The 288,358-nt window shown below is 43.6% G+C and overlaps 5 protein-coding genes across 13 annotated transcripts in view; 3 read left to right on the top strand and 2 right to left on the bottom strand.

The window, feature by feature from the left end:
• The first annotated feature begins 98,179 nt into the window (after positions 1–98,179).
• Positions 98,180–126,758, top strand: GEMIN8 (gem nuclear organelle associated protein 8). Of its 2 annotated transcripts, XM_063392870.1 has the most exons (5): positions 98,180–98,319; positions 99,092–99,141; positions 102,655–102,694; positions 105,529–105,985; positions 124,213–126,758. In XM_063392870.1, the coding sequence occupies exons 3-5, from the start codon at positions 102,692–102,694 to the stop codon at positions 124,461–124,463; spliced, it is 711 nt and encodes a 236-aa protein (XP_063248940.1). In that variant the 5' UTR covers positions 98,180–98,319; positions 99,092–99,141; positions 102,655–102,691; the 3' UTR covers positions 124,464–126,758. The 2 variants fall into 2 exon arrangements, with proteins under 2 accessions (XP_063248940.1, XP_063248941.1); XM_063392871.1 differs by lacking the exon at positions 99,092–99,141 and having other exon boundaries at positions 98,214–98,319.
• A 14,438-nt stretch (positions 126,759–141,196) lies between these two features.
• Positions 141,197–248,661, top strand: GPM6B (glycoprotein M6B). 6 transcript variants are annotated; one of them, XM_063392860.1, is made up of 8 exons: positions 215,303–216,303; positions 223,689–223,808; positions 234,473–234,659; positions 238,014–238,170; positions 241,287–241,458; positions 243,335–243,408; positions 243,720–243,785; positions 244,502–245,685. In XM_063392860.1, the coding sequence occupies exons 1-8, from the start codon at positions 216,243–216,245 to the stop codon at positions 244,580–244,582; spliced, it is 918 nt and encodes a 305-aa protein (XP_063248930.1). In that variant the 5' UTR covers positions 215,303–216,242; the 3' UTR covers positions 244,583–245,685. The 6 variants fall into 6 exon arrangements, with proteins under 6 accessions (XP_063248933.1, XP_063248930.1, XP_063248929.1 ...); XM_063392859.1 differs by lacking the exon at positions 244,502–245,685 and adding an exon at positions 246,146–248,661 and having other exon boundaries at positions 215,306–216,303; XM_063392863.1 differs by lacking the exons at positions 215,303–216,303; positions 223,689–223,808; positions 244,502–245,685 and adding exons at positions 141,197–141,414; positions 246,146–248,661.
• A 428-nt stretch (positions 248,662–249,089) lies between these two features.
• Positions 249,090–278,818, bottom strand: OFD1 (OFD1 centriole and centriolar satellite protein). The gene is made up of 23 exons (XM_063392858.1): positions 278,704–278,818; positions 278,446–278,547; positions 276,419–276,619; positions 275,592–275,660; positions 275,479–275,506; positions 274,553–274,660; positions 273,695–273,831; positions 271,442–271,615; positions 269,411–269,517; positions 268,415–268,534; positions 266,086–266,159; positions 265,326–265,417; positions 264,991–265,180; positions 264,202–264,332; positions 263,721–263,832; positions 261,712–262,323; positions 259,304–259,436; positions 256,402–256,502; positions 252,928–253,047; positions 251,722–251,876; positions 250,966–251,130; positions 250,267–250,337; positions 249,090–249,277 (listed from the first exon to the last, which is right to left on the bottom strand). The coding sequence occupies exons 2-23, from the start codon at positions 278,539–278,541 to the stop codon at positions 249,232–249,234; spliced, it is 3,042 nt and encodes a 1,013-aa protein (XP_063248928.1). The 5' UTR covers positions 278,542–278,547; positions 278,704–278,818; the 3' UTR covers positions 249,090–249,231.
• Positions 278,791–284,280, top strand: TRAPPC2 (trafficking protein particle complex subunit 2). Of its 2 annotated transcripts, XM_063392869.1 has the most exons (6): positions 278,875–278,908; positions 279,510–279,628; positions 279,731–279,840; positions 281,090–281,238; positions 281,946–282,027; positions 282,868–284,280. In XM_063392869.1, the coding sequence occupies exons 3-6, from the start codon at positions 279,748–279,750 to the stop codon at positions 282,964–282,966; spliced, it is 423 nt and encodes a 140-aa protein (XP_063248939.1). In that variant the 5' UTR covers positions 278,875–278,908; positions 279,510–279,628; positions 279,731–279,747; the 3' UTR covers positions 282,967–284,280. The 2 variants fall into 2 exon arrangements, with proteins under 2 accessions (XP_063248938.1, XP_063248939.1); XM_063392868.1 differs by lacking the exon at positions 279,510–279,628 and having other exon boundaries at positions 278,791–278,908.
• Positions 284,281–287,865: 3,585 nt separating this feature from the next.
• RAB9A (RAB9A, member RAS oncogene family) overlaps positions 287,866–288,358 on the bottom strand; it is a 9,271-nt gene continuing 8,778 nt past the window's right edge. For both annotated transcript variants that reach the window (XM_063392867.1, XM_063392866.1), the window contains one exon: positions 287,866–288,358. This exon is cut by the window's right edge and continues 585 nt beyond it. In XM_063392867.1, coding sequence (XP_063248937.1) covers positions 288,304–288,358 — 55 coding nt within the window. In that variant the 3' untranslated portion in view covers positions 287,866–288,303.

Genomic DNA, 288,358 nt, shown 5'->3' with positions numbered 1-288,358 from the left:
GTCAGCTGACATATTGAACTTTCCACTTCATACCTTCAAGGATAACAAATAGGCTGTCACATTAGCTCCTGGAACGTAATTAACATTAATAGCTACATAAAGTAAGCAATTACTTTCAAAATGTGATGGACACAAGTAGAGTTTCTTTACTACAACAGCCAAAAGTTCCTTTTTAAAAGTACAGCAATTCATCTTGAATAACTCATGTAATATTACTTCTACACTTCTACTAGCATAGGATGCTGGTTCAGCCTCAACAATGCCTTTGTTTTGACAAAAATATCCTAAGAGGCAATTTTCCAAAGCAAATATTCTTAATCCTCCTTTTACGTGAAACAGAATGACAATATCATCACACAAAAGTTTTAACTGTATGGATTTAATTCTTGGTCTGTGGAAAACTTTGGTCTCTGCACTTTTCCCTTCCTAAATATAAATGTTTGTGACAACCTTGGGAAATCAACTTTCCTTTGGGAATTATCATTGACTTCTAGTATACATGTCTTGACAGAGATGCTAAATAAGGATTTAAAATGAAACAATTCAACAAAAGTATAGGCTTTCTTTTTTGTTACAAATTTAGAAACATTTTCATTGCATTTTCCAGTATTTTCAAGCTTAGCTCTCAAAGAAAAAATAAATAAATTGATTATATTGCATCCAAAAATAATGTTTTCAGCAACATGAAAGAGATACTGATAATGAAGCTTAAAAACATAATAGAATACTTTTTTAAATATTCAGAATTGCTTATTTGAAGCAACAAGATCTGCAATGTACAGATGTGTATAACTGGTCTAAAGCACAAACCGACTGGAACAAATAATTTCATTTTGAGAAAAAAGCAAAAATTCCATTTGTAGGATGTATACACCGTGTGGGAATGTCCTGGCTTCACTTTTATTTCAGAAGGATCAATTAGAATAAAAGCACTAACTGTGGAAATGAATAGTGAAATCCTGATACTGTAAACATTAACTTGTTGTGATGTTTAAGCAAGCAGTATGCAGAAACTATACTGGAAGATAGGAGTGATCAGCTGGAACAGAAAATGTATCCTTTTAAGAGGGTAGAGAATCTCTATGGGCATTCATTGAGTAACATCTTTAGATAGGTATTCAGTGAGTTCAAATAGTCAGAACCTCAGAAGACTTCAAACTGTATGTTTACTTCATTGAATCATAAGCTGAAGAAGACACAAAAACTTCTGCGACAAACCTACAATAGAAATAAAATGCAGGAATCTCTATTTAATCATGAGGTGAATACCCAGTGTCTCAATAACACTGGAAGAACAGCAATAGCTTAAGATAATGTCCTTATTCTCTTTCTTTTGCTCTTTTGTCCAACTGTTAGAAACAAAATCTGCATGGACCAGAAGTTGCTGGGTTGTTAACAATTTTTGTTGTTCTCCATGCCTTTTGCTTAGTGATTTACGTATTTTTCTACTTATTTTCTACAATTTCTCATAATATGAAAAATTATGTCATTATAAAATTATTATATAATTAATCTAAATTCATTCTAATAATCATTCCCAGTATTCACATGAAGTAAGTGCAAAAAATATGCTTAGAGAATTATGTCTAACACATTCAAGAAAAAAAAGAAGAAGGTAAGCATAGTGTAATCTTTCTGATAATAATTCTCTTATTCCCCAGACTCCTTGTGTTTGAATAACCAAACAGAAGATTTGGAACAGTCTGTCACATACAAAATGTTACAATAGAGTAGAGAATCAAAAGAGAAAGAATTCAATCTTTTTATTACTGTGGAAAAACCCACTGATGCTTCCAAAGAGGCTCTGAAAGGAATGAAGAAGCAATCAGCACATATAAGAGAATCATAGAATCATTGACTTTGGAAGAAACCTCTAAGATCAAGTCTAGCTGCTAACAGAGCATGGCCAAGTCCACCACTAAACCATGTCCCTAAGCACCACATCTACATTTTGTTAAAACTTCAAGGGAAAGTGACTCCACCACTTCCCTGGGTATTCAGTGTTTGATCACCCATTTTAGTGGTGAAGTTTTTCTAATATTTAATCTGAACCTCCTCTGGAGTATCCTGTTTATGTCCATCCTTTCCTCTCTTCCAGACCAAACCAGACTTGAACCTCGAGGAGAACAGGGTAATCTCAAGAATAAATTGTGACCTTTGTCTTCAAATATTCACAAGTGTTGTGTGCTCGTAGTTTGCACTTCTCTCAAAACATTCAGTCAAATATGCTCCAAGTACTGGAACCTCCAAAACTTCAGTGAAACCCTTTGGAAAGCTGCACTGCATCTGTGTAAGTGGTATTTGCAATGATCTGCTACATCTGCCATTGGTAAATCCACAGACATGTCTGGCATTTGCTGCAATGCTGATTGTGCAGAGGTTGCCCTACACGTAGATGAGGTTTGGTTCCTTCATGGTCGTTTCACTGCAGGATTAAAACCTAGGCAGCTGTGAAGTCACTACTGTTCTCCCTGTGAGTGACTACCCTGAGATGACAGGTTTCACAGGAACTCCTGATTGTGCTGAGCTAACGTGCTCTAAAATTAGATGGGTTTTATTGTCTTGGACACTATAGAAATTTTAATTTGTAAATATTCTGAACTCTATGCTTTCTGTAATTTTTAGTGTCTCAGACCACATGCTTTGTGCTGTATATCTCACTACAATGTTCATCTTGTTGCAGATCATTGCTGGCTGATGTTTACTACATACATCACTAGATAACAAGGTGATTTTCTGCATCAGTATTCCCCATCTTGCCTTTATTCAGTCCAACATTTTGCTCTGTCTTGCATTTATTCCTACCAATAATGGAACAAAAATTTTCTCTGAGTTTTAGAAGCATTTGTACACTCAGCTTCCTCATGTTTTGTGAGACTTTTGCCCAGTTTATCAAGGTAGTTGGGATTTCCAATCCTATTCTTCAATGTGATTTCTGTACCTGCAAGGTACACTCTTATTTTTCATTGAAGTCATTCATGAAAACGCTGAACAGCCTCACTCCATTGAAGTACTTTACTCTGCACAGTCTCCTGGTGTGACAGTGAGTGACAATGACTGAGCTTTCTCTTGATATGGCATGTTCTGTGGTTCTGCTTTCACTTTGCAGTAGTTTCAGCTAACTAAGATTTCCTTAGTTTCTTTATGATACTGTTAGAAGAATATGATATGGAAGAATCAGAGATCTTCCTGAAGTCATGGTAATTTTCTGTTTCCTGCTTATTGCCAAAAACAAAGCTAAAACTTTAGCCTGATCTTACACTGATGGAAGATAGGCATCATGTTTGTTCATCTGTCAGAGCTTCCTCATTCTCCAGGAGCTCTCAGGAAAAGTTACTACAGACTCCTGGTTGCCTCAGCCGAATTTGCTGCTGCTGGGATGCTCTTATCTTGAGATAGCGAGGTGTTGAGTAAAAGAAAAGATGTTCTGCATTTCCTGGCTTTGAAGAGGCTGCCTGCTGTCAGACACCAGCAGAGCTACAGCCTGCCCACCCTCACTCCAGGAGAGGTCTCCTCTGGAACCTCCTGCAGTAATGAATCACCACTTCACCTGCCTGCTGACAGCTGCCTTACAACTTTGAACAGCCTAAAATAAGCAACTGAAACAAAGGAAAACTCTAGGTCTAGCAACTCTGTCATTCAGATAACAATAACAGCCAGCTTTTGCAGCTCCCTTTTCAAGATCTTTACAAGAACACAACTTAGACATTTTGAAACTGCCTTCTGAACAGCCATCAGACCAAAACTTCCTGCTGAACAGCTATCTTGTGGAGAAATCAAATCAGAATTTTAGAATTTTTTTTTCTCCCTCTCTCAAATGAGACAGATACAGGAAATTATTCTTGCAGAGATAAGACAGACTAGGAATCTTCCACCAAAGACTGGAGAGCCTGGAAGTCCAAAGACCTGCACACATTTCCAAAAGTTCTGAAGTCACAAACTCTGAGCCTAGGGCTTCCATGGCACTAGGAGGTGGCGGGTTTTCCACTGGATATCTGCAAATACTAGAGCACATGCTTAAAATCCAAATCATTATTGCCTTTTCATCTGCTGGATGACTTAAATTACCCTTTACATACCTCCAATGACAAAAGATTACAAAGAAAATTACTGAATGTTTGTTATTTCACAGCAATACTTTTCACCAATTAAGAACAGGATGGGGATTTTTTTCCATGAGCACTGGTCAAAATCTACATTAAAAAAAATTAACTAGACTAAAACCAATGGACAAAGGAATATGACAATTTAAAAAACCCATGAATTTTAAAAAAACAGATTAATTTGAATCATTTCAATTTTCTATTGCTTTCTAAGTTAGAGCCTATTGTTTCCCATATGATTAAAATCATATTTGCTTTGTGTGATTCACTTTGCTTAGCTGTGCAAAATATGCAAACTACCACTCCATTAAGTTACAGTTAGAAAACATATTTTACATTATAATAGCTTAATGTTATCTGATTAACACAATTAAATGGTTCTGCATATTTTTCTTGTTCTGTGGGAAGCTGATAAATGATATTTTTTGTTTGATTGTCATGTAAGTCAAATTTGAATATGTCAAAGCTAAATTCATAATCTTACCAACTCTGAGGAGAAGAGAGGAATGTGCACACACTAAGTATAAGTGATGGTATTTCCATCCAAATGAAATGCTTATTTATCCAGCACAAAACCAAAACCATGACTTAAATATCTAAATTTTGTTTACATTCTTTCAAAAGCTGGTGTGGCTGGAGGGCAGTGGCTTACACATTTCCTATTCGTATTTGTTTCTATTATTTCCTATAAGATTTGCAAATCCTTTGTTATAAATATCTCTTTCCATGCTTTGTTCTGTATTTCATGCCAGTATATGATATTTGCAAACATATAGAAGCTTCCAGGTAAAAACAACTGCCCTGGTTTTAGACTTAGGGCTAAATTCTGGGCTTCTCTCTTCTACTCAAAAAAACCAGTGCTACAGGTCTGTGGAGAGAGTAAACAACATCCTTCTGTTAATTTTAGAAAATCCTGAGGATCTAAACTTCCACACCCTTTACAGAATACAAGCTAGGATAAAATCAATGTCATTGTTATGTGGTGGAGAATTAGTCTGAAAAATCTAATTTAATCAACTTGGCTTTAGAAATACTTCAGTTTTTAAAAATAATAACAATCACTGCAATAGAATGAAATATATCATGTTAATAAAAAATTATAAACACTGTTATCCAATGCTGATATTTTTCCTTGGCTGTGGAAGATTAGAGACTTCTTTCAAAAAGTATTGTGCAAGTAATTCCACTTGTACATTGAAAAGGCCTTTCTCTTACCAAATAACCTTCAGAAAAAAGGAAGGAATATATATTTGAGTATCATCTTGAGATATCACCTGAATATGTATCCATACCTAAATGGAGAAGTGCTCCCAGTTCTCAACATTTACATGCAGCCTGACTGCTCGAAAGAGAAATAAATAAATATAACATCTAAGTACCATGGGGAGTCAATTGCTCAGATGTGTTAAAAATAGCGTCCTGGCTTCTCTCCTGTCAGAGTAGATTTGTTTGTAAGGATGTGAGACACAAGCATGCAATGAAATACAATCTAGATAATCCATTTATTAGTACAGGCAATTATTTGAACAGCCTGAATGAGTAAGGAGATTCCTAAAAGGACTGTTTCCAAGAGATCAGTGCATAAATGGACACCTACTGTTACAGCAGCGTTTAAGGAAGGTTAGAGAGACCTTAACCTGGGCAGAAAGTCAGATACCAGTGGCATCCCTGAAGGTAAAGAAGACCTGTCTAAAGAGAAATCATACTTTATTAATTTTTTCCTTACCTCTTCTTCATGGAAAAATGTGTACTGTGTGATAGGATATCTCTAAAGGACAGGAGAAAAGAACAAAAAGCTGACGATAAAATTAACATAAATGAATTTTGCCTCTCCTCTATATATCCCACCTAACTTAGTGATAGTAATTAACAATGAAATTAGGTACACACTCAATTTCCGTGAGATGATAGGCAATGTTTGCTGACTGTCTCTGTAAAGATAGAGGCATTAGAGGATTCTGTCACAGAGTGGCAGGGAACTTGAGTCTAGAATTCTCTATATAGAAATTTTCATAAAGATTTCTATTCAGCTGAGGTCTCAACAATAAAACCAACAGCTGAACACTCTAAAGTCTGATTTCAAACTGAAAGACACCACAGCACTGCTAGAGTATTTATTCAGCTTTAATAACATAATTCTGGTTTATGATTCTGCTGATAAAACAGAGCAAATACACAGTACACTTCTCCTCCTGATAATACAGAAATATCAATATATGATTTTGTAAACAGATAATCTTTAAAGAGAGTTTTTTACCTAGAGCTGGCAAACAGTGTTTGATAACAAAAGCACCAAAAATAAATATATAGAAAGGCTTTTCAAAAGGAAAAGAAAACTCGGAGGAATTTAATTACTTGAGTAACATCCGTCCTCTTTATACTGGTGATGGGCGTGACCTAAAATAGACAGTCACACTTCTAATTAGTTATTTTCACACTCCTTTAACTAAATATTTGTTTTGGACAAATATGCAGATTATTTTTGCTGGAATCTGCACCCTAATCCAGGAGTCCCTGTGTTCTGGCTAATATACAGTAGTAGCCAAGAAGGGCTCATGCCTGAGAAAGCCAGCTCAGCTCTGGCAGCTCACCTGGCACAGTGTGCTGTCTCTACCCATCAGCCTTGTGCTGCCAGTATTCCTTCACAGCTAGGTGCTGCAAGCATTTGCTAAGAAATTATGGATAAACCCTTTGCAGAGCATGTGCAACAAATCAAAGGCTTTGAGGATGTGGCTATTCTACCCTGTAGATGGTCTGTGCATGCACCCTGAGCCTGGACCTTCAGGAGGTGGGGATTTTAGCTCCAGCAGCTCATGCATTACACTCAGAGGCTGTCTGGTATCAACTGCAAGTTTCAGCTTTGCTGTCCTTGCAGAGCACAGACATCCAGAATGTGTGCCCAAGATGTGTTACCAGATATGTGCCAGTCTGGACAATACACAAACTCTCCCAAAGTCCTGCCTGAAAAATAGGAGGATAGATAGGCCTTCAGTGTTTACAATGTGCCAAGTGCAAGTCTGTGCAAGTCTGAGGCTTGCTCTGAGTTTTCTATGGGTGTTTAAGACAGAAAAAAGCACTAATGTCTTTGGTTCATCCAGCCAACCTTTGGCTCATCCAAGCTGGGCAGGATCATACTCAAGAGGGACACAGTGACAGAGTAAAGTAAAATAGACTCAGAATTTGTCAGTCCTTATCTAGGTCTACACTGAAATGTGACTTCCCAATCTCACCCCTCTACACTACAGCAGCCCTTCTGAAAACCAGAGATGGTTACAGCTGTGCACAGACAGAGCCAGGAGCAATACAAACACTTGCAGAATCTAAGAAACCTTTTCTCCTCTGGTCATCCTTAGATTAAACAGTTTCCCCTGCTCCTGTAGAGAAGATCACTGTACTGGGCCAGTCAGGTAATGCATATCATGAGCTGCTGGCAAGAGATGAGCTCTCCAAAAGGCACAAAAGTTTTCTACTTTTCCAGTCTCAACAATCAAGGCAGAAAAAAGCATCTGGAGGCAAGAGGCTGTAGATGGTCTTCATGCCTAGCAAAATTAATTGATTTTTTTTTTGAGAGCAGGTTAATTATAGAGAATTCCAAGTAACAGAAAAGGCAAGTGGAAAACACCCTTCAAATTTTAAGGCAAAAGGATAATCCATGTTCATCTGTATTTTCTCTGCCATCACTACCAGGTTATTACCTACTGCCCCTTCAGCCAGAGGAGTAAGAGCTCACCTTGATTTTATTCCACCATTCTGAGAAACACATTTCTGCCAGCAGTATTCAGCTAAACTCTGTTTAAAACATATAAAATCAGTGGGGGTCCTTCATACTCCACCCAGACAGAATTTGGTTCAGCTTTTTCCTTTCCTCTAGTGACTCTGATGTCCCTTTTCAGCAAGCAGCACTATGCATGAGAAGCAATTGTCTGAAAGGTTCCAATAAACCATGAGCATTTAGGCTGAGTCCTCTAGGGAAGAGCTCCATACTTGTTTTCCATAAAAACTTCTGAGTGTCACATTTTGAGTGAACTTTGCCTCAAAATATCATGTTTGTAGGAACTGTAGATGGTAAAAACAAAGCAGACAGCACTTTGATTCAGTCTGGACAAAGTTCACACAGAGGGTGAAGAAAATAAACTCTATGTGTTGAGAGGAAAATCTTCAGCATCTTGTAGGTGGATTACAGGACTGCATTAGCAGGCACCAGAGCTGCACCGAGAGATTTACCCTAGGCAAAATGAAACTGCTTGTCTAGCCCGAGAGAAATTCAGACACTGAGCAACAGGGTAACCAGCAAGAAGGAATTTGTACCTGCTGAGATGCTGTTGAAGTTACTATTTTAAAAATTTCCTCTAGAATACAACATCTCTGTAAGACAGCTAAAGACTGCTGAGGTGATATGATCTCACATAAGTCCAGAATTTAATAAGAGTTTAACTTGGGGGCCTGCATCATCTGTTTTAGATATTTCCTTCAGGATTAGGATAATTACTCACTTTTCTCCTTTGACCATAGAGGGCTGGACAATGAGCAGTGATACAGAAGCCTGTTGTCAACTGAACTCCCCTTCAGCTGTCAAGGGACAGTTTTTAACCTGGAACTACCATTTCAAACAAAAAAACCCACTGCTTTTCCCTCTGCAATTAAGAGGAATTAAACTTCAACCAACTAAGCTAATCCATTCTCTTTCTCCTTTTTGCAATAGATGAATTAAAAGGTAGTTGGTTTCCAACTCAGGAGTAGAAAAGAGCTGTGAAACAGTACAAAGAAGCAAAGAGAAAAGGAGAAAGCACTTGAAACTGTGCAGAGAGGGATTTGTCCCAGTGCTGATGCTTAGGGTACCACACTGGTTCAGCTCCAGCAGACTGTGTCATATAAACCTATGCATGAGGGAGATGATAGCCAGAGTAAAGCTATCCCAGGAAAAGGTGAAACATGGAAACTGTCAACAGATTTATTAACTGTATTGATTTTGGGGATCTAAAACACATATTTGAGCTAAATATTTAGGTGCTTTTAATGATCAGTGTAGGAAATAGACAAAAGACTCTTTTACATTACGGGCTAGGAAAGACCAGGAGGACTATGAAAAGACAAATTGTTTAAAGAGGAGGTACAGAGAAAGTGGCAAAAAATCCAAGAGGAATAGGAACTTCCCTGCAGGTGACATCCATCCAGTAGGCTAAGTCTCCCAAAATGGAAAGAACTTCACTCGAGCTCCATGAAATTTCACTTTATGTAAAGAGCTTAATTTAGATTTATTAAATACCAATAAAACACTATTTTTTGTCAAAACAATTTTTTAAAAAAGGAAAAAATACAAAAAAATCTTTCTGGGAAAAGTATTTATATTCCCATATTGTGGTTCTAATGTCAGCATATTTTTTGCATTTTTTAAAAAATATCAACAAGAACACTTTCCTTGAATGCAAAAGGGTTTAGATTTATTAAAAATATAAAGGCATATATTCTAACTCTTGTGTCTATAGACTAAAATTCAGTGGCCTGGTTTTAAATTGAGCAGAATGCCTGCACTTTCCATCAGATTCAGTGAGGGTAATACAAAAGACAGAATAAAGATTAAATGAAAAATCGCCCTATGGGTTTGTCTCCCATGACATTTAAGGCAGTCAGTGTTATTTTCTCCTTGTCTGCTGAATTCTGGCAGCTGTACCAAAGGTGTCTGCACTAACTGGGGCAACCTCAAACGAAGGTGCCTTAGAAATGGCTCCTGTGACCACTGCCCAGACCTGTGTCCGGGAAGGACAAACAGCACCCTGTGCTTACTCTACACTCTGCCTGTGCCAGGGAGCAGCAGCTCAAAGGGAGATACCCAGCCTAGTGCAGGAGCTGGGTAGGGGCAGGGTGGTGCAGGCAGGGGTCTGTCTGAACTGACACAGAAACCTGGCTTTGATGGGTGGGCTATGTCAGGTTCCTCAAGAAGCCTTACTGAATGCCTGTTTATAAACCACAGAAGGACTGAACAGACCAGAAATGCTGAGATGATTCCCCTCTGCTCAGCCCCTCTGTGATCTTTATGTACCACAGGAAAAAAAACAGTGAAAGAGAAAGATAGGGAAGCAAAGTGGGGGTGAGCAATAGCAGAGAGTGAAGAGCTGAGAAACCAAGAAAAGATTCAGCCCCATGTTTACATTTGGCAAAACAGTGAAAGAAGGGCTGAAGTGGATCTGTCTCTGTCTCTCTAACACAGTCTTGTTCCTGTGTTCTGGATTCCTGGTTTTGACACCACCCTTCACCTTGCATCAGCTTTGGTTAACAACCCCCAAGCCACAGCTCTCCTGATCCCAAGTTTAACAACCCTCTGGGGTTAAATGGGATTGGCACAGCTTGGTGAGACTGAGCGGGGCTGCTTGTTCAGGTTATGTCAACTCTCTATCCTAAGGGTATTCTTCATCAGAGCATCTCATTTCCCATAAACTGTTCTTTTAAATGCTTGAGTGATCACACAAAGTTGGTCATGTGACCAATCATGCACAACAGCTACACCAAAAGTCCAGGGAACAGAGCATTCATTCTCTGATGTCTTTGTAAAATATAGTTATAAATATATAACTATGGGCTATTTCACATATATATGCCCCATGACTATGGGCTATAAATATATATAAATATATAAATATATAAATATATAAATATATAAATATATAAATATATAAATATATAAATATATAAATATATAAATATATAAATATATAAATATATAAATATATAAATATGGGCTATTTCACGACCAGGGTGGGCTTTTTACTTGCTAACCAAGGATGGACTCTCTATAGGTGAAAATAGCAGCAAGAGGTATTTATCCAACAGATAAATAAATACTTGGACATTTGCAGTGCACACTTTTAATCTTGACCCAGTTATGCCTGTTTCCTGATTGACAGTCAAAGGCATTTAAACATTTAGCTCAAATGCTTTTAGGTACCAAAGGTTAATAGCCTCAAAAAGTCACTGCCCAAAATTTTACAGCTGATCAGGCTGCATAAACAGCACTACAGGATAACTGCTGGTAATGGACTCAGCCCTTCTTTTGGATTTTCAGACCCCTGTTCTCCTTCTGGAAACCCAAAGAAATCTGTCCTTCATCAGCTCTGCGCCAGGACAGTGATATCAGCAAATTACCAAAACCAGCCTTTACCCCTTTAACAGCCCCTCAGAGCAAACCAAGCTCAAGTTGCACTGTTTGGCTGCTGAGACACTGAATTAAAAGTGAAATTGTGGGAATAAATTAGTTGTGACATTTGACTGGGAAGATTAGATTCCCAGAATCTGAATACAGAATTTGTGGACCATGAAAGTGATACCCTGATGAGGTAAGAAAGGACTTCTGGGTTGCTTATGGCTGTTTTTCCTCTTGCAGCAGAAACTCAGTCAAATTTCTTTAGCCTCCTACTGTTTTTTTTAATGATCATAAATACTTTCTAGCAGTAACCATGCCATTTTTTTCTCCCTGAGACTTCATCCAGAAATCGGAAGTACATCCTGTGTCTTCTTATCTCATTTGCTGATTTTTCTGGAGTATTTTGAGCCTATGTGGATTTGGATGAGAAGGTGTGCAAAGACTGTAGGAAAATTTTCCTCCAAAAGGACACATACATTTTTTCAGTTGCTTTGACTGGCACTTGATAGAAATCTGGGTTCTTCACTGTGTGCATACACTGAGCAAACAGCACTGGGATGTACAAGAGGAATTTTTCATGCAATTAAAATACACACACACAGATTACTGGGACAATTGAAAATTAAAATTCCCCAGGGTATGGTATTGAGAAGACTGTCAGAGTGAATACAGCTTTGAGGAGGAGCAAAAATGCTCTCCAAGGAGAAATCAGATAAAACAGTTGAGCGAGAAAAGTATTCACAAGGGCATCCCTGATCACGACAGCCATTGCACAGGAGATGGATCAAATCCGTATTATAACTGAGGTAAAACCTGCAGAGGGAGCTCAGAATTTCCTCAGCATAGGGGGATTTTCCCCAAGGAGCCATTTTGCATAAACAGCCTTTGTAGAGGAGGTGGAGATGCTACCAAAGACAGCATGAACAAATTCACCTGAGAGATGCTGTATAAATATTTGAAATGTGAGAAAAGCTTAACACAAGAACTGTCTCAGACACAAAGGAATATGCCAGGCTTCCCTGGCCGGGCAGCAGACAAAGTCACAGGTCTGTGGTGAAATAAAAACAAGGGTGCATGCAGGAGAAACACTGATAAATAACCTGTGAGAGATGAAAAGCCATCCAAAATCTGTCCTTGCTAAACCACAGACCCCATGAGGTGATGAACACTGAACCTTCCTGATGGCAACTGTTTTGGAAGAAACAGAGAACCCACACAGACAAGAGATTAAGGAAAACAATCATATGGGTAAACCCCTATATGCTGGAGGAGTCCTTGCAGAAGAGAGGTCAAACTGAACCCAAAGATGATCCCTCCTTTGCTCCTGCACCAGGAGTAAGGTGTATGAGCTCACGTGTAGGCACCTGGGGAGGCTTCCTGAGCACTTCACAGTTGGAGGGACAAGGACTGAGGAGATGAGAGAAGGATGAGGAGCAAGATGGGCACCGACAAGGATTGTAACACCAGGAGAAAAGAGGAAAGGGACTGGAATCTGTGTTTTAGCTCATCCAGGATGACCGCTGGGACAAGGAATCCAAGAGAAAGTAGCCAGCTCCCAGCCACATGGAGGCATGTTGGAGGGAGCATCCATGTGATGAAAGGTGCCACATCCAGTTGGCAGCCAGGGATCAGTGGTGTCTCCCAGGGATCAGTGTTGGGCCCAGTACTGTTTAATATCTTTACTGATGATCTAGTTGACTGGATTGGGTCCACCATCTGCAAATTTGCAGATGACACCAAGCTGGAAGCAAGTGTCAATGTGCTGGAGGGTGGGAGGGCTCTGCAGAGAGACCTGGACAGGCTGGATTGATGGGCTGAATCCAACAATACGAGGTTTAACTAGTCCAGGTGCTGGGTGCTACACTTTGGCTGCAACAGCCCCATGCAGCACTGCAGGCTGGGGACAGAGTGGCTGGACAGCGAAAGGGAGCTGGTGGTGCTGGCCAACAGCTGCTGAACATGAGCCAGCAGTGTGTCCTGGTGGCCAAGAAGGCAACAGCATCCTGGCCTGGATCAGGAATAGTGGCCAGCAGGAGCAGGGAGGTCATTCTTCTCCTGCACTCAGGACTGGTGAGGCCACACCTCGAGTGCTGTGTCCAGCCCTGGCCCCTCAGTTTAGGAAGGACGTGGCACTCAGTGACACCGTTTAGTTGATGAGGTGGTGTTAGGTCATAGGCTAGATTTTATTATCTCCAAGATTATTTCCAACCTAGTTAATTGTGTGATTCTGTGATTTATTTTGCCCAGTGGTTGTTCCAGGAAAAGAGGGGTGAGCAGGGAAATGCAGACTCTTTTACAGAGCTGGGAGAACACCGCCTTAGTAATGCAAGGAGTTTTAAATGCCACATTTCTATTTTGTTTCAACTTTTTTCATATCCTGCTCCTGGGAATTTCTAAAAATTGCTTCTTTGGAAACTGCGTGTCTTGCATGCAGTACATTTTCATTTTCACAGGATGCATTTAAATACTCTCTCTCCTGTGCTAGAGCAAAGGGTTAATGCTCCAGTATATTCTAGGACTACAGTAACTCCCGCCCTTGTGAAGTCTAGCAACTACTCCTGTTGCAATGAATTAATTTAATTAAGGAAAATGAATTAATCAACAAGTAACTCTACTTGCAATCTGCCCCTTGATAAGCATTTTATATTGAGATTCAAGACATCAGAACTACTTCCAGCATAGCTTTTAAAACCTGATAAAATGTCTCCTGACTGGAGTTTTCTAGAGAAGCAAAGTGACTCCCAGAATAGGGGTCATGGCTCTGCTGGGCACTCACCTGCTGACCCGGGCAGAGCAGTCTGATCTCAACAGTTGCCTCTTCACAATGAGGAAAAAAAAGGAAAAAGTGATTCTGAGCTTATTTGGTCTCAGAAAGATGGAAATGTGGGTTTCTTTAGCAGACAGTGAGATGGAGGGATTTATTCTGAGACTTTCAGAGCACTGCAAAGAAAATGGTACATAAGACTGAGGAGTCCCCTGGACCAGTGTTTTTTTTGGAAACAAGAAAACAAAGCCAGATCCTGGACTGGCAGGAGCCAGAAGGTCTCAGCCAGTGGTGTCTGCCACAAGTGTGGCCAGGTCATGGAAGAAAATCTTTCTGTAAATACCAGTGAATGAGGCACAGACACACATTAAGTCATGGCAAGCATTGTACTGATGACATTAAGGGTCAAAGGGAAGAAAGAGACAGCTACAGGAAATGAAATCTGATTTAACAATGGGTTTCATTGCAGTCTCCTTTCGTTTCAAAATATGTCCATGTACAGTTCAAATCTCTGTACACATATGTATATGTATATGCATATATAGAGATATATAGACATATATATATAATTTCTGTCCAAGGTGAGAACCTATATCAGAAACATATAATCATGCATTTCTCATGTAAGTTTAGTTTTGTTATGCTAAGGGACAGTTCTCTGTTCTGCTCACAAGAAAAGAGCATCCCTATGCTTCAAAAGCAATGGCAGATGGGTTTTGATAAAAAAAACTACAGCACTCTATCTTCTGCTATCATAGAAGACTTTCACTTATGTTCCCAAACAGTGCTGATGGTGTACCCCTTATCTTCAGAGCTAATAAGCCACATCTTGTGTCTGATATAAAGAAAACCATATGTTGTTTCCAGCAGGTCATTCTACTTTAGAGTAAAAAGTACACTTCTTATTAAAAACAAAAACAAACAAAAATCCAAAACACAAAACAAAAGAAATGACACAAAACAAAATCCACAGCCAAAGAAAGTTATTAAATTCAATGACTGTGCATTTTCCACCAAAAACAAATCCTGCAGAACAACTCCCCCTCCTCAGCAGCTTTGTGTGTTCAGTGTGTAGAGGATTCAGAAGCACCATACAAGCTGGCTACTTGTCAGTCTGTCAACTACCACAGCCCAAATAAAAAAGTGTTTTGTTTCAAGTTTCTCAGAATTTAAACCTATACGTAGTCCCAAAGGCACAGATGAGAAGGGTATACATTGAAACAAGCTGGGGGGTTCCCTTTTTATTTTGGTCTTGCTTGTAGATGTAAGGATTTGTTTGTCATCCTTTTAAATGCTTTACTGGAAAGAAGTCAGGACTGCCTTTCAGGATGGATTCTCCTGCAAACTGAGGGGGGCAGCTCCCTATTAAAAATCTTGCAAAAAAGAGAAGACTTACAATGCAAAACTTATTTTTAACCAATATCTAAGCAAAATACATTTGCAAAACAAACACAGAATGCTTAACAATAGCATTCACATTCAAAGCCCATTGCTGCAAACAGCCCTAAAGGCTTTCAAGAATTTTACTTTTCATATTGTCCAGAGAAAGAGTGTTAGGATTTGGTTTGGGGTTTTTCTTCCTGATTTTCCCCTGCAGTTACTCAAACTTTATTAAAATGTATGCTATCAAAAAATTTAAAAAATTAACGAGTTAAGCAATTATATCCCCAATGTGACTGCTGTCTTAAGTGCAGCACTAAAAGCATTACTCATAACAAAAACCTATTCTGAAAGCATTTAGCCACTCCAAATGAATCACAGAAAGTTTTCACTGTTCAGCAATTAGAAAAAAAAGTCTATAAGCAGAACATGAATCTCAAGGCCTGGGGCAGCATATTAAAACACAAACATTTATACACATACAGGCAGTTATAAAAATTAGGTAGGCTTGTTTCCAGGTCTGTAGAAGCAGCCACCTTTCTGTCAGGAGGCTGTATTTTAAGATGCAGAGAAATCGATCTGCTTAAAGCTGTGGCTTTTATAGTCTGTAATGGGATACTGAGGCCCAAGTCCTATTTGTATGACAAGAAAAAATATCACATTCTTGCAATTAATATGAGCCAAATATTTTCTGTTCCTAAGAGGATGCACCGTTCTATGCACTGGTATATTTATGGCCTGCATCAATAAAAACATTTTTCTTTGTAGAATAAAACTATCAATTTTGCCTGCTAATAGTAAATGAATGACTAAAGCCCCATGTACTTCAAGGTGCTCTTCTGAGTCCTGTGGGGCTGTTCTGAGTGCAGACTGGTCTGCTACCATGAGGAATAAACCCTTTATGCTTTTTAATGGGACATTAAAAAGGGATTTCAAGAAGAAGGGGAAAAAAGGCCAGAAACAGTGACAAATGACACTCTCTCTGCAGAAATTTATCTCAGTCATCTCTTGAGATTTTCCATGTGCTCCAAAGCAATAGACAAAGTAATACTTCTTTCCTCTTCCTAGTATTAATGTGAATTTAAATTTTTAAAGTTGTTGCCTTTCAATTGCTTCTTTTGAAACTTGACATATCTAGGTGTGTGTGAAAAAACATCTGCTCTATTTTCCAGACACAAAAATCCCCTGGACTCCTGACTTAGTGAAAATGAATATAGAAAAAATCTGAAATATGGCATTTACTGTACATATTACTGTTTCAAGGACTTGGATTTTGAAATACATGTTTTGGTCCTCCACTGACAGAAATTTATACTTTTCGTATGCCAAAAATACACATAACTAATACTATATCATGTCTGTTTAAGGAGATCTAGAAAATATATTGGAGAAAAATAAGCAATTTTTAGATGATAAAGTTGTCTGCTTTTCTTAATGCTGTATTTTTAAAATATATTTTATAAAACCTTTTATCCTTTAAATTATAATTGCCTTTCATTTTCCATTTTACAGAATTTTGTTTCATTGTGATGGAGCAGCAGATAATGTGAAGACTAGACCATCTTGCTTCTCATAGACCTTGTTGAAAGTATAGAGACATTTGAAGAATGTACTTTGCTCTGTCTCAGGAAGTCTGTGCTTGTTATCTTGACATAATATTCCCTTTTACTAAAGTAAGTAAAATAAGAGTGCCACTGCATAGACAGAAGATGGTTAATTTATCATCTAAATCAAGAAAAGGTGTATTCTCATGCTAAAGCACCAAATTGTTTCTTTATCTTTCTGGAAACTAGCGTGATTTCTATCAAGGTGTGCCAATATCAGCAGTTATTTTAACTAGGTCTAATTCTTGTTAGGAGCACATTCCTATGGAATTTCTTTTTGCCCTTGTTATCATTTTTAAACCTCAAAGGCCATGAAGAATTGACAAAACAATGCCACTGTCCTGCCTTTGTTAATTAAAAAAATGTAGGGGAAATGTGACTGGATTATACCAATGTACACAAAAAGATAATCAAAGTGCAATTAGAAATACCACAGACTTCTTCCAAAATATATATTTTTACCAAAAGCAAGCTTGTAAACACAAATAATGTTTATCTCTTCAGCACAGCTTAACTGCATTTTTACTGGCACATCATTTAAAAACCATTTTATCATTGCTGTTACACAGCATCCATTATACCTAAGGTAACAATAAACAAATGGAGTTGAGGGTTAATGTTGCTTACTGTTTTAACATTTTTCAAACAGGTTTCTGTTGAAGATGTCCTGTACTATTTGTTATGATTATCAACTTTATCTACTGTATCAAGTGAACGTTCCTCTTTCTGGTCACATTAGTTCAAAAAGTCATGTTGACATTTAATTACTTACATGGCTTTTTACAGTGACAATTCCTGCATCAAATCCTGTAACATACACACAAAGTGCTCATCATAAGTTTACTACTTATATATTGTAATATTTTATATATATATATTGTTATGTTGTTATTATTATTGTTATTATTGTTATTATTGTTATTATTGCCACTGTCAGCATTGCTAACAATAATGTCAGTATCAAAATTAATTTATTCTTTATATTGGCATAATTTCAAATCAACCATTCATGGCCATGATCCTCCTTCAGATGAAGAAAAAGCAAAGCTCTCATTAGCAAGTTTTTCATTTAATCTTCTAATTAAGGACCTGTGTTTCAACAGCCACAAGTTATATGGAGGCTGTGACACCTTCTTATCAACCTTTCTGACCTCTTCCTCACTTGTCATTTCTGTGCCAGAAAAAGATGTAGGCCACTTTTCTGAGTGTCTGGGAGCAAAAGGTGGCAGAGATACCTAGACAGTCTAAACATAAACAAAATAATTACCATCTGATTGCCACCAGCCTCACCTGCCTGAAACTAATGCTGGCACCCATTTTCCTGTGGTTCACTCAGTCCCTACAGACATATGCTGACATGCACACTTAAGGACATTGTATATACACTTATACACACACATGCATGTTTATGTACCTGAGAGGGGACATGTTCCTTTACCTGCTCCTTAGTTCAGAATGCCCTCAGTAGCCACATCCCACCCATGAATAAGTTTTCTGCGTTTAGAACTCATGTAGCAGCAAGCTAAGGGCAGAGGGGAACACGACACATCTGAATCCAAATGCAATTAGGTAAATTTCAGAATTCCACTATGACACATTTACCAAGGAGCAGAGGTGTGATTAAGTTTAATCAAGAGCTTGCTTTGTTAGACCTACTTTTTTTTTTTTTTTTTTTTTTTTGGTTCTGTAATTAACTGCAATTGGGGTGCAGGTTGAGCGATTTTATGTGACTTCCATACACATCCTTTGTATTTTAATTTAATTCAGTTTGGGAAGAGGCACCTGGACATCTCCAGTCCCTCCGTGCCCTCTGGCAGCCCCATTCCCAAGGTAAGCACACAGCAGACATTAAGCCCAGAAGAGATCTGAAGCATTCCTGAACAGCCAGGAAAGATATGAGAGAAAGGCTGTTCAACAAAAACATGCTGGGCATGTAAAACTTCACTAAACAATAGGATTATTGTGTAGAAACACCCCACTTCTATCTCTCAGGCTCACAGTAGCTACAAAAAGAAATGGCAATAGTGAGTAAAATGTTAGAGTTGCAGCCAGAGCGAAAGAATAACGAATAAGCATGGTGTTAAACTTAAATCAGGCTCCCAGCTGGAGTTTTGCTGTAGTCTGCCAAGCACAACAGGGAAGAAGGCAACAAGGACACCAGTCTGGAGATCAGAGAGGAGGTGTCTGTAAAGAACAAAGCATATCCAAATAGTATTGTTGGCTGCAGACATCTCACTGATAAGTCAGGCAGCATTTGGAAAGAGGAAACTCACAGGAGGAGAAGAGAAAGAAAATGAAGGTGGGAGAGGGATAGAAGAGAACAAAATGGTACAAATGAAAGATAATGAGGAAAAGGCAGAGTTGTAGTGTCCTTCGGCATTTAATGATGAGAAATCAGTGACACATAACCATTGATCAGTGGGCAAAAAGAAGTACAGAAAAGAGAGAGAATGCTGCTGGGAGGGCCAAATGTTTTAGGAGAGGACATTAAGGTAACTAAGACCTACTTCAGTTTTGCAGACCCTTGGGACAAATGCCACTAATGAAATGCCACACTCTCTGTGGCATGACCCACATATGTGTCCAATCAAGTGGTCATGGACCACTTTATGAACCAGGTCAAAGAGCTGATGGGAAAAGCAGAGAGAGGCAGGGAAATTCTTCCCTCATGGTATCTCTTGGAGGAAAATATAAGGAGATGTTTACACCTCTTGCACCATCTCATCTTGACCCAGACTGACTTTCTGAGGTAACAAGCAAGACAGGTTCTGAATAAAAATATCCCTACAAGAATAATAATCAGTGAGGTGACACTAAGGACAGGGACTCTAAGCCCCACATACCACAGTGAGATGTAAAAAACAGAGTTTCTCCAGAAGAGTTGGCATAGAGAAAGAAGACTGTAGCCATACATTTCCCCCCAGAATAGTTTTCTTGAACTACTAGGATGTTTCGATCCACTTCCACTGGGAAAATCCCCACGTTTTTTCACAAGCCTTCCATAATTACTTGTCATTCTTTGCTCTCCTAGGCTTCTAACACTAAGACATATTTAATTTATTAGAGAAATTAATTTCAATTGCTTCAAAGTAATGAGCAAAGATACACTCCTTTATCTTTATTTAGCTCATTACTGGATAAATCACTGCTGCAGGCAGCTTGTAAGTGATGCAGAGAACATGTGCATGCCTTGTCCTTTCATCCTACCCAGTCCAGGCCAGCAGGGCAGACTTTGTGCTCTACACCTACCTGAGAACACACTTTCCCACATGGATCGATTTCTCCCAAAGAAAAGCAACCACCTTGGAAAAGCTAGATTTCTGTGGAGAGTGGTAAGCAAAATTAAATATTTATGCATAGAATTGCCACCATAGAGATGTCCTCAGAAGGATTTTCCCAGGTCAAGTTCCCTACAGAGCCTTTCAAAGACACCAGCCTAGGGAGCAGTCAGTCACACGCGTCCTAAGTGATTCTGTGGACATCACAGGTCAGCATGTCTTCAGCCTTATTTAGATGGAGCTGGCACATCATAAATCAGGAGCCAAATCACTGGGATGTTGGCTCTCTGAGAGCTTTCCCAAGCCTTTTCCTATAGTAAAGCACTCCAAGGACTTACTTGCTCAAATGCAGGATGACACAGGTTTCCAGAAGTTCAATCCAACTGAAATTCTCTGAGGTCTTGGCCTATGATAAAAGCTCCCCAGTAAGGTACTGAGTAAGTGTATTTTCCTAAGCACTCTGGGTATTGCTCCTTCGTCCTGATTCATAAATTATTGATGCCTCCCTGTTTTTCCTGGTGTCTTCTTCAGTGGAATCTTAAGATCTGTGATGTCAAGGAACCCACAACTGGCTGTCCCTGACTTATACAGACATAAGAACTTCCCTGTTTGCTCTTCAAAGGCACCATGCAAACCAAGGACACTGAGGAGGGGCTTGTTTCTCTTTTACAGTTTCCAAAAATATCAGTGAGGCATCTCTTTACAGCCTGCAATCATAAGCAGAAAAGAAGAAGCATTCAAGTTGAAATCGAAAGCATACAATCTGCCTGTTTTTCAATATTCATCTTTCTGGAAATTACTAGATATGTATAGTTCCATAACTACAACATTGTGAAAAGTTGTGTTAAACAAACATATTACCTGCTATAATATTAAAAAAAAAATCCATCTGCTCTATCAGCTGGGTCCACTTCATATGAGATAGCCTTATTTTTTTTTCTTTATCACAGATGCTCCATTTTCATGTTCTGTGAAGTCCTCTTCATGCATATTAGTCTTGGGGGAAGGATGCAGTAGAAAAGTAAAAAAATCTAGAAGCTTTCAGCATCATTTGATGGAAATGAAACCACTGTGGAAGTTGAGCAGTTCAGCAAATTGTCACTGCAGCATCTGTGCCTTCTAGTCACATTAAAAAACTGATGCTCTTTACGTAATCCAGGTCCATAAACCACATAAATTATACCCTGCTGTGTTGTATCAAGACCTGAAACTACTCTATGCCACCACCAAGTAGACAAAATCAATCAAGTCACCACAGAAGACAAGCTCAAAAACAAAAATATAATTAGACTAGCCTCTGCCAATCCACAAACAGCTTGGCCTCACTTTTAGAACCTCCGTTTCCAAGAGGATACTGACGACCAACCAAATCTTGTCTTTTGAGATGAAAGAGTCTAGTTTGAATTGTTTCAGTGTGTGCTGCAACATTAATAAATCACCATGCTATGTGACATGCCAGATACACCACCGAGACAAACTCAGACTGTCCTATCCCTGCTTGTAACCTTGTGGACCTATGGTAGACAAAGACCAACACATGTGAGGGACTTTGCTAAGAGAAACAAAAATCCATTGCTGTTTGGAGAATGATGGCTTCCCTTTCCTGAAATTTGAAAAATTCAGATGGAAAATGATCGGTCACCTTCCCTTTGTACACAAGATCTTCTACAAGAGCATTGGAAAAAATGCAGTAATTTTATCTGCTTGCACGCCAGAACTTTGATCAGCACATCTCATTCTGAAAGATATCAGTCTCCCAATTCAAAGGGAATGAAAAGACTCAGTTTTGAGTCTTGCTATGTCTACAATAGAGCCAGCTTGTTACACCAGGATACAGCTTTTAATCTGAACAAAATCAAGCTCTTGGGGTTATTGAGTACCTCAAAGAATATTGCCTGCATTCCTGAAGAGTTACAGATGATAAAAATATCTAGAAGTACAGCTAAGACGTCATTACCTGTGAGCCAATTTCATAAGCTTGACTAATTTATTCAGGATTTTTTATCTTGGGAGATGTCAATGCTATAGCTATGATAATAAAAATCACAATGTATACTTGAAAAAATATTAGAATCATAGCTGTTTCCTTTAGTTAGGCACAAGACGTTTCAAGCAAAAGTAAAGACATCACTCTAAATTTGCCACTAATCCCATATAAACATATAAGAATTTCTTTAGCTCTAGAAACCATATAGGGAAATCTTTCTATGTTTATTCCAAACTTTTTTCTAGACTAACCCAGTAAACTATTATCATCTCTAGGGCATTTTATTCTTGGTTCTTGGATAGTTCTCCAAAAGAGTCAGGTTTGCTAGTTTTTAGAGGGTTTTAGGTTTCCCTTCACCATGGCTGTGTTGCAGCTGTGGTCGATCTTTTGCCCACTGTAGTTCAAAAGGACCTGGGCCCCATCACCAACACACCAGATACGTTTGGTCTGCATTTGCCTGAGACAGACAGCACCAGCCAAGTGGCCCAGGCAGGGCAGATGATATCCTTCTTAAGGGAGCAACATCAAACCCACATAAAGCTGAGAAGCATCAATCAACTGATTTGACTGACTGTACTCTTGGCTTTGGCATTCTACCTTGTCTGGCATCTTTCTCTGAAAAATAGCTGAACTCTACTTTGGACTTTCTGAATACTTGACTAGATCTCTCTAATTCGAGCTTTATTACCAGTGTGACATGTAATACTAACTTTCAGACATGAAATTCACTCTGCAAAATAGCAAATTACCAAAGTCATGAGTACAGGCCATGTTGTGCATTGTCTTACTTCAGTGTTTAGTTAGATCACATTTCCCGCTAGCTTACAGGTTGTACTAAGAGTACTCATTGAGACACAAAGGTCATCATCACTTTTAAGAACTTTCCTCTAGTCAGACAATTAGAAGGGGCTTTAATCACATTGTATACAGTGTTTACCATTCTGTATTGTGAAATCACTAGCCCATCAAAAGCCAGACTCAGTTAAAGATTTCAGCTCTTAGCTAGCCATTGCAAATGTTGTTTAGGAAGCCAGGAGCTTGCACATCTTATCAAAGGTACAGGATGAATAAAAAAAAAGTTACACTGCAGAGAAAACCAAGTGTGCCAGGATTCCATCATCAGAGTGATATAGTCTCCCAGTTTGGAGGGTTTATAGTTTAATAATAGAGATATTTGAGATGTTTGCAAATATGCCTCTCTCTATGCATACCTATTCTGGAAATGTATTTGTGATTTTTTAATCCCCTTGTCATAAGATTTTGTAAGCATACAGTCTCAAAGAAAAGGTTCCTTTCTGCATAAAGGTGCGCAAGCTCAATTTATCATGACAATCAACAGTATTTTATCAGTTCCTCATGCTGCCCAGGTAAGTTTTTTTATCTACTGCCTTTCCTTCTGTACTTGGGTCATAAATTCTTTTGGGCAAAGACCATTCTTACGCCTATGCTTAAAACACCAAGTACAATAGCATCCTGGTGCAAATAATAATTTGGTTTTTAGATCTTAGATGAAAGACATTTTCAATCTCTGTAAAGAACAAATTAATTATTGTTATTTCTTAAAGCACAGAAGCAAAACCAAATAGAAAAAAAAAACAACCCAGAAATACAAAAATACAAAGGCTGACAATGCTTTTTGCAGAAACCTAGACATATTAAAGGAGAAATAGATACCTCATATTACCTCAAATCAAAGGGAACTCAGGACAAATGACCTAACAGTGATGTTTTGTTAAACTGGAGTTATGAAAGCTGTTAAAAGCAACTGGAAAAGGCCTTATTATCTAAAGTTAGTAACAATGCTGAACAAAGAATTTCAAATTAATCACAACAACATTAAGGTGGGCAGACTTTTTACACAGAAGGACGCTATAATTTTTAAGCCATCTGTCAAATCAAACATAATTATTTCCAAACCCATGTTGCAGAGTATGGAAATACCATCAGATTCTTTATATTAGCTTGATGTAAGGCCAACTGGGTTAGTTCATTGTATCAAATAGTCACTGTCTCTGTTATCTTACAAATTTAAACAGTAAAATTCTAAAATAAAGGTAAAGCAGTGGAGAAAGCAGTACATTTTCTGTTTTCTGATAATACTATCTTCTTCCTTGATTTTACTTTGGACAATAAAGTGATTTTAAGTCTCCAAAGCACCCTGGTAAGTTATTTCTGTTGATCCATAAAACTTAATCACAACATTTTCTGTAGCACATATTTTGTGCTCCTCTGAATCTTGGAACTATTTACATTACTTTAAGATCAAATAAATTTCTCAACACCTGAGCATCAAACTGCAGTCTAGGACTTGCTGAAAGAAAAAGAGACTACAAAAAGCCAACCAAACAAAACCCACACCTACACATTAAAAAGTGGCAGATCTTGCTAGAGCAGATGATGACTCCCTTTGGCCTGGTGCACTCAGATCCAGAAAACGGCACATTGGCAGCCAGTGGCATAGAAATGAATTGTCAAACGTAAGACACCTCCAGCTGGTTCTCTGGGAGGAGTTACAGGCTGGAGAAGGTGGCCTTTTCCAGCAGGAGAAGCAGAAAGCTGTGGCTCCCTCGCCCCTCCTCTAGCATCTCTGACTGCTCCCATCCTCTCCCTGCCCAGGAGGCCAAGAGGCACAGCCAGGTGAGCAGTGAGCCTGTAAGGGACTGCAGAAGCAGCAGCTCACCACAGGAGGCAGAGGACATACTCTGCTGCCTGTCGGGTCTCAGGGACAAGTGGAAGCCCTGTATTTAAGGGGAAAAGAGGAGGAGGAAGAAAGAAACTTCAGACTCCTGCCATCATCTCTGCTCTCCAAAACTATTGTTCTTTTTCCAAGCCTCTCAAAAGTTCTGCTGCTCTCTCCAGCCTAAATCATCCATACATCTGTTTCATATACTCAGAATTATCTAAACCAAATATATTTCCTCTTTTTTCCTCCCATTACCCACCTGGAAGCTTCTTGGCAAACACTGAGCCTTCCATAGAGAGCTGAATGTCCCTTCCAAATCAACATATTCTGATTTGGAATTTACTCTGTGATTTGACTTCATTTTCTGTTGAGCGTGGCTCCTTCTTAATCCTCTGCTCTGCCTTCTGTGTCTCTTTCCTTTCTTTCTTCTTTGTCATCAGAGGCACAACATTTTTTCCACAGCATGACTCAATATTTGAAGTCAAAATGTGCTTTGTTGTGTTGTTTTGGTTTTTTTGGGTTTTGTGGGGGGTTTGTTTTGTTTGTTTTGGGGTGTTGTGTTTTGTTTTGTTTTTTTTTTTTTTTTGTGGGTTTTTTTTTGGTTTTGTTTTGTTTTGTTTTGTTGTTTTGTTTTGGTTTTGGTTGGTTTTGGCTTTGGTTTTGGTTTTGGTTTTGGTTTTGGTTTTGGTTTTGGTTTTGGTTTTGGTTTTGGTTTTGGTTTTGGTTTTGGTTTTGGTTTTGGTTTTGGTTTTGGTTTTGGTTTTGGTTTTTGGTTGTGGTTTGTTTTGGTTTGGTTTTTTTTTGCGGGGGGGGAAGGGGGTTATTGTTGTGATTGTTTGTTTGTTTTCCCTCCAAGAACTTCATTCTACACTGGCTGTTTGCTCAAACACAAAGCATCATGCAATCATAGATCTTAAACTTCTTCTTGTCCCATTATGTATTTTTCACTCTCCAGTGCACTATCAGGAGATCCACTTCTTTGCTCTTCTCTTGTGAGCTGTCTGGAACCTCATTCTCAAGCTCAACACTGCTGCCAGCAGTCCTGCTCTTTGCCTCCTGTGGCACTCCACTGCTGCCACGGCCAAGAGCAGAAGCACTGCAAAGTGAAATCCAAATCCACGGGGCTGAGAGTACTTTCTGAAGCTGCTGATGAACTCAAGGAGCAGGAGGGTAGGCTTAGAAGCCTTATCTTTCCCAAATGAACCCAAGGTAACTTGAGGAAGTGGCCTCTTTTCACCTCAGAACAGGTTTTCACACTCAAGTTTCTCCTGGGGGAACATAGCAAACCAAAGCTGAGTGCTTATCATCTGATGATTTCATCAGGGTTCTTGCTATGAAACTTTTCCTCTGGGTCAGGGCAGAAGAAGAAGCTTAGATGTGAGTATCAAGAGAATGCTCTGCTGTGGCTTGACAAGATACAGTCTTTCCCATTGTCGAATGTTTTCTAAATGTATACACCTAAAATAAGGATGAATTCCTTATCAAAATATTCACAGCCCAAAATGCACATTTCTGTGCCTCCAGCTGGGAGTAAGGACACAAGCAGAACAGTTTGCTCTGACTTTGTCATTCCTGGATTGGAATACAGAAAGATATTAAGTTTGTCCAAGAAAGAGCAGGTGTTAAGTCTTCCATTTTCACAGATCATTTTAGGCTTGAAACAGCAACCAAAAAAGAAAAGCTTGAACATTTGGGTTGATTCAATAGAAAATAAATTAAATATATTTTTTATAAAAAATGTCTGTGTTGCAGGGAAATATTTATTCCTTTGGAAGAAGGAATTAACAGAGAAACAAAAAGCAGAAAGGAAAGGAAATCCAAGAAAACTTAGATCCGTGACTATAAGTAAGCACATTAAGGTGCTCATTGGAATATTGAGCCCATAAGATGGTTTCCATCTTTAAGGGAAAGTAATGCTATTTGTGCATGCATATATAGATATATATATATAATGGTGTATAAATACATAATGTGCTTGAAACAGGATTTTCAAAGAGATATTATTCATGGATTTTTCACTCAGATGGACAAAAGCATCTTAATTCTTTTTGCAGCTTTAGCGTTCACTTTCCATCCTAAAAGAGGTCCCCTAAAACATGAAGAGCAACAGCTAATGCCTCCATGGGACTCTTACAAACAGAATAGCAATATGACCAGCTGGAAAAAAAAATCAAAGTAAATAGGACAGATATTTCAGGAACAAATAGAATTGAGGAAAAAACACCTCCAATTGTTTGCATGAGATGGATTTATTTTTCAGGACTGGAACTTTAAGCTCATACTCCACTATTGGCAAAAAGAATATCTATACCCAAAAGCCATGCCTAGATTTCTGAATGAAGCTTGCCTGAAGCTGCTCTCTGACACTGAGACCAAATGGCATGGAACAGCCAGTGTCCATACTATTAAACTCTCTTACTCTGTAAAATAGGGTGGCTGCAGCTACATCACTCTTGGGAGCAGTCCCTGGCGTAAGCCAGCTTCTTGGACTGTGCCTGAGAATCATTTGGGACAGCACTACTTGGCCAAAAGCAAGCCAAGGGGCATTTCAATAATTTAACAATATAAATAATCAAGTCCACTGATGCGCCCTGGCACTGCTTAATTTATTAGAGCAGACACAGCTGACACGGCCAGCTGCTGAGCCCTTAATAGCCCAGAGGAAGCACAGATGGCCTTGGACTGCTGTGCTCTTGCAGCAGGGGTGCAGGAGCGTGCCACAGCAGATGGGCACTGCAGGGGCCAGAGCAAACCTGCTGGATGCAGCTCCAGCCAGGGCTCGAGCTGGTAGCAAAGCTGCTGCTTCCAGCAACACTGCTCCCCTCCCCTGTGGGCCCTGCAGAAAACAAACCACCTTTGCTTGGTGCCAAGCTGATGGAGGGCTGGAAGGTGCTGCTGTAGCCTGCTGGGGCACTGGAGGAGGGACCAGGGGTGGCGTGGTCCCCTACCCTGCCTGTGCCCAGGGGTCAGAGGCAAACCTGTCTGTGTGTAGAGATCGAGCACCTCCAGGCCCTGCTGAGCTGCTGGGGCTTACCCCAGCATGAACAAGAGCTTTGGTATCGGGCTTATGATGTATAAAAAGGTATAAATCCTTTTCAGCACAGTTCAGCTCAAGCCTGGGGCGTGCGCCCTCTGCCAGGGTGCAGTGTGCAGCCACCACAGGGAACAGCTGCCCCCGGGCAGGCACTGGGACCCAAGGGAGCTTAGACACCAAGGGACCACTTTTCCAGGTGGCAGAGGCTTGTAAAGGAGCAGCGAGGGAGCTGCTAGGACCTTTGTGCACTGCAGAAAAAAAAAAAAAAAACAAACAAAAAAACCCCAAAAAACAAACAAACAAACAAAAACAAACAAACAAACAAACAAAAAAAACCCAACCAGAACTAGCTTACAGGAGGGACTGCATTGTTTACTGCAATTTCCATTTCTTAATGCAGTTCTGAAAAGCTATACCTTGTTTTTCTCCTGAGTAGCAATGCAAGTATCTGTGGTGTGCACTTTTCAAAAATTATCTACTTTTTAATAGAATAGTTTTGTTCCTGGACTACTCTGATCATTAACTTTTAATGAATGTCTGGAAAGACAGCAATTACTTTTTGTAGGTCACTGAATAAAACCCAACTTTTTCTTCAAAAGTCTTCTTTTAAGAACTGTAATGAACTAAACCACAAACATTTAAATTACATAAAAAAATTTTAAAAATATGCAAGGCAGCCATGCATAGACAAGTTCCCAATGTGAGATTCCAATGCAACTGTTTTGTGTCTGTCCTTCTGTTTATGTCTGGAAGGAAATAGGCAGTCCTGAGGAATTCACCACTCATTCCTCCTTTTTCCCACAACACTATCAATGTCAAACCTCCACAGATGAGGCACATGTCATGGGCCTCAACATTTTGTCAACCATCCACTTCAAAGTGGGATTCCAAGCTCCTGGTCACACCTGAGGGCTGACCCTCAGAGAAAAGAATAAGACAGAACTGTAACAAAAACTCATCACTGACCCCAGCCTGACATCCATCACACCCTGCACAGCTGGACTCAAACCTGCTGCTGGAAAAGTATTCACTCCAGCAGTTTCCACTGCCAACCATCATCTGAGACAGGCAGCATGGGTGCCATGCTCAGTACATGTCTTCAGCAGTTTGTCTCAGAGATTGTCTTTGCCTTGCGCCAATGAATGGCAGGAAGAACCTTTGTGTGGGCCTTTTCCTCATCCTTGTTCATTTGCATTCACAAGTTACAGCTGTTTAGTTCCAGCTTACCCTTCAGGGTTTGCCATACCTCCACAGAAGGATTAAAAGGTTTGAGTGTGGAAGGCTAAAGCAAACTTGCCCCCAGGGCATATGGGATGGGGCCTGAAGATTCACCTGGATCCAGGATATAGGAAGTGTTTCTGAAATTAATAATACAGCCATGATCTTAGATAATCTGTCTGCAAAATGTGGGGCTGGTCTCAGGCCACTGACATCTGTGGACAGATTGGATTGTTTTGGCTGAAATAACTAGAAAATGGAACAATCCAGTGATACTTAGTGAATGATCAACTATTACCCCAAGTGTGTTGGATCTAGGCTGCATTTAAGCCAGTGGAAGTAATAAAGGCATTGTGGATGTGTCTGTGTCCTGAGATCTTTGTGTGGAGCCTCCATAGCAAAAAACTGTGGGGTGATTTCACCTCCCTGATGTCCTGACCACCAGAACAGACCAACGCCAGGACATGTACAGTCAACTGAACAAAAGCAAAAGTCCAAACATCCAAGCACTCAAGCCATTCTCTGGAGTTTCAGAATGATTTCCTGGGCCAGATCCTGGGGATTTGTTAGCAGGGACACTTGCATTCACTTCAGGCAAAAGCACTGCTCCCACCTAAGCAGTTAGTTTTGAGGCTGGGACTGTGTTCCTGAGAGTGCACCTGGAAGTTTCTGTCATTACATGGGACCATAATATCTTTTCAACCAAGATAATTGATCACCCCAGCAGAAACATGCTACTGCGGTTCCTGAAAATTTCATACAATTAAAAATTCCTACTGAGACGACCTCTAGCAGTGAGAATGAGAAAGTGACATTTTTATACATTTATATATATTTTTATATAAATAACCATGACAATTTATTGTGAATATTTGAATATGGATGCACAATACCACTGAAAAATCAAAAGTAGCGAATTTTTGATAGAGTTAATTTCAAAATATTTATAGTATAAAAAGAGGAGGCAATTATTTAGATTGGCCCAATCCCGCTCAGTCACTCAAGAGCACAGTTTTCCTTAAAATAGGCAGTATTCCTAGGAATCTGAATGAACACAGGCCCATAAACATGTTATTGCATTTGCTGGAAAAGGAACAGAAGAAGCAGTCTAATCTGATCATATTACTAACACAGAGTAAGCGTCTCATAAACTGTGAAACAGGAAAAGGTAAACTCCATTAATTTGCTCTCTGCTAACCCAGTTTGTGTTTAGCAACTGGAAAATGAAATTATGAAAGAATAACATTTTTTTTTATTGGTAACAGTCTCTTGTTCCAAATGAATGTGAAAAGCGCAAGCCACTGTTTTTCCTCTCTACAGATAGAAATAATTCTGCTCCTCTCTATGCAGAATTAAAGATCCCAGTAGCCCTAGTAACTGGACTACTAAAAGTCTTAGACCATATAAAGATCTGAGGGACTCCCAAAAGCCCAGATCAAACAGTTTAAAAGGGAAGCATTCTTCTTCACTCCGCGACTATCGTTTTGTTGTTGCTGAGGAAAGAGGCAAGCCTTCTAACTCCCAATGTGATATCTTTGTACATTAAGCAGTTATAATAAAGGCTAAATTCAAAACTAAATTGCTTGAGCAGAAATTCAGGACCTAATTTGCTGTAATATTAGGCCCCCGGCTCCTATTCTCTTCAGTTCATAAATGCAGATTGGCTAGAGGGACTGCAAAACACAAAGCAATAACATAAAATAAACTATTAAAGCAAAGGACACCATGTTCCTTTGATTCTCACACACACCCACACACACATGCCCACACATACACAAAAGCTCCTTGGGAGTAAGAATTCTGAAATGCAAGAAGTCCAATGTACAAGGCTGTAAAATAGACTTATTACCTTTTTTATGTACATGTCCTGTGTCATTAAGCAGCTTTTCCTGAAAAAGGGCCGTGACATCTACATGCTTTTTTTTCTACTGGAGACACAATTGCTTTTTCAATAGAAGTAATTTCAAGCTTTTTGCTATACACTGAGTGACAAACTGGACAAGTAATTTTGTGTTCCCACAACAGCAAATTAAAAAGGCAGCAGAACAGTAGAGGAACCACAGGACAAAGCTTTTAATTGTTCCATAGAAAGCAAACAATATAATGTCCAGCTATTGATTCCACAGTGGAGCCTATTTCACCTCAAACTCTCCTGCAGCAGCTCATGTCTACATTGCTTTTGAAAGGATTGCTAAGGTCTAGAAAGTTAAGCAAGAAAGTTATTAATGTTTAATTTTACAGCAAACCATTAAAAAAATTAGACTGTTTTTCCATTTGGGAATAATTTCTTGATTATGTCAGAGGCCTGATTTGCCCTTTAGAGTTTTTCTGCCTTAACCAGCTCTCCCTTCAGTCATACAAATTCAGCTGAGTCCCATTCACCAAACCCTCAGCTCAAGGTGGTAAAGTTATTCCTGGACAGCCCTTGCTTTCTCACAGCAGGGTTACACAGTTACAGTAACAGATCACAGTTACAGAGATAACATGACCCTGTCGATGGGGAGTCATCTTCACCATCAGAAAAACAGCTTCCACCAGTACCATTATACTTTCCATTTTTTAATTCTTTTTAGTAAAAACATAGATGTCCAGAAGCCACAGTGAATGTCTTCTCACCTTCTTCTTTAATGTGCCAGGTGTTTTTGGACAACTTTCCTGCCAACCCAGCTTTGCAAGCATGTGTCTATGTCACCTGCAAAGACAGAGGGCAGATAATCCCAGCTACATCATTTGCACAAAAATAAAGACATGATTATCCATGGAGAGCAAAACAAAGCCTTTGGGACAGTTCTGAATAGGAGAGAAAAAAACTGCAGTTTTTGCACTCAAAGGCAGAGGAAAAAGAGTAAGAAAGTCTGGAGCTGTCACCTCCACAGCGGATGCTACTGTGCAGAACTGGGTTCAGTGCTGAGCTCAGGTTGCAACACTCCCCTCATGCCGTAGTAGATGCCTGGCAGCACTGAGAGGAAGAGCTGAGGAAGGTCAGCTAACACCAGTTTTATTCAAAAGCATGTGAGCCCTCTTAATTATTCTCCAGTGTTCAGCTAAAATTGATTCAGCCTGCTGAAGAAGGGAAAAGGACTTAAAGTAGCTTTATTATTGTGTAGTCCAGTTTAATTTCCCTCCTTGTCCTTTCCTCTTTCCCAGAAGTGTCAAGCATACACTGGATGGAAATAGGAGAGCCCCTTTTGAAGAAGACCGTTTATTTTCACAATGTGCATTGACAGTCATAAGCACACAAAACAGAAAACAAAAGGTTAATATTGAAATCATGCATACAAACCATTTCCAAGTGTATGATTTTACAGGACAGGCAGAGAAGTTTTTACAGAATAAATCAAAACAATGAAAATGGAAAAAGGAACATGCTGAAACCCATACTTCAGTACTTAGATAAAATACATACAAATTTGAAAGCAAGTTTTGCAAGCAATTCACTAACTGGTTGTTCAGATTCCATGACTTTTCCTAAATAAAATGGCAAATATGTAAAGTAAACATCCAGATGCAGCATGTCAGTTTTCTGTCTCCAAATCCAAGTCCAAAACAAATTACTTCCCTTCTGTGCTTGGACTCAGAATTAGAAATAAGTAGAACTGGTTCACTTTTGGCTCAAGGGATTGGCTTTCAATGGCTTGCTGAGTTAGAGAGCAGCAATAAGCTTCCTGTTTGTAGAATATAATCTTAAACTTGGCACTTGTGTCCCTGCAGTCCTCTGGCACAATGGCATCTATTCAGACTGCCTTCTTTGCTTGCCTAACACGAGTGCTGAACATCTCAAAACTGGATGCCTGTCCACAGCAGGCATCATTAAAAAGATAACTCAGAGTACCCAGATTAGGGCTACTTAGCCAGTGGAAAGAGCCAGGCCTGAAAAAAGGCTTCTGAAGAGTGATTCAAAGCACTGAGAGGATGCCAACCTCCCCCTGGGGCCACGAAGGCCCTAAGCAATGAAGGAACAACCCTGGAAGTTTCCTTGGGACTACTGCTGTGTAGCTGAACAGACAATTGAGAAGGAGAGGAGAAGGTTCACTCCCAGCAGGTGTTTCTCTGGAAGCTTTGCACTGTTTGTTGTCTGCACACACCCAGAAAGAGGAGCCCTCTCCCGTGGGTGCCACATCACCAGTGTTTCTGCTTCCTGTGTGCCCTGGCAGAGCAGAGCCTGGCTCAGGCTGAGCCAGACCTGATGCCTTGCAGCTCCAAACACGGAGTCACGGGGGACCTGAGCCCACTGCTCTCTTCTCCCAGGGGTGTGCTATTTGTTACCTCCTTAGAGTCATCCAGCAGAGCCTGTTTTCACACCATCCCACATACCACAGCAGCACAGCTGATAGAGTTCCTCAAGCAATTAGTTAGGTAAGTGAAGTAGACAGTATTAGTGACCCTGCTGCAAACCAGGATCTGATGCACTGCTGGCAGCACAATGAAACCTTGTTTTGATACATCCTACAACATATATATGTCTACAGCTATATATACACACCATAAAATACAAATATACGTGCTGTATATTCATACAACATATAAAATGTAGATTAAACATTATGTTATGCATGATACGAACTATTGCATTCATTATAAATATTTATGTATTCTACATTGATAATATATACAAACTTAATTCTTACTCATTCTGAAAAATAATAATTTGAAGTTGCTTTCAGACTTTCTGGACCTCATTCTTTAAAGCACTTGACACTTCAAGAAAACCATGATCCCACCCCCAGAATGGGATCAATAAATTTAATAATGGGCTTCAATAAAATACAGTGTTGCAGCGAAAATTTCATCAAGAGTTGGAATGACATAAAGCAATCTGCTAAACTGAACTTCTACTTCCTCTGCTTGCATTTTTAAGCATGAATAAATGTAACATAAATGTAAAACAACCGTAAGTCTTGTGCCATCTGCAATGCCATCTTTCTAGTTTTTGATTTAATTTGTTTCATTTTGTGACTTTCATTTGGTTTTCCCAGTATTGCTAATCTTATTCAGTGCAATGTTCTGGCATTGTAAATTAAAAATTTGTAAAATGTACAAATAAATTTCATTCATATTTACAGCAAGTCACGCTAAAGCTAACCTGCTCTGCCAAATAATAGCCTGTAAATATCAAAGTGAATTGCATTCTGTTAGTATAAGCAAACATAGAAAAATTGTAATGGAATCAGTGGATACTCCAAGCTTACATCATCACTAGCAAGTACAGAATCTGGATAAACATCAATGTTATTAAGCTTTAGCAGTATTCTGCTCATTTGATGAAGTCATAAACATTTTTCAGGTTGCTATCAGCATGACAAAAAGAGAAGACTATGGAATTTACAGTCCTTTCTTTCAAGAGTAAAGTATACAAAATATGACCTTATATTCTCTGTCTTGCATTAGTCCTCTTATAGTCACTCACTGCATCTTTTCTACAATTTCATATTTCTATGTTCCCATGAAATATCACTTCCTTCCTTTTCAAAGTTGGGGTTTTTTTCATAAAAAACAAACAGAACATCTGTGTCAGTATCAAAGTTGTAGGACTTTATGGTTTTCGGCCACAGGTGATGTTCTCTCCTAGAAGCTACTTGCTTGGCTCCAGGCTCATCAGCAAATACAGAAATTCCCAAATGCCCAGATGTCATAAATGTCTGCTTGTCAAGTACAGACATCCCCCAGATCTGACCATAATCATTTGTGGACTCAATGTCTTATAGACACCATAAATAAAATTCACTCTACCAAGGACAAGAACCAGAAGTCAGGAAGAAAAATCAAGATGATATAAAATTTAGCTGTGCACCTGCGTAGTGTCACAAATTGCTTTGCCCTCAAAAAATAGCATGTCTACTGCAAAGAGAAGGCTATAACTTCTAAAATCATGCCATTCAAATTCCAGAGGTGGTGAGTAGATAAAATGACACTTGAACATTAAGTCATAAATGTAAGATGATTGGCAATTTCTATACATTCCTCCATCATCTGTAAGGCATCACTGGTGTTCAAAGCTGTATGCAGCAGCTGAGCTGAGGTTAGGTGAAGACCTGGTCATTACAGAGTCATGTAATGAAATTGAAATGCACCGCTCATACTCCAAGATATAAAATATTGTGAATTCTATTCTGCCTGTAGACTCACTGATTTGCCTCTTCAGCCATGCCCAGCTGAGCCATGAATCACCCTGTTTCTGGGGATCACACCCTCGTTGTTGCATACTCTGTTCCAAGATATGTACACCTCAGCGTCAGTGTCCCGTGTCTATGATCTCTGCTGCTCACAAGTAACCACCAAGTCATTCAATTATTCCACCTCACAGCTGTCTTTCCTCATTCAAACTTTGAATGGGTTCATCACAGAAAAACATTGCCCAGACTAATATTAATCTTCAGTGCCACAGAGGTCTAAAATTTGATTGTTGTGGAAATTCCTCTGGCTTTGCAGTATTTAAATTCTCAGCCACAATCCCATGCTAATGTAGAAGTTATTGTGTCTTGAATAGGTTTGTGCCTTCCCACAACAATGTTAGATTAGAGCTTAACACTTCAGTGTCGCTCAGCTCCTTGTCAACATGTGCTTTTTTTGCAAAATTAAGTCCAGCTTTATCTAGCACATACTAATGAGTCCAAGCTTCTCCTGTTTACATCTCAGGAGTTTCCTAAGGCTACTGTTACAGGTTGGAAAGTCTACTGAGTATTCTGTTCAAAAGAAAGAATAAAGGAAACAGAGTAGAAAATTAAATCCTTAAGTAAAAAGACAAAACTAAGCAAATTCCCTCAGCCCTCCAAATAATTGCTTGCTTATTCAGGCCTCATATGTTGCCAGCAGACTACACACTGATAAAACCAATTTTGGACTATTAGACTTGAGCAAAAACTCTGTGATTTTAGGAAGTCAGCATGAAAATCACTGGCATAATGACAAGCGCCAGCAATAAGAAAATTCAATTAAATCATTACACAGAAACATAAGCAATGATGGAGTTTTCACAGCTTTAATGAGGCCAGTTTGGAGTTCATGACCCTCTATGAAAGTGTCTTTAATGATGATGGGCTGGGCCGCTGCATGCCATTATTTATTTAATGTCCTAAAATGGAGCTTATCTTTCACTCTGGGTGAGTCTAATCAGCGTTAAAAGATGTTAGCCTAAATAAAATATGTCTCTGCCTTTTTCAGTCTCCACTTTACTAGCACCAGAGAAGAAAGGAAAAATACAAGTTCTTCAGCATTCTTATAAACTGAGAACCAGGCAACTGCTGGTGAGTGAAGAGCAGAGTTCACCTCTATCCATGGGTCATGGCAATACTTTAAGGGATGTGGGGAAAATTATTTTCTTACTTCAACAATTGCTAAATAAGTTGTCAAAGTAGAAAGAGAACAGGTGAACTGGGGTTAAGGTGTACAAGAAAAAGAGCCATGTCTATAGGAAAAGAAACTAAGCAGGAAGTTCCTGAGTTTAGAAGTAAAGCACGACCAAATAAATCCAACATTTAACTGATGAGGCATTTAACAGTGGAGAGTAAAAAATCAGAAAGGCCATGCCTATTCTTGTAAATCAAACAGCACCAAGGCACATTTCAGGTTTAACACTGCTAGGCTCCATTCTTTGCCCCATTAAATTGTTAGTGATCTTTAGGAGCATTTCAGCTAATGCTATCCAAAAGTTTCCAGTTAGGGTTCAAAAGTCAGCAGGAACAATCAGTTGGCACACGGCAGCCTGAATTAGAGAGGAGGGTGGATGCAGTGCCCCACAGCATGCAGCAACAACAGCAGGCAGCACTCACAGGCAGTTCCCATGAACTGATGTAGGTGCAGCTGGAAGCTCCATTTCTATTGCTCCAGTCCTAACAGTTGTACCTGGCCTCATTTCTGCTCCTGAAGAAAGACAGCAAGGGGTGATGAATTTCTGCCCCAAGACACTGTTTGAGAGTGCAAGATACTGGCATTTATTGCAGTGCTGAGTTCTGGGTGTATGGTCAAAGTTTTTACAGGAAATTAAATCAAAACCAGAAAAAATGTCAGCTGAACGTGTCACGAAACTGCATGGTCAACTTTATTTCAATTGGTTTATTTCAGATCCACTCTTGAGAACACTAAGTACTTTGGACTCCATATGGAGTCCTCAAGTCAAAATTTTATTAAGATAAAATTGAACTCTCTCTTTAGGGAGTACACAAAATGAAATCCAACACCAAGAAAGAAAGAGAATTACATACTTCTGTACCCATGGGAGGTGAGAAATGCTATTAAAAAAATGCACTGTGGGTAAACAGAGCTCCACACATTGTCTCTCAAATTGTGTTTTAGATATATTTTATTAGGGTTACCCCCACTCTTACAGTTGTGCAGAGCTGGAGAAAACACTCCTTGGCTTACAAGAAGTTGTGCTCTGCAGCCTTCAGAGAATCTTTCTTGATTTTTGAACTCTGAGTGTCTCCACATACTGCTCTTCCACATGCAGACAAGACCCTTGGTTGACTGTTTATAGAACAGATATATGTTATGTTGCCACATAAATACTGTTCTATTGACATTTCCTAGCTAAAAAAGTCTTTCTTTGGCTGTTTAAAATTCATCATGCAATAGTCAATGTTTGTAGAGAGGTGCTAAATAAAGGGAAGGAAGAAAAAGGAAAGGGAGAAAAATGCTTCAGGCAATATTTTCCATCACCTTTTTCTTACTGTAATTATCACCAGAAAGCATAGCAAAAAATGGTTCCAAGCACAATGGTTTATCTAACCTGATAAAGTAATAAAGGTCTCATTCTGATTTTCTGATATTCATCAGTATTAGTAAGAAGAAAGTCGGTTCCTCAGTAATCTACACTCTTCTACACCCTGTGTAAATGACACCATAAAAGAGTGGGGACTGATGCCCTTGGGGATGTTAACCTTATTTCCTACCAGACTGATCCAGCCAGTTTTCAAAGTTCCCACTTCCAAGGAAGCACTCAGCTCTGCTGTTTTCATCAGCATCTCTCTTCTCAAATGCCTCCATGCTCCAGGGGACAGTCTGCAGTCGAGGCAGTTTGCTCAGGAGGACGCTGTAAATTGTGCTGACCATGGCCTCTACTCCCTCTTTATAGAGCAGAGAGAAACATCTGTGGAATAAGCCTGATTTTCTGAGGAGCTAGAAGTTACAGAAGTTATTGCTAAGAGAAGCAAGGCAAGAACAGAGGAAAAAAGTAGGATAGGTCCAGGAGGGGACATAGGAGAAAAACAAGCCCTGGGTTGCTGTGCTTTTTATAGATGTAGAGGGATTGCCATTTAAATGTTGATGTTTGCCAAAGTAAATCAAATATTTATTAAAGAAATCGCCTGCTTGGGTGGAAAATTGGAGCTCTTCAGAACTAATGATGTGTTTACCTGGAGCAAATGGAGATTTTTTTTTTTTTAATAATCCCACACTATAAACAAAAGTAAAACCCAGACCATAACAAGGCATACTCAGACCAATTTCTCTGCACTGCAACATTTGGTAATAGCCCAGGTATTCCAACATTTGATAACTAATACAGTTCAGCTCCCCATTTGCACTTCTAAATAAGCTGCAACCACTGCTTTGGTAATGCAAATAAAAGAGTTTGTGTTGCCCAATATTCTGATGGGGATGATTTCTGCTTTGTTTTACTGCTCTGCAGCAGATTATCTTGCAAGTTTGCAAGTTTGCTGCAATGCCTGATTGAAACACAAAAAACCCACCAGCATATTCTTGCCAAGAACTGTAACAATTTAATCAAATTGCTATGGGTTTTTAATCCACAAAAAAGAATCATGCCATTTTAGTCTGAAATGCCTTTACTAGAAAAAAAACATAAGAAAACACTCACAAAAACTTTTGTGACAGAAATTCTCCATGTTTGTTTGCTTTGAAACAGTCAGACTTTATCAATTCTGCCCCAGTAATAACTCAGTTGCAAAGTTTCCTTAGAAACCAGAAGGCAGAACACAGAGAAAATCAAATGATCTTTGCATCAATGTCTTCTTCCTCTTTACCCAGACTGGAAGCTGTTCCCACGGATATTTTGTAAAACTTTTCCTCACAGCTAGTTAGATACAGAAGCATCTTGGGCTTTTTGTCTACTTGTGAGAGTCCTTGAATTTGATGTAGGAACACACATTGATGCACTTCTCAGAGATGGCTTAGTTTGAGGCTATTTAAACATTAGCTATATATCACACTTGGGCAGCAGGTTAAATATAATAAGGCTTTGAAAAATAAAGATTTTTTTTTACAGCTTTCCTTCTTTGATGTAATTTTTTTGTAGTTTCCTGTGCAGCTTATTGGTATGTTTTGGAGCATGATCATGAAATCGCTGTTGTTCATGGTGAAGGAAAGAGCTGCAAACAGATGGAATATTTTATGCCAATTCTTGTTGCAGGGTCATATAATAATTTGTTTGAATGACCATTAGAGCTGAAAATTTTCTCTTGTCAATGTGAGTTGAAAGATACTTGGTCCTATAGTAGCTTACATAAAGACTGGACATTTTATAAAAGTACAAAAAGATAGTAGTGAGATTCCCAGTTTAAAGAAATTAAACCTCTGAAATTCAGTTGTCAAATCGTGTCTCAAAAAAGATGTGATGAAAGCTAGCATGCTATTATTTTTGCAGCTATCGCAACCACTTTAAAGAGGTGTCAACTGCATTTCCAAAGTTATGCAGTATTTACATCAGGGTTCTCTTCCTCTTTCCTTGTGTTAGCTTGTCTACTGCTTCCACCTCTTTTATAAATATAGTTACCTCTATTCTGGCTTATTCTTCTGCCCTCCAAGCTGCTGTTCTCTCTCTGACCTCTCAAATGTAGCAACTCTTATCTCTTTTTTTCCAAACAAATTCTTACAGTTCAAGCTGTGCCAACCCTATCCATCCCAACTCTCTGCATCCCTGTCAGGGCTGCAGCTTCCTGGAGGAGTTCCTGGCACTTTGCCTCACCCAGGTCTTAACATCTTCTCACCATTTAGCCAGCTCCCTCTACATCTACTCAGACCACTCAAAACCCCCACTCTTTTCCACATATCATTGGGGCCTATCCCTTTCTGCTTCCCTTCCTGGTGTGCCCTACCAGCTGCACCAACATCCCCCAGCAGAAATGGGCCCTTGCAGCCACCACCCTACACCAGTGCTGCCCCTCATGGCCCCACTCACACCTTGGACATTTTAAATAGAACTGGTATTCACAATTCTTTTTTAAAAGTTTATAATTTAATATACTTTATATTATTATCTTCTGTCATCAAAATTCCTGAAGTAGCAGAGGGAGGAAATATTAAGAGAAGAAATTCTGGCTGTGCATCAGCACAACCCAACTAGATTTGTGCTGCTTCTATTTTTCTTGTTTAATGAAGGTTGATGAAATGTGGCCCGGTTGTATACATGTGAAAACTGTATCTCATTAGTTGATAACTCTTATAAATGTGTCAGAGACTGTTACTTGTATTAATGTGCTAAGGAAAGATTTCTATAATCATTACAAGATAATGAAGACATTGTGATCTCAGTTAAATCTATTTTAGGAAGATATAATGAGCCAAAATTCATCTAAACTAAAAAATTTGAAAGCTATGTGTCTTGAGAGTTTGAAAAATGTAATGTCTTACAAGCAATGCCCAGACAATGTAACACAATTAATTTTGAATAGTATTTAGATGCCAAGAAAAGACAGACCATTCTATTTCAAAATGAAAAGTATCAAATTACAGATTTCTGTAAATTCTAGGGCAATGAGAATAGTAATGAGATAAATGAGAGGAAAGAGGTAAAAGGGGAAGAAATTAATCTCTTAAAACTTTATGATACAATGATTTGCATGTAGTTTTTCTGATTTTAACAGCACTTTTGTTGGAAAAGTTTAAGGAATTCTGTGAAGATGTTACAAAACCAGTACAGCAGTTTTTCACCTAGAAAGGCTTGCTTCAGGAAACTTTAGGAAAACGTGCCTACAAGGGAGTCAGAGCAGCACCCTGGACTCTACTTTTCCAACTCTGCGGCCTCCATTGTGACCACAGAGATGCCGTAGCAGAAGCACTGCCTCACTTAAAACCTCACACAAGATGTAAGTTTCCCTTGGCCACTTTCACATCCCACTGTTTCCAGAAACAATGGTCAGGTCCCTTTGAGAGCTGTAAAAAGTCCTTGGGAAGCAGTAGGACTGCCCACCTCCAGGCTGGATTGGTGGCCAGGGAGAGGTAGAGCCCTGTGCATTATCACTGCTCAGCATGGTGAGTGTGATCATCACAGTGATCATCACTACCTCATCTTCACTGCAGCTGCACCCACCATTTGTAAGGGCACAAAAGGATGTCAAAACTGCAGCCTTTCTTCTAGTCAACAAAGTGATTGGAGGTACCCTTAGGCCACCCAGCCCCTGAAGCTGCTGGACACAGAGATAATGAGACTATGTAGTGCAGGCTGTATCCTGTAAACAACCCACAGGGCTGGAACTAGGCTCATGTATCAAAAATCATTTATTTCCAAGCAAGCAGCTCCATGTGGTTCAGACCGGTTCAAACCAGCTCAGACCAGTTCAAACCGGTTCCGACCAGTTCGAACCGGTTCCGACCGGTTCTGACTGGCTCGAACCGGTTCCCACCGGCTCAAACCGGTTCTGACCGGTTCCGACCGGTTCCGACCAGCTCAAACCAGGTCTGACCGATTCCGACCGGCTCAAACCGGTTCCGACCGGTTCAAACCGGCTCAGACCGGTTCTGACCGGTTCCGACCGGCTCAAACCAGTTCTAACCGGTTCTGACCAGTTCAAACCAGGTCCGACCGGCTCAAACCTGTTCTGACCGGTTCAAACCGGTTCCGACCAGCTCAAACCGGTTCTGACCGGTTCAAACCAGTTCCGACCAGTTCCAACCGGCTCAGACAAATTCCGACCGGTTCCGACCAGCTCAGACCGGTTCTGACCGGTTCCAAACGGTTCCGACCGGTTCCAACCGGTTCCGACCGGATCCTACCGGTTCAGACCAGCTCAAACCTGTTCCAACCAGCTCAAACCTGTTCCGACCGGCTCGAACCGGTTCAAACCTGTTCCGACCAGTTCTAACCGGTTCCGACCGGTTCCGACCAGATCCTACCGGTTCCGACCGGTTCCGACCGGTTCCAACCGGTTCTGACCGGTTCTGACCGGTTCAAACCGATTCAGACCGGTTCAGACCAGCTCAAACCGGTTCTGACCTGTTCAAACCGGTTCCGACTTGCTCAAACTGGCTCAAACCGGTTCCGACCGGCTCGAACCGGTTCCGACCGGTTCCGACCGGTTCCGACCGGTTCCAACTGGTTCCGAGCGGTTCAGACCGGTTCAGACCGGTTCAGACCAGCTCAAACCGGTTCAGACCGGTTCAGAGCAGCTCAAACCGGTTCCGACCTGTTCAAACCGGTTCCGACCGGCTCAAACCGGCTCAGACTGGTTCCGACCGGTTCTAACCGGTTCCGACCGGCTCAAACCTGTTCCGACCGGCTCCAACCAGTTCCGACCGGTTCCAACCGGTTCCGACCGGCTTGAACCGGTTCTGACCGGTTCCGACCGGTTCCGACCGGTTCAAACCGGTTCCGACCGGTTTCGACCGGCTCTGACCGGTTCAAACCGGTTCAGACCAGCTCAAACCGGTTCAGACCGGTTCCGACCGGTTCCAACCGGTTCCGACCGGCTTGAACCGGTTCTGACCGGTTCCGACCGGTTCTGACCTGTTCAAACCGGTTCCGACCGGTTCCGACCGGCTCTGACCGGTTCAAACCGGTTCAGACCGGTTCAGACCAGCTCAAACCGGTTCAGACCGGTTCTGACCGGCTCAAACCGGTTCCGACCGGTTCAGACCGGTTCCGACCGGCTCAAACCGGTTCCGACCGGTTCAAACCGGTTCAGACCAGCTCAAACCGGTTCAGACCGGTTCCGACCGGCTCAAACCGGTTCCGACCGGATCCTACCGGTTCCGACCGGTTCCGACCAGTTCTAACCGGTTCTGACCGGTTCTGACCGGTTCCGACCAGCTCAAACCGGTTCCGACCGGTTCAAACCAGTTCCAAATAGTTCAAACCGTTTCCGATCGGTTCATACTGGCTCAGACCGGTTCCGACTGGTTCCGACCAGTTCAAACCGTTTCCGATCGGTTCAGACTGGTTCAAACCGATTCCGACCAGTTCTAACCAGTTCAGACCGGTTCCGACCGGCTCAAACCGGTTCCGACCGGTTCCGACCAGTTCCGACCGGTTCTGACCGGTTCCGACCGGTTCCAACCGGTTCCGACCGGTTCCGACCGGTTCCAACTGGTTCCGACCGGTTCAAACCGGTTCAGACCGGTTCAGACCGGCTCAAACCGGTTCAGACCGGTTCAGACAAGCTCAAACCGGTTCCGACCTGTTCAAACCGGTTCCGACCGGCTCAAACCGGCTCACACTGGTTCCGACTGGTTCTAACCGGTTCCGACCGGCTCAAACCTGTTCCGACCGGCTCCAACCAGTTCCGACCGGTTCCAACCGGTTCCGACCGGCTTGGACCGGTTCTGACCGGTTTCGACCGGTTCAAACCGGTTCCAACCAGCTCATACCGGTTCTGACCGGTTCCAAACCGGTTCCGACCGGTTCCAACCGGTTCCGACCGGATCCTACCGGTTCCGACCAGCTCAAACCTGTTTCAACCAGCTCAAACCTGTTCCGACCGGCTCGAACCGGTTCAAACCGGTTCCGACCAGTTCTAACCGGTTCAGACCGGTTCCGACCGGCTCAAACCGGTTCCGACCGGTTCCAACCGGTTCTGACCGGTTCTGACCGGTTCAAACCGGTTCAGACCGGTTCAGACCAGCTCAAACCGGTTCTGACCTGTTCAAACCGGTTCCGACCGGCTCAAACTGGCTCAAACCGGTTCCGACCGGCTCGAACCGGTTCCGACCGGTTCCGACCGGTTCAAACCGGTTCCGACGGGTTCCGACCGGTTCCAACTGGTTCTGAGCGGTTCAAACCGGTTCAGACCGGTTCCGACCGGCTCAAACCGGCTCAGACTGGTTCCGACCGGCTCAAACCGGCTCAGACTGGTTCCGACCGGTTCTAACCGGTTCCGACCGGCTCGAACCGGTTCCCACCGGCTCAAACCGGTTCTGACCGGTTCCGACCGGTTCCGACCAGCTCAAACCAGGTCTGACCGATTCCGACCGGCTCAAACCGGTTCCGACCGGTTCAAACCGGCTCAGACCGGTTCTGACCGGTTCCGACCGGCTCAAACCAGTTCTAACCGGTTCTGACCAGTTCAAACCAGGTCCGACCGGCTCAAACCTGTTCTGACCGGTTCAAACCGGTTCCGACCAGCTCAAACCGGTTCTGACCGGTTCAAACCAGTTCCGACCAGTTCCAACCGGCTCAGACAAATTCCGACCGGTTCCGACCAGCTCAGACCGGTTCTGACCGGTTCCAAACGGTTCCGACCGGTTCCAACCGGTTCCGACCGGATCCTACCGGTTCCGACCAGCTCAAACCTGTTCCAACCAGCTCAAACCTGTTCCGACCGGCTCGAACCGGTTCAAACCTGTTCCGACCAGTTCTAACGGGTTCCGACCGGTTCCGACCGGATCCTACCGGTTCCGACCGGTTCCGACCGGTTCCAACCGGTTCTGACCGGTTCAAACCGGTTCAGACCGGTTCAGACCAGCTCAAACCGGTTCTGACCTGTTCAAACCGGTTCCGACCGGCTCAAACTGGCTCAAACCGGTTCCGACCGGCTCGAACCGGTTCCGACCGGTTCCGACCGGTTCAAACCGGTTCCGACGGGTTCCGACCGGTTCCAACTGGTTCTGAGCGGTTCAAACCGGTTCAGACCGGTTCCGACCGGCTCAAACCGGCTCAGACTGGTTCCGACCGGTTCTAACCGGTTCCGACCGGCTCAAACCTGTTCCGACCGGCTCCAACCAGTTCCGACCGGTTCCAACCGGTTCCGACCGGCTTGAACCGGTTCTGACCGGTTCCGACCGGTTCCGACCGGTTCAAACCGGTTCCGACCGGTTTCGACCGGCTCTGACCGATTCAAACCGGTTCAGACCAGCTCAAACCGGTTCAGACCGGTTCCGACCGGTTCCAACCGGTTCCGACCGGCTTGAACCGGTTCTGACCGGTTCCGACCGGTTCTGACCTGTTCAAACCGGTTCCGACCGGTTCCGACCGGCTCTGACCGGTTCAAACCGGTTCAGACCGGTTCAGACCAGCTCAAACCGGTTCAGACCGGTTCTGACCGGCTCAAACCGGTTCCGACCGGTTCAGACCGGTTCCGACCGGCTCAAACCGGTTCCGACCGGTTCAAACCGGTTCAGACCAGCTCAAACCGGTTCAGACCGGTTCTGACCGGCTCAAACCGGTTCCGACCGGATCCTACCGGTTCCGACCGGTTCCGACCAGTTCAGACCGGTTCTGACCGGTTCTGACCGGTTCCGACCAGCTCAAACCGGTTCCGACCGGTTCAAACCAGTTCCAAATAGTTCAAACCGTTTCCGATCGGTTCATACTGGCTCAGACCGGTTCCGACTGGTTCCGACCAGTTCAAACCGTTTCCGATCGGTTCAGACTGGTTCAAACCGATTCCGACCAGTTCTAACCAGTTCAGACCGGTTCCGACCGGCTCAAACCGGTTCCGACCGGTTCCGACCAGTTCCGACCGGTTCTGACCGGTTCCGACCGGTTCCAACCGGTTCCGACCGGTTCCGACCGGTTCCAACTGGTTCCGACCGGTTCAAACCGGTTCAGACCGGTTCAGACCGGCTCAAATCGGTTCAGACCGGTTCAGACAAGCTCAAACCGGTTCCGACCTGTTCAAACCGGTTCCGACCGGCTCAAACCGGCTCACACTGGTTCCGACTGGTTCTAACCGGTTCCGACCGGCTCAAACCTGTTCCGACCGGCTCCAACCAGTTCCGACCGGTTCCAACCGGTTCCGACCGGCTTGGACCGGTTCTGACCGGTTTCGACCGGTTCAAACCGGTTCCAACCAGCTCATACCGGTTCTGACCGGTTCCAAACCGGTTCCGACCGGTTCCAACCGGTTCCGACCGGATCCTACCGGTTCCGACCAGCTCAAACCTGTTTCAACCAGCTCAAACCTGTTCCGACCGGCTCGAACCGGTTCAAACCGGTTCCGACCAGTTCTAACCGGTTCAGACCGGTTCCAACCGGCTCAAACCGGTTCCGACCGGTTCCAACCGGTTCTGACCGGTTCTGACCGGTTCAAACCGGTTCAGACCGGTTCAGACCAGCTCAAACCAGTTCTGACCTGTTCAAACCGGTTCCGACCGGCTCAAACTGGCTCAAACCGGTTCCGACCGGCTCGAACCGGTTCCGACCGGTTCCGACCGGTTCAAACCGGTTCCGACGGGTTCCGACCGGTTCCAACTGGTTCTGAGCGGTTCAAACCGGTTCAGACCGGTTCCGACCGGCTCAAACCGGCTCAGACTGGTTCCGACCGGTTCTAACCGGTTCCGACCGGCTCAAACCTGTTCCGACCGGCTCCAACCAGTTCCGACCGGTTCCAACCGGTTCCGACCGGCTTGAACCGGTTCTGACCGGTTCCGACCGGTTCCGACCGGTTCCAACCGGTTCCGACCGGTTCCGACCGGTTTCGACCGGCTCTGACCGGTTCAAACCGGTTCAGACCGGTTCAGACCAGCTCAAACCGGTTCAGACCGGTTCCGACCAGCTCAAACCGGTTCCGACCGGATCCTACCGGTTCCGACCGGCTTGAACCGGTTCTGACCGGTTCCGACCGGTTCAAACCGGTTCCAACCGGTTCCGACCGGTTCCGACCGGCTCTGACCGGTTCAAACCGGTTCAGACCGGTTCAGACCAGCTGAAACCGGTTCAGACCAGTTCAGACCGGCTCAAACCGGTTCCGACCGGCTCCAACCAGTTCTGACCGGCTCAAACCGGTTCCGACCGGTTCAAACCGGTTCAGACCAGCTCAAACCGGTTCAGACCTGTTCCGACCGGCTCAAACCGGTTCCGACCGGTTCCGACCAGTTCTAACTGGTTCAGACCGGTTCCGACCAGTTCTAACCGGTTCTGACCGGTTCTGACCGGTTCCGACCGGCTCAAACCGGTTCTGACCGGTTCTGACCGGTTCCGACCGTTTCAAACCGGTTCCAACCGGCTCAAACCGGTTCCGACCGGCTCAAACCGGCTCAAACCGGTTCCGACCGGCTCGAACCGGTTCCGACCGGTTCCGACGGGTTCTGAGCGGTTCAAACCGGTTCAGACCGGTTCAGACCGGCTCAAACCGGTTCAGACCGGTTCAGACCAGCTCAAACCGGTTCCGACCTGTTCAAACTGGTTCCGACCGGCTCAAACCGGCTCAGACCGGTTCCGACCGGTTCTAACCGGTTCCGACCGGGGCAAATCTGTTCCGACCGGCTCAAACCTGTTCCGACCGGCTCCAACCAGTTCCGACCGATTCCAACCGGTTCCGACCGGCTCAAACCGGTTCCGACCGGTTCAAACCGGTTCAGACCAGCTCAAACCGGTTCAGACCGGTTCCGACCGGCTCAAACCGGTTCCGACCGGTTCCGACCAGTTCTAACTGGTTCTGACCGGTTCCGACCAGTTCTAACCGGTTCTGACCGGTTCCGACCGGTTCCGACCGGCTCAAACCGGTTCCGACTGGTTCCGACCAGTTCAAACCAGTTCAGACCGGTTCAAACCGGTTCAGACCGGCTCAAACCAGTTCAGACCGGTTCAGACCAGCTCAAACCGGTTCCGACCTGTTCAAACCGGTTCCGACCGGCTCAAACCGGCTCAGACCGGTTCCGACTGGTTCTAACCGGTTCCGACCGGCTCAAACCTGTTCCGACCGGTTCCAACCGGTTCCGACCGGCTTGAACCGGTTCTGACCGGTTCAAACCGGTTCCGACCGGTTCCGACCGGCTCTGACTGGTTCAAACCGGTTCCGACCGGCTCAAACTGGTTCAGACTGGTTCCGACCAGCTCAAACCGGTTCCGAACGGATCCTACCGGTTCCAACCGGATCCTACCGGTTCCGACCAGTTCTAACCGATTCTGACCGGTTCCGACCGGTTCTGACCGGTTCTAACCGGTTCTGACCGGTTCCGACCGGTTCCGACCGGTTCAAACCGGTTCCAAATAGTTCAAACCGTTTCCGATCGGTTCATACTGGCTCAAACCGGTTGTGACTGGTTCCGACCAGTTCAAACCGGTTCAGACCGGTTCAGACCGGTTCCGACCGGTTCCGACCAGTTCTAACCAGTTCAGACCGGTTCCGACCGGCTCAAACCGGTTCCGATCGGTTCCGACCGGTTCTGACCGGTTCTGACCGGTTCAAACCGGTTCAGACCGGTTCAGACCAGCTCAAACCGGTTCTGACCTGTTCAAACCGGTTCCGACCGGCTCAAACCGGCTCAAACCGGTTCCGACCGGCTCGAACCGGTTCCGACCGGTTCCGACCGGTTCCGACCGGTTCCAACTGGTTCTGAGCGGTTCAAACCGGTTCAGACCGGTTCAGACCGGCTCAAACCGGTTCAGACCGGTTCAGACCAGCTCAAACCGGTTCCGACCTGTTCAAACCGGTTCCGACCGGCTCAAACCGGCTCAGACTGGTTCCGACCGGTTCTAACCGGTTCAGACCGGCTCAAACCTGTTCCGACCGGCTCCAACCAGTTCCGACCGGTTCCGACCGGTTCCGACCGGCTTGAACTGGTTCTGACCGGTTCCGACCGGTTCAAACCGGTTCCAACGGGTTCCGAGCGGTTTCGACCGGCTCTGACCGGTTCAAACCGGTTCAGACCAGCTCAAACCGGTTCAGACCGGTTCCAACCGGCTCAAACCGGTTCCGACCGGATCCTACCAGTTCCGACCGGCTCAAACCGGTTCCGACCGGTTCAAACCGGTTCAGACCGGTTCCGACCGGCTCAAACCGGTTCCGACCGGATCCTACCGGTTCCGACCGGTTCCGACCAGTTCTAACTGGTTCTGACCGGTTCCGACCAGTTCTAACCGGTTCCAACCGGCTCAAACCGGTTCCGACCGGTTCAAACCGGTTCCAAATAGTTCAAACCGTTTCCGATCGGTTCATACTGGCTCAGACCGGTTCCGACTGGTTCCGACCAGTTCAAACCGGTTCCGACCGGTTCAGACCGGTTCAAACCGGTTCCGACCAGTTCTAACCAGTTCAGACCGGTTCCGACCGGCTCAAACCGGTTCCGACCGGTTCTGACCGGTTCTGACCGGTTCAAACCGGTTCAGACCGGTCCAGACCAGCTCAAACCGGTTCCGACCTGTTCAAACCGGTTCCGACCGGCTCAAACCGGCTCAGACTGGTTCCGACCGGTTCTAACCGGTTCCGACCGGTTCAAACCTGTTCTGACCGGCTCCAACCAGTTCCGACCGGTTCCAACCGGTTCCAACCGGCTTGAACTGGTTCTGACCGGTTCCGACCGGTTCAAACCGGTTGCAACCGGTTCCGAGCGGTTTTGACCGGTTCTGACCGGTTCAAACCGGTTCAGACCAGCTCAAACCGGTTCAGACCGGTTCCAACCGGCTCAAACCGGTTCCGACAGGATCCTACCGGTTCCGTCCGGCTTGAACCGGTTCTGACCGGTTCCGACCGGTTCAAACCGGTTCTGACCGGTTCTGACCGGTTCCGACCGGCTCAAACCGGTTCTGACCGGTTCTGACCGGTTCCGACCGTTTCAAACCGGTTCCAACCAGCTCAAACCGGTTCCGACCGGTTCAAACCGGTTCCAAATAGTTCAAACCGTTTCCGATCGGTTCATACTGGCTCAGACCGGTTCCGACTGGTTCCGACCAGTTCAAACCGGTTCAGACCGGTTCAGACCGGTTCCGACCGGTTCCGACCAGTTCTAACCAGTTCAGACCGGTTCCGACCGGCTCAAACCGGTTCCGACCAGTTCCGACCGGTTCTGACCGGTTCAAACCGGTTCAGACCGGTTCAGACCAGCTCAAACCGGTTCTGACCTGTTCAAACCGGTTCCGACCGGCTCAAACCGGCTCAAACCGGTTCCGACCGGCTCGAACCGGTTCCGACCGGTTCCAACTGGTTCTGAGCGGTTCAAACCGGTTCAGACCGGTTCAGACCGGCTCAATACGGTTCAGACCGGTTCAGACCAGCTCAAACCGGTTCCGACCTGTTCAAACCGGTTCCGACCAGCTCAAACCGGCTCAGACTGGTTCCGACCGGTTCTAACCGGTTCCGACCGGCTCAAACCTGTTCTGACCGGCTCCAACCAGTTCCGACCGGTTCCAACCGGTTCCAACCGGCTTGAACTGGTTCTGACCGGTTCCGACCGGTTCAAACCGGTTCCAACCGGTTCCGAGCGGTTTCGACCGGCTCTGACCGGTTCAAACCGGTTCAGACCAGCTCAAACCGGTTCAGACCGGTTCCAACCGGCTCAAACCGGTTCCGACCGGATCCTACCGGTTCCGTCCGGCTTGAACCGGTTCTGACCGGTTCCGACCGGTTCAAACCGTTTCCAACCGGTTCCGACCGGTTCCGACCGGCTCTGACCGGTTCAAACCGGTTCAGACTGGTTCAGACCAGCTCAAACCGGTTCAGACCGGTTCTGACCGGCTCAAACCGGTTCCGATCGGATCCTACCGGTTCCGACCGGATCCTACCGGTTCCGACCAGTTCTAACCGGTTCTGACCGGTTCCGACAAGTTCCAACCGGTTCTGACCGGTTCCGACCGGCTCAAACCGGTTCTGACCGGTTCCGACCGTTTCAAACCGGTTCCAACCGGCTCAAACCGGTTCCGACCGGTTCCAACCGGTTCCGACCGGATCCTACCGGTTCCGACCGGCTCAAAACTGTTCCAACCAGCTCAAACCGGTTCCAACCGGTTCCGACCGGTTCAAACCGGTTCAGACCGGTTCAGACCAGCTCAAACCGGTTCTGACCTGTTCAAACCGGTTCCGACCGGCTCAAACCGGCTCTGACCGGCTCGAACCGGTTCAAACCGGTTCCGACCAGTTCTAACCTGTTCTGACCGGTTCAGACCGGCTCGAACAGGTTCCGACCGGTTCCGACCGGTTCCGACCGGTTCAGACCAGCTCAAACCGGTTCCGACCTGTTCAAACTGGTTCCGACCGGCTCAAACCGGCTCAGACCGGTTCCGACCGGTTCTAACCGGTTCCGACCGGGGCAAACCTGTTCCGACCGGCTCAAACCTGTTCCGACCGGCTCCAACCAGTTCCGACCGATTCCAACCGGTTCCGACCGGCTCAAACCGGTTCCGACCGGTTCAAACCGGTTCAGACCAGCTCAAACCGGTTCCGACCGGTTCCGACCAGTTCTAACTGGTTCTGACCGGTTCCGACCAGTTCTAACCGGTTCTGACCGGTTCCGACCGGTTCCGACCGGCTCAAACCGGTTCCGACTGGTTCCGACCAGTTCAAACCAGTTCAGACCGGTTCAAACCGGTTCAGACCGGTTCAGATCAGCTCAAACCGGTTCCGACCTGTTCAAACCGGTTCCGACCGGCTCAAACCGGCTCAGACCGGTTCCGACTGGTTCTAACCGGTTCCGACCGGCTCAAACCTGTTCCGACCGGTTCCAACCGGTTCCGACCGGCTTGAACCGGTTCTGACCGGTTCAAACCGGTTCCGACCGGTTCCGACCGGCTCTGACTGGTTCAAACCGGTTCAGACCGGCTCAAACTGGTTCAGACTGGTTCCGACCAGCTCAAACCGGTTCCGACCGGATCCTACCGGTTCCAACCGGATCCTACCGGTTCCGACCAGTTCTAACCGGTTCTGACCGGTTCCGACCGGTTCTGACCGGTTCTAACCGGTTCCGACCGGCTCCGACCGGTTCCGACCGGTTCCAACCGGTTCCAAACGGTTCCAACTGGTTCCGATCGGTTCCGACCTGTTCAAACCTGTTCCGACCAGCTCATACCGGCTCTGACCGCTTCCAACCGGTTCCGACCGGATCCTACCGGTTTTGACCGGCTCAAACCTGTTCCAACCAGCTCAAACCGGTTCCGACCGGTTCAAACCGGTTCCGACCGGTTCCAACCGGTTCCGACCGGTTCAAACCGGTTCAGACCGGTTCAGACCAGCTCAAACCGGTTCTGACCTGTTCAAACCGGTTCCGACCGGCTCAAACCGGCTCCGACTGGCTCGAACCGGTTCAAACCGGTTCCGACCAGTTCTAACCGGTTCAGACCGGTTCAAACCGGTTCCGACCTGTTCAAACTGGTTCCGACTGGCTCAAACCGGCTCAGACCGGTTCCGACCGGTTCCAACCGGTTCCGACCGGCTCAAACCTGTTCCGACCGGCTCCAACCAGTTCCAACCGGTTCCAACCGGTTTCGACCGGCTCAAACCGGTTCCGACCGGTTCAAACCGGTTCAGACCAGCTCAAACCGGTTCAGACCAGTTCCGACCGGCTCAAACCGGTTCCGACCGGATCCGACCGGTTCCGACCAGTTCTAACTGGTTCTGACCGGTTCCGACCAGTTCTAGCCAGTTCTGACCGGTTCTGACCGGTTCCAACCAGCTCAAACCGGTTCTGACCGGTTCTGACCGGTTCCGACCGTTTCAAACTGGTTCCAACCGGCTCAAACCGGTTCCGACCGGTTCAAACCGGTTCCAACCAGTTCAAACCGTTTCCGATCGGTTCATACTGGCTCAGACCGGTTCCGACTGGTTCCGACCAGTTCAAACCGGTTCAGACCGGTTCAGACCGGTTCTGACCAGCTCAAACCGGTTCAGACCGGTTCCGACCAGCTCAAACCGGTTCCGACCGGATCCTACCGGTTCCAACCGGATCCTACCGGTTCCGACCAGTTCTAACCGGTTCTGACCGGTTCCGACCGGTTCTGACCGGTTCTAACCGGTTCCAAACGGTTCCAACTGGTTCCGATCGGTTCCGACCGGTTCAAACCTGTTCCGACCAGCTCATACCGGCTCTGACCGGTTCCAACCGGTTCCGACCGGATCCTACCGGTTCCGACCGGCTCAAACCTGTTCCAACCAGCTCAAACCGGTTCCGACCGGCTCAAACCGGTTCCGACCGGTTCCAACCGGTTCCGACCAGTTCTAACCGGTTCTGACCGGTTCAGACCAGCTCAAACCGGTTCTGACCTGTTCAAACCGGTTCCGACCGGCTCAAACCGGCTCCGACTGGCTCGAACCGGTTCAAACCGGTTCCGACCAGTTCTAACCTGTTCTGACCGGTTCAGACCGGTTCCGACCGGCTCAAACCGGTTCCGACCGGTTCCGACCGGTTCCGACCGGTTCCGACCAGTTCCGACCGGTTCAGACCGGTTCAAACCGGTTCCGACCTGTTCAAACTGGTTCCGACTGGCTCAAACCGGCTCAGACCGGTTCCGACCAGTTCCAACCGGTTCCGACCGGCTCAAACCTGTTCCGACCGGCTCCAACCAGTTCCAACCGGTTCCAACCGGTTTCGACCGGCTCAAACCGGTTCCGACCGGTTCAAACCGGTTCAGACCAGCTCAAACCGGTTCAGACCGGTTCCGACCGGCTCAAACCGGTTCCGACCGGATCCTACCGGTTCCGACCGGTTCCGACCAGTTCTAACTGGTTCTGACCGGTTCCGACCAGTTCTAGCCGGTTCTGACCGGTTCTGACCGGTTCCAGCAGCTCAAACCGGTTCTGACCGGTTCTGACCGGTTCCGACCGTTTCAAACTGGTTCCAACCGGCTCAAACCGGTTCCGACCGGTTCAAACCGGTTCCAAATAGTTCAAACCGTTTCCGATCGGTTCATACTGGCTCAGACCGGTTCCGACTGGTTCCGACCAGTTCAAACCGGTTCAGACCGGTTCAGACCGGTTCTGACCAGCTCAAACCGGTTCAGACCGGTTCCAACCAGCTCAAACCGGTTCCGACCGGATCCTACCGGTTCCAACCAACTCCTACCGGTTCCGACCAGTTCTAACCGGTTCTGACCGGTTCCGACCGGTTCTGACCGGTTCTGACCGGTTCTAACCGGTTCTGACCGGTTCCGACCGGCTCAAACCTGTTCCGACCGGCTCCAACCAGTTCCGACCGGTTCCAACCGGTTCCGACCAGCTTGAACCGGTTCTGACCGGTTCCGACCGGTTCAAACCGGTTCCAACCGGTTCCGACCGGTTCCGACCGGTTCAGACCGGTTCAGACCAGCTCAAACCGGTTCAGACCGGTTCAGACCAGCTCAAACCGGATCTTACCGGTTCCGACCGGCTTGAACCGGTTCTGACCGGTTCCGACCGGTTCAAACCGGTTCCAACCGGTTCCGACCGGTTCCAACCGGCTCTGACCGGTTCAAACCGGTTCAGACCGGTTCAGACCAGCTCAAACCGGTTCAGACCAGTTCAGACCTGCTCAAACCGGTTCCGACCGGCTCCAACCAGTTCCGACCGGCTCAAACCGGTTCCGACCGGTTCAAACCGGTTCAGACCAGCTCAAACCGGTTCAGACCGGTTCCGACCGGCTCAAACCGGTTCCGACCGGATCCTACCGGTACCAGACCGGTTCCGACCAGTTCTAACTGGTTCTGACCGGTTCCGACCAGTTCTAACCGGTTTCTGACCGGTTCTGACCGGTTCCGACCGGCTCAAACCGGTTCTGACCGGTTCTGACCGGTTCCGACCGTTTCAAAACCGGTTCCAACCGGCTCAAACCGGTTCCGACCGGTTCAAACCGGTTCCAAATAGTTCAAACCGTTTCCGATCGGTTCATACTGGCTCAGACCGGTTCCGACTGGTTCCGACCAGTTCAAACCGGTTCAGACCGGTTCAGACCGGTTCCGACCGGTTCCGACCAGTTCTAACCAGTTCAGACCGGTTCCGACCGGCTCAAACCGGTTCCGACCGGTTCCGACCGGTTAAGACCGGTTCTGACCGGTTCAAACCGGTTCAGACCAGCTCAAACCGGTTCTGACCTGTTCAAACCGGTTCCGACCGGCTCAAACCGGCTCAAACCGGTTCCGACCGGCTTCGAACCGGTGCCGACCGGTTCCGATTGGTTCCGACCGGTTCCAACTGGTTCTGAGGCGGTTCAAACCGGTTCAGACCGGTTCAGACCGGCTCAAACCGGTTCAGACCGTTTCAGACCAGCTCAAACCGGTTCCGACCTGTTCAAACCGGTTCCGACCGGCTCAAACCGGCTCAGACTGGTTCCGACCGGTTCTAACCGGTTCAGACCGGCTCAAACCTGTTCCGACCGGCTCCAACCAGTTCCGACCGGTTCCGACCGGTTCCGACCGGCTTGAACTGGTTCTGACCGGTTTCCGACCGGTTCAAACCGGTTCCAACCGGTTCCGAGCGGTTTCGACCGGCTCTGACCGGTTCAAACCGGTTCAGACCAGCTCAAACCGGTTCAGGACCGGTTCCAACCGGTTCAAAACCGGTTCCAACCGGTTTCCAACCGGTTCCGACCGGTTCCGACCGGCTCTGACCGTTCAAACCGGTTCAGACTGGTTCAGACCAGCTCAAACCGGTTCAGACCCGTTCTGACCGGCTCAAACCGGTTCCGATCGGATCCTACCGGTTCCCGACCGGATCCTACCGGTTCCGACCTGTTCTAACCGGTTCAGACCGGTTCCGACCAGTTCTAACCGGTTCTGACCGGTTCCGACCGGTTCAAAACGGTTCCAACTGGCTCCGACCGGTTCCGACCGGTTCAAACCTGTTCCGACCAGCTCATACCGGTTCTGACCGGTTCCGACCGGTTCCAACCGGTTCCGACCGGATCCTACCGGTTCCGACCGGCTCAAAACTGTTCCAACCAGCTCAAACCGGTTCCAACCGGTTCCGACCGGTTCTAACTGGTTTCAGACCGGTTCAGACCAGCTCAAACCGGTTCTGACCTGTTCAAACCGGTTCCGACCGGCTCAAACCGGCTCCGACCGGCTCGAACCTGTTCAAACCGGTTCCGACCAGTTCTAACCTGTTCTGACGGTTCAGACCGGCTCGAACAGGTTCCAACCGGTTTCCGACCGGTTCCGACCGGTTCAGACCGGTTCTAACCGGCTCTGACCGGATCCTACTGGTTCCGACCGGCTCAAACCTGTTCCGACCGGCTCCAACAGTTCTGACCAGTTCCAACCAGTTCCGACTGGCTCAAACCGGTTCCGACTGGTTCCGATCTGCTCAAACCGGTTCTGACCAGCTCAAACCGGTTCCGACCGGCTCAGACTGGTTCCGACCGGTTCTAACCGGTTCCGACCGGCTCAAACCTGTTCCGACCGGCTCCAACCAGTTCCGACCGGTTCCAACCGGTTCCAACCGGCCTTGAACTGGTTCTGACCGGTTTCCGACCGGTTCAAACCGGTTCCAACCGGTTCCGAGCGGTTTCGACCGGTTCTGACCGGTTCAAACCGGTTCAGACCAGCTCAAACCGGTTCAGACCGGTTCCAACCGGCTCAAACCGGTTCCGACAGGATCCTACCGGTTCCGTCCGGCTTGAACCGGTTCTGACCGGTTTCCGACCGGTTCAAACCGGTTCCAAACGTTCCGACCGGTTCCGACCGGCTCTGACCGGTTCAAACCGGTTCAGACTGGTTCAGACCAGCTCAAACCGGTTCAGACCGGTTCTGACCGGCTCAAACCGGTTCCGATCGGATCCTACCGGTTCCGACCGGATCCTACCGGTTCCGACCAGTTCTAACCGGTTCTGACCGGTTCCGACCAGTTCTAACCGTTTCTGACCGGTTCCGACCGGTTCAAACGGTTCCAACTGGTTCCGACCGGTTCCGACCGGTTCAAAACTGTTCCGACCAGCTCATACCGGTTCTGACCGGTTCCGACCGGTTCCAACCGGTTCCGACCGGATCCTACCGGTTCCGACCGGCTCAAAACTGTTCCAACCAGCTCAAACCGGTTCCAACCGGTTCCGACTGGTTCAAACCGGTTCAGACCGGTTCAGACCAGCTCGAACAGGTTCCGACCGGTTCAGACCGGTTCCGACCGGTTCAGACCAGCTCAAACCGGTTCCGACCTGTTCAAACTGGTTCCGACCGGCTCAAACCGGCTCAGACCGGTTCCGACCGGTTCTAACCGGTTCCGACCGGGGCAAATCTGTTCCGACCGGCTCAAACCTGTTCCGACCGGCTCCAACCAGTTCCGACCGATTCCAACCTGTTCCGACCGGCTCAAACCGGTTCCGACCGGTTCAAACCGGTTCAGACCAGCTCAAACCGGTTCAGACCGGTTCCGACCGGCTCAAACCGGTTCCGACCGGTTCCGACCAGTTCTAACTGGTTCTGACCGGTTCCGACCAGTTCTAACCGGTTCTGACCGGTTCCGACCGGTTCCGACCGGCTCAAACCGGTTCCAACTGGTTCCGACCAGTTCAAACCAGTTCAGACCGGTTCAAACCGGTTCAGACCGGCTCAAACCAGTTCAGACCGGTTCAGACCAGCTCAAACCGGTTCCGACCTGTTCAAACCGGTTCCGACCGGCTCAAACCGGCTCAGACCGGTTCCGACTGGTTCTAACCGGTTCCGACCGGCTCAAACCTGTTCCGACCGGTTCCAACCGGTTCCGACCGGCTTGAACCGGTTCTGACCGGTTCAAACCGGTTCCGACCGGTTCCGACCGGCTCTGACTGGTTCAAACCGGTTCCGACCGGCTCAAACTGGTTCAGACTGGTTCCGACCAGCTCAAACCGGTTCCGACCGGATCCTACCGGTTCCGACCGGATCCTACCGGTTCCGACCAGTTCTAACCGATTCTGACCGGTTCCGACCGGTTCTGACCGGTTCTAACCGGTTCTGACCGGTTCCGACCGGTTCCGACCGGTTCAAACCGGTTCCAAATAGTTCAAACCGTTTCCGATCGGTTCATACTGGCTCAGACCGGTTCCGACTGGTTCCGACCAGTTCAAACCGGTTCAGACCGGTTCAGACCGGTTTCCGACCGGTTCCGACCAGTTCTAACCAGTTCAGACCGGTTCCGACCGGCTCAAACTGGTTCTGACCGGTTCTGACCGGTTCTGACCGGTTCAAACCGGTTCAGACCGGTTCAGACCAGCTCAAACCGGTTCTGACCTGTTCAAACCGGTTCCGACCGGCTCAAACCGGCTCAAACCGGTTCCGACCGGCTCGAACCGGTTCCGACCGGTTCCGACCGGTTCCGACCGGTTCCAACTGGTTCTGAGCGGTTCAAACCGGTTCAGACCGGTTCAGACCGGCTCAAACCGGTTCAGACCGGTTCAGACCAGCTCAAACCGGTTCCGACCTGTTCAAACCGGTTCCGACCGGCTCAAACCGGCTCAGACTGGTTCCGACCGGTTCTAACCGGTTCAGACCGGCTCAAACCTGTTCCGACCGGCTCCAACCAGTTCCGACCGGTTCCGACCGGTTCCGACCGGCTTGAACCGGTTCTGACCGGTTCCGACCGGTTCTAACCGGTTCTGACCGGTTTCCGACCGGTTCCGACCGGTTCCGACCGGTTCAAACCGGTTCCAAACGGTTCCAACTGGTTCCGATCGGTTCCGACCGGTTCAAACCTGTTCCGACCAGCTCATACCGGCTCTGACCGCTTCCAACCGGTTCCGACCGGATCCTACCGGTTCCGACCGGCTCAAACCTGTTCCAACCAGCTCAAACCGGTTCCGACCGGCTCAAACCGGTTCCGACCGGTTCCAACCGGTTCCGACCGGTTCAAACCGGTTCAGACCGGTTCAGACCAGCTCAAACCGGTTCTGACCTGTTCAAACCGGTTCCGACCTGTTCAAACCGGTTCCGACCGGCTCAAACCGGCTCAGACTGGTTCTGACCGGTTCTAACCGGTTCCGACCGGCTCAAACCTGTTCCGACCGGCTCCAACCAGTTCCGACCGGTTCCAACCGGTTCCGACCAGCTTGAACCGGTTCTGACCGGTTCCGACCGGTTCAAACCGGTTCCAACCGGTTCCGACCGGTTCCGACCGGTTTCGACCGGCTCTGACCGGTTCAAACCGGTTCAGACCGGTTCAGACCAGCTCAAACCGGTTCAGACCGGTTCCGACCAGCTCAAACCGGTTCCGACCGGTTCCAACCGGTTCCGACCGGCTCAAACCGGTTCCGACCAGTTCAAACCGGTTCCGACCGGCTCAAACCGGTTCAGACCGGTTCCGACCGGCTCAAACCGGTTCCGACCGGATCCTACCGGTTCCGACCGGTTCCGACCAGTTCTAACTGGTTCTGACCGGTTCCGTCCAGTTCTAACCGGTTCTGACCGGTTCTGACCGGTTCCGACCGGTTCAAACCAGTTCCAACCGGTTCCGACCGGTTCCGACCGGTTTCGACCGGCTCTGACCGGTTCAAACCGGTTCAGACCGGTTCAGACCAGCTCAAACCGGTTCAGACCGGTTCCGACCAGCTCAAACCGGTTCCGACCGGATCTTACCGGTTCCGACCGGCTTGAACCGGTTCTGACCGGTTCTGACCGGTTCCGACCGGCTCTGACCTGTTCAAACCGGTTCAGACCGGTTCAGACCAGCTCAAACCGGTTCAGACCAGTTCAGACCTGCTCAAACCGGTTCCGACCGGCTCCAACCGGTTCCGACCGGCTCAAACCGGTTCCGACCAGTTCAAACCGGTTCCGACCGGCTCAAACCGGTTCAGACCGGTTCCGACCGGCTCAAACCGGTTCCGACCGGATCCTACCGGTTCCGACCGGTTCCGACCAGTTCTAACTGGTTCTGACCGGTTCCGTCCAGTTCTAACCGGTTCTGACCGGTTCTGACCGGTTCCGACCGGCTCAAACCGGTTCTGACCGGTTCTGACCGGTTCCGACCGTTTCAAACCGGTTCCGACCGGTTCAAACCGGTTCCAAATAGTTCAAACCGTTTCCGATCGGTTCATACTGGCTCAGACCGGTTCCGACTGGTTCCGACCAGTTCAAACCGGTTCAGACCGGTTCAGACCGGTTCCGACCAGTTCTAACCAGTTCAGACCGGTTCCGACCGGCTCAAACCGGTTCCGACCAGTTCCGACCGGTTCTGACCGGTTCAAACCGGTTCAGACCGGTTCAGACCAGCTCAAACCGGTTCTGACCTGTTCAAACCGGTTCCGACCGGCTCAAACCGGCTCAAACCGGTTCCGACCGGCTCGAACCGGTTCCGACCGGTTCCGACCGGTTCCAACTGGTTCTGAGCGGTTCAAACCGGTTCAGACCGGTTCAGACCGGCTCAATACGGTTCAGACCAGCTCAAACCGGTTCCGACCTGTTCAAACCGGTTCCGACCAGCTCAAACCGGCTCAGACTGGTTCCGACCGGTTCTAACCGGTTCCGACCGGCTCAAACCTGTTCTGACCGGCTCCAACCAGTTCCGACCGGTTCCAACCGGTTCCAACCGGCTTGAACTGGTTCTGACCGGTTCCGACCGGTTCAAACCGGTTCCAACCGGTTCCGAGCGGTTTCGACCGGCTCTGACCGGTTCAAACCGGTTCAGACCAGCTCAAACCGGTTCAGACCGGTTCCAACCGGCTCAAACCGGTTCCGACCGGATCCTACCGGTTCCGTCCGGCTTGAACCGGTTCTGACCGGTTCCGACCGGTTCAAACCGTTTCCAACCGGTTCCGACCGGTTCCGACCGGCTCTGACCGGTTCAAACCGGTTCAGACTGGTTCAGACCAGCTCAAACCGGTTCAGACCGGTTCTGACCGGCTCAAACCGGTTCCGATCGGATCCTACCGGTTCCGACCGGATCCTACCGGTTCCGACCAGTTCTAACCGGTTCTGACCGGTTCCGACAAGTTCCAACCGGTTCTGACCGGTTCCGACCGGCTCAAACCGGTTCTGACCGGTTCTGACCGGTTCCGACCGTTTCAAACCGGTTCCAACCGGCTCAAACCGGTTCCGACCGGTTCCAACCGGTTCCGACCGGATCCTACCGGTTCCGACCGGCTCAAAACTGTTCCAACCAGCTCAAACCGGTTCCAACCGGTTCCGACCGGTTCAAACCGGTTCAGACCGGTTCAGACCAGCTCAAACCGGTTCTGACCTGTTCAAACCGGTTCCGACCGGCTCAAACCGGCTCCGACCGGCTCGAACCGGTTCAAACCGGTTCCGACCAGTTCTAACCTGTTCTGACCGGTTCAGACCGGCTCGAACAGGTTCCGACCGGTTCTGACCGGTTCCGACCGGCTCAAACCGGCTCAGACCGGTTCCGACCGGTTCTAACCGGTTCCGACCGGGGCAAACCTGTTCCGACCGGCTCAAACCTGTTCCGACCGGCTCCAACCAGTTCCGACCGATTCCAACCGGTTCCGACCGGCTCAAACCGGTTCCGACCGGTTCAAACCGGTTCAGACCAGCTCAAACCGGTTCCGACCGGTTCCGACCAGTTCTAACTGGTTCTGACCGGTTCCGACCAGTTCTAACCGGTTCTGACCGGTTCCGACCGGTTCCGACCGGCTCAAACCGGTTCCGACTGGTTCCGACCAGTTCAAACCAGTTCAGACCGGTTCAAACCGGTTCAGACCGGTTCAGATCAGCTCAAACCGGTTCCGACCTGTTCAAACCGGTTCCGACCGGCTCAAACCGGCTCAGACCGGTTCCGACTGGTTCTAACCGGTTCCGACCGGCTCAAACCTGTTCCGACCGGTTCCAACCGGTTCCGACCGGCTTGAACCGGTTCTGACCGGTTCAAACCGGTTCCGACCGGTTCCGACCGGCTCTGACTGGTTCAAACCGGTTCAGACCGGCTCAAACTGGTTCAGACTGGTTCCGACCAGCTCAAACCGGTTCCGACCGGATCCTACCGGTTCCAACCGGATCCTACCGGTTCCGACCAGTTCTAACCGGTTCTGACCGGTTCCGACCGGTTCTGACCGGTTCTAACCGGTTCCGACCGGCTCCGACCGGTTCCGACCGGTTCCAACCGGTTCCAAACGGTTCCAACTGGTTCCGATCGGTTCCGACCTGTTCAAACCTGTTCCGACCAGCTCATACCGGCTCTGACCGCTTCCAACCGGTTCCGACCGGATCCTACCGGTTTTGACCGGCTCAAACCTGTTCCAACCAGCTCAAACCGGTTCCGACCGGTTCAAACCGGTTCCGACCGGTTCCAACCGGTTCCGACCGGTTCAAACCGGTTCAGACCGGTTCAGACCAGCTCAAACCGGTTCTGACCTGTTCAAACCGGTTCCGACCGGCTCAAACCGGCTCCGACTGGCTCGAACCGGTTCAAACCGGTTCCGACCAGTTCTAACCGGTTCAGACCGGTTCAAACCGGTTCCGACCTGTTCAAACTGGTTCCGACTGGCTCAAACCGGCTCAGACCGGTTCCGACCGGTTCCAACCGGTTCCGACCGGCTCAAACCTGTTCCGACCGGCTCCAACCAGTTCCAACCGGTTCCAACCGGTTTCGACCGGCTCAAACCGGTTCCGACCGGTTCAAATCGGTTCAGACCAGCTCAAACCGGTTCAGACCAGTTCCGACCGGCTCAAACCGGTTCCGACCGGATCCGACCGGTTCCGACCAGTTCTAACTGGTTCTGACCGGTTCCGACCAGTTCTAGCCGGTTCTGACCGGTTCTGACCGGTTCCAACCAGCTCAAACCGGTTCTGACCGGTTCTGACCGGTTCCGACCGTTTCAAACTGGTTCCAACCGGCTCAAACCGGTTCCGACCGGTTCAAACCGGTTCCAACCAGTTCAAACCGTTTCCGATCGGTTCATACTGGCTCAGACCGGTTCCGACTGGTTCCGACCAGTTCAAACCGGTTCAGACCGGTTCCGACCAGCTCAAACCGGTTCCGACCGGATCCTACCGGTTCCAACCGGATCCTACCGGTTCCGACCAGTTCTAACCGGTTCTGACCGGTTCCGACCGGTTCTGACCGGTTCTAACCGGTTCCAAACGGTTCCAACTGGTTCCGATCGGTTCCGACCGGTTCAAACCTGTTCCGACCAGCTCATACCGGCTCTGACCGGTTCCAACCGGTTCCGACCGGATCCTACCGGTTCCGACCGGCTCAAACCTGTTCCAACCAGCTCAAACCGGTTCCGACCGGCTCAAACCGGTTCCGACCGGTTCCAACCGGTTCCGACCGGTTCAAACCGGTTCAGACCGGTTCAGACCACCTCAAACCGGTTCTGACCTGTTCAAACCGGTTCCGACCGGCTCAAACCGGTTCCGACTGGCTCGAACCGGTTCAAACCGGTTCCGACCAGTTCTAACCTGTTCTGACCGGTTCAGACCGGTTCCGACCGGCTCAAACCGGTTCCGACCGGTTCCGACCGGTTCCGACCGGTTCCGACCAGTTCAGACCGGTTCAGACCGGTTCAAACCCGTTCCGACCTGTTCAAACTGGTTCCGACTGGCTCAAACCGGCTCAGACCGGTTCCGACCGGTTCCAACCGGTTCCGACCGGCTCAAACCTGTTCCGCCCGGCTCCAACCAGTTCCAACCGGTTCCAACCGGTTTCGACCGGCTCAAACCGGTTCCGACCGGTTCAAACCGGTTCAGACCAGCTCAAACCGGTTCAGACCGGTTCCGACCGGCTCAAACCGGTTCCGACCGGATCCTACCGGTTCCGACCGGTTCCGACCAGTTCTAACTGGTTCTGACCGGTTCCGACCAGTTCTAGCCGGTTCTGACCGGTTCTGACCGGTTCCAACCAGCTCAAACCGGTTCTGACCGGTTCTGACCGGTTCCGACCGTTTCAAACTGGTTCCAACCGGCTCAAACCGGTTCCGACCGGTTCAAACCGGTTCCAACCAGTTCAAACCGTTTCCGATCGGTTCATACTGGCTCAGACCGGTTCCGACTGGTTCCGACCAGTTCAAACCGGTTCAGACCGGTTCAGACCGGTTCTGACCAGCTCAAACCGGTTCCGACCGGATCCTACCGGTTCCAACCAACTCCTACCGGTTCCGACCAGTTCTAACCGGTTCTGACCGGTTCCGACCGGTTCTGACCGGTTCTGACCGGTTCTAACCGGTTCTGACCGGTTCCGACCGGCTCAAACCTGTTCCGACCGGCTCCAACCAGTTTTGACCGGTTCCAACCGGTTCCGACCAGCTTGAACCGGTTCTGACCGGTTCCGACCGGTTCAAACCGGTTCCAACCGGTTCCGACCGGTTCCGACCGGTTTCGACCGGCTCTGACCGGTTCAAACCGGTTCAGACCGGTTCAGACCAGCTCAAACCGGATCTTACCGGTTCCGACCGGCTTGAACCGGTTCTGACCGGTTCCGACCGGTTCAAACCGGTTCCGACCGGTTCCGACCGGTTCCAACCGGCTCTGACCGGTTCAAACCGGTTCAGACCGGTTCAGACCAGCTCAAACCGGTTCAGACCAGTTCAGACCTGCTCAAACCGGTTCCGACCGGCTCCAACCAGTTCCGACCGGCTCAAACCGGTTCCGACCGGTTCAAACCGGTTCAGACCAGCTCAAACCGGTTCAGACCGGTTCCGACCGGCTCAAACCGGTTCCGACCGGATCCTACCGGTACCGACCGGTTCCGACCAGTTCTAACTGGTTCTGACCGGTTCCGACCAGTTCTAACCGGTTCTGACCGGTTCTGACCGGTTCCGACCGGCTCAAACCGGTTCTGACCGGTTCTGACCGGTTCCGACCGTTTCAAACCGGTTCCAACCGGCTCAAACCGGTTCCAACCGGCTCAAACCGGTTCCAAATAGTTCAAACCGTTTCCGATCGGTTCATACTGGCTCAGACCGGTTCCGACTGGTTCCGACCAGTTCAAACCGGTTCAGACCGGTTCAGACCGGTTCCGACCGGTTCCGACCAGTTCTAACCAGTTCAGACCGGTTCCGACCGGCTCAAACCGGTTCCGACCGGTTCCGACCGGTTAAGACCGGTTCTGACCGGTTCAAACCGGTTCAGACCAGCTCAAACCGGTTCTGACCTGTTCAAACCGGTTCCGACCGGCTCAAACCGGCTCAAACCGGTTCCGACCGGCTCGAACCGGTTCCGACCGGTTCCGATTGGTTCCGACCGGTTCCAACTGGTTCTGAGCGGTTCAAACCGGTTCAGACCGGTTCAGACCGTCTCAAACCGGTTCAGACTGATTCAGACCAGCTCAAACCGGTTCCGACCTGTTCAAACCGGTTCCGACCGGCTCAAACCGGCTCAGACTGGTTCCGACCGGTTCTAACCGGTTCAGACCGGCTCAAACCTGTTCCGACCGGCTCCAACCAGTTCCGACCGGTTCCGACCGGTTCCGACCGGCTTGAACTGGTTCTGACCGGTTCCGACCGGTTCAAACCGGTTCCAACCGGTTCCGAGCGGTTTCGACCGGCTCTGACCGGTTCAAACCGGTTCAGACCAGCTCAAACCGGTTCAGACCGGTTCCAACCGGTTCAAACCGGTTCCAACCGGTTCCGACCGGTTCCGACCGGCTCTGACCGGTTCAAACCGGTTCAGACTGGTTCAGACCAGCTCAAACCGGTTCAGACCCGTTCTGACCGGCTCAAACCGGTTCCGATCGGATCCTACCGGTTCCGACCGGATCCTACCGGTTCCGACCTGTTCTAACCGGTTCTGACCGGTTCCGACCAGTTCTAACCGGTTCTGACCGGTTCCGACCGGTTCAAACGGTTCCAACTGGCTCCGACCGGTTCCGACCGGTTCAAACCTGTTCCGACCAGCTCATACCGGTTCTGACCGGTTCCGACCGGTTCCAACCGGTTCCGACCGGATCCTACCGGTTCCGACCGGCTCAAAACTGTTCCAACCAGCTCAAACCGGTTCCAACCGGTTCCGACCGGTTCTAACTGGTTCAGACCGGTTCAGACCAGCTCAAACCGGTTCTGACCTGTTCAAACCGGTTCCGACCGGCTCAAACCGGCTCCGACCGGCTCGAACCTGTTCAAACCGGTTCCGACCAGTTCTAACCTGTTCTGACCGGTTCAGACCGGCTCGAACAGGTTCCAACCGGTTCCGACCGGTTCCGACCGGTTCAGACCGGTTCTAACCGGCTCTGACCGGATCCTACTGGTTCCGACCGGCTCAAACCTGTTCCGACCGGCTCCAACCAGTTCTGACCAGTTCCAACCAGTTCCGACTGGCTCAAACCGGTTCCGACTGGTTCCGATCTGCTCAAACCGGTTCTGACCAGCTCAAACCGGTTCCGACCGGCTCAGACTGGTTCCGACCGGTTCTAACCGGTTCCGACCGGCTCAAACCTGTTCCGACCGGCTCCAACCAGTTCCGACCGGTTCCAACCGGTTCCAACCGGCTTGAACTGGTTCTGACCGGTTCCGACCGGTTCAAACCGGTTCCAACCGGTTCCGAGCGGTTTCGACCGGTTCTGACCGGTTCAAACCGGTTCAGACCAGCTCAAACCGGTTCAGACCGGTTCCAACCGGCTCAAACCGGTTCCGACAGGATCCTACCGGTTCCGTCCGGCTTGAACCGGTTCTGACCGGTTCCGACCGGTTCAAACCGGTTCCAAACGGTTCCGACCGGTTCCGACCGGCTCTGACCGGTTCAAACCGGTTCAGACTGGTTCAGACCAGCTCAAACCGGTTCAGACCGGTTCTGACCGGCTCAAACCGGTTCCGATCGGATCCTACCGGTTCCGACCGGATCCTACCGGTTCCGACCAGTTCTAACCGGTTCTGACCGGTTCCGACCAGTTCTAACCGGTTCTGACCGGTTCCGACCGGTTCAAACGGTTCCAACTGGTTCCGACCGGTTCCGACCGGTTCAAAACTGTTCCGACCAGCTCATACCGGTTCTGACCGGTTCCGACCGGTTCCAACCGGTTCCGACCGGATCCTACCGGTTCCGACCGGCTCAAAACTGTTCCAACCAGCTCAAACCGGTTCCAACCGGTTCCGACTGGTTCAAACCGGTTCAGACCGGTTCAGACCAGCTCGAACAGGTTCCGACCGGTTCAGACCGGTTCCGACCGGTTCAGACCAGCTCAAACCGGTTCCGACCTGTTCAAACTGGTTCCGACCGGCTCAAACCGGCTCAGACCGGTTCCGACCGGTTCTAACCGGTTCCGACCGGGGCAAATCTGTTCCGACCGGCTCAAACCTGTTCCGACCGGCTCCAACCAGTTCCGACCGATTCCAACCTGTTCCGAACGGCTCAAACCGGTTCCGACCGGTTCAAACCGGTTCAGACCAGCTCAAACCGGTTCAGACCGGTTCCGACCGGCTCAAACCGGTTCCGACCGGTTCCGACCAGTTCTAACTGGTTCTGACCGGTTCCGACCAGTTCTAACCGGTTCTGACCGGTTCCGACCGGTTCCGACCGGCTCAAACCGGTTCCAACTGGTTCCGACCAGTTCAAACCAGTTCAGACCGGTTCAAACCGGTTCAGACCGGCTCAAACCAGTTCAGACCGGTTCAGACCAGCTCAAACCGGTTCCGACCTGTTCAAACCGGTTCCGACCGGCTCAAACCGGCTCAGACCGGTTCCGACTGGTTCTAACCGGTTCCGACCGGCTCAAACCTGTTCCGACCGGTTCCAACCGGTTCCGACCGGCTTGAACCGGTTCTGACCGGTTCAAACCGGTTCCGACCGGTTCCGACCGGCTCTGACTGGTTCAAACCGGTTCCGACCGGCTCAAACTGGTTCAGACTGGTTCCGACCAGCTCAAACCGGTTCCGACCGGATCCTACCGGTTCCGACCGGATCCTACCGGTTCCGACCAGTTCTAACCGATTCTGACCGGTTCCGACCGGTTCTGACCGGTTCTAACCGGTTCTGACCGGTTCCGACCGGTTCCGACCGGTTCAAACCGGTTCCAAATAGTTCAAACCGTTTCCGATCGGTTCATACTGGCTCAGACCGGTTCCGACTGGTTCCGACCAGTTCAAACCGGTTCAGACCGGTTCAGACCGGTTCCGACCGGTTCCGACCAGTTCTAACCAGTTCAGACCGGTTCCGACCGGCTCAAACTGGTTCTGACCGGTTCTGACCGGTTCTGACCGGTTCAAACCGGTTCAGACCGGTTCAGACCAGCTCAAACCGGTTCCGACCTGTTCAAACCGGTTCCGACCGGCTCAAACCGGCTCAGACTGGTTCCGACCGGTTCTAACCGGTTCAGACCAGCTCAAACCTGTTCCGACCGGCTCCAACCAGTTCCGACCGGTTCCGACCGGTTCCGACCGGCTTGAACCGGTTCTGACCGGTTCCGACCGGTTCTAACCGGTTCTGACCGGTTCCGACCGGTTCCGACCGGTTCCGACCGGTTCAAACCGGTTCCAAACGGTTCCAACTGGTTCTGATCGGTTCCGACCGGTTCAAACCTGTTCCGACCAGCTCATACCGGCTCTGACCGCTTCCAACCGGTTCCGACCGGATCCTACCGGTTCCGACCGGCTCAAACCTGTTCCAACCAGCTCAAACCGGTTCCGACCGGCTCAAACCGGTTCCGACCGGTTCCAACCGGTTCCGACCGGTTCAAACCGGTTCAGACCGGTTCAGACCAGCTCAAACCGGTTCTGACCTGTTCAAACCGGTTCCGACCTGTTCAAACCGGTTCCGACCGGCTCAAACCGGCTCAGACTGGTTCTGACCGGTTCTAACCGGTTCCGACCGGCTCAAACCTGTTCCGACCGGCTCCAACCAGTTCCGACCGGTTCCAACCGGTTCCGACCAGCTTGAACCGGTTCTGACCGGTTCCGACCGGTTCAAACCGGTTCCAACCGGTTCCGACCGGTTCCGACCGGTTTCGACCGGCTCTGACCGGTTCAAACCGGTTCAGACCGGTTCAGACCAGCTCAAACCGGTTCAGACCGGTTCCGACCAGCTCAAACCGGTTCCGACCGGATCTTACCGGTTCCGACCGGCTTGAACCGGTTCTGACCGGTTCTGACCGGTTCCGACCGGCTCTGACCTGTTCAAACCGGTTCAGACCGGTTCAGACCAGCTCAAACCGGTTCAGACCAGTTCAGACCTGCTCAAACCGGTTCCGACCGGCTCCAACCGGTTCCGACCGGCTCAAACCGGTTCCGACCAGTTCAAACCGGTTCCGACCGGCTCAAACCGGTTCAGACCGGTTCCGACCGGCTCAAACCGGTTCCGACCGGATCCTACCGGTTCCGACCGGTTCCGACCAGTTCTAACTGGTTCTGACCGGTTCCGTCCAGTTCTAACCGGTTCTGACCGGTTCTGACCGGTTCCGACCGGTTCAAACCGGTTCCAACCGGTTCCGACCGGTTCCGACCGGTTTCGACCGGCTCTGACCGGTTCAAACCGGTTCAGACCGGTTCAGACCAGCTCAAACCGGTTCAGACCGGTTCCGACCAGCTCAAACCGGTTCCGACCGGATCTTACCGGTTCCGACCGGCTTGAACCGGTTCTGACCGGTTCTGACCGGTTCCGACCGGCTCTGACCTGTTCAAACCGGTTCAGACCGGTTCAGACCAGCTCAAACCGGTTCAGACCAGTTCAGACCTGCTCAAACCGGTTCCGACCGGCTCCAACCGGTTCCGACCGGCTCAAACCGGTTCCGACCAGTTCAAACCGGTTCCGACCGGCTCAAACCGGTTCAGACCGGTTCCGACCGGCTCAAACCGGTTCCGACCGGATCCTACCGGTTCCGACCGGTTCCGACCAGTTCTAACTGGTTCTGACCGGTTCCGTCCAGTTCTAACCGGTTCTGACCGGTTCGGACCGGTTCCGACCGGCTCAAACCGGTTCTGACCGGTTCTGACCGGTTCCGACCGTTTCAAACCGGTTCCAACCAGCTCAAACCGGTTCCGACCGGTTCAAACCGGTTCCAAATAGTTCAAACCGTTTCCGATCGGTTCATACTGGCTCAGACCGGTTCCGACTGGTTCCGACCAGTTCAAACCGGTTCAGACCGGTTCAGACCGGTTCCGACCGGTTCCGACCAGTTCTAACCAGTTCAGACCGGTTCCGACCGGCTCAAACCGGTTCCGACCAGTTCCGACCGGTTCTGACTGGTTCAAACCGGTTCAGACCGGTTCAGACCAGCTCAAACCGGTTCTGACCTGTTCAAACCGGTTCCGACCGGCTCAAACCGGCTCAAACCGGTTCCGACCGGCTCGAACCGGTTCCGACCGGTTCCGACCGGTTCCGACTGGTTCTGAGCGGTTCAAACCGGTTCAGACCGGTTCAGACCGGCTCAATACGGTTCAGACCAGCTCAAACCGGTTCCGACCTGTTCAAACCGGTTCCGACCAGCTCAAACCGGCTCAGACTGGTTCCGACCGGTTCTAACCGGTTCCGACCGGCTCAAACCTGTTCTGACCGGCTCCAACCAGTTCCGACCGGTTCCAACCGGTTCCAACCGGCTTGAACTGGTTCTGACCGGTTCCGACCGGTTCAAACCGGTTCCAACCGGTTCCGAGCGGTTTCGACCGGCTCTGACCGGTTCAAACCGGTTCAGACCAGCTCAAACCGGTTCAGACCGGTTCCAACCGGCTCAAACCGGTTCCGACCGGATCCTACCGGTTCCGTCCGGCTTGAACCGGTTCTGACCGGTTCCGACCGGTTCAAACCGTTTCCAACCGGTTCCGACCGGTTCCGACCGGCTCTGACCGGTTCAAACCGGTTCAGACTGGTTCAGACCAGCTCAAACCGGTTCAGACCGGTTCTGACCGGCTCAAACCGGTTCCGATCGGATCCTACCGGTTCCGACCGGATCCTACCGGTTCCGACCAGTTCTAACCGGTTCTGACCGGTTCCGACAAGTTCCAACCGGTTCTGACCGGTTCCGACCGGCTCAAACCGGTTCTGACCGGTTCTGACCGGTTCCGACCGTTTCAAACCGGTTCCAACCGGCTCAAACCGGTTCCGACCGGTTCCAACCGGTTCCGACCGGATCCTACCGGTTCCGACCGGCTCAAAACTGTTCCAACCAGCTCAAACCGGTTCCAACCGGTTCCGACCGGTTCAAACCGGTTCAGACCGGTTCAGACCAGCTCAAACCGGTTCTGACCTGTTCAAACCGGTTCCGACCGGCTCAAACCGGCTCCGACCGGCTCGAACCGGTTCAAACCGGTTCCGACCAGTTCTAACCTGTTCTGACCGGTTCAGACCGGCTCGAACAGGTTCCGACCGGTTCCGACCGGTTCCGACCGGTTCAGACCAGCTCAAACCGGTTCCGACCTGTTCAAACTGGTTCCGACCGGCTCAAACCGGCTCAGACCGGTTCCGACCGGTTCTAACCGGTTCCGACCGGGGCAAACCTGTTCCGACCGGCTCAAACCTGTTCCGACCGGCTCCAACCAGTTCCGACCGATTCCAACCGGTTCCGACCGGCTCAAACCGGTTCCGACCGGTTCAAACCGGTTCAGACCAGCTCAAACCGGTTCCGACCGGTTCCGACCAGTTCTAACTGGTTCTGACCGGTTCCGACCAGTTCTAACCGGTTCTGACCGGTTCCGACCGGTTCCGACCGGCTCAAACCGGTTCCGACTGGTTCCGACCAGTTCAAACCAGTTCAGACCGGTTCAAACCGGTTCAGACCGGTTCAGATCAGCTCAAACCGGTTCCGACCTGTTCAAACCGGTTCCGACCGGCTCAAACCGGCTCAGACCGGTTCCGACTGGTTCTAACCGGTTCCGACCGGCTCAAACCTGTTCCGACCGGTTCCAACCGGTTCCGACCGGCTTGAACCGGTTCTGACCGGTTCAAACCGGTTCCGACCGGTTCCGACCGGCTCTGACTGGTTCAAACCGGTTCAGACCGGCTCAAACTGGTTCAGACTGGTTCCGACCAGCTCAAACCGGTTCCGACCGGATCCTACCGGTTCCAACCGGATCCTACCGGTTCCGACCAGTTCTAACCGGTTCTGACCGGTTCCGACCGGTTCTGACCGGTTCTAACCGGTTCCGACCGGCTCCGACCGGTTCCGACCGGTTCAAACCGGTTCCAAACGGTTCCAACTGGTTCCGATCGGTTCCGACCTGTTCAAACCTGTTCCGACCAGCTCATACCGGCTCTGACCGCTTCCAACCGGTTCCGACCGGATCCTACCGGTTTTGACCGGCTCAAACCTGTTCCAACCAGCTCAAACCGGTTCCGACCGGTTCAAACCGGTTCCGACCGGTTCCAACCGGTTCCGACCGGTTCAAACCGGTTCAGACCGGTTCAGACCAGCTCAAACCGGTTCTGACCTGTTCAAACCGGTTCCGACCGGCTCAAACCGGCTCCGACTGGCTCGAACCGGTTCAAACCGGTTCCGACCAGTTCTAACCGGTTCAGACCGGTTCAAACCGGTTCCGACCTGTTCAAACTGGTTCCGACTGGCTCAAACCGGCTCAGACCGGTTCCGACCGGTTCCAACCGGTTCCGACCGGCTCAAACCTGTTCCGACCGGCTCCAACCAGTTCCAACCGGTTCCAACCGGTTTCGACCGGCTCAAACCGGTTCCGACCGGTTCAAACCGGTTCAGACCAGCTCAAACCGGTTCAGACCAGTTCCGACCGGCTCAAACCGGTTCCGACCGGATCCGACCGGTTCCGACCAGTTCTAACTGGTTCTGACCGGTTCCGACCAGTTCTAGCCGGTTCTGACCGGTTCTGACCGGTTCCAACCAGCTCAAACCGGTTCTGACCGGTTCTGACCGGTTCCGACCGTTTCAAACTGGTTCCAACCGGCTCAAACCGGTTCCGACCGGTTCAAACCGGTTCCAACCAGTTCAAACCGTTTCCGATCGGTTCATACTGGCTCAGACCGGTTCCGACTGGTTCCGACCAGTTCAAACCGGTTCAGACCGGTTCAGACCGGTTCTGACCAGCTCAAACCGGTTCAGACCGGTTCCGACCAGCTCAAACCGGTTCCGACCGGATCCTACCGGTTCCAACCGGATCCTACCGGTTCCGACCAGTTCTAACCGGTTCTGACCGGTTCCGACCGGTTCTGACCGGTTCTAACCGGTTCCAAACGGTTCCAACTGGTTCCGATCGGTTCCGACCGGTTCAAACCTGTTCCGACCAGCTCATACCGGCTCTGACCGGTTCCAACCGGTTCCGACCGGATCCTACCGGTTCCGACCGGCTCAAACCTGTTCCAACCAGCTCAAACCGGTTCCGACCGGCTCAAACCGGTTCCGACCGGTTCCAACCGGTTCCGACCGGTTCAAACCGGTTCAGACCGGTTCAGACCACCTCAAACCGGTTCTGACCTGTTCAAACCGGTTCCGACCGGCTCAAACCGGCTCCGACTGGCTCGAACCGGTTCAAACCGGTTCCGACCAGTTCTAACCTGTTCTGACCGGTTCAGACCGGTTCCGACCGGCTCAAACCGGTTCCGACCGGTTCCGACCGATTCCGACCGGTTCCGACCAGTTCCGACCGGTTCAGACCGGTTCAAACCCGTTCCGACCTGTTCAAACTGGTTCCGACTGGCTCAAACCGGCTCAGACCGGTTCCGACCGGTTCCAACCGGTTCCGACCGGCTCAAACCTGTTCCGCCCGGCTCCAACCAGTTCCAACCGGTTCCAACCGGTTTCGACCGGCTCAAACCGGTTCCGACCGGTTCAAACCGGTTCAGACCAGCTCAAACCAGTTCAGACCGGTTCCGACCGGCTCAAACCGGTTCCGACCGGATCCTACCGGTTCCGACCGGTTCCGACCAGTTCTAACTGGTTCTGACCGGTTCCGACCAGTTCTAGCCGGTTCTGACCGGTTCTGACCGGTTCCAACCAGCTCAAACCGGTTCTGACCGGTTCTGACCGGTTCCGACCGTTTCAAACTGGTTCCAACCGGCTCAAACCGGTTCCGACCGGTTCAAACCGGTTCCAACCAGTTCAAACCGTTTCCGATCGGTTCATACTGGCTCAGACCGGTTCCGACTGGTTCCGACCAGTTCAAACCGGTTCAGACCGGTTCAGACCGGTTCTGACCAGCTCAAACCGGTTCCGACCGGATCCTACCGGTTCCAACCAACTCCTACCGGTTCCGACCAGTTCTAACCGGTTCTGACCGGTTCCGACCGGTTCTGACCGGTTCTGACCGGTTCTAACCGGTTCTGACCGGTTCCGACCGGCTCAAACCTGTTCCGACCGGCTCCAACCAGTTCCGACCGGTTCCAACCGGTTCCGACCGGTTCCGACCGGTTCAGACCGGTTCAGACCAGCTCAAACCGGTTCAGACCGGTTCAGACCAGCTCAAACCGGATCTTACCGGTTCCGACCGGCTTGAACCGGTTCTGACCGGTTCCGACCGGTTCAAACCGGTTCCAACCGGTTCCGACCGGTTCCAACCGGCTCTGACCGGTTCAAACCGGTTCAGACCGGTTCAGACCAGCTCAAACCGGTTCAGACCAGTTCAGACCTGCTCAAACCGGTTCCGACCGGCTCCAACCAGTTCCGACCGGCTCAAACCGGTTCCGACCGGTTCAAACCGGTTCAGACCAGCTCAAACCGGTTCAGACCGGTTCCGACCGGCTCAAACCGGTTCCGACCGGATCCTACCGGTACCGACCGGTTCCGACCAGTTCTAACTGGTTCTGACCGGTTCCGACCAGTTCTAACCGGTTCTGACCGGTTCTGACCGGTTCCGACCGGCTCAAACCGGTTCTGACCGGTTCTGACCGGTTCCGACCGTTTCAAACCGGTTCCAACCGGCTCAAACCGGTTCCGACCGGTTCAAACCGGTTCCAAATAGTTCAAACCGTTTCCGATCGGTTCATACTGGCTCAGACCGGTTCCGACTGGTTCCGACCAGTTCAAACCGGTTCAGACCGGTTCAGACCGGTTCCGACCGGTTCCGACCAGTTCTAACCAGTTCAGACCGGTTCCGACCGGCTCAAACCGGTTCCGACCGGTTCCGACCGGTTAAGACCGGTTCTGACCGGTTCAAACCGGTTCAGACCAGCTCAAACCGGTTCTGACCTGTTCAAACCGGTTCCGACCGGCTCAAACCGGCTCAAACCGGTTCCGACCGGCTCGAACCGGTTCCGACCGGTTCCGATTGGTTCCGACCGGTTCCAACTGGTTCTGAGCGGTTCAAACCGGTTCAGACCGGCTCAAACCGGCTCAGACTGGTTCCGACCGGTTCTAACCGGTTCAGACCGGCTCAAACCTGTTCCGACCGGCTCCAACCAGTTCCGACCGGTTCCGACCGGTTCCGACCGGCTTGAACTGGTTCTGACCGGTTCCGACCGGTTCAAACCGGTTTCGACCGGCTCTGACCGGTTCAAACCGGTTCAGACCAGCTCAAACCGGTTCAGACCGGTTCCAACCGGTTCAAACCGGTTCCAACCGGTTCCAACCGGTTCCGACCGGTTCCGACCGGCTCTGACCGGTTCAAACCGGTTCAGACTGGTTCAGACCAGCTCAAACCGGTTCAGACCCGTTCTGACCGGCTCAAACCGGTTCCGATCGGATCCTACCGGTTCCGACCAGGTCCTACCGGTTCCGACCTGTTCTAACCGGTTCTGACCGGTTCCGACCAGTTCTAACCGGTTCTGACCGGTTCCGACCGGTTCAAACGGTTCCAACTGGCTCCGACCGGTTCCGACCGGTTCAAACCTGTTCCGACCAGCTCATACCGGTTCTGACCGGTTCCGACCGGTTCCAACCGGTTCCGACCGGATCCTACCGGTTCCGACCGGCTCAACCCTGTTCCAACCAGCTCAAACCGGTTCCAACCGGTTCCGACCGGTTCTAACTGGTTCAGACCGGTTCAGACCAGCTCAAACCGGTTCTGACCTGTTCAAACCGGTTCCGACCGGCTCAAACCGGCTCCGACCGGCTCGAACCTGTTCAAACCGGTTCCGACCAGTTCTAACCTGTTCTGACCGGTTCAGACCGGCTCGAACAGGTTCCAACCGGTTCCGACCGGTTCCGACCGGTTCAGACCGGTTCTAACCGGCTCTGACCGGATCCTACTGGTTCCGACCGGCTCAAACCTGTTCCGACCGGCTCCAACCAGTTCTGACCAGTTCCAACCAGTTCCGACTGGCTCAAACCGGTTCCGACTGGTTCCGATCTGCTCAAACCGGTTCTGACCAGCTCAAACCGGTTCCGACCGGCTCAGACTGGTTCCGACCGGTTCTAACCGGTTCCGACCGGCTCAAACCTGTTCCGACCGGCTCCAACCAGTTCCGACCGGTTCCAACCGGTTCCAACCGGCTTGAACTGGTTCTGACCGGTTCCGACCGGTTCAAACCGGTTGCAACCGGTTCCGAGCGGTTTCGACCGGTTCTGACCGGTTCAAACCGGTTCAGACCGGTTCCAACCGGCTCAAACCGGTTCCGACAGGATCCTACCGGTTCCGTCCGGCTTGAACCGGTTCTGACTGGTTCCGACCGGTTCAAACCGGTTCCAAACGGTTCCGACCGGTTCCGACCGGCTCTGACCGGTTCAAACCGGTTCAGACTGGTTCAGACCAGCTCAAACCGGTTCAGACCGGTTCTGACCGGCTCAAACCGGTTCCGATCGGATCCTACCGGTTCCGACCGGATCCTACCGGTTCCGACCAGTTCTAACCGGTTCTGACCGGTTCCGACCAGTTCTAACCGGTTCTGACCGGTTCCGACCGGTTCAAACGGTTCCAACTGGTTCCGACCGGTTCCGACCGGTTCAAAACTGTTCCGACCAGCTCATACCGGTTCTGACCGGTTCCGACCGGTTCCAACCGGTTCCGACCGGATCCTACCGGTTCCGACCGGCTCAAAACTGTTCCAACCAGCTCAAACCGGTTCCAACCGGTTCCGACTGGTTCAAACCGGTTCAGACCGGTTCAGACCAGCTCGAACAGGTTCCGACCGGTTCAGACCGGTTCCGACCGGTTCAGACCAGCTCAAACCGGTTCCGACCTGTTCAAACTGGTTCCGACCGGCTCAAACCGGCTCAGACCGGTTCCGACCGGTTCTAACCGGTTCCGACCGGGGCAAATCTGTTCCGACCGGCTCAAACCTGTTCCGACCGGCTCCAACCAGTTCCGACCGATTCCAACCTGTTCCGAACGGCTCAAACCGGTTCCGACCGGTTCAAACCGGTTCAGACCAGCTCAAACCGGTTCAGACCGGTTCCGACCGGCTCAAACCGGTTCCGACCGGTTCCGACCAGTTCTAACTGGTTCTGACCGGTTCCGACCAGTTCTAACCGGTTCTGACCGGTTCCGACCGGTTCCGACCGGCTCAAACCGGTTCCAACTGGTTCCGACCAGTTCAAACCAGTTCAGACCGGTTCAAACCGGTTCAGACCGGCTCAAACCAGTTCAGACCGGTTCAGACCAGCTCAAACCGGTTCCGACCTGTTCAAACCGGTTCCGACCGGCTCAAACCGGCTCAGACCGGTTCCGACTGGTTCTAACCGGTTCCGACCGGCTCAAACCTGTTCCGACCGGTTCCAACCGGTTCCGACCGGCTTGAACCGGTTCTGACCGGTTCAAACCGGTTCCGACCGGTTCCGACCGGCTCTGACTGGTTCAAACCGGTTCCGACCGGCTCAAACTGGTTCAGACTGGTTCCGACCAGCTCAAACCGGTTCCGACCGGATCCTACCGGTTCCGACCGGATCCTACCGGTTCCGACCAGTTCTAACCGATTCTGACCGGTTCCGACCGGTTCTGACCGGTTCTAACCGGTTCTGACCGGTTCCGACCGGTTCCGACCGGTTCAAACCGGTTCCAAATAGTTCAAACCGTTTCCGATCGGTTCATACTGGCTCAGACCGGTTCCGACTGGTTCCGACCAGTTCAAACCGGTTCAGACCGGTTCAGACCGGTTCCGACCGGTTCCGACCAGTTCTAACCAGTTCAGACCGGTTCCGACCGGCTCAAACTGGTTCTGACCGGTTCTGACCGGTTCTGACCGGTTCAAACCGGTTCAGACCGGTTCAGACCAGCTCAAACCGGTTCTGACCTGTTCAAACCGGTTCCGACCGGCTCAAACCGGCTCAAACCGGTTCCGACCGGCTCGAACCGGTTCTGACCGGTTCCGACCGGTTCCGACCGGTTCCAACTGGTTCTGAGCGGTTCAAACCGGTTCAGACCGGTTCAGACCGGCTCAAACCGGTTCAGACCGGTTCAGACCAGCTCAAACCGGTTCCGACCTGTTCAAACCGGTTCCGACCGGCTCAAACCGGCTCAGACTGGTTCCGACCGGTTCTAACCGGTTCAGACCGGCTCAAACCTGTTCCGACCGGCTCCAACCAGTTCCGACCGGTTCCGACCGGTTCCGACCGGCTTGAACCGGTTCTGACCGGTTCCGACCGGTTCTAACCGGTTCTGACCGGTTCCGACCGGTTCCGACCGGTTCCGACCGGTTCAAACCGGTTCCAAACGGTTCCAACTGGTTCCGATCGGTTCCGACCGGTTCAAACCTGTTCCGACCAGCTCATACCGGCTCTGACCGCTTCCAACCGGTTCCGACCGGATCCTACCGGTTCCGACCGGCTCAAACCTGTTCCAACCAGCTCAAACCGGTTCCGACCGGCTCAAACCGGTTCCGACCGGTTCCAACCGGTTCCGACCGGTTCAAACCGGTTCAGACCGGTTCAGACCAGCTCAAACCGGTTCTGACCTGTTTAAACCGGTTCCGACCTGTTCAAACCGGTTCCGACCGGCTCAAACCGGCTCAGACTGGTTCTGACCGGTTCTAACCGGTTCCGACCGGCTCAAACCTGTTCCGACCGGCTCCAACCAGTTCCGACCGGTTCCAACCGGTTCCGACCAGCTTGAACCGGTTCTGACCGGTTCCGACCGGTTCAAACCGGTTCCAACCGGTTCCGACCGGTTCCGACCGGTTTCGACCGGCTCTGACCGGTTCAAACCGGTTCAGACCGGTTCAGACCAGCTCAAACCGGTTCAGACCGGTTCCGACCAGCTCAAACCGGTTCCGACCGGATCTTACCGGTTCCGACCGGCTTGAACCGGTTCTGACCGGTTCTGACCGGTTCCGACCGGCTCTGACCTGTTCAAACCGGTTCAAACCGGTTCAGACCAGTTCAGACCTGCTCAAACCGGTTCCGACCGGCTCCAACCGGTTCCGACCGGCTCAAACCGGTTCCGACCAGTTCAAACCGGTTCCGACCGGCTCAAACCGGTTCAGACCGGTTCCGACCGGCTCAAACCGGTTCCGACCGGATCCTACCGGTTCCGACCGGTTCCGACCAGTTCTAACTGGTTCTGACCGGTTCCGTCCAGTTCTAACCGGTTCTGACCGGTTCTGACCGGTTCCGACCGGTTCAAACCGGTTCCAACCGGTTCCGACCGGTTCCGACCGGTTTCGACCGGCTCTGACCGGTTCAAACCGGTTCAGACCGGTTCAGACCAGCTCAAACCGGTTCAGACCGGTTCCGACCAGCTCAAACCGGTTCCGACCGGATCTTACCGGTTCCGACCGGCTTGAACCGGTTCTGACCGGTTCTGACCGGTTCCGACCGGCTCTGACCTGTTCAAACCGGTTCAGACTGGTTCAGACCAGCTCAAACCGGTTCAGACCAGTTCAGACCTGCTCAAACCGGTTCCGACCGGCTCCAACCGGTTCCGACCGGCTCAAACCGGTTCCGACCAGTTCAAACCGGTTCCGACCGGCTCAAACCGGTTCAGACCGGTTCCGACCGGCTCAAACCGGTTCCGACCGGATCCTACCGGTTCCGACCGGTTCCGACCAGTTCTAACTGGTTCTGACCGGTTCCGTCCAGTTCTAACCGGTTCTGACCGGTTCTGACCGGTTCCGACCGGCTCAAACCGGTTCTGACCGGTTCTGACCGGTTCCGACCGTTTCAAACCGGTTCCAACCAGCTCAAACCGGTTCCGACCGGTTCAAACCGGTTCCAAATAGTTCAAACCGTTTCCGATCGGTTCATACTGGCTCAGACCGGTTCCGACTGGTTCCGACCAGTTCAAACCGGTTCAGACCGGTTCAGACCGGTTCCGACCGGTTCCGACCAGTTCTAACCAGTTCAGACCGGTTCCGACCGGCTCAAACCGGTTCCGACCAGTTCCGACCGGTTCTGACCGGTTCAAACCGGTTCAGACCGGTTCAGACCAGCTCAAACCGGTTCTGACCTGTTCAAACCGGTTCCGACCGGCTCAAACCGGCTCAAACCGGTTCCGACCGGCTCGAACCGGTTCCGACCGGTTCCGACCGGTTCCGACCGGTTCCAACTGGTTCTGAGCGGTTCAAACCGGTTCAGACCGGTTCAGACCGGCTCAATACGGTTCAGACCAGCTCAAACCGGTTCCGACCTGTTCAAACCGGTTCCGACCAGCTCAAACCGGCTCAGACTGGTTCCGACCGGTTCTAACCGGTTCCGACCGGCTCAAACCTGTTCTGACCGGCTCCAACCAGTTCCGACCGGTTCCAACCGGTTCCAACCGGCTTGAACTGGTTCTGACCGGTTCCGACCGGTTCAAACCGGTTCCAACCGGTTCCGAGCGGTTTCGACCGGCTCTGACCGGTTCAAACCGGTTCAGACCAGCTCAAACCGGTTCAGACCGGTTCCAACCGGCTCAAACCGGTTCCGACCGAATCCTACCGGTTCCGTCCGGCTTGAACCGGTTCTGACCGGTTCCGACCGGTTCAAACCGTTTCCAACCGGTTCCGACCGGTTCCGACCGGCTCTGACCGGTTCAAACCGGTTCAGACTGGTTCAGACCAGCTCAAACCGGTTCAGACCGGTTCTGACCGGCTCAAACCGGTTCCGATCGGATCCTACCGGTTCCGACCGGATCCTACCGGTTCCGACCAGTTCTAACCGGTTCTGACCGGTTCCGACAAGTTCCAACCGGTTCTGACCGGTTCCGACCGGCTCAAACCGGTTCTGACCGGTTCTGACCGGTTCCGACCGTTTCAAACCGGTTCCAACCGGCTCAAACCGGTTCCGACCGGTTCCAACCGGTTCCGACCGGATCCTACCGGTTCCGACCGGCTCAAAACTGTTCCAACCAGCTCAAACCGGTTCCAACCGGTTCCGACCGGTTCAAACCGGTTCAGACCGGTTCAGACCAGCTCAAACCGGTTCTGACCTGTTCAAACCGGTTCCGACCGGCTCAAACCGGCTCCGACCGGCTCGAACCGGTTCAAACCGGTTCCGACCAGTTCTAACCTGTTCTGACCGGTTCAGACCGGCTCGAACAGGTTCCGACCGGTTCCGACCGGTTCCGACCGGTTCAGACCAGCTCAAACCGGTTCCGACCTGTTCAAACTGGTTCCGACCGGCTCAAACCGGCTCAGACCGGTTCCGACCGGTTCTAACCGGTTCCGACCGGGGCAAACCTGTTCCGACCGGCTCAAACCTGTTCCGACCGGCTCCAACCAGTTCCGACCGATTCCAACCGGTTCCGACCGGCTCAAACCGGTTCCGACCGGTTCAAACCGGTTCAGACCAGCTCAAACCGGTTCCGACCGGTTCCGACCAGTTCTAACTGGTTCTGACCGGTTCCGACCAGTTCTAACCGGTTCTGACCGGTTCCGACCGGTTCCGACCGGCTCAAACCGGTTCCGACTGGTTCCGACCAGTTCAAACCAGTTCAGACCGGTTCAAACCGGTTCAGACCGGTTCAGATCAGCTCAAACCGGTTCCGACCTGTTCAAACCGGTTCCGACCGGCTCAAACCGGCTCAGACCGGTTCCGACTGGTTCTAACCGGTTCCGACCGGCTCAAACCTGTTCCGACCGGTTCCAACCGGTTCCGACCGGCTTGAACCGGTTCTGACCGGTTCAAACCGGTTCCGACCGGTTCCGACCGGCTCTGACTGGTTCAAACCGGTTCAGACCGGCTCAAACTGGTTCAGACTGGTTCCGACCAGCTCAAACCGGTTCCGACCGGATCCTACCGGTTCCAACCGGATCCTACCGGTTCCGACCAGTTCTAACCGGTTCTGACCGGTTCCGACCGGTTCTGACCGGTTCTAACCGGTTCCGACCGGCTCCGACCGGTTCCGACCGGTTCAAACCGGTTCCAAACGGTTCCAACTGGTTCCGATCGGTTCCGACCTGTTCAAACCTGTTCCGACCAGCTCATACCGGCTCTGACCGCTTCCAACCGGTTCCGACCGGATCCTACCGGTTTTGACCGGCTCAAACCTGTTCCAACCAGCTCAAACCGGTTCCGACCGGTTCAAACCGGTTCCGACCGGTTCCAACCGGTTCCGACCGGTTCAAACCGGTTCAGACCGGTTCAGACCAGCTCAAACCGGTTCTGACCTGTTCAAACCGGTTCCGACCGGCTCAAACCGGCTCCGACTGGCTCGAACCGGTTCAAACCGGTTCCGACCAGTTCTAACCGGTTCAGACCGGTTCAAACCGGTTCCGACCTGTTCAAACTGGTTCCGACTGGCTCAAACCGGCTCAGACCGGTTCCGACCGGTTCCAACCGGTTCCGACCGGCTCAAACCTGTTCCGACCGGCTCCAACCAGTTCCAACCGGTTCCAACCGGTTTCGACCGGCTCAAACCGGTTCCGACCGGTTCAAACCGGTTCAGACCAGCTCAAACCGGTTCAGACCAGTTCCGACCGGCTCAAACCGGTTCCGACCGGATCCGACCGGTTCCGACCAGTTCTAACTGGTTCTGACCGGTTCCGACCAGTTCTAGCCGGTTCTGACCGGTTCTGACCGGTTCCAACCAGCTCAAACCGGTTCTGACCGGTTCTGACCGGTTCCGACCGTTTCAAACTGGTTCCAACCGGCTCAAACCGGTTCCGACCGGTTCAAACCGGTTCCAACCAGTTCAAACCGTTTCCGATCGGTTCATACTGGCTCAGACCGGTTCCGACTGGTTCCGACCAGTTCAAACCGGTTCAGACCGGTTCAGACCGGTTCTGACCAGCTCAAACCGGTTCAGACCGGTTCCGACCAGCTCAAACCGGTTCCGACCGGATCCTACCGGTTCCAACCGGATCCTACCGGTTCCGACCAGTTCTAACCGGTTCTGACCGGTTCCGACCGGTTCTGACCGGTTCTAACCGGTTCCAAACGGTTCCAACTGGTTCCGATCGGTTCCGACCGGTTCAAACCTGTTCCGACCAGCTCATACCGGCTCTGACCGGTTCCAACCGGTTCCGACCGGATCCTACCGGTTCCGACCGGCTCAAACCTGTTCCAACCAGCTCAAACCGGTTCCGACCGGCTCAAACCGGTTCCGACCGGTTCCAACCGGTTCCGACCGGTTCAAACCGGTTCAGACCGGTTCAGACCACCTCAAACCGGTTCTGACCTGTTCAAACCGGTTCCGACCGGCTCAAACCGGCTCCGACTGGCTCGAACCGGTTCAAACCGGTTCCGACCAGTTCTAACCTGTTCTGACCGGTTCAGACCGGTTCCGACCGGCTCAAACCGGTTCCAACCGGTTCCGACCGGTTCCGACCGGTTCCGACCAGTTCCGACCGGTTCAGACCGGTTCAAACCCGTTCCGACCTGTTCAAACTGGTTCCGACTGGCTCAAACCGGCTCAGACCGGTTCCGACCGGTTCCAACCGGTTCCGACCGGCTCAAACCTGTTCCGCCCGGCTCCAACCAGTTCCAACCGGTTCCAACCGGTTTCGACCGGCTCAAACCGGTTCCGACCGGTTCAAACCGGTTCAGACCAGCTCAAACCGGTTCAGACCGGTTCCGACCGGCTCAAACCGGTTCCGACCGGATCCTACCGGTTCCGACCGGTTCCGACCAGTTCTAACTGGTTCTGACCGGTTCCGACCAGTTCTAGCCGGTTCTGACCGGTTCTGACCGGTTCCAACCAGCTCAAACCGGTTCTGACCGGTTCTGACCGGTTCCGACCGTTTCAAACTGGTTCCAACCGGCTCAAACCGGTTCCGACCGGTTCAAACCGGTTCCAACCAGTTCAAACCGTTTCCGATCGGTTCATACTGGCTCAGACCGGTTCCGACTGGTTCCGACCAGTTCAAACCGGTTCAGACCGGTTCAGACCGGTTCTGACCAGCTCAAACCGGTTCCGACCGGATCCTACCGGTTCCAACCAACTCCTACCGGTTCCGACCAGTTCTAACCGGTTCTGACCGGTTCCGACCGGTTCTGACCGGTTCTGACCGGTTCTAACCGGTTCTGACCGGTTCCGACCGGCTCAAACCTGTTCCGACCGGCTCCAACCAGTTCCGACCGGTTCCAACCGGTTCCGACCAGCTTGAACCGGTTCTGACCGGTTCCGACCGGTTCAAACCGGTTCCAACCGGTTCCGACCGGTTCCGACCGGTTTCGACCGGCTCTGACCGGTTCAAACCGGTTCAGACCGGTTCAGACCAGCTCAAACCGGTTCAGACCGGTTCAGACCAGCTCAAACCGGATCTTACCGGTTCCGACCGGCTTGAACCGGTTCTGACCGGTTCCGACCGGTTCAAACCGGTTCCAACCGGTTCCGACCGGTTCCAACCGGCTCTGACCGGTTCAAACCGGTTCAGACCGGTTCAGACCAGCTCAAACCGGTTCAGACCAGTTCAGACCTGCTCAAACCGGTTCCGACCGGCTCCAACCAGTTCCGACCGGCTCAAACCGGTTCCGACCGGTTCAAACCGGTTCAGACCAGCTCAAACCGGTTCAGACCGGTTCCGACCGGCTCAAACCGGTTCCGACCGGATCCTACCGGTACCGACCGGTTCCGACCAGTTCTAACTGGTTCTGACCGGTTCCGACCAGTTCTAACCGGTTCTGACCGGTTCTGACCGGTTCCGACCGGCTCAAACCGGTTCTGACCGGTTCTGACCGGTTCCGACCGTTTCAAACCGGTTCCAACCGGCTCAAACCGGTTCCGACCGGTTCAAACCGGTTCCAAATAGTTCAAACCGTTTCCGATCGGTTCATACTGGCTCAGACCGGTTCCGACTGGTTCCGACCAGTTCAAACCGGTTCAGACCGGTTCAGACCGGTTCCGACCGGTTCCGACCAGTTCTAACCAGTTCAGACCGGTTCCGACCGGCTCAAACCGGTTCCGACCGGTTCCGACCGGTTAAGACCGGTTCTGACCGGTTCAAACCGGTTCAGACCAGCTCAAACCGGTTCTGACCTGTTCAAACCGGTTCCGACCGGCTCAAACCGGCTCAAACCGGTTCCGACCGGCTCGAACCGGTTCCGACCGGTTCCGATTGGTTCCGACCGGTTCCAACTGGTTCTGAGCGGTTCAAACCGGTTCAGACCGGTTCAGACCGTCTCAAACCGGTTCAGACTGATTCAGACCAGCTCAAACCGGTTCCGACCTGTTCAAACCGGTTCCGACCGGCTCAAACCGGCTCAGACTGGTTCCGACCGGTTCTAACCGGTTCAGACCGGCTCAAACCTGTTCCGACCGGCTCCAACCAGTTCCGACCGGTTCCGACCGGTTCCGACCGGCTTGAACTGGTTCTGACCGGTTCCGACCGGTTCAAACCGGTTCCAACCGGTTCCGAGCGGTTTCAACCGGCTCTGACCGGTTCAAACCGGTTCAGACCAGCTCAAACCGGTTCAGACCGGTTCCAACCGGTTCAAACCGGTTCCAACCGGTTCCGACCGGTTCCGACCGGCTCTGACCGGTTCAAACCGGTTCAGACTGGTTCAGACCAGCTCAAACCGGTTCAGACCCGTTCTGACCGGCTCAAACCGGTTCCGATCGGATCCTACCGGTTCCGACCGGATCCTACCGGTTCCGACCTGTTCTAACCGGTTCTGACCGGTTCCGACCAGTTCTAACCGGTTCTGACCGGTTCCGACCGGTTCAAACGGTTCCAACTGGCTCCGACCGGTTCCGACCGGTTCAAACCTGTTCCGACCAGCTCATACCGGTTCTGACCGGTTCCGACCGGTTCCAACCGGTTCCGACCGGATCCTACCGGTTCCGACCGGCTCAAAACTGTTCCAACCAGCTCAAACCGGTTCCAACCGGTTCCGACCGGTTCTAACTGGTTCAGACCGGTTCAGACCAGCTCAAACCGGTTCTGACCTGTTCAAACCGGTTCCGACCGGCTCAAACCGGCTCCGACCGGCTCGAACCTGTTCAAACCGGTTCCGACCAGTTCTAACCTGTTCTGACCGGTTCAGACCGGCTCGAACAGGTTCCAACCGGTTCCGACCGGTTCCGACCGGTTCAGACCGGTTCTAACCGGCTCTGACCGGATCCTACTGGTTCCGACCGGCTCAAACCTGTTCCGACCGGCTCCAACCAGTTCTGACCAGTTCCAACCAGTTCCGACTGGCTCAAACCGGTTCCGACTGGTTCCGATCTGCTCAAACCGGTTCTGACCAGCTCAAACCGGTTCCGACCGGCTCAGACCGGTTCTGACCGGTTCCAACCGGTTCCGACCGGCTCAAACTGGTTCCGACCGGTTCCGACCGGTTCAAACCGGCTCCGACCGGTTTCGACCGGCTCAAACCGGTTCCGACCAGCTCAAACCGGTTCTGAGGATCATCGCATACTCAAATAACTCAGACCTTGGCACACAGCATCAACAGTTGCCGTTTTCTACTGCTGTCCTATAAATATGCTGTCACACTGCTGCCTTTTCCTCCTCTCACACTCACACTTGCAAGCACACATGCTGCTCCTCTGTGTTTTCTCCTCACCAATCCTCAGGGCTGGCTCACCCATACAACTTCTGAAATAGGGACAGTAAATGACATCAGCTCAGAGTAACTGCAGCTGGAAGGAAAGGTGTTACCTTACCTGGGGATTAATGCAGCACTGCAAAGATTCTACAGAAACTGTTGTAATTTTAGGTGGTGACAGCATGGTCTCCGTATTGTTCAATGTAAAAGCAGGCCCTAGCCGTTCTGAAAAAGGATAAAACCTAGAAATATGGTTGCATTCATTCATGAAAATATCTTCTGAAAATGTAACACCATTAAATCAATAGTAATAAAATAAGCCTTGATAATTCTGTACAAGCTAAGCCAGCCAGAAAGATTCTGAGAGGATTTTCACTGTTTGTACTCTCATAAATTGTTACTTCCTAGGAATAGTATTCTAAATACAGGAAAAAAAATGTCTTGAAGAAGGAGTTTTATAACATCCCCATAAACCTGTAAAATAACAATGCAAGTGCAGAAGGTTTTTTCCTTTTTTAAAGTGTATCACAGAATGCTAATGTGTAGACTGGAATTATGTTCTCAGGAATAAATCTCTGGAGCTACCTTTGGATCTATCTACTTATGTCATATTGCATCCATTACAGCTGTATTTGAACACCTTCCAACTACTTACAGTATAAATAATAATCTCTGTCTCCTTTTCCACAATAGGGTACTGCTCATATTCATGGTTGGTTTGTGTATCTGGTATCTGTACAGTGTGTATGGCAGCTTGATGCTGTTTCTGAGTACAACCAAAACAAGTATAATAAGAAATGCCAGAAATAAAGCAAGTGGTTTGTTTGGTAAGCCTATGAGTATATTCAAGCCTGGGAAATTGAACAGGCAAATATTGCATTTTCTTTTCAAAGCAAGTATTATTTATCACACTAGCATGTCTCTCATTTTGTAGAGGCAGATTATCATCTCTACTGCTGAAGATTTCTTGTCACACTGGTTCAATCCCATGTGCATCCCCTTTCTTCTAAGATAAACCCTCCATGAAATACTAGTAGTGAGATTTTGATTTTCACATTTAATAAAAAGTACTTCATTATTCATTCTATACAACTCTCTCTGGAAATAGCAAGCTCTCTTTTAAGAGGGAGATGCTTCAGCAGTAAATCATAGGATACCAAACAGGGAAGATAAAACTTGTGAAGAACTTTTTAATTAAGAGAATGGATGAACAATTCATAATTAATTATTTGGGAATTAATGCCACCTCAATTTATCATCAAACATTTGCAAAGGCAATACATGCACTTGTATGCCTTTTACAGTCTTTGCAGTCTTTAGGGTCACTACTGAATGCTGGCCCAATCCAATACAGGATGACAGATGTAGTCGGGTCATTAGTTCTTTGTTGATTGCTCTGCAGAAATTGTATGAAGGATGATGTCAGTAATCATTTAAATGCTCAGTTCTTTGCAGATAACAGGACCAGGAAATTGAAACCTTGTGCCTATTTATTATTTCAGTGTGACTAGCTGTAAATTGTTATGCAATGAATTGTGGAATCTCTGTAGGTACAATTTGAAAATAGTTTGACATTATGAATTCCCTGTGTTTAATTAATGAAGACTGCAATTTCACTTCATATACAGAGTTTTCCTTCCCTCGTCATTGATTGTTTTATCTCTTCATTTTTATTTTGTTCTGAAATTCTCAAGGATGGTGATTCAGGGCTAATAGCTGAGCAGGGATGCCATCTTTCTGCCAGCATGTGTCACATAACCTGCTATGGAGACATTGGGCAGCTATTCACTGTTAACTTTATCACTCATAAAACCACACATGCAGCATCTTAGGAGCATTACCAGGGTCCTTCCTATATCAAAGTCACTATGTGCACCATCACAGACATCACTTCTGGCCATGTGGTGGGACTGTGCATGAACATCAGGTCTCCTAAGCAGCTTCTCACACACAGACCACAGCAAGGAGATCCTGAGCATGTCAGCTGCAATAAACGCACTCCACACACAGCCTCAAGATGGAAGAGACCACTGGATCTTCAGAAGGGAGAATGTTATAGGGAAGAGGCTGTGAGCTCCCAGAGCAGTTCATCCAGTCCAGCTCAGGCTCTCCCCATCTCCAGGCTAATCACATAAAAGGAGTCAGCATGAAAACCACAGAATGGCCAAACTCTTCTAGACATTACAGTTTTTTCATCCTCTATTCACATGAACATTTCATGGATCAAACTGTTCATTAACACACTGTTCAGCTGCTTTCTTAAACCTGAACTTAAAGAGAGAAATAGGCAAGCAGCGAATTATTGAGTGGGGATCTAGGTCATCTGAGAAAGCCAATAAAAGTTTTAATTGACACAGAAGATTTTGGTCCAAGTATAGAAACTGAGATGAGTCCAGAAGAGGAGGCAGAAAAATAGTCACATGTCAGAACAGCGACCCTGAAGGAAAAGAGATATCATTGGTGCATGAAGGGGATTCTGGGCACTCCTAACCCAAGGACAGTTCCAAAGGAGAAAACTGGAGCATGTGTATATATGGATACATTCTGGTTCTGATTTTTTGTGTAAGGTAACAAAGCATTACCATTTTCTAGACCACTTGCCACTTGCATCTTCACAGAGCCAGAGCTTTGAGAGAGTGAGCAACAGTGTGTGAGGACACTAAGGGATCATTGTTGTTTCTGGCTAGTTCAGGCTTCTAGACATTTAAGACTTCTTTCTGAGAAAGATGCCAAGGTTTCATACACAACATTTATCAGAGACCAAGGAAACAATACTAGAATTACTCAAGTGGCAGAAAACTTAAAAGGACAGAGGATCAACAGGAGCCATCCCAGCAGTGTGGTATATATCCACCTTTTTAAAAGTTCATATTCTTCCACCCTTCAAGGATCCTCAGAATGTCTCAGTCAAATGCAACTCAGATAATGAGACCCAGAAGCAGCAATTAAGGAATTCTCAAAGGAAAATACATTTGCTTCTACTGTTATAAAACCAGCTTCTGTACAAAGTAATTTAATTTAGATATAACAAAATATTTTGAGAGTTTTCAGCACTATTCTATACCAGTATTTGCCATACCTGAGGTTCTCGTGCGATTTTTATTCAGATTGAAAAGAGAAAGATTAAGTGAAGCCTTCAGGATTTGTGGGAATTTATGCCTCGCAAATCAACAAGATCTACATGTTACATGTTGGCCATTCCTTTGGATTTGCATGCAGCTAGGATCTCCTGGAAAAGCTCTTTTTTCTGATTTGGGAATTTTTGGTGGAGGAAATCTGGGGGATAGATGCATTTGTCTGGAGTTTCTGTACTGCTGTAAATACTAAGGTTCCTGAGGGTTTGTTGTCTATGCATAACCCAGCTCCAGAGCTCTGGCTTAGCCAACTCTAGAACTAGATAAGCTGCTGGAGATCTGCTGTAGAGCAAATCCTGTATGTCCAAGCTGCCTTAGTGTTACTATACACAAATAAATCAGCAATCTCCCCATAAACAGTAGATACAACATGAGTAGAACTCAATAGCAGAGATCTTCCTGCAAATTTCCATGTGATGCATAAACATGTACTTCTGACATTTCCAAGACTCAGATTTCATGTCTTCTGCCCAGAATCAGAAATCAGCTTCCCATAGATCACCAATAGTTAGATACCATGGCTAAGGGCTAAGAATATACTGAAGGCAAGGTTGACGTAATTCACCTCCCTCATTCCTCACATAAGTTTTTTTGAGAAAAGTTGTTTTCCTTCTTATGCCCTGATTCCTAGGGAGACCTTCACTGTTTTGGGTCCTCAGGTACTTCTGCACAAGGACAAATTACAGTGAAAGCCATTGTTACCATACAAACAACAATCCAGGAGAACATTCTCACTGAAATAACACAATGGAGGTAATTATACAAAGGAGCTGGGTCCAATTCATGACTAGATAAATGAAGTAAAACAAACTGATGATGCTCAATATACTTAACTTTTTTTCCATTAGTCATTCTTACTGCAACAAACATGCTATTTGTTCCCCTAATTTTTTTTTTTCTCTGTGTTGGCCAAAATATTTGTGTCTGGAGCACTGCAGTATCCCTGGCTAAGCCAGTAGAATGTCTTGCCAAATAACATCTGTGGACACATACAAAAGCTGGAATGAAAACCAAAATGTTGATGCTGGCCTATAAACAGGAGTCAGGCTTTCAAGGTCAGCGAGAGGTAAGTGGTTTGTTTGTTCTCCTAGGGGTAAGTATTAAGCCTCTGAGGCTTAGAAGGGAATTAAGCCCAGGTGTTTCATTTTTGAAGGAAGTGATGTACTCAGCAAGCTATTCAATAATCAGAGGGAGCACATTCATTTCATTGCCACCTACAAGAAAGAGAGATGTGTTGTTTTTTGAGAGAACAGCTGCAGATGAAGATCCCTCCATGCAGCAATTTCTTCATTTTGTTCTCACCTACTTTTAAATACACAGCAAAGTACCTACGCTTGTACCTATGTTTGGTTGAAGGTCATTGGAGGCAGCCAGAGAGCTTAGCTCAGAGGCTAAATATGATCTCTGTCTCCTGGAGATGCAGGACTTCAGTGACTGTAAAGGAAGTACAGGCACTGCAGCTGGAAGATTAAGTTGATAGAATAAACACACGTAGCTGTATAAAGGTTTTTCAGGTAACTCCCTGGGACACCCAATTGCTTTCCTGGTTTGAACACAAAACCACAGACATGGCTTTCAGCTTTGGATTCCACTTTGTTGGGATCCCACCTTGAATTAAGGACTTAAAAGTCATGCATCTGTCTTCTAGTACATCTGTATTTTTTCTCCTCTCCTCCCTTTTAGTCAGCTCCTCAGCCAGCTTCAAGTTTCACAGAGAATCCCTAGAGAACTACCCTTGAAAACTTCAAGATCCTTGATAGTGATGAGTAGCTCCTTGGCTACAGGATACTTAGAAGCAGTTCAGAAGTCACCCTTGCATCAAAGCTGTGCCTCCCAGGGCTGTGTGGCCACACAGCCAATGGGTTATCTAAATCCTTGGCTGCCAGAAGAAGCTGCTGAGACTGACTTGCTGGGTTATAATCCACCTTTGCACCTAACTCAAGAGCCATTGCCATCTCCTGTCCTTGTGTCCAGAACATTCTGTAGCTTTTGGAGCAGTGTAGCAGGCATCTTGTTGTTCTCAGTCTGAAAGCAATGCATTTGCAGGGTCAGGCAGTCTCCCCTTACTTGGAGCAGGTGAACATGAATACACACCCAATCTTTATTCTGCACTCCTTCCAAGCACACTTCTAGTGTCAGTTCAAAGCCTCTGTGATTAAAGCCATTGATGGACAAGGATACAGATAACACCTCATGAAAGAGCTCTTGTAGCAGGGGGATTGGTCAGCATGCTGTGGTCTGCCTCAGGATCTCGGTGAAGCTTTGTGTAGAATTACTATCACCCACTGTACTGAGCACAGCCATTTACAACTGTGGAAATTCAAAGGGTCGTGGAAATTCAAAGGGTCATGGAAACATCATCAGTGAGGAAGTCTGCAATAACAACAAGCAGCCATTGTTAATAGCTGTCGACACAACAGGTAGGTACAAGAAATAACAGAAAAAAGGAAGAAAAGAGGAAAGATGGAAGGCAATGCTACAAAATCAAACAGCTACAAGACCTGACAAAGTACGCAACTGAGTGATTTTAATTGGATTCAGGGTGTTATTCAGCTCTTCTGTGACTAACCTCTGGTCCATCAAAGGCTGATTTGAGGTTGCACTTGCAAAATAATGGAGAAAACTGATTCCAAGCCACAGGACTTGTACAAGCACTTTCCATATATAGATGCCTATTCATTTTGGTGGAATCTGCTTACCCATACCTCCCAGGCAGTTCATGATACTTCAAAAACCAATAAAGACATTCAGTGCACAAATAAAACCAAAAAAACCTATGAATTATTTTAAGAAGCCAGCTGTATCCCTAATATGCCATGTTTATCAAAGCAGAGAGAACAAACAAACAAACAAGGAAACGAAACAAAACAAACTCTGAACAATGCTGTATTAAAATGCTGAATGTTATGTAGTCACTACTGTAGTCACTATTATAAGTAATATGAAAATTCTTACAACAATAACAGACAACTGAGTGGACTAAGTATTAGTCCAGGGAATTAACCTGTATGAGTTTTGTGGACTGGATTCTAGTAATTAGGGGAGGTGGTATTTCAGTATATGTGCATCCTATACATATTTGGGAACCTTGTTAGAGTTTGTAATGTTACAAAAACTGCAGGTACAGTGCAGTTCGATTCAGCACTGTTTCTTGGGGCTACATTCAGGCTGGAGAAGCTGATATCAGACACTTTGTATGCAGTAGCATTTAAGCCAGGAGAAATGCTGAAGGGGAGGAAGCCAGACAGAACAGGATTTACCAGGAGATCCAGTCCCATCCCTCACTGCTGTGGTCACAACCATTTGGCTACTCAACTCTTGCCTGATCCAAGGCGGAGTCTCTCTGGATGCAAAGGAATCAAAATCTGACCACATCTTCTGATGTCTTTACAGTCTTCAGTCTTACCATGACCTTTTCACATGTTACCTGCTGACTGCCTGAATTTAAAGCATTATTAATGTTTTCTCAATTTAAAAAAAAAATGAAAAATGTGAAACAATTACTTTTTTATATAAAAGAAACAGTACTATGTCATCTGTATTTCCTAATAAAAATTGCTAAATGCTCTTGTTGTATAATAATGCCAAAATAACAATGACACATTAAATAAATCCAATTACTAAAGACCAAAAGAATAAAATTCAAAAAAGATCAAAATGTAAGATCATAACGTTTTATTGTGTGTACATACTGAATACTATTACCACATAAAATTCTCATCTAAATCATCACAAGCTGTGATGCCACATGTTCCAGTGTTAAATGTCCAGGAACAGAAGTTTAAGAGTTAGCTGAATATTCAGTTTTCTTTTGCTTTTCAGACTCTGGAAATCTGCATGGTTCAAGACTGTTTTCTTAGTTCTCAAAAAAAAAGGTAGATTTTGTGCCATCTGAAAGGTGAGAGGAGATAGCATATTTTAGCAAGCCAGAGGTACACGAGGCAGGGCTATTTGGCAGACCTTTGACTCCTCCAGGGCAATCAGTTCCAACTCCCTTGTGCCGCTGGTTCAGACTGAAGGCTCTGCTTTACCATTTACAATGCTGCCATCTATTGACGCCGGTGGCCTTTTATCTCATGCTCCGTGGCAGTTTTTTCCTTTAGCAAATTTTCGCACTTGTATTTGCACTTGTATTTTTCTCGATGGCATTTATCTGACTAAACATACACACCTGCAATAACAGCACCATGTGAGAATTGCCTCCAGGCTTCCTTGAAAATCGCTGGAAGACCAAAGCACTTCTGAGGTGTGATTCACTTCTACCCAAAGTAGATAACCAACACATACAAGAAGAACAACACCCAAAAATGCATTACCGTGCTTTGCCCATGGCTATAATGGTATCTGAAGAGTGACTAGCTCAGGTGTCGATATCACTGTCAGACTGTAAATGAACACAGAAAGACAGCAAAAGGGAAATATTACCCCCTGTCCCAATGGAGGAAGTTTTTAGAGGTTCTCCTGATATTTAATTCATTAACATGCATCCATGTACACTGAGGCCACAAGAGCTACAGAAGAGAGATATGAGCTACATCTAACTTTGGATAAAAGTATTGGCATTTGGTCTAAAAGTCTAGCTCCACTTCATATTTTCTTTGGCAGTAAAATAGTCTTAAAGATATTTTACCTCTCCCCAACTCTGCCTTTGGTAGCCTGTCCCTCAGAAAGCCAGAGGTAAGAGAAGCCTCACATGTAATTTTCCACACACAAACATAGCCCCACACCTTTTCCCTTCCCCACTCCCAAAAAGGGGTATCTTTTCCTGTAAATTTATGAATTGTAGATTCACATTATACAGGAGTTAGACCTAAGAAGGATTTGTTTTTAATTCAAACAAAGAATTTACATTATGATTGAAAATATGCTACAAATAATGTAAAATATGATTTTGTTTTAGTAAAGAACAAGTGGAGTCAATAATTGCAACACCTTGGACAAAATGTGACTTATTTTGAATTATATTTAACTCACTTCAACAACTCAGTCTTTGCAAAATAATGGCCTACATACAAATTTGCACAAGTTGTGCAGAACCACACACTTGGGTGTGACACATGTATGATTTTTGAACAGTGGAACAAGAAAAATAGGTTACTGCCTACTTTCCAACTTTCAGTCATTGCCACTGTGTGCTGGAAACTACCTCCCCTTCAGATCTCATGCCCAGAATGCTTTTTCAGCTTATGTAAGTATGCTGCAGATTTAAACTTTCTAAACCTTTTTTTTTTTTTTTTTAACAAACCTCCAGTCATTAAATGCATAGCTTCTTAAAGAATAAGTTAATGAAACTAATTGGCTAATTAATGAATCTGAGTAGCCGACAAATGTTTCTTATGAAGAAATTTCCGTACTCTAATAGGTAGTCTTGTCCAACATTTGTTTCCTTGCCAGGAAACATTTCCCAGTGTCCTTATTTTTAGCCTATTGGAGCAACACTGAAAGCTGCAAGGAACACAGTCATGGAAGAAAGTAGTTCAAGAGGGACATGCTGCATTATGGGACACCATTGATAAAATCAATCAATAAAACCAAGGCTCCTCTGATGTTTCTGGCCCTCAGCCTGTGAGAGATCTCATGCTGGAATCAATAGGAGCTATGCCTTCATCACCAAATCATTAGTTTTGAGAAAGAAATTGCAGGGGTATTCACTTCATTCTAGATCAGTTTATATTTTTTATGTTTCATGGGTGTAGAAAAAATGTATTTACCAATCAAAAATTAATGTGATACCTTCTCTACTACTGGGTTGTAGGAGGGATCATGTAAGGGGCTTTCCTTTAAAAGCAAACCTTGCTAGGGTGCTCCTTCTCCGCTGATAATATAGATTTTAAACTTATTTTGTATTTATGTCATCTTCCAAGGAAAACACATCCAGCAGCAGATATCTTGTGAAGTGAAAGATTCAGAAGTGATCCAGGGAAACTGTTCAGGTGAAACACAGAGAAAGAAACTGGTTTTCAGCACACAAGAAGTACTGATTTCACTGGTTAAAAAATGTATATAATTAGAGATTTATTTAATTTATTTATTATTTATTAAATGTCATGTTTCTGTATATCCATAACTCAACTTTTTCTGTGCTTCCAGACAGTAACAGTGAAAGTGCAAATATGCATAAGTAAGGCAGATAGAAAGAAATAAGCAAGAAGAAATTAATCAGGAGAATGTACATTTTATAATTAAGACTACTCAAGACTTACCCCAAAAAGTACTATTTCAAACTGAATTACTACAAAACTACAAAACATTACAATACTTTTGTATTTGTTTGCATTTTCAAAATCTACATAGCACCAACAGTAAGACTTGAAGGCTTTGCCTGAGACTAGTAAGTTTAACAAAACCAACACATATGCCATACCTTTGTGCAGCTTGCCCTGATGCCTTTCTCCCATACAAAATGCAGCAGTTCAGCAATAAAGCTTGTCTTGATTTTAATATATATGTATCATAATCACCTATCAACATAATTTACTCTAGATAAAGATCTGCACAGTCCATCACAACTTTTTTCTGAGCGTGGCCCATGTCAGTGTCCTCAGGAATGAACAGGGCAAGCATAGAGCAGCTCTTCCTTAATGCACCAGGACTTCTTAAGCCAGAACTGTGTCTCGATGACTAATGGATACTGAACTTGTGATTTACCTGGTTCCTTTTTTAACCTACTGACTCTCCAAGATAACCTTGATGGGCTGCTGTCCACTGCCTTTAGCCATCAGTGTGCCATGCGTAAAAGCAGATACCAATGTGTGAGCATAAAGCAACCCAAATCTGCCTCTAGGAATGCACAGAGCAAGAAAAGCTGGAAGAGTCTCTCAGTGTGTTGGGTGCCCATCAGACAAAACAGGCTGGTAACTGTATAAAACACTTCTTTCTTGGAGACAGGGGCTCTCTATGAGTTTTTTTGGACCATACAGAGGGAAATCACAAAACACTTGGGATGCAGGGGCTGAACAGGACCACAGTAAAATCCACTGCAGTATCTAGACTTCTCAGCTCTGCACAGATGCCTGCCTCCCATACGAAACTGTACAGTGACACAGTAGCTGGAAGAAAAAATACACAGATGATGGAGAAGCCACTAGCATTTTAGAAGTGGTGACTTAGTGCTCTTAATATGCTGAAAATGTATTTACAACCTACCCTTTTCACCATTTTTAAAGAAGAACTTGTGAACTATTAAATGTGATGCCCATACCAGGCAAATTAGTAGAAATTATCTTTAAAAATAAGTTTAGTAGATATTTAGGAAATAAACATAGAAGTCTGCTATATGAATGAGACTCAATATGAAATTTTGTTTCACAAGGGGCTTTTTAAATTAAAGTAGAAAACAAAGGGAAGTTATCTGAATCTGATCTGCTGAAATTTTCAGCAGGCAAGCAGCTAGAGCAGTAAGCACACCAGGAGAGCTGAAAAACAGGAATAATGGGTGGATTTCTTGTACCGGAAGTTGCAATTAAATAATTAATAATTAAAAGCACAGAAAGTAGAGAAGAGAAATAGTGTTAGTGGACAGAAGCCCTAGGGGAGCCCTTCTTGCCAGGATCAGTAGCACGAGCAATACTTGCCTGTTACAGCCCAGCCATGAGCTGTCCAGAGAGAGGCACAGGCAATGGGGTGGCACGGTCTCTTGAGGATATTGGGCTATTCATCTGGTACAGCTGAGGGGTTTATTGACCATGAAGAAACACACAACAACATTACAGCACCAGGTAATAGCCGGCAAATTTCATATAGAGTGTAAAATGCTACACAGGGGAAAATCCAGTCCCTGCTCTGCCAGCTGTGACAGGTCCCCAACAGGCTGCTCATTCACAGTCCTGTGAAAATACTGAGAGGCTCAGTACAGAACCTGAACAGAAAATTAAGAGATTAACTATGGAAAAAAATAATAACCAGGGGGTAAAGTATGGCAGTGCCACATCACCAGCACAGCAGCACACGCATGTTTTGAGCAACGCTTCAGCTTGGTGAGCACTGTGTGTGCTCTGGAGATGGCGACCAGGGGTCAGGTGGGACAGCAGGAACTCAGAACGCGCCAGAGAAGGGCACTGGAGCTGGGGAAGGTCTGGAGCACAAGGCCTGTGAGGAGCGGCCGAGGGAGCTGGGGGTGTTCAGCCTGGAGAAAAGGGGGCTCAGAGGAAACCTTACCCTCCCTACAGCTCCCTGAAAGGAGGCTGTGGTGTCTTCTTGGTAGCTTTTCCCGGGTAACGAGTGGCAGGACGAGAAGAGATAATGTTAAGCCGTGCCAGGGGAGGTTTAGGTTGGACATTAGGAAGAAGTTTTTCATAGAAAGGGTGATCAGACATCGGCATAAACTGCCCAGGGAGGTGGTTAAGGAAAGTCTGGACGTGGCACTCAGTGCCATGGTTTAGTTGACAAGGTGGTGTTCGGCCACAGGTTGAACTCGATGATGTCGCAGGTCTTTCCCAAACTGAGTGATCCTGCGATTCTGTGAGCCCGCAGAGGCGTCCCCGTGAGGGGCCGGCAGCTCCACGGGGCGGCTGCGGGCGCGGGGCCCGGCGCCTCCCCACAGCACCGCGAGATGGCGCCGCGGGCCCGGGCAGCGCCGGGCGGAAGCGGCGGGGGAAGCTGCGCCGGGCCCCGCCGGAACGGAGCCAGGGAGCGCCGAAGGCGGCTTTTCACGGCTCTTCTTGCCCGCCGGAGCCCCACGCTGCCCGGGTGGGTGCGGGGACGGCCGTGCCCCACGCAGGCTGCGGCCCGGGCCTCCTGCCCGGGGAGGGGACCGGGCTGAGGGCGGTGGCAGCCGGGGCGAAGCCGCGGCGGGAACGGGAAAGCGAAGGGTTCCGGAGGGAGGTGTGGGAGCCCGGGCGCCCGGCAGGGCCGAGGGCGGTGACTGTGGCACCAGGCGGTGCGGGCGCAGGGCTTTGCTGTTTCTCTACAATTTATCTGCCCGGAGCCTGAGGCGGCGATGAGCGAGCTCGGCGAGGGCGGCGCTCTGAGCGCTGGGGCCGGGGGCAGCCGGGGCACGAGGCCCGTGCTCCTGCCGGCCCTTGGGTGCTGTAAGTGTGTGCCCTGTTGGCAGAGGCGGGAGCTGCTCATCGCTTCTGCGAGGCCTCCCGTCACTCGCTGGAGTCTGGGCACGACATCTGTGAGGCCAGGAAATTACTTATGCCTTCAAAAGCTGTACAGGAGAAGTTCCACCCTGTTCCTTGTTTATGACTAAATTAACCATATATATATATGAACATAAGCTAACTGGACTACTGATAATGGTACAGCTTTTAGCACTTTATTTCTTCCCTCTGATTTTTGGCTGAAATAGCTTTTGGGTTTATGTCCTGGATCTCAGAGAATAAAGACCCTCTTTTGTGGAGATACAATGGATTACACTCCTTCGGCTTCTGATTGGCCCAAAAGATCTGTAATACATGTGCTAAAGTTTGCGAACAAGATTTTGTGTTACGCTAATTTGTTTCCCTTCCATTCACAGGAGTTGCTGCTGTTGTTTTAAGGACATTGATGTGAACATCATAGTGATAGGTGGGTCTTCATAGCACTCCTGTTGGGATGGGAAGCAGCTGTAGCTGTATCCTAAGTGTTGGACAAGTCTTGTATTTAGAGCCTTTTTCAAAACAGAATGCAGTGTATAGTGTTGGGAATTTTCACCCCTTCTTTTGAAGAGAAATAACTTCTGCTGCCAGCTGTCCCAGCAATTACAGGCTTGTTTCTGCGTGACTATAACTAGGGCACTTTGGTATTAAAGCTAAACGTCACAGCAATGCGTGGTGTTAATCTGAAGCACAGAATGTCAAACACTTTTCAGACATTTCCCTCTTCTGGTGGTAATTCTGCATCAGAGTAAGCATCAGGAGTATAAAATGAAATAGTGTTCATGGGAGGATGCAATTGATGTTGTTACGTTCACATTTTTTTAGCTAGTATGTACTAAGGTGAGTTCAAAATATACAGCACAAAATATGTTTAATCCCTTAAACTGTGAAAGTTACTGCCAGGGGATTTATTGGAAACACCTATTACTCATGTGGATTTTGGCTTTAAATGCCAAAACCAGTTTGGAAATGAAAAAAAAAAAGTCTTTGAACGTGCTGAAATCAGGAGAAATGTACCTGGAAAAGTAATTCCTTTATGAATATATTAGTGTCACATTTTACTGAGTACCTCCTACTGACCACTGCCACAAACTGGATACGGAGTTAGGGCAGCTCTGGCCTAACTGAAGACACTTTTCACAGCAGGGACAAGAGCAGCAGTGGGCAGAGGGGCTGGTCAACTGTCTGTTGTTAGGGACATTTCCAGTTCAAATGTAGTTGGCTTTTTCATGGAAGCTTTGTATAAATGTGTTTTGTTGAAACCTGTTGAATTAATTGAAATTCCACCTTCCTTGAATAGTGTATGATGTTTTGACCATAATACCATGCAACAGGTTAGTCATTGATGGATATTGTGAATGGTGAATCCCTCACTGATCCTGCACTGGCCTTGGAGCTGTCCCTGTTCCCTCCGTGTGACCATGCTGTATCCAACACACCACTGGTCCCACCACAGGGTGGGATATATTTAGAAAATTATAAAGTCCAGTGCACTGAGGTTGTGTCTGTGGTGTGACAGACATTGTCTCAATTTCTACTGACTCCAAGGGAATTAAATGCTGTCATTGCTTTGATCAGATTTATTTATTTTCACTAATGCTCACCTGCCTCAAGCCGGTAAGGGGGGAGGGCATGTTTTGGTGAGAGTGAGTACATCCCTGGTTCATGATCAGTAGAGAAATATTTTAAAACTGGGGAAAGGAGGTAGGAAAAAATTTCCATCATTAATGACCAGTATAAGCAAACAAGTCTCTTTCCCATTTTGAATTGTAGATATGCTAGTGAGTTTCATATGTTCAGTTGGTTCCCTATTTCATTTCTTAAGTATAAATTATAGAAGTAGAATTATTACATTTACTTTTCTGCTGCTTGTCACGTTTCATATTTTATGTCGTTTGTTTTGGAAGAGTAATTCAACTGAAAATAAAACAAACTCATTTTTTAATTTAGTGTCGTCGCTTGCAGCATTTTTATGCTCTGTTTTATATCTGTAGTCTAATGTTTCATAAATAATTTATGAAAATAATTAAAGTTTCTATGTTTGGCAAAACAGGTTTTTCATATTTGGTAAACTAATATAGTTGGATGGTTTTGCCAGCGTTTTTCCCCTCCTTCCCTTTCCGAAAGCATATGTACATGTTGTGTGTTAATAATAAAGTATCAGACTTTACCAATTACTGCTTTAAAAAATTATTAACATTGAGATCAATCCTGATTTCTATTTATTCTAAAGCTGTTTCAAAGAAATTTTTGTCATGGTAGGAATTAGTGAACATGAAAATTACACACGCCTATTAAGTGGAAAAGGAAGGAATTTGCTATCATGTATTTAAGTATGAGAAAAAGATGTTATGGCAACCTTGGCAGTATCCAGATGTATCTAGGAAAGAGACAGAAATTATATATGTACATCATGGGAGGGGGGATGAAAGTTTTGAAGAAGGCAGTGGTTGGAAATAGATGTTTGAAATTAACAAAGAGAGATGGCACAGCAATCTCTTATGTGTGTGTGGGTTTTGAGTGTTTCAAGTCACTGCAGTGTTTTGCAGTGATCTCAGTGCTGGGTTTCCTCCTTCCTCCAGGCAGGCAGGAGAGAACCCAGTGACTCACATGCTTTAGCTGCCTAATGCCTGGATCTGCAGCCTTTGCTGGCATAAGTTGTTCCACCAGCTGCAGTGGGACTGCTCCTGGATACAGAGCTTCTTGCAGACAGATGGGTGTTACCAGGGGTTTATGGCTTTGAGCTTAGTGTGGGCTTTGGAAAGGACAATCATTTGCTTTTGTGGTTGCTGCATGATTTACATTTTGTTTGACCATTCCATTCTCCTTTCATGCGGTATTGCTTGTCTTAAGTGAACAAGAAGTTGCTCTCTAATCAGTATTGTTAAATATGAGGCAGAACACAACTGGTCTATGTACTGTATTCATATGCATTTTGAAAAACTTTATCCTGGTATAAATCTATGACAGTTTTAAGTGCTGTCTTGGCTGTATTCCAGTGTTTCTGGGAATAGCATTTGACCATGTCCTAAGAGCAGCAATAGGTAGTTTAGTGTACTCTATTTCTGTTACCTTTCACTGGCACCTAAAATAAAGTTCAGGCTGAGGGTGAGAATGTCAGGAGAAATATGTGAATGAAGCAGCTAACCTATTAGTGTAATAAAATTATTGTCAGAGATTAAGAATATTTCTCAGTGATATGTACTGGGAAAACACCCTGGAAATGTTGGTAATTACAAATCCTGCCTGGTGGTTATAGAGCTCTTTTCTCCCTTTCCACCCCCACAACCATTTTTTTCCTTTTTTTTTTTTCCTATCCAGTTGCTGCTCTTCCTCATGCCTTTTCCTCACATTTAAAAATGTGATTGCAACTTGAATTGACTTGTGTTTTCTTCATGGGAGGCAAGATCAGATGCTGGAGGGAAAAAAAGAAGCAAAGAGAAAGAAGGAACTGTATGTGGTCAAAAGTTCACCACAGGTTAAACAGAAGCCTCACTGCATGAGTGCAATCAGGATGGGTTTCATCATGTAATGGCAATTGCTTATCTTCTACAAGTTCCTGTGCAGACACAGCTAAAAAGTGAGAACAGTTTCTATCCTTTAAGTTTATGAGTTTTGTTTGGCATTAATTTGGAGAATAAAGGTTGTGGAAGCATAAAGAAAGAGAAGAGCAATAGAGAAATGTTCAGTTCCAGCATTTCAGGCTGCATTTTGTAGAAGGCTGCCTTTTAACTTTCTTACTGTAGTGGGGAATTTTAAGGAATGGGATTTTTGCTGCTAATCAAAGTCTACCAGTAAGAGACTTTACTTGCCCCAACAGAGAAGGGATGCTTAACAGCTGTAGGTCATAGTGCTCAAATATAACAAAAAATATATTTAATGCCTGTGATCACCTTAATACATATATTTTTATGAATTAAAAAGCTACTCTTTTTTTTTCTAGTTCACCTTGACCATCACTGAAACAAACTCCACAGGAGATGGTAAGAGGTCTTCATGGGTTTTTATGTGATCACTTGGTCACATTTTATATATAAAATGCATAGAAACACTTTTATTGAACTGTGAGTGCACACATGTAAAAATTAGATGTAAAAGTCGCTAAATTGCTTTGAAAATAGAATTCAGATTACAACAATGAGTGATTTGTCTGCTCTTGGGATGACTCCAGAGAAATAACAGGAGAATAACGGAGGACTCTGATCATTTGCCTTAGATTTATAGCTTTTGTTTCCTTGAGGAAATCTCTTATTTCCATTTATTCCACAGCTGAAAAAGCACAGACACAGAATTGAGACTAAAAGTGTTCCTTTCCCTTTTCCACACAAATGTAAAACATTTCTGTGATTTCTTTTTTAACAGATGTATTTTTAAAATTCAAATGTAAGAGTGGTTTTCAAGGGTCGCTTTCAACAAAAAAACTCTCACAAAAAGTAGTTGGACAAGCACCAGCATCACAGTTCTGTCTGCATGAACTGCCTTTTTGTCTTCCTTTCCCCTAAATTAACAACTGGAGCTAGTCAGCCAGACAAATCAACCAACTTGATTCCAGAGCTTTCAGTAAAGTCATCAAGTTCCTTTTTAGAAACATTTCATAAGAACTGGAGATAATTTTTGAGCTTTAAAAGAATATATTGTCTTTTTTGCAGATATATAGAATGTAGGAGATGTCTGCTTTTGTCAAGCTTCATGGTCTTTCAAAACTGGATTTTAAAGTATTTTAATATTTAAGGAAAAAAAAATAGGCAAAGTGTTTTAAAAGTAACTTGTTAATGTATCAGATTTTATAATAGGACATTCTCATCTGTCAGCTGCAGGATGAGGAGTCAGTGTGACATTCTAAAGCAAAGGGAAACAGTAAATAAAACATTGTTCATCCTAGCTGTTAGGTAGTTGGATGATTAAGGATGAAGAAATTCCATATGGAAGGCAGATGCTTTCCTTCTACCCACTCATCTTGGGAATGACGCATTTTGGGAACTCCAAATGCAGTGGTCATGTAGTGTTAGACCAAGAGAAGAATAGCAGTGAACTTTCATCTCCATGAAGTCTTTCTTTTCAGGAAAGATAAGTTGTCTGCACTTCTAAATCACACAGCTGAGCTACACAGCCCTTCACAAATTGGCTGCAGTTTTTGATCAGGAATACCTTCAGGAATGCAAGTTTGTCGTGGAGGGTTTTCTTTATGTACTCTGTTAGCTGAAGATATTTTGTTCCTGAGAGCACTTAGCAATAACTTCAAAAAGATATAGCATTGATCTCTTATGGAATAATGGGCTCAATTTTCCAGAAGGAAAGGCAGCATGAGAGTTGCAATTATTATTCCAAACTCACTAGCATTTCTTTATTGTCTGAGAACCAGAAAGTGAAAACAAATGTAACTAAATGAACTTCTCAGGATAGTGTTAAATGAGAAGTATTCTTTAGGATTTTTAGGAAGCTTTTTTTAGGTTTCTGTGTTTTCTGTATTGCCTTGGGATTTCTTTTCCCCAGAAAACCATTCTTTTAAGGGTACTGAATGGTGCCAGTGCAGATCAAGGAAACACACTTAATGATTTTTGTCCTGTATGTCCTTAAAAAAAAAAAAAGACACCACCCACCTTCATAAGGGACTGTAAATGTCACATTCATCTCTGAAAAGTCAGCTAGTTTTGACATAGTTTTGAGTGTTTGCCAAAATACAGCTTAATTAAAATTTCCCTATTTAAAGTAGAGGCATTCTGTTTTACTCCAGATAAAGGATTTTCTATGGAAATTAAGACATGAGGGAAAGGGAGAAAATATTTGCTATTTAGTTTACTTGTTCTAGGCTCTAGTCTACTTTATGGCTGTTTTTTAAGATCCTCTATTATCCTGCTTTTTGAGAGTAGGATGAGGGGGGAGATGAAATGGCTTGTATGAAGGGAGCTTAAGGCTAGAGAGACTGTGGGGCTTTGTAGTTGCTGGTGAAGTCTGAACAGCATGAAACTTCTTTAAGGAAAACTAAGATTAACTGGAAGACAGGAGGAGGTGTGTTACATATGTCTCTTTCTGTGGAACGGTTTGGTTTTTCTTTCTACTGTATCAGTGGCACTTAACTGCCTCTTTTCATGTTTGGGTTGGTGATGGATACAAAAGGGAGATTTACTGGCAGCTTGCATTTGGCTAAATACAGTCTTATTTTTGATTGTGGCCATGGTGGATATATGAACTTGTCTGAATTGCTGTTTGACCTTTTCTGAGAAACTTTGGCAGGCAGAGGGAGGAAGTACATTACTGGAGAAAATATGTTACTGGATAAAATGAACGCATTTGTTTAATGCAGAGGAATTTTAATCTCTTGTGTTTTTTGTCTGTGGATTTGGAAATCAGGTATAGGTTATAATATCTATACCTTGGAATGATTCAGTTCTGAGGACTCATGTGAGTGTCTGAGGATTTGTGGATTATATCCACACGGCATATTTCCTAAAAAGAACTGATTCCCACTGTAGTAGCATGAACACTTGGAAGATACCTTCTGGACACTACAACTTCTCTATTTCTAGTTCTTCAGTGGTAGTTGTGTTGATGCCAAAACAGTGTCTTGTAGGAGTAATAAGGAGTGGTGCAAGTGCACTGTGCTCACATGTTATTTTTCAAATCTCCGTGTTCTATCGTAGCTAAAGGATGACTAAAGATTAAAAGGCAGCATTGTACTTGCATTTAGCTCCTGTCAATTACTCTTTGTTTCCTGCTCTCTTTACACCTTCTTTTTCGGGTGGGGGAGCATTTTTAGTGCTGTGGTGTGTGGTTGATTTTCTGTGTTCTTTCCCTCTCCCCTGTGTTTTGGCCACAGGAGGACACGGAGCCGTGGTACTCTCAGCAAGTGTATGCGAGGTACTGGAGGCACTATGACTTAGCCATGCGCTGGATGCGCAGGCACCAGAGAGCCTACAGGAAAGCCATGGAGTCCTTCTATCGCCTGCCCTGGCACCCTGCTGCAGCCCCTCTGAGCAGCCACTGCTCAGACTGGGGTGAGAATGGTCTCCCACACACCCAAAACTATTCTTCCAGCTGTAGAGCAGATGTCAGAGTCCCGTACCGCGGGGGAGCTCAGCAGCACACAGGTGCCTACCAGGAGAGGGAGGATGCTGATGAGGACTCCGAAATGGAAGAGAATGCTGAAGGAGACTCTGAAATGGAGGAGGACTCCGAGTCTGAAGGGGAGATAGAGTATGACTTGAGTAACATGGAGATCACAGAGGAGCTTCGCCAGTTTTTTGCAGAGACGGAGAGGCACCGAGAAGAGCTGCGTAAGTCCATGCTTGTTCTGGGTTTTGTGGTGTTTGGTCGCCATAACAATGAGTGCTGGATGGCTTCATCGTTGACAGGTTTTGTAAGAATTCACAGAAACAGGCACTACAAGGGAGCAAGCCAACTGACTGAAATAGGCAGAACTGATGGGTGCACTTAAATACCACTCATTAGGAATAAATTTCAGAAAATGTTTGGAAGTTTTTGCTGAGAGAGAGAAAATTGTGATGGCAAATAGGAGAATAACACTTTTGTCCAGAAGACAATATTAATCTTCAGTGCTGAGGAGAAAACTTCTGTGGTTAAATCTATTTAATGTGTTATATGTCTGAGGGAGGAACTCACCAGAAATGCTTGAATATATCACTGAACCCTAGAGCAAGCCTCAATGTATTTTATAACATGGAGCAGCCATTTTGCTTTTCTTTGGCTAACCTGACAGTAAAATTTCATGACCTTTTTCTTCTCCCCCTGCATCCTCTTCATTCTGTACTATACCACAAGTTTCTCTTTGTTGTGCATCTTGATCTGGACCCAAGTCCTTTGGTAAGGAATGTAAGCCAAAGTCTTAAGGTTTTTCTCAGGTCTTGATCATCAGAAGTATTAGTCATTGTTTCTGTGAAATTCCTGAAAGAAGTAAAGAATTAGGCTATACTTTATTGATATTTTATTCATATACAGATGTTGCAGGTAAATTTATGTGTTTTAAGAAAGCAGCATGATAAAAATAACTTTTCTCACAGTAGAAAATACCCACAGTGAATGTTTAATAGAGCTTTCTCTGCTTCTCTATAAGAGAAAACGTTCTAAAAACATGTAATAAAGGCAATGATTGGGAAGGGGGTTTAAGTTCTTTCATCAGTAGGTATCAGTGGGTGGGTGAAACAACTCAGCTTAACTTCACACTTCTCCTCAGTGTGATGCACATTTGATCTAGTTAGCCCAGGAAGGTGAGTAAAGGAGCTCTGTGGTAGTGCCTGACATGAATGCCTTTTCATCATGCTTTTACAGAATCAGCTTGGTGTTTTCTGTTGAAATGTTCCTTTGATGAGGTACATGGTGCTTTAAGACACTGGGCTGTTTCTTGGAATGCAGAATATTTTCTGTGGGTTTATTTTGGCTGTTCTGATCAGTGGTGTTTAAAGGTGTGTGAGTGATTAAAGGTGGTATCCTGGAAACTGGGAAATCAGGACTTAAGAGATGCTCCCTGTTGCAAATACCCTGTATGACCTTGGTATAGCTATTTAGTCTCTTCCTGACCCCCCACTGGGAGCTCTTGCTAAAAATATTATTTGATTCTTTACAATGAGCTGCTGAATTGGGAAGAGGTTTGTGACTCAGAATACAGATTTTCCTTTTGTTCCTTCCACCACAGCAGTACTTGGAGCCTCTTGGAATGATTTGGTCTCTGCTTTGTGCTGTCTAGTAACCTAGTTCTGGACGAGTGTAACCCTGTGTGCTCCAGTGGCACTATTGCAGATCTTCATGCAAATTCAAGCAGGCTCTGGTTTTTCACTACTGCATGTCTGGGTTTCTTTAGTATCTTCCCTGATGAAGTGAGGGTAGTACTAAGTAAGCATCTATAATTTCTCAAAGCATGAAAAAGCAAACAAGTGCTTGACTTAAAGAAATTTAAAAGTGGCATAGTAATCTAGGGTGAATGGTGCTTCCCAAATGCTAATTTTGTGAGTAATTAAAAACACAGTGTGATCTTGTCTGGAAATAATTTTTCTTGCATGGTGAGGGAAAAGGAAGATAGAATAAATGTTTTATTCTGTTAAAGTTTCTCAAAAGAAGAAATGTAAGCAGCAGGAGGAGGGGAAAATCATTGTTTCCCTGATGGTGTGGAAATGAGCTGGTATGGAGACCGTGTTGAAGGCAGTACTACTCTACTTTAAGAGGTAGTTTTATTAATTGTCCTGATTGCTGTACAAAATTAATTTAGAGGTTCATTAAGGTGTGATCCTCAATGATACCATATCATGTTATATTTTCATACTGTGTTTAACAGTTGTCATTCTGTATTGATGCTTGAGAAGATTGAGATAATGCATCTGCAAAAGAAACCCTGTTATTTGAGTATTTTCTCTTTAATGCCATTTCCTTTTAATCCCAAACTTGATGTCCTGAGCATGCCTACGTGAGGAGCAGATTTATAGAGAAACCTGGGTAGCATGAACTTCAGTAGTGCCTGAAATGTACACCTCCAGGCCTGAAAGAGACATTTGTAAGGGTGAGGCAAGAGTTTTACATAGCATTTAAAGCGATTGGGATCGTTTGGTTGTGCCACAGTGGAATACCAGTAGGGACCTGGACGATCAGTTAAAGTAAAAGCCGGTCATTAGGGAACATTAAGGGGAAGACTGTGTCTCATGTTCTCTTCCTCTGGCGTCAATAAGGGACTCCGGGTGGAATTCACAGGCTCTGACCCCTGCACCAAGATATTCACTTGGGAGAAGACACAGCTTGCTCTTTTTTTAAAAGCAGAGTTTGCAAGAGTTAGATACACACTAATGGGCAACTTAATGAAGTGTGAGTCACAAGGGAAGAGAGCATCAGTGGGGCAAATAGGAATGGGAATTTGGCACATAAGGAAGGAGATACCAATCTTTGTCAAGTATGACCTCCATTAGTTTGGTGTTCTTCTACCCATCCAAAGTTAGGAAATAGTACAGAGCATTAATCCATCTATTTGGACATGTTTAGTGAGTCTTGATTTTTCATGTGAGGTACAGCTGGTTCCCACACCTGATCCATGGATATCTCATCGGTATGTAGGAGGATAATCAAATGGATTAAAAGGAATCCTAGCTGATGTCAGACTCTTCACTTAGAATGCCTGATCTAGAGCCTGCTGGACATAGATGATCACAGACATCAGACGATAAGATCTTGCAAACTTTATCTGTGAAAGACTTAAATAGGCCTGACATGTAGGTGGGAATGAGATGACTCAATCTTGGAGGTCTTTTCCAACCGTAGTTAATCTACAAGCCTTAATGCTAATTGCAAAGAGAAAAGCTCCACAGATAAGAAAGATTTGTCAGACTAGCCAAAGAAGAAAACGTAAGATTTATTTCATTTCTTGCTACCTGCCACAAACTTGAGGAACAAGTAGATTTCTAACTTCTGTAGGATTTTTTTTGTTTTCTCTGTGGGCATTTGCAGTGATTGGCTGACTTGCAAAGGAAGGGCTTTGAAACTGGCAAACTTGCTGCATGATTTAACACTTCTGCAATGATACAGTTCACAACCAACCTCTTTTAAAACAATCTTTCTTTTGTCTTTGAAGTCACATCAGTTTCTTACTGGTTTTTATATTTGTATCATGTATTGCAGTCAATTACATGGTCCTGGAATGCCCAGAAGTAATTATGAGCAAAGTTTTGCTGAGGCTGTATGAACTCAGACATACTAATACACTACAAACATATCTCATATTTTAGATAAATGGCGCATTTGGTTAAAACGCTTACAGACAAATTTTAATTCCTCTTCATTTGTTTCTTCACATGCAATCATAATTATATAGTGATTCTCTTTTTCAGAGGGTTTTCTTGTCAGGCTCGTCTGTCGTTCTGGTCCTTCATGTAGCTGGTGATCCAAGTATTCCCATCTTGGGAATGTTTATGGTTTCATTTAAGTTTTCCCTCTGGCAGTTGAAAAGCATGAAGTTGTTTTCCTGGGTCCCCATACCTGTCAGACTAGGTATGGCATCCTGGATGTAAAGGACAGAATGCAATAAGTTGCCTTTTTACATTTGCAAGAATTAAAAGGGCAAAAACCAAAAAAGGAAGATTCACAACTCTAACAGTTCTGTAAGTTGTGTAATTGCACATATTTATTACACTTTTAAATTTAGCCTTTGAAACATATAGTTTGTCTTTATACAATTTTTCTTTGTTTCCTTTTGCATATAAGAGAAAACCACTGTTATAATTGAGTACAGCATTGCAAGTACATTGAGAACCGTTCTGTAGTAGTTAACAGGACACAGACAGAATCCTTTATTTAAAAACAAAAAAAAGCAAGGGAAAGTACCATCATGTCAGTTCATTACCAAAGGATAATAGTCTGTCATTTGTTAATGCTCTGACTAGTTTTTCCATCAAAGCCTCTGTTTATATTGCCCACACATAGCCTCCAGCTTTTCCCAAAAATAATGTCTCAAGTTAAATTTTTTTATACTAGATGGAAAATATTTTTTTAGAAATGAACGGAAATGGTGAGTGAACATGTTTGTTTCAAAGCCTGCAATCTGTAGGCTTTTCCCCTCAGGTTTCTTTTTCTCTGAAAGATGATAGTTGCCACTGCCTCTTCTGTGAAGAGGAAGTAATGGAATTTTCCATGTTTTGTAACTTGTTTGAATCGTACCAGATCCATGAAGCTTTTGGTTTTGTTTAAGGCCTGCATGCCTCTTGGAAAATAGACTTTGATTTGGGGTTTTTGCCACCATGTTTTCTTTCTTTCCATCATTTTTGGTAATGCTTTTCCCTGATTTTTTTATCTGCCTTTTTCTTTGTAAGACTATAGCTCAAATTCTTGGAACTACGCACTCCCAGTCCCTACTGTTTCTTTTTCTTTCTTCTTCCCTACTCTAGACTGTCCAAGCAATGTGAATGGTGAACTTATAAATATCTACTCGACTTCCCTGCCTTTAACAGCCTTGGTTGACAAACTTTTTGGCAAACCAAAAAGCCTTGTTTGGCATGAGCTTTAGCCACAGTCTGTAGAAGCTGAGTTGCTGAAGCTTCTGAGAAATGCTTGTGAAATAAGAGCGCTGTCTGCAATATGTGTGGGTGCTTGCAAGATGATTTTGAAACATGTGCTTTCGTGAACTGAAGAAGAAATGTCAGAGTTACTCCTTTTGTAGCACGTCTCCGATCCTGATGGTTGAACCTTTTGTTGTGTAGCAGCAGAATCTTCTCAAGTGCACACACTGTCCAGCATAGAGGCTGTGTTATTTGGTACTGGAAGCCAACAATTGAGGAAACGCCTCCTTACTCCAAGGAAAAATGACACAATTTTCACTGCTTTAATATCAAAAACTAATCTCTGCTTGCAAAATTAGAGAGTCTGGAGAGCAAGAGTTGGACACAGTTTTACACCTGTTTCAGACTTGACAGACAAGGTTATTTTTATACAAAGAGTATCAATTTGTAAAATATTGTCAAGAAAATGTCCTTGCATCCTATGCTAGAGACAGAATTTGAGCTTAGGAGAATGTATATCTTTGCTCTGTGAACCTGTGGCTTGCTGCTGCAGGAAGTAATGGAAGAGAGCCACTGGAAAGCCCAAGGTACTGCTGAGGAAACTGAGCTGTGTGCTCTGGACAGCTGTGGAGGAGTTAAAACATGTACCTGGAAATTATATATGAAGTCTTTCTTCTGTGTGCCTCAGGCTGAGCCTGTTTGGCAGTGTTGGCAACCCCTGAAAGTACACAAGAACAAGGCCAGGCTTCTTGTTTTCTGCTCAGGGATGCCACAGGCTTCAGCTCCTAGGTGGCATCTGGGGATTCTGTGGAGCAGGCTCCCGTGTGTGCAGCCTGGACAGTGGGGTGGGGCTGGGACCTGGAATGCCAGTTCCCTATCTGCCAGTGGCTGTACTGGTCTTACTTTGTTCTAAGCATGCTGTGGGGTACTGGTGTTGGAGTTACAGCAGATTTACAGCTGGGAGTGTGGGAAAAGAAGCTCATGTGGTTCATTGTGACAATAGTGTAGATGTTGCTTTAAGAGGAATGCCAAGGTGTTGAACAGCTCTACTTCCTCTTACATCTGATGGACAGGAAGAATGCTGAACATTAATGTGAACATATGTGTTAAACTTCAGAAACCTGTGTTTGAAGCTGTCTCCCTTTATTTGTCTGCCTGATGTGTTCCTCTTATTGTAGTGAGACAGTACATACACTAGGGGGCTTGTTAAGAGGTTCAGTTTATTCATCTTTATAAAGGATTTTGAGGACCTTAGCAGGAAGGAAGCAAAAGCCTAAAGTGCTAGAATAATGAACAATATGATTTAAGTGTTCTTTATAGACCTTTTGCTTAATAGTTAACTTAGCTGCCATCCCTGTGACCAAAATGCATCTTGTTGACAACATCTTTGCTGAACAAATACAGAATTTGAGCTACTCTTTCTCCTAGGAAGCTATTATCCCTGGGTTATTCATGACTCAGTAAGAGAAGTCTGGTAATCTTGTATTATTGTTGCCCTGGTAAATCAGTGCTATGGTAAAATTCCTTCTGATTGGACTTGTCTTGAGGATACAGGAATAAAAGCAGGAGAGACAGGTCATTATGCCTCTCAGCTGCTCTGTCCCTCACCATCTGAGATCTATTTTATAGCTGTTTCGTGGTAGTTGCAGAAGGGTCCCATAGAAACCAGTCAGTAGCTTGCTCTGAAGGATCAGCCACTGCAATCTTCTCTTTACAAAGAAAATCCATGTGGAGTTCAGTTTTAGATCACACAGAGTGTCAGTGTCTGTTTTGTGTCCATGAGGTTTCCAAGGATAGACGGTATTGCTGTGACATACTTGGGCTCTGCAAAGTTTTGGCAAGGTACCAACAGGTGGGCCCCAGGGCTGAGGCCACATGTGGAACAAGGAATCTTTCCCCAGTCTTCTTGTAAGAGCAAAAATTCCTTTCAGAATGCTGTTATGGAAGATTGCTTCATATGGGAACAGTTTGGCGTGGGCAGATGCAGACACTGCTTACACTCCGAACTGGTGCTGGTAATTTTTTGAAGGCAGGTTTCCCTGCTTGGTTATTCCATTAGCATCTGCAGCTGCTCTGAGTGGCTCCTCTAGCCTCCTCTTCATTCTTTGTCCTTGCAGGGAAGGTTGTGAAAGCAGCTGCAGCTGCTGTGGAAAAGAGCAGGTGAGACCATGCTGACAGACACAGCTCTGGGGGAAAGTGGCATAAAAGCATCTCTGTGCTAATCAGTCAGCATGGGCAGTCTGTCTTCACAGTTTATGCACTTTTCCCTAAAGTTCCTCAATTACTGGTTCCATCTGGGTGTCACATGCAGCATTTCTGGATGTCTAGGTGATCTAACTTTAAGGAGAGCTGCGTGTCAGTTCTCTGCTGATAAATCTAAATTCATCTGCCTTTAGTGTGATACTTTCAACCTTGAAAGTGGACAGTGACATTGAGGGCTATGAACTAAGTGTTTTCTAACACACTTATTTTGTTATCTACTGGGACAGCTTTTGTTGTAGAAAGAATGTTTAAAGTTCCAGGGCATTCAGCACCGGAGCAATAGTGAAAAGCAAATGCCAGAGACCAAGGTAGAAATGGATGTAATGATGATGTCTTCTGCTCAGAAGCTGCAGCAGCATGGCAGCAAAATACCTGAAGTGTTACATGTTTTAGGTCTCTGTTATAAGCAAATCCCTTATACAGACAGATTTGCTTGGAGACACGTAATTTTCCCCAGCTAATATTAATAGAGTGTTGTTAATGCCAAGACTTCCAGAGGTACCATTTGCTTTTCAGCATCTCTCACTGTGCCTCAGTTTTATCAGAAGCATCCAGATGGAATTCACATCCTTTGTCATTAGGGAAATGTGAGTGCTGGCGGGGCAGAAACTGACAGTTCAGACTTCCATCTGCCTGAGTCTTTTCAAAACTCATTTCCTTGGATGCTAAAAACCAAATAGGCAGGCAGGCAGAGGTTTTTAGGCCACCCATCTCAGACTTGGGTGGCCTGTACAGACCAGTCACAGCCTTGGGTGTGCCACTTGGGACTAGATCTACAAAAGCTCTCAGTGTAGGTGGAATTCAGAAATATTTCAAATAATAGTCTTTGTCTTCCACATATGTCTTCCAGGAAGAAAAAAGCTAGTCATTTATACCCAAAGGGTGATGCATTTTAAACCCTAAGGATACAAGGGAACATTGTCCTTGTCTTTTCCAGTGACAGGGTTGAGCAGCTGTGCCACCATGTGATGTCATCTGCTGTGAAACTCATTCCAAGGAATCTAGAACACCTCCTGCTCTAGGAATTTGTGTCCATTATCTGTTTATTTAGACCTTTAGTAGAGAGGTGATAGCACTTCCCTGTCATTCAAAGAAATAGAGAAGGTTGATATAGCAATATACGGAGAAATACTTGTGCTGTAACCCTGTGAAGTACCCGGTACAGAACAATCCAGCTGTTCATCAGTGTTATAATTATTACAGTTGTTGCTGGCCTCCAAAGTACCCAAAGCCATTTATATCAGTTTCCCAAAATATTTCAAGGATACATGTCTGAATTTGTCAGATCACTGCTCTGGTACACTGAAATGGAGGTAAAGAAATGAAGGCTAAATATTAAAGGGATATTTTTACAGAAATAAATAACATAGGTGTTACACCATTGAGTGTTGTTGTTCACATTTAGGTGGATAAAGATCTCCTGAGTTTAATTTCATTTGTAGATGCTGAAGTGATTGTTACTCTTTAAAAGTCAGCTCTGTACTCACAGAAATCGTAGAAACTTTGCCAAGGAGTGTAGATCTCCAAAGAACGTGCTGGGCCTCAACTTTCCTGTGGTTGTTCAAATGCTAATATTAATGTTGCCGTTCTCACTTTGTACAAGCCTTGCAGAATACCTTGATTTCTAGAAGGTCTGCAATTTCTGATGCAGTTGCTGAACAGAGCATTGGCAGAATCACTATAAAATTCATCAGTTGTCATTGCCTTGGGATTTTTGGCTACTGGTAAACGTAGAAGAGTCCAGACTGTGAAGATCATATCATGTGCAACATGCTGATGGAGGAGGTGTTGAGGTGGTAGATGGCAGAGCAGCTGGCTGGCTTTGGAGGAGAGCAGGAAGAAGCATCTGCATTTTTCTGATCTCTCCATTTCTCACTAGGTGATGCTGGTGATGTGTAGGGATTTGTATTCCCTGCTTTTGCATCCTTCCCTTGGCACTAGGTACTGACCTCTGTCACGAGCAGGCTGTCAGACTAGATGGGCTTTTAGTCTGGTGGCTCTCCCCATGTAAAGTCTTCATCAAGTCACTGAAATACTTCATGTATGAATTACCCTGCTAAAGTGACAGAGGAGACAGGGAGCTCCCAAGTGCTCAGAAGTACAGCTTAACTTTCTGACGAGGGAGATGCCAGCTGTCTCTCTTAAAAGAGAGTGCTCAGACTTTGCTCCAGCACCAAACCCTGGAACTACTTCCGTAGTCAAACATTCCCATTTTGTGGAAGGTGCAATAGATACACATCTGCAGGTTTCTTCTGGCATATTTCCCCAGTGTTTTTTATTGTGTCTTTAATACTGGACATAGCAGTTACCCTCATGTGTTTAAGTATATTTGATTTCATTTACTGGAGTGCTGAAATAAGCAATAAGAAATTCAGAAAGTCAGAGGTAAACTTATATTTCCAAAGTTACCCCTCAGCCCTTTCTTTCATAAAGATATGTGATATGTTTCAGTGATTCCTTTAGTTTGACCCTGTTTCCAGATGTCTCTTTCCAAATGCTTGGTCAGGCTGCATATGTAGTTTACTAGCAGCATGGAGAAAACAAGTATTTACTTGCTGAAATTAATTTTCTCTGGATTAGACCTTGTTATTTAACTCTGCATGTCTGTGGTAATACTGAATTTTGGACCTGCCACTTAACTGAAGAGTCAGTTCATAGCCTGAGTATACTTCCAGAAAATCAGCAACATGGCTGCAGGGTGCTCTCCAAAAAATGTTTTTCAAGTGTTTTTCATGAAGTAGCTTTCTCATATCAAACAATAAACCAAACTTGAATTCAGCGCTGTGGTGTGTCTGGAGTCAAGAAAGAGATTTCAGCATGAAGTTCAAATGTGTGAATTTGATCTAGACAACTGATGCAGACTACTTCCTTTCTTTTTTTCCTGAAAGCACCAAACTCAGTATTATTTAGCTGTCTAGCAGCTCAGTGCATTGTGAAACATGTTCTTCCAAGTGGATGTATTTAACTTCTATTCAGGGCATACATAAAAAATTATTGTGAAATGCATGTTTCTTCAGTGTTCCGGTTTGCTATTAAAGTAAGACTTTTAAATTTTAACATTTCCTTGTTCAGTCTCCTCAGACTGTACCATAAATGTATGTGAAGACATAGTTATATATAGATTTAAGTAATCCTTCTGTTTACTCTAGCAGTGTTGTCTTTGTCTGGTGTCAGCATTGTTGCCATCAGTGACAGATTGGAGTTGTTTTGGGGGATGGGAGTGCAGAGTCAGCTGGTCTGTATTTAATCTCATTGAAGTAGACTTGATCCTTACTAGAGGCAGCTGCCAGTGCCTGATCCTGTTCTAATTTCTTAGCAGTGGTCGGTCAGCAACTTCCTATCAGTTTAGTTCTGTCAGATGGCACCAGCATTCAGACACCTTGGTGCCTCTGGTGTGCCTCAGACCCCTGATTGCACAGGGCTCACCTCTGTGTTTTCTAGCCTTCATCAACAAATCCCTGGTTATGAATTACATTTAGAGCAATCAAATTTCTGGAGTGGACTTTCACTTGAAGTTCCACTGACTGACTGTTTCATGTTCATGGGGTTTAATTGTTTCAGTGCATTTTCTGGTTGGGCTAAAAATACTCGTTTTTAGGGGTTTCATTGTGGAAGGTAATAAAAGAAAATAAAACAAAGGTGAGTTGATGTTTAGCTGGGCAGTAACCAGTGTAGCCTAGTGCTAATGTAAACATGGACATGAAGGCTTATATTGTTTCTGTGTAGGATCCTTGGCAGTTTGTTTTGCAGACCACAGCAATCCTTGGTTTTTAATCCTATTTCTTAAACAGAAAATCAGCTTCTTTGTTCTCCAGTTAGCTGTATAACTTTCTGCCAGTTGCTTAACCCAAATAACAAAATAATGTGAGATAATTAATTCTCTAAAGTGTTAGATTAATTTTACAGATTATTTACAGTGAGGCATGTGGTTAATTAACTTGAGAGTGACACATGCCATTAAGTACCAAACCTGAAAGCAGAACACTTTAGTTCTAATCTTATTTCCTTGATTTCTATTAATTTTTATTTTGAAGGTAGTTTTCTCCACTTACTGTTTTGGCAAGTAGTTTTGTTCTGTTTCTACAGAGCTGTCCTCTTCAAACTGTAGAAAGTTGGATTACAGTGAAAGAGAAGGTATTGGAGTGTGTCAGATGTGCAAAATCTCTTTGCTCTCTGTTTAAACAGGCTGCTGCAACAGTGTCTGAGGGAGTGCACTCTCTTACCTGAGATTATTTCCTGCTTTTAGCAATAGGTTGCAGTTGGTCTGTGCTTCAGTTAAACACATTTTGGTGCCAAACCAGGCTAAGCAATTCTTTCTCAACATTTGCTTCTGCTCTGGTATTTCCAGGGCACTGAACTATACTAGAGCTAAACATAATGTGTTGAGGTTTTGTTTGTTTGGGGGGGTTGTGTGCTTTTTGTAGGATTCTTTGTGTTGCCCCTTACACAACTGTAGCATCATCCATGAGGGCCTGGGAGCTGGAGCATTCTGCTAAGGGAGGAAGAGAGCAGGAATTGCATAAGCTGGTTTTGTAGCAGAGGAAAGAAAAATGTCCATGGAACCATGGTTTCAGACTGCCACAAGCTTGCCAAAGAATCACATCTGCTCTTACTTCAAAGCCTGTAAGGGAACGTTTTGCCTTTTCTTGAGAATATTGCATTGCTTGTAGATCTGTGTGGTGAAATAGTCCATTTCTTTTAACTCATTCTCCCCTCAGCTAGCAGATGGAGACTTTGTCAGTGTAGATATTTGGGGTCTTAATATTCTCAGGACTTTTGGTGTTTCTCTTTCATGTTTGTCATGACTAGTGACTGAAAGCTTAACATTGCAGGCAATTACTCCCACCAAAAGTAATTTTTATTTCAAACTAGTGTTTTCCAGTCAGCTACAGCATTTGATTTTTCTGTATAGATGAGACTGCTTGCATAGTAAAATGGGGCCTGGCTGTCCTTGGAGATCAGACTTCTGTTAAAATGGGAAAGGGAAAGTTACGTGGTGTCATGGGGAATCCCTTTGTCACATCTTTTGAAGCACAAAGTTTTAAGTTTAAGAATAAGTTTTAAAAGTCTAATTTACCCAAGGCAGCTTACAGCTACAGTGAGGCTGTTCATTCTGCTATAAAATTATCATTCTCTTTCAGTATGTTTCCACAATTTCAGTAAGTTACTTAGTGTTCCATGTCAGTCACCATTGTTTGTATCTTGTAGACTCCCTCTGATGGAAATTTGTTCTGCAAAGCTTTGCACTTGAGAAAGAGTAGTACTTGAGATTCTAGCCCTGTGGAAATCCAGAGCTTTGCAGAGCTCTGCAGAAATTAAACTCCTTGAATATCCTGTGTACAAATCCTGATTTAAATCCTTGTTTTGGTGGAATTCCTTGAGGCAAAGCTTTTGATTTTTCCCATGTTATGCCCACTTCATGCAAGTATGGGCACAATAAAATGGTCTCATTCTATCATCTCATAAAGGAGCCTCTTATGTAGGTTTATGGTGAAGGTATTTAGTTTTTCTAGGAAGATGAAGAAGCTGGCATTTTGCATGGAGAAACCTGTGTGGGCAGAACACTTAACACAGCAGATAGGCTCGTGGGAAGTGGCATTCAAAGACAGAACTAGGAGTTTTTAAGCAGTAGAAATGGGTAGTGGTTTTAACTGTTAGTGTGGGCTGCTCAAGATCAGCTCAGGTAGCATTTAAGATGAAAAAGCTCACAAAGCGTACATGCAGCAGTAACAGAAAATAATTCATCATTTGAAATAAGCAGACAAATATGTGAACACATAGGTCAGTCTGAAATCATGGAAAATTAAAAATGCATCAAGACTGGAGAAAGTGCAATATTTCCTTGAAAAATAATGTGCTAAGTAAGCAAGTGAGTGAAAGTCAGTAATAGTGTTTAACACCTGAGAGGAGCAAGCCCTTGATATCTTACCATACCTACCATTGTGTGGAGCAGCACATAGCAAGCTGCTGAGTGTGGGCACCTGCAGACCTGTGGGGAGGAATGTCTGTATAAGAAGTGTCAGATGGCATATGATCACCGGCTGCAGTGAGCTGAGGGTTGGGTATATAAATACTGAGAGCTAAAAATGGTACAAGAAACCACACAATGCTGGGTATGAATCTTATGTTAAAAGTCTGACACAGATAATTACCCTTCCTACTTCTATCTCCTTTTAATGTTGCAAAGTCTCTCCATGGAGACTTCTTTCTAAATAAGGGCATTTATTTGGGTTTTGGTTTTGAAGTTGTTTCTTTTCCTTGGTTTGTTTTTTGGTTTGTTTTTTTTTTTTTTTTCTTTTAATAAGAAGAGGATAAATTCCAGACAGGAATTTTTTTTATTACTACTTAAGCTTCTCAAAGGATATTACAAAGAAAGAAAGAACTGTAAAGTGGATCAAATTTACAAAAAGTGTGTGACATGTTGCCTTTTATAAATTAAGAGAAACAAGGCATCTGAGTTTCTAAGGACCTATGGGGAAAATACCTTATGTCTTTGGTCACAGTCTTGCAGAAAGTAAGAGGTCATTTGTGTGCATATGAAGACCCGATGCAGTGAATGGCTAATACACTAATTATGGTCTGCTGCTTTTGGCAGTCCCTGAGCATGGAGGTAGTTGTCTGTATCTGTTCACTCTTCAGCTAGTATACACCAGATTAAAAGTCATCCATACAAGTGGGAAGAGTGGTGAAGGGAGAAACAGTAATCCAAAACTTTCTTTCATGAGGCCTAGAATTACTAATGATGGCCCAAGAATGTGGCATGAGTTAGGTAGATGTGCTGATTTTGGCTGGTGTCGTTTATTTCCTTCACAGTGGGCCGGTATGGGGCAGTGTTTCAAATCTGCACTCAATACAGGGTTAATAATACAGAAATGTTTTTGTTATTGCTGAGCAGGGCTTACACAGAGCCAAGGCCTTTTCTGCTTTTCCTACTGCCATGCTGGTGAGGAACTGGGTGATGCATGGGAGATTAGGAGGAGACATAGCTGGCAGAGGTGATCCCAGTTTAACAAAGTGTATTCCAAACCATCTGACGTCATGCTCAGTATACAAAGTGGAGGGAGGAAGAAGGAAGGCAGGGACGTCTTCCTTCACGTCATTTGGAGTGATGGTGTTGGTCTTCCCAAGTCACTGTTATGTGTGATGGAGCCCTGCTGTCCTGGACATGGCTGAACACCTGCCTACCTCGTAAAAAAGAACCCAAAAGAAAACCAGAGGGGAGCCTCCAGGAGTGCTGCCTCAGCTCGCTGCCTGCAAGAGTGAAAGGCAAAGAGCAAGAGCTGCAGCCAGGAGAGAGCTCTGCCTGCACAACCCCGACTTTAAAAAGACCGGCACCTGCCAGCCCCGCGGTTCCATTTCCAGATTCAGCGTCTTAAAGAGGCACTTCCCATTTTGGACACGCGTAGATATGGAATACAATAACCTTTTGGGTTACCCAAAACACTGGGTGCATGACAGATCTGGAATTTCTTTTTTCATGGTTAAAGAATTCTGTTTACTGTGTTTGGAAAAAGATGCCCCAACTGGTTTTGGCCAGGTAACGATGAGTTCCCAGCAGAGCTGGACTTGGTAGGAATAAGTTAATTTTGAAAAGAGCTTCAAGAGAGAAGGAGCATCTTTGAAAAGAAGTGGAACTGACCAACTGGGAAAACGGAAGCAGTGCTTTCCTTTTTGTGGGAACTAACCACCACTGCAGCTGCCTGCCTGCCTGTCTTGTGAACATTTGCAAAATACTGTTCCTTGATTGGGGGAAGCTTGCCAGTAGTTGAAGCTGAAGGCTGTAAAAGAAAGTGTGTTTCTTTAAGTCTGTGTGAAGTGAAAGGAGGAACTATTTAGAATTGTTTAAAAGTGATTTGTTTTACATTTGTAACTTGGCAGCCCAATGACTTGTGAATTTGGAATGTGAAACTGATCTGAGAGTGAGCTGGAGACTTCATTGCTACAGGCTGAGAATTAGTGTTTTGGTAAACCATGCCATCTGCTTCATGGATGAGTATGTGTTGCTTGCTTCGGAGAAATTCTTGTTGTCTCCATAGGCTTGGGGTTATAGACAGTTTATAATTTTGTTTGTATTTCCGTTGTCAGATTCTAGTTGTCAGCTTTTTGATGAAGATGTACTTGCACATTTAGCCCAAGTTGTACTGCTTTGTATTGTTTTTAAAGTAAACTCTGAGATAATGGATGGGACCTAGACTGCTGGAAGTTACAGCACTTCTACTTCCCACTTCTACTTCCCTTGCCCCACCAAGGAAAGTTTAATGTGCATCTCAACAGGACAATACTTTCTCTGTTATCTATTCCTTATGTCTATTTTTGGCTGTAAATACTGTTTTTGGAAAAACAATAGTTTACATGCCCATTTAGTTTCATGTCTTCTTGATAGTCTGTAAGAGCAAATAATACTGCTTACTGTGACGGTAGAGAAACATTGGAGCAAGTTGCCCAGAGAAGCTGTGGGTGTCCCAACCCTACCAGTGTTCAGGCCAGACTGGATGGGACACTGAGCAACTTGGTCTGGTGGACACTGGCCCTTTATTCCAAGCCCCCTTCAGTGGGGCAGGGGGTTGGAATAAAATGATCTTTAAGGCCCCTTCTAGCCAAAGCCATTCTATGATTTTGTCTGTGAGGTGGAGTTTGTTACAGTATCTCTGTATAGATAACTGATTTGAAACTGCAACGTATTCCACGCAGCTGCAGTGGTATTACCAGCAACAGCTGTCAGACACTGTGCTCAAATTCAGCCTTTGGTGCAAAAAACCATGGGTCCCTGTAGCACATTTCTGTCTTGAGCCTCTGCCTGGATTCTAGACCTGATTTATGTGTCTAAAACTCTGTAATAAAATCACTCTGGGTTTTTTTAACCAGTAGCTGTGGAATGGCAGAAGTCAAGTTAGAAAGTTAAGGACAGTATATCTGATTAGTGTAAAGTGAAACACTCCAGACGTACATCAGGTAATTCTGAGAATGGAATTTAAATTGGTATTATTATTTTGGTTGTTACAATTAGGATCTATGGATTTATGAACTACCCTGTATTGAGAAATGGAAGATTGATGTACACTTAATGTAATCCACTCATCCATCATGAAGCTTCTGCTAGAGATCCATTTAATTTCCAAACAGAAGAATTCATTATCTCCAGGGAATTTATTTTTTCTTAAGGATCAGCGTGTGCAGTGAGCTATCAGACAGCATCTACAGCAAACAAGCGAGGAAGCAGCTGTCTCTAGCATGCAGCTATGGAACTAAAGAACAAAAAATTTCCATGGGCAGTACATGGTACAGAAGTACAAGGAATTACCTAGTTTCCCAAGAGAGTAAACAAATATGGGTCCAATTCATTGCCTTGCCAGTTTTGCTGTGTAATCTGCAGTGGGAGACATTGGTTTGCCAGCATAGTCTTGTTTGGTTTTTTCTGTCTAAAGCTATTCAGTGTAATTTGCATCAAGTTTGTGCTTAAAAGTGTGTTATGTGGTTGTGGGCAGTGTGGTGTCCCAGGAAGTTGGTTTCAATGGGGTGCAGTGTATAGCCTGGGTGCTATACCTGGTCCTCAAAGTGCTGAAACCCCTGTAGGCAATGCTGGTTTCTTTAATTCAGACCTTCTGGCTAAAATGGCCTGACACCAAATAAATCTGACTCTTCCAAAAGCACATATGGACTCTAATGTATATTTCCTTGTGAATTCTGGCAGTGCAGCCTAATTCTGGGGTGTGCCCTTAAAGCAGAATCACAGCAATGGCTTTCTGGAATAAATCACTAATAACTCCTCAGACCCTTCGATGGCCGACACAAAACTGTGAATGGTGTTTCAAATGACAGGACAAAAGCTTTCTGTGTCTGTCAGAGAAACAGAACCCAAAATTGAAGTTTCTGATCATATAGTTTAAGATATCTGTTTTCTGTGAATGGCGTACAGGGTATAATTCCTTTAGGAAGGCTGACAGTCAGTTGGCTGCTCGTTACAGTACTTTCCAGTATAAAAATAAACTGCAGATGTTTGACACAGAAATGTCAGGATATTTAACTTTGGGTTAGGGTTTGCAGATATCACGTGTGTTGTGGAAGCTGGATCTCTGCCTTAGGGTGAAAGAGGGAAGAGTGACACGGCACCAAGCATGTTCTGAGTGTGACCAATGCATCCTCACCTGTGGACACTCTGTTCTTTTTGATGTTTAAAGAAACCCAACTGCTGCCATTAGTAGTGAAGTGTGCCTGTTACAGTTGTTGTGCCTGTTTTGAGGATGGTCGTTTGTTATTGCTGAGTTCAACTGCCAGGTGATTTTCTCCCTCTTGTAGAAATGTCCCTATAAGAGGGGACTTTTGTGTAGCACTTGGATGTTTTAACTGTACATAGCATTGTTTGTTTCATCAGAGGAGTACCCAGGAAGCAGAGTTAGATTTGGACATGCACAATCAAGTTCTTGTCTCCAGTCAAGCTTACCACAGAGCATTTTTGTTGACAGATCAGTCCAAATGTTTCACCTCTTGAATTGTTTTAAATCCTCTTTAAAAGACCTAATGCATGCGTTTATGTTGGTGCTGTTTTGTTTGTTTTCAAAGCAATAGAGTAAGGCTGCCAGCTTTGAACTTTGCAAGTCTTGACAAATGGCTGATTTTGGACAGTTTATCTAAACACGATGCTTACAGCTGTGTTTCATTGAACGCACTTAATGGCAGGCATGACAGACCCATTTGTTCATTCTCACAGAGCAGTAACTGATTACATTTTCTCTTGGCTATCATTCAGCTGAAGTTGCATTGTCTTGTGCTTGTTTCCTTTCTCAGCTGCTAAGTCATTATTTTGGAAACAACTCTCCTTTTTGTTTGGATTTTTTTGGTATGGGGAGTGGGTTGGGATTTTTTGGTTGGGTTGTTTCTGTTTTCGTGGGAGGAAGAGAGGGGTTGTGTTTTGGGGTTCTGTTGTTTGACTTTTTTTCAGGACATGTACTTTTGGGAGAAATAGAGCAATGTTGATTTTTGCTTAGTAGTAGTAATACAGAGGTTTCCCACAGTTTTAGGATTCAGTTCCAGTATCTTCTTCATTTCTCCCCTTTTATTCCAGCCTGGCTTTATCATGATATTTAGTAGGAATTTCTCTTTATGCAAAGTGAGTGCAGCTGCACCCTAGAACATGCGGATTTTTTCCTTTTAGACACAGCAAAAATGTGAATATAGAATATTTTTTAAAGTAATATAAAACATGATTGGTTGATAGCCCAATAATTTACATCTCTCATGGTTTATTTGTCTAGGGAGGCAGCAGCAGCTGGAAGCTGAGGACCCATATGTGGAGGCTGATCAAGACCTGCACAGGAGGGTGGAGCGTTCTGTGGAGCCGCCTACAGAAAGGCCTGGGGAGAGGCGCATGGCAGAAATGAAGAAACTGTATGGTGCTGAAGCTGCCAAGATCCAGGCAATGGAGGCTGCCATGCAGCTTGTCTTTGATAGAAACTGTGACAAAAAGCAGCCCAAATACTGGCCCATTATTCCCCTTAAGCTGTGAGTACCTGGACTGTGCTCTGACATGGCACAGTGCTATAGGGTCAGGTGCCTCAGGCTGGGCTACTGAAGGATCAAACTGCAAATTTTGGGTTTGGGCTTTGGGGGAGAGTCTGGCAAAGACAGCGTGTATTTCTTTGGCCTTTTTTTCTTTTATAGTGTCCATTCAACCCACATACAGTTGTCAAGTAGTAATAGGAGGGACAGGAATATCAAACCCATCTAAAATTCGCTCATTTGATACCTGCTTGCCTTGACTATGCTTGCAAGAAACATAACAACGTCCATACCCAGCTAACGGGGAAAACTTAAAGTAATGCAGAGAAGAAAAAGACTTTAGGAATTATCTGCTCTTCCTGTTTAGGAATTTGAGTGATCCTATTTTCTAGTCTTATTTAACGTAGTAGTATTAGGATCTTGTTTCACACAGCATAGCTTGAAGTGTTATGTCTGCTAATCTTGGATTTTTTTGCAAACCAGGAGCCCACTGGCCAAGAAACAACTTATCAAATTACCATAGCCCAGACACTGGAATTCTTTTTCAAAGGTTTATAATAAAGCAGGAAGTTTTTCTTCCAGACTGATACTTGTCTGGCAGGAGTTTGACTCTAAAGCAACATTATATAGGAAAATGTTTTAATGAAGGGGTGGGAGAATCGGGCAGAAGCCTGATGTGGTCCTGTCTGTTAGAGATCTGTTTAGCAGAAGAGAAACTTAAGAGGACAGAGCACTATTGGAGCCAGTGCCTACAGAGATTTTTGCCATTCTAAGAAAAAGCAGCAATGGCCTTGAAGGTTTAAAGAAGGCTTATTAGAATGGTAGACTGTATCTGACCAATATATTCTGAGCTGTGGAAGCCAGGTAGCCCTGTGGGCTACGTCTTATTTTAGGTGCAGCTTTCCAATGGTCAAGTGCATAGGACAGGCACAAAATTTAAACATAAGCAAGTAGATGTGTACTCATCCATCTGCACTAGCTGTTTGATTCTGCTTCTGTCACTCTTTACTTTGAGCCAGTTGTGCTTGCCCAACACCAGGTGGAGTGAGGCACACTGGTGGTTTGTGTAAGAGAGGCTGAACTGACCCCTCAAAACCAGTGGCTCCTTAGAAAATGGTACACTGAACACTTAAAAGGAGTCCCTGTGAAGCTCTGCTGATAAATATCATTGTGTTCTGAAGGGCAGTAGTTTGTGTTGCATTTCCATGCCAGAGGAAAGGAACTGTCTGCTGCTTTCATAGTGACATACTCATCTGCCTTCCTGGCAACAGAGGAAGGTTACAATTAAAACTTTAGCTTCAGTTCGTGTTGACTGAGTGTCCAGAGTTTCTCTGTAGCATGTGTAGCTTGTCATACACCCAGCAGTTGCTGTGCCCTCTCCAGCAGCCAGCTGCAAACAAGCAAGTCTGCAGTGCAGTTTGGAATGTCTTTGCTTTCAGCAGTAGTTACTGTTTTTTCAAAGCAGCATTTCCATGCCAGTTCCACCTCTTTCATTTTAGATGTGATGAGATGAAGTTAAATTGAACACTGAAATTAAAAAGCCTGCAGTTTCCAAGACTTATTTCTGGTGTGATTAATCTGAAAAACCTCAGTGGGACAGGAGAGAGAAAAAGATTATTAACAGTCCTGCATTTGTCTTCACTCTTGTTTTTGGCGGGTTTTGTCAAAAATTCTGTGTTCTGTTTGGGTTTCCTTTCATTGACTAAATAAACTTTCTTCTTAATACCTTGTAATTTACTTTATATATATATATATAAACAAACTTTCATACTTAGAATACATCAGTTCTTAGATGATAAAGCTTTCTTTTAGTTGCTGTATTGTTTAAGGAAGATTGAACTTAGAGCAGGAGTGGTTTTAACATATGGAGAAGCACGAGGAGTGTTGACAGGACTTTCACAGCAATGTCAGGCAATACCACACATGTATGGTGTGGTGCAAAATGAATGGGAGGGTTGCTGTATCCACTGGGGGAAAACCCTGTCGCAGATTAACATGCATAAATTTCTCTGTTCCTATTTGAAATGTTTTCCATGTGGTGATGGTGTTTTCCCTGTGAAGTTCAGTTCAGTTCAAAAAAAAAAAAAAAAAAAGGAAGAATGGGTAGGTAGGACTGGGCTGTTTTTACTTTTCAACACAAGTTCTAGTTCTTGCTGTGGTTGATTCTTCATCCAACTGGTTCTGCTAGCAGAAGCAGAAATTCTGGTCTCAAAAAGTATTTGTAGAGACCTTATATAAGACAAACATTGAATTCCTTTCCTACTTCACATAAAATGTAAATAATAAAAAGGAAATTACCTTGCCTTTGGTTCTTTTAAGTATTTTTAAGAGGGTTTAATACGTTTAATATGTTATGAGGTTAGAAGGAGAGAGAACTGGATGAATAGTCCCCTAGGAACTATGTACTAACTCCTGAAAGGGGGGAAAACCCTACTGCAGACTAAAGAGTTGCTGCCAAATAATCTCATTTCAGGGGATGGGCCAGCAAAATGGGACATCTGGCCAACTACCCCCAGATGTCCCATTTTACTGGAAACTCAGCAGAACTTGAAAATTCTGTCTTGCAGTTCTTTTACTCTATCTCCCTTGTCATTTTACATTTCTGATAAATATCTCCCGTAAAAGCATGTGATCATGGAGGAAAATGCAGCAGCAACTCAAAAATGCCACTTCAGTCATCTGTAACATCCACCTTTCTTTCACACATGTATTATGCCACAGTCTTCAGTGATGGGAACATGTTCACTGTTTTCTCCCAAAGATACAATTAGACTAGATTAGACAAGACTTGACTAGAATGCAGCTGTGGTGCTGCAGACTTGCTTCTTCCTTCTCCAGAAGCACCTTTGCTTTCAGTTATGCCAGCTGTTGGTATAGTCCTGCCCAAAGGAAATTCTTCACTTGCTCCTGGTGCTGTTTCTCATGAGCTTTTCCCAGCTACAGTAGAAGGAATTATACCCTGAAGTCACAAGCCGTCATCCAATCAGTCTTGATTCCAAAAACCGGTTTCCTCATTTGTTACATGCAAATCAGCCTTCTTTTCAGAAGAGTTTGTGATTGGTTGAAGATGCTTTGAAGATAGGAGAAAAATGTAAAAGGTCTTTTCTACTAAATGCATTCTTAAAAGAAATGAGAAAAAAACCTTTTCAGAATTGGTGTGATATAAGTATAACATAGAAATGAAGCAATGATCTGTTTCCTACCAAAAGAAAAATTGCTTACATTTATGCATTGGTGACGTTGTCAAGGGCTCTTGTTCTTTTAGAATCATTTCCCCATACAGCAGCTGACAGCTCAGTGTGCCTGTGTGTGCAGGTGACCTGAGAAGAGATTCAGCCCTTTGGATGAGCATCCTTTTCTCAGTCAACATTACGGGTAAGTGTTGATCCTTTTGGACAGGGGTCTCATTAATGGCTGGCTGCAAACACCTCACACTTGGAAAAAGCAACCTAAATTTCTGTAACAGCCTTCATGAAGGATAAACATCATATACATAACACATACAGATTTGGTCACTTGTGTCTTTTAGTAAAAGCTTCTCATTCATTACATGAAATATGCTATAAATATGGTGTCTTCATCTCTTGTTTCACTAATAGCAGTCTAGCTCTTGGTGTAGAAATTGAGAAAAGCAAGACAGATTCAGCTGCTTGAATTTGAAGTGTGATTTTTGGCATGCTGGGCTAAACATTTTGGCTGAAAGAATTAGAGAGGAGGTAAGATTATTGCCCAAAATGTGAAATACAATCTGTCAAAAAGAAACATCCCAACTCCCTTCTGGTTTCTTAAAAGTGTAAGCTCCTGGAAAATGTATTGTTTGATAAATAACACATTCATGCTGTGACAAAAGTCTTTTTTCACGTTTGTGTGCTAATCAATCAGCTGTCTACCCTGTCTAACCTGTTGTCTCCTGTGTTCCTGCATGGATAGTCCAAAGGACATAAACTCTTAGGGGCTCTTTTCCAGGTAGCACAGCAGCCTGTGAGGGAGTCTCAGCTGCTTCTGAAGGGTAGTTACAGCCAGAGTGTGTTTAAGGCTTCCCACCTCTTCCTATATTCTCACATAGCTGGGATTGCTGAGCTGGCACACAGTGACACATGCAGGGGAGCTCAGGGTGGGTCGGTGACAGACCATGACGTTGCCATTTGGGTGTTGTCATAGCAGAAGAATTGCTTGGGCTCAATCCACTCTTTGGAAGTGGTCATACAGGCATCAACCTCAACTATTACTATTGACAGGCCAGGAATGGCATGGTCTTCCTTGGCCAGAAGTGGAGAAAGACTTTCTTCTCTTGAGCTTGCAGGGAGTAATTGAGATTCTCTGTGCATGGATTTTATTACACAGTCACAGAATAAATTTTTTCCCCTTTAATCATGAATCCTTTTCTTCTGAGAAGGCAAGCAAGCAGAGTAAATGCGAGCATGTATAGTTTTTGAAAAGAAAATACTTTTCAGTCTAATGATGCCGATACCACTGCTGGTTCCCCAAACTACATTGAGATCTTTTGCCTGCAGAGCCTTTTGAAAAATCAAAATACACCTAGCTGCTATCCCCATGACTGTTGTTTTCAACCATCCCAAAGACAAAAACCTGAGGGGAGGAAAGAGTGAGAAAAGTGGAAAGGATTGGTGGGGATTTTTTTCTAAACAGAGTTACAAGTGGTCCTCTTTAACTTTTAGAGCTTGTTTTAAATAAAAGCAACAAATTTTTGACTCAATAAGAAGTGAGGCAAAAGTCTATGAGGAACTATTAAAAATAAATTACACCACTGTCTTCGGATGTCTGTAATCTGGACCTTAGTGATGGCTGGGAAGGGGTAAAAAAATACTCTTTCATTCATGTCCCCTAGACAGCTGCCATCAGGTGTTGGCATAAGATAACCAGATTTCTGACCTGTTCATAGGGATGTTTAGAATCTTCCCACACTCTTCTGCTGAAGATAAAGATTGAAATTCCAGTCCTGAGGTTCATCTTTCAGCTATCTTGTTTATTTTTCTTTTCTAGTTACAGCAGCCCCTCCTATTTGGTGACTCAGCTCCACCAAAGTTTACTGTCATTGAGTTCAAAAGGAGTCAAGTTGGAAGACACTTAGTGCTAAGCTGTTTAATGTAGTCCTGTTTACTTTACTTGTTATTTGGCCTGAGATTCAGTAAACTCTTTTGGTCTAGGCTTGTACAAGCAGCCAGCATGAAGAAGTCTCTGCATTGTATTTCAGCAATTTTGATTCTCACATAGCTGTGCTATTCCCATTCTTTCCACTGGACAGGAAAAGATCTTGGCCATCATGTCTGGTTTCTGCTACCTCCAGTAACATCATCTCGTACATTTCAGAAACTAACTAGGAAATTATATTTCCTGTCACCTCCACCTCTGCTTGTTAAGACTGCAGGGCCTCCTTCTCACTTGCAAAGTGTAATAAAATACCAGAGATGTCACAAATTTAAGTTGTCCTTTGTCAAGAGAGTTGCAAAAAATGTAAATGTAAGTGTGGTTACAGATTATGTATCTTGGGCTTTTTTAAAATTAAGATCCTGTAATACCTTCTCTGTGGACAGAAGGCAGGGACTTACTGTTCTAACAGAAATAAATGAAGAGTATTTCTACTTAAGCAATAACACATCAAAGGCCACATTTCTGATCTGTAGCATATTGCATGAAGTGGCTAATAGCTGAAGGCTCCCCTTCCACTGTCCTTTCATGAAAAGTGGTGAGGTTGAGCTAAAGCTTCAGCTAGTTACGCTGCAATGCACTTGAAACACACAAGTTTTGTCCATTTCTCCAAACAGAATAATTCCTACATAACTGCAGAATATAAATCTGAAATGGACTGTAAACCAAGAGCAGTCAAATGAATAATAGACTGCATAATGGGAAGGTGATAGTATTCACTACTTTTTTATCAATTTTCTCTACATGTGTTGATGAATTTAGGATTTCCAGTGATGCCAGATCACACTGCACTAGAGACAAGAAAGTTTTTGTTGAGCAAAACATGACATTTTCATTGATACTGCTCTGCAGCAGAGTTGTGTCAGCAGTGCCGCAGCTGCTTTGTGGTCCTGTTTTGGTGTCACTGCCCTGGGTGTTGGGAGCACACAGGAAGTCCTTCCTTGGCACTCCTCAGAGAAGCCCTGTAGCTGAGCATGTTTTTGTCATTATATCCTGGCCCTGGGGTCCTTGTCACCTTTTTCTGCTGGCTGCTGGACTCGGATGTGCCAACTGTACTGTTTTGCTCTGCAAGGATGCTGAGTGTGGGATATGTGTGATGACATGATGGTCCCATGGCAACAGGCTGTGATATCATCAGTGCCAGATGGTGAATTCTTTCAGGGACACATCAGAAAGAACAGCTGTGTTGTGCTGTAGAAAATCCTTACTCCAGAACTGCTCTACCACCACAGAAAATAGGGAAGATGACAGACAAAATTTTCCCTCCTTTGCTTTTTCTGTTGAGCAGATCCTTCTCAGGGTCACCTACAGCTCCAGTGTGAGAGCATAAATGTGTATCTCCAGAAAGCAAAAGTGCTTTATGGAAAACTTTTAACAAGATTAGTGTTTTGCCCTTCCTGAGTGTGTTTTACTATGCAGACCTGCTTTAGAAAGATGTCCTATACTTTTTCTGTCAACAGCAGTTAAATCTCGTTTAAAAGCAGAAAAAGAGTTGCCCTATTGTCTCTTCTCTTCAATAGCTCTTTTAGACTAGCTGTGCTACTTGCATTTTCAAGGCTAACAAAATGAAATCTGTTTGTCTGGCATGGTTAGAGCTAAAGCTTTCTTGAGGTAAATACATTGATAATAATTAGCAGAACTAGTGATTTGTGTTACTTTCAGAAGCTCTCATTCCAGGCACAGCCTGCAGCATGATAGTCCCCATCAGCTTGATGGAATTGTTAGCCTCAAACCAAGAAGATAGAATTCCTACTGGAATAAAACATACCAACTGCTTATATTGTTGGAATTTTTAAAATACCTTACTAAAAAACAATAATTAAACAATTTTGTTTTGCTAGTTAAACTTCATTCATGACAGGCTTTTGAAGTCCTAATTTATGTAAAACCGTTAAAATGCTAAAAAAATTCAGCAGTTTCTCAAGCACAATGCAGATTTTTTTTCATTCTAGTAGAATGCCCAAAATTATAATAATAATTGTAAAGAAAATGTGTCCAAAAAGTGTGTTGTGTTTCTTGATTTTCCAACGTTATTTTAATTTCCTGGTTTCCAGGATTAAAATTTGAGGCTTTTTAAAATATATTTCTTAGCCAAGCAACCTTTAAAATGTTGAATGGCTTAGCAGCCACACTTTCAAGTCCTGAAATACCATCTGAATTTATACTAAATGCAGGAAAAACGCCTACACTGCCTCTCCCACCACTGCCATCCCCGTGAAACTACCTGGAATTAAATGGCTGTGCACTGTGATGAATTTTTCTGGCCACATCTGTAGCACTTTATATCCAAGAATCCAGCCGAGCAGTTTCCTGGGCGTCTCCTTGCCTCGGTTCTTTTCAGCACGTCTGTCTTCTTGCTCCCCTGTGTTCTTTTTCACAAAGACTCCTTCCTGACTGTTTCTCCACCCCAGCACAGGCTGTTCTACAGCCTGATGATGCTCTCTCAGCTCCTACGCTCCTGTCTGCCTCGCACAGGGAGGGCAAAATCTGTTGCCTGGACACTCAGTTGCCAGTGGAGCACATGAGAAGGACTAATGGAGATGACCACATTTTCTGGTCAGTGCCTCTGGCACCATAAATGCTGAAAGCAGAAAGTACCAAGACCCTTCCCACAGCATTGCCCCTGACCTGTCTGTGGGTAAGGGAAGATTATTCTCTCCTCTTTTCCTACCTAAAAGAAAATTTCCTCACTGCTGTGCGAGTGGTGGGAATTGTGTCACTGCCAGTTTGTTTCTCCCCACTGCAGCCAATCACCCAAAACCTTTCTAAAGTTGAAGAGCAGTGAACAACCACAATCCTCTTGAACACCAGGGAAAGCTTTTGTAAGACTTTCCCCTATTGGGAGAAACAATTGCTGGATACAGTGCTTGGCCTTTACAATCCATCTGTTAAATTTATGTGTCTCAACAGTACATCTCAGTCAACTGCACCTCCAAGGGCAAGGAGTAACTGTGACTTGGGAGCTCAGCCATTTGGAAGACCAACCAGGCAACTGTGATTTATTCCCAACCAGCAGATGAGGAGGTTGCTAAGGCAGTTTCTCGATGTAAGAATGATTTTATCTCTTTTTTCTCTCTTTTCAGCCCTCTTGGCCAGCTGGCATCTCGTTTTTTACTTTTCCAGCAGGCACTGGTTCAGTTTGGCGTGATCCTTCAGAGTAGGAGCAGTAGCCCATTTAGAGCTTAAAACACATAAAGACTGACTGGCTGGAACCCCAGAGAACAACTTAGCAAGAGGCTGATGAGGGCACTCAGCCAGACCATCTCTGAAACACTATTGTTAAAAGAACCTGATATGCATGTTAAGTAAACATCAAATATGCAAAACCCAGTATATGTAGCATGCAGATAATAGCATAAGGTAATGGGCCCTATCTCCAAATAAATAATAGCACCCTCATAACCGCAGGCAGTTTCAATATTTTCTGTTCACTTTCAATGTCCTCTGGATGGGTCATATCTATAACACAATAAAACTCCCACAGGCTCCAGCAGGACCTGGATTTAGTGTTAAACCCTGGCTAAAATGAGGGAAAGAAATTTCTCTTGCACACGAACAGGCAAAAGCTCTAGAATAAATATGATCCAGGAAGTTATTATATAAAGGCATTGATAATTTCATTTGCATATAAAATAATAACAAGAACGGAAGCTAAATTATCCCATATATACAGAAACCCTGGGTGTTCAGGATTGGCTATTCATTATTCTCTTGTCATATAAAGCAATTCAGTCTGCAGCTGCATTTCTCTTACAAATCCAATTCAATCAAGAGAACCGAAACATCATTAGCAAACCCACTGATTTATCCACCACTAAAGTGCTGATACAGGCCTCTGTTCCTGCTGCTAATAAATTTTCTGCATAGCAGTGTTGGCTCTCTCCAGGGATCTCCCATTATTCTAATAACTACAGATTTCTAACTTAACCACTGGAATTTTTAAGCCTGAAAGTCTATAACAGTAGGGTTCAAAACCTGTGGGAGTCATAGGAAAGAAAGGACATGAGCCTAACTGCCCAGTTGCCTCAGAGATGTGTCTAGATGTAGCTGCAGATAGAGCAGCACCTGGTGCCTTAGAAAATTGCTGTAGTAGGGCCTTTTTTTCCCCTTTCTGAAATACATTGTCTCCTGTTTTGCTCATCACTTCCTCTCCCTATTTCCCTCACTGCGCTTGCCTGCAGAGTTTTGCCTCCTTCTCTGTACCTTTCCCTGGCTCCTGCTTGGTTCCCTTAATTGCCAGCCTGCCAGGCTCATTTACCTCTGCCTCAACCTCTGTTCTCCTACAGAACTGCAGCAAATGCTCTGATAACCCCTGGCAGGTGTTGTTTCTTGTTCCTCCTGCACATGGTCTACCACCAGGGCTCTGGGCAGCCACCTCCAAGCTCATCACAGCATCACCTTGTTGGTACTTCATATGCATGAGCCCTTGCACATTACTTCAAGGCCTGGGCATGCACTTTGGCTTCCTTTTCAAGGTGGACTTCAAACAGTGTCACTTCTAACAGCCCAATGGGTGTTAGAAGTAATGTTGTCTTTTGGGAACAGTTTTACAAGCTGCAGTTTCTGTAGCTTCTTCAACGGCCTTGGGTCATTTTGTCTGCCAGGTTCTTGTGATGTTTGGTTTGCCTGTGGCCCTTTCATCTTTTAAACACAAAGAAGCCATTTCCTTGGAATATTGGATGGCAGAATTAAAGTTCTAGACTATCTGGCAATTACAAAGCACTCATGCTCAGCCTGAACTGTATTAAAAAAAAAAAAAAAAGTATAAAAAGTAAGAATCCAGATTCACCTATGTATAATGTGTTTAATATAGTTTCAATAGAAAGTTTTATTACATTCCTCACTTGGACCATTATTTTTCTATTTGCTGAACATGATATACAGGAGAACAAGAATCAAATAAAAAGAGTCTTAAAAAAGTGTTCTTTGTTTAAAAAATACAGGCACTCCTATCTATCTTATGTATGCTATAAATAAAGGATAAAATTATTACCAATATAAGATACTTGACACTTCCATTTACTTTTTCATCTCTCCTAAGAGAGATGAATGGATACGTATGGGTGGCTAGTGTGTTCTGCTTTCATGTTTTAATCATGTACTTGTGCATTTGCAAAACATTATCTATGTGTACTGAAAGTAGGAGGAAAATGCTCTTGTTTAGAATAGGTGTTTGGATTTTTTTAGGAAAAAATCACCAGGTTTATTAATTAGTCAAGAGAATGAGAAGTTGTATTAATCTCCAAACTCAACATTAAATATCAAAATGTCATCTTGTTATTTTTCAAGTTCCTCAGTTGCATTTTATCAGGTTGGGCTTTCTCGGAGGGCTCTTACTGATCTGACCAGAGTGGCTTGAGCTTTTTTACTCCTGAGTGTCACATTTCTGGCAGGTCTAATGTGTTTGGCTTTCTGTGAAGTTAGAAGGAGGTGAAGCATTTTCACGATGTCAGCAGATCTGAAGCCACACCTTCCTCCCAAAACCACATCTCTCAGAGCTGATGGAGGATGTTGTGTCTTAGAGCTGTTTTTGTTCCCTCCCAGTGAAAAACCTGCAGGGCTGTGCCAGCTCCTGTGGCTCCCACAGCCCAGGACACCCATCCCCTGCAGCCTGTGGGCACTGTGGGCACACCAAGGATGTTACATTATTGCTGGCTAATAGAGTCTTTCCCGTCTTTGCTCTGACACACCACATTTTTGCCACAAACCACAGCTCTGGGTATAGCCACTTGCCAGAACTGGACTGTGCAAAGCAGGAAGAGCAGTACAGAAGCAATAAAATTTACTGTGTGTGGGGAGGGAAAATCCCAACACAAACCCCAAACCAGCATCTTGGAATGTGTGTTAGTAGAAAACTAAAGCTGAGTGGCCCTTTAGGAGGGAATTTAACTCAGCTTTGTGATACAGTTTAAGGCACCATTCATGTTTACAGAGTAGCATTAAAACCTTCTGTAATCAGTTACGAGTTTGTACCTATTGACAGAAGTGAAAAAATGAGAAATAAAGTGAAATCACTGGCTGTTTCTCAATCTCCACTGCCCAACTAGCGCTAGAAAAGTGTTAAAATAACTCCTGCAATTTTCCTCCCCAGTTTTTTGAGTTTTCAGTTTGCAAAAAAGGCACCTGAGAATGTTCCTAAATGCTCTCTGTTCCTGCCATCAAAGGAGTTTTCTACTCTGGAAAAAGAGAGAGAGCCTTGTCTCAAAATGTACTTTGCCAGGAATTCTGTCCTGATTAGGCTGCCTTGGAGCGCTTTCTTGGGAGGTTGCCATGCTGAAGTTGTTGGATGGCAGCCATGTGTTCAACACTCTCAAAATAAAGTCTTTTCCCTTAATTTGCTGTGCAACAGAAAACTGAGGTTAAACCTATTGATGCCACTGGAGGGTGGGGCTAACATACATATGTATGCAATTATTTTCAGAATATTGCAATGAGTGCATATATGCTCACACAGAGGTTGCTCTGAAGTTGAATACTAATGTTCCTTGGGTATGCATTTTGTCCCTCTCTGGTTTCTTCGTTCGCAAATTATTCCACATTCAAATCTCCCCAGTGGTACTAATGAAAATGTTGGATAATCCATACATTTGAGTCAGCTCCTCCTAAAGACCCCAGGCTGGCCTCTCCGGCCCACATGATCATACCTCACAATAGGAACTTAGCAAAGTACTTCAGTAAGTGTTTCTATCCAAGCCTTCTAGACTGATCTCATCATCTCTAATCAATCTCAAGTGAATTTTTGAGCCCACATGTTTTAGAATGAGGTATGTGGAAGAATCCTTCATAGGATTATTGTATCATGATTCACATAGCAGGAGGTAAGACTCTCTCACTTGGAGAAAGGGTTGTCAACATTTTTACATTTCACAGATCTATTCAGGAGGATGAAATGAGATGAATTTCACATGAAAGAAAAGGTTGTAGTCACTTGTGGTTTTTTTCTGTATAACACTCATCTGTTTTCAGACTGTTCGTGTACTCTTTCACTTGCAAGCTTTCTGCTCTGTGTAATGCTTTACTGAAACCACTCGTGCTCTCTCAGACCACATATTATTTCCTACATGGTTCCCTACCAGGTGTGGGTTATACCTGTGGCATGCAGACAGAGAAAGGCACGGAAGCAACTGCATGAATCCCGAATAAAAACAGCTTATACCATGACCTTCCCTCTGATTCCCCCCAGACCTGGATCTCTCAGGGATACTCACAGAATATCCATGCATGTAAGTGAAAAATTCTGTGCTTAGGCTAAGGTCCCTCATGTAGGCCTAAGTAAAAGCAGAGTTCCTAATCAATATATTAATCCTTTGTTTCCAATAATATCTCCTAAATTTTTTTGTGCCTCTAAAATCACAAAGCAACATTGTTAATTCCACAAGGTGTAAATGAAATAGAGATGAGTCTATCTTTTAACACTGAAGATGTATTTAGTACTCCATAATTAAGACCAAAATGGTAATCACTGATTTTCAGATAAAATTAACTGTGCTGCAATGGGAAAAAATATGCATTTTATAGAATATATAATTATATATTTTTCAAAGCGATCACTGTTTATATTTATGTATTGGGAAACAGTTGTTGGAAATGTGACCTACTTGGTAAAAAGAAGCAGTTTTCATTTCGAAGACTATTTATTTCTTATACTATCATACCTGAATGTTAAATTTCTGGAGGAGTATCTACATGTTGGCTAAACTGTATCAAATGACTTCTCATTTTTAATCTTTCCCTTTCTCTGTTTCCCCGCAGACTAAACAGTGCCAAAGATCTGAACCATTTTGTTCAGCATTTTGCTGGATGAGCTTTGCAAACAGCTCTCTGCAGTGAGCACTAGAAGTGGTTTTGGTAGTAGCAGTTGGAGTCTAAAGTGGATCAGCTTCACATAACAAGTACAAAAGACACAGGAGAGCATGAGTCATTCCCCTTGATCTGCCTCGAGATGCTGAGAGATGACCACACAGGTCACCTCCCCTTTACACACAGATATAAAATGCACAAAGTGTACAAAGGGATCCAATTGTCACCTCACTCCTCTTTAACATCCACAGCCTCTGTGAACAGAAGATCACATGGGACAGAAAAACCACAGTATTCCTCAACTGTACATGGAAACACAGAAGCTCAATACAGAAAGCATGGCTGAACTCCCCTTGAGAAAGGTCTCAGAGAACACTCACTGCAACTAAAACCAGTTTTTATCACTTCTGATTTTCTTAGAGCTAAAATACATTCATGTTAATATTCAAAAGGAGGCTGTTTTATGGGTCCCTGATTTTATAGGGTTTTGGAAATTTGCAGGATTTTTTGCAAAAGCAGAGTAGCACCCCATACACCCTAATCCTCTGGAAAGTGGCCATGACTGCTACCCACTGACACTGCTTATGTAATAGTCAGGTGAGGGAATATCATGATTAACCATTAGCTTCACTGTTAGCCATGGGATAGGGCTCTCATACAGCTGATGTGGGAGCTGAGAACCCACTGAAACACATAACCCATTAGCACATATTTGTATTAAACCACTGTCTTTAATGCACCTGAATGTTTAGTCAAAGCTAAACATTAAGTGAAAACATACTGCCTTTGATTCTGTTTTTAATTGGGAAGGTTTCCTACCGAGGGCAATCTGTCTAGTTAGACAGCCTGAGGAAAGAGTGGGAGTGGAATACAGAGACAAACAGGTAGCAGCAGCTATCACACCATTCCATCCACAAAAATGGGATTTGTTTTGGAGCTGGGATTGTTCTGCAGTGGAGAAGTGGAGAAATAGGTGGAGTGTGATAAACTAAAACAACAAAAAAGATTTATCTGCAATGAGCCTTCCCTTAATCTAGAAATCAGTTTCACCACTAATTGCTGGAAATGGTCAAATACAGTAAAATATTATAATGATGCCATGCCCTCAGTTACAACTAGGGAGACCCCCACATTCCATCTTGCCTCTTCGTGACTAATCTTGAGACTGAGGTTAGATTTTCTTCTGAACATCAAATGGCCTCCTTAAGACATCTCCAGAGAGGAACATACTGCTCTAGAATAGGTTAGGAGGTAATCCAAGCATATTGCTACAGAGAGTGAAGGTGTCTCTTGAAACATCTGGTATCATGATGTTAGTATTAAGGTAACTCTGCATGTGGAAAAATGTTTGCAAGTTGTCACCTAAACTATGGAAAAGGTTTTAAGCACCCAGTGTAGACAATGACATTAATCAATGCAGAATTCTAACCTTTGCTTTCTTTTTGCAGATTAAATCTGCAACAGTGATTTTATGATCCCTTGATGAAGAGATTGTTTGGATCAGTCTGGCCTCCAGCATCATTTACAGAAGGTCTTTAGCCCTTCCTTACAGCTGCCAGCTCTAGCACCAAGGAGCCCTTCAAATACAGAGACTTGCTGAAATGCTGCACACTTCAGCCTTTCTCCTCTGCATTGTGTGCTAGATACAAGAGCGAGAGCATGGACCAGAATCCAGTCATAAGCCTTTCCCAAGCAGGGAAATACCTTTCTCCACACATCTTGGTTCTGAAATGAAATCCATTAGTTTCTATTCCTAGGAGAAATTCCAAGTATTTCTGTCTCTTTGACCTCAATTGATTACAATGTAGTTTTGCTTTAGGAACCAAAACTTCTGTCAACTTCTCTCTTCATTTACCAGAGACTTGATACCTCTGCGAGTGGAAATCCCCACTAACTGCTGAGCCATAACCACTATTTGGACAGCTGTTCTTTGCTTTACTCGTTGGAGAGAAAAATTACCAACCTTTCTGAGAATGGTAGAAAGGGAGTCCCTCTCACTGCAAATGTGTTGATATGGACAACTTCTTCTGCACTCTCTTAGGAATATCTTCCTCATATTTCAGTGTAAGTGTGTGAACCCAATCTGGACAGCACCAACCAACTTCCCTTGAGGAACTCATCCTAGGGATTTCAGTGATGCAAAGTTACCCATAAGTGCAAGTACAGTCAGAATTAAGGGACATTTTTCAGCTGATTCTATTATAAATCAAGCAGTATGCTTTAGGAACTTCAAAGAATATAAATTTTAACTAATTTTTATTTTAAAAAAGAAAATGAACTTATACCTTCACCAGCACATAGTGCTGCACACAGTGGGATGCTTTTACCATTTCCCTCTTGCCATATTTCAGTGCTATTTAGTGCCAGTCTAGTTAAGGGTCATGTGCTACTTCCATAATTAATCTAATTTTTCAAAGGTGTATAGCTCATCTACTTTAATTCCCAGTGGGGTCTGGAAGCAGCATGCTAGTGATCAGCTTAGCTGTGATTTTTTTTCCCCTATCTTTATAAAATGGCTTACTCCATCAATCCACTTATTGCCTGTTAGAGGAGAGGCATTTACTCCCTGATCCCACGGTGCTTGCATGGTGTTGAGCACAAAGACCTTACTGGAAAAACATATATGTTCATTAATCAATGCAAAAGATCACTTCGGCCCAAGAGACTGTGATTTTTATGTTAATGGGAAAGAAATCACACATTAATATTGCAACTTTAATAATGAGTGCACACTCTATTTTGGGAGCAGGGGCCTGAATTTCCGATGTACGAACTAATTTCCCTAAAAATTAGTGTTCACACTTCTGTTACTCTTTTGCCTTTGAATGTTATTAATATGTTCTTAAGCAATCAATCTCAATTTGAGGTGAAAAATATAATTACATAATTGAATAGATTAATGTGTTAATGATCATAGGAGGAAGTGAAATATATCCTTACATTGCATATAAATAACAGAAGATTAGTGTATTATTATCGTGGCAAAGACAAAGGAAATGCATGCCAACTACCCAGTTAATGTAAATCAGCACAATCTGATGGATATTAGTCACTGTAGATGCATTTACTCTGTCTAAAGCAGGAAAGCAACTAAACTGAAAAAGCTGACCTTGCCACTATCTTCAGTGTCTGTGAAGGATCACTCCTGTGTGACACTGACACATTTTTACCTCCAACATGACTAGGTATGGGGAAGGGGCTACTACTGGTGATCTCCTGTGGGAGAAGCCGCCTCTCTGCCCCCGAACTACCCAGCCTGTTACTTCCAGGCTCCCGTTCACCGAATTTTCCCAAATCCCATTCCTCACAGCGCTTAAAGAATGACAAAGCCCCTGCGAGCATCCTCATGCACGGCTGTGTGGCTGGAACGGCGCTCAGGGACAGCTCCCGCAGTGCTGTGTGACGCTGGAAAGCGGCGTGAGACGCTTCGGAAGGGGCTGCCAAGATCAGAATCCCATTGCTGAGCACAGGTATAGGCAGCAATGAAATGATGTCGTGTGGGAGCACACGGTGCCCTTGCCGTTGTCACAGAGACACGTTCAGGGGCAGGTGCCTCTGAAGGTCAAGGGTGCCCGCAGCTCAGGCTGCCCAGGGGAGAGGCCCAGGGGTCCCGGCAGCCGCTGGGGACGCGCGGTGCGTGTCCCGCCGGAGGCACCGAGCGCCGGGGGCGGCCGCGGGGGGGCGCTGTGCCCCCTGCCCCCGCGGCCGGGCCGGGCCGGGCCCCTGAGGCGGCGCTGGCGGGGCCGCCCCGCCCCTCCCGCCCCTCCGCCCCTCGCTCCCGCCGCTCCCGCCGCTCCCGCCGCTCCCGCCGCAGGCCAGCCCAGCCCACCGAGCCCGCCAGTGCGAGAGCTGCGGCCGCTGCCCTCCGCCCGCCCGCTCACCCGGCACAGCACAGCCCAGCACAGCACAGCCCGGCACAGCCCGGCACGGCACGGCGAGCCCCTGCCCCGCGCCCCCCGCACCGCCCGGACCACGCGAGCCAGCCATGGGTAAGGAGCGCGGCTGCGGCACAGCCCGCGCCCCGGGCCGCGGGGGAGCCGCGGCTGCGGGGAGGGCGGGAGCGGGGGCAGGTGCGGGGCAGCCCCGGCGGGCGGGCGGCAGCGGCAGCCGCCTGTTGAGCGCCCCGGCGGCGCGGGCAGGGGGAGCGGCCGCCCCTCCGCCCGCCTCGCCCGGCGCCGCTGCCTCAGAAACTCCGCGCACGGAGCGGGAGCGGGGACGGGCGCGGGGACACCCTGTCCGGCGGGACAACGGGACCTCGCTCGCCAGCTGCAGAGCGCTCCCTTCCTCTGAAAATGAATCATTGATGTGGATCATGATGTTAATGACAATAATGCGGAATGCGGGATCGGTAGTTTCGGAGGCGGTTGCACGCAGCCGGCCCGGAGCTTCTCCATCCCTCCGAAGCCGAGGAGGAGGCGCGCTCGGGCGGCCGGAGCGGCCCCGGGGCTCTCCGCGGGTCTCGTTGCCGCCGCCCGGCGCTGGGGACCGGCTCGGTGTCCCCGGCTTCCCCCCGGGGTACGGCGGAGCGGGGGCGCCGCGCAGCCCCTCTCGGCCCGACCCGCGTCCCCAGAGGTGCGGATCAGTTTTTGCCGCGGTGTGAAGTTTGGTCGGGAGAGGGGAGATAGCCTTGGGACACGGGGAGGAGAGTGGCGGTGCCTGCGGAGATGGGCAGTGCTGAGTACTGCCGTGAGCCGGGAGTGATGCATTTAGGTTGAGCATTAGGGAATCCTGCGGGCCATTGGGATAGCGTGGTGCGCTGTTCCCTCTGCAGCGGTGGGGGGAGTTGGGTGTGGGTGGAAAGTGGAGATTTCTGTTCCCAAACTTGTGGGGAGGGTAGCGCTTGCGTGAGTGCATTAACAGGACCAGAAATGGGGCCCTAGGGAGGGAAAGGTTCACACATGGTGCACATGGGTCTGTCGGCAGCCAGCACTCACCTTCAGCATTCCCATCCTTTCAGCACGGGACTTGCAGTGTATGGGCTGCTTCCCCCCAGCTCTCGTTCAGCCAACAACACACCCAAATTAATTAAGCAGTAATGAAAGTTAAGAGGTTTGGAAAAAGAAAAGATAGAAAAATACAGCTGCATCTTTGGTTTGGTTTGCCACTGGCATTTTATTGCTTAGAGGTTGCAACTGCTAAAGCAGAGCTATCAGTGCGTGCCCGAGTGTTAATATGCACATACTGATGCTGGCACTGTCTCTGGTTTTAATTAAGAAGGAAAAAAATTAATTACTCAGCCAAAGCTAAAGGAAGCTGACAGAATTCCTATGGTTGCTACTTTGTTAAATTAATTCGCATCACCTAATTCCCTAATTTCTAAATGCTTTTTAACTGGTTTGTTCCCTAGCTTAGCGAAGATCAGACTCCTCTAGTATTAATGTCTTTTTACTAAGCTTTTTCTAAGTTTTCTACACTCCTTTTAGTGTATGGTAAAGTACGGATTCCTGTAGCCTCCACAACTCTGATGATTGAAACAAACCACTCAGCTGTATTAGCAGCATCAAAAAGCTTATTTTTTGTGTCCATATTCATTCTGATTCTCATTTTTTGGACTATTCTTTTCCTGTGTGAACTTCTGATATTAAATGAAAATGCAAAGTGTGCAGCATGTCCTGTTGTCTATATCTCACTATCTTCCTCAACTTACACTTTTACTAGCATGGGTTGATGTCCAATAAATCTTGGAATGGGGGGGAAACAGGGATAGAAACAAAGGAATGTTTTTACGGACTTATTAAGAGAAGAGTATTGATTTCCATGTAAAATTGTTCTTTAATGTCTTTGCTGCTAAGTGTATGAAATTGGTTTTCCTTCAGTGAATTAAGTTGCTAGCAGTTTGAAATCAAAATGCTGTTTTAAATCTTCATGAGTGATTCATCTTAAGGAGAAGCCCATCTTTAATTCAGTCCTAAAATCTTAGAAAAAGACTAAAGTCAATCTGGCACATTGTGTGGGTCTGCAGTAGTGTGTCAAGTATCTAATTTATACCTATGTAGAATGTGTTGTCCTGAATGTAGCAGTTGGGAAAAGGGGAGTGAAGACAAGAAAACTTTTCTTGAACGTTTTGCTCATAATGATGATAATAACAACACAAAATTCCAAGGGCTACCGAGTTCTTTGCTTAGAAGCATTGTTGGATGACCAAGCTGTGCCTGAGCTAATGGCAGTTTGGTCAGTCAGGAGAGGGGACTTGGAGCAGAAATTTCATATAAAGTACTTCAAAAAGGAGTCACAAAAAGAAGCCTTTGTCAGCTGGCGATCCAGTCCCCCATGAATACAACGTTTTGTTTCTGTCATTGCATAACTGTTGCCTTGGCATTAGGTAGACTGAGGCTGATGTGATTGTCTCACCAAGCCTAGAGTGGAGCCCCACTGCTGTCATGGAGCTTCCTCATCTGATGGCAGGGATATATCAGACTGCTTCTCATTAAGACAGTTTGAATTGTCCTTACACACACAAAACTTTTGTGTAGGACTGGCTTACCCAGGCTGGTTTTTGTTTTACTTTTTGGAGGCTGAGAGCCCTCATCAGCCATTGGTTTTCTTTTGGCTCCCTCAGCACTTCTGAAACTTGGGCACCCTATTTTCAGCACCAGATAGGGTTTGCACTGGCTGGATGGAGGGTCCTCATTAATGACCACTGCATTGCTTTGTGCATCTCCTGTGAGAAGTCTCACCCATGGGCATCTTACATTGTGGTACACACTCTCTAAAACATAGTGTTTCACTTAGAAGGTGGGGAGGGGGGCTGTTATTTTACAAAATGAACAACAAAAAAAAAGTGAAAAGTTTTGATTCTTAAAAGTTTCAAAAGCATGATACTACATAATTTCTTGGGAACTGTGTGTTTTCCTAATTTTATGCTTTTTCTTTTTCATACTCTCCAAACTGCTGCTTTTTACTTAAAAAAAAAAAAAAAAAGTGGTTATAGCAGTGTGGGTACAGATATTATATTTGGGTTGGTTTTTTTGAAAAGAGATATGGAGGAGCACACTGTCTGCAAACAGAGGATGAAATGATGCCTGTTTTATGTGAGTTCTTGTCCCATTTCTCTGAAGCCCCAGTGCAGGAACTACTGCCTTGTGGAGCCTAAAGGCCTGGGAATTCCCAGAGGTATCACACTGGGGCCATCTCCTGTCCTTCACACCTTCTCCAGCACATCCAGCTCCATCAGCAGTACTTCCTTCTGTATCCCTTTAGTTCCTCCCTGCATCCCAGAGCGGACTGTCCCTTTCTTGTAGGCTTTATCTTCAGGAGTTCCAGCTTAGGGGCTGTTGCCACCCAGAGAAATGTTCCTTGTTTTTATGTGAAATGTATCTGAAGTAGGTTCAAATATTCCCTAAACCAGGCTTTCTTCTTATAAACAGCTGGGGGCAAATCCTGAAAGAGAATCAGTCTTCTTTCTTTCTTTCTATTCAGCTATACACTTCATTGAGGTAGGAGCTGAAATCTTTTGTGTCTAGCATTAACAGTAAAATCTGATTAGCTTTAGACATTAAGGGTGGCTGGATTTCAATTGCCAAGTGGTGTAATCCATATTTTCTTAAATCATACACGTCTTAAACATATTAAACCTTATTCTTATTTTTAGAAAAAGAAACTCATTAAATTTATCTTCTCTTAAAACCTGTGAAATACAAAATTTTATACTGCTGCCCTTACTCTATTTCCACAGCACCTGTTTGTGGTGGTAAAAGGTACTTAATTTTCCTTCTCACTGTAATCCTTCTTGTCTGAGAAGGAGGTGGAGGAGAAAATGTTGTGCATTTCAGATATTCCTTGTATCTTAAACAATTTGTGTTTTCACTATATTTTATTTTATTGAGGTTCGTCCTCATCCTCTCTTTTTAAGTGTGTGGTTCTGTATTACAGGGGATCTTCTGTCCTGTGTGTTAATTCTGTGTCTGATAGGTCTTGAATTGTTACATTTCAGAAGAACATACTGGATGATAGATTACATCCCTGGGAGGTCTGAACTGTCAGTGCTTGATTGCCTGTCTTTTTCAGAGTGTTTACAGAATTTTTAAAACCAGTTGAAGTCTCCAGATATTGGAGAAATCTTCTAATCATAGAATAATTTGGTTTGACCTTTGAAGATCAATTAATCCAACCCCTCTGCTGTGTGCAGGGACATCTTTTCACTTGCTCAAAGCCCTGCCTAGCCTGACCTTGAACACTTCTAGGGAAGGAGCATCCAGGGATAGGGCATCCACAACTTCTCTGAACAATATTTAGTACTATCCAAAGTCCTTACTCTAAAAAAGTAAGTCCAGCATCCATTTCAGGATAGGGTGAAAAGAAAATAGAAACCAAACCCAGTGAAGCACATTTCCTGGTATCTCTTTTTTCCCTCATACAGCGGTATTACATTGTCTGAGGGGTACACATTTTCATTAGGGAGAATTTTCTTTACTCTGAGATACACAGTTGTTGAGGCCAGATGCAAAATAACACCTCTTATTGTATTTCTGTTGATAGTTTTTGGATAGAAATGTGTTGTGTCTTTTCAGAAGTGGGAGAGCATTATATCCAGTGAAATTTCACTGAAGTAGAGCGTTTGCTGAGGGAACTTCTGTGTGTCCTTGGGTTGCTTCACTCCCGACAATGACTGCTCTTCCCATTGATGGATTTCTCTTCTGTTTGACCTCCTGCATGGGCACCCCAGCTGTGTGTGCCCTTTGCCTCTCCTCAGACGTGCACACACCTGGTCCCTGTGAGTGCCTGCCCTGCACCTGCCCAGGCAGCACAGCACCAGCTCCTCTGTGCAGCTCCTTGCACCATTCCCACTGGGGTGCCCAGAGCTTGCACAGAGCCATGGGAGCTGCCTTCCTGGAGCCCACCTGTAAAAAATTCAATCTCTTCATGGCTCCACAGTGTTAATGCTGTGGAAGATGATGGAGCACATGGCATCTCACTGGGGTTCCAGTCTGGTGAGGTGTGTGGTGAGACATTTGGGAGGTCATTTTCCAGGGTTTGCTTAAGCACGCTTGTGGCTGCGTTGGTTTGAGAGAAATAAGATTCTTTCTGTTCTTCTGGCTGGTTCCTTGAAATCCATTTATGTACAAATGCCTCTGGGTTTCCATTGGTGTGAGCAGATGTAAGGAAAGATAGTTTAGTTTCCATGTGGGTCATCAAAGATGGTTGTGTTAAAGGGATGGGTTCCAGCTGAGCTTGCAAGCGTCTCTCTGTACAGGTGCAGAATCCTGTGCAGGGAGGATTACTGGGTCAATGCTCACAGTGGTCAAAGGGCAAAACAGAGCCCATCACATCCTTCTTGTAAGTTGGCTTCTTCCAGGCCATGTGCAACGTAGCCTGTGGCCCAATGGAACCAAACTTGGCTTGACAGTACCCAAGGAGAAATCCACATCTCCTGGTCCCTTCCCATCCTTTATTCTGCAGGCAGGCATGAACCTGAGGCAGCTTTGGTGCAGGGACGGCTGTACCAGTCAAAATCCTGCCACCCCTCCCCTGGAAACACAGTGAGCATCAGGGGAGATGTCACCATTCAGTGTAGCAATTAGGTAGCACTTAATTCTTACCTGTTTGCTGCTTTCTATTGCTGCTCTGTCTTGGTGCGTTGGCAGTCTTCCTCTCCATAATTATTTGTCTCTTGGGTTTTAGGCTCAAAAGCTTGCATGGGGAGTTGTGGCTTGGGAAACATTTACAAGCAACACAAAGAACTATGAGAATTCAACATCTTTTGTTCTCCCTGGTTTTGGAGCTCTTTGACTAGCAGCAAATTTCAAAATGTGAATGGAGCTTATGTTTCATTAACAGAAGGATGTGTCAGCCGCAGAGCTATCAATAGGTACAAACCTCAGTGCCTTTCTCTGCATCGCTTTTGGGCGTGTTTGTTTTATGCTTTGATTGTTGTGTGCATGTCACACTTGGAAATTTTAGCCTAAAGTAATATGTACAGAAAAGGGCTTTCAGAAATGTGTCTGTACTTTAGTGTTTGGGGTTGGGTTTTTTGCTGTTGTGTGTGTTTGTTTGTTTGTTTTGTTTTTGGGGTGTTTGGGTTTTTTGTTTTGGTGGGAGGTTTTTGGTTGGTTTTGGTTTGGTTTTTTTGGTTTGTTTGTTTTATTTGGTTTGGTTTGCCTTTTTTTTTTTTTTTTTTTTTTTTTTCTGGGGGTGTGATGTTGAAAAGGACTGTGGTTCAAAGATAGCTGCGACCTGGGTCATGAGCAAGAGTGGACTTATTGAACTGATTTTAAGTATCTAATGTAAGATACAGCCTTCATAGTTTTATTTGGGGTTTTTTAATGTCTATTAAGTGCATAGAGCAATCATTGCATACTGCAGCCTAAAGCTCTTGTCTTTGAATACTCTCCTTCAGTGCCAATGGAAATACAAGAATTGCCCTGGTGTAAACCATACATAAATCAGAGCTGGATTGCACTGAAGGTAAAAAGGGCAAAACTTGTGCGGGAAGGAGCAAGGAAGCAGCTGGTTTGCCTTCCAGGTGCTGGTTTGTGGATAAACAGACAGAAAAGACACCTTGTGTTAAGAATGCAGCTGGTCAGGAGGTCCAAGCCCAGAGTAAATGATGGGAGTTCAGCCAGAGAAGGATTATGCTTTGAGTAGTGCACTGGTTTTCTCAATATTGGAAACATATACTGGGGCTTGCTGGTTGTTTTGGTGAGGTGGAGCAGTGGAGCCTGCCACTGATGGCTAACTGGGGAGGACTCTGACTCGCTCATGCTGCCAGCAAGGCACAGCTAACTGGGACTCTGCAGTGTCCCAGTTAGCTGTGCTGAGTGTGTATCAGTGAAGCTGCTGGGTGCAGGGAGCACTGGCTGCCTGCAGTCACCTGCTGACACCCTTTGGGAGCCCGCTGGGGCACATGGCTGCTGTTGGCTCTTGAGCTATCTCTTCAAGAGAGATTTCACGCCCTTTTTTTTCTTTCTTCTTACGTCCGTGGGTTTATCTGTGTTTTCTGATTGGACACAAATGTTTCGTGGCATAAGACAGTATTTTCATCAACTTAAGTCTTCTTTTTAAAGTTTCTTAAGTTCAAGGTTCTGTGAATTTCTGTAAGGATTTTCTGGAATGGAGTCCTTGGCACACACCTTGCCAACAAACACTATCTGGAGCAGAGCACTGGCTGGATCTTCAATATTTTTTTGTAAATTCTTTACTAAAGGTGTTCTAATTTTCTTGTTCTCTGTGTTTTCTGCATCTTATATTTGTAGTTTTCTTTTTTTTTGTTTTATTTTTTGAAGGAATAACTTTTGGAAGGTTTTAAGTGATTGCTACTTGTGTCTAAACTTAGGCTTTTTTTACCAAAATAGTGTTGACATAAATGTCATGCACTTTCCCAAACAAAAGCATGAAATGAGTTTTTGTATTTGTTAAGCACACAGCTGAAAATAAGTTTGCCACATGGAACTTCCCTTGTGGGAAAATAAATGCTTTTCTTGAGCTGTTTAGGCATGCATTAAAAAAAAAAAAAAGTTATGAGGAAATAGAGATGTCTAGTGGGAGTATTTGGAGTTCTCTTGGTGCAAGCACAAGGATCTGCTCCAGCACATCTGTCAAGAACCCACGACTTGCAAGGTGTAAAAACAAGAACATTTTATGTAACATCTGCTCACGCTCTGTGACGGGCACAGATACAAAAGCCTTGAAATCTCTGAGTTATTTGTCATGCCATGTCAAGGGAATGTAGCAGAATCCAGCACATTGTCTGTTAGTGCCTGCTCTCCAGCCAGTGAAGTTGTTAGGTACTAAAGCTGATAACAGTTACACTGAGCCAAAGTTTTGCATAAGCGAATGCGAGGAATGCGATGCAGAGGGGCTTTGCTATGTGTGACTGATGTAGCCCGTGTTAGTAATTATTTCCCTCATGCAATGTATACCTTCACTTCCCCCACAGACATTTCCTCCATACTGTGCTGAAATTGAAATGGTGATTTCTCATGCTTGGTAACTGTCTGATGAAAATCCCTCAATTCAGTTTATATCTGGAGACTTAAAGAAATAATGATGTGGAATGAAAAATAGCCAGTTAGGTAATTTTTGCAGGGTTTAGCCTGCAATTTTTTGTTTCTCCCTTTAAATTATCTTTAAATAGTTTGAAAATACCTGTTTTTCTCCTCAAACTTTATCTATGAGAAGTATACAATAGATACTTAATCTTTAATCTTCTCCTGAAATTCTGTGATGTTTTTCATGTTATCTGCCACTGATATGCTTGCAACACCATGCTTGAGAAATTGTTGTAATCTACCACATATTAAATTCCTCTTATTCCTCGGTGGAAACTCCAGGAAGGCAAAAAAAAAAAAAAAAAAAGAACAAGGGAGGAGTAAAAAACCTCTTGGAAATGCTGATTTAAAGTAGCTGTGGCAGACTGAAGGTAGCTATTCAAGGAGTGGGTGGAACTGAAACAAAACACAAATGAGGTAGCAGCGCCAGTCAAGACTCAATTGATTTCATCCTTAAACAGTCTGCAGATTTCATTAAAATTATTTTATTTTCCTGTAAAACTTTATTTCTGGATTTTTTTGTTTCCTATGACTGTCATCATAAAATCTGCTGAATGTTTTCCCATTACCATCAGCTTTCCAGCTTGTCCAGGCTCTTTCCATTATCCTTGCAGAGAGGAAGTGCTGGATATCATGGTCAAACCTTGTCTTTCCCTCTCTCTAGGCTGTTTTCCACTAGGTTTTGTGGGCAGGGGATGTGTGTGGGTAGATAGTTCCTTGCCCGTCTTATTCCTGTTGGCATTTGATCCTCCACTGAAGACTTTCTCCATGAAGTGACATCCAGAATCCCTTGCTGGTTTTGCATGCGTGCAAATCACACATGGTAGATGGGCACAGCTGTGACTGTGACTTGTACTTCCAAGTAAGTGATGTACCTCTCTCAGAGACAAAAAACCAGAAAGACTTTAAAAGAAACAGTTTTAAATTAAACAGAAAGTCAGGAGATGCTCTTAGAGCAAAATTAAGTGCTTTACTGGAGGGAGGCTGGAGTCTTAGATTTCTATTTCCACAGTAACAAAAAAGCATGGCACATGTGGAATATTATACGTTGTTGCCAAGGCTAATGGAACTGTCCCAGCTGCTGTTAAAACCTGACATATAACTGTGTTAATTACTGCACACAGGGTCTTCTGCTCCTACAAGAACATGCAAAAAAAAAAGGTTCAGGATAGTCACAGTCAGCACTAGTTACTTCTCCCCCGTACAAAACCACATTTAGTTGATAAAAATACTTTGTTTCGTGTTTGATTAGTTGATTTTAGGTAGCACTGGTGTTTTTTGGTTGTAGAGATACCTCCAAAATTGGTCAGTATGATGGCTGTAGGATGGCTACCTACTTTCTGAGGATTACCTACCCTCTTAGAAAGAATTATGTTCAAACTGGTTAGAAAATTAGAAATATTCCCTATTTGCCACAAAGTTGTTAGGGTTTAACTGAGGGATGAGAATGGAAACAATACCTGAGTTTCTGTTGAAAAAACCCCAAAGAAACCCTACCAGTTACTTGGAAGTGTAGTGTCTTTGTTCATTAGTTGTTCCTCTGGCCTGCTAACTGGGCTCCCTGTGCAGGACTCCTGAGAAGAGACCAACGAGGATGTCCTGGTTTGGGCCAGGACAGAGGTGTTTTCTTTGCAGTAGCTGTGAGGGAGCAGAGCCTGGGGCTGTGTGGATGCTCTGGGTTGCTATTCTATAGCACCCACATCACTGCCAGAGATGGAAGTAAGGAACTCCTGCTTCTGGGAGGAACGTGGGCATGGCTTTGACAGGGGGAAGTGTGGCATGTGGAGGGTGTCTGCCATTGTTTTGCACTGTCCCAGGCTTGCTGAGCCTTTTTGCCTATGAATCACCCTCTCTTTATACACTTTTTTTTATTAGTATTGTTACTGGTACCGTTCATTTTCTTATCTTGTTGCTGTTTCCATTAACTTGTTCCTATCTCAACCCATAAACTCTCTCTCCCACCAGAGTGGGGGAGGAGGGGAGTGGCTTGTTGTGTTCTTTTTAGTGGGAGTACCATATTGGGGAGTGCCCTTCCCAAACCAGGACTGTGGACTTCTTGAGAAGACACAGAAGGGGAAAAGGAGTTCTCCAGCCAAAATGTGAGTTCCCAAAGCACTCCTTCCTCCTTCCCATCATATAGGGCAGTTTTCTGAATTTATCAATTCAGAAAATGCCACCATGCTTATTTAAGTTCTCGTCTACTTTTTAGTAATCCTTTTAAAAATATTTGATCCTTAAACCTCTTGTTTTTTGGGGAAGAGACTGGTAAGATTAGTAGGAGGGAAGCATGCCTTTTTCCTTCCATATGTGTTTGCGAGCGTGACTGCTGTGCCCACTTCCCACATGGTCAGTAGTCTGTCTTCTTCTGCATGTGTGAAACATCCCTTATGTTGGCTCCTGTACCTTGTAAATAAAGTGTTTGCTATTGCCTTACTCAGAAAATATGTCAAGCTTTTTGTTACATATGCTTCATTGCTCTGACACTTGTGCTTTGCATTTGCATGTGGTTCTTAGATCTCTGTGGAGAGAAGTCTATTCTCCCTGTCCAAGTTTAAACATAGGAGGAAAATCATGGATTTGTAGGATGGTTTGCATTGGAAGGTGCCTTAATGATTGTGTAGTTCCAACTCCCCTGCCATGAGCAGGGACACCTTCCACTAGACCAGAGCTCCATCCAATCTGGCATTGAACACTTCCAATGATGGAGCATCCACAGCTTCCTTGGGAAACCTGGTTAGAGTCTCACCACCCACATAGTAAAGAATTTCATCCTAGTATCTAATCTAAATCTGCCCCCTTTTCACTTTAAAACATTATCCCTTGTCCTTTCACCACACTCCTTGGTAAAGGGTCCCTCCACATCTTTTCTGTAGGCTCCCTTCAGGTACTAGGTGGTACAAGGTCTCCCCAGATGTTCTCCAAGCTGAACAACCCCAGCTCTCTCAGCCTGTCTTCATTGGAGAGGTGCTCCAGCCCTCTGATCATCTTTGTAACCTCCTCTGGACCTGCTCCAAAAGGTCGACGTCCATCTGTGTTGAGGATGCTGGACCCCAGAGTGGGACGCAGTGTTCCAGGTGGGGCATCACACTGGCAGAGCAGAGGGGCAGAATCACCTCCCTCAGCCTGCTGGCCATGCTGCTTTTGATTCAGCCCAGACTACAGCTGACTTTCTGGACTGCAAGTGCGTACTGTGGTTCAAAGTCAGTTTCTCATCCACAAAACCCTCCGGTCATTCTTGGCAGAGCTGTTTTGAGTCTACTCATTGCCTGGCCTGTATGCATGATTGAGATTGCCCTGACTCAACATTTGGTCTTGTTAAGCTTGCCTTCATTTGCCATTTTAACACTATTTTCTTGTGTCAGGCTAAATCACTGACATCACAGCAGTATCTCAAAATTTAATTTATCCTGAGCTGTTGCATGTGGTCCCAGAGACATTCAATATAGCAAGAGACATTTTGTGCACTCAGGTGACTTCTATGTCACGGGTGGACTTGCAGCAGTAACCTGTGCTTTTCTGTGGCAAACACGGGTGGAACTGTGACACTTAAAAGCCATCAGACTTGGCAGCTGCTGTGTGCCCTGCTTTGTCCTGAAGGGGACAGCTGGGAAGAGCACCCTGGTGACAGCCTGCATCTTGGGCGTTCCACAGCACTTGGGATGTACCATGCAGGTGCTTCCTGCTAGGAGATACTGGCAATTAATTTAAAATCGTTCCCCTAGGTCATCATGACTTTAAGGAGTTTTTGCACTTACTGTCTCAGAAACTGCCTTTCTTCCTTGAGCATGACCTGCCAAGGCAGCTGTGTTTCTCTTAAGCACTGAAGTTAATGATACAAAACATGAAGATTGAGAAGAGGAGATCAGGATTCCAGCACTTCTTAGCTGTTTACTCATTGTCAGTGTCCCTTCTGTGGGAGATTAGAATGATACGAGATTTTGTGGCTGCAGGAAAAATGTGCAGGCCATGGCTTGGACATCTGTGATTCCTTGTGCAAGGGCTTTTGAGGAGGGTGCTTATGTGGCCTTTCTGGACTTAATGTGAAAGAAGACAAACTTTCTGTTTTCTCCTGGTGTCTTTTTGCTGTTTGTTCTTTTATTTGTTTGTTTGTCTTATTAATGAAGTACAGAGGAAAATACTCTCTTCAGCTGTAACACTAACATTGCACAAAAGGGTTCTCCTTGTGTTTGTGGAGGCTGCTGACACTCTTTGGTCACCTGCCCTGTGGAGTAGGTGGCTTTGAATCAGAGGGTAGTGACAGTGCCCCATATGTGCTATGGCACAAGTAGCAGAGTGTGGAGATCTGGTAGTGTTCTGCCCAGGCTGTGTAGCCTCTCCCCTCTTAGGGTTCATGCTGTAACCTAACCTTAACCTCTGTTCACATAATCTTAAATTGGCCATTAACTCGATCACACACTAGCATGCAGACTTTATTTCTAGTTTTGTTTGGGAATGCCAACTCTTTAGTCTCTCCTCATGAAGCTGTGTGTGGGCTTACCTGCATTTGCATGGTAGGAGTTTTCTCAGAGAAATACCTTCCCAAATGTTAGCCCCAGCAGCTGTGCTCCCCTGCAGACACGTGGAAGAGGCAGGGCAGCAGCTGCCAGCAAGCGTCACCACCGTCTTTACTTTCCCTCATAGCTATGGTGACCCTGGATGTGAGACCAGGAATGTATGCACTGGAGATGATTGAAGGAAATGTGCAGTACTGCATACTAATTGATTTGGGTCATGGTACTCACAGGATAAGTGCAGCAGCTTCCTGCCTCCCAAGGGGTTCCTGTGGCTCTGATGTGAACCTCTTTGGTTTATGCCAAGTAAAAAAAAGCGTAGTAATTAAAATTAACCTGACCTGCGTTAGAGGAGCCTGGTTTGAATTAGGGCATGATTATTACTAGCAGTATTTGGCTTTGCTAAAGCTTTCCCTTTGCTCCCACATTGTTCATTTCCTGCCATTCCATCAGCTCAATAACTGGGGTAGTATCTGTTTATGAGACCCCTCATGTCCGTGGAGGAGACCAAGGCTTGGCTAACACAAAGCACAAGCCTTGGTGGCACTCTGTCAAGGTGCAGAGCTGGGTGACTGACAGGGTCTCGTGTTGTCCCATCTCCAGAAAGCCAGGATGATGGGAGCAGAAAATGGGGAGTGAAAAGAACTGGGAGTACTTTGGAAAATGGGGAGTAGAAAATGGGGAGTGTGCATAACTGACCTGAATGCTGTTGTTCTCATGGGTGTCTAAAACAGTTAACATAATTGGGCTGCTTGGAGTTTATTGCATTAAATCCAAGTCCTTTGAGCTTTAAGGGCATTGCCTTTTATATCTGTGTGTGAGAAATTCAAGAAAAGCAAGAGTGCAACAGGGTTTTAATCTCAAACCGTGGAAGCTTTGTCAGTTTGAAGACTCAAAGTCCCTTGCTTGTGGTATTCATTCCCACGAGCTAGATGATGTGCCTGTTTTTTTCTTTATGTGGGTAATGCCTTTTTTGAAAAGGAGCATTTTGCATCCTGTTGTCTTTCCATCAGGTCACAACTACAGAGTGCCAGTTTCAAAGTCTCTCAGATGATAACTATGCTACTTGTTTTCCAAGACATTTTTCAGATGGGAGCCATTGGGAGCTGCTCAAGTGTTTTCCCAAATTCTTCTCTGGTATAGTGCCTGGATGCCCTGATGCTCCTGCCTTGTTCTGCTGTGCCATACAGTGGTGTGGTAAGGTCCCTCATGACTGTGATCTCTGGTGATGGAGTGAATATTCTTCTTTTTTCACCATCTGTTTGTTTTTACAGTGTTTAAAAAGTTGATGTTGGCAGAAAAACAAAAACTAGTAGGATTATTTTTGAGCCAAACAAGCGGGTTACTTGTATTAGAAAGGTCTTTCTCTCACAAAACTGAATTTTTTTGGGGGAAAAAAAATGTTTGACATGCACATTGTGTTATGCTGCATTTTTTTTCCTCTGAAGGAATTGTCTCTGCAGTGAAATGAAATTGATCCTTAGTTTGAAGGCATGTATTGGACATCCCCTCAGCTTGGGAACCATTTGAAAGGAAAGCAAATGTATGAGTTGTACAGAGAGGCTGTGGTTTTGGCTCTGATTTTCCTTGATTCTTCCTTTGAAGTTCTAATTTATCTTTAGAAAACATGAGAAATTAGAGGTCACTAAACATAATTTTCTGCACTCCTATAAAATGATTAAGCATTGATGATAACTGAACATGTCAGTCCCTTCTCCCTTATTGAAGAATCACATTTTTGCAAGATACCATTAACCTCCAAAAGCTGTAAGGTGTCTCACATTTTCTAGAGGGCATCTCTTTGCTGTCTGCTTGCTTTCTGTGCAAGGATCAGTGTCTTTCAGAGAGCTGCAGATGCCTAGTTCTTTAACACTGCAAAATCTTTGCTCTTGGTTCCTGCTTCTATCCAGCCATTGTCTGTTGTAGTCCTTGAATGCTGAAAAAAAAAATCACAAGACCTGCTATTATTTTGGAGGCTTTTGTTTGCTGTTTGTTTTCTGAGCATTTAGTGGCTGGTACTTACTTCAAATTTTCCTTCTTCCATGGTGATGAATGGAAATCTACTTTTTTTTCTCCATTTCATAATAAAAGATTAAGGTTTTTGTGTATACTTTAAAAATGTGACTTGAGCTGGGCACCACATCTTGATAAACTTGGTGATGATATTGCAAGAGGCAATTCAAGTGTAGCTAGCGTGGTTCTTCTTGCATAACTCTAGTATCTTTGCTGTTGTTTTGGGAAAAAAAAAGTAGAGTATGTTCCACTCTACCTGCCTGTGCTTTTTACACTCTTCTGTTTTGTACAGGGATTACTGTTGCAGATCCATAGGAAAACACAAAGCCTAGGCAAACCCTGAGCCTCCAGAGTCTGTGAAAGACCTATGCTTTAAGTAGGCATATCTAAAAGGAGATTGTGGAAACAAAACAGGGATCCCTTCTTTTGGTAGGTGGACCTATTTGCTGTCTGGAGGAGAAGTACTGTAGCATACCACGGGGGCAGTACATTTTAAATTCTGAAAATGCCCTGGGTTTCTTCCCCCATCTCTCTCACCCAGTCAAACAAGATCCTGCTATTTATTGTCTATATTTGAGTGATGTCATATGTCTCTCTGATCCTTCAGTGCATTCCCTGTTTGGTCACTAAAGAGGCTCCATAATTGTTACATCTTTGTTACTAATGTGTAGTTTAAAACCAATAAATTTGAGTGTGTGGGAATGGGGATTTTCATAGTATTGTCATTAAGGAAGTGTTGCAAAACTGATGTAAGAGTCATGTTCTTTTGCTCTGCACTCTGCATTTTTCAGGCAAACTTTGCCGTGGCAGAGCAGTTAGGAAGCAGTGGTTAGTGGGTCAGACAGGCCCAGGGGGCTAAATTGGGGTCTGCTCAGCCAAATGTTAGTGCTTTTTAATCAACACTGAATTTTGCGTGCAACATTCTCTTCCTTCCCCAAAGCCATAACAAAAAAAAAGGGTGTTCAATTGGGTCATGCACAACATCTGTCCTTTACTAAAGCAGTTAGGGAGGTACCCCAGTGAGGGAAGAGAAGCTGCCTATAGCTACTGCTAGAGCATCTTTTCACCACTGTGGCTTCAGCAGTCTGGGACAAGCAGCTGTTGATGAAAATCTGTGTGCGGTCCTCAACCCCCAGTTTAGAAGGAAAAGGAGAATTTCCTTTCAGATTTTGTGCTGCGTTTTTACAACAATTGCAAAATTCCAATAAAACTGCGTCATGAAAATTGGAAGTGGAATTAATTTACAGTGCTGTGAAATTACTGCATAGATTTCTTTTCACCCTGTTCAGCTTCCTTAGGTGTTAGGCTGCTTCACACTAAGGAATTGTTTTATCAAATCTCTCTGTTGCCACCTGTTCAGTCTCCAGTAAATGTAATTAATGTGATGGTAGGAATGACAGAGGCTTTGGCCTCTCTAGTCTAGATGATTTATATATTCACCACAACAGACTATGTGTTAATTGGTCTATCCTGAGAAGTTTCAATTTGCTTTGGTACAAGTCTTTTTTGACAAAAGGCTCCATGGAGGCTAATTTAACTTTTGAAAAGTCCACTGCAGTAAAAAATCTCAGTGAACGTACACCGCAGGCATCTTTGAGTTGAAGTTTTTAAGTTCATTAATTCTTCCAATTAATGGGAGTTTATTAAATTCATCATCCAAAGCAGGCTGAGTCTGTGCTCTATTTTAAGCAAAGAATCACTATTTATTGGATATTTATTGGTGACTTCTGCAAAGCCACATAAGAGCAAAAACTGGTAATTTTTTTTTTAAGTTCTGAAGTAATTCACTCTTCCATGAAAAGCAATATGAGGATCTACTTTGAAGGGACTCACAAGGATGATTGATGTCCAGCTCCTGGCCCTGCACATGACAGCCCCGAGAGTCACACCATGAGTGTGAGAGTGTTGTCCAATCGCTTCTTGAACTCTCTCAGGCTTGCTGCTGTGATCACATCACTGGGGAGCCTGTTCCAGTGCCCAAACACCCTTTGGGTGAAAAACCTTTTCCTAATATCCTGTCTAAACTTTCCCTGACACAGCTTTATGCTGTTCCCTTGGATGCTATCACCAGAGGTGAGAGGTCACAGCCTGTCCCGGTGCTTTCCTTCACGAGGAAGCTGTAGACTGCTGTTGCTTTACTGTTGCAAAGAACAGGAGAGTTAACTTGCTTTTGCCATGTTTTGGGTGAAGAGCTTAAAAATAAAAGCAGTAATTATTTTTAGGGGGTGGTTTTCTACAAAATATTATGGCAGTGGATGACTTTCATCTGAAACTTCCAAAGCCAAATAGTTTTAAATATAATGAAGATTGCTTTGAAGGGGATAACTCCTCTCTGGAAAGCCTGGACTAGCTCTCTTCTCATAATGCTCAGTGTTGGTCTCTCTTTTCCCATTATATGGCAAGCTGCAGAGAGGTGGTGGGTGCAAGTGGAAGTATAAAATACATGCTGATAAAACCCAGGTATGCTAGAACACAAAACCAAATGCGCATTTATTTAAATAACTGAATCTCAGGAGAACCATGTTTCAGGGTACCATCTGATAGTGTCACATCCTGATTAGTATGAAAATCTGTCCCAGTTCAGAAAGGCACTGATGGATGTGTCTCCTCAGATGCACCAACCAGCAGCCTTGTGAGCTTGAAAGGCAATACTTGGTGTGCATGGCAGCAGAACATACACGGGGTCAGCTCGCTCAGGGTCTCTGTGCATGCTTGTGTTAAAACACATGTCAGAAAACACCTGTGCACAGCAGGCAGAATTTAGCTGATTTGAGACTCTGCAGTAGTGATTTATTACCATTGCAAATGCTTGCTTGCTTTAATGGACAGGAAAAGTCATATTTTGTGTCAGACTTAGAAGTAGAAAAAAAAGGTTTGGAAAGGTGTATGAGGCATGACTTGGAATAATTTTTATTTGGCTGAAACATTGCATTAAAGACCAAATGAAAGACTTCCTTAGTTTCATTTTTCAGGTAAGTAATTACAGAAATATGCATTGGTATGTGATAATCCAGGAAACAACTGATTACAATGAAATCTACCAAATATGATTTATGCTATGAGTACAATCTTGGAAATGTGATTGATGATCACCACCATGGAAATGAAGTACAATGCAATTTGGATACAAATTATTAAGCTTATGTAGAGAAATAATCTGTGAAAGCATGGTTACTGGCCCCTAACAGATGTTTCAGGCTAGTAATGAGGCAATGTGCATACAAACTTGGACTTGGAACTCCTTTTTTTTTTTTCCAGAACCACACAACACTTTGTTTTTGCAACTTTGTTGTTACCACTGTTTTCTATTTAGCAACCAACTGGAATAAGAAAAAACTTGGTCTGTGGTGGAGATTGTAGTATAATTTCAAATTTTATGCTGTTCATAGTTGCAAAATACATTAATAAAGAACAGGGCTTCTGGCAGTCACATGTGTGTTGGGAAGTGCTGAATTGATTGGAAGAACTGCAGGAGAGCAAATGTTTCTGAGTTGCATTTTTCAGTTTTTTGTAAAAATGCAGAAACACCCCCAAATTAGAGTTAATTTTTCAGTAATGAAGTGCTAGCAATTACTTTTACTGCAGCCTTGCTGGGTAATAATTCTTCTATAGACAGCTCCGCTTGTATGTGCATCTAATGGTATCAATTAATGCTGTAATCCATACACTATTTCAAAACTGCATTATATTGTGAATAAACTTTCATCTCTGAAATGCTGAAACTCCTTTGGATATAACCATACTTAAGCCTACATGTAGCAGCTAGGTGGCAGAAACTGTGCCTTTTTAAAATAAAGTGGTACTATAAATGCAGCAGTGTTGCTTTGTAGTGACTGTTCAGTTTCTTTAAAAGAAAAAAAAATTGTGCTTTGTATTGCCAGAAATGTGTCCTTTGAGAAGACAACAGTAAGCAATTCCCTTCAGTTTTATTGATGGTATCTTTCTCTAAGTATCTGAATGGTCAGAAATAGATTCTTCTGTTGCATACCTGCCATCTATGTGATTATAAAAGAAAAATAGTGGAGAGATGTCACCTTGTGCTTTTATAACTGTGTTGTTATATCTCAGTGTCTGCTGTCGAGTCATTTACCTATCATAACTTGTACACCTATGTATATACAACAATTAAACATATGAGGGAAGACTTGCTATATGAGTATACCCTCGTAGAACAGAAGATGTTAACTGTTTGAAAGCAGGGACTGTTTAATGGGTTTATCAGTGATGGCCCAGTCTGGCAGGTTTTTCCTCTGCATAAAATGTTGGCCAGCAATGTGTGAAGGGGCTGTCTAATCTGTGAGCTACCTGTGCTGTGGCAACAGCAAATAATATTTTAGAGTGCACCATCTTATCAAAGTTACACAAGTTAGTTTGTTTTAAGAGTCCAGCAGACTCTTAAAAGAACGACTAAATTATTTTGTATGAAGGTTGGGAAATAAGTGCCTTGTTACAAAAAGAGGTATTTAAGAAAGTGGTTGAGGATGCAGATCTTATGACCTCTCTAAATGAACACTTTCTGTACAACAGCTCAATTAACTCTTGGCTTTCCAAAAAGCTTGTTCTTTAACAGCCAGGTTGTTTAGAATTTGGAACACATGAGCTGCAAGGTGGTTCATTTGTAGTGATGTTTAACCTTCATTAAATGGGACACTAAAAAGGAGTGTATAACATTACTAGATTGAGAAGACAACATGCGAGTTTTCGTCATAGCTGAAATTGTCAAGAGCAGGGTGTCCTAAGGGGTACTGAGAGGGTATTTTAGCGTATTTTACATGTATTGAACATTGAGGAACACAAGTCTTACGTGGCAGTTGAATAATTTGTAGGGTTACTGTAAAGCCCTTTCAGTCACTCTTGTTTTTTAATGTCAGTTTTGCACATTACCATTATTGAGAGGGCATTATGTTTTTGACTACAGAAAGTGCTGTCTGATTAAAATGTTCTTGAAAGTCTTCCCAAGAGCTTTTTTTATAAGAACAAGCATATTGACTTAGCAAAATGCTAAGCTATTCATTAAGGCAATATGCTGTAGCCACCAGCCTCATGTGATTTACATGAATTTGAAGTCTTAGCTGTACCTGTTTCTTGGGTTTATGGCTTTGAGCGAGTACACTGAATTATTTTTGCCCACTTCTCATTCGTTTGTTTACATATTCAAGATGCTTTATGGGCAATTATTGTCTTCAGAATGCTTCAATGCCTAAATGGAGGGGTGATGCTGAAGAAGTTTCTCTGTGGAAACACATGACTTAGAATTGCAGATTTGATTCATACTTGTTCTTAGTGTTATCAGCTAGTGTGTGTGTTTGCACTCTCCAAAAGAGTCATGTCTGTAAAGACTCATAAATCACATCCCTTTGGATTCTTCTGTTGCAACCATAAAGTGGAAAACTGCAAGGCAAAATGAGCTGTAGCTGAGGAAGAGGCATTGCCTTGCCTTTAGGAAACCAATGGCAGATTTTTTCCTGCAGTTTAGTTTCCTTCCAGCATTCTCATGGCACTTTCCTCTCTTTTTATGTGTACTTGTCTAAATATGAAAAACTTAGAGTTTTATATCATTTTAGAGGAGACAAACAGAATGATAAAACAGCCCCCAAAAACTAAGCAAGATAAAACCCTGGAGAAGTCCATTGCAACTTCAGAATTTTGACTGAAAGCTCTCTGGGGTTTTTGCACCTCTGGGGCTTCATAAATACAAAGCATGTCCCAGCTACGAACCAGCCTGTTACTGCTTTGTGTTTACATGAGAAGGCTGAGTTCCATGGTCATCCAGACAACGGGGTGACCTCAGCCTCTGCTACGTGACTGAGAAGAGGTGCCAGACAGGGTTTAGGGTTTTGAAAAGAGGAGCTGCATTTCCTGGGGTTCGTATGCTTGGCTACTCTTGAATGGAGAAGCTCTTGTCCTCCTTCCTGGTCTTGAGACATGCAGTCCCTTCCTCTTTGTTCACCCATCTTTAAAGATGAGTTTTTCCTTGTGCTCTGCAAGGAAAGTTAGTGTACTCTGCTAGTGGTCATTCAAAGGAAGGGAGAGAGCCTGCAGCTGGAGCAGGGAAGAGGTACATGTGCTGTGAGGCCCTCTCCCTGCTCCACTGGTGGCTGAGTGACCTGGGTTAAAGAGGAGAGGGAGCGGGTGGTGAGCAGGGGGATTACACTTAAAGATGGGAAAGGCTGCACATGGAAAAGTGGAAAGTCGTGGGAAAAGAAGCACTTCGTGCACATGAGGTTAATAAAGAAAAAAAAAATTGTCTAAACGGGAAGTGAGTTAAAGTTTGTGCTTGGGACCCTGTCAGTTAAATCTTGATTTATCTCGTCACAGAACTTCTGTATGTAGTTCAATATATTATTACTGCCATAGATGTCAGTATATGCATTTTATTTTGGATACGTAATGCTAGTAATGCAATGTGGCATAAATCATCTGGAATTTAAACTCATGTTGTGCCCGTTTCACAATTTAGTACTTCTTTCCACTGTTAAATTGAGTTATGGTTTAACATCTGTTGGGACAAACGTGGCGACATGGCGAATTTTAAGAGAGAAAGTGTGTGTGAGTATTACTCGTTACAATTTTAAGTGTAGCTGATTTCTCTTTGTCTTTCTCCCTCCCTCATTTCATAAACTAATTTCAGTCTTGGCTTTAGAGCCACTGATTTATGTGTATGAGCAGTTTCTCACCTGAGCAGCCCCTTCTCTAGACTTATGTAAGGATTCCTCATGAATTTAATATGGAATTCCCAGTCTGGTTTAAAAGAATTTGGAAAGCTGTGTCAATGCTTTACATTTCTCAAGGACACAGGACATCATGTTATTTTCAGGCCAAATTCTGATATCTCTTCTTCATCAACAGTTTTCACTGCAGAAAGGTCCAAATTCAAAGGTTGAATGTAGCAGATCTAATAAAAGCAGCAGAATTTTACTCTTTTTGGCCTTTACCATGTCTGCTGTGAACTTGAATAATGTTTTTTCATCATGTTTGTGAGATAATCCCTTTTTTCTTTCTGCTTGATTTATTTCTAACAATTCTGAAGGCCAATGAATATGGTATTTTCTGGAATGAAGTGTGTGTTTGGAGGCTGGGGGGAGTGTCAAGCCGTTTTTTGTCCTTTTGTTTTGAACTCCTCTTCCACAGAAGACGCGGTGTCCTACAGACAGATAGAACAATGCTATATTCCGCTTTAGCATCGAATCACAAGCAGGGTCTTTGGAATTAAATTTGGCGAATTGCCTGGATATGTCCAGTTTTTAACAAGCACTGCTTTGTGCATTAGCACCCTACGCTTCCTCCCTCCCTCCCTTCCTCCCTCCCCCCAGTGCTGCCACTGAAGAGAGGAGGAGAAACAAAACAAAAAAAAAACCAACAGAATAAAAGCATCTGTTAGAGTGAAAATGGGGAAGAAAGAAGGGATGAAAAGGGCAGAAAAGATGTATGCCAGAACAGCTGTCAAATTTGTCAAAAGAGCTGGACATACTTTTTAAGTTAGTCACACTCCTGAGTATCTGATTACCTATGTATAATTTTTATTTTTTTTTTAACATTACAAACAGTGTAGATGCAACACAACTTTTTGTACAGAGTGCAGCTCAGTTTTCCTCAGAATGTTTGAATGCTCATTTACCAGGAGTTTGTACCTAGGCATGAGCATGTGAAAATTTGACACTCAGATGTTCTTTGAGGGAAGGGCACTGAAGCTGATGAAGGCTCTGGAGAGTGAGTCATATGAGGAGTGATTGAGGGGGCTGGGGGTGTTCAGCCTGGAGAAAAGGAGGCCCAGGGGAGACCTTACTGAAAGGAGCCACCTGAAAGGAGGCTGTAGCCAGGTCAGGGTTGGCTGCTTCTCCAAGGTAACCAGTGACCGGATGAGAGGTCACAGTCTCTGGCCAAGCCATTGGAGGTTCAAGTTGGACATCAGGAGGAATTTCTGCATGGAAAGATTTGTTAGGTGTTGGAATCATTGCCCAGGGAGTGGTGGAGTCACCATCCTTGGAGGTGTTTGAGGAAAGACTGGATGTTGCACTCAGTGCCATGGTCTGGTTGGCAAGGTGGTGTTCATAGGTTGAACTCTGTGATCTCAGAGGTCTTTTCAACCTAATTGATCCGTGCAGATCAATCAGGTCCTGTGATTCTGGGATTCTTTTTTTGAGTATGCAGTTGAATAAGTGCTGTGGTGAGGAATATAGGTTATTACTGAACATAGCAGCTAAGTCGGGGTTTGACAGGCTTTGAGGTACGTGTTAAAACAGTATTTTATTAAATATTATTGTTTGTGCTGCTTTTCTTTTTCTTAATTTCCTGAAGGATAAATAAATGGAAATGTCAAGCTCAAAGGATTATTTTTCTTGAAAGAGATCTGTGAATATATTTATCTGATGACCTGAATGACAGTTACCCATGAAGAAAAGTACTATCCTACTGTTGGTAAGCTTATTGACAAAATGGTAGGTGAAGAGCCCCTTCTGACCCCCTGGTACCTGTTTTACTTTGGTCAAGCAGTGTGAATTATTGCAAATCACCATCAAGGTCTATTTTTACTCAGCAGAAAAAATGTTTGTCTGGTACATTTAATGCAATGTGTCATTTCAGCCTACCTACAGAGAAAATTTCAGATTTAAATGAGTATATGTTCCTAAAATCAACTGTCTTATAGCTGCATCCAGTCCTGCACTCTGAAGAGGAAGGAATCATGAGCAAGTGTGCAAATAAGCCAACCCTTTAATGAGCGAGGGGGATAATGAGGAGGTGGCCCTCTGTGCTCCCCAGCTGGGCTAAATTCATGGGAGCTGGAATCACCAGACAAAGCTGAAAATTGAGAGCTGTGAAGCTGAACGGAATTCTTGTAATTCTTTTGAACTGCAAGCAAAATTATTTCACAGTGAAAACTACCAGAGGAATGTATAAGCTCAAATATTTTCAGTGTAGAGAGCAGAGGGAAATCCATGGTCAAGTAAATGGCCATAACAGATGGCGGGTGTTTTCTGCATTTGCATTTTATTTTTGATCCAGGGACAAGGCTCTGAAGCAAATCTCGTTTATGCTTGTGCACTGTGCTTTGGTTCAAATCTCAGAGCAGTCCTGGAGTCCATGACCTGGTTTCCTTTTGGATGAAAATGGCCTGAAATTTGCCCTCCAGGAGGGCACTTGGGAAGTTCCCACCATTGAGGGTCGCTCAGTTCATGGGATCAGGTTAGAGTTGGTTTGAAGTCACCTCCTCTCTTCTGAAAGTGCATGGGTACTGAGACCTCAGCAGTGACTGTTCCCCCTTCAAGTCTGCTGCTATTGCTTTACAAGTTTATTTTTCAGTTGAACCTCCAGTGACCACTTGAAATTGTTGACTAAGCTATAGATAGCTTTTATGGTAACTTTGCACGTGGTTTTGTCATGCATACAATATGCAGGTCTGTTTTTCAGAAGCTGCATAATCTAAGTTTTTTTTAATTTATTAAAAGAAGGAAGATAAATAATAAATCAGTTTAAAGTCATACTTGGTTTGGATGAAGAGTCCATCATTTTAATGCACTCCAACACCTTCAGTATTTATCAGTTACCTAAAACAACTGTATACCAAATCTGCCAGCACGTGTGTAGCTAGTAACCAGAAATAGTTGCATCTGATCACTCTTGACCATGTGTATGCTATATTTTAAATCTGCATGTGATCTCCCACGTGGTGCCAGTGATCCACACGTGTTTTGGCACAGGTCTTTGTGAGAAGGTACACATCTGAGGGAAGCTGGAGAGGTGGGGAGCCCTTCTGAGGGGTGGGAGGTCTGGGGAGCTCATACTTGTCCCTCTCTCTGCAGCAAGGGTGGGCTGTAGGTGCCAGGGCAGGCATGGGCTCACCTGGGTGGCTTCAGCAGCATCCTGAGGAATCCTGCAGGGTTGGTGAGGTTAGAGTACCTGTACTTGGGCTGTCTGGTGCAGCCTGGCAGTGTACTGCTTCTGGCAGGGGGTGTGCAGGGCCAGCTTTGGGAAACGCTTCCTCACCCCATGGGTCAAGGTGGTGGCTATGGTTGGGGGATTTTTTCCAAATCTGAATTACTCTCCCTAAGCAACTGGATTAGCAAATAAATAAAAAGAGCAGGAAAATGAGAATTTAAAAAGTCATTTCAGTAGTCTCTAATTCTGGGTGCTTAGCTAGTGATTGTTGCTAATCTGATTTGTCATTCTTTGAAACCTAACCAAAGCATAAGCTCCTTGAGTATATGCTGCACACAATAATCATGTAGGTGATAAATCTGTGTAAACTCCAGCATAGGTTTTCAGAGTTTTAGAGGTAGTTTTGCTTATGAGGAAAGCTGAAGAAAGTATTTTATTTCTTTTTTGATTTACTTTTATGGCACATCTCTCTCCACCCACCATAGCTACCCAGCTGTGCTTGAATAGCTGATGAGGGTTCAGAGTAGTATCTGTGCCAAGAAAATGGTGCATGTGAAAAAATCATGAGGTAAAAGTTGTATCACAAGGGAGTCAAGTTACTGTGACTCATTTCACTCTGGCCTTTAGATCTGATGCTTTTTTGATTTGAATTGATTTCCGTAGTTCTCCCTTTAAACTGTGTTTTGGTTTGGCAGAGCAGACTAGATGAACGAGTAAAACAATCAAGTGATGCTGAAATGGTGGTGTTGAATAGGCTGTGGCACAGCTTCTGAGATTGTGAAGAGTTTATTCAGGCAGAAGGGCCACCAAGTTGATCAGAGGGATGGAGTACCTCTGCTGTGAGGAAAGGCTGACAGAACTGTACTTGTTCAGCCTGGGAACAAGTAGGCTTTGGAGCGACCTAATCGTGGCCTTCCAGTACCTGAAGTGAGCCTGCAAGAAAGATGGAGATGCTCTTTTTACAAGAGCATGTAGTGACAGGACAAGGAGGAATGGCTTCAAACTGAAAGTAGGTTTAGACTAGATATTAGCAAAAATTCTTTACTGTGGGGGTGGTGAGGCACTGGAACAGGTTGCCCAGAAAAGTGGTGGATGCCCCATCCCTGGAAGTGTTTAAGGCTAGACTTAGCAACCTTGTCTAGTGGAAGTCATCCCTGTCCACAGTAGTGGGGTTGGAACTGATTTACCTTTAAGGTCCCTTCCAACCCAAACCATTCTGTGGTTCTATGATATTTTAGTCAAAATGGAGGCATACCACACCTTGTTGCAGCCCAGCAGCAGAAACCCCCATCTCTTGCTGGGCCTGCAGAGGCTCTTCTGCAGGAGGTCCAGATCTGCATGGGAAGGGCTGTGCACAGCAGCAGGTGCAGCCAGAAGTGGCTCTGTTCTCAGCACTGTGGCTCATTAGGGCTGGTTCTGTAGAGTCAAACCACTGTTCATAAGGTCCCAGTGTCCTTGCTGAACATTTTGCTGGTGGGTGGAGGGTCAAGTTGAATTAGTTCTGACCTGGGGGGCTTTGTGTGCTCGTGGAGCATGTCTGGGTTTACTTGCACTAAAGAGAAAGTCAAGTTTGTGTGCTTTGAGACTACACCACAGTGGGTGACAAGAAGAGTGGCAAGTGCGGATGGCTGGGATGTGTGTCAGAAGTGCACTTATCTCTATCTAAATTGCAATTTTTAGGGTTTTTTGCTCCCCAGCTGTTCAGTCTCCATGTGTTGCTGTAAGAGGTCAGTGCTGATTTTGCCTGTTGAATTTAGAGTTAGTGTTCCCTGTCTATTGAAAGGATCACTGCAGTGTTCCTAGCTTTTTGTTTGCTTTTGGCTGAAGCATATCACTTAGTTGTTATTCACATGATATTGTCTGTCACTACTAAACTGCAGCATTGCCCTTGTCAAAACTTGGCTCCAGCTGTTCACCAGAGTGGTGTGAATGGGGTTTGAGTGTGCACATCTGGTCATTTTGGAACAGGTTTAGTACATTCTTTCTGTGCTAGAGTTTAATTTGCAGCTGTAAAGCGGACAGGCACAGCACTAAATGACTCAGTTTCAGATAAATGCTTTCTTTGTGACTGCTTTGTGAAAATGATTTATGGCAATGCTCTGTATCCTGATATGTTTCTTCCCCTTCTTCTGCTATTTGCCCAAAGTCTGACATCCTACAACTTGTGTGTTAGTCTTTGCATCTGCTTACCAAGTATGTAATTATTACATAAGCTGAAGATACAGATTGTGTCATTAAAGCAATAAACGGAAGTAGAAATTTAAATTGCATACCTTTTTGCAGTTGCAGAAATTCAGAAAAAATTTAAAATTGAACTTGTACCCATGAGTACCAGCAACTTCTGTCTTGCACTTGAGGAATGTTTTTGTAATCTGTTTCAATACTCTTAAAGTTAGGAAAAGGGACTTTCACTGTCTGGGAGAGCCAGAAATTGATTCAGGACAAGCAGAATTAGATTTTTTTTTTTTCTCATAGAATTTTACTTGGATGTATTTTGATTAGTAAGGCCACTTTTCAGAGGGCAGGATGTGCAAAAATAATTACTGATCTGGCATAGATCTCAGTGATGCTCAGATTCAGCAGTTCCATTTTGAAGACTTACAATAATAAACTGAAAGTATTTCTTTTCCATTGCAGGCTCAGATCTTGGTAGTTCTTTCTAAGTAATAAATGGAAGAAGGAGAAATGGAGGGTGCTTTTTGGACACAATTGCATCTTTATCTCTGCTCAGCTTTTGACCTTGTTACTGGTAGTGTCTTTGCCTCTTGCATCTTCTCTGAGTGAAGATGTTAAGGCTGTACCTGTTCTAACTTTTGCAGTTTCTACAAGGATCAGTCTACTTTGTTTTTCATTAATAACTATGAATCCATATTAATTTGGTTATGAATCATTATAAGAAAGAAGTATCATTTATTCATTAAATTTTAGCAAAGAATTTGAATGCTTACAGTTACCTGTGCTATGGAGGTGTAAACTTTGTGGCTTTTAAGGTACAGTGTCTTTTACAGCAAGTTGTTGGACTTCGCTTCCTTCTTCAGTTCTCAGCTGACTGGCTGGGAATGCCTTTTGTCCCACCTCCCCCCAGCAATTTCTGTCTGCACTGTTCTAGAACCAGCTGGTGCCAGCTGTTACCACTTTGCTTTAGCAGTTCTGGGGATTGTATGCTCAGATGTTTCCAGGACCACTCAAAACAGGTGCTAGGTGCTAGACAGAGAGACCATGGCAAGTGTGGATGAGCATAACTTGCTGTTTGTCACCTGACCCAGAATTATTGCACTTTTGCTTGGGATGCAGAGAATAATTTGCTGCAATTATCTGTAGTCTTATCATAAACCCCTCTCCATTTTATTCTGCTTTGTAAAATGACTTTGAAAAACGCCTCATCCAGTTCCAGCAAAGAGGAAGACATCGAACTGTTTATTGGTTGTGCCATTGGGAAGATGGATAGCTGAAGTGGAAACAGAGGTTTGTTTTGTACCCTCATGAGCCAAGCTGATCAGGCAGTAGATGGTGGAAGCTGCATGTTTGAATTCCTCTCTGGACACATATTACAGTTCTCTGTAGTGTCTTGACAACCTTTCTACTCCTGTGAAAGTTATTTCTGTTGTACAGGCATTTTCCCTCTGCCTCAAAACAGCATAAGTGCATCGACTGTGATATCTTTAGCATTATACATTCTTGTGTGTTCTCTTTGCCAACTTAATTTAGCTAAGTTAGCCCACTGCTAACTTAAAATCATTAAAATGCACTTTACTAAGTAAATCACTCAAAAGCATTTTAGTCTTAAACTATAAATGACTACTACATGATTTTCATTTGGTGGAGATCAGTTTGAAGCCTCATGCTTTTTGCAGACTCCTGGTAGGGAGGTGGTTCATGTGAAGTGAAGCACTTCCTGAGAACTTTTTTTTTTTGTAGCTGAAAGAATTCTACACCAATGTGGAAGGTTGTGTTTTGTTTATTGGGAGGAAGGCAGAATGCTGTTTCTCAGATGGTTTTATGGAGCTGAGCTGGGGCTTGGACAGTTAAATTGTATTTATTTGCAAGAGATTACTACTCCTGTAAAATCAGCCAGAATGCAGTCTTTGGGTTTTCCCCTCTTCTAAGCCTTTGAAAATGCTTAGTGCACATATGTGCACTGGCACATATACACATGCATATAAATATAAAAAAATCTCTTCTGCATTGTCAGAGTATTTATCTAGTACTGTAATTCTTCTGTCTTACCATGAAATGCATATGTTAGATTTGCTAGAATATTTTATGTGAATTCCTGTTGAACTTGCTAGGTGTCTGTTACGGCTCATAATAAAAAGAAATCAACTCTTCATGTCCAGCAAGCTTGTTTTTTATCCAAATGCTGTCTTGAAGGCTCTTGGTTGTTTTTACAGTGCAATTAGATTTTTTTTTCTCTGTTGTGGTAGAAGACTTTTGACAAGTGTGGTGGCTCTTAGCGAGAGTCAATGAGACTGAAGTCAGACAAACCTCACTGCTGCAGGAAAAGAAGAGCACACCTTTTGGGGTACTTTGTTATGATCACTGCTGGTTCAGAGAAGGATTTGCTGGTGTTCCTCTGTTCTGTCAGTGTGAAAACCACTAAAATGTTCAAAGCAGATTAATAATGGCTTTTGCTCCTTGATCTGTCACTTCTTTGTAACTGCATTATTGAGAGATCAGAGAGGGAAATCCAGCAGAAATCCAGTGAAATATTTAGGAGACTGGAGCATATGAGAACGGAGGGAAGGAGGAAGGCTGGGGTTGAGGAGCTGGTCTAATCCCCAAATCATAATGGGCATGTGTGAGAAAGTGGAGGTAAATACTTCTTATATGTGCACACTACAAGGACGGGGGACAGTTGTCACTTGTTGCAATTTAAAAAAAAATATTGGACATAAGGAGAAAAATCTGTAGTGAGACTTAGTTAAGTGCTAGGAGTCACTCAGGTTATGAAAGCTCTGATATTGGGTATTTTCAAAACTCAAATGGTCAAGGCCTGGCAGCCTAGTCCAACTTCAAAACTGTCCCTTTTGTAAGCAAGAGATTGGACTTACTGACCTTCCCAAGGCCCCTTCCAAATAACTCTGGCTTAATTTGCACAGTTCATAACACACCTTTGTGGGGTGTGTATGGTCCTATTTCTTCCCCCATTTCTCCTGCATACTCTCCAGTGAAATACAGACACCCAACTGTGGGAGTGAAATCCCTGGCACGAAAAAGACTTTGTAGGTTTATTATCAGTTACTTGAGAAGGTCCTGTCAGACAACTGGTCTTTCAAATTGCTGCCAAATTTCACAGACAAATCACTTCACTGTGATTTGTCACCACCCTCTAGGTGAAAAAGATGCAAGTCAAATTTTAAATAGATATTAAAGAGATGCTAAATATCAGTGGGAATATGTTCCTGTAACTCTTAATAGCTTTGTGTGACCTTGTAGTCATACATAACTTATCATAAATAACTTTTTGCAATGTCCTGCTGTGAGGTGAAGACTCTGCAATGAGGTCAAGTTTCAGCTCTCATTTAATATACATTTGGTGTCTCCTCCCCCCTTATCATACAGGGTTAGATCCTGTAACTATTTTTTGTTGATGGCCAACACCTTCAAATACTTCATTAATGGAAGATTTAGTCCAAGTGCTTGTTGTTTAAGCATTATGTAACAAGTCAGGCTATTTTGTGAGTATTCATTCACATGATCACTGCATAATGCTGAAACTAGGCAACCATAGATGGGCAGTAGAAACAGCATCAGTCAACACAAGACAATTTTCCATTTTCACATTGAAATAGCAAACATTTATTTTAAAGGGCTGATGACATTTTAATCCTTTCTCTATACGTTAGCTAGTCAAAGTAACTTTTTTTTACCTGTGACCACCTCTGCTCAAGGATCAGGTCACTATTCTAAGAAGCCAGAATAATAACTACAGCCAGTGTTAGGCATTTTCCCCAGTTTGAAAAACTGTTGTGTTCAAGGTAAGGTTTTTTAAAATTTTCTGCCGCTTGGAATAATCAGTGACTCTTGTGTTTCAATTTAATAGAAAAAGAAACCAAAAATAAACAGGGTGCCTACTACAGTGCTGATGGGTAGCTGGGAGCTTGTTCTCTCTGCTCAGTCACATAAAGGATCTACATCAAAGTTGTCAGTGCCACCATTCTCTCATTAGACACATTAGCTACCTAACGGGGAGAAACCATGGTACACCTCAATCCTCTGTGTCACCACAGAACTGCCCAGCTCTTCAGCTGCTTCTGTGTATGACTTGTATAATGTAACTGACTTCACAGACGCACAAAATATTTGAAATTATTATTCCTTGTTACTGCATTAAAAGATTTGAGTATTTGTTACATGTTTCTACAGACACTCATTGAAGTGTTTTCTTACACACAGAAAAGTGCTACTGAGTGTTTTGAACCATTGAGACTGGGTTTTAACTTCTTGTGAAGGTGTGTCTAAAATATATCTGTTGGGTTTTAGACGACTGTCATTGAAATTTGTCACTGTTATGTGGTTAAGGTTATTGTATTAGAGGTTGGACTTTTCCTGAATGGAAAAATTGCTTTTAAGAAACTGATGACCAAACAGAGCAACTATGTATGTTGAATAGTTACATTTGTGGAGAGCAGCCAATACCAAAGTTTGGAAAGAATAAGTCTTAGGAGATACTGGAAAGATCTGGTCACTAACGAACTATGAAAGATTTTCAGAAATTACTGGTCTTGTTTTTATATTTTATATTGCTTTCTGTGACAGCTTTAAGGGCAGAGATGCCAAAAATGTGTGTATAAAAGCTGTTATGCCTTATCCAGAGCATTACGGTGCCAGTTCTTGAACTTTATAGTTAAACAAAGAAAAGTAACTTCTACAAAATTTCATTTTAAATGATTAGCATATATGAGCATAAAACAGCAAAAAAGAGCTTAGTTGTACTATTATTGAGTCAACAAAAACTCAGCATGATCAACCTTATTTTACTGACCTGAAGAGAAATAATTGTTATGCTTTCAAAATACTGTTCTTTATGGCTGAACAACAAAATACCAAAGGAATTACCCTTTTCTGTCCTGCACCATCCAGTAAAAGATACCTGTGTAGTTGAAAACAGTGGAGAAAGCCTTTATTCCCTCTAACTCTTTGAATCAAAAAAGGAAATTGCAGTGTTGCTCTTTATAAAACCCTGTCAAACGCCTTGGAATGGGTATTTGCTTTGCTTTGAAAGGTGGGAGGTGTTGTCAAGGTGGCAGTTCAAGGAATGAAATGGGGCAGGGGTGAATTGTTGAGGCTGAGAGCTTCTCATCTTGTCTTCAGACCTTTGAAAATATATTAGATTGCCATTCACCTCTGGTGAATGCATTTCCTTTAAGTGCTAATCTCCTGTCAGCTCTCTAATAGATACATGGCTGTTGGTGAAAGCACTTGTAAAACAAAAAAAGGTGGATTAAGTCTGGTAATCATGTCACCATGAAAAAACACACTGATATCTATAATTCCCTTGGTTCTTCCCCAGCTGCTTGCAGTCTCTGCAATTCCAGCACACATTTGTGGCACTCATGGAAAACCTCCAGGGACTGACAGTGTGGGCAGCTCTAGGTGACCTGTTCTGGTCCCTACATCTGGGATGGGCATTTGTCTTTGTTTTTTCTATTATTCTTCTCCCCTCAATCACCAGCTCCTCACAGTTTTGTAATAACCAGTGTAAATTTTGTTTTTATCATCATTTTAAGCCAACTGCACTCTGTCCCGGGTGAACAGGGACTAAACCTCTTCACAGAAAGATCTGTGACATCAAAATCAGACATCAAAATCTTTTCTCATGCTTCTTTCTTTTCTTTATAGACTATCAATCTAGTGATAAAGGGAGCTCTATCAGAGTCTAAAAAGTGAAGATATCTGTGAGTTCATAGGTGTGTTCAGTAACTAATGTGTAGCATAAACCATTGGGTGCGCTTTCTTCCTGTTGATCACTCTTACCTTGATTTACATGGCCTTAATCTATAATGATCAATTAGTGTCCCATTATGCTCAATAACACATAAATCAACAGAGAAGAATGACTTACAAACAGCTGGGAGCAGTAGTTTCTTACAGTTGCTTTGTTCTTGCCTGTCCAGTCCAATTACTGCCTGTAGGTGAATTGGAAAGGTGGCCTTACTTTGCAATAGCTGCACAGACCAGACCTGAGCAGCTCTTCATGCCTGGGTTAGTCTCCCCAACATCTGCAGTGAAATGCTTCTGCTTGAACCAGCATGGGGGATGTTAATCTGGCCTTGCTTGAAGCTGCTGTTGTCATTTTTATGGAGTGCAAAGGACAAAGAGAGGTCTTTCTGCTGCTTGGGCTCAAAAGGGCCTGCTGGTTCTGGTAAGCATCCCCATCCAAGATCCAGAAACAGCCAAAGAGCCTGGCTTGAGGATCTGTGGTTTTATGGTTTCTTTTAAAAGTATATTAATGAGGTGTACAGTGGAGGCTGCCTACAGAAGTTCTAGATGTTGTTGCCTGAAAATCTTCCTGCTCAGGAAATAAAAAAATGGCTTTTTAAAGAAAGCTTCTTTTGGATTAAGCAAAAGCTTAATCAAATTCAGAGTGGACTTTACGTTGGTGTGTATAAGCTCTGAAGTAAGTCTTGGTTTTAGCTGCTTTTGTTAGTCCAGTGACAAATTTTAACTCTTAAATTGAAAGAATTTTGTTTGGGGATACAGATGTGGCTCTTGTGTGTTTTCTGCATACTTGCATCAGCAGTAGTTGTTCTAAGGAGGCAGTGGGTATAAGGATGGGGCCTTCGTATATACAGGAGTTTGAGGTGATGATTTTACTGGGGAGAAAACGGAGGAAAAACAGCTGGTCTGTTAGTTTCTCCTATCAGAAATGGGATTTGACATCAGTAGATGAGGCTTTATTGTGAACTGCAAGGGGATGTAGAGATGACAGCTTAACCCTGGCCTCTTAGTGAAGATTCAGTAGTATTTCTCTTTGGTGAATGCCACAGCACTTTACATGATGCCCAGGAAATACTGTCATACTATTTACTGTTTTTTCACTTGTGCTCTTCTGAGTATAATACTAAACTTCTGACTGAAGAGAGGAGTTAAAACAAAACTGAATAATACATTCTGCAGGCTGCCAGTGATGATGCTTGCTTGGAAGCCTTGTTCAAACAGTGGTCAAGACATAACTGAAACCCTGATCCTATCTCCAGTCCCTTTTCCCCTTGCTGTGGGTGAACCACACACCTGTCTGTGTGACTGAAAGACTGCTCAGTTGGGTTTGTGGTGGCCTCTACTGGTGTTCCTCTGCAAGGCAAAAAAGTCACAAGCTCAGCTGTTCTAGTTTGCTCCTTTGAAAACATAATAGTCCAGAAAATCTCTCCTTGTTAAGTGAAGTTATGGAGAGGGAAGATGAGAAAAGCTCTTCTAGTGCATCTGCTGTTGTGCCCCTTTGAATCAAGGCCCACCACCGAGAGTGCAGCTCTCAAAGCTGAGTGTTCTTCTGCTGACCATTATGGATTTGTTGCCCCCAAGAGCAGATGTGGCCTGGGAGAAACTCATCTTGAGCCTCGAGGCAGCTCCTGCCAGCTTTGGTGCTGGGCTGCAGCTGCGAGCCAGCTGGGGTCAGGCAGCTGGGGGAGTCAGGGTGCCCTGCCCTCTGTGCTCCTCAGTGAGCCTTACTTGCTTTGGATCAGGAGTATCTGTGCTCAGGCTTAACCTCTTCCTGCCATGCCAGAATAATTTGATCCCACAGGTCATTAAAGCTACTTAAAAGCCTTCCAGCTATCATGGGTGAAATAAAATTTAAAAAATGAAGAGAGGCCTTGAGCATGTATCAGTGAGAGGATGCTTTGAATTGATGTGAGTACAGGGCTCTTCCCTGCTCCTGCTAGGCCAGAGAAAGCATGTCAGTGAGTTTGCACACCAAGGGAAGCTTGGTGGGAGAACTTGGAACTGGGGCAAGAAACATCACTGAGAGGAGTTGGTGTCTAGGTTGTGACTATGTCCTCAGCTGAAGAGCAAGGCATTGCTGTGAGCAGCAAAAGACCTTCTTGCTTCAGGTTTAAATGACTCTTGCCATGCTTGTGAACATCACACTGGGACCTGTTTGTAACCTTTTGCCAGTGAATTGTCAGTGGGGGAGAGGGGACCTATGGGTGGTTTGTCCATCAGGTTTTTTTAGTTTTTTCTAGGAACTAGAAAAGTTTCCAAGCTCTGGGATGTTCTGGTCCCTCCTGGCAGCTGTAGTCCAAGGAAGGTATAGGCTCCTATCTTTGGTTGGTTTTTTCCTCTTTGACCCCCAAAAGCTGACTCTCGAGCTGTTAGAGCAGGGGGTCAGAGCATCTCAAATCTGTCTGTGAACTGAGCTGCTATGCTCATCTAGCTCATGAGGATGGCAGTCTGGTGCAGAAAGTCAGGCTGTTGGAAAGTCATGAACCAAAAGCACATGGTTTGGTTTTATCAGTTTTGCCTTTTGGTCAATAGTTAAAGGTTACATATTTAGACTTTTAATCAGAAAAATCCAGGCTAGAAAATTTGGGTTTGTATTTTGTTTTAAGCAGCTTCTAGCTCATGTTTAACAGTGGAAAAGCAGAAGCCCTGTTAAAAGCACTGAATATCATGAGACTTGAAATAAAATCATGAGATGGCAGTGTTGCTTCTAGCAGCTGATCTGTTTGGCAGTGCTTAATTTTCTAGGTCTCTGTGCAAATGCTTTTTGCTTGCTAAAAGCCGTGTATTGACAAATTACAGCCAAGGCTAAATGCATGATTATTTCCACTATCTAACCTGTTTATCACTTTTGTGTTGCTTCTGGATGTGTCAGTTGAATTTCTCACAGGCACAGATTAGTGCACTTGTTTTCCTGGCAGCACACAGATTTTGAATATGGTGAAATGTATTTAAATTAATCTGACATCTGGGGATGTGGGTAGTGAGAACAGGTTTCCATGTTACCAGCTAACTTTAGCCTTGTAGCTGAGGAGTGTCTCTCCATCTAACCATGTGGGGTGGCAGGAGGAGCTCTGCCACACTGCCGTGCTCTGGCAGTGCTGGCTGTCAGGAGCGCCTGAAGGGACTGGCCTCTTGACTGATGTGCTTCAATTTAATCCAACCCATTGCGACCACAAGGGCATTGTTGGCCTGAGAACGACCAGGGAGCTTTCCAGTACAAGTTCAAGTGATCCTTAAACTCCTTCTGGCTGCTTCTGTCCTTAGCTTTTAGCAGGAGTCTGTTTAGGCATGCTTTGAAGGAGGGCATTGCCAGTGGGTGTGAGGGTACCCTTATCTGGTGCTACTACGTCAGCAAGCAGTGCTTTATCAGTTTGTGTTTAAGTGTTTGAGATTTAAATGTGTAAGACCCTGCCTCCCTGGGCTTGCCAGATACATCAAGACTCAGCTAACATTTGCCACCAGAAGAGGTTTCTGTGAAGTCAGTGTCACATGCTGCTTGCTTACTGTGGTCTGCTGGCACTGTAATAACACTGCAGTGCTTCCATATTGAGTTTGGAAAAGCTCTCAGCTTACTTATGGAGCCCTTTAAACAGGATCCAGTCCTTAGCAAGATCTTTCTTCTCTGTGGATCAAAGACTAACTATACCCTTTAGGCACTTGGGAGTTTTTTTCCCGGGTCTTTTCTTCTCACCCCAAAGCTTTCCTGCAGTTTGTATCCTCAAAGGGTGACGTTTTCCTCCTTTCAGCTGGAATAATGGTTGCTCTTGCTGCACTTGAATAACACTGATGTCCTTTGAGCAGGGGGAGGCAGAAGCATTTCCTGGCTAGACAGCAAACCAAACTGGCACAGGGATCAGCTTTTAAACAGCTTGCATGCTGTGTGGGCAGCCTTCTCCAGGGAAAGCAAGGATGGGAACTTCACTTCAATATATGGAATCTTTGCATGGAAATCAATACCTTACTTTACACGAATATGTCCTAGAGAAGAAGAACTGGCTGTGGCTGAGAATGGGGGTGGCCGAGCTTGGCTGCCTGATCCCCTGGTGATGGCCTCTTGGTCCCTTGCAGTGCCATGAGAAGCAATGAAACGTGGCCTAACAGTGTGAACTCAGGAAAAACAAGTACAAAAATGGAGGGTTGAAATAGAGCAATGAAATGTAAAAATATTCCTTCCTGGAAAGGGCCTTCATGCCATTTAGAAAGGAAAAGAGATGCGCTTGCATTCTTGTGCCAAGATCCCCAGTACACATTGGCTTGGCTTCAGTAATTTTTAATAGAATTCAACCTCAAGTGCCTCCAAATGAGCAAACAGGAGTTGAATTAACTTAAAGGACTCTTCTCCCTTTGAAAGACAGAGATAACAAAAGAAAAATTCATTATAGATACAAATGAATTGCAGATACTTGCCTGTGTCTTGTTTGGGGGCTTTTTTGTGTCACTGAAACTTGTGCGTGGCTGTTCAGGCTCTGTAAGAGCTGTCATGGTGAGGGTTAATTTTGAAAGGCTGTAATTTACAGGTAGGAAAGGCTTCAGGATTTCAGGGAAAACGTCAGCATGTTCCAAGTACCCACTAACAGCTTTAATATACCAATTCCAAACCCTCAGGGAGTATAAGGGGAAAGAGATGTAAAAACTGGCCAGTTCACTTTCTAACATCTGCTTCTGTCACTGAGTCAGAATACCAGGTTATTGCTCTGACACAGCTGGGCATCATTACTTATGTTTTTTAAGCAACATGAAATTCCTCTTCCCGTGTTCCCACAAACATCATGCTATAGATATTTTTTCTGTGTATACATATGGACATGTTTATTTCCTAGGGGATGGATGGACTCTTCATAGTGCTTGTTTTCCCATGCCATTATTTCAAGACTAGTTGATGGTTGCAAAAGATAATTCCCCAAAGGGGAAGATACTAGGTTTAGTTTCTTTGAAAGCTTATCTCAGGCTCAATGCTCATTAATTAAAAAGGAGGTTTCTTGCTGTGTGCTGTGGGGTTGAGAAACCTGAAGAGTACAGCAGAATGGTTTTTTGCTCCATATAAAAGAAAAAAAATTGTCCTACCAGTTGCTCCACCTAATTTTTTTCAGTTAGGTGTTTGCATCAGGCTGTGTGGGTACAATCTGTACTGTAGGCTGGATATAATCTCCATGAAAACTTTGAGTTGTCTTACACAGAGAACCTTCAGTGATGGGTTTGTTAAAACTTTGTCACCTTGTTCTCAGAAATGTCAAGCGAGGAATTTCATCTTGATTTTCTTAAATGGATTAGCCCTGGCATAGCCGCAATGCTACTCAGTCTTCAAGGTGCCTTCAAGGTTGCAGTGTCATAATGGCTTTAGCTATATTGCTCTCAAAATGCGCCTGTTAGCAATTTTCAGCATTAATGATAAACAAAATGAAGTGAATTCATGTAGAAAAACTTTACAGGGAGTTTAATCTATCATAGTGTAAAAGTGTTTAGCTGATGTGTAACCTTTTTTGCTTTAAGTGTTGTGGAATTCTGGGGTATTTTTAGCAAATGTCCTGTTTCAGAAACTGTTGCAGCTGGTTGACAGTGAATGTGTTTGGTTCAGTTAGTTTGGAACTGAAATTCTAGTTCAAGGTTTTAAAGAGCCAAGATACAACAATATTAAAGTGGGATCCCCTAATAACTTCAGGCATTTATGAGCAAACAGGGGGAGGGAGGGAGTGAAATTCTGTGCTAAGGATGAATGACTGGGAGCTTGGCTTGGGTTCACCTCATGGGTTTGTGTCATGTTGATTAGGTGTCAGTGTCCTCAAAGCTTGTTTCACTGGTGAAAAGGGGCTTTGAATGGAGGTTGGTTTTGATGTGCACTGCCACAAGCAGATCAATACAATGTCTGTCAGACTGTTTCAGGGAACAGTCGACACTGTCACAGAGCGCAGATTAAACAAGGGTCACACCTGACTTTGGAAATTGTTGAAATTGCTGCTGTTCTCATGCAGATGTTGGCTGTGCCAGGGTGCTTTGGGATTACAGCGTTATGACTCAGAGGTGCTGTCCTAACTCCTTCAGTGCTGTTTCTCCATCTGCACTGACAGTGTTCTCCTGACTGTGCAGGGATGAAAGGGAAAGAGACAAGTCTAGATCTGATGATTTGCTGTATAATTCTCATACTTCAAAGGCTGTTACTTGTTTTTGTCACCTTCTGCACTATTTATATTGTATGTAAATCATCTGATCCACGTTGTGCTCCTAATAATTCTCAAGCTGTTTGCCCGAGTTGCTTATCACTTTGCTGCTATAGAAACTAATTGTTCCCAGTTTCATAGGAGGAATATTTTCTTTTTCTGTGATTTGGTTACGGTGCATCAGAAATTGAGAGTCCAGGCATTGTTCTCTATAACCAGGTGCTTTTGGAAGAGTTTTTGGAGGATGGGTGATGCTGCCTAACATTTGTTGTTTGTTCTGTTTGGAAAATCAAGTGAAAGGGGCGGGGGATGGGTATTCAATCATATTTGCTGCATTCTGTTAAGGGAAGCACTGCCCAAAAGTCTTGCAGCAACACGTCATTTTAGAAGATGAATGACTGCCATTGTCTTTTGCTTGTCCTTTGTACCTTCATGACAGTATGACCAGTGTGTTCCCATTGACTTTTTCTGTGCCAGCATTGGGCAGCCACTACTTATTTCACAGAATCGCAGAATATTCTGAGTTGGAAGGGACCCACAAGCATCATTGAGTCCAGCTCTCAAGTGAGAAGCCCAACAGGGATCAAATCCACAACCTTGGCGTTATTAGGATCATTTTCTCACCAGCGAGTTCTTTGCATCATTGTGAACAAGAAGTGATGAATGGAAAAAACAATCTCTTTCCTAACTGTGGTATCCTGTGCATGCAGTAATGGAATTTATGGTGGTAAAATGCCAACTTTTGCCTGCTCTTAGCTGACTTGCTGCTGGATTGTTACTAAGTATGTTCCCAAAAGCACAAAAGTCTATTAAATGGTTTCTCCTTTTTTATGTATGTGAACAATGCATGTTTTTTATGCATGCAAACTTTTTTATGCATAGTGAAGGGTCTGGAGGAAAAGCTGTCTCAGGGATAGCTAAGGTCACTTGATCTGATCAGCCTGGGGAAGAGGAGATTCAGGGAAGTCTACATCTTCCTCACAAGGGGAAGCAGAGTGGCAGGTACCAATCGCTTCTCTCTGGTGACCAGTGACAGGATCCAAGGGAATGGCATGGAAGCTGTGTCTGGGGAGGTTTAGGTTGGATATTAGAAAAATGTTTTTCATTCAGAGAGTGGTTGAGCACTGGAATGGGCTCTCCATGAAGTGGTCATAGCACCAAGCCTGAGAGAGCACATGAATCACTTGGACAATGCTTTCAGGCGTCACAATCTCATGGTGTGATTCTTGGGGCTGTCTTGTGCAGGGCTAAGAGCTGGACTGCGATGATCCATGTGGGTCCCTTCTAACTTAGAATATTCTGTGGAACAAGCTATTCTGACATGAGCTAGATTGCTACTCAGACAATTCTCTTGACTTTCATTGTGCATTGTTTTTGCACAGCCTTTCTGGTTCTTCATGATGGTGCCATGTGTATGCAGAAAGAGTTCCCTGTCTGAAAAGGCGATATTTAGTTTAAATACCCCTTTCCCTATCAGGCCATGATCTCAAACATCTGAAGTCTTAGGTTTTGATAAAATGTTCCTTGGTTTCACCATTGCTTTGTCCTTTTAGTCAAGGGATATTCACTCCCATCTGTTTGTTTTGTTTTGTTTTTTCTTTTGTTCAGCTCCGCTTCTCTGTTTGCAGAGGATTCAGTCTAGGATGACAGCAGTCTGCTTTCTTCGCCTGGCGCAGCGGGAGCCTTCTCCATAATTGAGCACTGTAGGTGCTAATGCAGTAATACCTTTGCTGATCCTGACAGCTGACAGCATATGGCTGCTTCTCAGCACAAGAATGCCCTCACACAGCAGAGCTGCAGGGTGGGCAGATCAGTTGCATTTTTGCATTTCACCAGGGGGAGCAAGCTTGCATCAAAATGGCTGTGGATGCCTCTTCTTGGTATCTTCAGTTGATTTTCATCCTCCTGTTACTGAGTATCTGTGCTCTGGGTTCTACCTGTCTGTAAAACTAGCAGTGTTTGATTTCAGATTTGGTGGATGCACTGTTAACAAACTGAGGAAAAGGGAGAGAGAACAGAGGAACAGAGAATTATTTGGCTTACTGGGCTCACAAATCGAGTCCTTGAGTGACAACTGATACAGGCAAAGGAGAATGAGCTGCATCACTCCCACTCTGTCTTCCCATTTCAGTAGTTTGGACCTTGAAGGTACATTGTTTTAAGCATATCTAAATTATTTGCTCAATTTTTCGTCCTTACATTTGGCAGGAAATGTTTCAGAAAGAAGCTGCCCTTTTTTTTTTTTTTTGACATTGAGGGTTTTAATGTAAAAAAAGAGATTTCTAATGAAAACGGAAAAATTGAAAAATTGCAAGCAAACCATTAAATTACATACTAGCTAATGATCTGTGCCTTTCTCATACCTAGCCATCCTGAAAGTAAACCTTGATATTGGAAATGAAGATGAACTTTTTGCAGTCTTTGTGATTTACAGCCAATGACACTTGACAATGGGACAAGAGAGGAGAAACCTATTAGAGATACCCTTTTGTCTACCAGTGTAAGCAAGGGAGAGTGACCAGTGCCCTGCCAGGAAGGTATGGCTGTGTGCTGTGTGCTGCCATCCTGTTTTGAGGCAGATCAGGTGCAGGCTCAAGAGATGCTCCAGAGTGCGAAGGGTTGGAGGCGAGCAGGTGAAACACTGACTGACTTGTGTTGGCAGATGGGAATTGAGGGATTCATTAGTCATGCTGTAGTCTCTTGTTTTGCAGTTTGTCAAGATGAAATGAGAAAAAAGAGCTGGCTTTCGATAGCTGCAGAGGGGTTTTAAATACTGCAGGTTGAAGGCCGCTGTTTGAACAATGCTTTCTTCTACAGCATTTGATCATTGAGACAATTGTCTGGCAGATCAGAGAAACATACATGATGAGATTAGCATTACCAGCTCCTGTTCATTGCAGAAAGTGCTGGATCTTATTAGGGAATAAGCACAGAGTGGTCCAAAGAGACTCTATTCCAAATGCTTTTTCTGTAAGACCACCTCTCTCAGCTTCTGCATAATTGCACAGTACTGCAGTTCTCATCTGACAGAATTAGAGTCTGTTCCAGTAAAAAACTCAAATGGAAGATAAACAATTTATTTTTCTTTAAAGCATCTTACTTAATGTTACCTATTTGATATCCAAATGTGTATTCTACATCTATCTTTGCTTGCTCTCTGCCCAGGAGACTGTAACCTGCTAACTTAAGAGACGCTTTGCCTTGCTGTTCTTCAGTGATTCACTTTTTTGTGTGGAAATTGAGTCTAGACCTGTGCTGTCTGTCAAAGAAGTATAGGATATGAGATATGTTGTCCTGGTCACATCATTTTAATTTTAGATCACAAGAGGGAGGAGGAAGACAAGCAAGTCTTTCCAACCACCTACATCTTCAGGGTTGAAGTCACAAATGTCTAAAAGGGTGTTAGTAGAAATGATTAGCTATGAAATCATCCATGTAGGTTAATAGATGGGTAAATATACAATGAAGTGAAAAATGCCATAGAATTAATAGCTGAAGAGACATGAGTATTTGTAACCTTGCTAATGTCTGTGGCAAAATGAAGTACTCTGGAATAAATTAGAATAACGATGAGAGGAGTAAGCTTGTCAAAAGTTTGAAGTATATTCTATCAGAATTGGGCAACATTTCTCAACCGGTCGTATCTCAGAGGTACACTTCTGCTTGAGAAAACACAGTCAAGCCTTGTGAAACAATCCATCCAAGAGGAAACTAAATTAATGGGCCATTCTGCAGTGCTTGCTTGGTACAGAAAAATGCAAAATTCCTCCACAAAGTGAGATCAGTTTGAAGGGACTAAATGCTGGCAACCCCTGGGTGAGAGTCTTCCAAGCTCAGTTTCACCCCTTCTCCTACTGATGTGTAAGTAAATAGACAGGTTTAAAATAAGTGTTCCTCAGTGTAGTAAATGCATTTTCACCAAAGTCTTTCACCAAGTTTTCCTCCTAAGACATTAAATGTTGTTCTTTCTTCATGCTTTCTTCCGTATTTGTTGCTCTGCAAGCATTGGAATTTTTTCATGTTAGCTGTCAGCAATTACTCTTTGGGTTGTAGTGCTTGTCACAAATACCCTTTTAGCTCTTATAGGGGGGGAAATAAACTGCCCTGTTTCACACAGTTCAGGTAAGTATGATATTTGGAGAGGATCCCAGCCTTGGGCATTGTTCTTTAATTAAGGGAACTGGTAATTTTTTTTCCATTCCCTTGTTAGCTGGGAGTATCCAGTACCAGAAGCTGGTGGCTGAGCTTTCCAGGTATGATGCCTTTGGGGTGCTTAAACATAAACCAAGAGGCCACAATTGTTCATCTCTTAAGGGGCTGCTTCTGGTCCTTGTAATGCTGAGGAGAATTAACTTGACAAATCTGAAGCCCCATCTTTGAATAGCTTCTTGATATATGTGCAGTGCGGGAGCAGCTTTTTTACACGTGTGTGGGGGGGAAGAATTGAAGCATTCGGTATTTCCAAAATGTTCTAACCATACTGTCAGTGTTGCTTAGCAGCAGAGGGTTTAAAATAGCGGTATTACTCAACAGTGTGAGCCACGTTTGCACATGGTAATGTTCTGTGTCCTGTATTGACTTGCTGCATTATAAAAGTGCTAAGTTAATGTAAGGAAAGTGAAGATAGCTCACCTCCTCCTCTCCTAACTTGAGGAACAAATGGCTGAACGGTGACATGTCTTCCTTATGGTTTTAACAAGCAGATGTCCAGCAGAGGGGTGCCAAGGTGTTTCAGTCCTCCAGCTGTGTAGCATGCAGACCTTCCTCGTGTGCAAAGGCCTCTCACACCCCTGGTTGCCTCTGAGCAGGTGCAGCTCTGGGGCCAGCTCGGGCTGTGCAGTTAGTGCAGCACCAGCTGGCTCAGGGGGCCTGGCAGGGAACAGCAGGGACAAGAGCAAGTGTGAATTACACTCAGTGGTCTCCCAGCAGCCTAACTTCAGTCCCTGCCAGTGCACCTTCCTGCCATTCATCTGCTCCATGGGTGGTTTGGGCTTCGGAAGTGATTCTGAGAGTACCTGAGGTGGAGGTATCACTCACCCACTGCCTGTGGGAATCTCAGCCTCTGCTGGAGTAAGTCAAGGACTTGCAAAACTGCAGCTGTGCTCACTGTCATCTCCAGAAGAGTGGAATATTGTAGTGATGAGGGCAATAGATCATGGTGGTATAAGTAAAATTTTGGCTCAGATATCAAGGAATTCAAGAGTTTTGTCCTCTATAGGTTTAAACTAAGGGTGAATGGTGGTTGAATGGTAGCTACTGAAAAATATTATAGATTAATATAATAATTTTATGTAATATTATAGATTACTATCATAATATTATGTAAAGATAAACAGCTCAGTGTGTTATATGTTTTACTTGTTTTGAAGAGCTTCTACTATTGCTCTTGAGCCATAGAAATACTCCCTTAGCATTGCTAATGATTTTCTTAACAAACGTGACTACATATTATTGTGTCATAATAGGGCCATATTTTAAAGTGAATTAACTATAGCAACTGGATTTGTCTTTAGTGTTTTGTATGCTGTACCATGGAAATAAAATGTTTACCAGATGCAGATATTTAAATGCTGACCTTAAAATAAGGCAAATATGTTCCTTAAGCGGATCTCTCTGTTTTTTTCAGCATTTAAAACCATGGCCTATTTCTTCAGTGAAGACTCATAAACAACCCATCTTAAATGGCACAGTTAGAACATCATTTAAATTTACTGCCATTTTATTTATGCTCTGCCTGAAGTGTGGACCATGTTATGACAGACATTCCCTCACACAGTATATGAACAGGGGAGGAGTATGGCCATTAAGTGTTAATCTAAGACTGGGAGGTGTGCATGTAAAATACCTCATTCAACCACTTGCAGTTTACAGGGCAATGTTTCCAAAAGAAATGTGGTAGCACTTGTGACAAGTAGCACAGTATAAATTATGATTATTCATGTTAATTTAAAATGCTGGTTTAAAGTTTCTGAGGAGGAGAGCTGAGCTCAGTCAACTGTTTGGGCTGGGGATAGCAATGGATTTAATTTGCATGACTTACCTGCCATTGCTTTGCCACTGTAGAGACTAATGACACAAGAGACAAGGACACTGAAAAAATTGGGTTTTTTCCAGTTGCCTGGAAAGATGATGATTTTCATTTGTTAAAAGAAAGCAAAACAGACATCTCATCTTAATCAGAAAAAGGACATCTGATGTGCCATGGGCTGATGCATTTTTTTTCCCCTGGAATGATTATGAAAGACGTGAAGGTCATCTGAGACACCTCAAATTTCCCCGCACACATGCTTTGTATTTCAGAAAGCAGCGAGTCTCTTGAGATGTCAGTTGCTAAGAAAAATATCTTTGTGTTTCCAATCAAGCAAGTGGGACTTGTGAAACCATCTCTGCAACCTCCTGTAGCTTTATTTCAAAGTTCCTGCCAATGGAGGTGCATTCACAGGAGCCCAGCTTGCAAATTCTTCAGGTGCACAGGCGATGGTGCAAATAATTCCTGCACTACTGGCTTTCCACACTGGGGCCATATGTTACCCAGCTGAAGTCATATGCAGACTGAGGATGTCGCTGTCCTGTGCTGCCTGGTTTGCCTCTGAGCTGGCAAAGCCTTGAAGAGAGTGTGATTCAAGGGTAGTGTTTAAGGATGCACTACAAAGAGGGGAGAGCTTTTTCAACTGGGATCCCTGTCAGTGAATTGCTCTGAACAGATTCTTGGATTGGAGGAGAGGAAAACCAGGGGATTGCAAAGTGCTCAGTATAGCTCAGTGCTGCATAGATATTATTTGCAACTTCTGGTTAGTCCCTGAAAAAATTATTTCTCTATATAGTGGACATGTACACTCTATGTGTACACACACGACATGTGCTATAAGCAGCCTTCAAATGTTTATCCTGTATTTCAGAAGTAACTTGTTCTTGTGATTTCAGTCAGTGCTTATCTATGACTTGATTTCTGGATGGTTTCCAATGAACAAAAAGGATATTTAGTTGGAGGAAAGCACCTGAATGAAAATTAGCTGTCCATATACACAGTATTGTGCTTTCTATGACTGGCTGCCCTTACTGGCACACAGAGATGAGCAGGATTTGTTTTGTTTATTGTAGATCAAAATCTTGCTAGAGCTTGAAGTTTTTCACAGGTTTGCAAACTGAGCTTTTAGTAGCCTTACAGGACTCACCTGGGCTTCATCAGGGCCTGGGTTTGACCCTCTGACAGCATTATTGCTGTGTATGTGCTCAATACAAGTGTTGTCTCAAGGCTTGCGTGTTTCCTTAGATTACCAGTTTGTTTTCTCAGAGACCTGGTGACTCCATACAGGAGGAGGGATAGGATTCCAGTTCTTTCTACCACCTTCCTTAACTAGGTTGGTTTCCTCGTTCCTTTTTCGTGCCTGTGCGTGCTTAGGATCATGAATGTAAACCTCAAGCCTGTTGCTATGTGAGGGAGGAAAAAAGCTGCACATTCAAACTGCTGCTGGCACGAGCCCAGGTTTGCCATGAGTGTCTCGCATTAGGCTCTGAGGCCAGGCCAAGCTGAGAGATACATTTCCAGGTTCTCTTTGGCTCTAGAAACTAGTTTTACATCTGGAGACAATGCTTCCATGAAGTGCTTATTCCCTCTGGGCAGAGGCAGATGTGGACCCTGCACACAGGCCACGTCCCCCACCCGGATGTTTGTTACACTCTCTCAGCTGCTTGTCTGGGGGTTGTGGTGGCAGAGCTGGGGGAGCAGCACCCTCCTGCTTACACACGGGGTGATGGTGCTTCAGGGCAGCCAGGTGAGCCTCTTCTTAGTGGGGCCCAGGAAGGGGCCTTTGTTTGCATCTTCTACCCCTAGGCATACCCAGGTGGATTTTTCTGGTCAGCCAGACAAGTGTTGTAATGAATGTAGTGGTATTTCTATTTGTGATTAAGTGTTGCATAAACTACTGCATAAACTATACTGCTGAAGTGTGTGCACATGCCTGATCTAAGTGGCCAAGTTCTGTTCTTTCACTTTTGCACGTTGCCAAATCAGGATCTAAATCATGAAAAACAGAGCTCAGCTGCATCGTTATGACTTCACTTCTCTGGAGTTTGTTGCTTTCCCATGTTTCCCAGTTGCACTTTCTTTGCCAGCTGTGCAGGTAGTCGTCAGCTGTGGGGAGCTCTTACATATGTCATCTCCTGTTCTGGGATGAGTTAGCCTTTTGCTGTTCCTCACTTTCCTTCTTGCTTTGAAGAGAGTTTTTCTTCTTAAACTTTTCCCCACAGCCGGATGAACAATGTAGTTGCTTGTTTTTGTTTAAACCTAGGTCTTCTGCTTCCAAACACAATTGGCTTGACTGTTTTTCTACCCTGGAGCAGCATTACAAGTAGCAGAAAAGGAATTGAGCTTTAAGTGTTTCATTAGTGTGTGCTGTTGACATGTAATTAAGGGACAGGCCAGGCAAGCTGTGACAGTGCTCTGTCTGTGGCTCCCTGGAAGATCTTTATGTTCAAAGCATCTGTCTTGGTCTTTGTCGTTGAGGGAGCGCTCGGGATGTCACCCTGGGGCAGCTTTTTCTCCAGGGTGAGTGTGCTCCTGACAGTACCTGTGTGCAAAGTGCTATGGTTTGGTAGGAAAAACTCGACCTGAGGCAGAGCTGGGATCAGCACTTAACTGCTGGCTGAGGTGTGCTGTTTACTGCCCTGTTTCTAGAGCCTGTGTTTTTCTTTTGGTGGGTAGAAGTGTCTAGAAATCAAGGTGGTATTTGCAGAACTCAAGCCAGTGCAAAGTCCACTTAATATGGATATTTTTGGGGTCTGTGCATATCTCCTGGTGGTCTTCCCACTGCAATTTAGATGTCTTGGAGCTGCCAACACTCAGTGGTGTGTATGAGCTGCAGGATGGGGGAGTGCAGTGTGGTCCTAGATATCTCCTTGCTGCTTCCTGCCTCCTCCAGCCTATCCCTGTTGCTGTGGCAACTCAGAGCACCTACAGGCATGGAGCTGTTGTTGCCTATCCTTGCCTTCATGCTTCGTAATCCTTGTATTTCTGTGCCTCTCAGTTTATCTCATGTTTTAGGACCTGAGGTTTCTTTTGACCAAGGCTAGAAACTGCTAAATTTTCAGGAGGGTGTTTGTCTAGGACAAGGTGTCATAGATTACTTTTGGTCACACTGTATTTTGTGTTGTGATTGTGTTTGATTAAAATTCCTCTGGCTTCCTTTCTGAGTAAAGCAAAGCACGTGGTCATGCAGTGTCCCAGTCACACGGTAACAAAGGACTCCATTGCAACATTTCATTAGAAGTCTGGGTATATCACAGTTGCTTCCATTTCCAATAAGAAACCCACAAACAACCCAAGGGAAAGTCAAATGTGCTGTCCAGCTATCTGCAGCTGTCTGGAAAGTCTTTTTGCAACCCTCATCCTCTGTTTTGTTGAATATTTTCTTGTGCTCTTTTCAATTATAAGACTTTTTTAGTTTTATCAACTATTAAAAAAAAAGATAGAATGATACAGAATCTATTTTGCTGTCACTTCCTTTAATGTAATACTTTATCTTCCACTAATTAAGCTCTTTATCACGAGCAATTACTGTCATCTTGTACAAACAATTGCCAAAAGGTTATCTTCCTCTAATAAGAGCACAGGAAATTGCGCTAGGGATTACAGGCCCTGTGGAGGTTTGCCAATAAATCTTCTACATGAAATATTTGTAGTCATTGTAATTGCATACTGTACTTTATGCTAGTGCAGAATCACATTCTTCCCTCGAGTTCATCACGCCGAAGTCTTAGGGCTTTTATGGTGCTTATGTGTTTAACATGCACTTGCTTCTGCAGCCAGAAAGTAGATTTAAATTACAGAGGAAAGAAAATGGCAAATGTTTTTGCTTATCTCCAGTACTGTGCTACAAAGAGTAGTAACACAGATGCAGATACAGGCCAGTGGAGGGGAGACTGTCATGCCTGAAGGGCTGTGGCAATCCCTGTTGCTGGATTTGCCTGTAGAGGAAGTGCAGGCAAGAATGAGGGGCATCAAGTCAGACTCATCCAAGCAGATTTGGTTTCATGGGGACTGCAGTGAAATTGTGCTGTTTCACCCTTCATTTCAGATGAAACGAATTCAAACAGCTTTTCTTGCATCTCTTTCCTTCTGACTTGGCTTGTGGAAAATGACACAAGCTAGAGAGAATCTAATTGGTGCATGTCCTCCTGTGCTACCATTGCTCCTCTGACAATAATGTGTGTGTGCTGGAGAAAAATGTGTGGAAACTCTACAGGTTACTGTGAATACTTCCAGCCATCCCCACTCCCACTTAACTTATTCTTTGGTTAATTAGATTGTTCTAGTCAGGAGTCTTGCAAAATTAAACATTGGGTGTTAGAATACAAACAAAACTCTCTTTTTGTTTAATGGTTTTTTGACTAATGAAATGCCTTCTTGATGATTAAGATAAAATGAGGTCTCTGAAGCAGGATCATTAGTTTGGTGTTGACCCCAAAAGGTGTGGTTCACAGACATCTGTGACTAGCAAACTACTATCTCAACTTTGCAACTTTGCATCCATCCATAGGAAAAGCCATCCTTAACATTTAATTACGTGATGTGCAGCGCTGGGGTGCACCTCTCATGGCAGGTCTGTTCTGCAGCTGATCTGTCCAACCCTCTGCTCCTATAGTTCTTCACCCTAGCTTTTTCTCAGCTTTGCTTCATAAGTTATGTTTTTCTGGTGCAGATAGGATGTCTTTTGGCTCTTACATGGATTAACATCTTTGTAGCCAAACTTCACTCACGAGTGTTGCCCATCCTGTGATCCAGCTTTTGTTCTTTTATACATCAAGAGCTTTCTTCTCATTAATTTAAAACATAGTCTCACTTATTTAAAGCATAGCATTTGAAATTGCCCTAAGTAATCCAGTTCTAGTGCTTATCAAAATACAAAATTAAAATCCAAATTTATAGTATATTTAATATAAAAAGAACATATTCCAGCCTCAGTGCAGACTTTTGAGTCTGGTTCTTCAATACCTCAGCAGGCCTCCAAATGCAACATGCAAAATGAAGCTACCAGTTACTCTGAAGCCAAAACTGGCCATTATAAAACCTCTGCAAGCTGACTGCTAGTCTCAGAGTTCATTATGAGAGAGGTCATTCTTCCTTACAGCAATGAATGTAGCTTTTGAGTACATTTTAAAAGTTTCATTTAATCACAATGTGGATGAATTGTTTCAGTCGTGATCGCCTGATGGGAAACTAACTTTCTTCTTCCTGGGAGAAAAAATACTGTGTTGATCCTTGCAGCAGCTTTTAGAACTACAGGATGTGATTTCCTTGTTTTTTGTTTTTGTTTTTTTTTAAGACTTGAAGATTTTTACACTAACAAAGGAAATTTTTCCTTTCTTTTCTTTTTAATACAGAGTAGTCGGTTTTATTTTGAAATTGGTGAATATGCAGCATAAGATCTTCAACAGGCTCTTTCTGCAATCCACTTCTCCATAAAAAATGTGTGATTGCAAAGGGCTTTAAAGAGTGTATCAGTTTCAGATTTGGCTGAAATGGTTTGAATAGGGGAAAGAAAAAAAGTTTGTTGTTAGTTTTTTTGTTTGGTGTTCTTTTCTTCTTGTTGTGGATAATCTTTCATGCCCTAATTGGAAGAGTTTGAAGAAGATACCAGGTTCATCTTGGAAATACATAATATCAGGATAAAAAACTTGTCCTCAAGCCGGAACACAAGAATTGCCAGTGAGGTCCAAGGAAATATTTTCTTATCCCTGTAAGAGTGGTTAAGCATTGGAAGACATTGTCCAGGGAGGCTGAGAACATCCTTAGAGATACTCAATGCAGTACTGGACAAAGCCATGAGCAATCTGCTGTAACTGACCCTGCTTTGGCCTGGACATTGAACTGGAAACTACCAGGAATCCCTACAACCTAAATGATTCTGTGATATTAACCTTCTTTGTACGTGCAGTATCTATGGCATTGGATGAATTTCCTGTTCTATTACACAGTTGTATTTCCTGCAGGATTGCTGACAACTGCAGAGGAATGGAGAGGGGGTGGTTTTGGTAGGAGTGAGGAGTCTCCAGCACAGATAGCTTGTGAGCAGCTCGGGTCAGGAGTGCAGTGCAGCCGGCTGCTGCTCGTTCAGGATGTTATCCTGCAGCCGTGGATCCGTGGGGTGCGTGTGCACGGTACTCCTTGGCCACTTTGTGAGGACTGTCATGTTCTAACTATCTCTGAACAAGTATGCCCTGCCTCGATTTTCACTGTGCACATAAAAATCTCTTGGTGATTGGAAATGGTAAATTTAAAGTGCTGTATAGCTTTACTTTCCCTAATACAGACTCCTTTATCAGGACCAGTGTAGAAGAATCCTGTCTCATACCACTAGCCTCTGTATGCTGGGAAAAACAAAGAGCAGCACTTTCTAACATGTCTTCTCCCAGCAAAACTCCAGGACTTTTTCCAAGTAAATATGTGCTTCAAAACATGTTTAAATGTTAAATTTTCACATGACTTAAATGAAACATTTAAAGTATTAAGGATATTCAGTTTTAATCCTCTGAAATCTTTTTGATTACTCTGCAGTTGTTGGAAAGGCTACTGATTGCCTGTTGCTGGAGAGAATCAAGATGATCAGAAATGCATGTATTATATATTACTTCCTAACCCGATAGATCAAAAAGGGAAAATTCCTTGGCATTAGCTATGTTTAAATATTTCAGCAGAAAATCATTGTGGTTTCCAGAAAAAGTTGCATACTCTGTTCTGTGTTTCTTTCCTTGTTATTCAGAAGTAATTGATTGATTCAGATTATCTTAGTTTTTAATATAAATGTGTCAGTGGTATCCTGTTGCAGGTCCACAGAAATTCTGAGCTATAAACATCAAAAAAATTCTGTATCAATGAGGTGTGTGGTCTAGGCTGGAAGGAGATAGGTAAGACAATTTAATTTCTGGTTGCATTCTTCATATTGGTGTCCTTAATGCTTATTTTCTCAGGTGGTTGGTGACAAGGAGAAGTACAGACCCCAGGAAGCACTACATAGTATTCATGAAAGACAAAGTGTTTCCTTTTCCGATAGATCTGAAGAATTTTATTTTTTCTGAAAATTCAAATAGTGTTGTGACGTATCTGCTACACCGTATAAAGTTGTGGAAGCTATTTAAAACTGTCACACTGCAGAGCTGAGATGAAAGTCTTTGTGGCTGTTAGCCACGACTCAAGAAGAAACCCCTGGCTTTTTTTTTTTTTTCTTTCCCACCACCCTTAGAAGTGGTAGAGTCATTAATATTAGCTGTTCATGCAGTACCCAAGCTGCACAGTCCAACCAGTCCAATTAAGGGTGACTGTTACATTCTTATTAACCAATAAGGGAAAAAATACATCAGAAAATTTTGGTCACACCATTTAAACAGTAATGAAATACTGTTGTGAATAAATTATACACAACATAAAATGTCTTCATAAAAATCCAATGGGCTTCAAGTAGATGTTGAAGTGGAGGAAGCAGTGCATGGATAGAGGAAAAAGATAATCTGGTTTTTAATTAATTCAACCAGCTGTAGGTGATGAAGATAGAGTATTTATATCGTTGAAAAAAGGATTGCATCTAGAACCTAAATATAGATCACAATCCAAGAGAGGAATAAATCGCAGTTTGAGGCCCATACAGTTTGTGATGGAAAATGGAACATGAGCTCTTGGTGTAGAGCACTTGAGGAAGGGACACAGCTGATCCCCAGTTACAGGAGTGATGAAGATTCAGTACTGTGTGAAAGGGGTTGATTCACATGAGCTGCAAGGAGAACAGTAATGGTAGAAAAGCTGTGAGGGAGTGAGTTTCAGCTATGATCTAAGAGCAGGTCAGTGTCTGTGTGGGGGAATATTTCTATCAGCGGATAGAGTTTGGATTAATAAGGCAGTGGCGTAACAAGTTCCGATGTCTGGAAGCTGGAACACAATATGCATGCTACTAATAAGTAATACTCTTTATTATGCTGATGATTCAGCTATGAAAGAACTAAGCCATAAATTTAGTACGTTCCTCATCTGGCCAATTCTTTCAAGATACTGAATTAGCCTTCTCCAGAAGAAATGTCATGGCCTTGTAGGAAAGGTAGAAGACAGTGAGATGATGGAGGACTCACTGGATGAAATCTTGTGGGCTATAATAATCTGGAAGCTTTGTGATCTGGAATTCAAGTCTGTCAGGAACTGGAGTGAGGCCATCAGGTTTTTTTCAGATAGGCTGCTGAACAGCTGTCAGACACTAGCTGCCAGATAACATAAAGAATGTGTCCTGCGTTGCCAGCATGTCTAAGTGATTTTGGCAGTGGAGGGAAATGTGGGCTTGCTTCATAGTCTTTTCACCACAGGAAGGGATGATGCACTTTATACTCTGTTCTAGCAGAGCATTTGTTTGGGTACCAGAGGAAACAAAAGAAAATACAGGACAAAAATCCAGATCAGTGCCCTGTGGAGAGGGTAAGACCAGGTCTTGGAGGCTTTTATGTGCAGTTAAGTTTCACTCTTCAGATAACTTTCAGAAGCAGACCACTAAATCATTCTGCTGACAGTTCTGACTTGTTTGAAGCTGTTATACATCATTGCTTGAGAGCAGCTTCTGCTGGACTCACCAAGGTTAGAGATAGGAAATTTGTCTGCTTTTACCTTGCTTTTGTCCAGCAAGCTTTTATTTTTGCTTAGAGTGTGCCAGTTTGGGGCTACTGACCTTTCACAAGAGTCAAATGTGAATGTTGTGCTTTACACTCAAATAGATGCTAACTTCCTGCTGATTTAGATGTCCACTTTTCTCAACCCCAGCCTCCTGGGGGCTTTACTCCCTTCATGGCAGGTTCACATGGTTTGAGCTGCAAAATGTAGACCATGGAAATGCTGAGAAGGAAACTAAAATCTCTTGTACTCCAAACCTTTTCATTTCTTTGTGACTCTGCAGTAAGCATGCATCCTGTGGGTTTTGGAAGTAGTACCAGAGTCAGTCTAGCTTGGTGGGTCTTTATGTGGACATTCTACCTCCAGTTAAATTCCAGTAAGAAAGTCACCTTCTGATGCTGCAGTTCTGATGTTGGTCTTGTCCCCCTGTCTGTCTTTTGACACCCTGGCTCAATATAGCACTGTATCACCAGGTATTGGGCTGGTGCTGTGGTTTGTCTCCTGCCTATTAGGATAGGCTGAGGTCTCAAGGTGCCAAATCTTTCTCTGGAATATTAATGTGAATATCAGCTATGTTCAGTAATTCTTCACTACCAGCTTCTTGTCAGCACACTTCTCAACTTATGAGAAAGGGATAGAGATGGCAAAGACATCAAACAAACCTAGAATTCCTCAGTTTATAGAAATAGTGATGCAGTCTATGGACATAAAGTGGGTAACAATAAGGAACCCTAGATTGTACAGACATGACTGAGTGCTGTCTTGCTCCTGTAGGAAGGTGCCTCATCTGGAGAGAGGCATGAGGAAGAAACCAGCGCTTGTCAACAGAGATAGCTGTCAGCCACTCCCAACTTCACAAGCTGATAGTGGAGAATTACATTAAAATAGTGACTGCTAAGTTACTTCTAATCAATTGGAAATCAGGAACTGAAGAAGGATGAATATACTACATAAGCACAGCATTGTCCATATAGCATAGATGTTTAAAATATAACTATCCTGCTATTTTGAGAATCTGCTGGAAGTCAATCTTAAAACATAATCCATTGCAATGAAACACAGCAGAGAAATTATGATTAATTTTCTGTCATAATAATCATATTTATATATAATTTGTGACTGTTCAGTTCTGTGAGAGACATGTATCTCTAGGAAAAAAAAATTCAGGAAAGCCGTCAAGGTTCACATGAAAGTAGGAATCAATGCACTTTCAACTACGTTTATTTACTCAGCCAAAAATAAGCATGTGCAAACATTATAGGGTTCAAGAGGAAACCAGTGAACCAGCTAGCTTCCAAAGGAAAGATCTTACTATCTGTTTCCACAGAAAAGCACCTCTAGCTATTACCATATTTTGAAAGGCCACTATTATTGGGTACTTTGTACTGTAACTGGTGTATAATCAAGAACTACTAAGATAAATTTAAAAATTCTTTTACACTAATTCAGGAGTAGTTCAGTACCATCAAAGATGAATCATTCAACGGGATGCTATCCCTCAAATGCTTTTTCTGTTGCTGTTAAATCTTCACTTCCTTCTGTGAAGTACCTGCTTTGCTTTGCCGAAGATTGCTCACATTTCACACAGGTCTCTCCCCCACTAACTCCAGGTTGTGCCTGTAGGTCAGGTCTCTCTCCTCATAAACTGGCAATTTGCACCTCATATGTTTTTGCGAAGTTCTTACAAACTTCTTGAATTTGTTATGCTTTTCTGCAAACAGTGCTTCATTGCAAGCTCCTGCAATGGTGCTGTGCATGATGAAGGGAGTGCTGCTCCAAGTTCTTCGTTGGGCCATCATGTGCTCTGGTTATTTCTGAGTAGCAGCTCCCCTGCCTGGGGCTGTATATATGTCTGGTGTTGTTTTGTGCTGGTGTGTGAGAAAATGAAGCAATGTGGCAAGATCTGAGCAAAAATTTACCCCCTTTTACCAAAAATATATTTTTTCATAACAGCTTTTCTGAGTCTTCAGCCTTAATTAATCCTCTTTCTTGATTATTCACTTAAAAATGAGTAAAGGGCAACAATTCACAAAGTCTACTTAAATGCATAGAGCCATGAGGTGTATCTACATATAGGATGATTGCGTCCATGTACTTGCCGAGGAGTTCTGTGACTAGGTCTGAGCCTGGCAGCAGGACTGAATTACTGGCATTGCTGAATTACTCAGCCTTGCTGAGCTGTGATGGTGCTTTTGGAGAATGTCTTGTGTATCACATGCTGGAGGGAGAGAGGGGAGTGCCCCTCTTCTAATTGTAGTGACAACTAGGGAGAGAGAAGGAACCCACTGGCAAGTTCAGGTGTGTTTGCACTGCTGTACCTGCATTTGTAATAAACAGGTATTTCCATGGTCACAGGCATTTTTGCTTTTCCTCATCAGATGAGTGAATTCACAAAGAGACAAAGTTTCTATACCAAAAGGGCATTCCTGCCAGAGGACAGATTTTTGTATCAGATACATCGAACAGGCTGAAATTATATCTAATTAATGACTGTGTAAGCTGGCCTTGTGCTAGAAGGCCATATGTTCATTTGTGTAGACATGATGAAGACAGGCAAACAGCATCTGCAGAGATTACAGATCTGCCCCAGAGCTGCTTACTCACTGCAAGGCACTTGATAAGGAAGGCACTGCTGATGCCAACTGCCTGAAGTGGCTCTGATACTCACTGATTGTACATGAGAATATGTGGATTTTCATTTTCATTTCACGTTGCTGCCTGCCACTAATGACTGTTTTGTCACTTGGGATGGGGTCCTCAGCATGTTGGTTGGTTGGGGGTACCTCATCTGTGGAAGAGCTGGGTTGTGGTATAAATGTTCAGATACTCAGAGAAACCTGTGTGTGGGCTCTGACGTGGCAGATAATGTACAAGTGTTTGTTTTTAAAGAGAGAAGGGAGCAGGCATGAGTGGGAATGGCTCATCTATGTGGAGTTCCAGCTGAGAGCTTTTCTCTAGCCTGTAGGAGCAAAGTGTCTTTCATCATTATGTCCACTGAAGATGCATGCCATAGCTAGCAGGAATGTGTGTGTGCATGTACTTCTGCTAAGTATATTTCTAGCCAATATAGTAGGCTAGAAATATACTTAAGGGAGGGGAAGGAAAGTGTGTTTTAAATGTGTTCAAATAGTAGTTCAGTGTAAAATCCCTCCTGGAGATCTCTCTCAGCCTTTGAGAAGGCACTGAGAGTGATTTTTAGTTGTTTTTCATTTCTGGTGGAGGACATTGATCTCAGTAATGTTTCAAGGAATGAATAGGAGACTTTGGAAAGGGGCAGAGGAAGAAAAATTATTTTGCTGTGATCCATTTTGCTAAGATGAATAGTGACCATTTACTTTTCACCAGAGTTGTGTTGTCTCAGTGGGGAGATGATGGCTTGAATTGCATAGGCAGAGTCTGGAAAAATTCTGTTGAGCTACAGGAGAAAGACATTTCTTTGTCCTTGAGCAGTTTTGTATTTGTCCTCTGGGATAAAGGATAAGTCAAACAGGCTAATTTTGGAAAACTAAGAAGTCACATCATTTTTCCCCTGGTATTTTTGCCATTTCAGACAGGTCTTTCTAATACCATTTTTCTTCTGACTCCTATTTTGCCAGAGACCAGCATTCTGGGTGGATGGCTTCCAGTGCTCTTCTGCCTGTGAAGAAGAAACATTAGGCAAGAGTCAAAGAAGGAATATTGTTCAGCTTTGTGGCCACATATATCTCACTGTCTCTATACAGGAGCCCTTAAACCCTCCCAATGTGAGGATTTGTATTAGAAGATGGGAAGGTTTGCAGTTACTTGGCAGTGATCTGGGACCACTTTTACACTTGTCCATGCACCATCAGTGAAAAAGTGGGCTTTTCTCATCAATTGCAGAAGAAACCGGAGAGATTTGAGTTCTCTCAGTATCTCTGTGGGTTTAGTTCTTAATTATCCTTTTGTGCCATTCTGCTGAAGCATGTTTGTTAATCACTCCAGAGTACTTTACCTTCTTTCAATATATTGAATTCCACTTGGATGCTTTTAAAAGTGTTTGCGCAGCATATGCCTTTCTTAGGAGTATGGGAAATATCCACAGTCTGAAACAAAAGTGCAGTGTTCCAAACTCAACATCCATGTTGTTATCCCGAAAATTAGTACGCACTGTGCTGTTACGTAAGTTTGCCTTGTGTCAGAATAATAAAAGCTGAGTGTACTAAAAGGCTGATAAGCCTGCCATGAAGAATTACATTGTTCAAATTTTTCTGCCTTAAAATAACACCTGTTGCATTACTGACATGCTGGTAGTATAGTGTGTCTTGAGAGCTAGTACAAAAAAAGAAAAAAGAAAAAAAAGGCAAATTTTCAGGCCGTTCAGGTCTGAGCTTTGGCAGCCTTGAATTTAGTATTGTCTCAGAACCACTCTTACACAAAAGGACTCCAAGAAAGCACAGCTGTTCTGTATTTTTGGATATTAAAAATGGACAAAGTCACTTTTCAGTAATACTGCCATAGCCTCGAGGACCGAATGCAAAAAACAAGTGCTCCTTCTGTTGGCAGGTGGGAAGTTCAATCCCTTAAAAGGCAAAATAAAAATAATAAAATAGATGGTTGTGCAGATTCTGAGGGTAGCCTGCAATGAGGGTGAAGGGACAAGTACCCCACAGCTGCCAGAGAAAATCACTGCTGGCAGTGTGTGCGCATAAAGTGACAGCGCGCTCCCAGCAGCCCTTAAAGGAGTGGCAGGGGGGAGAGGGGAAGTTCACCCCTGCTACCACAGTCCTGCACAATGATCGCCTTTCTGGGTGCCGGGGTCACAGCTGCTGTCTGGAGATTACGTACAGAAGCACTCTTCTTCTCTGCAGAATGAGGTTTCCTGGAGGATTAAGCACAGGCTGAAAGCAGGAGGAGTTATTCAGGAGGGAGACAAAGCCCGTGAGCCCACGGCTGTGACAGGCGACAGGGGCGGAAGACTGGGAGCAAGAACGGGGCTGCCAGGAGCTGCTGCTTGGATGGCAGAGGCTCCAGTCAGGGATCCTGAAGGGGTCCAGTTGTGGGGTGAAACCCACTGAGGGTTTGGCACGGCCTCGCTTGCTGGCAGGACTCGAACTGTCCCTTCCCACTCATGTGGGAGGTGGAAGGAGTCTGAAGGGCTCTGCCACCTCCTGCGTCTGAACTAAAGTAATTTCTTTGCTCTTCATCTCAAGCCCCATTTAGTATTCAGAAATAGTGATCAATGCAGCAATCTGAACCCCCATGTAAAGGTATATATGCACTCCCCATCTGCTCAGAAAGTGATGCTTTTTGCATTTCCTTCTGTCACTGACATGTTTCACCGTGCCTTCTGAGCCTGCTGCTTTGGTGTTTCCTTCTTCCCTCTTCCTTCTTAGCTTTTTCTTTTTTATCTCCTTTTTTCTCTCTTATCCTGCTATTTCACCTCTTGGGCACACACATTCCCAGGCAAGTATCCAGAATATCCTTCACCCACGTATCATGTGCCAGCACCTCTGTTTTGTGTAGGAAGGTCTTCTATATTTGAAGCCAGAGCCATCTGTCTCAATGCTAAAAAAAAAAAAAACCAACAACAAAAAACAGGTTTCTTGCAGTTTTCTGCAAGGGCAGTGGCCACAGTTCTTCTGCATAACTTTAAAAGGAAAAATGCAACCTATTCTATAGTAATATCTGAAACTTCTATTTAATCTGTTCTAAAGTTAAGTCTTATTTCACCTACTGGATCAAATTTCCCACAGATCCCATATGCCGGCAACTTCTTTTTAGTGGCTTCAGAATCCACTAGTGCTTTTTATAATCTGAAACAAATGAGTGCTGCACATAATGTAGGAAAGGAGAGGTGGAGGCAGAGGAGGCTGTGACAATGCATGCATTCAAACGATGTGAAAGTGCAAGTGGGAAAAATCTGACTGTGTTGGTAGAACTTGTCAGAGGGGGTTTCAGGCATATCATGTATTAGGAAATCATAGCTATTTTAAAAGCAAAAGAATGAAACTTCTTAAAAGGAGCAGATTTCCAGAGGGATGCTAATGAGTAATTATTGGGTGCCAGTGTTTAAATGTAATGTCATAGTTGCTAGTTATTGTCCCTGCTGTATGGCTATTTCCTAATTGCAGTGTAAGTCTTAGCCAAATCACATTTAGAACTCTATTTCCATTTGCCTCTCACTCTGTAAAATGCTCTCTAAAAGGGAGCATTGTCAAATAAATTGGTAAGAATTAAAATACTGCTGTTGTAGCTGAAAATAGTTCATGCTTTTGATGTTGCATTTAGGCACAAACAAATAAACAGGAAATCATACAAAAAACTATTGAAAGGAGAAACACAGAGGTAGAAATGTAACCTGTGCTACTCACTTCTGGCCCTGGCTGATATATTGTTAAGAGCATAATGCTGAAGAGTACTCCCTTGCAAGGAGGAACTAAAGCAACTTGGATTTTTTTTTTTTTAATCACAAGAATCACAAGTCTTATGAAGAGTACTGATGACTGCCCACATCTGGTGAATTGGATTAGAATCTAATTAGCATGCAGGGCTTAGAAAACTTTTATAAAGTTTCAAAAATAATGTGAAAGAAAGAAATAGCTTAGCTAAAAATTCAGAGAAGAATTACTGAAATGTTCCTCTGAGCATAACTTGAAAGTAGCTTTCCTGCTCCTTAAAGATGTAGCTCACATGAATGGTAACCCATTTTATTTGTTAATATTTTCTATTCAGATAATTTGTTAATTTTAAAGATATCTGTAGTATCTAATTGACCCCTGTAGCTAAGAGTCCATCTGGAAATCTAGGGACATACTGAGAAAGATCAATAAAGGGATTTTAGTGTTTGTGAAAGCAATTTTTGTGGCCGAGTTTTTGCATCAAAAAGGATAATACACCTGTCCTACATTTGTGAAATACCTCAGCAAACACAAAAGGATAATCTATTCAGTGTATGTACTTACTTTTTCAACACTGTGTTGCAATGGCATGTTTCCAAGCAAAAACATACCTTCCTCTTTAATCTCATTCACTTACATATACATCAACTATTCTGTATTGCAAAGTGGTTAAATTCAGGCTGAAATGTGGTCCAAAGGAGAAATGGAGGCAGAAACTCCTTCTGTAATACTTACTGTAGAGGAATATAAATTCTTTCCCCATGTCTCTAAATTTAGGGCTTACACCAGCACAGAGAAGCAGTATTTTTTAAAAGGAAATGGTGATTTGTGAAATAGAAATTACAAATATTTTAAGATGCAAATGGCTGCTTTTTTGTCTTCCTTCTCCACTGTAGTTCTGAGTATCTGCTCAGCCTTAGGGGTGCAGTCTCTTTTTTTGTGGGACTGTACAGGGCTTATTTACAGAGCATATCCATAACAGTGCTTCAACTTGCACGGGTGGAAAGTAGAGCCCACTATGTATTGGTAGTATATATTTTCTGTCCTGAAGGAAAAATCTCAAACAATATTTATGAGAATGGATCAGCATAACACTATCAGATGATTCAAACTGTGGAAAAATTACATTTCACTCCTCTTGGGCATCCCACATACTTAGTTGCTTCTTCTTAGCTTAGTTGGGATTTTTTTACATATATATAGATATATATTTGATTTTTTTTCTCTTTGATCTATTTAGAAGAGATATCAAATTCTGTCAACATCTGTGGTGATGTTACATTGCAGATAGAGCATAGACAGAACGAAAGGAGGTGTGTGTCTTTTGGGGAGAAAAGAGTTTGTAAGTATCCAGGCCCTTGAGTGTTTCTGGGCTTCTTGGTTTCAGTGGTTCAACTCTGTGAGGAACACCTCTGTGAGGAAGCCCCTCTGTAGCAGAACACAGGCTATTTCTTCTCCCTGGTTTGGGATCAGCTTGTGCAGCATGTCTGGGACCATGCAGGATCCTGGTGGAAAGTTCAGTGCTGTAGAATCATGGGCTCTGTCCAGCCAGTGCTCTCCATCTGGGATGCAGTAGGATGCACAGGATGACGTGGGGAAGCATTTACTTCTCCTCTCACTCTGCTCTATGCCTACTTGCATCACTCTCCTGATCCTGGTCGTGATGCAGCTGGTGGCCCAGCTCTTCAGTATTTGGCATTCTCTGCTTTCCAACCTTGATCTGAAAGGAATTTTCTGTTTTATGAATCCTGATCCTCTCTCCAAGGGCAAACTTGAAAGCCATGGTACTTTTTTCTTTAACATCTGAATAAGTTCTGGGGCTCTTGCATTTGGAGCAGAAAATTTAGACTAGCAAGTTTCTACCATTTCATGAAAGGACTGAAAATCACCTCTGCCTTGATACCTACAGCAAATCAGGGCATTATTTACAAAGCAGCAAAAACAGTAATGATCCTTGAAATCGGTTTTGTTAGACTGAGTTAAAAGGACAGGAAAGGAAATGTGTGGAGCTTGTCCTGTTTCATAGCACATCAATCCTTTGTGTGAGTGCCAATAGTTTTGGGGTTTGTTTTTTTTCATGAGATTAATATAGAGGTCCAGAAACTATTTCTGCCTACAGGAGCAGTCATAGTATATCCTGCATTTTCTGTGTCTTCCTCCTCTCACTGAACGCTGAAGCATGAAGCATAATCTGAGATGTTTCTATGCTGTGCACTTGCACAGCAGAAAACAGCAGTAGGTGGGGTATTGGAAAAGTTAATAGCACTTACTCGATGTGGAGGTGGAAGGTAGTTTTGTTTCAGCAAGACAGTGACTCATAATGCCGAAATGAATGTGATGAGGGTGGTTTATTTTAGCTTAGATATCACACATACCTGTTGAGGTCTAAGATAAAGCAAGCAAACCCTCAGTAAGCATACTGTCAGAGTTCAATACCCTGTAGTGATCCAAGCTGTACAAGCCTGCCTCATCACATGAGAACACAGAGCGCTCCTTCTGGGGCTCTCTGAAAGGAAGAGTGGTGCCTTTGTTGGCAGGGTGCTGCCCTGTGCCAGAACACCACAGCGGATGGTGGCATGTGCTCTGTATTCATCATTGGTCTGAATCCAGTGAATCTGAAGAATAAATGAAATTTGAGAATATTTCCTCGATTGGTAAGTGCTGTGATCAGGTCCCATTGGATGTCAGCAACGTGAAAGGCACTGCTTTACCCTGGTCTGAGTTCTTTCACTTCCTTTCTTCTTCACACTCCAAGATGCTGAAGAGAAATTCTGCAGGTGAGACATAGTATTTCTAAATAAATGGAGGGCTTTTTTTCTCAGCTTTTTCTTTCCTTGGTTTAAATTCAAAGTTATGACAGTTTTACCTGAAGTTTCTTTTGATAGACCTTCACTCCTAAGAAGCCTAAAATCACATTGCTGAGTTTCCTGAACCTTTTTAGTGGGCATATCTCTTACCACCTGTGGTGGGTTGACCCTGGCTGGACATTAGGTGCCTACCAAAACCACTGCCCTCCTCAATGCAGAGAAAATGTAGCACAAATCTCATGGGTTGAGATAAGAAGAACTATATGTGAATGGAGCTGAGATCTGTTTTATTTAATTTTCTGTGTCAAGCTGTTGTGACATTTGATTCCAAAGGACTCATCTCAGAAGGAGTGCTTACTCTTTGTGTGAAGTTCTCATGCCAGTGTGAATGAGAAAACCAGTCTCCATTTTGGTCTTTAATTCCTCTTTTCTCCTGCCTAGACTTCTTTGTTACTCTCACCCATCTGTTGATGACCTAATGAAGGGTTTCTTAAGTCCCTTCTCCTTTTGCTTTGACATTAGACCTTCCTGTGGTAATCTTGTGATAGCCTTGTCTACTAATTTGGTACCAAGTTGTGAAATGTCTCAGAGCATGGGAAAACGCATGTCCAGCCTTTAAAGGCAAGTTTCATGTGGTGGTAGAGAAATGCTGCCGAATAATGTGTAGTCCTCTCCTGCCAGATTCCTAAATACCCCTGAACAAACACACTGAAAGTGAACCTGTGGCTACTGGAGACTAAAAAGCTTTCCTGAAAGTCATGCTGGCAGAGCTGGTGCATCAGAGAAGAGTGTGAGTCACTGGGGTCAGACCCTTGGGCTGTAGAGGCTCAGCGTTGCAGAGGACCTCACCTCGTGATGAGGAGGGAGGGTCCCTGCCGGAGGGAGGAGGATGTCCATGGTCAGACCTCAGTGGCTGCTGCTCAGTTGCCATATGGACAGGGCAGTGTGCCAGTGCCAGGAGCTGTGTCTCGTGGTGGCAGTCAGCGGGTGCAGTGCCTCTCTGCCAGGCTGTGCCGCTCTGCGTGGGCTGGCACTCTGCGGGAGGGAGCGCGCGGCTGCGTGGGCCGCCTGGCACGGGCCACGGTGGATGGCTGGGAGCAAAGTGCACAGCAGACACTGTGAGTATCTTGAGCATTGCTGCAAAAGAAATCAAGGGGGAGAGATGGATCTTCATCTTCAGGAAGGTTTCCTGAAACAGAACAGAAGAGTCTGAACAAAGATGGCATGTCTCTTACAAGACTCCTGCAGGCTGCAACCCAGGTTTTTTTTCTGAAGAGCTTTTATATCCACCTCACTTGCAAGCTGCCTGCCTAGGATCTCATTGGCATTCTGCTTTTCTGCTGTAATCTCATGTTGTTAAGGAGTGTGATTTTTCTTCTTAGCTGTGCTGCATATAGAAGATTACATAAATACTGTGGAAATTTTGGGAGAGGGAAGACGAAGAAGAAGAAGAAAAACCAAACCACCAAACCTTTCCTCTAAGAAGCATTTTGACTTTGTAATCTTATGGCTTCCTCACAGAGAAAATTCTGTTTAATGTAGGAGGAAAGCAGACATGCCTCCTTACCAAGAAAACCACAAACTGGCTTCCTAATGGTCCAACTGTGTTAATGAGCAATTACAGACAAACACACTGAGCTGAGGTGGATTTATTCTGCTGGCAGCTGTTGCCCAAAGATGGTTTGATGCAGGAATGTTTTTTCCTCCTCTTCTATGTTGAACTCATTTCCATCTCTTTCCTCTTGCCTTCTTTTCCTGGGTAAATAGAAATGCACTTTCTAGGTTGAAGCCATTTCATAAAGGTGGTACTTCTGAGGTTCAGCTCTCCTGTTAAACCAAAGGATAATTCCGGGATGGGTGGAAGCATTCTTTTACTCCTCCTTATGTCACAGTGGTTCAGTTTCTCATTTTCAAAACAGATATTTTCAACAGTGTGCCCGGGATACAGGGGTAAAAATTGATCTTTGAATACAGAACTCTTTCTGCTGGGCTACCATGAATGTGTTCGAGTTCTGAAATCCTCGATGGCAAGTGTTGAGGGCAGCCAGGCAGATAACTGTACTTCAGGAATCAGTAGTAGTGAGATATATGGAAGATGTGTCTGTAGTACCACTGAAATCAAAAATGCCTGGGGCATTTTCAATAACTGAGCTCTGGGGTGTAGACCCTGGCTGCAGTTCAGTGGAAGCAGTGCACAGACACTGTCTTGCTCTTTGCAGTATCGAAAGATTGTCTTTTTCTTTAAAGTCTGAAACAGACCAAATAATAAGATTTTACCGGCCGTGCTTCCTTCTTTATAGAAAGAGTGAAAATTTGTTAAATATGCTTGCAACTCGGGAAGGAGAGGAGGAATAAAACTTCAAGCAGTGCTGCTAAAAACAGCCTGAGCTGCTTTTGTTTGGACTTGCAAAAGGCAGCAGCTTAATGCCTCCATTGTATGCAGGGGGAAATATGCTAATTCAAAGCACATTTCCCATCAGAAGCCCTTTCAGGCCTGTCATCGCGGAGATATGAGGGCTGATACAGCGGGGAGCGGGCATTGTGCGCTGAGGAGCCGCTCACCCGTGAGGGCCCGGCCCGGGCGGGGTCTGCGGGCCCGGGCGGGGTCTGCGGGCCCGGGCGGGGTCTGCGGGCCCGGGCGGGGTCTGCGGGCCCGGGCGGGGTCTGCGGGCCCGGGCGGGGTCTGCGGGCCCGGGCGGGGTCTGCGGGCCCGGGCGGGGTCTGCGGGCCCGGGCGGGGTCTGCGGGCCCGGGCGGGGTCTGCGGGCCCGGGCGGGGTCTGCGGGCCCGGGCGGGGTCTGCGGGCCCGGGCGGGGTCTGCGGGCCCGGGGCACGCAGCAGGAGGGGCTGCTGCTGCCAGGGAGTGCCACATCGCCCGCCCCGCAGCCCTGTCACCCGGGGCTTCTCTTTGGGTAACACGGACAGCCACCTTCCGACCACTTTAAGAGCCCTTTAAGCTGAAATAACAGATTTTTCGTGACCAGGCCTCCATCCCCTCTTTTCCAAGTTGCTGATGTGTGCCAGGGCAGTGGTGCTGAGCTCCCTCTGTAAAGAGTCGCCTTCCACCCGGGAAATGGGAGATGCTGCAACTGGCAAGGCTTTTTTCTTCTCAGTTGTGCAACAGAAGGGAGTCTGAAATGCTACTTAGCCTGTTACCATATCTATATGCTTACAGCTGAGGTTGAAATAAATGCATTCCTCAGTGTTTGGTATATATTAAAAATCTCTAAACACTAGTCTTTACATACTGACTGATAGATATAAAACCCTAGAGTTTGGGTTTTTTTCCTTCTGTCTTAAAGATGGGAAAAGGTCTTTAAATGATGGGTTTGTCTCAGCACCCTGTTGGTCCAGAACTACAGAGATACTCAGTTTACTCAGGAATACATTTTCAGTCTTCCTTTAAACATGTGTGTGTTGTTTTATTGTAGGGGATTTGGGATTTAGTGAACTTGACGATCTGATAACGTTGCTATGATATTTGCTTGGAAACAGTTTGAAATGGCAATGAAAATTTAGTTATAGTTTGTTTGGCTCTATAAACCTGCAGTGTACTAATGGCAAATTAAACTAAGAAAATGGGCTTTTGATTGTGTTTGCAATCTGGTGATGTTCTGTCTGCAATAAAAGTATGTACTACACTTGAACACACAATTAGTTTCTGAGGACCATGGCTGGAATTAGGTGCTTATAAATACTTTAAAAGCTGTGGCTGGTCTTTAGTTTCTTCCCTGTACTAATAAACTTGTGAACAAGCAGTTTGGGCTGAGTGATGCTGGCTGGACATGAGAAACTGTGGTCTTTTTCTGCAACCTGTGGGTGTATCTGTGAGCTGCAGTGAGAGGAGCTCTGTCCCATGTTGAGCAACATGCCTTTGGTCATCTCCAGGACAGTGAGTGCACACTTGATGTAGTAGTTATTTTCCACGAAGAGTTCTTCTTACAGACCAAAGAAAGAACCTTAGCCAGAGCCTTGGGTGTTGTTTCTGCCTTGTGCTTTTCTTTTAATTTTAGGGGTTTTTTCCATATTATACATCCCTTCTCCCTTTTCCTGTTTCCTTAGCTCCTTTCCTTTCTTCTCCAAATGATGCAGAAAGGTGGAGCAGATAACTGTACTTCAGGAATCAGTAGTAGTGAGATATATGGAAAATGTGTCTGTAGTACCACTGAAATCAAAAATGCCTGGGGCATTTTCAATAACTAATGTGAGGGTCTCCAGAGGAAACACTAATGAGAATACCTAGTGTTTACACCTGGGAAGCTCCAAGTGCAAGAGAAATGGTTAAAAATGTGCTGAAAACCAGAGAGTAGAAATAAAATGGGATGAGAATGATACAAGGAACAGATGAAGAAAAGTAGATGCTAAATGAATTTCACTCTGAGTCATGACAAAGTGCAGAAATGATGCCTTTCAGCTGTTTAAAAACAAGTGAATGTCACGTTTGGAAAGAAACATAAATGGGCATGTAACTAGGGAGTGCTCAGAAGAGTCTGGGTGGTTTTCAGGCAACAGGACTGGAGGCCATTTCGGAGGCTGGGCCCTGCTCCTTCTGGAGGAGCTGCTCCTTCTGCACTGGCTGCAGTGGGGCCCTGGCCATTGTGCAAGCCCTCCTTTGTGCCAAGCCTCAAAACCTGCCGGGCCGCAGAATGGCTCTTCTCGAGAAACATTGAAAGGCTCCAAGCTTGAGACACTTAGAAAATTAGGCGAGACAAAGTGTTGGAAATGTATACTCTTGGGAATTATCCTGCCCTGGCAAGGGATTTTACTTGACAGCCTATCTGGGAATCCAGGCTGAAAGCTGCTACTTTGTCCTTAACTCACCCTATAGCACTTTTGTCTCAGAGCTCACTTTGTATGCAGGATCAGCCACTGCTGAGGTTCGGCAAAAATCGAGGCGTGACATGATCCAGTCGGAGCTCCAGCCACACTCGTTGTTTGCAGGTTAAGTCATTCCCTGCTGATAAGGGTAGAGGGGTGGGGTTTTCTCCTTAATTGTGCTGAACTCGCTGAGTGCACGCTTACCTTTTTGTGGGCGCAAGTGAAAGACCTGTAGAACACTTGAGCAGGCCTTGTTTGTTGTTCACGGTGGCGCTCTCAAAGGCTTTGCACAGCTCAAAAGAACCGCTACTGTAGACATGACTGGGATCCCAATCGCTGCAGCTGGAAAGAGGGGACTGGAAAAGCTAGACCAGAGAAGTTGCTTGGCACATATTTAGTCGATGAGTTAATTGGACACTCTCAATGTGGGACTTGTTAATGTCTTGCTGCTTTCCTAATGAGGATATCTGCTGTTGCAAAGAATACAGTCATTAATTGGGGACTCTTTTGTTAATGTCTTAACTGAGGATTTCATAACTAGTGTCTTATGTGTGAACAGACACTATATTTGCAATTCAACAGGCAGTCCAGCACTGCATGGCACAACTGGTCCAGGATCTTTCCCAAAGTATAGTTTAATTACACTGGAATGGGAATTTTCTGTCTTGGGGAAACAGCTACCATCATCGTGACTTACAAGGTGCTGAAACTTCAAACAGTGAATTTCAGTACCTCATACCAATCATTATTTTGATGCTTTCTTTTACATCAGCATTTTGACTTTTGAGTTTGGTGGGCTTTTCAAAAACTTGACACACAATTGCCCAACAATCCATGAATGGGTCTAGGAGCAGTGTTATGGTGGAGCCTGGGGCTGTGGTCCTGGTTTTCCAACCTGGGATACTGAAATGAACGGGTAGTGGTGCTCCCAAGGTGTGGTTTAGTTGTGCTGCAGACTCCAGTCTGATCTTGGGTAATTTGATTCCTGACCCTAAAACCATGAGCTGGAGGAGTGTGTAGTAGTCTGTACATTGGGATGGCTGTGCATTCACTATCAAACTGAATACCTCTTGCATGACACTCTAAATTAGTATGCATTCCTCATAGCTGTTCCAATGATGCTCATATGGTTTACTGTTCAATAAAAACACGTATATAATTGTGTGCACTTTCTTCATATACATATGAATATGCACACATACATGTTTTCTGCATGTGTACATACACACACATATCTACATCTGTGGTTTATGCATGGAATCCTTTGTGACATTCTAGGAGGATTCTTCATCCTTGTCCCTCCCCATGTAGCCCCAGTATGCAGTGTGAGGTACCCTTCTACAGTGAGTGCTTCTGGTTTCTTTTTGGGGAGCTGGAGGGTTTTCACTTCTTTTTATTTCTCTGCTTTTTTCCACGCTTTCTGAAAAAGACTGGACTGAAGCCAAGACTGAAGAACAAAACGAGCACTGAATAGATGAGAGATTGTAGGTGGGATGCTGAAGTCTATGCGAAGAGTGGGAGGGCAATTTTGAAAATCAGAACTGGATGTAAAGTTAACAGAGGATTGTCTGAATAAATCTGACTTTGTGGAGCAAAAGGCTAAGTTTCTGTCAAGGCTGAACTCAGTAATGTTTATTTATAGATAGAGGAAAAAAATCAACAGGTAGCCTCCCAATAGCAGTCCTGTCTCAAGCTCTTGTGTTTTGAGATGGAGCAGCTATATTAACAGGAGTATATTATAATGATACCTTTGCTGTCTTCTAAATTGCTGGCAGAAATAGCTCTTCTACAAGTACAAGAGGCACTTCTACTTGAGTGCTGGCAAGTGTGACATAAATATCTAGGATGCTATTTCAGTATGTCCAAGTATTCAGAAGCTCTAGTTAGCTTCCTGAGATGGCAGTAAGTTTTGACAACACTATTGGAGAAGAGGGTTCACAGCAAAAGCCAAGTATGTTGGATTGTCTTCAAAGTGCAGAATGAAGGCAACAAAGACAAAAGACTTGAGCATATTATTTTCCTCCTGCACTACAAGGTGGAGGCATGATAACTGAGACTCTCCCCTCAGTTGTGACGGACGGAGGGAACAAAAAAAGGTGATTATGTGTGCCAAAGTCAAAAATGTAGCCCTTAAAATTATGGAGAAGTATTTCAAGTACTGTTGAGGGCTTCATGTATTAGTCACGTACGTGAGGATCTTGCGACTGATGAAGAGAAAAATTTATGGAGATTGGGTAACTCAAAGCCTTGTTTTGCTACCTCATTGTAAAGTTAAAGGATTTGAAATCTGCCTGCAGTACACTTGTAGAAAACTATGCCATAAAATTGTGGAGCTGGAGTGGAAGGTGAGGACAGTGGCACCACCACTGGAGCTGGTGCTCTGAACACTTGCCTAAGGAAAGCTCCTTCTGGGGATATGCTAGGAAGTCTTTGCTTTCATCTTCTGTGTTTCCATTCTCTTTCTGCTGTAGTCTAAAGGGGCTCTAGTTTGTCAGCATATTTCCTTTTGGCTTGCCAAGAATATGGTGCTGCTCCAGGCAGCCTCTCAGGAGAGGAATGCAAGAGGTGATGTTGCTTCCAGCTTAATTTCAAATGAATCCTATTTTGTTTTGATTTTTATTGCTTTCCCTCAGAAGTCTTTGGCGTGGTTGAGATTCCTGTATTTTGTCTGTCAAGAGTCTTGTATTTTCCCAAGAATTTTTCTTTTTTTTAAATACAAGTTTCTAAAACCCAGGAATATGGTACTAAGGCCCTTAGATTGGAGAAATAAAATCCAGTGCTTTTAAAATTATTTATTTCCTTCTGTACTGTTGACTGCTTTTCATAAGCAGAAATGGAGCTCCCACCTGCTTAAGAACACATAAACTTTTCTTTCATTTTGGACTTTCATTATAGTTCTTCAGGCTTTTTTGTTTGGTAGACTTCACATCTCTGCAATCTGAGTTGTCTTTGAGACTAGAGCTTGATGAGACCTAGCTATTGGAAAAGCCATACTGGAAACCATCTTTTCAGTTTCTGAGGGGTTTTTTTTTCTTTGTGTTCCAGCAAAGTGTAGCCATTGGTGTATGTTGTGGATGTGGGCTGTTTATTACCTTTGATTCTCAGCTGTGGCTGGAACTGCAGTGGTCCAGCTGGAAACAGGCAGCTGGACAGAGAACTGTATGTAACCATCAAGTGAGTGACATCTCCTTGCCTGCTGCATGCACCAGGCATTTAACTTGGCAGCAGTCACTGCCTTCTTCACGAGGCTTTGTTAAGGGAGACATAGCACTGGCATCTTCACACTGTTAAGGTTTGCTTACCCTCCTGGACTTCGCCCCGCTGGTTAACTCAGTGATTTTCTGTGGCAGCAGAGATAACCACTATCCATGCTTAAGCCTTCATTTTTGTTCTTTTTTACAGAAATTTGAGACTGAGACCCCTAAGTGCAGTGCAGACTCATGTCTGTGTTTTGCACTGTGGTATAAGTGCAGGGATTTTCCACTGTTCTTTGTTAATTTGGATTCAATTTTCCTAGTAACCTAGTACATCTGAAAGAATGAACCCCAATTTTTAATTTTTTGTAAAGCACTTGCAAGATACATGACCGCTGCACAACTGAAGACTTGTCATGCTTTGATTTTATCCACATGGAAAGTTTGCCTGCTTTTGCATAAGTATTTGGATTGGGTTTTATAAGCAAGTCTTCAGTAAGTGGTTTAAAGCTGAACACAAGCAATTACATTGCACCAAGTGGCTTCACGTGTCTCTGTTCTTCTTCTTAAATCTATTTTTAAAAAAAGTATTCTAGAAGTTGTCTTTAAAATTAATTGTTTGGATTATGTGTCAGTCTTGTTTGAGGGACAGTCTGTATTTTAACTTCTGAGTCTTGGATCTCATAGATAATCTCAAATTGCTCTTCAGCTATGTAAGAACACTCTTTATTACAGCTCTGTGAAGCCTTTGTGGAAATGGCAAGTGTGTATTCATCTTCTGAAAGCTTGTGAAGAATTTGCTGTAGCTTATGGTAGAGCTTCTCAGCCTTCAGGAATGTAAACTAGATTCAGTGACATTAAAGATAGATGTTCAAAAGGAACTGGCACATGAACAGCATAGGGATTCTAATATATTTTTTAACTTCTGCAATTGTGCTATTTTAATTGACTGAGCAAAATGATTAAATGTGTGGTTTGGATTTTTTTAATACTTAGATAAAATAGATTTAAGCATTTTTTTCTTTTTTGAAACTATTTTGCAGTAAATGTCACTTGGTCTGCAGTGCCTTCACATACTTTCCTCCACTGCTGTTCATCCTGAGGTTTGGCAGTAGGCTCAGAGCTGTGCTTTAGCAGCAGAAACCCTTGCTGCTCAGCCCCTCTTCTCATTTTCACTTTTATCTTGTTCTACAGATAAAATGCTGGGCTGAACTTTTGAAATGTAACTAGCTCCCTGCCCTAGTTGCTAGTTATCTAAATCAGCTTGGTCTGTACAAGCAGGTTTTTGCTGAATATCAGTCTTAAAAGATTTTTTTTTCAATTTTTGCCTTTGTGGGTTAATCTTTTGCTGTGTTGTCATAGGTATAAACTTGATGTTTCCCAGTGTCATACATATTATGACAAGGATGATGTATCTGTTCAAGGGAGGGAACATTGAATGAGACAACTTGCTGGCTGAGATTAATTCTTGAAGCACAAGATCAGCACCCATGTTATCACTGGAGGAAATGATACAGTTTGTTTTATTTGCTGTATTTACCCATCTTGGTGTAGAAGTTGGAAAATCAAGAAATTACTTAGGATGATAAGTGCTTAAAACCTATTATTCATTGCAACAATCCAGAAAATAGTAAGAAGGGAGGGAATAAAATTTTACACTCATGTATCACTTGCAGCTTTTAGAGGATGATTTAATAGGTAGGATTAATACTTTTGAATAGTTGGGCTTGATGATTTCTGAAGTGTTCAGTTCAAGTTCTCGTGAAGTTGATTCTGGTATTGTGCACTGATTTTTCATTGCCTGTTTGGGGAAGGGAGTATTCTGGGGAAAGAGTCAAGGGAGTAGTCTCCCAGCCTGTTAGTTTTGGGTTTCTGAAATACCAGAAACTCTGAGGTCCTGAGCCTGCCTAATAAATTCTGCTCACCAGTAGGAAGGTGTGCAGCTGTTTGAAAGAGTAGGTCTCACTGGTAAAGAGGGGAGGGTACAGTCATGGGTTTGCTCCAGGAGAGTCTGTAACCAGAGGTTATGTCTAATGTACTTTCTGTTTAAATAAAGGAAATTCCAGATTATGTTTGTGTTTTCTGTGTATTAATAGTGATAAGTGCATTGATATTGCACCACTTGAATTAGGTTATGAACAGGCCTTTTGTGGCTTAGGACAGTCTGAAGGGAGGTTTCTGCCTTTTAAAGTTTCAGACCTTCCAGTCTAAAAGCAAAGATCATTAAGAAAGAGAGATGTAGACTGTGACAGAAGTACCAACTGCACAATGAGGCGTTCCAGGAAGAGAATTTTATGTCAGAAGCAATCAACTGCTTTGACGAATGACTAAAATTTGTATGACTTTCAGCAAGGAGGGTGTATTTGGTACGATTTTTCAGTCTTACTGATATTAAATGGGGAAAAACCCCCACTCTTTGCAGAACCTTTTCTTTGTATAATCATTATACCAACAACTTTTAGTAATGGTTAAAGGAACATAGCAAACACATCACCCATGCTTTCACCTTCCGGCTGATTGTTTCAGGGAGTGTGTTTGCAGTGCAGGGTCTCTTGCTGGGGAGAGATTTCAAGCTGTGTGTGGATTGCTGTCTAAGCACTGGAGAGGAAGAAGAGGGAAATATGCCTTTCCACCTGGGTTGAGGTCTCTGCTGTGGCTACTGATTGATTACCTTCAGGAACCCAACCCCTTGCTCAACCTCATTGGCTCCTGAGGATACTTCATGCCATCTACAAGTTACCATCATCCTGCCTCCTTAGAGGCCTGCTGAAGTGGGAGCTTCAACTGCAGACTTCTCCTGGACTTCAAGGAAGCATTTTAGGCAAATGCTTGACATCAAGTTTTGATGCTGTGATACGAAACCTTAGGATATAACCAAGACCTCCTGGCAGCTGTGCTGAAGCCTGAAGTCTGAGCAGTAATGCCCAAAGCAAAGTGACAGCTGTGTTGGCTGTGGTGAGAGAAGAGGGTTTGTGCACTAATTTCTTGAAAGATATGGGAACTTTCTCTAATGGTTGGGTCTGAGGGCTTTTGTGCTTTTCACTAGGCATCTAGAAATAAAAATGCACAGCAAAACTGTGGGTGTAGTAACTTCAACCAGAAGAGACTAAATTGCAGCTACAAATCTTTGGACTGCTTCCCTCTTCCCACTCTCCTGTTTGAATCTGTTACAGGGAACATGCAGAGTGTAGGTTTTAACATCCTCAGCATTTGCTGAATCTGCTGGGTGTCTTTGCAGGCTGCAGTGGCTGGACCACAAAGGCCATTACTCCACTCCTGCCCCACCATCCTTCTCACACAAAGGGGTGCCTTTGGGCACTTGTGCTCTGTGCAGTGTGTTGCACTGTAAAGCACTGCGACAAGCAGAGTGACAGGCAAGGTTCATTAGCCTCAGTGCAGCCTTAAATGTGTCAGTTGTCCTGGGTTTGGGGAGGGGAACAATACCCCTGTGTGGTGCTGTCCCTGCCCAGTGGCTCCCCAGCACAAGTGGGGACACCTGAAGTCACCTCATGCAATGCAAGTCTTGAGTTTGTTGCTGCAAGTGGAGCTTATTTGATCATGCTGCAGTCTGTCTGGACTTAGGGGAATGATCAAACGTGCTGAACAGCAACTCTGTGCTCACTCCCAAGGCTTTAGGTCTCTAGTGGCAGACCTCCTTTTAAAGCCCAAGTTGTGTTTTCTTAAACATTTTATCCTTTAGACTGTTGCACGTTCATTTTAGGTCGCTTGAACTTGCTTCCTGTCTGCTTGTTTGGATATTTTTTTTTCTTTTTTTTTTTTCCCATTGTGCTTGTGAGTCAAAGAATTTAAATTTTCCATGTATGTACACATATATGCCCACTTTTGCTTTTATGCTTCTCTCACACAGTCTTTTACCGTGGGTGAGCGGAACTCTCGGCAAAGAAAGCAAACAGAGAGAACAGAGCCATCACCCCCCACCCCCTGAAAGAGCAGAGGGCATGTGGAATAAATCAAAATGCAAAGCATAATAACAAGGTCCCATGGGAAAGGGAGCCTTGTGATTGTGTGCCGGCGTGCACTCCCCTTGGAGACGGCGGCCGGGGGGCTCACCTCACGGCAGCCGGGGGCTCCTTTCTTTCTCACTCGCATCTCCCCTCCCGATGTCACCAATCCATTCACTACCCGGAGAATTGATTTACATTTGTTGGGAGACGGGGAAGAGGGGAAGAGCGGAGGGCAGGAGGCAGGGGCGGTGATGCTGGTCCCCACGGTGTGCAAGGCGAGGCACAGGATGGCTATTTTATAGCTGGGGACCGTGGTGACGTATAGCTGAGCGAGCTGGCACAGCTCCTCGTGGACCAGTCAGCGGAGCGAAATCGAAGCTGACAAGACTTCTCTGGCATTTTGGAAGGGACTGTAATCTACTGTAGGGGAGAACAGAGCCGCTCAATCACCGCCGCTGTAAATAGGAGACGGAAGGGAGTGAGAAAGGAGGCGAAGAGAAAAAGTGCCTGCTGGGGGGGGAGGGGGGGCGGCATTTTTGGTGGATGGTATGAAGCCAGCCATGGAAACTGCAGCGGAGGAAAATGCAGAACAAAGCCAAGAGAAAAAAGGTACCCAGGGGTCTAACAATAGCCTGTTTAAATCTTTTCATTCAGGGGGCTTAAAGAGGTTTAGGCCAGTTTTGTCACTTTTTCAAATAGCTCTTAAACAATCATTACTGCATCTTCGGGCTTTCAGCCGTTCCTTTCCTGCATGGCTTGACAACAAATTAATAGAGCATCAACCTTTCTGTCTGCGTCTGTATTTGCTCTGAATCTGTCCTAACCCTACCCTACAAGAAATGATGCTTGTGAAGGCAGTCTCGTTATTGCTGCGTCTTTGACAGATTTTGGTTAATTTGGTTTTCAGAGGTAGCGTGTGCCTGTGTGTTTGCATGGTGTTTTGGGAGCCGTAATCTGGTGTTTTCATCGAGGCTGGCCGTGTAGCAAGGCTTTGCACTGCAGTGTGGGAGACCTAGGTTATAACAACATATAATAGATTATAATGTCACACAACCTTCGTGTAGTGAGCTCGATGCCAAATGCTACTCTTATTTTTAAAATTCCTTTTCTATGGCGTCACCTGGCAAATTTTACTTTTGTAGCTATCTGCCTGCACTATGATAAGGGGAAACAATGCAGTGAGTTTTGCAACATTAGATTTCAGGATGTGTTAATCACGGAGAATTGCTGCTTAAGGGAGAGAACAATTCCATGGTAATGGTTCTGTGGTAGGGAGATGGCAGCGCTGAGAGATGCTTCATCCAGCGCAGCTTTACAGGTTGATTCTCTTTGGTCTGGGGTGCTGAACTTCAGAGGGTAAATTCAACTCGCAAGGGATATTTTCTTTCTGTGTCGTATGATTTGTGTCAAATAACCATTCCTCTTTAGCGCAGCACACTACAGATCACAGCAGTTTGTTGGGGGGGGGGGGTTTGCTGTATGATACAGCAGCAACAAAATTATTTAAATTTCCACTGTCTTTTTACTTGACTCATTGTACATTTTTTTTAACCTGTTGTGTATCATTTGTAAGCAATCTGACTATGTCATATGAGTATCTCATAGGCTTAAGCAGCTGATAAACAACTAATGCATTTCCCCAAGCAGAATTGTTTCATCGATTGTTAAGCAGTTCAGATATAAACATGATAAATCCTGGTAGTGACCAGTAACAGATTTTGTTTTCCTACTTCGAATATGACTCCTGCTACACACTTCATATAAAACGAGCTTCAGTTTCAAGTAAATGAAATTTGTCAAGTGATTAGACATAGTACTACATAATCCCTCAGGGATTTCACAAAAGAAGGTCCACTGATGAGAGATTAAACTCTGAAAGCCATTAGTGTATGTGGACAATAACCCACCTCACTGCAGATTTTGAGTAATTAATGTACAAAATGTCCTGAATAGATTGACTATAAAACCACCTTGAATTGATAGATCATTCTTCAAAAATTACAGCAATTCTTTCTTCTGATTGACAAGCTTCTTTTAAACCAATGGCATTCATGTTACAGTGAACACTAGAGAAAGTTATCCGTATGCATTAGCAGCTACGCAAAACAAAATGTGTTGCTGAGTGTTTATGATGAGTTTATGGCTTCCCTTTTGTTTTGGCAAGGATGAAAGCACAACATGTAGAACAGTAAATCTGCTTCCAAGTCAAGGTGGTTGATCTGTTGCTTTCATCAAATGCAAGCAGGGAGCCTCCTATCCCAATGTTAACACCATTTCTTGTTTTTTTCTGATAATTTTATGCTTTGGATCTGTTACATAAGTGTACGTATGTAACACTTGTAGGCTTTGTACTTGCTGGCTCTCCGATTCCTGAAAGTAACACATGGTCTCTCACATTATGCTCTGTATTTCTCTTCACTTAAATTCTCAATATGCTTCACAGCAAATTAAAATGCAGAAAGCTGAAACAGTCCTACTCCTAATTTCTGTAGCAAAACAAATAGACCAGATCCTCCTGCAAAGTTACTGCTGTGAAGTGGTCATGGAGGAGACATATTTGGTTTTGAGGGGCAGATTTTCCAAAGTGCTAAATCTGTCGAGTCCAGTTGGGTTTTCAGATGGGCTCAGCAGGCATCAGGTACCTCTCAGATGTCAGTATTTTTCAATAGGGCTCTTTCACCAGCAGCTCCTGTGGAGGAAAATTGGTGTTTTCTCTGTGTAAAGAAACTTGCAGGAAAATGCTGCTGCTTTATTTTGGGTTATAGAACAGAAGAGGACTCCTTCATTCACTCTCTGGACCACATCTCTTACTTGTTATGCCTCACATGCTTGCCAGCCTTGCAACATTTTCTTCTTCCTCTAGGATCCCACCTGGACTTGGTAATGGCCATCCTTTATGAGATGCCCTAGATCCAGTGATTTCAAGGCAACTGCCACAGCTTGAAGCAGTTGAAGTCCTATCACAGGGTCTTTTAACTCTCCCTTCTAGGAATTAATTGCAAAGCCTACGGAGATAAACCATCATCTGAAGGGCTTTGGGAGATGCTGCTATTGCTAAGACTGAGCAAGGGAAGATCATGATCATTCTGCTTTGGGTATTCAAGTTCACACTCAGTATGCTTTTCACTGCCAAGTTCTGGGGAAGGTTTCTGCATTTAACTAATAGCAAATCATGCTTTTAAGCTAAGAGGTATTTTCCCTTTGCCAGAATTTTAAACTGCATTTTTTTGGGGTGTGTTTTCATTGCAAGGACCTTCTTGGTGATGTGCTGCAGTTTTGTGGAGCAAATACTTGGAGGAAGCTGGGCTAGGACTACATGGTGTGTGTGTACAGGGCTCCCAATACTTGGGAGAACCTTGGAGAGCAATGCTGCCAGAGTCCTTGGCATGAACAGTGAGGTCTCTTTTCAGTTTGAGCACCTAAAGGAGTTGTATGTGAGCGATGGTGTCACACAGGTATCGGTTTGTGTTTCACATCTCTGTGGCAAATGTGGGCAGCCAGCTATTCTGGACTGCAGTGTAGCTGAGACAATTTGCACAAGCTAATGTGCTTTATGAATAATTACAGATTGATAAATGAAAATGATTGAAAATTATTTAGATTTTTAAAGTTTGCTGAACTGTATAGAATTCGCATTCTATCTTTTAATAATTTTCACGAATCCCCTGCCTGATTCAGGCAGCGATATTACCCAGCTGATGGATTCAGTGTTTATCTGACATTTGTTTCTCTGCACCCAGATGAGTGGCTGCTGCCCCAGTTTTTTTAATTGGAATTGGAACAACCCTCATGTTGATGGAGATAAGAAATAAGTCAGCTTTATGCTGTGTATCAGCAGCCCTTATCAGAGGAGAACACCATGAAAGCTGAAGCAGAATGTTTAACAGATACTTTGCAGGGCTGCAGGACAGATTGGACGCATTTTAAAGATGAAGGTTTACAAATTATTACAAATGACAGGGTTTATCTTGCAGGCATTAAATTAAATCAAAATGTGAGGACTGGGCAGGCAGATTTACTGAGGTGGAATAAATAAGAAAAACGAAATGCCGTTTTGCATCAGCAGTGAAGGATATAGATCCTGATACACATTAACAGAGACAAGAAGTTTCCCTTTTCATTTAACTGTGAGAAATGCTACCAAGTTGCAAAATGTAAAAAAAGAAAAAGAGGAAAATAAGGAAAATAAATCCCAACTGTCGATGCCCATGGTGAATTCACCAATTACACACAGGATGGAAGAAAGCCATGATACTAAGGTTTAGGTTCCTTGTTTGAATACATATGATGTTCAAACTGTCTGTGCTGTGCTGAGGAATAATGAAGACCAGTTTGAGCAGCTGTACCAAAGGTCCCTTTTAATTGGCTCTTCCCTGCTTATGTTCTCTTGATAAAAGAATATCTTGTGCTCAGAAATAACTGTGAGCTTTATTATTTTTATGGTATATGAAGCCACGTTTCAGCATTTAAGCTCTATATAGACAAGTATATACTGGTGAAAAACAGGAAGAAAATACTTTGCTTGTCTTACACTATTGCACACAGTTGTACAGTTGTGTTTAAATGAAGCGGTAAAGTGCGATGTGAGAAAGGAATGAATTGTCACGCAGTTTATTTCACTTTAAGTAAAGTTATTTTTACGCAGTAAGCTATGACATTTTGATGCATCACAGATATATTTTTCATTACAACAAAATGAAAAACAAAAGGGCATTTTTAAAAATATGCGTTATGATCATCAACCAAAATTTCCAAGGTACCCACCTAATGTTAGGCTCACACAGTGGTATCAGAGCTGTCCAGCCATTCAAAGGTTTTTAGTATGCTGCATATTTTTCCCCATTTTAAGCAGTTGATTGGTGTTTCAGATCCACTGGCAACAATAACTGCTCTAAGTCCCTGAAGAATACGACTGTAGGAAGAGAGGTCCAGCCCTGGGAGAATCTGGGACACGCGATATTCTGGGGATAATAATTTGGCAGGCTTAGTGATTTAGGTTTTAATGAATAGGATTTGGTTTCTAAATAGGAGGGGGTTGAAAAATACTCAGAGAATGTACTCATACTGGTCTGAACAACCTCGTGAAAGCAGAAAACCTAGACATATGTGCCATGGGATATGGTAACGGGGGGTGGAGGAAACCCAGATGGCACCGTACGCACACAATGGATTTTGCAGCAGGAGCAAAGGGGGCAAAGAGGGGGGCGAGGTCTCCTTCAGTTACTCTGACCCTTCCCCATTTTCTGCCCAGCCTTGCTCCTTGTCCAGTGTTCATCACCAGACCATCACTGACCAAACAACACCCTCTCTTTGCTCCCATGGACAGCTTCATCAGCTGAGACAGATGAATATCAACACTATATTTCCTCTAAAACCATATGATAAAGGCAGCAAGCATGAGGATGTTGAGCACTGTGAATTTGATTACAGGCATGCAAGATGATTCATCCCAATGAATATTGAACAGCACAGTCGCCATCCGTGTGCCTGCATGGTGTGACATGAAAACACTGTCAGTTCTGTAGCTGCTGTGTGTGTGCAGGACTGAGGACAACCTGGTTCTGACAGGAGGCCTCGAGCTGTGGGAGCTTGGCTGTGGGTGCGGAGGGTATTGTAACCTAGACCAGAGAAAGCAATTAGTGCAGTTAGTTACTCAAAAAGCAAATGGTAAAGAAACCCTTAAGCCTGTTTCCTTTCCCAACTAGTCAGGGTACAGAGTTAAATTCAATGGATATGGACTGTGTGAGTAGTTGTTATGCCACTGAAGCCTGGGGAGCTTTTGACCTGGTGTTGATTTTACTTGAGTGGTCCTGGGTGGGTCCCGGCAGAGTCACCCAGAGATGCTCTTCAGCTTCAAAGGTCGTGCCAGGCATGCACTGAGGGTTACCAAACAGCATTGCTAAGTGGCTCTTTGCAGAGCAATGGAAAAACTGAGATTCCTTATGGAGTTTGAACTGCCTCCTAATGAAAGGAGCCCTGTTACTGCAAAACCAGAAATTGCTAATTAAAGAAACCACCTCCATAGAATATTTGCACTTATGATGCTACAAAGTTTGCATGATGTCTCTGTGTTTCAGGGTTTGATGTTTGTACTGCAGCAGACAGGTGACTTCACCAGCATTCCCTCAGGCTAAGGAGAAAAGGAGCCGCCTGCTCTGCTGCTCTGAACAAGTGCTTTTTTGTGGCCACTGCAGGAGAAATCTCAAACTGTGGGTTCAAGCTAGTAGGATAAAATCTTCTTGATGTTGAAGGTTTGGTTTAGATGCTGCTGCAGTGCAAATGAATAATTGTTTTCTTTTTGGACATCTTTGCAGCTGGGTATTTTTAATTTTAATTTTAATTTCTAAAAAAAAAATCTGAAGCCAGTACCAGTGTCCAATAAGTAGCCTCAAAAAGGCAGGGAGCAGACATTGGGGAGTCAGAGAAGAAGAGGTATGCAGTACTAGAGAAGATTTTTTTTTTCCATTTTGTATCCAATTCAATTATTACGGCATTCCTTGTCATCTCCCAAGCAGGATTGTTCCTCTCCGAGCAGAAGGAGATGATATCATCCTGACAGCATGCAGTCATTTTGGAACAGTACTTTCAACATATTTTGAATTTTGTTATGCTCTTAAGATGTGGAACTTGTCTTTCCTAAGAGGAAGAGTGAGCCATACAATACAGAATAATGTCTTCTGTGGAAGATTTACTGATACCTGCCTGCTGGTTTGTGTCTGAGACGCAGAGAGAGGAAAAGTACTGAGCCACAAAGTATCCTTTAGAGAGCCATTGATGCTAAATTTATGTACAAAACCCGAAACAGTCTTAGTACTGAAGTTCGTTTCCTGATAAAGAAGACGAATTCTTGGTTTAAATCTCTAGATCCATCATTGGGATTCAAGGCCAAGATTTTTTTTCTCTTTTTGACGAATGCAAATGGGTCTGTGCCAAACTCCTCATTGCACAAGCAGCAAAAGCACATGAGAGGGACTAGGTCCAGGACTTCTGAGACCCTCATAGGCTAGAAATTTATGGCATTTCTACTTCTCCTGCCCCCTGAAATTTGTCTCTAATCTAGTCTACAGTAGATGGGGTTTTCACCCTCACAACCTTCACTTTCTCCACATGCCCAAACACTGCTGAATTGGATTTGCTTCAGCCAGAAATGATGGTTGCTTTCTCATTTAGCCACTGCAGAGAGGGACTCTGGTGCATTTTGAACAAAGGTCTGTCAGTCTCAGCCTGACAGCTTTGACAAGGCCATAGTGGTACCAATGGGAGACATGTAGGCTCAAAAGTGGTTTGATGCTGTTTCCTGCCTCTGTCAGGGGCACAGAAACCTTTCTGTGCCAATGAGTGTGCAATGAGTGTGTGAGTGGGTGAGGCGAGTTACTGCATAGGGGTCTTGTTGCTGGGCTTCCTCTGAAAGGACAAGGAGAAGCAGGACTTCTCTTCTTGGCCATGAACTGGGAACAGATCGTTTTTGACACACTTGGTCCAGATTTTTGAATGTGAGCAGAGCCTAGGTGAAATAAAGCCCACAAACTTTTATTTTTTTAATGAAAGAAAGTATCAGAGCAAACCTTTGTGTTTGCCCTACTTTGACATAAAGCAATAACTTTTTTTTTTGACAGCATTAGAGTATTTTTAAAAAAACAGGTAACATGGTTTTCCATAACTTTCCCTTCCTTTATTTCTGGAGCAGAGCTTTTTGTCATGGACAAAGAGAGGGAGACATGAGAGTGGGTGGGGGTAAGGAATGGAGAGCCCTTCCTTATGTGTTTTAACTCAACTCCTAGGTGGACTTTCAGCTGTTCAACCTTTCTTAACACTTGTGTGAGCATTTCCCTGTTGATCATCCCTCCTAATCTCTTCCTTTAGTCTATAAGGTTGTTTCAGTTCTGAAACTACAAGTGTGTTTTTTTGCGCTCTTGTTTTTAAAGTTAAATGACTGAAAGTACTGAACTAAAATTTGCTGGTGACACTGACTTTTTACCACCTAAAATTGGCAGTGATCACCAGACCAGAAATGGAAATTGGCAGGTACCACTGGATGTACAGGAGTTCAAGGCCACACCGGTACCATCATGTGCCAGCATTGAGAGGCAATATTAGTCCTTTGGGGATTCAAGGTAAATAAAGGGCTGGGTGAAAGGGAAATGAAGAGTTCAGAAATGATAGTAGCATAAACTTAATGCTTTGCAGTAGTCCTAACAATTTAAGATAAACGTTCCTCTGTTTTTCTTGTTTTGTTTGTTAAGGCTGTAAGGAGTCTACTTCTTTTGTATGAATACATGACATAAATTTGAATTTCCTTGTTAATGCTTGAAAGACAATAAAGGGTGGTGTGAGGGACAGCTTCCTTTTTACTGTGCTCCCAGTTGCTTCAGAACTGTTTACGGGTGAGATGAAACAGTAAGGGGGTTTATGTGGATGAATCTATCAGACTCATCAGCCACAAATGCAGAAATGACACTGGAGCAGTGACAGCACATCTGACTCACTGGTATCCTACAAAATGCTTCCTAGACAATATTCTGTCGTTTGGTTTGCATTTTTCCCGTGCTAGAAGCACTAAGTTCATATGTGAGAGCCTAGAGGAGGATATCAGGTAAGGCTGTAAAAAGGTTTGGTGATTCTACATGCCTGTCCTTTTGATGTCTGGCTTGAGACCTCAAGAAGATCCTATTTAGTCTTCACAAAGCTTTATTTTAAGGGTCTGGGTGGGAATTGAGTTTTGAAGCATCTCAGAAAGGCACCTAAAATCAAACCTGTGATTAGAAACCTTAGAAAATTCCAGTCTGACTGATGGATAGCACAGCAAGATATATATATATATGTGCTCAGAGACTGCCTTTGCAGCTAGCTCTATCCAGAATCCTCCTCTCTTGATGGAGCTGAGTGACTGAAGCCTGCTTGACAGCTTGTTTGCTGGAGACGCCTGCCTCCGCATCAGAGACTTTAACAGCAATGCAGGGAAATATTCACCAAAGCTTGCTGCCTCATCCTTCCCCTTTCCATTATATTTCCCTACTCTTGTGCTTTAGGATTCAAATGTTTATGTGTTTCAAATGGCTTTTTTTTTCCCCCAAAAAAATACTTTAGTCACAAATGATGATCTCTGTCTTCAGTACCAATATTCATTTTGACCATATTTTATGACAGGTTACCTTTGTGACAGGTTTGGGGCTGCCAGGAGACATTTCCAAACTTCACGTTCAGTGCACATGGGATATTTGACACACAAAAGAAATGCTTCAGGAAGTAGTGGTAGATGATGAATGCTGCCTCCCTGGGCTGTGAAGGACATGGAAGGAGCAGGCTAGAGCCTGGTTATCAGGGTCTTGGGCTCCTTCAGCTGTCCCCAGTGATGAGACATGTCCATATGTGCTAGCACAGATGAGCCAGGACACGGAGATGCACAGCCTTCTGTTCCAGCAGCTGGGAGTCTGGCACCTAAAATGGTGCTAGAAACCCTTGTTTAGGCAACTGAACCCTTTTCAGTCTGCCTTGGGGATTGTTCTGAACTAACATGTAGGTAAATATGCCTGTGGGGAAGGAGTTGAGGATTGAAAGGGTTTTGTTGATGGTGTAAACCCCACCCCCCACAAGAGCCAGAAATGCCAGTTCAGGGGAAGATGTTTTAAATGGCTGCACTTACAGAAATTAAAAGTCTTTTAGGCAACAGTGAAACCTCTCTGAACAGGTATTGAGTAAAACCAACCTGCCAGTGATGGATTAGCCACTGTGAAAATGCTGGTCTTTGCTCTTGTCCCTTAGCTTGGAGGGAAGTTGTCACTTCAGTCCCAACACAAATCCCCACTATAAGATGCCTCCCTTCAGCACTGGCCTACAGCTCCCCACTGCTGGATACATTGGCTGCTGTGCTGAGATAACCTCTCTGCTCCTTTGACAAACCACAGGATCACAGGATTTTTTGAGTGCCTTTGTCTCCTCTGTCACTGCCCAAATGGATATCAGTATGAGGGCACCTCTGTGGCAGTCCTCATGGCATCCACCTCTTCTCCCAGGGTCTCCACGTGCAACATGATCTCACTTCCCTAATTTAAGCTTGAATCCAGCTCTTGAGCAACAAGGGAAGAGTCAGTGTGGGAGATTCACTGCAGTGCTGGAGCCAAGACATCCCCAGAACACCTGCAAGCTTAATGAGCCTTTCAAAATGCTAAAACATTTTTTTCCCAGAAAGCAAAGTACCATCTTCTTCTCTAGAAAGAGAAACTTTGCAATAGTTGTTTAACACAAGCTTAGCTGTAGGCACTATTCCAGGTTGGGTGGGTGTTGTTTGCTTTATGGGAATCTTTTTTTTTTTTTAAACTTGATTCCCCCAGATGCTGGGAGGTATTTCAGCTGCTCTGTGAGCACATAAGGGCCTGTGAATGTGGAGTATGGGGTATCTCACTGAAACAGCCTTACTGCTCCTTTGCTGAAACAAGCTCAAGTTTTGGAAATGATGTGGTGAGGATTCAGCTGGTGAAATAAATGCATGAAACCTGCTGAAGGGCAAAAGACTTCTACAGTTACAGTTAACTTTTCTTATTACTCCTCTAGTTCCTTAGTTGGGTAAATATCTGGGAAGATCTTTGCATCTTCAGTTATCTCTTAAATTGAGAATTTACCGTCTGAATCTGAGATCTGCCAGGCTGGAATACATACACACAGACACACACACACAAACACATAGGTTTTGGCCCTGTTTTCAACTCTAGGGAGAGAGAGGTTGTGTTTCTTGTTTGCTTCTTTATAGCTTAGGGAGGAGTCAACTGGGGAAGCGGTGGCTGAAATTCCAGTGTGGCAAAAGTCTTGCTCTCCTGCTGAGTGCTGAAGGCTGGTGGAGGGTGAGGTGAGTTACAGCTGGCAGAAAGGTGGAGCTAAGAGTTTCAACTCCAGTCTTCCAGGTAAGATATTCACCTTTGATTAAAGTAAAAGTCAGCTTTCAAAATCATGTCAGCCAAGATACAGGTGGGTCTGGAGGATGGTTGGATCAAGGAAACTCAAATGTCCTTGCAGACTTTCACAAAGCTATGGAAGTCGCCTATGGAACTGAAATGCTGAGGTCTTTGTATTCCCCACTGAGCTCGTCTAGACCTTCAGTCATTTGGATATCTTTGGCAGTCTGACCATTGCTTCATCTCTTTTACCTTTCTACCTTGACTTTGTCCAAAATTATCACCTGAGCTGGCTCCTATTGAAGCAGCAGTTCCTGCATGTTGACCCTCCTCAGCATTTCTTCAAGAAGCAAAAAATAAGGGAAGCAAGGGGAAGGGAAGGCCAGGGCAAGGGCAGAAAGGATTGAGGGTCTTCAGGCCCATTGAGCAGTGAGTTGTTGATGTTTCAGGTGAAAGTTACAGCCCCAGTTTGGACCATCAGCTGCCCTTGCTGGTGCAATGTGTTTGAACTTGAGCTCTGCATGCCAATGAGCATTTCCACATGCTCAGGCTGCACTGAATCCCAAGGGTTGTTTTGGATAGTAGATACTAGAACATGTCCCCAGGAGAAATAACACCAAAGCTTATATCAGTAATGCCTGATCTGTCCCTTCTGTGAGAAATCTCTTTTTTAAATTGCCAGTTTAATTTTTTTTCCTGCAGAAGTAGCTTAGAGCTAAGAAATATCCCTCCTCAGGAATTCCCATTGAAACCTGTTTGAAGTAAGGCCTTTTCCAAAATATAAATTAGGTATTTTTCTTCTGCTATGGATTCCACTGTTTCATAGGCCAGAAGTAAAACAGAGAAGACAGGAATTAAAATGAAGTTCTGCCTGACCTTTGTCCAAAAGCAATAAAGCTGGGCAAGAGCAATTCCCTCATTCCACTATCTCATGGGGCAGCAGCATTCTTCCTGTGCAGGTCTGACTCCTTTCTCTCATACAGCAAACACCTGAGATGGGCACTTGCAATAAGTATGGATGTAGTGATTCTTATTCTGTAGATTTTACAGTCTGAAAAAGATGACTTCAGAACACCTGTGAGCTTAATGAGCCTTGCAGAGGTTGGAATGATATAGATGGGGAGTGTGTGTATTCCACTAAATTTGAAGAAGGTAGACTAGATAAGGCATGTAAAAAACCTACTCAGATCATCTGTCTCTGCATGAAACAGGTTTGGTTCCTGCAACAGGAGTGCAATTTTTTTCCTCTAAGAACTGCTGATTTGGGAAGAAGAGATTTGGAGAAAAAAAGAGGGTTATGATTACTGCTGTCTGTTCTTAGAGTCTGCTGTGAATCATTTAACACCATACAGAAGAAACAAATCTTGCCTTGGTAAAACAGCCTTTTCTCCAATTTGAACATTATTTTTTCTTTAGTGAGAGAAAAAATAGCTTTTGCTGTGGATGAACATTGATAACCTCTGAAAGGCTGTTTGGTTTGTTTGGGCTTTTTCGTTTGTGGGGTTTTTTGAAATCATGGTAGAAAAAAAATGTTCTTGATTTTAAACCTGTGCTCACTGTATTTTTGCAGACAAATTCAGGAGCCACTTACTGTCAGTACTCATACAGTAACACAGAGATAATTGGTGTTTTGTGGATTTGAAGAAGGGTCTGCTAATGGTTCCTCCAGGTTGTGAGGTGCTTGTTCTTAGTGTGCACCAATTTCTCCTGCTTTCTCTGTGTGGGTTTCTAGCACAGGAGGTGTGAGCAAGGACTTTTAGTTCTCTTCTACACAAGAATATGGAAGCATCTAACTGATAACAGAATAAATATCATCTCAGAAGAGGGAAACTAGCTCTATGTCAGTGCTAAAACCAAATATCTTGTATCTGTATCAAGAATAACTGGAGAAGTTAAAATTATAGCTGATGACCTTCAGAAAGGAGCTACTTGTTCTTCAGGTAGCTCTTAAACAGTTGAGGTTGGGATGAGGTCTACTGGATGGATCAGAATACCCCAGATCTCACAGGTTTTTATTTGAAAGAAGCACCTTGTGCTGGCCACTTGGAAGGACAGCAGAGGTGGACTTGCTGCGTTTCAGGTCTGATCCTTTGTGGCAGCCCTGATGGCAGTGTTCTCCAAAGGTCACATCCCCTCCATCACAGGGACTCTGCTGGGCAGGAAGGAGTTATTGATTAACAACCCTGGAAGAGGGGAATGCAAATACAGTGGGGAGATTACCAATCTGGCTAGACTCAAGTGCATTTACATTAAGTTTTCTGGGTCTCGTGAGTTAATTTTCAGTATAAGTTAATTGCACAACTTCTTATTTGTGTAGGACAAAAAGGCAAAATTAGGAAATACTGAACTTGAAAGGAAGTTTTATGTGGAAGAGCCTTAAGAGGTTTGTGGGAGGAGAAGAAAGGATTTTCTCTATTTGAGTTCATCACTTATTTTGACTGTTTAATGTTAATCCAGAACTGTGGTGAGTGAACATTTATTCTAAGTTGACAACAGTTTTAGCTTTGTGTCATGTCTTGTAAATCAGCAAAATTTAAGATGAACAGGAATGAGTAAGGATAGAGCTTGAACAAAGACTTCCATGTGATTTAATGTAGAGCCTTTTTATTTTAGTCCCTTACTGAAGCGTGGAGAGAAATTTGTCACGGGCTTTAAACTTACACTCGTAAGGTTCAATATTTTATTTTATTGTGTTGTTGCTACTGACCCTTGGTTGCAGGTGTGGGTGACAGATGTGAGGAGTTACCTTATTGCCAAGTACTGGCTTAGTCTCATGCAGAGAAGAAAGATGTAGATTCCAGTTTTGCTTCTGAGGTATTAGCCTATTCCCATACCCCTCACTGCTTCTCCTGTGGCTGCCAATCATGCAGCAGCTAGGAAAATGTACATCCTAGCATGCATAAGCCATTCAGAATGGAAATTTTCAAAAATACGGTGGGTGGCAGACAGTAAAATTGGCATTTGCCTTCATTGACATAAAGTTCATTTTCTGACAAAAATCCATGGTGATTTAGGCCTCCAAGGGTATTATTCATGCTTGGTATTGGGTAATCTTCAGCACTGGGGAAGCAGGAGGTGAATGTCAAGTACTGAGTTGTCCTCTTACATTTATTTGTGAATTGGGAGTAATGCTACCAACACCAGGCTCCTATGGATGTGTAGTAAAGAGCCCAATTTACATGTGATGGCTGCATTTAAGGTGTTATCTAGTGCTTTCATTTAAGATATTATCTAGTGCTTTCATTTAAGGTGTTATCTAGTGCTTTTTTTTCCCTTGGATTTCTTGCAACCTTTGTTTTGTTAAAACAGTTCCTCCCCACTTGCTCCCTGAGCTGTGGTGGTGAAGCCGACAGAGATTGTGGTTCTGTGGTGGAACATGATGTGCAATTTCTGCCGTGTACTAACTGGACTGGTGTCTGACAGGCCAGCATTTCTTATAATGTGTTACACAATTACAGGAAGTAAGGGGAAAATTATGCCCATTGCTTTATCTTTCATGACAGGGGAAGAAACCAAACTTCTAAGGAAAAGAAAGAGGGAATTAACTCAAGGACAGCCACGGGCTCCTGGAGGTTTAGCTCCCTGAAGTGGAAAACTTTTCAAACCTCCTGTCAGATTTTTGTGGTTCCTTGTTTTTTTTGTTCCACAGTGACCTTGACTCTGGGCCAGTGGTTAGAACCTGAGATGCACTGGGGCACTAGTGCAATCTAGGAGGTGTTTGGAACATTAGACAATAGGCTGGTGTCATGTCCAGGAGGTGTGGATATTCCTTCTTTACATCATATTTTCCATACTTTGCTGTGAGGGATGGCTTTGTGAACATCAGCCTGTCTCAGCTTTTCGAGTCTGGGCTTCAAGAACTGATGTATGATTTTCCTAGAGCCAGCCCTAGGAATACTCAAGGAAGCTACTTGATCCTATTGCATTGTCTTTTGTCATTTCCAAAACACAGATTTGACCTTAGTAGGATGAGGTAGTGTGTGAGAATTCCTTTTTATTTTTTCTTTTTTTATTTTAAGACCATTTTCCATTGATTCTCGATTACCTTGCCATTCTGAGTTTAAATCTTAAAGCTGGAGTTAAAGTACCAAAGGAGGTTTAGCCACACAATCACCATTTGGCATGGGAAATTGAATGGCTAAGCCCCTGCATATATGCAATAGGCTGTACACTGCTGAGCAGATTGTATAATTGTTCATCATACATTAAGCAACCAATTGCCGATTTATGTACATATGTAGGTTCATCCTTTACCAATTTCCTGTGAGTGATAGCTTCCAGGAGATTAAAAGAATAGTCGGTTCCTGTTTCTTTCTCCTCTCTTTATTTTTGTCCTTTAGCAAGAATATTTGTGTGTGTGTGTGTTTAATAGCATTCATTCCCTAGAGAATAATCTCAGTCTTTGTTTTAGCTGGCCTCCTTCTGAGAGTGTGTTAAATCTGTAGCCAAGATCACAGGCAGCTCTGGGCAAATCATTGGGCTGTTATTAACCTGCCTCCATGGCAACTGCTGCTTGCCAGCCTGAGGACAAAAAATGTTTTTATTCTGCTGAGTTGCACAAAAGGTTCTAGTGATGCCTTGCACAAAATGGCCATTGAAAGGGAAGATGCAGTGATGTGTGTTTGTGCTGTACAGTTTCATATTTAAATCATTTTACACTGTTTCATTGGAAGAGGATATACAGCTGAGCAGTTTAGAGTTTTGACCATATGAAAAGTAAAAACTAGCAGAAAATTGGAGCTGAACTTACTTTAATTCTATTTCTTTTTGTCAGCTTGGGTTCACAGGCCTTCAGCCTGCAGTTGTCACCAGAGTGTTAGCAAGTTATTTTGTGAACATGAACAAGGCAAACATCTTCCTGGGGTTTCAGTTGTACTGTGTGGAGATAGTTGCTGACTTAGACTTACAGAGAGAGAACATAAAGGTTTCCTGGAAAGCTTTCTAATTGTTTTCAAAAATCCTCTGCTTTACTTCAGTGCTTCTTTGGGAAGCTTGGTAAGTGTATCTTAGTTCTTGATGAGTTTCAAACTCTAGCTGGTTTTGGAAGCTGCTCTTAGCAGTACTGTTTTAGGCTTGTGTTAAAGCTATAAAATCGGCCATATAGCTCAGGCTAGGCATGGCTTTAATCTGCTCATGAGGAGTGTTCACAGTCAGGGGTCTGGGGGGAGGTCTGGCAGCCCCAGCACTGCAATGGGGTTGTATCCCACAGTTAGTTACCCTCTGGCAGGAGGCCATGCAGCTCTGCTGTCAGTTTGGGTGCAGAATGACTATGTATGGATGGATGCTGTCTCCTGGAAACATGCTGGTTTGGGATGCTTCACGTGCTCACAAGCTGGCTGTGTGCTGTTTCCAGGTGTACCAAAGTCCCTCTGATTCCTGCTTGAGTCTTGGGGTCAAGGGGAGTAGTTCCTGCAGTTCTACATTTGGGCAGTTTTCTCTGCTCAGAATAATGTGGTTGCTTTAGACACTTCTGAGGGTGTCCCTTGGCTTTGTTCTGCACTGAGAAAATGAAGGCCACCCAAATTTTGTGATGCCTTTTTACTTGGACTGCAGAGGAAGACAAAGAGTATGGCCACAAATACAATCTGGGCAGCTGCCAGTTGCTGAGAGTTGAGAGGGGGGTCTGCCACTGTTGCCTTGTGTTTGAGGGTCTGGGGATTAGTGGCAGATACTGTCATGTATTTGGGTAAGGGATCCAACAAACTCCTCAGGGCAAATGTTTTGCCAGTGGCCTGGAAAGCTGGCTTGGCAGTATGGGGTATTAAACATCAATCCTGGGTCTACACCAGTTTTGTCAGACTGCTCCCATTTTCTGAAACCAACAGCTTTTTGTTTGGAACTTGTCAGTCTCTTGGTTTTGCTTCCAGCTGTTTTTATTTCCTGTCTTTGACAGGATTCTTCTGTAAAGCAGTCTGTGGGATCAGCACGATTTAGGTGATCAACCTCTCCACACCAAGCAGTGATCAGGTGTTGGGTCTCCTGCTTTAGGAGTGTAGCTCGAAAGGTGGTTTGTTTTGTGCTGGGCTGTGACCACATGTGTGTTGTCTGCTGGCTCAAAGCATGGTTACTTTTGGATAATCTTTCATGGCTAATCCTGCACCAGGTGCATCCATTTCTTGGATTAACTCTGGGAGGTTTGGACCTGACCTGGGAGCAGATGCTGCGGAGGCAAGCCAGCCTCACGTGTGTGGCTGCTCTTGTGTGTGAGCTGCTCTCAGGCAGGTTCCCCAAAGCAGAGGATTGCTCTGCAAGGTTTGTTGTCTGAACTCAGCTCTGGCCCTCTGTGATAAAATGAAACCCAGAGATGATTTCCTCTGATAGTGTGCATTTGGATTTTGTTTGGCCTGTCACTGCCGAGCTGCAGTGTTTGTTCATTTGGCAGTATTTTTGTCATGAAGATAGCTCCTACTGAGTGGACTCCAGCTGTGGACTAGACTATAAAACCTTCCCAGGCTTGTTTCTATACAATTAAACCTTGTCTGCAGTTAGTGAAGTGGCGTTTCGTAAGTAATTTTGATGGTGATAGCTGCTTAAGCCTGACTAGGGCATTTGCTAGTGACTCTCTAAAAGAAGAGTTTCTCACTTACGAAATGGCAAATCTTTCAATTATCAGATGCATATTATTCCCCAGTGCCTCACAGAAGTGCCTGCTCTGCAACTCATTCATTACTGGGAAAGGGAGTGGGATAAAAATAAACTTGCCTCATGTGGTGGCTGGAGACTTGCTGATCTTTTTGAGGAGTGTTTTGGGTGGGAAGGTGTGGTGGGATGTCCTTGTTTGCCAGCTGTCCCCCTGCCCTCCGACGCTCTGCCCGTGCCGTGCCTTGCCGCAGCCGCTGTCCTGCGACGCTGCCGCTCCATTAAGCGTTGTCTTAATGGCTCATGCTTTGCGCAGTTGTATGAAATGCACATTAATGGAGACAGCTTAATGCCATCACCCTGAAGTAATGAATTGGTATGGATTGCCATTACCATTATAGCGCAGTTAAAAGCTGTGTTTGTTTCCGATTTACATTTCCCAGCTTTGTAAGCAGATGGGTTTTCAGGCCACGCAGTTGGAAGGAACCTGGCAATTCAGCTGCAACCTCCTTATTACAGTGTTCATACACATAGCAGCTCTGGGGGGGTGTTTTGTTAACTCAGACCAGTTAAACAATGCATTTCAGCATTGCAAATGCTACTGCAAGCTGTATTCAGGGATCACTGTAAATCCAGTCTATCCTATAAAAAGCTGGAAATGTATTGTCTATGTAATGCAGCTTCATACAGTTGCCCTCGACAAAAAATTGGATGCCATTCAATTTTTATGTTGTAAAAGTATCTGTATCCCTTTAACCTCATGTGGATTTATATAAAAAGATAACTTGGGAGTACTGGAAGAGTGTAGGGTTGTTAGGTTTTGTGGACCTAAATATATTCATCTTCCAATGAACATGCAAAGTATCTCCTACTTTTCCAAAAAGCTTCATTGTCTTGAGTATTTGCCTCTCTGGCTCCCAGAGTGTTGCCAGCATAGCTGGTGCTCCTGCCATTAGTAAAGCTGAAACATGGTGAGCTCTGGATGAGCAGCTGAATTGCAATGGATCACTTTAGACAGTGATTTTTTTGCTTTTTCCATTTCATAGGCTGTCTCATCGATCTCCTCTTGATCCTGTAAAGACAGGAGCACTCAGGCCACTTTCTGGGCTTCGAGTCCACACCAACAGATCTGTAGGTCACTGCTTTAGAGGGTGATGCTGTCTTGTACCACCTATAGATTTTTTGCTTAGCATGTCAATGCCTGGGCCTTTTATTCCCTGTGGCTTTTACCAAGTGGAGGACAAATATTCTTTTCCTCATAATTTGCTTTTTGCTCATGACGTTTCTTTTGCTTTCTCTCTTCTGCTCAGGTTGCTTTGAATGTTGCATTAAGTGCCTAGGAGGAGTGCCATATGCTTCGCTCGTGGCAACCATTCTCTGCTTCTCGGGGGTAGCGTTGTTCTGTGGCTGTGGCCACGTGGCGCTCACGGGAACCGTCTCCATCCTCGAGCAGCACTTCTCCACCACTGCCACTGACCATGCTTTGCTGACTGAAGTGTAAGTATGCCTCCCATGCCCATTACTCATCATGACACCCTCATGCTAAATGAGCAGAGATGGATTCAAACCTCAGTCTCCATCCCTGAGTATTAGGTTGCTTGTTTCTGTAACAGTACTCAGTCATTTGCTGGTGTTCACATACAAAGAACCAAAGTGTACATCCTGGTACACCTGTCTATATTGGGACCAGTACTATTTAATATCTTCATCAGTATCACAGACAGTGGAATTGAGAGCACCCCAAGGTGCTTTGCAGATGACACCCAAGCTGAGGGGTGCAATTTGCTTACCTGAAAGGACGGATGCCACCCAGAGGAACCTTGAAAGCCTTGAGGAGGGGACTGTGTGAACCTCATGATGTTCACCAGAGCAAGTGCAAGGTGCTGCACATGGGCCAAGGCAATGCCCAGTGTCAATATGTGCTGACAGATGAAGGGGTTGAGAGCAGCACTGCCAAGAAGGACTTGGGGGTGCTGCTGGATGAAAAACTGAGCATGAGTTGGACATGTGCACTCACAGCCCAGGAGGCCAGTTATATCCTGGGCTGCCTCCAAAGCAGTGTGACCAGCAGGGTGAGGGAGGTGCTTCTGCCTCTCTAGTCTGGTGAGACCCCACCCGGATGCTGCATCCAGGTCTGGGTGTGCTCAACACAGGAAAGACATGGATTTGCTGGACTGCATCCAAAGGAGGCCACCGAGATGCTCAGAGGGCTGGAGCACCTCTTCTGTGAAGACAGGCTGAGAGAGTCAGGGCTGTTTAGCTTGGAGAAGAGAAGGCTCTGGGAAGACTTTACAGCAGCCTTCCAACACCTAAAGGGACCTACAAGAGAGCTGAACAGCAACTTGTACCAGGGCCTGTTGTGACAGAACAAGGGGTAACAGTTTTATTTAGGAGTAGATTTAGTTTTTGTTGATGACATAAAATTGCAAGGGATATCAGGAATAACAGGGAAGCATGGTTCTGTCCATCCCTCTTCCAGAGAAGCTGGACTGGTATATGAGAGAGAGAAAAAAACTGGAAAGATCTGCAAACGTAGCCTTTGGACATAACCACTGGTGAAATATTTGGGTCTTTTATGTTCCCAAGGCTTCTCTGTGAGGCCAGAGGAAGGCCTGCAGTGCTGCCTCGGGTCCCGTGTCCGGCAGCCAGCCCGGCCGTGCGTGGCTGTGACAGGGCCCCTGTGATGAGCACGGTGGGCACTGGCACAGGAGTGTGTGTACATTGGCACATGCAGCAGGGGCAGCAAGCCAGACAGGTGCTATTTGAAGACTCTGGTATCAGGCCCTATGCAGCACACTTAATTCTTATTTTCTTTCTAATTTCTGTTGTCACTGACTCCCTGTACATGCTTGCAGGCATAGACCTGCTGCATGCCCTCTGAGCACTGGTGCCAGCCTCACAACACCATTTCTGGGCTTCCTCTGTACCCTGATCTGCTCTGGGACTGCACCCCACCGGGGTCCCCCCTTCTAGCACTGCCCACACTCAGTCCCTGGCTGTGGCTGGCAGTGTGTCCCCAGCTCCAGGGCATGAGCCACCAGCGCCCTGCTGTTAGACACAACCCTTAGTGAGAAAATGTAAGCAGCTGTTCTTCAGCAGCTGGGTAACAAAACACCCTGTGCTTGCATCAGTCTCCATTTGAGCAAAATAGAAGAAATTGCAAAAGCAGCAGTCACAGGCAGCAAGTTTTATGTTTAGGAGAGTTGTTGACAATGTTTCTTGTCATGTCAGCACCAGCAGCTGGGGAAATGCGTAATTCCTACCAAAGCAGCTCAGGGCTCGGCTCTGGGGAGCCAAGGGGGTGGCAAGGGAGGTGTTAGAAAGGGGCAAGACTATAGCAACATAAAAAGAAAAATACGTTAGTAAGACACACTTTACAATAGACTTTTCAAACCAGTTTTCCTATTACTAATTTCTGGTAGTATGCACTGAGTCTCTCCTGGACTACTAATGATAGTGAAATTATTTCTTCTATTATCTCTCAAATCCTGAGTTAATTTTTTCGTTCTTTACAGCACAAGTGCAACAGATTTATCCAGTTACTTTTAATCAGTTTGGAAAACAAAGACAACACTTTCCACATAAAATTTTAAATGAACAATATCCTATTTTGATACAAGGTTTTACATTGTTCATTTACAATTCCACATATAGTTTAACATTTAACTATGTAAATCATAGTCATCAATTTGCTTTAAGTGAAAACATTCAGATGTTCTTTGGAGATCTATACCAGCAGCTACTTAGTGGAGAGTAGAAAGAATCAGAAAAAAATACCTTGAGCAGAGCATATTTATCCTCAGAAAACTGGTAGGGTGGATTAAAATTAACCTCTTGGTTCTGTGAACAGCTTCATCCAAAATAACCATCCCAACAATCAAAGTCCTTTTAAGAAGTTCCAGGGAAATTGTGCTAATAACAAAATATGAGTTTTGAAGACCAGAAGTCTTGTATGGAAGATCTGGCATTCTGGTTCTCCAGAACAAATAGCTTTAGATACAGAATCTGATTGATAATATTTAGAAATTATTCTTTTCATCTACCTATTCTAGCTAAAGGAAAAATACTGTTAGAGTGTAATTGCAGATGGTAGCTTTTTAAGAAACCAAGAACTTTCTGAAATCACATCTGAGTGAAGTTGTTTATATGTGCCCTAAGATGATCTTCCTCTGAGTGGTTCCAGGGTACCTAAAATGGAAGCATTTCCTAAATAACTCTTCCATTTTTAAAAAGAAATTCAACATTTTGATGCGCTCAACACTGCTGTGACTTAAAGCACTGAAACTATCAGCTCACTTGGAACTACCCTTCTGTAGAGCAGCCTCAGGAGAAGTCTCTGCATGTTTGCTGAGTTTCGTATCAGGCAAATATTGCTGAATTCAGAAATTTTTGCAAACTTAAGTTAATTGGATTTCACATGTGGAAATGGTGAATTTAAGGGACAATTTCCTTTCCCTAAGCCAAAGGAATGACCACAGAGCTTGGTAGTTCAGTTTCAGGCTTGGCCACTTCAAAGCCCTGCAGCCATTCCCAAGTTAGGTGTCAGGAGCAGTGAGAGGAAAAAGAAAACCTCCATAGTGGAGGCGTGACATTGCAGCTTTAACTTGGTGACTGACACCAGCCAGTGTAAGGACTGCAGCACCAGCAGGGCATGCTCAGGTGGTGCAGGACTAATGCCCATCAGGGGCACAATTGTAACAGTGTTTTTCTGCAGTCCACTTGCTTAAAATGCTAAGGAGCCTTGAAGTTTGTTTCTAGGAGTTGCCTCTCATTTATTACAATTTGAGAGGACTGACTTTGTTTTAATAGGACTGCAATCTAATTATGTAATTTCTTTCTTTTCCATTTTAGAATACAGCTAATGCAGTATGTAATTTATGGCATTGCATCATTTTTCTTCTTATATGGAATAATCCTTTTGGCAGAAGGTTTTTATACAACAAGTGCTGTGAAGGAGCTGCATGGAGAGTTCAAAACAACAGCCTGTGGCCGCTGCATCAGTGGAATGGTGAGTGGGATCAGAAATGGAACAGCAGTCTTTGCTGCCTAAAACCTCTTGGGCTTGGTTTGACTGCTGGGTTTTAAATAACAGAATATTGCTGCCTTCTTTGCTTAACTCCTTGTGTGGGGGATCAGGGTCAGTCCATGTCTTGGTTCTTCTTTGAACTTCAAGGGTGCTTGGTTAAATCAAAGTCCTGCAGGTTGGGTGGGGGCTGCCATGGCCTCCCCTGTCTGAACCCACTGGTCTAAACTGAAATGAGGAGACTGCTAATTTTAAAACACTTAATGTGAGCCAAAATGAAATTTGTGCTTTTAAGCATGGAACACTTGAGTGATGCTTAAAGGAAGACTGTAAAATGGCTGTGGTTTGCCGAGCTATTTAAATATCAAACTGTAATGGCTCTGACTTCCATAGTCAATTGTGCTTGAGAGTCTGGATCCTTCAACAAACAGTAATGAATGAATGAAGCTTCACAACATCTCTGCACTTGAATCAAGTATTGATTTGCAGATGGCAAAAGGCAGACAGAACAGCGAGGCTTTTCCGCAAAGCCGAAACACTCAAAGCCCTAAAGTTACCAGCCATATTCTCTTCAGTATATTTCTGCATTAGAACAAAATCGTAAGCAAAGTTTAACTAAAAATAAAACTTCAGATTCTCACCCACATTGTCCCCAAGGGTACACTCTGCAAGAACAGCCATAACTATGTTTCTGAGAGAAGATTTCAAAGCTATTACTGCAAATCTGAATTCAAAGCTCGTAGTTATGGAGGAAGCTCAGCAGTATGACAGATCGCCCACGGGAAAGTGTGGGTGAAAAGAGAAGAGGCTTTTGATGTGATTGTTGCATTTTAATATACAGTCTATATCCTGAACTTAAAAAATATGTACTTTCAGCTGGTTAAATACAAAAGAGATGCATGTTTATTTTCATGAGAGTTAGCAATTTTCCACTGTGCTGTTGGGTACTTACTGAATTTTTCAAGAGCTAATAAAAATAAGGCATCTGATAATTTTCCAGTTAAGCAGCTATTTGCTCAGTTTTTTTCTAGCAAATAAGGTCTTCACCAAGGAGAAAAATTAGATCTAAAGCAGTGTTTTCAAAAGATCCAAAATAAAGTAGAAACACACACATCCATGCATCTCATCAGTGCAGACAATTGCTTGAGCAGTTGAGTAGTTGCAGGCACATGATAGTCATCTGCTTATACAAACACCAGTGTGACACATGGAAACACAGTAGAAAAACGTGTTTTCATGTTTGTCTGTATTTGTCCACACAATGAAGGAGAGAATTTACCAGCTGAGGAATGGCTTGGAGCTCTGGTAAGCTGCATTCATGTTTGGTGGTGACAGGAGAAGTGCCTCTGTGCTGCTGTGTAAAGCCTTAGGGCTAGAACAAGGTTTGTGAGGAGACAAAATGTTTAACAGATTAGTGGCTGCAGCTGGGTACAGGCAACAGGCTGTTGGACATACAGTGACCTTTTGCCACTTTGATCAAGAGCTCCTCTACTTCTTTCATTACATTACTGAGCAAAGTCCTGAAAGGCAGTCCCATCTTGCATAAGGCTGTTACAGCAGACAGACTTCCATCTTCCCTAAATTATTTGTGTTGGCTCTGGTAATGCAGAATAGCCATTTCCCACAGTTATCACATTAAATGTGAGAGTGAGTGGATTTTTTTCCTAGCTATTTTCGGATTTAAAGGCTTTGTGTACTTCCTCTCATGCACACTTCCACATACACTTAGGCAAACTTATGTTTTATTTGTAGTGTATCTACAGAAATCCTTTAACCTGGTCCACTTGATCCTTCCCAAAATCCAAAGAGAGGATTTTCAATTCTCACACAAAACACACAGGTCTGGTATATGGTGCAATCTAATATGAAATAGGGTATTCCAGTTGAGTTGTCTATAAATTAAAGCCTAGCTGGGGTTTTATGGGCCATAGTTTTGCAAGAACCTCCCCACACACCGCCTCCCTTGACTGAAACCTAGCTATTGTTCAGCTTTTGCTCTAATACTTGCCAGGTTACTCTAGAAAAAAACTGTAGGGTTGCAGACTTCCACCACTGCAGCATTAGTTCAGTCCCTTGGTGTTAGATCAGGCTGAGAATCCTCCCCCGAGAGCCTCTCCCATCCTTGCTGTTGTCCTCTGGCACACAGATTTTCCTAGTAGAGCACCAGTGCTTTGCTGAAAGTAAAGCCTTTCCAGTCCACCTACAGCTGAGAGAGAACAGCCACAGCTAACAGTGAACAGAGAGCCCAGGAGATGTGACAGCATTCCCCCGCCTTCCAAGTGGGATCCAAATCCTGCTCTCACCAGGAGGAGGGAGCTAGGAACTGATGCCAGAGCTACTGTTTCACCATAACACTTCGAAGAGGAGGGAGAAGGGAAGGGGATTAGTGGGAGGAGGAAGCCGGAGATTTTCAAAGCAATCAGTGCCACTTCTTTTAATCTAACCAAAGAAAAAGCACATAATGTAGGTTTTTTAAAAGAGCAAACCCAAACCAGCAAATTTTAGTAAATAAATCCATGATTCTCTAAGGTGAAGTAATTCATTTTCTGCTTGGCAATGTGTGTTGGACCAATTGAATCCTTCTGATCTGCTGTTAACAGTCATGGTATGTTTGCAAAAATAGGTATTTTCAAATGTTACATTCCAAATTGATTTCAATACATCAGGGAGTGTGTGAATCTGTGAGCATTGATTCACTGTGTGGCTTTGATTTGCAAGTTGTATAGAAATGCTAGTATGTTAGAGTTAATTTAAAAAAAAACCCTTAAATTGATTTTTGTTGGAATTTATTGGTTTTAGCCTACAACCAGAATCCCTGCTTAGCCGAGAATCTTGAGAAATCAATGGGCTGCTCTTTCATGAGGGCAATCTGTTTACTCAAGCAGGCTGATGAAAAAGGAAAGTCTGAATTACTTTCTCTGTAGCACTTTAACTACCAAAGTATTTTTAAGCAATGAGAACATGATTTTGTGTGCTTGAAAATCAAATGTTTACTTACTTGAATTCCTAAAGGATGCTTAAGATTATTTTGAAGCATTTTTAAGTAAAATCTAGGTCTTTTCAAAGAATAAATGCAAAGTGTTTGTGTTTTCTCTGCCCAGTTTGTTTTCCTCACTTACGTGCTTGGAGTGGCCTGGCTCGGGGTCTTCGGCTTCTCTGCTGTGCCTGTCTTTATGTTCTATAACATATGGTCAACTTGTGAAGTCATCAAATCTTTTCAGACAAATGTGACCGTTCCAGGGGACCAGATCTGCGTGGACATCAGGCAATACGGTACTCGTTTTAATCCTGATTAAATGCTTTATCCGGTCTCCTCGCTCTGTCTTCAGTAGTTTTGTCTCAGCCTTATCAGATGAGTCAAATGCAAAAGCATCTCCTATCTCTGAACGTGCTGTTACTTTTCTAATTAATTCACATTACACTGATCTCTTTCCAGATGCAATCAATTTCACTGAACTGACAAGTCACTTATCTGAAATGATTTTGTAGCGGTTTCCAATACTGTAATATTAGGTTTGAAAATAGATCAGCCTCAAAATAAACTGCTTGGAAACAGTGCTGAGAAACAGATAACCAGATTGTGGGGTTTGAACCCATATGCATGTATTCTGTTCTTTCAGAAAGCTGTTTTGCATTTAAAGATCAGGTAAATATCTGAATGTTGCTCTGACAATTACTTTCAGTTAAAAAAATTAAAATCTGCAATTAACAGTCTGCAATAACTAATAATGAATTATTACTGCTTTCTGATGACACACAGAAATCTGAGGGAGTTGGGACAATAACTTAAAATAAGGTCAGGCTTTTCATTTCTCATGGTGAGTTTTTCCTGAAGTTAATCTTTTCAGCTTCCCTTGTGCAGAAGATCTTTTGTCACCATTACTTTTGGCTTCATTCTAGCTAGCATTTTCTAGGAATGTTTCTTTCTTTGGACTAAGTCATTCAAAGCTGAAAAAATGGATTCAAACTTGAAAAAGTAAGAAAGTTTGGCTTTGCTCTCCTATCCAGGTAAGTGCAGTAGAAGAAAAAATACACGAATTTTAAAAACAAGTCGTCAGATCAGTTAAACATATATATTCTATTTTAGCAGCTCACAGCAAGAGGCTGAGAAGACATTTTCTTCAGCAGCAAAGCCCAGGAGTGCAGGGAGATGTTCTTTTCCACCTTCCTGCTTCTCCTGGTTGTTTTGCAGCTGTATGAGTGCTGTATAGCGCTGTACTGTTCCCCTGATCAGTAAAACCATTTGTGAGTGATGGGAGGGAGCAGCTCCCCAACAGACAACGTGTCACTGAACTTTGCTCACTTTTTTGGGTGGAAGCAGTAGCTAAGGGGCTGGGATTGTATGTAGCAGTTGCAGAGAAGAAGCTGACTTGGAAGAAAATCCTATAAAATCTCTTCAAAAGCCATCCCATCCTGAGATAATTTCAATGACCTGCTGCTTATGGAGTTGCTAATTCCAACCAGCTGGGTTGAAATGCAGAGTTGTATGGGGAAACAAACTGGGTTTCTCTTCATTCAAATAGGTTTTGCTTAAGCTTTACATCTGTTACAGGCCTAAAAGTTTATGGTATTTTAAATCTCCTAGATACTGTTGACTTTTCAGACTTTCAATCATGTAAGAAAAGTAATTGGGAGTATCTGAGGTGTGGCAGACTGAACTTTCTTGTAGCAGTGTTCACTTGATGCTTTTTACCTATTGGAACTAAACCAGAAAAAAATCCTGTAATTCTTCCCTGTGGCTCTATATTCACACCCTTCCACAGTGGTTTCTTGTTCAAGTAGAACCTCATCCAGTAAGTGCTACCCTGGAAGGTGCCAAGTACCTCTGAGATGCAGGTTGTCTCTTCTGTGCTGAGTGGGGGAGTAGGCAGAGTGTGCAACTGGACCCAAAGTGCAAAAACCCAACCAACTGTTTGGCTGCCAGATGGGAAAACCACATCTGAGAACAAGCCTTAGCAGCAGCCCACAGTGTGAGGAGAAAGCAAAACCTGAGGGAGTTTGAATTCCTGCTGCCAACTCCAAGCTGTACTGGTCAACGCATGGATGCCCAGAATGGGAACACAACTGGCAAGTGGGTGAAAAAGATGAGAGGAATAGAAAGTGTGTGTTGATTGCTAAAATTAGTGGTTTCTTTTCTGTGGTATTTCAGGTATCATCCCTTGGAATGCTGTACCTGGCAAAGCCTGTGGCCCAATTTTAGAGAACATCTGCAACACGAATGAGGTACAGAAATGTAACCTGTGTGCAGCTTTGGCTTACAAGTCACTTGGGCACCATGTAATAAATACTTGATCAAAGTTTTTGGAGAGAACTCATGGTAGTAGTATAAAGATATTGCTTTAACTGTAACACTGAAGTAATTGTTACATCATCCAAAACATAGAAAATTATTTTCACAACATTTTTATTTTCTAAAGCTTTGCTACCATGCTACAAAGATGGTTTTATTATCTTTGTTCTCTAGAACACTTGAAATGCATTTTACATTATTCCTAATGAATTACTTCAATGTTTTTAACATGTTTTTTCTCTAGTTCTACATGTCTTATCACCTGTTCATTGTGGCTTGTGCTGGAGCTGGTGCCACTGTCATAGCATTGGTGGGTAGTATTTTTTTGTTGTTTTATAATTTAAAACGTTCATTTCAGGCTTAAGATGCTTTAAGATTAAATTTTGTATATATTAAAAGTAGTGATATTACTTTTAGTAGTAGTAGTAGACATGAAGGAGGGGGAGTTGTGATCACCATTATTTGCTGCTATGATTTGGTCATCACAAGTCAGCAGGTCCCCAACTTTTGCTTTAGGAAGTCATTTTAACCCGCCTCCCTATACTTAGGAAAAATTATTTGCACGTCCTTTCAAAATCTTACCTCTATCCACTATTTCTGCTTTTATTTCCACTATTTATTTTCATTTTTGTAGTTTATTTGATCAGCTGCTTGTAACCTCTTGGTTTCCTTTGCCTGGAGCCAGGCAGACTGAGTGGTCCAAGCCTGCAGTGCCCGTTCCAGGTAGCGGCGGGGAAGAGGGACGTTAACCAGACCATTTGTTCCTGTGTCTAACGCTTCCTTTAGTGGCCAGCTTCTAACCTTGTGCCAGCCAAGCCCTGCTGTAACACACCTGGCTGACAGGATAGCCTTAGGGTTTGTACTGGGTTCTCCTCCCCAGAGAAATGGCAGGTTATTTATTTGCATCTTCACCCTGGAAGGAGCTCAGAGTAACATCTGTTGTAAAAGTATCGAGAGTTGCCCAAGTGGGCTTGAGCCGTCACCTTGTTGTATCTTACTCTCCTGTATTTTGTTCTCTTCCACCAGCTGATCTACATGATGGCTACTACATATAACTATGCTGTTTTGAAGTTTAAGAGTCGGGAAGATTGCTGCACTAAATTCTAAATTGTATAAGCCCAGTAAAAAGCTGCATTGCGTAGCTTGAAATACCACTGACACCCTAGACTAAAAGTCTAGCTTTCTGAATTTTGTTACAGTAATTGTAAATAGCTTCAGTAAGCATCGTTTAGCTTATCAGATTAATGAAATGACTTCTTGTAAATGAACTATGATGTGGATGAGATCTGGCTATTTTTTCATGTTGAGAGGATTCAGTTACTGTAGGAGTGTTTATAAAGCATCCCTTCTGAAAAAGGGATGTTTTAATTTCAGCTCTCCACTTGATTTCTAACAGTCATCTCAAACAAATACTGGAACAGTTCAGGGTCAGATGCATCAATTTATTCTTTGCCATGAACACCAAATACAATTACCCCCAAGCATACAAAATATATATGGTGTGAAGGAAAGGGAATAGTAAAGTAATGCTGGTCTATGTTGGCAGAGATCAGAAGCCGAGGTATTATGAATTAATTTCCTTGTATTTCCAAGTGATTCCATGGATGATGAAATCAATTATTTTCTCTTACTCTTAACTAAGTGCCAAATGAAACTCTTTCTCTAAGAAAAGAAATCCTTGTCTTAGCTCTGCGTGAAACAATCACATGCTTTCTTTTGGACCCTGAACTAGTGAAAACCAGCATATAAACAGCTTCTGCTCTTGTATGGGTGCACTTTAGTAACTGATTTCTCAGTAGCCAGATCTCAAAAATGTAAGTATGACTGCACGGGAAGCAAAACCATGCATAGATCACAGGGACCTTTTTACAGTGTTGGGGGGGAAAAGAAGGAGAAGCGAATCAATGTTTTCAGATGTAGATGTTTTTGCATGAAGTATGGGCAAAAGAAGTTGGCAAGAGACGAATGCACAAACTAGAAAAACAAACACATAATAATTTAAAAAAGAGAACCGTTTGCTATATACAATATAAAACTGTTCACATGAGGTTGGACAATGGAAGTTTAAAATGTAGCTATAAAAATACAGGATTAAGACTTCTTAACCCAGAGATTGCATGCTTTTGCTTAGTTTTGGACTCATGTTTTGATGTTTAATTTTTGGATGTGTTAATGTAGCCTTGTTTGCGTAAATAAAACGGTTCACAGTTTCAGGTTTTTTTCCAGGGGGAGGGTGGAATTCTCATCTGCTTGTTGGGGGAAAAGACCTGCCGGGCTCTGGGCTTGGATATGCATAAACACCACGACCTTAGAGAGCAGTTCTTCTGAGCACCTCGTAGTTTACAGATTCCGTATATTGCCACGTACAAAACTGTTTTCTGCTTCCCCCCATTCTGCATTTTAATTGACCCGTACAACTCTGTAGCTCATTTTAATATTGTTGTACTAACTTTCTCTAAATTGTGAATAACCAACTGAATTATTAGCATGCCAAATTCTAGAGACCTTTGAAAAATAGCCTCTGTGCTTGTTTTAATAACAGAATGCTTATTAACTTAGAATAACTATTTTTTTTGGTCGTTATTTTAAAGAGCGTCTATTAATCTGACTAGCAGCTTGCTTTGCCTCTTGACATGCTCACTCGCCATCATGCTCACCCTTCTCTTCCAGATCCACTTCCTCATGATACTGTCTTCTAACTGGGCCTACTTAAAGGATGCAAGCAAAATGCAGGCCTACCAAGATATCAAAGCAAAAGAAGAGCAGGAGCTGCAGGATATCCAGTCTCGGTCAAAAGAGCAACTCAATTCTTACACATAAATGTTTGCCACAGTAATTCAGCAGAAGAGTTCTGTAGCTCTGACAAATCAGCAAATAGCTGCTCTGCAGTACAGATGTGTGTCTAGCAAACAAAATTAGAGAGAAGTGTAAAAGCTTCACATTCCAGCTCCTGGAAAACTTTTTTAGGGAAATCTTCCCATGGGTAATCTTCCATCCTTTCTAACAGAGAATGGAGGGTTTATTCCAGGCATTTTAAAAGGCAACACTTTACAAAAAGTGACCAAATTATTCTTCTTTGAGACTTGGTATCTAATATTTGACTTGTTCTAGAGCATGACGCCCTGCACAAAACGGCAGCAGGTGCCCCAGCCGAGCAGGCGGCAGATCTGTGCAGACCTCAGGCATGTGCACGGTGTGTGACCGAGCACTCCCAAGGAACCCGTGCCCAGCTGGGCTTTCTGAGGGAGCTCCTGTGTGTGTGTGTGGTGGCACAGCTGCAGCTCCTCCCAGGTTCAGGGGCTGTGTGGGAACGCCGTGCCTGGGCCGTGGGAGCAGCGCCGCTCCTGTGCCGCACCTGCCACCGTGGAGCCATCAAGGCCCTGTGCTCACCTGAGGGTCGAGCAGATCTCCCAAGTTCTAATCTTTTTATTAACTATTTAATGGAATGTAGATCCCTGGATCTGGATAATGATCCCCTTCTTCGAAAATAAATGTCAGCTTTGCCTTAATATTTATTTTCTATAAATGTCTTAGCATTTATATAATGGCAGGAGACCATTATCCTACATTATCCGTAAGTGAAAGTGTTACCTTATTAAAATGACACTGATCTGACTATTCCAAATGAGCGGATGAGAAAGTTTGCAGAGTTTTACACAAACAATAAAATTTGCAGCCATAAAAGTAATACAGGATGTCCACCTTTCTCTATCTTGGTGCTTAGCAAATTTATAGTCAGTGCTTATGTGTTTTCCTTTTTACAAATTAATTAGCACACTAAGAAAACGTGGTGTTCAGAAAAAAAAAACAACAAACAAACTGGTGCCATTTTAAAGTCATTTCCCATAGAAGTCTGCCTTCTAATTAATGTTTTTTTTTCAGAAGCATTCAGTGATATCTTGAGTATTAGTGATGGTATATTTGGTGTTTGTTCTATATGATATATATATATATATATATAAATGTTGGGGGGGAAAAAGTAAAAATACATCATTCATTTGAAAAAATTAAATATTCAAGTCATACCCCTGCTAAGACGACGTGTGGTTTGGTAGTTTTGGTTGTTTGCTGAATATACATCAAAGGAAGCACAAATTCCTTCAAATCAGTATTAAGAGAAAAGGCATTTTTTGGAGGGGTATTAACTTCAAAAATTATTTCTTTTGTTAAGTATTGAAGTCTAATTTGACAGTTTCAAAAAAGGGGCAAAGTTGATTGATGTAGAGCAAATATGACAAAATAGCCTAGTGTATGTTCTTACCTGTTGCATGAAGGAGACATTTCTACAGCAATGCAGGTGATGTTCTAGCCCAGTGTTTGCATAAGGGTAATAATGGAGGCAGTGTCTTAAAGCCTAATTCTTTTCTAATTCAGTGTAGCTATTACTGGGAGTTTTTGAAGTTTTGTTTAAGTAGTCTAATATTTTTATGTAAAGAGCATTAAATTTTGCTATGTATAAATTTTTGTAACCTAACAGTGAATCAATATTTTCTATCAGTGCCAAGGGCTTCCTGTAGTTACATCCAAGTGTTAAAATAAATATTTGTAGATAATAGACAACACTTGTGTATGCTTATTTGAACCCAGACCTACAGCTACTCCATGGCAGTGCATCTCTAGGCTTTATGTCTCTGAGGTAAAACACCTTCTGTTCCAGAGCTCCCTGCCCTCCTGCAGGGGCAGGGCTGCCCTGCAGCTGCAGCAGCAGTTGTGCAGCATGCAGTAGTGGTAGTTGTTCCAGGCCAGCATAATGCAACAAGCACTACCCCTTCCCAACACCCCACAGGAGCAGTCACTCAGAAACTCTGTAAAGGCCAGAGTGGCTGCAACAGCAAATTAAGAGCAGCATGCAAAATTGGAGAAACCAGCACATCACATTTTAGCTTCATTTCGAAAAGCAAAGTTTGCATCTGTCATGGTTTTGATATGTTGTGTTTAAACATCCAGTGAATTCAAGACAGAACTTTGTTTTTTGCCCCTAAATTCTGTCAAACTTGGCTTCATGTTCGTGTAGTTGGGTCAAGATGAGCAGCCTCAAATGCAGTGCAAGTTGTAATATATGCTGCCACCCAAAATTACTTCATTGATAAAAACTACTGTATTTTATACTGTAAATAAAGTTTAATGATCTTGCCTATCATCTACCTACAAAATACAAAGCTTAAATAAAGATGAGTTAAATAGCATTTTTATTTTAATCTCTCCATTCTGGGCTGGTTAATACCAACGAGGTGATGCATGAGAGGGGCTGCTTTTGAAAATGGCTCCTGCCCCTGCCACGCAGCAGAAGGGACTCCTTAGCTTGGGTCTGTCACACTCAACGCTCTGAACCTGTGTGAGCCAAGTGCCTCCACGGGACACCTTCAAAAGGAGCTGATGAGGAGGGAATGTTTTGTTCTTTACTCACACTTTGAACCATTTGGAGAAGGGGTTTGGGGGGCAGGGGCTGGCAAAGTTGACAAAGTTCAGAGGAATTCAGTGCCAACACAAATCTAGCCAAACATACTGATCAGTTTGTGTTCCCTGCTTTGTTCTTTCTATCACCCCACCCAAGGCTTCTTCCTGGATTAGTAACACATCAGGACTCCCTGGGTGAAGTCAATGACTGAAGTGATGAAACAGATCAAAATCAGCTTTATTAATTTATAATTACACAGCCTGCAGTGCTGCTGCCAAACATTTATACTGGCACAAAGCTCATTTAAAAATATCTTTCTCATAATAACAATAAAAATTAAAAAATCAGTAGCTATTGTTCACCAGAAGCTTTCATCCACATCTCCATGAGAAATGTCTGCAACACTGTATCGATTATAGGAGGGAGGAAAAAAAAGTGGCATGAGTCCAATGTAGATCATCTTAAATCTTAATACTCATTTTAAAACAGGAGTGAAGAGACTGCCTTTGCTGCAATTCTCTTGCTGTTTCAGTGAACTGCTGGCAATAAAACCAGCCCTAAAGGAGGAGGGGTTGGGCCTTCATTAGCTGAAAGCCATCACCTGTATCTCAAAAAGCAGAACTATTTCTGTAGTGCTCAACCAGTGAAAACAACACAACTGGTGCCAATTCAGGAGCAGCAGGGTCTGTTATGTTTAACAGCACAGATAATAGTGAATCATTGCTATGGTTATGGTGAGCCTTTAAGTTGTTCTTTTTTTCTAAGTGCTCCACATTTTTTGCTTTTTTCAATTCTGTATCTTTGAATAAACACTGAAAGATTTGAAGGATTGTTTGATTTTTCTCTTGCAAGCAACTAAAACACATATCTGTATTTATCAATGCCTAGAGAGAACTAGAGGAAATGCCTGGGTTATTGTAACTCAGTGCAGGCAGACAAAATCTCTGAATAAAGTGTCTTAAAAGTCCACAATGCTACTGAAAAATCAAAGCTGGGAACAGACTGTGGGCGAGGTGCAGCACAGACAAACCTTCACCCACAGTGTCATCACCCAGGAACACCCCCTCAAACTCCAGCTCTCTGAAGGAGGCTGGATGCTGCTCAACTGCAGATAAAAAGTTGTGAGTGCCACAACTCCTGACAAGAGGTCACAGAGTGCAGCTCTCAGATGTGAGCTCCATACAGTGCCTACCGTGCATGTACAAGAACTGGAAAGAGCCTCAATTTTTCTGACACAACTGCTTTTGATTAAAATTTATTTTGGTTTCTAAGAAGGCAGATGTCTCAATATAATTAATACTAAAACTATTAAAACTATAGATTAATTTAGAATTATTATTATTAATTATTTCTTAATATGGAGTACTAGGAGTGATGAATACATGAGCCTTACCTGTCATCATTTTCAGTAGATAGAAGTCCTTCTGATGGTGACACTTCTCTTATTTCTTCTTTTTTTGAATCCTGGTAACCAAGAGGAAAATACACTTTCTCTAACCAGTTCTAAAGTAAAGTGACCTAATAATAGAACTGTATTTTTAAGGCTCATAACCGAAAATAAAATTTTTCTGAAGGACCAACCCTATTTCTATAAATGCTACATTGGATCTAGAATAGTAACACTTTGGAAATTTAGACTGGGATCATGTCTGAACAAAAGCATCCTACATTCCTTCACTGAAGGAATGTCCACCCATACCTCTTCTTTGAAAGTCTGATTTTCCATTTTGCCAGGGTAAATTCTGTTGTTTTAGAAGAACACAACTTGACATGTGTAGGTTCAAACTGTATTTAAATGCAGTTTAAGCTAAAAATTGAGGACATATAAATACTGTCCTAGTACTTTAAAAAAAACCTAACAAACCCCCCCCCACCCAGAGGACATCAGCAATGCTTACAGAAGAAAGTTCATTGTTTTTTTCTTTTGGATAATCACACTTTTCCAATACAAATCCAAACACTGCTCTGCAGGTTGTTTCGTCAAGTTTATAAATGAAGAAAAAATGTGAATATTTTTTTCATTCTAAGCATGCCTAGCAAGACACAAATGTGGTCAGTAATATTTTTGAGACCGTGTTTTGAGAATAATCACCTTGTTTGCCAGTTCCTGCTCTCTGCTCTGCTGAATTATTCTCATGTATTTTTCTAATGGATTGGAAGGAGGATCCTTTACATTATTTTCAGCACCAGTGTTACTATGCTCAGATTTCACTCCCTCTTCTATTTTTTCATCTGTTCTCATCAAGTCTTGGATACACTTAAAGACACAAAAATAAATACTGATGTGAAAAATACATTTATACCTTACTACCTGCAATACATGCAGATTTTCATGTTAAACTCAGTAAAACACACCAGTCTAAAAAGCATTAAACAGGATCTAAAAATCCATAACACTAAACATGAAGTGTTTAAGCTCAGGGGGATTTAAGCAAACTCAAAGTCTCCTTATTCCCTCTGCTTCCCAGAGTACCCTGACGCCCTGACAGAGGCTGATGAACAGATGGACATTCACGTGTTCTGCTGGGGTCCCACCTGCAGTGGCCACACCACAGAGACAGCAAATGTTCAGCCTGTTCTAACAGCATGGTGACAGTGCCACAGAACTGCAGCTTCCAGTTACACAAAGCAGGGAAGGAAGGGCATCTGTTTCCAGTGAAAAAGTCACTTGGCATAAGAAGACACTCTAGTGAGACTCTGTTAATCACAAAAGTACATAAAATAACTTAGCCTCTACTACTTTCACTTCATGGAATAAAAATCTACTTTTAATCAAGTAACACATATCACAATCCTGAAATGCAAGGCACTACAAAGGTGCATTACTGTCAGAAATTAATTAAATTACCTCCTCTTTGTTAAGCTTTTCCACTTCTTTTTGCTCACTTTCCAAAGCTTCCTGTTGTTCTTTCTCTCTCCTTTCTTCTCCTGCTTTCCTTTCTTCTTCTAAGTTTTTGTCAACTTCTTTGTTCTGTTCTTCAATCTGCCTTTGATCCAGCACCGCTGTGAAAAATTATTTCAACATCTGTAATTTGATTTATGTAGCTCAGTAATCACTACAAGAGCATCCAAATAAGTACCAGGTTCCTGTATAACGTTAACAGGAAATGAAAAACAACTGCATCTATGTTTGTACTCACACCAAACTTATTCTTGGGTACCAGGTAATGTGTTTTCCCACCTCTGAACATTTTTCAGTCTGATAAATCTCTCACCAAGAGTTAAGGAGCAGAGCCAAAGTACAGGCCAGAGATTTGACAGATCTGTGCAGTTCTCATTCCTTTCTTGGGCATTCTCATTAAACCCTTATTATCCCAAAGCCCATGTTACCATAGTCTTTCCTCCTCTGCAATGTGGTTGGATACAATTCTTTATATTTATAAAGCAAAGTATTAAAAACCCCTTGAAAAATTATTGCAGGACACACTGCTGATGTGACCAGCGAATTTAAAAAGCTGTCTACAAAGAACAGCATTGGATAGCAACGAGATGGGCAAACTAAGGACTGGGAATCGTGAGAAGCTAGAAAACTCTTCCCTAAATAAAAAGAACCATAATGTTTCCATCTAGAATCATCAGAAAAGCAGCATATGCTGACTATATATAATGAGATATTATTCTCCTCTAGCCAAAGAATTAAAACTGCATTGTGATAATACAGTTCACCAAAAGAGTAAAGAATAAATTTTTAAAAAATCCAGATAAGCAGTACATAAAATACTTCAAAACATTTAATGTCTCATTCCTGTCAAGAGCAGAAATTATATGTAATAATTATCATAAAGAAAAAATAATCCTCTCACAAGAGGCTGGATGGGGGGTGGGATGGGTGGCAAGAATGTTTAAATTAAAAGCAAATTAAACTAAAACCAGGATGAAAAAAAGTCATCCTCATACAGAAAAGCAAAGGAAAACACTCCTTTATGGCACTTTCTGGAAAATTTTTCAACCACATCAGCCTATATACCTACAGACTCTTAAATATTTGGCTTTCTGTGTTACACATTTGACATTTTAAAGGGCACTTTCTTTTGTGTCTGAGCTGAGAACTCACTTAGGTCCTGCACTGAAGTGGCTGTTGCTGGCACAGGGGCTGTGACACAGTTTCCATCAACGATGTCCCCAGATGGATGCAGGACATCACTTTCACACTCCTCTGGTATGTCCCCCTGATCTGCAGAAAAAATTTGAACAATGGCTTCATTATTTTGTAATTGCAAAAGTGGAGCACAGCAATGGACACAGAGTGTGGGAATGGCTAAATTAGAACACAAAAATATCAGCACTAATTGAGCATTTTCCCTTCAACTTGATCATCTCCCTGAGAATTAAGAATTATCATAGGCTGTACTTGCCTCCTTAATTACAGAATTGTTAGTTTTGAAATTAGCTATTGGAACACATCTGTTTATAAAGCCAAAACTGAAGAAATATACAACAGAAGCCCAAGATGTTTTCATTTCTTTACATAATCAAGATACAAGTCGCAGAAAAATTATATGTCCAAGTTCAGCTCATTGTTTTCATGGATGTAAAAATAATCTTTAACTGTTTGGTCACACACTCTTTAATGGAGTCCTTGTGTTCCTCAGTGCACAGGATGGATGCTGCTAACTCAGATATTCTACATTATACAATCTTCTCCCAGTGCAAGGTTGGCTCTGAATTCACAAAAACACAATTACTGTCCTTCCTCTTTGATCCTTGCTGTGATATTCAACTGCTTTTAAATCACTTATTCATAAAGTATACAGGCTGCTATTATCTCATTTGATGTGAGATAGAAAAAAAGAGATAAAACAAGATGTGACCATTACTTCTAGACAGCCAACCTGAAACACACAGGACTATTCTCCCGAGCACTTTGTGTAATATAGAACAGATACCCTATATATCACTTTAGCTTTAGAAAACATCAATTTTTCATCATTCACATACTATCAATGTATCATGCATTTTTCTTTTTCACATTATAATAAAACTGAAGTACTTTGCATGAAAAAAACCAAGTCAACGAAACTTATCAGCCTCTCTCTCTCTCTGAATCATTGGTATTTCTTTAAATTAAAACTCTTTCAAAGGAACTACAGATGAAAGCATAAGAGAAAATTTCTGTCAAGCTGTCATTCTAAGTTAGGAGAATGTTTTCAGTTTCTTACAAAAGCAAGAGGAATTCCTACCTAGGAAAATAAATTCTATATATAAGGTGCTTTGTAAGACCAAAATAATGGGCTATCACACTCAGAAGAAAATCTGTTCTGTTTTGTTCTCTCTCTAAATTATAAAGCTATCAACAACATTATTTCCATATGAGGCACCAATAAGCATCAGGTGTATTTAGATCATCAGAAAATAGCTTTCAAAAATTTGTCCTGGTTAAATTTTACTTCTAACTTCAAAACGATTGCTAACAACATAACCAACCACAGAAACCTAACCGCAAAGCATTAATAGTAAAAAACATCTTAACTACTCTGCAAAGGAGAAAAAAGGTAACTGTACACTTTCACTCCCTTTTTAAGGGTGGACAGCAAGAGATGCATTATTCCCTTAAGACAAGCACATCACCTAAAAGCAGTTGCTGCCAAGATAATCTGCTGATCTTTTTTTTCTAGAACTCACTCACAGTAGGACTAAAAGACTTCCATATTTTCTGGTATCTCCTTTAAATCACTGGGGTTTATTACTGTTATCAACTTCATCCTTCATGATATCTTTTTCTGTAGTTACTTCTTAGATTTTACTTTCTTACTTGCCCTGCCCTGCAATTTTTCCTGAGCTACTCCTCCCCTTTTCAGCCAATCTCATTTCCTCTACACACTGAGATTGTCTTTTGATGCAGGCTCACCCAACTAAAGAAATGTTGATTGAGAAATCATCAGCATACGTGAACTCTTACAATTATTAACCACCACACATCACCAAATGATTCATTAGGACCTTACTTGGGCACAGCATCTACTTAGCCCTAATTGCCAAGAAAATGCCAGTCTGTTGTCAGATGTAATAAAAGTGAAACATGTAATGTGTTCCCAAAAATCTCCCATACAAAATTAAACAAATAAATATAAGTCTAATTGAAATGTGAGATGAGTAGAAACCATTAGTGGCTGCAGGCTTGGTTCACATTCAAATAATGCATTTAAAGCTTATAAAAAGGAAATAAATGAGATAAATAAAACCGAGTAATGAGTAAGGGTTCCCAGAGAAATGCACAGACGAAGCGTTATCTTCTGCTAGTTATCACTGTACACTATCAGCACATCTGCTATTTAAACAAACATCTTTTTTGGTTGCTTGCTTTTAAAATACTGAATGCCATATTCTCACAGGGTCAGGAGAGTGAGCAAGAGCTCCACTCCACCTTCCACAGGACCTAACCACAGCCAAAAGAATAAGCCAGTCTGGGACCCAGGAAAACCCTGACACCAGTCAGAATCGCTGGTTTCAAAGAAAATATCCCAAACTCTCCCAGAAAACAATCACAATCTCTTCATCAACTATGAGTTTAGTTACACCACACAATGCCACATGTCTGCCAAGCCTCAGGGCTTCCCAGACCTCATAAAATCTGAAAATAGGGAAGATTAGCTGGCTGTTCACAGCTTTCCATTGACAACTTCACTTACTTTAAACCCACAGTTTCAGGGAGGTCAGGCTGCTCAGGTTCAACATTAGGATGTCACTCAAATGCTGAAAAACTACGTAAGGGCAGTAGCTGTGCTTCTATTTCTCACCCCATAGACAAATGGCTAAAAAGGACATCAAGTTTGATCATCCTCCTCTTTCTACACTACCTTAGTTATGTCAAAGGCTTTTGAAAACTGACCCTGCAGCACACAGAGAGAAGGAAACATTTGACAGCATGCAACCAAAAGAGAGCAGAAATGCAAATAAATGAAATGCTGACCTCAGAGAAAAAAAAGTTAGGACAAAATTCATGTTTCAGTAACTGAAACACACATTCCAAAACTACTCAGGGATGCTGATTAATGACAGCATAATTGAAGAGTTCTTCCCACGCTTACACACACCCTACAACTTCTAATTCATGTAAGTTACTGAAGGAAAAACCAGAAGTGCATGCAATAGCTACAGAAACTTATCTTTAGACTTATAACCTGGTTCTAATTTATGCAGCAAACATAATAAAGCTTCAATTTAGTTCACATACTAATACACTTTTTTGTTTAAAGAAAAATTCTACACCATTTTAAAACATTCCAAAGCAAGCATCAGACCTGTAACATTTCTCAGAACAAGGTTATGCAAGATTTCTGAGCAAATTTGTTACAGATTTCAGAACCAGCTCAATTTAATGCCTGTTTATTACTACATACACTTATCTAAAGATGCAAGAATGAAGAAAAGTAATCCCTCATCATCTGAGATATTTGTCTTCCCTAATTCCAAAATTAGTCAGAAATTTTTCTTTCCAACTAGTGTCTTAAAACTATGAAGACAAATGTCCTATAACTGCTAAGCCCTAAGGTGTTAAAAAAACTGTCTAAAATACTCTAAAACTTACCTTCAAGAGTATAAATGTGTTCTTCAAGGTCCTCATACCTTAGTTTCTCTGGTTTCTGTATATCACTGAAATCTTGTTTACCCGTTTGTTGACTCTGAAGTCTGAAAAAACAAGGAAATAATATAAATAAGTTACTAAATATAAATGCTGAACTTTTAAGCAAACAGCCATCTGAAATTCACTCACATGATAAGCAACAGACCTAAAATCCAAGAAATGTTCTGACTCAAATTTAGGGTATTTAAATCCAGTTCTCCTAACTTTTACCAAAAGTCCACTCCACTCTCCTTCAGCCTTTCCCCAAGGTCTTTATGTGACATAAAATTATTACATTAAAACAAAATAAAAAGGAGTAAGAAAAAAATCCATAAAAAAGAAGAAATACAATTAATTATGATAGTCAACTGAAATTAAGAAATTTGCCTTTTTAAGCTTTGTGTTACAGTTTAATTCCCATTTTGATGTTATCTTAACAGATGTGTTTGAAATGTATTAGGATTAGATGTCTGGCAAAACAGAGATGCAAGGGTGAAAATCTGCATTCTATCAAAATGGGTTGGTGCCCTCATTCTAAATCCCCGTTTATCTCATCAGAAAGATAATGTGAAAGAACAATGTCTCCCACGTGACCCAGCTCCTAAACTCTGACCAGAACCACAACAGCACAAGGAGTGCAGGTCACTAATGAAATTCAGCATCAGCACTTCATAAAGGAGCTTACTTCACACCAGCTGGTGCTCTTCATCACAGCCTGTTTGTGCTTACAATTTCTAAGGAACACAGGTCTTCCATGGGGCAAAAGTGGAGAACAAACAATACAAAACATAGCCCCAACAATGAGATTTGTTCATAAACAAAAAGTGAATCTGGGCACAGACAAATAAATCTGCATTGCCAGAAGGATAGTTCAGTGATGTCAGTGGGGAAAAACACCCTCTAAATTAAATTGGACAGAGTAAATGAAATTTCAAGTTTTTGGAAATCTATTTCATGTTTTGAGTCTTTCCTTCACAGAAATGGTTAAGTGCTAATAATTCTTAAGGGTCCAAAGTTCAAGGCCACACGTCACTTTCTTCAATGCTGCCTCCTGGAACACTGCTAGAAAGGCAGAGGACTCAGTGTCTCAGTAACAACCCTCAATTGGTTTCCTCAGGACTAAACAAACAAACAAACAAATAGGTAATAATCTGCCTTATCACTCTAGTCTTCCTGTCTGTGTTTACTGGCTTCCTTCATACCACTCATATCTTGGAACATATATAAACAAGGAGCTCCTGTAGTTGCAATTGTTCTTCCCCACTGACTGAGGTCTGATTTCTAATGGCTTGTCACGGATGTTACAGCATCGTATTCGCTTTTGTTTCCTTTTTAAAGAAGTTTCCATTGCCACTTAAAACCTACAGGTCATAAACTAATCCCACAATACACATCAGTGATGTGACATTTGCCTAATAATACGAGTAAATAACTGGAAAAGCCCACACATGCATTTCTCAAATATTTCATGTAACAGAAAACAGTCCAAGGCACATGAAATTAGAAAATACGCAACAAAAGAATGTTTTTCTTTTAAGAAAGCCTTGGGAAAGCAGCAAGCTCAAGACAATTATTGGGACCTTATACCCCTGCTTTATCATAAGAAACACAAGAAAGCAACAACAAACTATAGCTGCCTTCCCAGACCCGTGTCTGCAACACAACTTGCTCATACTGTTCACTCTTCAAGCAGGATGGAGTCTACAAAATCCTTCAAAGAAGTACAGTCCCTCACAGGATTAGAGCATTATCCCCTATCACCTTAACATGCAGGTTAACATTCAAGCTCCATTTTTTAAGGTCAGAGAAGTACAAGAAGTCTTGTACACATTCCACAGAAAATGTGAATGGGTGGGGCAAGGAGACAGCCTCAAGGGAATACTTAAAGGAAAATGACCTCACAGTCCCTAAATATCCCAACAGCTCATTTTGAAGACAAAAAACATAAAGGCTCTCCCAAAATTCTAACCAGGTAAGAGATCCTCTCTGCATTAAATGTATGTTGAGGCCTTGATAAAACAAAATAAGAAAGACCTACAAATGCCTGCTAGAGCTGCCCTAGCATAAGCTGTCTTTCTTCAGCCATCAAATAAGGAATGATGGCTAGCAGGTTAAGGACAATTCAGTTGTATCTTCTTAGGAAAAAATACCAAAATTTAAATCCTAGAGCTGCTTCTGAAGACACATATTCAGGATTTCTAGTTTTGGAGAGTGGAGGCAACACTGGCCATTAAGAACAGAAGAATTCCAGACATGGAAATACGAGATATAGAGGTGAAAGAGAAGTCATTTTAATGCAGTCTAATTTGTCAAGTTATTCATTTATCTTAAAAGGAAAAAGATCTTAAAAAAAAAAAAAAAAAAAAAAAAAAAAAAAAAAAAAAAAAAGCAAGAAAGGAGAATAGTTGTGCCACTCATCCCAGTCCCACATGCAAAGGAGACTGGAAAATCCTACTTTGAAAACAGGCACGTGAACAAGAGAGAGAAAAGAAGTAATAAATTTAGCTTTACAGTTTGTTAATGAATGAAGTGAGAATGTACAATTGCCTTGATTTACATTCTCAAACAGGAAGCAGAAATTCAAATGCTTCAATCAGCAAAAGCTCATCAATCAGGTCACAGATATGAAAAACAGAGACACAATAAAGAGACATGGCTTTGCTCAGAGAAAACCAAAGTGTTTGGCTTTTTTATAACTAGGTTCCACTAGATATTTAAAATGGAAATCCTTATTTATCTTTAGAAAAGTTTTCACCTATAAAATCAATGGCTTGCTTGATTTGTAAAAGCAGCTACCACCATGAGCAATTAAATAACTGTTTCTTTAAAAAGCAGGTTAAAAATGTTACTTTGCAACCAATGTTACCTGATTTTCTGCCCATGACTGGATGGTGAGGAAGGAACAGACTCAGAAGATGAAAGCAAATATGGCTTTGAAATAGGAGAAAGCACCTGGTCAACACTTCGCTGTGAAGAGGTAAGGGATGAGTTCTTGATGTCTGCAGAATAAAAATCCCACAATTTGTATTAGTTATTTATCCTACTGTTTGTCAGACAAGGCTGGTTGTATAACACATGCATTATTGGTTCAATGTACATGGACTTAGGAAGGAAAACAGTCAAATGCATGAGCTAATTTAAAGGAAAAGAAAAAACTGCATAATCCTTCCACTTGCAGATTATGGTGTAAAACAGCTGTTGGATCTGCCAGCTGTAAGTATTTTAGAGGAGGACACACTTCTTCATTTCGTTCTCCAGAGACAGGTGCTGACAACTGAGCTGCACCTAACCTCACTTCAGAAAAAACAAACCTCAGACTCACACGCATGGTATCTTCTACTTCTTTAAATTTACCCTGAGTTGTTCAGACTGGTATTTCCAACAGCACCAAAAAGCTCCACAGAAGCTTCCAAAATGACTTAAGTTTTCTAGCAAAACCACACCTAATACTTCAGCCATCTCTAGCAGAAAAGAATAATATATGTACATCAGTATAAAAGCACTCCTCAGAAGAGTCATGAGAGAGAAGAGACATCTCCATGGGGAAGCAATCTCAGCGAGAGCTGACAAATCCCACTGACAGCACAGTTGGCGTTGAAGCCAATCTTAATATCCTCTCACCCAGCTGCAGCCTGCTTTCCTACACTCCACACCACTCCATTTCTGTAACTCCCGAGTCAGGCAATGCACTCCTTTGTTATTCAGTTCCTACCCCTCTCCACAAGCAGTCAGTTTTGTGCATCAGGCAAAGAACAGAGCCAACGGAAAAAAAAGAGATCAGCCATCGTGTAACTAGCTTCTGAAAACTACACAGACAGGAAGATTGTTCAGGTCATGCACACAGCTAGATTTTTAATGTTTTCTAACTTTACAACAAAACCCTAGTATTATGAAAGATTTTGTCGGTGTGCAGTGCTAAACAAATAGTCTGTGGGTACTTTATACAGAAGCTGACAGAACTTACAACATGAGAGATTGCTTTGGAAGCTGAAGTCTCAAAGATGTTTTTAGTAACAGAGTATGGCGCTCTACATGCAGAAATACAGGGACAGCCACAATCAATCAGTGTTTGTAACCTGTATCTAACAGTGCCCATTACCAAACAAAACTAAACTAAAACTGAAAAAGGAGAATACTTGTATCTTACTTCTGGCAACACCCACCCCAACCTTTCTCCAATCAATACTTTTTTGGATCCTCCTGACAGAGAAGTTTTGCAAGTATAACTCGTTCCCACACAAGCAATGAATTACACAACTCACTCATGGTATGAAAAAACGTTTCATTTCATTTCCTTTCAATGTCACGGGATTCTGGGGTCTGTGCAACAGTAATCAATTGATCCCGTTTTACCTTTTTCACACCACTCATTGTTTTCCAGATTTCCCACAGCACATCTCAGCCATCTTTCTTTCAAAATAAGCTGCCCTTGTGTTTAACCTTCCTTCATGGAGAAGCTGATTGTTACCCTTTTTTGTTACTGTCTCTCTTTTTCATCCTATTAAATCCACTTTGAGCCAGGGTGAAAAAATTTGTATCACTCAAGAAGCAGATGTACTGCAGATTTGAAACAACAGATTTTTGTTTGATTTTGTTTCTATTTTGCTTGCTTTTTGAGTACTGTCCTTACAAAAAAAAAAAAAAAAGACTAAGCAATTATTAGAAACTGTGATATTAAAAGCAAATTAAAATTTTTCAAACACTAAATCCTTCCTCCTTACAATTGCTCAGGTGTATTTTATAAAGATGTCACAGCAAAAAGAACGACCAAAGGAAATCTGGACCTCTCAGACTGGAAAGCTCAATTTAAGAGAAGCCAAAGACATCTTCTGCCACACACTTTAACAGGAACAGTTAAATGAAAGGTTAGAAATGTAACAGGGTTAAGAAACTACAATTAATGTTGCACAGTAGTTATACTTAATAGCAAGTTTTGAATGAAACTCTGCATATCATAAAGTTACACCTGTAGTGATTTACATGGTGTAGTCTTGAAAGCTCCCTAGAGCATGTTTAACTTCCCCCAACATATTTCTCCAGTATTTGTTTCCAAGAAGAAGCAGTTCTGGAATTGGAAATTTGTTAGTATCAAAATAGTATCAAAATTCCAAGCCGCTGGTATATTCTGCCTCCTGCAAAACCAAATCTGATTTCTCCTGCACCTTAGCAAATAATGAGTGAACGACTAACCCTGCTAAATCGTCCTGTTCCCAGAGCACAGGAGGAACAGTAAGTAAAACCCATCACTGCACCCCATTAACAATTGTGACTTACCATCTGGCATGTTCTTGTTGCTGAGGTCTCTCTTCGCTTTGGAAATGGGAGTAGAAGAAAGGCGCCTTGGAGAAGACGCTCCTCTGTGTGGTGGTGTGAAGGGAGTTTGGAAGGTATCGACCTGCCCAGTTCTTCTGATGTGCTCCTCACCTCTTGGACTGCCCAGAGGGGAATGTGGGGAGCTGGGATTATCCTCCAGCAGCTCCTGCTGGGTAGTCAAAGGGTACCTGCTAAGAGGACACTGCAGAATTAAAGGAGGCTGCGTCTTCCTGGGTGTTCTGCTGGCAGCCGCGCTGTGCATGGCCCTGTGCTGGTAACTCCTGTAGGCCTCCTCCAGGTGCTGGGCCTCCCTCTCCAGCTCCCTCACCCTGGCGCGGGCCCGCGCGATGCACTCCAGGTCGGAGTCCGGGGACGCGGCGCGGGCCTGCGGCTGCTGGCGGCAGCCGGGCCCCGGCCCAGCGCTGGCTGACCCCGCACCGGGCGGGAGCGCGCTCCTGGGGAAGGCGCCATCCACGTAAACGTCGTGGGGCACCACCCTGTCACCGAGGAAGTCGAGCACGGAGCGGTCGACCAGCGACGGCTTCGGGTTCCGATACACCTCGTTCTCCAGAGCTGATGGCGGCAAGAGAAAGTGAGTGACACTGAGAGACAGCGAGCCCCACGGCACAGCAAAAACAGTAAACCACGGCTTTTGAATTCCAACTTGATCACAATTATTCTACCAAGGAATTGGCTCACATCTTGAGAATTTATTGGTTTAAATGAAATTGATTTAAATGTATTTTTAATGCAGCTCCAAAGCTACAGATTACCACTGCAATTTTTTAAATATATAATTCTTCCACATAAAACTACCTTTAAGTATGTAGTCTACAATGCTATTTCTTAAATAATGTCTAAATAAATAAATAAACATGAAAACATTACCATTTTGGACATACTGTATCTAATCACATTGTTAAAGCCTAAGGAACACAGGGCATGTCACAAGACTTAACAGTTTCCCTTTATTTAAATCAAACAATAATCTTGGAGAAAAACAACACAGCACACAGAAAAACGTTTTGGGTTTTTTTTTTTTACATTAAAAGTACTCTAAAACTGTCAGTTAAATTAAATGTTTCGGAGTTATCTGCTTCCATGCTTCAACAAGCCCAAAAGACCAATCTATAGGGCTGTATCTTTCTCAGCAAATTTACATCCTTGTTTTTATCCTACATAAATGTTTTTTCAATTACTTCATTAACTCTGATGTAAAAGTTCCTACAGTACTTGCAGTGATTTAATTAAAATATTATTTGCTATTTTGATACTAACAAATTTCCAATTCCAAATGGTACCAATGTATACCCTAGTTACATATACATGCATATCCAGTTGCATATATGGGCTATCTGTAATGTATAATCATTGCAGAATTGAATTCCATGTTTTTACATTAAATACACATACCAAACCCTTTATTTGTAACACTTGATATTAGCAATTTGACAGGCATCTTTAGAAGTATATTTCTTTAGCAGATTAAATTGCTCTATGTAAGTGCCCGTTTCTAATGCCCATATGAGATAAATTAGGCAAAAGTTATTGGACTTGACTAAATGTGTTTAAGAGTTAGACTTAATTTTTTGAGGTACAAAATACAATTTCAAATTGATTATTTTTACTATGAACATTCAAGAATCAAAATGCATGAAGACACAAGTTGCCTGCTGGAAAATGGTGTTTATGTTATCAGAAAACATTCATGTCCTTATACCGAGGAAAAACAGACAATAAAAATACGTAAATGCTCAGGAAGGAGTATTTTCCCCTCCTCCTACATGCTTGTTTTCTGAAAGGAGGTTGTAATGAGTCTGCTTTTTAAACTGGGCTTTAAATACATTTTGATTTTAAACTTAAATCTACCCCCTGGTGATGTCTTAGTTCTACACAACTGCAGGTTTTTAAGCTTCTGGAACGTCTTATACTTTTCCTTCATAAAGAACTGCTCTGTGTAAGATACAAACCTGCCTGTGTTTGTTTCACTTGCAGTTTCAGTTCTTCAACCTGCACATTTAACTTCCTGACAGTAGCTTCAGAGTCTAACAGCTGAGCCTTTAACTGGGCACAACGCTCAATCTATAGGAAATCAAGAGAAAAACAAAAACCAGTGTAATTCAGACAACAATAATCTCAACTGGCTGAATACTTGGTTTCTAAATAGTTTTCAGGTCCAGTCAGACCATACACACATACTATCCTACTGAAACTCAGCACTGACAATTTGGTGATTCAGTAAGACTTACTTGGCTATGTTGGGTTGGTTTTATTGTTTTGGTAGTTTTTTGATGTGGTGATGTTTTGTTTTCCTTAGAGTTGTTTACACAAAAATAAGTGCAGTTCAAACAATTCTTGTGCACGCCAAACAGCCTGCACAGGCAGATGGGTAATTGTGAAAGAGATGACAGCAAGAAGAAAGATTAAAATCATTTAGAAATAATAATTTACCTCACTTTGTAGCTGTTTTTCCAACATCTGCTTATGACTTTCAAATTCATCCAGCACCAGCTTCTTAGAATGCTCCATCCTCCTCAGCTCCACTTGGCAGGCCAGGTACTCTGCTGAGGGCTGGGACAGCTCTACCCCAGAAGGAAAACACTGGACATTCAGACAGAGAATAACAACTGTGCACTTTTCTACATGATAACACGTGAACATGTAAAGCTGATTTCATTCTAGGAACACAACAAGGCTTTATCTGAATAAAGGACTCAGGGACATTTCTCTTCTTCCTTTTACAAAGGATCAAAATCTTCATTGGTGTAGTCCTTTAAGAACTAGACCCAGACTGTCCTACACTGCAAAAAAAATACATATCCTGATCTTATGTAACTGCACACATATCTCTACTCTCCTGTAATCTGAAATGCACATTAAAAATACTTTGTATTTATTACTGGAGTTAGGCGAGCACTTAAATAACAATGCAATGTTCTTTATCATTATTAACCATACGAATGCTATGGTTAGCAATATTGCACTGCTTTTTTCAGAGAGTGAAAGGGATATCCTCTCACATTACAGCTACCACTTAATTCAGGATTTCTCCCATACAGATATATAAAAGAAAATAAAGTCATGCCAAAGACTGCTCAATTATACACAAACACTAGCTTGGGCTTCATGCAAACTACTAGCAAGCATAATCCACAGAAAGCATTTTAATGAAAATTTACTTCTGAACAAATACTTGTACAGAAACATAAACAAGAAAATAACTAAATCATTCACACTGACTGTCTCGAAGATGCTGGTTCTCACTCCGAGTCTCATCCAACTGTTGCCTAAGTAGTTTATTCTGCACTTGGAGCTCCAATTTTTCCTCCTTTAGCAAAGGATAGTCTGATACCTCTTTCAGTTTTTCTGTCAACAACTGATTCTGTTTATTTACCAACAGAACCTGGGCCTTCACTGACTCCAAATCCAGCTGCAGATAAAGAACAGTTTAGAAGCTTATGAACTGCTGTACTACATAGCAATTATTTTTATTTCACATTTTCTTTTTTAGTTGTAACACACCTCAACTGCACTAATTAGAATACAGGCTTCTTTAAATCCATATTTACAATTACCTCAAGTTCTTTGGTGCGTGATACAGCTTGCTTGAGTTCCTCCTTTTTTGAATTAACAGCAATGGCTTCTTCTTGCAAAAGCATAGCTTTCTCTGCAGGGAGGATTACAAATGCTGAATTAAAATCAGTAGTGTATTACAGTAAAAAACTGTATCAGCAGAAAACAGTTTTAAGCTGCTAAGCCCAAAATTCAATTTAATTTAAGACATGAAAATGACTGAATGTCATACACACACTTCCAAAATTAAGTAAATCATGCTGTATGTACAAATGTATACATATGCATATACACATTTAGAATTAAATAAATCAAATTCATATGCCTATGATATATCATTTCTTAGATGTCCCTAACTTGAAAGTCTAACCCCGTTATCTGTTCCAGCTCTCTTCTGCGAGCTCCAATTAAACATCTTGGGCACAATAAATGTAGAAACTGGCAACTGTGCCAGGGTACAGTACCAGAGTTCAGTTAAAGCCTGAATGAGCTCGTAGGACTTCCGAAGGAAATGGGACACTGAAAAGCCAAGAATGCTTTGCAGCCTCTGTGCAAAGCAGCAGTTTGTGATTCCCACTGCGTTCTGAACAGCAATGAGCTGCTGAACGGTCACTGCTGCTGAACTGTCACCTGTTCTGATGGCTCCTCTACCCCTTATGCCACTGAACACCAGGACTGCTCAGTAACAGCAGTGGTTTGGCATATGGCAGTAAAAGCTCTAGAGATAAACAGGTACTTTATCAATCTCAGACAAATGGTTACCTTTATTTTTTTTCTCATCTTCAGTAACTTTATTTGTTCTGGCTATGTATTCTTCTTTTAATTCAAGTTGATATCTAGAAACAAAAAGAATCATGTATTCCCAAAGGATGTGTGTGCATACACGAACAGGCATTTGTGTTAATTCCATTCTTTCCCAAATGAAACTATAATCACACAATTATTTACTGACAAAATTAACTATCACAGACCCACCAAAATGGTCTTGAAAACCTCAAAGGACATATATTCATCATCTTCCTGGATGATTTGTACCAATGCTGCACTACTCTCCCAGCAGATTCTTTTCCTTATGTCCAAGCTAAATCCCCCAAGCCACAACTTCCAGCCCCTACCATAAAAACGCAGAGGTCACATTTGAGAGTCCAACTCAAATGAACTAACCTGACAGACTTTACAAAGCCCTTTCCAGTTTCTTCATAACTTTTTTGAAGTGGAGAACCTAAACCTGGGCATGTATTCCCAGCATAACCTTCCCCAGCACCTCTCAAGGGACAGTAAGCTCCCTCAGTCTGCTGGCCATGCTGCCCCTAATCTTACCCATCACACTGTTTTGCCTTATTTGTCAGAGCATGCTGCTGGCTCATAATCATGCTGGCATTCACTGTAACTCATCCACCTCCTCTTCAGAAATGCAGCTCTTCAGTCAACTCCTTTTCCCCATTTACATAAACTCATAGGGCTATTCTGCCCCGAGCACTGAGCTTTGCAGTTTTCCTTGTTAAAATTCCTAAGATTTGCACTGGCATGATTCCCAGCCTTGTCAAAATCTGTCTGAACTGAAACTCTGGCATTCATTGTGGAAATGATTCCTCTTAATTAAGCCTCATGTTCAAAGCTGAGGATGCCCTGTGCCCATATCCAGATGAAGGTGTTGGACAAGAAGGGCCCCAGAACTGGCCCCAGGGGTTCTGTGCAAACCACCAGTCACCAGCAGACCCTGAGCACTGCCCAGGTACACCACTATTCATAGCCCAGCAGTTACCCAACAGTGCCATTCCACTGAATGGAATTTACAGGAGCTAAGAAGGCTCAGCATTCTACATGACTGGGACATAATCATAAATGGTTTCAGATAGAGCCAAATCCATTCTCCTGCATTTCTGCAAATGGTGCGGACCACTCAGATCCTTCTCACAAATATGGCATTTAATGTTTACTGCAAAAATAAAAAAGATTGATTTGCTAGCAAGCATCACTACTTCTGTATAATAAACAGTAGTTCTTTAATACTTTTCATCAATGATTTGGGACAAAAAGAACATGGATCTTGTCTTTCTGAGCACCTGCAGCATGCGTTAAAATATTTTGTATGCTGATAAAATAAGCCAAGCAGCAGTTTATCCTTAAAGTACTTTGCTTCCCCTTATGTACTGAAAGGACTTTGCAATCACTATTTTAACTACCTGTAATAGACTAGATAAAATAAAATACCAAGGTAAGTGAATTAGTTGTATTTCGCTGTTCTCTAACAAAACAATTAAATGCTGAGGGATTAATTTTACCAAAACCTACTATCCATCTTTGCTCTTCAATTTAAAGACCTAAAACCACAGATAATACTGCTCACTGGCTTGCAATAAAAAGCAGTGATACATCAGTCACTTGCTTTAAGTGCCTGACTGAGGTTCATGACATGCCAAGAGCACGTGTCTGCATTGAAGTATCAAGGAACCCTTCAAGTGACCAAGGCACTACAAGGAAGTACAACAGCCAAGTTAGGATATAACCACTGCAACACTCCAAAAGAAGTCACAGGTGACTGCCAATTCCTTAAAACCAGAACATAACCAATGAGAGGGAGACCTATATCACAGAATCCCTCTTCAAAAATGGGAAGGGGCAAAGGTAAGAGCCAGCGTGTCTGTACAATGGACTAGTACATCTCTCACCCCATTTCCAAGAAACTTATAACATTCCTTTAATGCTGATTTCCCCTTCATGCCTCCTCTGTATTCATAAAATGGTCAGTTCTTTTAAGTGTGGTCAAAGGATGAAACTAATACTGCTTCAGATCCTCTTGTCTAAATACACAAGCTAATGTCAGATCTCTTTTCCAGATATTGACACAGAATTTAAACTACAGGAACAATATAACCTATAACCAAAAGAGAATTATTTTCTACAGTAAACTTACTAGCAGATAGCTAAGCAGTAATGCAAAAGATTCAATCTGACTAAAACAAAAACATGAAGTACACATTTTCAATCTCCTTGTTTTGCTACGCTTTTCAAACTAAATCCTATAGAATTTATGATTCTGTTTTCATAGGAAATATTATATGTCCTATTAGAGACCAAAAAAAATTACTTTAAGAGTTCTGTCTTCAGCTTTTGGTCATATGTCTCCTCTATGTTCTTCACAGCAACCTCGCGACGCCGAAGTGCATCTTCTATAGCTTTATTTTTCTCCTCCTGAATTTTCTGGGTGCTGAAATATCCAGAAATATACGGACAATGACCAGTTATAAAGTCAAAGTTTTAGTCTGGGGTTTTGTTTCTTTTTCTCAATAACATTTATAGACATCAAAGGGCAATGTGCTTGCATGGAATACTGTAGCAATTTGAAACCATCATCATCAGACTCTGTCAGGGCAGTTCATTAAGAACATGGAGATGTGACACAAACTAAATTGCCCTATTTAAAATTCAGTACCAATCAATTATGCAGCTATCCGGGTTAACCCTGGCTCAGTATCCCACCAGAAACACTTCAGAGGAAAGAGTGATGAACATGCTATTCTATCAGCACCCTCTGCTGGGTTGATAAAGAACCCCAAGTTTTTGTTAGCAGGATACTCATTTTGGTATGAGAAACAGATGACAAAGGAACAATATTAAGTAACATTGAAAGTTTGGCCAAAAATGGATTAGTTACTTTTTAAATTTATCTATAGAAAATGGGTCTTATTAAGGACAAGTAACAACAAAAAAAAAATCAACACCAAAACATAAGACTAATGAGGCAAAATATTCATGTGAATATCTCATGAGTGTTAGGGTTCCATACTGTGTTGTTTGCGGGTTGGGTTTTTTAATTTAAGCACTTAAAGTAAACATCTGGTTCCTTGCCTGCAAAGCAATGCTAAACTGTTTTGGTTGGATGAGGTGGAATATAAAAAAAACCAGAAACATATTTTTGTATGGGGTATCCCTGCTAATAGAGACAGTATACAATACTGCTCAAAATGTAAAACATAACTTCTGAGATACATAATCTATTTCAACATCACAGAAGCAGAAACATCTTGAGGCAAGTTTTGCAGAAGCATCATTTTAGAATTGTACATACCCTTCAGCAACTTACATTTCAAATGCCTCCATCCTTTGCTTCAGTTCTGCCTCCCTGGTCCTTATGGCTTCAATATCTTTCAACAGACTTTGTCTCTGGGCATACACTTCCTTTGCTTCTATCTGAATCACAAAATAGCCTTAGTTTTACTTCACTGTAAAACTTCATTTACTGTTTAACACATGCAAACTTAAAAGGATCTTCTTCAGGGACTGACTGATCTTACTCCCATAAATACTATTTATATAGTCATTATATGAAATAACATCCAGAATCAATTTTAAGTATCTTTTTTTAATTCCCTTTCTACTTCCACTCAGAATAAAAATGTTTTAGATGGAGTCACTTCCATCTATCCATAAACACCCTTCCTTTAAGAAACACCACTGATTAAAACTCAAGTAAGAGGAATTTTTTTTAAAAAAATTGCAGAATAAACATGTTCAAACACTTGAATTTTTTTAATAAAAAAGTTTTGCATGTTCTTCACAAAAATGTAGTTGAACAAACAAATACCAAATCCCACTGATCAAACATGACTTAAAACTGAAACTGAGTAAACCAACAGCCTTTCAGGTTTTGCAGTTTAATTTATAGAACTCATAAAAAATGTAAAAGGAATTCTCCAAGTGATGAACATATCAACACCAAAACCCACATATCCTCCTATTAAAAAAATTGTTTTGTTGCCCTTAAGCACAAAATACATTATTTCTCTCCCCCAAAAAGGTCTAAGAAGAAAATTATGGTTTTGCCACATGGACCCTTATATCAACTTTGAAAGCCCTTTGACAGTGCTGACAGATTCAGCTACTGCTCCTGGTACAAAAAACAGAGCAGTTTCTCAAGCCACATTTCCTAGACATAAAGTCTAGGAAATAGTGAAGGGTTAAATGACCAGACATCTTTTAAAGTAAATATACCTGAACTCTGTTAAAAGAATCTCCATGAAATGAAATGAAACAGAAAATTCTCAGTGAGTGCAGAAGCTGACAAGAGAAATCAAATATTTATAGTACACAATACTTGATAGATATGTTGATGTAGTCATTGGTAGGGTTTCTTTAATTACTGAATTAAAGTAACATGCCCACAGAAGAAGACTGATGGCATAACAGAAATGTTTTCTTGTTGGCTTCAAAGTACACAGCCATGAAATAAATTCAAGGCATGGTGATAAAATGTTTAATATTATAGTAACTTATATAGAGACCTGCACAACTGCTTGTTAACCAGTATCATGTTCTCAGGCAAGAAAACAAGACAAATAGAACCATAAAACCACCACACCAAAGCAAAAATACAGTTAGTGTTTGTGGATGACTATTATTTGGATATGAAGGTCTACTGCAGATAGCAGGGGAGTGGCAAAGCAAACAGGCAACAGAAAAGCAAACGAATATTCTTTCAAAAACTGAGAAGTAACAGCCTGAGATCAGGATCAGCAGTTGAGAACTACACACAAATTATTGTGTGCTGTAGTAACAGTTACCACCCTTGCAAAACACCAAGGGTTAACAGCCCAGAGGAGTAATTCATCAACACAAAAGTGTTCAAAGAAATGAAATGAGATGCTAGCTTACAGTAGAGAAGGTGGTTATTCATAACATTCAATATATAAAACCAAATAGAAACAGCATTATCTGTACCATACAAGATACTTTTTTCATTTAGGTTAGAGTCTTCTGAGCAGCTAAAAGAACTTAAGACAGTAACTAAAAGAAATGTTCAACCTTATGTGAAAAAAAAATCAGTGATCTGAATTCAGCAAAATTATCAAAACAGATTTAAAAGTATTTATTACATTTAGATCCCACCTTGCAGAACTGTGCCTTTTCCAGCCATCTCTACTTAGATGCTTAACCATACTTACTCTTGCAGTTGCTAAATGAATTCCACTATTTATAAGATCAAATGTGAATTCTAAGTTTTCCCTAATAAGCCAAGTAAGATCTGAAGGTAAATCTCACAGAGATAGAGGAATAGTCTTACTAACTCACTGAATCATTTTGCAATAGATCAGGAAAAATATTTTTGGAACTTTACCTCTTGTTGCTTTTGAAGCCTCTCAATAGCATTCTTTTCACGAGAAATCAAGGCTTCAGACTTTGCTTGATGTGTCTTCTCTAACTCATGGCGCAGCTCAGAGATTTCCTTCTGGGTCTGCACTTTCTCCTCCATTTTAATCTTTGCTATTTCAACTTCTTTAAAATGCTCCAGCTTTTACATAAAGGAGGAAGAGAGGGTTAAATATGTCCATCTTCAAATAAAAAAGGCAATTCCTCCTAAGACAACTCAAAATTTTACCTTGAAATTCTTGTTAGGAAACAATAAATTGCTAATAATTAATCACCATGATAGAAGTATCTTAGGAGCACATACTAGCTGCATGTCTCACATGGTTTTCATGTGTTTATCTGGCATCCCAAAGCAAATCTTACACAAAACTGCTGGCTTTAGACAAGAGCAGAACAGAGGCATATGAAGAAAAATGCACTGCAGAAGTGATACTCTAATAGGAATTAAGGAATGGCTACAGTCTTTTACTCCTTCTCTAACACTTGTCCCTTTCCCAAAGAATCACTTTTGACTATTCAAGAACTGGCAGAAACAGATCCACACCCTGAATTGCTCAGAAACCAAAGAAATTCACCAGGACATAAAAAGAAGAGCCAGAAATGCAAAAAAATGCAGAACACATAACTTACGTAAAGAGGGTTACAGAAAGAGAAGTCCCAATTCACTGACTTCTAAGCACAACTGAAAAAAGGCAATTGCACACAAACAGCAAAGCAAAAATTTTGCAACTGCAGAGAAGAACCACTGGGAACATGACTCCATGCAGTGTGTGAAGGACAATATATGAGAGAGCAAATGGGATTATAAAGAATTACAATAAAAATTTGGAAGAAAATGGAAAGCAAGCATACAAGACAAAAATGAGAGGAAAAACTGAGCAAAAGAATTCAAAAGAGAATGATGGCAAAATGCTGAGAAAAGATTACAGAGTGGAAAAGGCAGAATGGGAATGTCTGATCAAGCAACTGAGGTCTGTGGGCGCAAATTTTGTGAAAAATTAAAGAAATAGTGAGACAATAAAACATCACTTGTATATATATATATATTTGATTAGAAATATCTTACAGTAATTCATATCATCTCACTAAGGAATTCATGTAAAGCTAATGGAATTTAGAAGAGATTTACATCTGGCCAGATTTCCCATGTCCTTTGTTAGAACTGGTATACTTAAACTGATACAAAGCTAACAACACACAAATTAATATGTTTTACATACTAAAAAAGACAGAGCCAGTTGGGGAATAAAGACTAAATGAAGAATGAAAGTAAAAGAGAGGTTTAACTCTCCATCTTTCTACTTGTTTGGCTAAATAAATGATGACTACACTGAGGGACTTTGAAAGTATGTGGAAGAATTCTGATTATTAGATTATCATTTATTTTATGATCTTGACAGAAATTAATGAAAAATACATTGAAATGAAATACAGTTACTTTATTTTTTCTATCCAAATAAACTGATGATCTTGATAGAAATTTATGGAAAATAAAAAAGATGTATTTAAATGAAATGCAGCATATTCCCTCTGCTCCATTTTTCAGACAGAAGGATTATCAAAGGATTATGTGACAAAATTTTAATCTTACTTCCAAAATAAAGGAAAATTCTCTAGAAGAGCTGTCTTCAATTATATGAAGAAAAAAATCAGAAATTATTCATGATACTGTCTGTTATAACTTTAGAGTCTCTGTGCAATGCTTTGAAATAGAATGCAAATTCTCATCAATATTAAAAATTAATTATCTGTCATACTATGCAACACCAACTCACACCTCTCAGTTGCTATGCATTATATTGAAACTCAAGCATCAAAATCTTAACTGGGAAGGAAAATTAAAATTTAATTAAGAATACAGATAGTGGTATAGAGTATATATATAGTGGTATAGAGTACACATTTCCCCATAAAACAAAATAATCAAATAGCAGATAAATTTTACCAATTTAAGGCAACCAGAGTAAGTAAATGTTGTGTTACAAATTAACATCAGAATAAAAAGCTTAACATTCTGTGCACATTTAACAAAAAAGGTTTTAACAAAAAACATGTTATATCATCAATTTAACAACAGAGATCAGATTAATTTATCCTTCTGTGCTTGTTGTAACTAAGTATTAGATCTTTTCCTTCAAGTTACCTTAAGTATTAAAAGTCTGCAATGTGTAAAGTCAAAATTAACAAATGTGTCCCTCAAATTCATGAACCAGAGTTATACCTTTTGATGCATTTCTTCTTGAAGCTGCTTCTCTATTTCTTTTCTATATTCACTAAGTTTTACTTCTAAAGATTTGTATTTCTGATGCTGGGGATAGGAGTCTGCAAACTGTTCATCAATCAGCTGAAGCTTCTCGGCTACAAAAAAAGCAACAAATCCATCATAATTTAAAAATTTAACTAATAAATAATTTAAAAACACTTGCTGCAGTTACCTTAGCAAAGATGGCAAGAACCTCTCTCTCTACAGGACACTCCTCAGCTTATCCAAGCAGCACTATCCCAAAAAGACTTGTGTGGCACACAAGCAGAGGCAGTACAGAAATGCCATTTATCTGCTTTATATATACATATAACATATACCTAGGAGGAGGCACTTGGCTGTTCAGGCATTATTTGTGGTATTACACAGTCATTCATCCTCTTTATCATGGGTGGACAAGAATTTCCTTTTGTAAGCAACTTTTAGCTTTTTTGTATTCATATATTAATAACAGCACGCAAATTATACATTCAGGAATTCCCAATCTATACCCAACTTACTCACAGAAAGAGGGCACACATTTACAGTTCTGTTTTCCAGAGCATAGTTCAACACATAACATTTACAGTCCACTTGTCATAGGTCTTAGCTAAATGCCTCAGAAAACACTAGTCATTTTTAAAAAATCCTGATTTTGCCTTACTTTAAGAAAGTTTAGAAATTTCATGTTCGAGTGACAGACATGACCTTTACTCATTACAATTTTAGGTTGCATTTGAGTAAGTAACAAAGCAAAACCATTCATACAATATATAAAAAGCCATCCCATATACCAGTATGACAATATCTGGGGAGACTTGCACAGGCTGCACTTACCAAGAGACTCTCTGTAAGGAGGCAGTGAGGTGGTCTGAGTTTCTGTGTTGTGAGTTTCCCTGTTTAGAAAATGTTCTGTAAGTCCAATTAAAATCTGCATAAGGAAACCTAGGAAGATCCAATAGACTAGTTAGTTCTGATTTAGTTCTCAAATTCTGTGTTAGTTCATACCAAACACAGAATTTGAGCCTGTAATTAACTAAGCAATTTTCAATGTACAAGAAAACCCATTGCATTTACAGAAAGAACAAGTATTTCAGTAAAAATCAATCCTAGCAAACAATTACAGTTTTATTATAAGCATAATCCAGTCCATCTCAGTCAGCAGAAGCTGTCCTTTTGCAACTTTTCCTCCCATCCAGGTGTCTTGACTCCCAAGGTAAGTTGAGAGTGAGGATTATTAGTATTTAACCATGAGGCCTTTAGGCAACAGTGGTTTTTGAAGATCAAGCTCCTTCAGTTTATAAACTATAGCTAGGTTTTATCATGCAGATATAAGAATTACTTCTTGTATAATACAATGGAAAGTCAAATAAATCTGTAACTAGTTTTTGAAGTATATTCTGCAAGCTTATACAGTGTTATAAAGACAACCTAAAGCCTGAGTTTTCCAAAGTTAGTATGAAAAGCCTCCAAAGAGCATTATATTTAATACCTGATTACAGATTTTTCTCAAATTTCTAACGTACAAGTCATTTATTTTGTAAGTGAATGTCAACAGTTAATCCACACCACAAATACGAGTTGGATAATCCTGAAATATAACATTCATCATCCTGGTGTACTGCAAGTTTCAAAATCCTACTAAATCCATATTACTCCATACCAACACACACTCAAGACATCAGATTTTTATTGCTCACATCTTAATAAAAACAAAGCCAACACAATTATCCTTGTCTGCATTACATGCAAACATTTTATACCTTTGTTTTCCTTCTGAGTTCCTGAAGTCTGTAAGAAAGAAAAGAAGTTTTAGTCAGTCTATTTTCATTACCACTGTAATTTAAGCTTATTTTCAAAATCAAAATAACTTTACCAGCGATTTGTAAAGACTGGATTTTGGACTGATCCTCATAAATTGAAGAAGATCTTGCACAGTCCACAGCTTTAGGGAAAAGAAAGATCAGTTGGAAAAGGTTAATTAATTTAAAGTAATTTCAAGTATGTCAGTGGCACTATTCTACAGTTGTAAATGCTTTCCATTTGCAAAAGATCTATTTAACTCCCTGTAAAATCATTTCCAGAGGCCTGCTGTTCTACATTTACTTATCTTCACTACTTCAGATGTATAACAGCCAGCATGTAGCTTCATCATCAGCAAGCTATGAAAAGAGAGTTTTGTTCTCTCCCCACCCTCAATACCTACTTGCTACTTTCCTTGTCACTTTTCTTGATTTATCATCCAAATCAGACGAGCTCACTAACACAAATGATGATTAACTACTCACCAGGTCAAAAAATTAATTTTCAGTTAAGAACAACTTCACTGTATCACATACAGAGAAGGGAAGGCCAGGACTGCCCTTTTCAGCCACACTTTGTAGTTAGAACAGCTTGAACTGACCAGGAATCACATTTTCAGAGAACTGAATAACCAAATAAGCTTTATCAGGTTCAGTTGCTAAGTGCTCTGCCACACAGATTGTGGCTGCATCTTTCCAGAACAGAGTCATTCGCTTATTGCTAGTTTTAAGTATTCGTGAAAATTACCCTGAATGATGGAATATTTTGTGGAGATGACCAGAAGCTGTGCTTATGTTTGCACCTTTTATCACAAAAAAAAAAATTTCAATTGTTAGAATATGACAACCGCCAGAGAACAAAGCTCCTAGACACGTGGAATAGGCAAAATACTGAACTTACCTTCTTCTTCTCCAATCCACTTTCTGGAAAGAAAACAGAAAGTGAATACTCGTAGCCACATCTCTCTAGATGATGTGCCACCAAACTGTTGGAAGCAGTGGTCAAAAGTGAACTGTCCTCACTTGGAACCATCTGTGGCTGAAGCTCTCCACTCAAAATTGGGTGCATTAGTTCATGGATTAGCTGGTTTCGGAGCTGTGTCTGATACAGAAAAAAACCACTGTATTATCAGTTTACACGTGATTCAATGAGAGTTTTAATTTTTCAAAATCCACAGGGAGCCTCATGTTACTTGTACTACCTACAAACAGAACAGGGCAGACTAATTTTGGCAAAATCTAGAAGTGCACTACGAACACCCTGCCTTTCTTCAAAACCCTCTAATGGGTGAAGTGAACTCTGACTTACCCTCAAAATGTATCAAATGTAGTACTAAAAAGAAATTCCCAGTCAAGAGCTCACATAAACACCAGTCTTGTACCCCTAGCTCCATTTTCAGATCCCTGCTTTCCTGTTTTCCTTCCCTTTGGTTTGAAGAAAGCCTTCCTGACGTGGCCTCTGGTTCAGGTGCTCTCGGAACCCTCACTGGTCCTCTTTTGAGTCTCATATCAAGAAGCCACTCATGCCATCACAAAAGTAGATGGTGAAATAAAGCAAATATTTAATGTCTTTAATATCAATTATTTTGTAGGGAAGCAAAACAGTACTAACCAAAGAGACCTACAGGCACCAATAATAATTAAATGGCATTTTTAAAATATATTTGCATTCTGTGAGTTACAACAGAGACAAAAAGTAACCTAAAATCAGAAAAATCTCCCTTCTGTAAAAGGAAGAAATAATTATTTTCATTAGACAGTTAGACAAATTGTTTATACAAATGGTTTATAGGAAAAGATCATGACACACATAGTGTTTTAATCTTTCAGCAGCAACTATGCAACAGCAACACAGCTGAATAAAGAGGCAGTGTGTTATCAAAAAATGCAACTAAATAGTTCACAAAACTTAACAAAGCCAGATTGTCACACTAGCCTGATATTATAGCATGGTTTTCAAGAGAAATTAGGCTGACAACAGAACTACAGACCTACAGAGTATTCTGAGCTGGAAAGTATCATTGAGTCCAACTCTCAAATACAACTGAAAGAAACAGCTTTCCTTATTAATTTCTGAACTTGTCCAGTTTCGACCAACTTTAAGAGAGGTCATGTTGTCTCAAAAACAACCAAGAACAGTGGCCTCTTAAACGTCTTGTGGAAAAGTGAAGGTGGAAAGCACAGGGCTAAATCCCTATTCCTAGTACAGAAAAGGAAGGCAGAAATAACTTTCTAAACAAGTAAAACAAAGCAGAAAAATGGACTTAAACAGGAAGTCACCTGATAGAACATTAATTAAGTCAAACGAGAAATGGTTCGAGCATTGCAAGCTTGGTATGGAAATCAGTAATGCAGAAACAAATTGTTCTGAACAGGAAATTCTTAGCTATAGGATTATCAATGATATTTTTGAAATACTGATCTTAATTTTTTTTCCTTAAGACATTCTCCTGAATGAGCAGACAGTGATAAAACAGCTCAAATAGTTTTAAAACAGGATTGTATTATTTTAGAAATATTATTAATATAACATGCTTACTTATCATAGGTAATAAACACACTCTGTAACCTGAGAGATCCTTTCCTATTTTATATTCTAATTTATAGTTCTCTCCCCTGCTTTTTTCAACCATGGATATTTTCAAAGACCTAACACAGGCTTTTAACCTTCCTGAAAAACACTCAAGAGGCCAAGGCATAATGAAGCACCATTCTGTTTAGGGAGAACCTCGCATATGGGGGGAAAGATCCCAAACACACACAACACACCCCAACCCTCCGCCCCCCAAACACTAATTAGGTTGTGGCAAAAATAATTCTTTGTGGAGAGAGTGAGACGCTTGTACTCAGCATGGTTTTTAGGGCTCTCTGTGTTAAAGCAGCTCAGAGGATCGATCATAGCTAGCACCTGCTGAAAACAAAGCACACCTTCAGTGTGTCCAGCACGCCTCGGCTCTTAAAAGTCTGATACAGCCTTTTCCGGAGTTCCTCTTGGGACAATGTCTCCCTTTCAACCGAAGCCATCCTGACCTACAACACCGAAACAAAAAGGGGCATTACTGACTCGCAGCTCGACCCACAGCCAGCGAAACGCCGAGCGCTGTCGCCGGGCCCGCCTCCCCTCAGCCCGCTCGGGCTTTCCGGGGCAGCCTCCCGCTACCCACGGGACACGGCCGGGGCCGGGACCTGGGAGCGCGGCCGGGCACGGCGGGGCGGTGCGGAGCGGTGCGGAGCAGTGCGGAGCAGTGCGGAGCACGGCGGGGAAGTGTGGGGCAGGGCCACAGGGGCCCGCGGGCGCGGCCGCTGCGGGGTCACGGCGGCGCCGGATGGGGCGGGCGCAGCGCGGCGCTTCCGGCGGCCGCGGGCTGGGGCGGACGGGGCGCGGCGCAGGGTAGGCGGCGGGCCCCGGGGGGGACCCTGCGGGCCGGGACCCTTCTCCTTGCCCGCCTCCCTCTCCCCCTGTGCCGCGGGCCCCCCTGGGGACGGCAGCCCCGCAGAGTCCGGCCCTTGCCCCGGAGAGGCCGGGGGCGGCGGGACGGGTCGGCCTTTCCGGGCGCCTCTGGATGCCCGGGACGGAGCCGTGGGGTTGTGCCAGGGCCGGCGTGGGGCAGGGGAGGCGCCGCCGCTGCCGCCCTTCCCCTTCTGCTGCCTGTGAGCAGGGCCCGGGGAGACGGGAAAGAAGCGTCCTCGGGTGCGGGTGCTGTGTGCGGGGGCTCCCGGGGGGTAAATCATCAGTGAGCAGGGCAGGAATGGGTTGTAGGTACCTAGATTAACTTGCAGGTCCACTTTACAAGGATATTCTCCGGCTCCCCCGGAATGTCAGGTTGGGAGGGAACACAGGCGTCTGGCCCATCCTGCTCCAGTAAGGGTCGTCCTGGAGCACAGGGCACAGGATTGTGCCCAGACAGTTGTGGGATAACTCCAGCCCCTCTGGGCAGGCTGTCCCAGTGCTCAGTCACACCCACAGCAAATAAATTCTTCCTCGTGTCCAGGTAGAACTCCCTGGGCATCGGTTTCTGCCTGTTGTTTCTCATGCTGGTGGCTGGCTGCACCACGAAGGGCTCGGCTCCATCCTCGTGATGTGCATCCCCAAATGCTTATTTAGCCTCTGGTAAATATGAACGGGAGCACATCGGCTGACTTCTAGGAGCTCTTCTACATGGACTAAGAGTTTGTATATAGACTCATCAGCATTTTTGTCTTTTCCTGTAAGGAGTGTTGTTTTGAAGAATGTCTGGAAGTTTCTACTTCGTGATAGTTGGTCATCATGATAATCCCATATTTGAAATGGAATTTCTGCCTCCTGGAAAAGTAGAGTCAAAGGTGTGGTTTTTTTTCTCCCTGTGACACTCTGTCATTCTTTTATAATTTTACAGTGTATTAGAAGCATGACCAGCATGTTTTTAAAAGTAGTATCTACCATTTTCTGGGGGGGGTTTAACTGAAATTTTGTCATAGGGAGTAGAACTCTGGATTTCCCAAGTCTCTTAACAAAACTGGTGCCATATTATACTAGTTCTTCACAAAACACAGTTTCCCTTAATATTCCCTGATGTATATGATAGAATATGTATCTTAGTTTTGCTTTGGTAATTTCTCTTAGTGTGCAAAGGTTTTATAATAGCTGTTCATTGTTTAAGATCACTTACTTTTAAGACATTTATATACAGTGATAAAGTAAGAAACATAAATTTGAAAGTTCTATTCAGTCCTTTATTCTTTGTGCTATAAAATACCTAATTTTTAAATCATCTTTATTAGTCATACTTGCTTTTAAGTAAGGAAAGCTAAAAACTTATATTGATAAATAAAGAATTTGAAAATGTGAGAAATGTAATACTACTCACTAAGTAATGTTTCCAGTGGGAAAAGAACAAACCTATGCATAAGTGGCATTACATCAAAGAAAAAACAGACTTCAGAATAGAAGTGCATGGATCTGTGAGTGTATCCAAAAATGGAAGTATATGCTGTCACTGATTGGAACTGTATGACATTATCTCAATTTTGAAGTAATGTCCTGTAGAAGATCATAAATATGGCTACCTGGACTAGACACTAGACTTTGTTTGAGGATGTGTAAAAGCTTTTATACATTGTAACCTGTGGGTCAATTTCTGCCAAATTTGACTGAAGTGTTATAGTCCAGAAAATGCTACATTTTATGTATGCTGTGTAAATGTCACAAAAACAGATGTCTGGAAAGAAGAGAAAAAGATATAAGAGGGCCTCTTTTGTGAAATAAGTTAGTGGTGGGAGTTTGCCCATCATAAACAAAAGAATTTGTGCTTGAGTTCATTCCTGAGATGTAATACAGGCTGTACTGATTTTGTTGCTCTCAGGATTGGTTTTGTGACGATGTTTTTATTAGGAACTCTTTTCTCCCTTGAAACCAAACATCATGACAACATACGCTTGTTTTATTACAGGACGGTGCATGTGACAGAAAAGCAGGGTGTATGTAACATTATGTAACTCGAACACTGGTTCTGTAGCAACTTGAGCAAATTATTGTTTATATTTCATTCCTTTCACTGAATTTCTGTTCTGCTGTCTTCTGGGAATGCATCAGGATGATCATCGCCATCTCAACCAGTTCATTGCCCATGCTGCGCTTGACCTCGTAGATGAGAACATGTGGCTCTCTAACAACATGTATTTGAAGACTGTGGACAAGTTTAACGAGTGGTTTGTTTCTGCTTTTGTCACAGCTGGACATATCCTTCCCTATTTCTCTTTCCTTATATAAGAAAAGCCTTTTCCCAGAAAGAGGTAAGTTAGATAAAGTGAGTTTGGAAGAGATTTCGCTATTATTGTTAGAGTCATCCGCTTCAGGAAGAACTATGTTGGGAGGCACAGCAGCTGGGAACAGCTGGAAAGGTGGATTTTTTGAGACATGGTGCTCCCACAGAGTAAAGAGGTATGAGAGGCTCTGAGCATGCTTGTATGATTGCCTGTCCCCACCCCTTTGACCGTGCTGGAGATGAGAAGTGGCAGTGAACATGCCTGGTGTCACTCCAGTGGTGAAAATGCAGTGCAAAGGCTTGATACTATGTACAGGTAATCCTGGAACTGTTTGTTGTGAAACATTTGTTACACATAGCAAGTAACATTGAGTGGCATTTTAACTTTAGGGGTACAGGGCAGAGGTGCAAAAGCATCATCCACGTTCAGAATTACATTGTTTTAAAAAGAACAGCCTTGAATAGAGAGGTGGTTATTTTCAAATAGAGGGATGTTAAAACATAAAGGTAATCCTTTCCAAATTTCATTGCTTCAATTACTTCTTTAAATGCTTTCTCCTGTGATTGTTATTTCATGTCCAGCTAAACATTTGAGGTATATGTTGAACTAGGTGTAAATGCTCATCTCAGGATAATGTCTCTTTTCTTTGTAAGAGTTTTATTCTCCTTAATTACTTTACATATGAGATTTTTAATGCTTCATGATGTAAGGCTAGAAGATGGAATTAAGAACTTCTTCACTGATGTATATGAGTTGTATATAAAGGTAAGAAGTCATTTTTTATGGTCCTGCTGCACTACTTTGAAGCTTGTTCTGCTGTTCATGTGCAGGCACAGCTGTATTAGCATGTTTTCTCTTGGGGGCCTGTGTGAGCACCCGTGCAGTCCACATCAGCCAGAGCTGGCAATGTGTGACACAGAGCCTGTATTTTCCATTAAACAGAATAGATTTTTTGAAATTGTTATAAACTGCTCTTTTAGACTTCATCACTTTAGTCCAGTGATTGTTTGTAGAATAGATAAGAATGGTTTGGGTTGGAAGGGACCTTAAAAACCATCTAGTTACAACTTCCCTACCATAGGCAGGGACACTAGACCAGATTGGTCAAAGCCCCATCCAGCCTGGCCTTGAACAACTCCAAGGGTGAGGCATCAACAGCTTCTCTGGGCAGCAGAGAACTCGTGGGGCAACTTCTTGAGATGCATTTTGTGGTAGTATGGTGTCATTAATGATGATAATGAAAGGACTATTCTACAGGGCCTGGCAGCTTTGCCCTTACAACACATAGCCCCTGTTCTCAAACCCTGGTGATAGTTCCACTGATGGGGTCATGGGAAGCATCACCATCCCAGCCTCCCATGGGCACTCAAATGATCCTCATTTCCACCGCTGTGAGGGGTTTGTTCTGAGGAGCTGGTGCTAGGGGATGGCTCTGCACATGAATGGGGAGAATGCAAGGGCCTGGAAAGCAAGGACTGTTTAGGAGGTCTGTGCTACTAGCAGCACTAAATAGTAGTGCTGAAAGCTAGTAGTAGATGACACCTGAAGTGACATTTTCCAGGGCTAGGCATTGTGCTCACTGATGGGTTTTTCTTCTTCCCCCAGTTTGCAATGAATCCATTTTATGAACTCAATACTCCTATTCGATCCACTGCCTTTGAAAGGAAAGTCCAGTTCCTTGGGAAGAAACACCTTTTAAGCTGAATAAATAAATTTCCTGAGTGAGTGCTTTTTCCCTGCTTTCCTGATTGTTTGAACTGTACTTTGTCTGGTTAGTCCCCTGCATGTTTTATATTCATCTTCTGAAGACTGACTAACTGGATGCTGAAACAGCTTTTTCTTTTGCCGATCTAGATAAGAATAGCCAAGCTTCTGTGGTTAAAAATGTGTATCTCAAGAAGTTTCCTTTTATGTGGTATGAAAACAAAGTTTTAAACTGTCAAGGGCTGCAGAGGTACAAAAGAAGAAATGGAGACATTATGTGTTAATGCATGTGTTAATACAAAATGTAAACCTCTGATACAGGGTGAGAGGAAATCAGCCCTAAATGCAAAAGCTGTCGCCAGTCATCTGGTTTAATATGAGCAACAGGGAATTCTTGACTGTTTGGCCTAAGAGCCTAATTTTATTATAAACTTACCTACTTGTGATTCTTCAGTAGAGAACTCACTCTGCAGACTAACCAGACTAACTTTACACTTCATGGTAGTAAATCAAGCCTCTATTTATTAATGTGTAACTGTATGTATATAAAGTGCTCAATAAAAAATGGATAGACCAGAAAAGCTGTCTCCAGTACTTAAAGAAATTTTGAGGAAAACCTCTAAAGTTTAAAAGTGTGTCATTTCAAATTCTCTGTGTATTTAGTGCAATACACACTTAGCTGCAGCGTGGAATCAGTGAATGAAGTAGACCAGAACTGCCAGATCTGTCCTGACATTAATTCTAACTCACACATGAAAAAAAAACCCAAACTAAATTTACATGTTTAAACCCATGGTTTTTCCCCATTATTTCTGCAACTGCTGAAACTTTCTTTTTGTAAATAAATTTAGGGGAGGATCGTTGAACCATGAAACTGTACTTGTTGAGGTTTCAGAAAGGCACCATTTGGCCTGTCTGGCTCCTGTTCCATTGTAAATGCTTTAGGAACCATTTTGCAGAACTTAACATCATTCCAAACCAGTAATTTTTAAATAGATCATTTGGCATATATGTACCTAATACTTTGCTTGGGTTTACAGTCTTAAGTATTGTTCCTTTTTGCAGCAAATCTGTATAACCTATCTTGTACTTTTTTTTTAATGTCTGAAAAGTAATTTCCAAAGGAAGTGGCACGCTGTTCTAAGTATTTTGCATAGTCTGTATAATTAAGGGGACCACATGTGTATGTGCTATAAATGTACAGTCAGTCATTATTTCTGCACTTACTGCTAAGCTGTCACTGTGAAATGTTCCATAAGAAAAAAGATAAAGAAGTTGCAATATTTACCTTAAATAAAACATGCAATGATGTAATATGGATGCCTGTTGAGTATACTTGAAGTGATTTAGAAGAAAACCAGATAACCACAATAACAGTACCTGGGGTGGGGTGGCCAGTGAAGATAGGAATACTTGTCTTTGCAATGTTACTGCATACAAACTGCATTGTACACCACTTTGATAATGTCATGTAATTTTATATAAATCAACTTTGTTTTTCTGTATACATGGAAATAACAGAAACACAATTTAAAGTATTCATGTGATAAGGAGTCACTGAGCTGCAGTTATTTTCTGCCTCCTCCCATGTAGCATGATGGCTGGAAAATAATAACAGTTAAGATTCACTAAGGAAATACTTAAAAAATTACATACTTAGCAGAAAGAAAAGGCTTGGCAAATATGAAGGATTAGTGCTAACGGTTTCTACCACTTTTAGAAGTTACATTTTTTATAATTGCGTTTGCTGCTGCAGTAGGAGATTAAGTAAAATGCAAGCATTTTCTCTCTTGCCTGATTGCTGAAGGCAGTTAGCCAAATGGTGCCTGTTGTTATGCCTGCCCTCCATCCTTTCCTCTGAATATAGGAGTTGTAGATGGGAAATGCAGACTCAGGTCCACCTAGGCTTTATGAAAACAGACTGTTACTGGCCACAGGAATGGAAGAATTATGTCCTAACTCATCACCTTTGTCACAGTTCGTGGTTCAGGAGCACTGTCTTGTGACAGGACTCTAAATGCCTTGGCAAGGTAGCTCCAAGTTCTCTGTACATGGACAAACACTTGTTTATGCTTTAGTTTGTGACTCTTCACAGTCAACTGAAAGACCACTAGCTGAAGTGAGGGGTGAAAATTATCCTGTGGTCAACTAAAGTCACAAATCTGCTCTAGGTCTGAAGGCTGCAGTTCCAGCATGCTTCAGTGAACAGTTCCTCAGTGAAGAGAAATCTTTTACAAGGATTATGTTCCTACGCTCTCAGGGGCTTAAGAGTAAGAATTCAAAATGAAAGCTGTTGCAATACAAAAAACCAAAGATAATCTGCATTATGCAATAAAGGCAATAAAAAGTTTATGAGTTAAAAGGACTAGAATTACCCTGTCATTCAAAAATCAAGTATAAGGAGATGAGAGCATTAGCACAAGCTAGCATGAATCAACTTTAGTAAATCTGGGCTGGAAATGCAACTCAGACTCCACTTTCTACAAGGGTCTATTACTGTTTAGGTAACTTGTCAGGTGACTTAAACTAAGATCCATTTGAGGTATGGAGCAGCTGTTAAAGCAGCTTATGTAAGCACTGATAAAGTTTGCTGTGACATGAGCTGTCAACTGTCCTAGGTAGCTTCTTCTGCCCCTTCCCATTCTGCTCTCTAACAAGCACATCTTTCGGCAGTCCCACACCCTGCCACAACAGTTTTTTCTCCTCATTTTAAAGGACACCTGGAACTTGGCATACAAGTTACTCAGTATGCTCTATCAATCTACAGCACTCCAAATACTGCTAACAGGACCCTGTAATATTTGAGGTGTGTTAGCTCTTGAAACAAATCAGTGAATTGAAACATAAGCCACAAATGCCTACCTTACATCCATATGGAATGATATCTAGCTTTTACAAAGTACAGAAATTAATGTTTGTTATTAAGCATTATGTTTTTACACCTGTCACCTATAACTGCTTGTCAGAAGATTTTTGATTCTGTAGGCACACAGTAGTTTCTCTCTGAGACCAATTCCTGACCTAAACCTAATCCCTATACTGTATTTATTTACTACAGCATGTACATGCCTGTTTATCTTTACTGGCCCCTTTTGTGATTAGTGTACAGTTGTGATACAGCAGCTCCCAGGGCATGAGGAATACACTTCTATGGGATTATGTTTTCACTTTATTAATCCTACTTCTCAGATGGAAGCTTGGTAACCATGATGTTAAAGGAAAAAGGAACAGATAAAACACAGATTCCTGGGCACAAGAAAGACCACAGTAGTTCTCATCCTTCATTTTTTCCTTTTACCAATCTTATTTGAATGGTGTCTATAGTACTCTAATCACAGAATCTTCAGCTCCTGTTTTGTTTCAACCTTAATCACCACTAAAATGAATGTTAAAGGAAGCTTTAAGTAGTAAAGCAGTAGTTTTACAATTTCATGTCACTAGCTTAGTTGCCCCAACACAAGCAATCTTCATCTGTAAAGATTTTGCTCTCGCATCCTAAGATTAAGAATGATTTAGCTAAGATCTTTTTCCACAGATCTTTTCATTCATTGATTAGAAATTAAATATAAGTAGCAGTTCAACCTCTATTTAACTGCTCAGGGATTGAAATTTAAAACACAGTTCTGTTGGTGTAGATGCAGGACTGCAAGAATGAATCAGACTTAGGAATGTGCTAAAGATAAAAAGATGGCACTTCTAAGCAGGAGTAGGAGATCTGCAGAGTAAAGTTGTCCTGGACAGATTCAAGCAAGAATAAAATACATTCAGAAAAGTGTACTAAGAGCAACAAGAAGGGTTTGTTTTTGCAAGCTTTACTTCCAAATAATTACACCTGGTACAGATTGATCAGATACTTTTAAGATAAAATACTTGCTGGTAAAATGTAGCCTAAAGAATGGCTTTTCAATTGAAACAAAGAAGTTGCTGTATAGAAAGCAGCTGTTTAATGAACAACATGGCCTGTCCTGCAGCCTCAGACTACATGTGCAAATGTGTCAATTAGCAGTCAGATTACAGATGGAAGCAATAGTGCAGTAGCAATTTTGCTATTGCAAGGACAGTGGTTCCTCTGAGAGCCAATATTGAACAATTTCTCGTACAAGGATTCTACCACTTAAACTGCACCTGATAGCCTCAAAAACACCTGTAGTTTTGTCTGCCTGACTGCAAAAAAGACTGTCCAATAAATACAAAATTGGCTCCTGTTGATCATTATGAAATGAATTCAGCAATATAAAAGACATTATCTCTTAAATGTTCAAGTCCATATCCTAAAATAACAGTTTTAATAAGGATGTTATTAAATCAGCTCCAATTCAGCTCAAACACTATCTACAGTTATATACCTGTATTAGGTCTGAAAGCTGTCAGAATCTGCTGTAAGTAGATTCTGTAAGAGCTTCCTGAGTTCTCTATGTATTGCCAGTCCTTAATATCACAGTGCAGATATTTCTGATAAACACGTTCATAGCTCAGAACAAGAGGTTTGGAACTTCTAAGGCTGTACAGGAGGAGTTTGCCTAAAAAACTGTAACAATGTGGATCCTTTCCAGTGCTATTACAGCTGACTGAATAAAGAATTTCTTTTTCAAAAAATGGTTTTACTTCAGTTACTCAGATTTTTCACCTTATTGATCAGAAACATACTAGAATGGACTTAAGGCAAAGACACACAATTTTAAAAATTATCAGTATTTTGCATTAAACCATTGGAAAAATTAGTGCAGCATCAGAATAGTAGGTGGGAAGAAATGGACATTGAATATGCAGGAAATTTATTTCCTACTCATAAACCTACACAAATTACAGCAACATTAGGCAATTGGAAGACCTGGATGTAATCTATATTAACTTAAAATAATCACATTAGAGATGAAGTACCACTCACAGCAGAAGGAATGTAGTGAGACTGAAGTTTAATATCTAGCATTGTTAAGAAACTGACATCTAACGAAACAAAAGTGGAATGCCGATTTCATAAAAATATACACATATAAAAGTATCTTTGTGCCTGAATTCCAGAACAGCTTCTCCAAAGTAGTGCTTCTAGAACCTTCAAGTTTTAATTATAGTCAAGGTATTTATCATTTGAATAAAGTTGGCAAATTACATTCTTATATTATTTTTTTACTTGATGTCTTCCTAAACAGAAAGCATCACTAATTCAATAATGGTCACTCATGAATAGAGATTTTTCTTTTTCTCCCCCATGAAAGCAGCAGAATATTACGATTTTAATATTAGAGTGAAATCCATTTGTTATTCGATCTACTACACCTTCCCAATCCTTTTATAGAGCAAGCTAGTCAACAGTAATTTGGCAAAAAGAAATTTAAGTCAACAACAAGATGAACTGGGTTTCGGTTTCCGATGAAGGTTGACTGTATCTGTT

This window comes from Prinia subflava, chromosome 3 (genome assembly GCF_021018805.1).
Source record: "Prinia subflava isolate CZ2003 ecotype Zambia chromosome 3, Cam_Psub_1.2, whole genome shotgun sequence".
NCBI lineage: Eukaryota > Metazoa > Chordata > Aves > Passeriformes > Cisticolidae > Prinia > Prinia subflava.
This window is presented reverse-complemented; position numbering and strand designations above follow the sequence as displayed.

Coding starts and splice junctions, on each gene's coding strand:
- GEMIN8 (XM_063392870.1), top strand. Junction 105,986..124,212: donor GAGGCACCGAGAAGAGCTGC/GTAAGTCCATGC, acceptor TTATTTGTCTAG/GGAGGCAGCAGCAGCTGGAA.
- GPM6B (XM_063392859.1), top strand. CDS start 216,243: ATGAAGCCAGCCATGGAAACTGCAGCGGAGGAAAATGCAGAACAAAGC. Junction 234,660..238,013: donor CATGCTTTGCTGACTGAAGT/GTAAGTATGCCT, acceptor TTTCCATTTTAG/AATACAGCTAATGCAGTATG. Junction 241,459..243,334: donor CGTGGACATCAGGCAATACG/GTACTCGTTTTA, acceptor GTGGTATTTCAG/GTATCATCCCTTGGAATGCT.
- OFD1 (XM_063392858.1), bottom strand. CDS start 278,541: ATGGCTTCGGTTGAAAGGGAGACATTGTCCCAAGAGGAACTCCGGAAA. Junction 273,832..274,552: donor TCCTTACAGAGAGTCTCTTG/GTAAGTGCAGCC, acceptor CTTTTTTTGTAG/CCGAGAAGCTTCAGCTGATT. Junction 265,181..265,325: donor CACGCACCAAAGAACTTGAG/GTAATTGTAAAT, acceptor CTTTATCTGCAG/CTGGATTTGGAGTCAGTGAA.
- TRAPPC2 (XM_063392868.1), top strand. CDS start 279,748: ATGTCTGGAAGTTTCTACTTCGTGATAGTTGGTCATCATGATAATCCC. Junction 279,841..281,089: donor CTGGAAAAGTAGAGTCAAAG/GTGTGGTTTTTT, acceptor GGAATGCATCAG/GATGATCATCGCCATCTCAA. Junction 282,028..282,867: donor TATATGAGTTGTATATAAAG/GTAAGAAGTCAT, acceptor TTCTTCCCCCAG/TTTGCAATGAATCCATTTTA.